This window comes from Pteropus medius, unplaced genomic scaffold (genome assembly GCF_902729225.1).
Source record: "Pteropus medius unplaced genomic scaffold, Ma_sr-lr_union100, whole genome shotgun sequence".
In the NCBI taxonomy this organism is placed as follows: Eukaryota; Metazoa; Chordata; class Mammalia; order Chiroptera; family Pteropodidae; genus Pteropus; species Pteropus medius.
In genome coordinates this window covers 8,962,546-9,250,903 of record NW_024349224.1, presented here as the reverse complement: position 1 = coordinate 9,250,903, position 288,358 = coordinate 8,962,546, and the positions used below count along the sequence as shown (strand labels likewise).

The window sequence follows — 288,358 nt, the reverse complement described above, 5'->3', positions numbered from 1 at the left end:
CATATTTCAAAAGAGCCATTAGCCAGTGCTACCTGTCTGAGGGAGTAGGCTGGGGGGCAGAGACAGGAAGTACAGTATGGGGCTTTGGGCATCTGTGGTCTTCCTTATTGACTTTCCTTTAAAGAAGAAGTGATACTTCAATTAGGATGCTCACTGAGTGTGAATAACGGCCTCGAAACTGGGTCCAGCTGACCTTGAGACTATCAAAAGTGAGGCCAGGCTGGCTGCTAAAGAGGAAGGTGCAGGCAGAGTTCAGGTTCAGAGAAGGCCTCGGGCAGCAAAGAGGGGCACATGTGCAGAATGTGGCTGAATTCTCAAGGGCTACCCAGACAAAGGCCATCAGGGCAGGTTTGGCGACTTCACCCATTCATAGACATCTATATCTGCTAACGGGATCCTTGTGATGGCTTTGGTTTAATGCCAAGAGCTGCCCAGGAATACAATTTCTATTAGACATGGACACCCGCGCCACCAAGAAAAAAGATGCTGAAGATGAGGATGGCTTTGACGTTTACTATTTGTGTGACTTTGGGCAAGATACTTAATTTCCTGTGTCTTATTTTTCCTCTCTGTAAAACAGGAATAAAAATGATAGTACCCCTCTGACAATACAACAAAACCGTGAGAAGTGCTTTGCTAACAACAAAATTCAAAACAGCTATGAGCGTTGTGGGGTTCCTGCTTTCCACTTCTGACTTGACTGCATCACTACGAAGCTACAGAACTTGGGGTTGCTGGAACAGGGACGGAGGGACCAAATGCTCATGGGGAAGGCCCCTCCTCCAAGGCGGCCTGAGTGGATGGCCTATTTATACTGAGCCTCAGGAAGTTTCCAGGTTAGTCCCAGAACAGAACCGCAAGCTGACAAGTGCAGTGGTGCTTTTCTGCCCTGTGTCCAGAACCCCTGGGGACCCAGGCTGATTCGGCCCAGTCCACTGGGAAGCTGGGGTATGAGTGGGGGCATCCTCCCTTCCTGCTGCTGTTACCTTATGGGGCCCATTTAAGAGGCAGCAGCTCTTCACTTTCATTAATAAAATATGCTAAAAGCATCAAAACCTAAGGGATTTTCCTTTCAGAACCAGGTTAGACACAATAGGCTCTGACATCTTTTTGACCTTTCAACACAAATTACTTTTCTGCCACTAATTTTCTTGAGATCTAGGCCAAGGGGGAGGGGGAGAAAAATGAAGGAAGAGGACAAGTGAAGGTAGAAAACGCTTCCAGGGAGCATGGCAGCACCTCCTGCAGGGAACCCATACCGCAAATGAGGGACGGCCACCCGCGCTCCCAAGTCTGCGAGGGTGAGATTGTCCCATGGGTGTGCTGACCTCCAAACGCTCTCACAGGCCCATGAGAGGCCTCCTGCCCGCCAGACAGGAAAGAAAAGGCAGGGAGGTCCAGGGGACTCTGAAGCAGGCCCAGAACCGAGGACACTTCAGGGCGGTCATCAGTCTGCTTCCAGAGAGCCAGGGTGCCTTCAGCACAGCACAAATGTGAGAAAGAAAGGGGTAAATTTCAATTCCCAGTGCCAGGAAGCGATGAGCGATGGAGGTACTCAGAGCTGGAACAAAGCTCTGTGATGGGTATAAAATATGTACTGTTTATGCTCTGAGAAATGCAAGTGGGTCTACGGCCATGCTGCCCCGAACACGCCCGATCCCCTCTGATCTCGGAAGCTAAGCAGGGTCGGGCCTGGTTAGTACTTGGGTGGGAGACCACCTAGGAAGACCAGGTGCTGTAGGCAATTTAAAAAAAAAAGAGAGAAAGAAATGCAAATTAAACAAGCAATCTGTCCAATATTGCACAGGCCTGTCTCTCACCCCACCGTGGAAGAGATGTGACCTGCAAACATCTTGAAGGCCAGAGTGAAATGATGGTGATTTTAATTTTCTTCTTCACTGCTTTCCTCTCATCTCACCTAAATGCTGTGCTGTTCTGAAACTGTGACTCTGAGGGGTCACGGAGACAGTCTTTGTAAAAAGAAAATTATTTTCTCTGGTCTCTCCGTCATGCCTCTCCAAATCACAAATACACCTGGATTCCCATCATCGTGCTCCATGACCTTCAATTAGATTGCCAGCAGCAGCCAAGACCAAGCCTCTGTGTCTCCTTTTCTATGCATATGGCCCCTTCCCCTAAGATTGCTGGCCTCCGCCTCAGCAATGCTGGAGAGACGCACTGCTGATGGTGAATGCTGCTGAGCAGCCTGTGGCATCGGTTACAGGCGAGAGGGAAGCAATGCTAAACGCCTTCAGTGCAAACTGCTGACAATGATCTTGAAATGCTCAACTAGGCTGGGAGTCTGGGCTCAGAGGAAAGCATCTTTGGTAGAGGCACTTTAACCAACTCTGTTGACCGAAATCATGCGGAGGTGGAGACATCATTTGGATGTATCGTGCCCTTCTTTTCTGGGTGGTTAATTCTAACCCTATTAGGCTCCAAACCAAAGCTGCCCAGTGGGATGGGCTCTGAGAGAGCAAGGCGCTCAGCACCTGCTCTGGCTCAGAGCTCTTCTAGGTGCTGGTGACAGTGGTGAGCCAGATCTTGCCCTTGGGGGCTTACTATATAGAAAACCAAGCACAACAACGCGCACCAGCTGGTAATAAGTGTGACAAAGAAAATCAAATGGGGAGATGGGATTGAGGGTTCCTGGGGTAGAGCCACTGTAGAGGGTGGCACCTGAATCCAGCCCATCATGGAGGAGGGCCTGGAGGAGCACTACTGAGCCCGGCTGCCATGAGCAGGGGAGAAGAGGATAAGGAGGGCAGGGGACGACTCAGGGAGGACCTGGAATGTCGGGGTAAGAAGCTGGAACTGAACTGGAATTACCATCAAAACACAAAAAGCACGATAATCTTTTAACCTCAATCCAACCTTATTTTAATCAGGACTGCATAACAGAAATATTTTTACCACCGGCCATGACCTGAATTCTTGTATATGAGATAAATTTAAATATAGTGCTCATAAAAAGGTCATGTTCTCATAATAAATATGGCAGAGGCCAATCACTACTCAGAGGTGGCTTTTTAAAGATATCATCAATGTGACCTTCCCTGCTTCTGTGTTCAGCGAAGATCACATCATCCCAGGGACACACTTGGGATTCTCCACACATTCTGCAGAGGGTCCTCGCCCTAAAGGATGCCTTGCCCTCGTCGGCATCTGTGTAGGAGAATCTGGGGGCCTGACCTGCCTCTGCCCAGAAAGACCTTACAGGTTTGGTTCTTGTGCTTCCCTTCAACGCTGTGACACTAGGTGCTCTTCACAACAGAAATCTTGCCCTTCTCAACATCCCCTGTTTTGAAGTCAGCTCTCTAGTTACCTATGTGCTGGAAAAGCTCACCCAGCAGCTGGCTGTCTTGTTGTCATCTCTAGAGTTCAGAGCTGTGTTCTAAGTGATTCTCAACCCTTGCTGTGCATGAGAAGCCCCTAAGGAGTGATTTAAAGATTCAGACTCTTGATTTAGCAGCTCTGTACAGGAGTGATTATGTCACCTGAACTTTGGACCCCTCCAGAGGCCTCTCATGTTTAGTCAACTAAGCACCTTCCCCAGATGAAGGACTGGGCCCTCTGATCTTCCTGCAGAAGTTGGGAAAAGCAAGTGAGCGGAGGTGTGGGGGTGGGTGCTAGAGAGGGCAGGTGAGAACAGCCAAGGCAGAACACAGAAGTCATCAGACTTGCGTTGGAAAAACAGGATCAGGTCCCTGGAATCATCTGGGTAAAAGTCTCAGAGAAGGAGGGAAAAACAGAGCACTTGAAAGCTGCATGCTGTTAGTTGTTCCCTGTTACTCAATTTTCCATTGCCTGAAAAGGCCTCCTCATGGGGCAGATGTCTTTTTTAATCCTGCTTCTCTTCTAGTGTACATTTTATTAACTCTCCCTTATCTTCGACAGCACCACTCCTTACTTTTATAAGACGTCTATTAACTCAAGCAGAATGAACATTGTCCAACCCATATAATCAATACCCAGGGAAACGACAGAGTGTAGCACACTCTGGCAGTTTTCTGCTGCCTTAGATCACGAGGGGAACATGGAGGAGAGGGAGTCGTGAGTTACTAGAGCTGAGTCCAAGGGTGGGGAGGTTGGGGCAAATGGCAGAGGCTCTCTCTACATAACACTAACTCCTGCTTGGGCTTTATCCTGGGCCTTCTCAAGTTGGCTTTGGCACTTCCACCTCCGTCCTGTGGCATTCCATCTTTGACACACTGACTTAGAAGTCTGGTAGTTAAACAAGCTTGAAAAGTCATTACAAATTTTTTTTGAAACACACGGATCAGCTTTCAAGTTCAAATAATTGGCTTCGAATAATCTTAAAGCCTAATTTAGAAATGACCCACAAAATAAACCCTCACCTGTCTTTATTACAGTTTAGCTTGTAAATAACCCTAATGTCTACCACTTAATGCAGACCTTTATGTGACAGGTGCTCTGCAAAGGGCTTTATGTATATTACACGTGTTGTACACATATTACATATATTATCTCCTTACAACCACCGAGGGTGCTATCATTACCCCAGTTTTACTGGTGAAGGAGCTGCGCCTCAGAGATGCAGTGTGCCACAGGGAGAGCCCTTACGGGTGAGGGGCAGGGCGATGAGCAGCCAGGGCTGTCTGGTGGGCCACACAACACTTCCTTTCACTGTTAGGGGCAGGGATTGTTGACCTTGAGCCATGGACCCACTTCTGTGGTAACTTTGCTTTTTAATTCCTTCTGAGGTTCCTAAATACTCACTGAACACTGTGGCTTTCTTGATATTCCTAACTACATAGTGTATGGACATACTCTTCATATTCCAAAGTGAAGAGGAAGGGAGTGCAAGTGATGGCCTGGATGCTGTCTGAGGACTGACATGCCACACAGATTGAAGCCAAGGGTAAAGCCCCACCCTGGGCTGTAATGACATGGACAAAAAAAATCCCACGATAATTCAAAGACATCTAAGCACTCTGTTGGCTCTGCTTTTGAAGCATTTGAGCTAATCTGGTTTCTCAGAAGGCCAAATAATTCAGGTCAGGCCAAGACCGATACAGTGAGCCACATCTGACCACATGAATAAACGAGGTGACTTACAGTTCACAGGAGCTGTAATTCAGCAAATTCAGCTTGGCAGACGTGACTGCCCGAGAAAAGTGCTGCTCACATGCCTCTCCCTTCCTGTCACCTCTGGCATTTTTCTCACCACTGGAACCTGCCCCATATTAGAACAGAGCTTTGCTGACAAACCAAAGCACTCACATTTTTAAAAATTGGGTGGCCTATCTGTAATAAACTATTTGAGTTCTTAGGATTTTTCAGAGGAACAGAATCTTCTTCTTACCCTTCCTTCCCTCGATTGTGGATGGCCAACTCTTCACCAATGCCCTCTTCCTCCTTGAAGCTCTCCCAGTCCAATTTGGACTTCTCTAGGGTGCTCATCTTCTGCTTCTTGGCTCCAATTTTCCCCAAAAGGCTACTCATGCCACTTGATCGTTTTAACCTAAGGAAAGGAAAAACATAAAATATGCAGTGTGAAAATTGTAATCTCTCAATTAATGGTTGTTCTGATAGGCACGGGGCTCCCTATATTTGAGCTATTTACCTCACTGGGAGCCATGTTCGTATTTAGAGTACTTCCGGTCTGGTGTAGAGAACACCATAAGCAGATCAGACTTCTAATGCACTTACCCTGCTTAACATCTCTGACCGCTCTAAGGACCCGGGGATATGAAATCCTCTGACAGGTCTCTGCTTGCAGGGAGGGAGAAGCACAGCACAGTTCAGGCATGGCTTTAGGATCACACGCCTAGGTTCATATTCCAGCTCTAATTGACTTTAGGTAGTTATTTAACCACATCTGCCTCTGTTTCCTAATCTACAAAGTGAACACTTACTCATGAGGCTGTAGTGTATCTCATATGTAAAGTGCTTAACACAGCACCTGGCACACAGTAAAGGTGCAATGAATGTTAGCCATACTGAATCAGTGTCATCACTTGTGCACTAAAGCCCCAAGGGATTCTTTTAAGAGAAAGAAAGCCAGATCCCAAGACTGATGATCAAGAAGTCACAGTATCTTAGAAGGACTCTAAGATCAATTTCCTTCCAACTCCTGTGAGTCAGGGCCCTGGTTTTTCCCAGGAGGTGGAGAACATCCCTCACCCCGAAAGCGGGAATGCACAGCCTGTTTTGATTTGCTGGTGTTGCCATCACAGACTGTGGGAAACCCCATATGCTCAAGTTCAAGTCCTGGCAGGTCAAGTGTTTCCAGTCAATGTTAAACGTATGAGACAAAATAAGAACAACGGAATGCAGCTAGTTAGTAAGAAGGTGGTATTAGGGGAAGGAACTATGGAAGGAACGCAGTTTTAGTTTCTTTATGAAACTAAGACAAATTATACACCAGCATGCAGGAAACTGGAAGTTATTTCCTGCTTCACTGGGATATACAAGGGAGTTGAAACATTTAAAAACTCTCTGACTAACACCACAAGGTCTACTGATAACATCAATAAAGTACCTTTCACTTGCCTAGAATGCTGACTCTCTAAGTGCTTTCACAGCTATTTTCTCATCTGTTCTCACTATCGCCTGTGAAAGAAGAGCACTGAGTCTCAGAGTTGGAGGAGGCATCGAGATGATCTAGTGTCGCACTAACCATTCTGAAACCCCACCTTCCTTCAGCACAGTGCCGGTGGGGGATGGTCACTGCCTCTGCCCTGGATGAGCCCACAGGCCAGTGTCTACACTGCACACAAGACTCCTGGGCTGAACAACTTCCCTCCCTACTTTCACCGTATTTATGAAGGTCTAGAGGATGTCAGCTTCCCTACTGTGGTCATATCTGACAACATGCTGTTAGCTTAATATCAACTCAGAATAGGCTGGACAGGCATCCTCGTCCTCATTTTGAGTTGGACAAATAAACAACGTTCAAAGAGGTTAAAATGATACAACAAAGGTCAAACCAATAGAAAATGTAGATCCAGGACAAAGTAAGGTTTTTCTGACGCCCAGTGGCATAAACTGTGCTATCTTGCCTCTAAGGTGAGAATTTACTTGAGATATTTTCTGACAGCTATTTTACTTCTCAATTTGCCTAAGAATTTTCCAAACAGCTCTTTATGGGCTTTCAATTCACATTTTCTAAAAATTCTTTCCCTATAATATCTCCATCAACACACACACACACACACAAATATTTTACCAGGAGCAGAGCATCAGTGGGGATTTAGAAACCTAATGTGTCTCAAATCTTTTCACTTCTCACCTGCCTCACTGCTACTGCCTTGGTTCTCATTGTTATAATCTCTCATCTGGATAATTCAGCAGCCTCTCCACTGGTCTCCCTGATGTCTGTTTTGTCCCACCCTTACTCACTGCTCCATCCTGGCATCTATTCTACATGTTGCCATTAGAGTGTATTTTCTAAACCACAAAGCTTATCACGTCTTACTGCTTAAATGTATCTTCCTGAACCTCTATTGCTCTTATAAGTCTAAACTCCTTAACTTGCAAAGTTTTTCCTGATCTTTTCTCACCATACCTACTCTCATCATACCAATCTACGCTCCATCTATACAGTTCTGAACTTGAACTTCACCTCTACCTGCCTCCCTCCCATTCATCTGGTCTTGTCTCAGCTTAGAAACCACTTCCTCTAGGAAGCTATCTCCTGGTGATATTTCTATCACATCCCCTTCTTTTCCTATTATAGCACGGAATCCTTTCCCCGACAGATGCTTGAGGACTCTCATTTCAGCTGTCCCTGCACGGGTCAATTCTGAGCAAGCTCCGAGTCACTGCTGACAGCATCCTGCCAAAAGCACGCACACCTGGAGGCTTTCCATTTCCGGCTTCAGGACCTTCTTTGACCCTGCCTGCATGTCACAGCACTGCCTAGACATGGTAGAGTTCGTGCTAGTGGGGCCACCCTCATTTAAATGGTGACTAAATGGCCCAGCCTCCTGTCCTCACACGGACAATTTTGGGAGGTACTCTGAATGCTTCTAAAAAGTTCTGGTGGATCGAGCCCTTGTGGCTTTGGATGTGCACTCTTGTACTAGCTTTTCCTCCTTCCCTAACTCGTTCCAACCCCTCACCCTGCTTCCCAGGATGGCTTCCCGAATAACCCACCTGCACTCAGCGTCTTATCTGAGGTTCTACTTTGAGGGGATCTAACAAAGATATTGAGGAGAAAAATAATTTTCCTTGGGCATGCATGCTTTCTCTGAGGACACTCCAAATCTCTGTAGAGAACATGGATATAGTTCTGCAAACAGTGGGCACTTGGTAAAGCCAACAATGTCACCTGGATCACAGAACAAATTTGTGGGAGAGAATCAGATCTCTGTAGGATAAAAAGTGTTCAGAACACTTTTAAACTGGGGAATTCTAAGAGAGTAATTTCTATGTGTATTTACCAAGCAGCTCTCGACCACCCAGGGGTCCCCGTTTTATCTATGCAGCAGCAAAGGTTGTGGACACCATCTCTGTCCCTCAGCCTACAGCTCTGATGGTATTCCCAGATCATATACCTTTTCCAGAAGTCATTTTCAGAAGTCTATGAGAGAGAGATTTTTTGCTGCATAGCAGTCAAGAGGGTTCTAGAAAAGGCAAAAAGCCATAATCCCCCTTTACCTTGATCACCTGTGCTATTTAGCTTTAAGGGAAAGCTTCACTGGATCATTAACATGGTTTATGATTTCCTAATTCGACAGTCTTCAAAGCAAAACTACCTGTCTTTTATTAGAGGCTAAATCAAAGGGAATGACAGTTACAGTGGCAGCCAGAACACATGCAAGCTCATCGTAACTGAGACCAGCACTTTCCTCCTGGACCCTGGCATGTGGGATCCCTGCAGGCTTTCGAGCTCTCACAGTCACTCTCCTGCCCTGACATGAGGCTTCAGTAGCATCATTCAGTCATCCGTCTCCAGCAGTTTTCAGGAAGGCAGAATCACCAGGACCTTGGCTCGTTCTCTGCTGGTAGGTTCATCGCGCAGGCTTTCGGGAAAGCTGAGGCAGGCAAGAAAGAACCAGCTGCTGGGCGGGGCTGCTGGCTCTCCATGCCGTGAAGGTACAGTGCAGAGGGCACTGCAGAGGGCACCGCAGTGGCACTTCTCTTTCTAAAAACTGTGGCTAGTTAGCAAGTAAATCAATGCTGGGTTCCCATGGGCACTGGGCAGCTGTGTAGACTGAAAAGCTGTGGAGAGCAGGAGGCCAGAATTCCTTTGGAGACCTCTCTGCTGTCAGCAGGACCTAGTGCAGCTTCAGGCACCACCGACTGCTCTTTGTTCTGGATCCTAAGCCATAAGGGCAAGGTATGGCCAGAAAGCTGGCTTGGGCAGACTACCCTGTCACCAGCTGTGGATTTTCTGGTCTTGGTTCTAAAGTGTGGTGAGCAATGTCACAGAGGACCACAGCCCTTCATTCAAGAGAATTCCCATCCACCTGTTGCAGGTCAAAGTCCAAAGAAATACACCATGCGGTGGCTTACTCAAAGATTACACCCAGAATGTTCTATCAGACATGTGCAGAATATTGTTGCCAAGATGTTCTCAATGCAACAATGACATTTCAACCACTTCCTCCTGAATGTCACACCACTCTCTTGACCTTACTGCCGTAAGTTCCATGTGAGGAGCACAGTCTTTGTCAAACCAGCTGGCTTCCCACGAGACAGTATGGCCGGCTGAGTGCAGTAGGCATACTGGTGAAAGAGACTCTTACCAGACTCTTATTTCTTTTGTATTATGCCCAGTTATCCATCAATCAGCAATTATTTTCAATTCCCTTTCCACCAAGCCCACTGACCTATACCAACACCAGACACTCATACGGAAAAGGTTCAGAAACTCAGGAAAAAAGGGACAAAAAAGGCAAAATGACAGTTATCTTTTTCCTCTCTGAATTCAAAGTTTACACTGATAAGTTGCGAGAACTATATTCTGCTTCTCTTTAGCTACAGAAATGTTAAGTTTAACAAAACTGATTGCAACTAAATGACAAACTCCATGCTGTTGAGTCCTTCACAAAGATATTACATTAACGCGTTTTCTCCGCTCCAGCCCCAAGAGCCTGGACTCGGATTCACCCAACAGATTTGATTTGACTCAGACTCACCCAATCCATTTGATTAGTTTTGTAGCAAGAACACCGCTCTATCTGGCCACCCTGAGTGAGGTGCTTGAATCCTGCTGTTATTTATAAGAGGTACTGGAAAGGAGCTGGGAAGATAACTTATTAAGTGGAAATAGAAAGGATGGCAGGACATAACAACTGGTTGTGAAGGGAAAATGGGAACATCTTTCCCCATGATCTTCGAAATCAGCCTCGGGCAACCGCTGTCCCACAGACCAGAATTTTAGGTTTGGGAATACATGTAGAGCCATTCATTCATTGTATTCATCCAACAGAGATTACTGAGAAATTACTGTATACCAGACATTGTGCTTGGAACTCGAGGCAAAAAAAAAATATAGAAGACATAATCTTTGGCTTCAAGGAGAAAATCTAATAGAGGAGCTCATCATAGACAAATCGTAAGCATATACTATGAAGGCACAAAGAGGGAGCAGCTTAGAGGCTGTTTAATCCAACCTCTTTATTTTAGAAATGAGTTAACTAAAACCCAAGAAGGGTAAGAAACCTGCTTCAGTTCACAATGGGGGACTAGAACTCAGTGCTTTTGACACCCAGCCTGCTTCTCCATCTTGCTGATTGATGGCAGAGATGGGGATAATCTTTTGAGATGCCTTCCAGCCTCCAATTTCTACGACTGCAGATTTTTGGGGGGAGGGGGTGCATTTTATTTCCCTTGTTGTCCTGGAGCTCACTGTCCACAGGGCCCAGTCTTACTCACCCCTGACTCATCCACAGTGCAGCACAAAGCCTTGCCAGGGTACGTGATCACTACATGTTTAACCAACTAAATCCCCGTGACCTGACAATGGACTTATTCAAAACAATTTTTTCTCATAACACTATACTTGAGCTGACAGGCCAGTCAAGGTAGCTCCAACATTACACCAGCAAGGACAGGGTCAACATATACGCTCGGAAGCACTACTGACCTTCACTTAGAACTTCAACACACAGAACCTGGCTCAAGTCTATGCCTTCCATCTCATAATTTGCATAATCATTAAAATGCAATTTATTTGAAACAAAGATTCTTTGGCAGATATATGCAGTTTCCTCAGTATCTGTCATTTGCTTACAAGGCCGGACTTCTTGGTAGCTCATACATGGATTATTTTCCAGAGCCAGACACAGGTCTAGAACTGGCATGGCACTTCCCTGAGGAATAGGAAGAAAGTTTATGATGCTAATTCTTCAGTGAGAACTGCCTGTTTGGAACCACTGTTTTCTTTCAGATCTTCTTTGGATTTGGCTAAAATCCCTAAGAATGAAAAGTAAAGCCCCAATCTCTGGGCCAAGTTCATTCCCCACCTGTGTAAATCTCTAAGTAATCTCCCCAAAGCCTAAGACCAGACCACTCAAGGAAATGGACTGGAAGCCAGTGGTACATGAGGGAGAGAGTTTAAATTCTATTTACTTCCCAACCTGCGCTGAGCATTCTATGGGACATCGGGCTCAGGAAAGTGGAAAACCAGAGGCAACGCAAGAAGTTCCAAATGATCTTAAACATTTTGTGGCTTGCGAAATTGTCAGTACTCTTAAATCTATTATTGATGTTGATACAGTGCCAAAAAAAAAAAAAAGAAAAAAAGTGGCATCTAGCAGCAAAAGGTGAAATGAAAGCTGGCAAATAACAGCAGCTTCAGTTTTCCTGCAAATAGAAAATGATTTGTTACTAAATTTTATTGCTCTTATGCCAATCCAAGAATGAATTACACTTAAGTGTGTCTGATTTGATTTCAGCTGCTCTACATCTTCATAACGTGTCTAGGAAACTTTCCTGCTTTATTGAAATTTCCTTGATCTCCTTTATCTTTAAATCTAGCATGGTTTCCTACCTATTGTTTTGTTTGATTTTTGGTCATTGATGGAATTCTCGATTTTTGAGTCCAGGTTGGTTTTCCTATATACTATTGCTGGTTTAGGGTCTGTTTCCTATGCTAAGTATGTCACATAGATGAGGCTGAGTACTCCTTACTGCACCATCATATAGTGACGGGCACAGAGTGTTAGGTCAGTCCAGGATTGAAGATGCTAACTGTGGTCGCTTGGGTAAGGTGGTGATGGCCCTAGCTCTCATATGTAAAGGTACATTCTCCCCTTTGTAATTAATTTCTAAGTAATGTGTAATATGGAGGATAAAATACTCTCAGGAAGTTTTGACTGCTCATTTCTGGTGCCTCACTCTATCATACCCTGGCCATGTCCAAGGACACAGTGAAAATCTCAAAGGGATCATAAAGCTTTGGCTATAAGAAAATCTCTAAAAAGTGAAAGAGCACTAACTAGAAAAGGGGACAAGGGTTATGGATCATCAGCAGAGTCCAGGATTGGACAGGCCAATGGCGAGAACAGAGGTTTCTGGCCCACAGGAAACATTCACCTAGAGACCTGAGTACTCTTCTCAAAGGCCTGGGAGCCTGGTATGCGTAAGGGTTAAGTGACATGGAGGTCAGTGGCAAAGAAAACCCTTCTGGTCCGCCCATCAGACCTCTAGGAAATGATATTTCTGAATTTCTCTTCTCTTTTGTTCCACTCTCATGTGGTTTCATCTCATTCCCTGGGAAAGAGATAATGCCACATCCCTTTCTGCCTCTGTTCCAGCAATTTCCTTCCTTGTATCTTTCCCATAGTGGGGGAGGGGGGTCATGGCAAACCAGGGAAGGGCCTCCATTTTCTAGCAGTTGGGGAGTGAAGGGGCCTGGGGGCTCTCCAAAGAGGAAATATCCAGTTTATTGGCAACGAGGATTATGCCTGGGGAGGGGAACGCTTCCCCCTGAGTTACAAACTGCTGTTGCTTTAATTTGTAGGATCACGCACAGCTGGGGAGAATAATTTATTGACCAACAGGCCATTTACATGTCTGAGACAGAATTTTAAAGGAATTATTAAATACAGCTTCTAACAAAGCCCATAATGACATTTTTCTTTATGCAGAACCCTGGGAGCTCAATTGAGGAGGGCACAGCTTGTTTTCCAGATACTGGTTCCATATGGGCTCCCAAACAGTCCCAGCCACAGAGGCAAAGAAGAGACGAGGCAGAATCAGGATGTGGCAGCTAACAAATCAATGACCTCTCTAACAGTGAGCTTTGTTGGCTTTCTCCTGTGACAGTGCTAAGCCAGGCTGGTCTGGGCGGGTCTGCGGCCTACCTGCTTGGGCTGAGGGCAGGAGCCATACTCACCCTGATCACTCCCATCAGGAAAACGCACTTGAGCAAACAGCACCTCTCTCAAACTAGCTAACGTGAGAAGCAAAGCACAGGGCAGAAAGATAAATGGGCCTCCATTACGGGTTGTTTGGCGAACTGCTGATTAGGGAGTTGGCATGCTTTCTCAAACGTCATTCTGCGCTTCCTTTGATGTTCAGCTTCCTTTTTCTCCCAGGCAGGTCTCTATCTTCTCATGAAAACAATCTGAGGACGTCAACATAAACTTAACTTTAAATTCTTGGGCACCGCCAGGTTGAGATCAGGTTAAAGTTTCAGGATGTGGGGGTGTCTTTAGCCAGACCAGAACTATTCCTCTAATCTGACATCACAGAGACCTCACTGAGAACTAGTCATGCCTGTGCTCCTTTCTAGAAATGGGTAAGCACAATAACCATATGACTTTAAATGAAACTCATATGAGCTGGCCAGAATACATTTTGCAAAATTACTTCCCTTCCTTCCCAAATTTCTCACTGCTACTAAATGCTAAATTCCAAATGAGGAGGATATGGACCTTGGACACAGTTGTGATTCCTGACACCTCAGAGTTCTGTGTGGAGGGGAGTGTGTTCTGTGGTCCTTTCATAAACGAGGCTGACGTGGTAAGAAAGGTCATTTTTAGCACTTGGCGCTCCTGCTGGGGCCTGACTCCAAATCCTCTTACAGTGGCATCTGCTACATCGCTTGCTCATTTAGTTGCCAGGGTATCTTCTCCGGCCTCTTAGAAGCCATAATCCTGCCAACTCAATGGGCAACTCACTGAGGCTCAGACCCCAACCTGCCCCCCTCCACGGGGCAGCTCGCACTTCTCCTCAGAGAGCCAGGGCACACCATCATCAGCGTCAGCCCGTTCCCATCACAGCGCCCCTCAATCCAGGATTTAAAGAGCCCTGGGAGCAATTATCTGCAGAGGTGATCAAAAGAAGGGAGTGGTTTTAACCTGAGTCCACGATGTCACTTTGCTAAGGCAATGCAATGGATTTTACCAAAGAGAAGGATCTGTTCCCACGTAGTTTGGTAGGGAAAGCAGAAAACTTTCTTTCGACTTCACACAGGAAATGGTTTTCATAGATGTATCCGCAGCTGAGCAAGCTGTATAACCACAACATAGCTTCTCTTTCATAAATGGAAGATTTTTACCCATTGCATCACTGACCACCAAAGAGAATTCCCACCCTCCATCTCTAAGGCAAGAGAAAATGGTAAATTGAGTCTCTTTCCTTAATCTGCTAGCCAGGGTTGCTAAAGCAGCTTTTTCACTCAGAAATGTAGATTATTCTACAAGGTTCCTGTTACCCAATCCCACTGCAGAGGGATGGCTGAATGTGAATGAATCCAGTTTCTCTGCACTCTAGGATCCCCTCAGATCATCTGCCTTTAAAACCATGACCCATGATGGGTCACAATGTAAATATATGACTGTGGGTCATGGTCACAGTTTTGAAAAAGGAGCCCTGGGAAACGAAGGAGTCACAGTTTTGAAAAAGGAGCCCTGGGAGACGAAGATCTGCTGAAACAAAGCTAGCCAACCCTGCCACGCATAGGTGGTTTATGGGAATTAAAACAAAACAAATGCACTCAACTGAAGACACAAACACAAAGGGCAGATTACTGAGTTCCTTGATTCATCCTTGTATGCTATTAACCATTTGCTCTGGGAACCTAGGCATCACTCTCTCTGCTGGGAGAGCGAGGCTCCTTGCCCCGAAGCCAGCAGAGCAGGCTGCGAGTCTGTGACCCTCTCTAGAGGTGCCAGTGGCTTCATGATGCTCTTCCCATCACTGTGAGGCTCAGCTGGTAATTTGGCAAAACTGCCTGAGCACATTCACCATTATCGCTGCCCAGAAGGAAGGAGGCTCAGAGCTAGGGGACACTGATGGCCTCATCTGAATGACTCAGCTAAAATTGAAAGGGCACACACATATAAAGACCAAAACCACCTGCCTCCCCAAACTACCCAGCTATACTGAGTTAGAGTTTTCCTCTAAGAGTGAACATAATGAGACAATAACCCAAATATATATAAGCTACTCAATTTACTTTATTCTGAAAGAATGCTGGAAAAATCTGATGACCAATCATTTCCTATTCTTAGCTAATACTTTTTAAAACAGCTTTACTGAGATATACTTAACATACTAAAGAGGTCACTCATTTCAAGTATGCCAAGTCAATGGTTTTTAGTATATTCAGTTGTGCAGCCATTACCAAAATATAATATTAGAACATTTTGTCACCTCCTCTTCTAACCAATGTACTGTATACTTGAAACTAATTTAAATAAATTTATTTTTAAAAAAACCTCTCATACCGATTAGCAGTCATCCGTATCCCCTCAGCTTTAGGAAACCACTAATCTATTTTCTGTCTCTATAGATTTGCCCATTCTCTCAGCTAATACTTTTAAATCACAAATTTAAGACTACTTAAAGTCAAGAGAAGCAACGTATCTCTCGGTATCCCTAATGGCTCCTACAGGAAACATATTTAAACTTTCAATTTGTCCTCTACGTTGATGTTCACATATGAATTTCACGAGGGCCAGGAAAATCAGAAATCTAGACTTCGGACAAGAATACTGGAGTATCTGAGCAGTGCTTGTATAGCTAAGTCTCACATACCACCAATACTATTTTGGAGACATATTTTTAAAGCAGTGGGGTACAGTGGCTTTGCAAGCAGTGCAGAAACCTACCCCTGCCATTTAATCTATTTTTTTTTAAACTCTGGGTGAGTTAATTTCTCTGAGCCTCAAGTAACCAATTAGTAAAATGAGGATAATAATAACCACCCTGAAGGGTGATGATTACATGAGATATTCATCAGCTCAGCCCTTATTTATTGAGTGCTTTCAGTGTGCCAGACTTTTTGCTGGCCACTGGAGCTAAAGGCACAGATTTCTCACTCTCATTTAATTCATTCGCTCAAGCAGCAGTTAGGCAAACAAGTAATTATAAGAAAATGGCGACTCAGCCAAGTCAGCAGGAGCATAAGAGTGTGAGTTGGGGAAAGCTGCTGAGAGGGGAGAGATGTCCGAAATTTGAAGGATGACAAAGAATTTGCCAGGGGAGAGAGAAGTCTCGTCAAAGGTAATAATGTCTGCAATGTACGTGAAAGCATGTAGCATAATGCCTGGCACACAGTAGGTAATCAGCACTCCCTGGTGTCCCCACTCTTAATCCTCATCCGTCCTTGAAAAGATGCTCTCTAAAATCTAGAATGAGATTAAAATCCTGCTGCTACTGGAGAAAAATGAGCAGATCTGAAACTTTAGGAGTTGCCTGGTTCTATCTTTTTTCTGAGGCTAATTTATCTTTGGCAGTAAAGTATATTTTAAATTTTGACTTCTTTTTTCCCCTACAAACTTTTCCTATTGAAAAATTTCAAACGAAGAAAAGTTGATCTCTATTCTAGAACAGTCCCCCTGCCTGTGGACTGGCCCACGGTTTGGATCAGTCTGACAGTTGAAGGCATCGGGGAGTTTTCCACCATGCAATTCTTGGATTCCTTTTCTCCATCTAAACTCACCTTCTGAGTGATGTCATCCAGTCCCAAGGCTTAAATACCAGTTATATGCTCTGACCCCCAAATGTCTTATCTTCAGCCCAGACTCCTCTCCCTAAGTCCAGCCTTACCTACGACACTGCCCAGTGGACATTGTCTCTGGGATGCTCGCAGACTTCACCTGCAGCACCTTTCCACATTGCAGCAGAGGGCAACACCATGTGGCCTGGGACTAACCTAACCTCTCAGACTTCCTTTCCTACACTACCCCCCCATTCATCTACCTCAGGCACATGCCCATCTTTCAGGTTTTGCTTCAAGCCATTCTCTCTGCCCAAAATACTCCCTTCCCAGATAGCAGCTTAGTTAACTCCCTCACCTCCCACAAGTCTTTGCTCAAATCTCAATTTCTCAGGCGTACCTTGACCATCCTATTCAATACTGTAACTTTTACCCTCACGCCCCAAACTCCATATCCCCCTGCCCTACTCAGATTTTCTCTTCTCCATAACACTTGACATTTCTAACTCACCACATAATTTACTTAACTTTATCATCTACCTCCCTGCTGGAATGGAAACTCCACAAAGACTGCAACCAATATCTGTTTTGTTCACTGGAATAACCCAAGCACCTGGCACGGTACCTGGCACATGGTAGGCATTCAATAAAAATTTGTTAAAAGAATGTATGATTAGGCAAACATATCAACTTCATACATTAAAAACAGATTATAAACAGGACAGAGACTCATGGACATGGACAATGGACTAGTGGTTACCAGATGGTAGAGAGAAGGGGAAGCGAGGGAACTGAAATCATTTCTTCAATTAAATAAATAAAAATAGGTTTCAATAACAATACCTACTCAAGTAGCTGCTGCCCATCCTCAGATAGGTTTTTTGTTTGTTTGTTTGTTTGTTTGTTTGTTTTTAAACTGGAGAACTAAGTACTGCAGAGCAGGCACAGAAAAAGCATTTGTTCATTGCAACAGATGGCAGACCTCCCTGAATGGCTGTTAGTAGCCTGGAATTTGTCCTAGGCTGGCCTTGGCACCACCCCATGAGAGCCTAGAGAATGTTCAACAATCTTGTCATAAACCCTGATCTGGGGAACAAGGGCTAAGGTAGCTTAATTGAAACATAAATGAGGGACAGAATTAAGGGGAAATGCTGGACCACTTTTTAATTTTTGTCCATGATAACAGAATTTGTAAAAAACAAAAACAAAAACAAAAACAAAAAACAATGAAAGTGATATTTGGATTTGGATTCATTTTATGTGGAAACGAAGCTCTGAACAACCAGGTCAGGAGACCTACCAAAAAGCTTAGCTGTGTGGTGAATGAGCTTTTCCCTTGCTATCAGCTACGTCACAGCTGGGCTGCTTTTGTTTGTTTGCTTTGTTGGGGGGAGACTAGTTTAAAGTCACATACACTACCATGTTATGAGCCAGAAGCAATGCCTGAGTCCAACCTTGTAGCTAAAACCAACACTGGATGGATGTAATTGGAACAATTAGTTAACTCAGTACTCAGCCAACAAAACAACTTCTTGTCAGAATCTGCCAGGAAGAATTATTCATGTTTGCTACAGGCAGCAAACTGAGCTGTGGGGAAGATGAACACTCCCTCCAGCTGTCACAACTAGCCACGTCAAGATAAGAGAACTCTGCAGACACTTTCTCTTGTTCAGTGGGAATCTGAGCTGGTGTGCACAGTGGAAGGGATAAGATGATGAAGATCAGCTAGAAAAAAGATGCAAAAAGGAACTGGTGCTTCTCATTGCTGGGGCTCTTAATGCCTGGTGAGGATCTCAGGGGTAAAAGAAGATCCCAAAACCTTCCCAGAGGGAACGGGGATAAAGTCACATACAAGGATTCAAGACTTCCAGATGGTTCAGCTTTGTAGATGCCCTACCGTGGAGCAATGTCCTCACAATTCTGAAGGAAAATTATTTTCCACCTATAATGTTATATCCAACAAAACCATTAATAAAATGTGAAGGTAGAACATAGTTAATTTCAGACATGCAAAGTTTCAAAAAACTTATCTCCCATAAACTGTTTCCTCAGGATGTTACTGGAGGATGAGTTACATCAAAATGAGGGACTACATCTAGAAAGAGAAAGACGAGGGATCCAAGAAATTGGGGAGCTACACGAAGAGGGATAAAAGGCAGGCCCAGAGCAATGGCTGCGCAGAAAGCCAAGATAACTGAGAGAGAGCCCTGATGTGAGCGGGAGGATGAAGGGCTCCGAAAGGATAAGGTGGGGATGGAAATGACAGATTATGTGACATAGTCAAGAACAGTATTGAGAGGGATTTTACAGCCATGTTGGAGAGTTTGTTAAAAAAAACTGTGATCGGGACATAGAAAACCAAGCAAAGAAATACACACAGGTACATGTGAAAGGAAATACAAGGCTAGTCTACACCCTGGCTCAGCAGTGAAAAACGCTGACAGCGATGATGATGCCGTTAAATCAGGAGGACGCAGGAGAGCTGCGACGCTGAGGGGCAGGGGAAGTTCGAGATGCTAATTCCTCCTCTTCCGAAACAGGAACTGCTCCTTCTTAACTACCAGAATTAACAAAAAGTTAATGTCTAAAATTGATAAACTGAGAATCATTTTAAAACTAAAGGCATCAATTTAAAATATGGACAAAAAAGTACCAGAATTAAGAGTTGAATGTGGTCAGCTCTGGAAAGCGGGACCCGGGACTGGAGACTGCCTAGGGCATTCTGACCATCCAAGCTGTGTATGACTTCCACTTGATAATCAATCTGGTTAATAAATCTGAACGTTCCTTCCAGAAGACAAAGAAGAGAAAGGGATTTTTCTGAGGAGCCATCATATTAGGCTCTTGGGCTTCTTAATTTTGAAATGTGTCCCCTTTGACCTCTGCTGCTGTTGTCACTTAACAGTTTTCTTACTGTTTACTCCTAATAAAGATTTTCTACATGTACAATCCTTCCCATAACACGGAAGTACCTGAACTAACTTATAGTTGATAGTGTTCTGTGTGTTCATTTGTTTTAATATATTTACTTATTCAAAATGTCTTACAGTCCTACTACGTCCTAGCAACCAAGCTGACACCAGGTGTACAAAGAAAAAGCAAGCATCACTGTTCTTAGGAAGCGACAGCCCCCAACCGTGCCTGACAAACCACCAGAGCAAAGTCCTCTTTCCGCTTCTTCCTCAAACTCCTGTTACATTTTTGAGTGTTTCTCAGTGTTGTCCAAGAGTCCCCTGTGCTTTTTATAAATGCAAACTCCCACCTCTGACCTCCTGAATCAGAAGTGCTGAGAGCAGGGCCCCGCAATCTGCACTTAGCGGGTACACTATGATTCAAGGGCCAGTTTTAGATAAAATTCCTGATGTTTCTTATTGAAGCACATTACCACGTAAATAATTATCCAAACCTTATGGTTTAAAGAGAAACCGAACAGGCTGTCCAAACATTTGGGCAAGGCTGTGAACGCAGTTTGGGCAGCTGGCCAAGTTCCCGAAGAGTCATGAGGCTAGTTTTCAAAAACGATGACGGACATATAGATTTAGGATAGAGGTGAGGCCAGGATGGGGGTGATTTTGCCTTCTACTTGGTTCTGAATTCCTCATTAAGCAAAATCACTCAGCTTATTGCTATCTATTCACTGGAAAAGCTGGGAAATGATCTGTTCCCCAGTGAATGCATTGCTGAAATGATGAAAGCTAGAACATTCTTCCAGCACTTAATATAAAAGGTTTTTCAGAATTGTATTTATTTCTCAGTTGGTTTTGAATGCTGTTAACTAGAATATGAAGAACACAGAACTGTTCATAACACTCACAAGATGAGAATACCCTTCATTTAACCATTAAGCATCACTGTCCATCTCCAAGTACACTGAGTCCAAGCAGCACAATTTTGTTATTATTCTGAAGGCTGTCTCAGGCAGACAAGCTGGCCCTTGTGAAGACAAAATGAAGCAAATTCCAATTATTAAAAGTTAGAAACAAAACACAGTGGGCCTTATTCACCAGGGCTACTTCAAGGGGCCATGGGACTTACTCCATGGCTATTCAGGATGGGCCGCTTCTTCCTTCAGGTACTGCTCTACCTACCGTGTAGGGGCACCAAGCACTGATGGTCATGCCTCCAACTTGTGGCCTTCCAGTGGTGGCCAAATGCAGTCTGTGATTTGTCTTATCATTATCAGTTCTCTCTCTCTCTCTCTCTCTGTGTGTGTGTGTGTGTGTGTGTGTTATAGTTTACAAATCTTTTCTTTCATTCTGTGGCTTGCCTATTCACTTAATGTTATCTTTTCATGGGCAGAAGGAGGGGAATCTGCATGGCTATTGGTTTCATGTAAAAGGGACAAAAGTAGTAATGTTACAGACTTAAAGAAACGAGTCAATCAGTATTTTTTTAAAAAAACGATTTGCTTTTAAGAAGCCAATTGTATATTTTAGTGAATGCAGAGCCACCACAGTCATTTCATTATCTAGGAGCAAGCTAAATTTTGGAAAGACAAAAATCTTCGATGGCTGCCCTTTCAGATATATGGGGTGCTGCAGAGCCAAAGCAAATAACAGAAATGGCTAAGTGACATGCCTCTGTCAAATGAGAATTAGGGAGAGAAGTCCTGAAATGGACCGAGATTGACATCAAACCAGAAAGTTTTTGTTTTTGTTTTAAATAAGGGAAGGGAAGTAAAAAAGGCAATAAAAGGAAGTCTTTAAAGTTTCCATAGCGCATTCTGGTTATTAAAACAGCCTTTTCCTTCTTTCGCTCTCCCCACAAGCTGATTAAAAAATAAGGAAGGAAGTTATGGTGGTCAGTGCGAGACACTAAGATGGTACAACTTCTGGGTTGCACTCCCAATTCATCTGCTGTGTGGGCAGCCCCTGCCCTGGATAAATCACTCCTTCACATTTTCTACTTTAGGGACTGAGACACGGAGAGACCAATTTAACTCTGAGAGGCTGGGAACATTATTAATCATTAATGCGCTACAAGATTCTCTGCGGAGCAGAGGTATTGCAACACTAGCTACTCATGATCATCGGGAAAGGCCAACCATCACTGCACTCCCCTTCCCCCATCCACGACTTGCCACCTGACCCACTACAGCTATTGAAAGGTTTGCTTTTTTCCCCCCTCCTGTAATTAATTTAAAAATGCTTTAAAACAATAGAAACAGGTGAAAAGGAACAGGAAAGCAGATAACAAGAATAAACCATTGCAGAAATCCCAACCATCCAGACAATCCTGCCAGCCTGAAATGCTCTAGAGAACTATCTGCACTTCCCTGGATTCAGGCGCAGAAAGAGGCTGCCAGCCAGCAGATCTAGCCTGTGCTGCAGAGCAGAAGCCATCAGCTGCAAGAGGTGCAGTGGGCAGAGAAACGGGTCTCCATCACAACAAAGGAGGGAGGAGGGAGAAAGGTCATGTAAGGTACAAGAAGTCTCTGGCCCTACCTTCTACTATTCATGTTAAAAACTGTCAAAACAAAGCTGAAAAAGAAACAAAGGTGGAACACTCCAAGACAATCTAAATCCTACCAAACTGAAAAGCCAGAGGCGAGGGAAACAGCCTATTCAGCTGGTCAACTGATATGGAGGCTGGAGAAAGGCTCAGGGGCCCCTAAAATTAGTCTCCCAGTGGATACAGTCCATGAACTCAACTAATTCAGTGATCCTTCTAGAGCCAAACATCTACTGTGTGTTCACTTCACCACCTTATTAGTGTTGTAACCTGCCCCCATCCCTTTAATTTACAATTAAACGGTTGAGCTATCAGAACATGAAGTATTAATTTGCCAGAAGTCTTGCCACTGACTCTTCGCTCTTGAGTGGTAAAGGGAAGTAGAAGATGGGGTTTAAACCTTTATTTAGTTTAGGCATATGGTCAAAATTCAATGATCAAAAATGGGCCCAGTTAAAAATAATGTCCTACCAGTTCCCCATCCACCAGTTATTCTTCTCTGAGGCAACTACTGTTACCAGTTCCTTCTTTGTCTACAGAGATGTTCTCTGCATATGTGGTCATTCACAGTTCACAGACTGCCCTCTTCAGTAGCTAATTTCCTAGCACCGTAGGTAGAAAGAAGCTAATTTCCTACCTGAGCACCAGTGACAAATCTCCATATAGTTTCTATCTGAATCTGGAAATAAAGCACTGCAAATCAGATTTTTAAAACGTTTCTTCCTGCTAGAGCTATTTCATGCATATCTAAACAGTGTATATGTGTATATATTCTCTTCCATTTAACGTAAATGGTTGTATACTCCCTATACTATTCTGCTCCTTGCTTCATTACTTATGTATTTCAGAGATCATTACCTATCATTACATAAAGCACATCCTCTTTCTTTCCAAGCTGCATGTTGTTTTATTGCATATAAGAACCATAATTTATCAGGCAGCCACTACTGATGGCCTGTTAATGGCAATCTTTTGCCACTACAAACACAGCGACATACACAATTGTCAAAGCACTGTCACCAAACTTTGGACTCTGCCAATCTGGTGAAAACCAGTATCTCCTTGTCATTTAAATTTTTGTTTCTCATTGTATTAGCAAAACTCAGCTTCCAATGTATAAGAGCCATTTGTATTTCCTCTCTGGTGAGCTTTAAAAACTGGGCCGGGTTTAATAGGTTCCTTGATTTGCAGAGGCTCTTATTAGGGAAATTTGCAACCTGTTTGGATTTGAGTTGCAATAGCTTTCTCCTAGTTTGTTATTTGTCTTTGTTTATGGTAATTTGTTATGCAGAAGTTTATTTTTATGACTGTATCAACGTTCTTTTCAACAGTCTTCGAAGGATGCTGTGTCTTAGTTAAGAGACTTCCCCACGAAGGTGGATGATGCTAAGAAGAGTTTGCTGATGGGAATGCCCAGTTAGCTGAAAGGGAGAAGATGATGGTGCAGGAGTGTAGGGCAGGAAGGAGCAGTCACCGCGGGGCACAGCATGCAGCGCACTGGTGGGCCTGGACCAGCATGGAGCGAAGGCCGGATCCGCAGGTGTAAGTGTGGAAGGGTGGTGGGGCGCTGCTTCTAAACTTGCTTTTACTAGCCCCAAACTGCCCTACTTCGAAGCACAGGCCGTCAGGCTTTGCTGCCCATTGTCCCTCCCTACTGTCAGCACCTCTAACTTCTCCAAGTCACGCCTCTGTCACTGACTGATGACTTCAGTCCACTTTGTTCCTGTCCTTCCTCACTGTCAGGTGTCAATATCCATAAATGATCCAAATTTGGCCTCTCAATTTCTTAACTTTCTCAAGTAACTTTTTCTTCAGCCCACCTTGGCCACCTGTTCATATGGGCATTTTTGGTATCCGACAAAACCAATACAGCCTTTATTTCAAAGGTTCTACTCTCTGGTCACTTCCTCTTACCCTTCCTGGCTCAAATCCTTTAGTTCTTCCACTAACTTCACTGGCAAATCCAGGAAGGAGAGGAAAGAGGATTTGAAAATGGTGATGGGGCACAAGGAAGACATTTTTTTCATCTCTAGGTCTTGGAGAACGTCAAATATAAAAGGAAAAACAGCTTCCGCTTGAGGTTGCTTCGGGGGAAACACTGCTTCCAGAGGACCACTGAGCCAAGTTTCAGTAAAGGTGAAAGGCAAAGGAATCGTTCATTAAGGAAGCTGAAATTGTAGGGGTTCAGAATGTGTCACCCCAAAACGTGCTACTTTGGCATAGTGACTATTTTGAATTAAAAGTACTTGAGAAACAGCCAGTGCAAGGACACACCCTCCTTTGCCCCCTAAAAACAAGAGATAAATCTCCCATGTGAAAGGTATTCTCCCTATACCAGAAGGGAAGAGGGTATCCCTATACCAACAGATTTAAAAAATTAGGGCTCAGAAGGCTGTTTTTTCTTCAACAAGCCCAAACCTGTCTTCTTAACTCTTCACAAATTTATTGCCTTTCTAAAACATATAAAAGCTACTTGTTTTGGTCACTTCTTTTAGTCTCATATTTTTTAGGAGGTTCCCGTACATATGAAATTAAATTTGTTTTTCTCTGGTTAATCTGTCTTGAGTGAATTTAATTATTAGACCAGACAAAGAACCTAGCAAGGAAGAAAAAAATTTTTCACTACTACAAAACTGAAGGGAAATCACTGGGTCCCAAAGCGCATGCAGATACGAGGACAGGGAGGAGCAGGGTGGGATGAGCACCTGAAAGATGAGCATAATCTGGAGGCTTGGACTTTTGGTGACAACCATGATGGATGTCAGATCACACCATTACTGAAGACCTCTTTGCCTGTGTCTACAGATGTCACTGCTGTCAGGTGCATGCAGTTGCTCAAGGTCCACATTACCGACTTAACACATTTTCTGAGTCCATGTCTCTCCATTCAATTCTTCAGTTGTTTCCTTTTATATTTTTCTGAACAACATCCCTCATTCCTCTGGTAATTTTATAAAAGAGGGATTATGAGTGAGAAACTGAGTTCTTGCAGACCTGAAAAAGGTCTTCATTTGCCTTTACAACCTGAGGGATAGCTTCCCTAGACTCTTAGGTTCTACATTATTTTCTTTCAGAACTGTAAATATGTCCCTTCATTTTCTTGCATCCGGTGTTGCCACTGATGCCAACATGATTCTTGCTTCTTTATAGGCTGGACTGATTTCTCTCTCTGGAAGCTTTTAGAATTTTTCCTTCCCCTTAGTGTTCTGAGACTTCATTATATGTGTAAAACGTGAGTCTTCTTAAATTGATAAATTCATGGTGGGCACTCCATGGTGGGCCCTTTCACTCTAAGGATTCTTGCTTTTCTTCTGTTTAAGAAATTTTCTTCCCTTATTTCTTTGGGTATTTGTTACCTCCTCCATTTTCTCTCTTTTCTTCTTCCAGAACTCATACAAGATGAACCTGGGAATTTCTGAAATGATTCCTTTTATTGTATTCACTTTTCTGTCACCCTTTCTATTATTTTATATTCTCGGAAAATTCTTTCATCTTTTTCTCCTGCTCATTAATTCCCTTTAATTGTATTCATTATGCCGTGCAGCCCCTTTAATAAGGTTCTAGCCAAACAATAATGTTTCATTTCCAAGATCTAGGAAATGAAATTCATTCTTTCCCATAAGTCTGTTCTTGTTTCATGAATGCGATATTCTTTTTTTTATCTTTTCGGGGTATAAGTACACTTCCCTTAAAGTCTCCTTCTTTATGTCCTATTCACTTGGATCTTCCGATGTTAGCTTTCAATTTCTTGAGCTCGGAGCCTCTCTTTTATGACACTGGTTTTCCTCTGATGTTTGGCAACTCTTAGTTTTACGTGCTTGTGAAGTTTTTAGATCCCCAGCGTGTAAATGCTCCGTCTATTCACCACAGCCATGTCTAGTAATTACGGGAGAGTGGAGGGACATGTAGGTAGGGCTTTTGGACTCTGATCTCTACCTTTAATGTGATTCTATCTGCCTTTTCTCCTTCAGGAATTCCTCAAATTCCTAGACTACCCAGTATACTCCTTTATTCCAGAAATATATATGTATTTAACAATACATATTGTATTTTAACATGTATTGTTAAATACATATATATTTCTGATATATTTAGGGATTTGGGGCACATGTGTACCGGCATGTGTTCGATTTACCATCTTGAGGTGTCTTAGCAGTGGACATTGAGCACTGACCAGGTAGACAGTGTTTTAAATATAAGCCACTAATACCAAGTACCTGTATAGATAGATACATGCCTTAGAGCAGAAGATAAAGGTTCATTAGAAGTCTCCAAATGGCATGCAGAAAAGATATGTTTAAGATAATAGATTCATTTTCTTTTCTTTACTTGCCAAATAAACAAAGACTCTGTCACTTTTTTATGATTTTCCAGGTATTGCTTTTGGGATGCCTCAATAGAACAGACTCTTCTGGTTAATGAAATAATGATAAGTTAATAAATAAGCATTTTGGTTTTTGAAAGCAAATGTTAATACCAGCCTTATGAGTATGGCTACCATGAATCAGCTCACTGGAATCTCACTGACTGATAAAAATTGCATTTCTATCAGAATTGCAAAGCTGAGAAATAACCCTGTAACAGAGGTATGTACAACAACCCGGGGGCCTCCTTCAACTCATGGATCATCACCAGCAATCAATCACTAAACGAAAAAATAATTTGAGAAGAAATAATTTCCGGTTCTCAAAGATAACCTAATTTAAAGGGGACTGCTCTTTTTCTAGTAAGCTGAAGAGAGAATCTGCCTCCTTTAATAAATGCTAGGTTAATAACATTTACTTACAGAAGTAAAAATTTATTTTCTTTTCTCTACATTTAAATATTTACATAAAACTCAAATACTTATGTTGTTCAATTGAAAGTAGTTTCTGGTCAGAGTAATGGGTGGGGAAAATCCTTCAAAAAAATGTCATTGCCTTGGGGTAAAAGGCAACATAAATACAAGACCAGTTTTACTCAGGTTCTAAAGTAAGAGAAAATGTTTTTTGGAATGAAATTTCTGTCTGAAAGTGAAGGTAATGTTCAAATAAAAAAGAAAGAGAAAACTGAAAAAAAAAAGGCCCCTCAGTAGACTCTCCGTTTCTCTGCCTCAAAGGTTCTTTTCTCCCTTTCTGTTTCTCATTTGCTAAGTAAGAAAGAGTTAACTCATAAATGAGAAGAATGTTGTTTTAGCTCCACAGAAAGCTTTTAAGGATAGGGTCAATGCAAAGACCAGATTCTTCATTAACTCATTAACAAGACAGGTCACTGTGGCCTAAGGGTTCGTTTATCAGCAGGAAAACTTCAGCTGGTAATGGCTGGTTGTTTCCTGCACATCTCAAAATCCAGAATGGAGAAGTAGACTCCATTGTGAGTCTGTTTCCTGACTTGGAAGGAAAGAAAATATTTTCATGATGACGATTCTTTTCTCAGGCTGGTGTTACATTTGGCCCAAAGGCACAATGGGCAAGCAAGGGGGCTTCCACTCCCAGAACACTTTCTAACGCTTTGTTCCCAGTTAATTATGTTCTAATGGTGCTATGTGTAACCTCATTGGGTAGTTTTTAAATGAATTTTTATGTAAATGTTAATAGCTGTAAATTAGGCAAGTTTCAGCAGTAATTGCCTGCCCATCCACATGCACCATATGCCATCAGCTATGATTCTCCTTGATGGCTGTTGTTCTTGACTGTGACTTACTATTCTTAGTCCAAAATGGGATTCGAAGCTATTAATAACCCTATGAAAATCCAACTGGTTTTCCTATAAGTTCGGAAAGACTTTCTTTTGTAATACGGAGCTTGGCCTCTACCTTGAGGAGGAAAAACCACGAAAGACTGAGCAATCATCGAACTGTCAAAAGAAGACTGGTAGTTTCTCTCCAAAATAAGTGATTGTTTGGATTAGCTGAGAGCTTAAAGCAAAACTCCCAAGGAAAACCTCTCAGCAGGGGGGATTATAAGCAGAGCTCCTGTGTATTTGGTATTGCTTTGGCAAGTAAGCCTTGGGAAGGCTACGTTGGCCTCATCACAACAGCAGAAGGGTACAGGAAAAAGAGACCTGGTTTCCCAGTCTCCTCTCCCAAATCTGGACCAGAAATGCTGACACACCTTCCACAGCTCCAACAAAAGGCAGGCAGCCACGGCATTTCTAGAGGAGGCAAAGCCACTGTGTTCCCTCTCCACTTCTTGCCACCATTTCTAAGGCTCCCTTTCTGTGCTTGGTTGATTGCCCTTCTCAAGCCGCCAGCTCAGGAGGTGGTGTGGTACAAGGGACAAGACTTGGCTGGAGGAATCAAAAGGCCTCCGTCTTTTGACTCCGCTCTGGTCCTTAGCCTCTCTAAGCTCCCTTTCCCATGGTTTCTTTCTCTTCTAAAACTCTAGTGGCATTTTCTGAATTCCCAATATTTGTATGGTACACACATTCCAAGCTACACACTTCAAATATGAACCTCAGATGCCTGAATATCACAGGCCTTGCCGAAGGTGGTTGCAGTTGCTAGCAACCTACCACAAAATCCACCGCCAGGACCAATCTGTGGTTTGCTGTGTGAGGGGCTTTATAATCCTCTGCTGAGACCAGAGCTGACTTTTTACTATAAGATGTCGAGAACAGTGGTACTTTCTAATGGTTATTGCTGGGGGAAAATCTCAGATTTATTGTTTTGAAAAACTGCTACTCACTATAGTCACAAATCCACACTGGCACTTCTATTTTCACTGGTATCCTTCCCTACTCTCCAGGAAGAAAAAGTCTGTACAACAGGAACTCATGTGTACAAAACTCTGGTGTCTCTGCTTCATAATAGCTTTGGCAAAAGAAGAGTGTTTTCTTTACTAGCTGACTCATTAACAGAAAGACCGTAAAAGTTTGTTTAATTAGAACAAGAGGGGAGGCAGTCAGAAGGTCACTGCTGGCTCATCACTTCCCATACCCAGAGGCTGCCAGAGCCAAATCCAGTTACGGTTGTGACCAAATCCGGTGTATTAGCACACCCGCTCTCTAGCTGCACACAAAAACCGAATCAGCACCCTTCCTCTAGGCTCTTTCTGGGGAGAAGAAACAACATTTTGAGGTTAGATGGCTGGGTGAAGAGTCAGGAACCCCCATATTAACTTCAGGAGAAAACTTAGGTTAGTAATTCTCAATCTTGGGTGATTTTGCACCCACAGAACATCTGGCAATGTTTGGGGACATTTTTGGTTGTACAACTTGGGGAGGAAAGAGGCATGACTGGCATTGAGTGGGTAGAGGCTATGGATGCTGCTAAATATCCTGTAATGCACAGGACAGTTCTCCACAACAAAGGACTATCTCGCCCAAATGTCAGGGGTACAGAGGGTAAAAAGCCTGGCCCTGGGTGAGATGGCATTCCCTCTATCCAGTGGGAGCAACTGCAGATCTGCCGCCAGGACAGCAGTCTCCCTGACAACACAGCAGTCTTAGCTCTCGGGTAGAAAACAACTAGATTTAAGGTCAGGTCCGTCAGCAGACCCTGTGAGTCCCAAACTTCTGGCTGTTCTTAGGGAAGATGGAGACTGGCTTGGTCCCTGAGAAAACGGAAAGTCTCTGGGCTGAATTAATTACTTAATTACTTAATTAATTTTAATATTAAGTTTATTGGGGTTCTGGGCTGGATTTAAAGACTTTACTGTGTGACACTCAACATTTTTACCATTCAGTAAAAACCCTTTCACATTGTACCCTGTGAGAGTATAAAATGCTGGTGGCACTAGATAGCCAGTTTTCCCTGCATGCACATGTTCTCCTCTCTCCTTTAATAGCAGTTCCTTTGTTGAGGATTCCACCTCTGAGCAGCCCTCAAGTGGCCTGGGAACAGCCTGGCTATGATTCCTGCATACTAGCGTGGTGACTCCATTTTTTCTCCAGCAAAAATGGTGCTGGTCCACATCATGTAGATGAGAAACAAACACTAATGGAACTGTTCGAGGATGGAAAGAAATTTTAGAGAAAATACATGTATAGGACAAAACAGGGGCAATTCCCACAGTCTTTAGGGGAGTGCAAGGTCCCAGAGCACATGAGCACATGAGCACATGAGGGAAGCCTGGGAGGGGGTCATGACTTCATCGGCAGCTCAGTTTTAAAAGCTTCCAAACAGAAACTAAGCAACAAGCTTTGGAAGTGCCTTAGCTAGTAAACTAAGTAGAACTCCTAAAGGTGGCCTGATGAGTGGAAAATGATCGCTATCCTAATACTGACTAACCCTACTCTCTTTCCTGCCATTCCACTGTAAATAAGTTAATCACTGCAAGAAAAGCTTACACAAGATTGATTTCCCAAGGAGGCAAAGAAAAGAGAATGATTTGGTGGATAATTTGATAGTTGAGTAGACTGAACAACAGATTTAATTATGAAGACATTTTAAGAATCTCTAGTAAGAAACAGTTTTCTCCTTATCCCCAGATTAAAGCAGCCTGAAGACTTTTAGAGCTCTTATGGTAGGACAATGGGCTGTAATAAACCATAGTTACTTAAAACCCAATGGAGCAATTGCTTGGCTGTTGGATGAAACTAATCTCTTGCAGCAGTGCACAAATTCTAAAACTAATGAAAAGCTTGCCCCGTCAGCATGTACAAGGCTTTGGAGCCTATGTGTTTTTCATTGCTATACACAAATATAAAAAAAGGAGTCAGGGCGATGATTGCACCACAATGTGGATGTACTAAATACCACTAAACTGTATACTTTAAAATGGTTAATTTTCTGTGGATTTCATCTCAAGAAGGAATCATGAGTTAAACCACTTTGGTTACTTTAGAAAACAAACTCATAGGAAGTATATCTATTAGAAAAATACCTATAATATAATGGTATAATTCAAGACCAAACAACCATATTATAGCTCATGTTTAGCTGTTTTATAGTAGATGTGTATTCACATGAGAAGAGCAAAAAAGAAGGAAAAATGAATGAAAGACTACTCAAAATAGATTTTTAGAATGAAAATAATATTCCTTAAAAAGAGGCAGTGGCAACATCATTTAGAAAGAATACTCCAAAAGCTGAGAGTTTGGTAACACAGGATCAAGATCATTTGTCCCTGTTGTGATTGGTTTGAGGTAGACCAATGTGAAACCTCAAATATAAGAAATGTAATTGAGTAAACTTTAAAACCTTGGGAAAAGTTGACATGTTCAATATATGTATAATTTAGTCTTAAGCTGGGGTCCAGCTGCCACAAGACTAGGTCACGTAATCAGTGACTGCACTGGGGCTGCACAAGGGAATAATCAAGGTCTTCTTGACGTGAGGTCTGGAGGCTTCCAGGTTCCCACCCAAGAAGAAATCAGAATATTCATTAAGAGAAAATAACAGAATTGGATGATAGTGTGAGCAACACTGAGTGGTGGATCAAATGTAGATGTTCAGTGTTCACAATACACCTCCCAGGAGGGCTTGCCTTGCTTAAATTTCAAAGGACACACAGTGCTTACTAGTACCAGTGCCCATCTAGTGTTAATAACCGAAAGGTGGTGAGACCATGTCCTGGATTGTGACATGAATGCTCCTGGTGAAATGTAAATGGAATAGCCCAAGGACCAAGAATGTTAACTCGCCAAAGTTCCCTCGGAGTAAATGCTCTAACACACATAGTTTCAGATGGATGGACAGGATGAAGGAAGCAAGAACAAACAACTACATTTCCTGATATTCTACACTACACATACTTTGATTTTTCCAAGACAGTTTTAAAAACTTCCATTCAAAACAATGCGGAACATTCCCTGCAGAAGCCTGGGTGTGCCACCCACACTCTGGGAATCACCCAGCTCCATGCCTCTCCTCTGAGGCAGTATTTTGCTACCTAATAGACTTGAAAATCCAGTCACCAGGACTCCCCGACCCCACCCCCCAAATGAGATTCAGTTTTTTTGGCGGGGGAAATGCAGATGGTCTCATCTACCTTGTCCATGTAACAGGAAGTAGTTGGTACCACAATGCATTCTGGGAGCTCAAGTTAGCGTCAACATTCCTTTATTAATACCAACAGACACTAATGCAAAGTGACCCGGAAAAAAAAAAACAAAAACAAAAAAACTGAAAAGCAAAGCAATAAAGAAAGATGAATTTAAAGGGAAAAAATTCTGACTTTATAGTAGGGAGAAACCTGGCAGACTCCACTTTACTTAAATGACGAAGGTTAACATCCCCAGTAATACGCTGATGCTCTGAGCAGTAAGAAGGATGTACCACCTCTGGCAGTCTTTCCAAATATCCATGATACCAGTCTCGGCATGAGAAACTATGAGGCAAACTCAAATAAAGTGACATTCTACAAAACACCTGAGCAGTACTCTTTAAAGTATCAAGGTCATGAAAAATAAAGACTTAGAAACTGTCAAAGATTAGAAGAGACTGTGGAGACATGACAGCTAACCAACCGCAAAGTGAAATTCTGGTTTGGACCTTGGAACATGAAAAGGACGTGAGTGGGAAAACTAAGGAAATCCTAATAAAATCTGTTGTTTAGTAAAAGTGCAATAAACTGCAAGTTGTTTTTTCCTTTTTGTTTTACCGTAAATAAAACTTTATTATTTATCTACTGCAAACTCCTTTTTTTTTGTATTGAGATATAATTTGTGTATCATAAAAATGCATTCTTTTAAAATGTACATTTCGGTGGTTACTAGTATAGCCATAATGTTGTGTAACCATTGCTATTAGCTAATTCTATAACATTTCCATCAGCCTTCCCCCTGCCAAAACAAACAAACCCCTGTATCCATCAGCAGTCTCTCCCCATTCCTTATCCTCTCCAGCGCCTGACAACCACTGATCTACTTTCTGTCTCTGCGTACTCTGGATGTTTCCCAACTGATAGAAATCTGGGTTGTTTCTGCCCTTTGGCTATTATATATAATGCTGGCATGAACATATATTTGTATGGACGAGAGCTATCCAGCTGTCCCAGTATCATTTGCTGAAAAGACTATAATTTCCCCCATTTAATTATCTTGGCAGGCTGGTCAAAAATTAACTGACCATAAATGTGAAGGTATATTTCTGAACTTTCAATTCCATTCCATTGATCTATGTATCTATCCTTATGTCAACATGACACTGTCTTGATTACTGTAGCTTTATAGTAAGCTTTGAAGTTGGAAAATGTGAATCCTCCAACTTTGTTCTTCTAAGACTGTTTTGGCTATTCTGAATCCCCTGAGTTTCTATATACTTTTTAGAATCAGCCTATCAATTTCTACAAAGACCAAATATATTTATTATTATACCATATAGTAGAATATTATTCAGTTGAGATTCTGATGGGGACGGCGCTGAATCTGTACATCAATTTTGGGAGTATTGCCATCTTAACAATATTAACTCTTCCAAACAATCAACAAGGATGTCTTTCCATTTATTAAGATCTTTAACTTCTTTCAACAGTGTTTTATAGGTAGCAGTGAACAAATCTTAAACAACTTTTGTTTAATTTACTGCTATTTTTTTTTTATTTTTTGTGGTGCTTTTGTAAATGGGATTGTCTTAATTTCATTTTTGGATTGCTTATTACTAGCTTATCGAACTATAATTGATTTTTGTATATTGATCTTGTAACCTGCAACCTTGCTGAACTTGTTTATTAGTTCTCATCGTTTTTAAGAATCAAATAGGATTTTCATGTCATTTATGTCATTTATGAATAGAGATTTAACTTCTTCCTTTCCAATTTGGATGCCCCTTATAGTAGTTCTCTCCTTATTCCTGGGAGATACATTCCAAGACGCCCCATGGATGCCTGAAACCACTGATCCTTATGTACACTATGTTTTTTTCTATAGATGCATACCTATAATAACGTTTAATTTACAAATCAGGTACAATGAGAGATTTACAACTAAGAAAACAGAACAATTATAACAATATACTGTAATACAAGCTATGTAAATGTGGTCTCTCTCTGTAACCAAGCTGGCTACTAAATGACTGATGGATGGGTGGTGTACACTGTGAGGATACCCTGGACAAAGGGATGACTTACACCCCAAACAAGACGGAGCAGGACAGAGGAGGACAGCAAGAAATTTCATCTCAATACTCAGAGTAGCACATAATTTAAAACTTATGAATTATTTCTGGAATTTTCCATTTAATATTTTTGGACTGCAGTTGAATGGGGAAAGAGAAACCACGGATAAGGGGAGACTACTGTATTTTATTTTCTTGTCTAACTGCCCTAGCTAAACCCTCTAGCACAATGCTGAATAGAAATGGCATGTGGGACATCCTTGTCTTGTCCCTATCTCAGGGGGAAGAGCATTCAGCCTTTCATGATTAATTATGATGTTGGCTATGGGTTCGTTTTTCACAGATGCCCTTTATCAGGCTGAGCAAGTTTTTTTTCCATTCCTAGTTTGTTGCCTAAACTTCATTTCTTTCTTCTTCTTCTTCTTTACAACTGAATAATATTCTACTATATGGTATAATAATAAATATATTTGGTCTTTGTCCCCAGTTCCTGAGCCAGAGCTCCTAAAACACTTGCAATTTCTTGAGAGATAGGAATATCTTGTTATTCACAGTGAGAGCCCCTTTTGAACACACAGACAATCTCAGGACAGAGCTGGTCACAAGTGGTTAGAGGGCTGGAACTTTTTGTCCTACATATTAACCTCTGGAAGGGAAGAGGCAGAGATTAAGCTCTATAAAAACTCTTGAACAGTAAAATGTGATGAGCTTCTGGGTTAGTAAACACACTGAAGTGCCGGGAGTGTGGCACACCTGGAGATGGCATGAAAGGTCTGCACACCCCCCACCCCATACCCTGTCCTATTCATCTCTTCCATTTAGCTGTTTCTGAATTATATCCTTTACCATAAACTGGTAAAGTGTCATCCTGGGTTCTGTGAGGCATTCTAGCAAATTATTGAACTTTAGAAAGGGGTCATGGGAACCCCTGATTTATAGTTATTTGACAGAAGTATGAGTGGTCTAGCACTTATATTTGGCACCTGAAGTGGGGGGCTGTCTTGTGGGACTGAGACTTTAAGCTGTGGGGTGTACATATACTCTAGGTAGAATTGTATTGAATTGTTGAACACTCAGTTGGTGTCTAAGAGAATCAGAGCACTGGTTGTTGGTGTCAGAAAACACCTCAGAATTGAATGTACAACATTTTGTTTATACATTCATCAGTTGGTAGACATTGGGTTGTTTCCACTTTTTGGTTACCATGAATAATGCTGTTATGAACATTTGTGTACAAGATTTTGTGTGGACAAATGTTTACAGTTTTCTTGGGTATATACCTAGGAGTGGAACTGTTGGGTCATATGGTAAATTTATATTTAACTTTTTGAAAAACTGCCAAATTCTCTTCCAAAGCTGCTATAAACCATGCTACATTCCTCCAGCAACATATAAGAGTTTTTTTCAATTTCTTCACACTCTCACCAACACCTGCTATTTCAGTCTTTTTGATTACAGCCATCCTAGTAGGCGTGAAGTGGTATCTCGTTGTGGTTTGATTTCCATTTCCCTAATGATTATATACGAGCTGTTTTAAACATCGTTATTTTAGAATTATTGCAAACATTTAATTGGACACAACTTAAGGACAGCCTCAAATCATGGAAATCCTTACCGGAAACCACAAAAACACAAAGGCATAAGTCTATTCATTATGGGAGACTTTATAAAATAACAAAAGACTAGAAACAACCCAAATGTTTATCAAAGAAAACTAACTGAATAAACTCTGGCACACGCAAACAATGAAATATCTTGCTTCCAAAAAAAAAAAGAAGAATGAAAAAACTCTCTATATATTACTATCAAGTGACCTCCTAGAACATATTAAATGAAAAAAAAGCAAGGCAAACTATATAGTATTCTACTGTTAATCTAAGTTAGAGGAGATATATATATTTTGTTAATAGATAAACCATTTAAAAAAACAGAAAACAGAATAGAGATAGAAGCTAAACTTATTTGAAAATTTGTTGTTTTATAGATTTTGCATTAAGTACAAAATAAAATTTAAGTAGAAACAAAAGCAATCTCTAAAAATTAAATATAAAACAAATGAACCTAAAATGTATCTAGTTGTGGTAGCATAGGTATTATCTATCACTCTGATACTTTTGTGTGTATATCATGAAATAAGGCAAATGGGTATTTATGTGGTATCTTATAATTCCTGTTGTTTCTTTTCAGAGCTTCAGATTTAAGATAACCTGAGAGTCCTTAATTTGATTTGGAAGTAGCAGTATTGCTTTTAGAGAAAGAAAATAAAAACAAACAAAAACTCATTGCTCTGTATACTTAAAAGTCCTTGGGACAATGACCAACTCAGTAGCAACTAAGATTCCTTATCCCGTGTTCTGAAATAATGTTTCCCATTAGAAGGTACTAGGTTAGATAACTGATACTAGGTCTGGGGCAGAAAATGTACAAAATGAGCTTGGAATATTTTGTCATACCCAATAACATGGACGCTATCAAAGATTATTAGGGTCACTGTCAAAAGGACTTGTGAACTTACGTAAAGTACTGACCAAATGAAACAATTTCAAAATCGATAAGGATAATGACTGCGACAAATTGAAATAACAGATGTTTTAATTCATGAGTTCCTAATAAAAAATACTAGTTTAGTCTATGGCCATGCCACCCTGAACAAGCCCGATTCCATCTGATCTCGGAAGCTAAGCAGGGTCGGGCCTGGTTAGTACTTGGATGGGAGACCACCTAGGAAGACAAGGTGCTGTAGGCATAAAACAAAACAAAAAATACTAGTTTATACCACTGAAACCAACTCATTTTGAAAATGGGTGAAAAAAAAAATTAAGCATTTAGCAATTATTTTGTTTTCTCTACAGGAATTAGGAAACAAACAGATGAAGAGCAGTCGATATTATACAAGTATCATAACTAATAATTGAGGAAAGAATGATAGAATTAGACTGTCACTGCTATAGTCTAAATGCTTGTGTCCCCCCCAAATTCATGAGGGTGGAGCCCTTGTGACTGGGATTAGTACAGTGAAAAACCAGTTGTCCATGAACCAAGAAGTGGCTTTCACCAGACACTGAATCTGTTCATGCTTTCATCGTAAGGTTCCGGCCTCCAGAACTGTAAGAAATGTGTGTTGTGTATAAGCTAGCCAGTTTGTGGTAACTTGTTACAGCAGCCTCTGTAGAGACTATTTTTAATTGAAGTTGAATGCCTACACCCTTTGCTAAAATTACTTTTTATGTTTAAAAGAATTTCCACAGAAAAGTCCACAAAAACCCATTCTAAAGAATCCTAACTATACCAATCATGTCTCCAATAAAACAGGTGTTTTCCTAATACCAGTATTATAAAAAAAATTTCATTGTAATATACAAGGTTAACTATTTAAATATAAGGAAAGCTAAATGCAGGTCACAACCTTCATGTAACTCCTGTTTCTCATAGACTATTTAAAGTCCAGACAAAATGAAAGCTCTTCTTTTAGAAAACTGACAGGGCAAATGTCCAAAGGGAGTCATTTGTCTATAGTGGGAATGGTATATGCCTCGCAACATGTCAATGGTCCCTCTTCCCACAACCACAGCAGACATCAGTAATCAATCATGGCAGCTGTTTTCTTCTGAGTCCCCACAGAGCTTCAGAATCTTTCTTTACATCACAATATGATAACATGACCAGTATTATTAGGTGTTAGGAAACCTATCTGCCACCCTTGTTTATGTCTTTTCTGCTGATTCCATATTCTTGGAAAAGCATCATGATACAATGGAAGAAGCTCAGGGTTTGGAGTCAGAAAACCTGGGTGTGAATCTGGATTCTGCCTCATATTTTTGGGCAAACTAGCAAACCTATTTAAACCTGTTTCTTCATCTGTGATATGGAGATGAAACTATTCCCTAGGATTAGAGATATACACTAAAATCAACCATGGTGAGTGCCGACTAAGTAACTATTATCATCATTCATTCCCAAGGCTTGTTGAAGAAACAGAGTACCACGTCATTACCCAACCCCTGGCTGCAGGGTGGCAGAAGGTGCAGCAGAGCTAGGGAAAGGAGATGCTGGCTCACAAAGAAACAGTGAACTATTGCCATTAAGATCCTGTGAAGGAATAGTATGTGGAAGCCCACAGTGAATTGTGGTGATCTGTGAAGAGCAGAAAGGATGTTATAAACCACATGATTCTTTAACTGGGCTAGAGATGACTGCCTCCGATCAAAAATTGGTAAGAGTTAGTTGTAGGGGTATTTCTCTTCCCAACCAGGATTTGAATCCTTTGAGGACAAAGACTTTTCTCTTTCTCTCTGTATCCTTAGAACAACACTTTGCTAAAAGTATTCTTCACTGCTAGGCAGTCAAAAAGAAAAAAAAAGCAAAGAAAGAAAAAAAGCCAGTTTCACTTAAGAATGAAGCAGACGTTTGCTGAGTGTCATTCGCCCACTTGTGGAGGAGGAAGCTGAGACTATGGGATTACACAACAGGACACGGCTGGGGTGGGATGTCAAGCCCTGGTCTCCCTGACTCCAAGCTTGAAGTCATGTGAGTGAGGCTCACAGATGTGGAGGTTCCAAAAAACTCAAGACACATCTCTAGGGGAGGTGTCCTCATAATGGTACTTTAAAAACATGGGGGCCTCACTGGCCTATCAGTTTGGAAAATGCATTGTGGTTACGAAGGATGTTTACGTTAGGGAAAGCTGGGTGAAGGGCACATGGCACTCTCTATTTTGTAACTCTTCTATGAATCTAAAATTTATTTTCTTAAATGTGGTGTGGAAAGGGAGAAAGTGCTGTTTAAAAAACTGCTGCCTGGAGTATGCTGGATTAGATGCTAGAATACCAAAGGGAACACTCATGGGAAAACTGAAATAAAGTCTAGAGTTGGTTAACAGTTTTGTCCCATTACTGAGCTCTTAATTTTGACAAATAGTCCATGGTCATGTAAGATGTTAACTTTAGGATAAACTGAAAAGTATATGAGAACTATCTTCATAATTTTAGCAACTTTTCTGAAATAATAATCTATTCAGATTATTCAATGTAAAATTATTTTAAAATACCTATTTTTATAAAAAACAAAGTAAAAAGTAAAATAAAGTTCTACGTACCATTTTTGTAATTTGTAATGCGATAAATATAATTTTATTTAAAACTGAGGTTATTAACTTAATGAATCTTAAATCTTAGTCATCTTTTTAATATTCTATTTTACAAAATGAGAAGTGAGCATAAAGCACTTTTGCTGAGAGTGGTGGTCTCCAGGAAAAGTGTTTGTGCAACTGAGCTGCAAGCTAAATAATCTGCTTTTTCCAGATAAACTATGGTTATTCATACTTGGGCACTTGGCAGTCATTTTCTCATTTCTGAAAAGCAAATGAAATAAGTCTGTCACTTCAAGAAGAACAACTGACAGTATTTGTTGCCAATGATAAATTTTCATTTTTAGAATTTTGGAAAACTTGCATTTACCACCGTGAGCTGGACAGTTTCCCAGTACTTAAAGACTTTCTGATGAGACTGGCAGTGATATTAATGTATGTGACTTATTAATTAAATTAGTCAACATTAGTAAATCTATATAACCAAGTGAACTAGTTATTTTCCAAATGACTAATATATGGTGTTACAAATCATGCATATTGGTAAAAAAAAAAAAAATATTCAAAGTGCAAGTGAGACCAAAGATTTTAATTTAATAGTACAAAAAGTTTATGGATATGGTTTCAGATTCCGCATTATGGCTCGACTTTAAAAAAAACTACCACCGTTCATATTTTGGATTAGTGTCCTAGAATGATCTCTTAAATTATCTAAAAATTATTAAAATACTCCTTTCCTTTGTTAACTACATATCTGCATGAGCCTGGATTTTTTTCATATAATTCAACCAAAATGAGCTATCAAAACAGACTGAATGAAGAAGCAGATCTGAGAATCCAGCTATCTTCTATTAAGCCAGACATTAAAAAGATAAAATCATAATACAACTCTCCTTGCTAATTTTTTTTGGAAGTTACTTATTTATATTATGTTAACATGTAATGGGTTTGTTATTCTTATTGAAAAATGAATTAATATTTTAAATTGTTCTCAGTTTTTTATACGATAAATGACAGTTATAACCCAACCCAATAATTTTGAAGAGTACAAAGAGGTCCTGAGAACAAAAAATCTGAGAGCTGCTGACATAGGGTAATGTGCATACAAGCTCTTTCCTCCAACAGGAAAAAAACAAAGCCAAATTCTTATTAACAGGGAAAAATTCACATCACTGGCTCCAAAACAGCAAAGCTCTGCAGAGGTTGATATGCTGGGAAGAGGATTAAGTGTTGATTTTTTAGTTAGTCTATTCACTGATTTTTTTTTCCCCTGTAAAGACTCTTAAAGAGCAAAAAATAAGACAAAACAACAACAAAACCAATTTTCATGCCTTGGTTCCCCAAACCATTAAGTCAGTCTTTCCTGAGACTCCAGGACTTCCACGCAGCCTAGAAGCAGTTTCCCTGACCATCACCACCTCCACCTAGTGCTGACTCAAGTGGCTCACCTGCTATCAGATTCTCTTATCTTTTCTCCAGGAATAAGAGCCCTAAACAAATTAGGAGACACATTCAGGACTATTAAAAATAATTGGTTTTGAATTCAAACCAAAAGGATAAAAACTGCTGGCCCAGTAGGGATGTGCTTCACTGCCTACTCGACCAAAGTCAATTTCTCAGAGTGCTGCTGTTTCAGAAGTACCACCTGAAGTTTTCAACGTTTTGTTTATTGTGCTATCAAACCTCACATTTGCATTGCTAATAACAGTCTCCAAAGAAAGTTTTCTACTTGGCTGAATCTTGTATACCTTTTAACTTTGTGAACCCTGATCTCCCAATAGGGCTAGGTTCCCCAAACCATTCTCTGACTTATCCACACATACCTCTTATTACATCAAACAAAAGATGGCTTCTGGAAGGAGGTCCTTTCAGAAAGTAAACACAAGGGTCCTTATACTACAATACAGCTTTATTTCATAGACCTGGGGACTTTTGGGTAAAAGGCAGGAAAGGGATGTAGACATCTCAAACGAGAATAATGCATCTAATCAGTCTCAACCCCTGACTGGGTGTTGAGTCAGATGGCTAGGTAGTGAATAATATCCCTTGGAGCCAAAGTAGTAGGAAAAATTCAAAATTCTGGTATTAGATGAATAAGAGAAGCCCTAGGGGAAATAGAGCTGAAAAATTTCTATGGTACTGGCAGATAAAAAAAGTATAAACCATTTTTCTAATAAGATCAATTTACACATGTAGAACTATACCCACCTATTAACTGTATCAGTAACATGAACAAATTATGTTGTAAGTGGGGTCCATGTAACTCTTATCAGTTACCAAGGTGTCACCAAGGCCTCTGGATTACCCTGTCTATTAAGACTTAAATAAAATTGGTTCAATTTGTCATCTTATAAATAGGGAAATCATGTATCCCAGCCACTCTCTTCTGGATGTTCTTCGGCCTTTCTTTTATTAGTTGCTTCTAGCTTCAATTTTTTCAGTTGTGTTGAATTCATAATCTCTACTGTCACTCGTCTTTAGCACATACTGTTTATACACACAAAGTTCTATATGTTGGGGCTGTGGACACCAACCCAATTCACAGAATGGGAAGGGGGTGGGGGGAGGCAAGGTATAGGTGTAAAAGAGGAAAGAAATCTCAAGCCAGCACAGTAAAAGACTTACAGTGAAATAGAGAACTAGCGATCTCTCTTTTGGGGAGTCCCTGGGAACTTCTCACCAGCTATCCATTCCCCGAAGGTCCTAGAATGGTCAAGAACTGTCTGAAACTGTATGTCAAATTTATGTACGTGCATACATGTAATTTTTCTAGGAGATAGGTCTATAATTTTCATCAGATTTTCAAAGGCCTCAAGACCCAAGAAAGGTTAAGATGGACTTTGTATTCAGGTAAACATCAAAGTATACTCTAACAGTAGACAAAATTATTGTCTCCCCACTAGATAATATATCAGTAATGGGGAAATGCAAATTAAGACTAGAGACAGCAGTCCCCAACCTTTGTGGCACCAGGGACCAGTGCACCTATGAGAATCTAATGCCTGATGATCTGTGGTGGAGCTGAGGCGGTGATGCTAGCTCTGCAAATACAGATAGATGAAGCTTTAATAGCTCCTCGCTCACCTCTTGCTATGCAGCCTGGTTCCGGTACCAGTCCACGGCCCAGGGGTTGGAGGCCTCTGCTATAGAATATACCATTTCACACCCATGACACTGGCAACTCTGGAGTCTGCCAGCACGAAGGCTGGAGCAACAGGAACTCTCACCTGCTGCTGGATTGGTTCGACCACTTTGAAAAACAAAGTGACATAATTTTCTTAGGTTAACATTGAAACATATTCTAGACTCAGCACATTCATTCCTTGAGTAGTTTTTCAAATTCTGGTTTAATTTAGTGGGTCATGACCAGAATTTATTTTATTTTAATGAAAGAGATTGGCATAAAATGTTTTATCTTTACCTTATTACGCATAAGTATTGCATTTTAGGAAAATTTTTGTCTTGTGTGTAGGTTACTGTGTGCAAACTGGGGTCACAATGAAAATCTATTTCTTACTGTGGGGTCATAATTAAAAACACTTCCCCCCAAAAATGACCTGGAGAAACCCCCACACATGGGCACAAGGAAACATGTATAGGACTTTTCACAGCAGTGTTTTTCTAATAGCAAAAACTGAAAACAATATAGGAAAATGCAAAAATTGTGGCATATTCACGTTATGGAATATATAATAAAGCAGCGAATACGACTGCACAAAAGCTTAATACTGAACTCAAAGAAAAATGTATACTGTTAGACAACATTATTTCAAGTTCAAAACAAGCAAAACTAGGGATGCTCATATAAGTGGTAAAAAAAAGAAAACAAAAGAAAAGTAAGAGTGATAAAAATAAAATTAAGATGGTGGTTACTTCTTTGGGGTTGAAATGGGTTGCAGTACAGAAGGATACATAGCAAATTTCTGAAGTTCACTAATGTTTTCTTTCTTAAGCTGGACAGTGACTAGATGAGTATTGGTATTTGTATTTCTTATATGTACATTACACATGTTATTTGTATGCAGAAAATATAATGAATGGAAAAACAAAGCTCTGTCACTAAAAAAACTACAACAAACAGCAGCACTTTTGCTACTCGCCACCATTCAAGAACTCCCTTGAGCCCGGATTTGATCTCTAATATTACATTCTACTCAAAGAAACCAGAACTCGTTGGATGGGAAAGTACTCCATGTTTTGGAGCAAGAAAACAATCAATATTGTTCTGGTACGTTCTAGCACTGCCAGAAAGCGAGAATGTTTTTAAGTTTGTCAGAGTTAAAAAGTCAAAGGAGTCACCTTAAAGACAATGCTGTAATAGTCTGATTATAACAATGTGAGCATCGAAAATAAAATAACTATGGTTAACTGAAACAAATTAATTTTGTAAAAGCAATTTAGAATTACAAATTGATGTTCAGACGGTCTGAAGTGCATTTCTGTCCTGGAAAGGAATAGTAGCCCTCTTCCTCCATCTCAGTAACACCCAATAGGAGCAAAAGATAAAGATGATAACAACAGATACAATAACCACCTCTCTGCAGCTGATTTAAATCCTCCTTTCTAGTTTTCTATTCACTGCAAAAAATCAAGATAACTAGAAACTAGCTACTAGTTTACCTCCAAACCAGACAGTAATGTTTTATAATAATTTTATTTATAATACATTTTATCTGTTAAGTTGTTTAAAGTATTCAAAAGAATAAGCCACGTTAAATTTTAATGTTTAATATTTAAACAGTAATTTTCAATGGACAAATTAAATTGACTATTAAACAACTCAAAGAAATGTTTCAGATGTTAAAAAATTATATATATGACTTCTTTTTTTTGAAAGCAACAGTAAGATATAGCAGTTGACCAGTCACACGATCTCTAGTAATATCCAACTTCTTGAGTATTAAAATGCATTTTTGGCTATCCTTCAAATATGCCACATATTCTCCAATTTTTCCTATAACTATTCATTAACTCAACGATTATTTATGGAGTACCTTAAGAATAGTTTATTCTTAACATATTCTTAACATAAGAATAGTTTATTCTTAACATAAACTATTCTAGGTGCTGCTGATAGGGAAGTAAGCTAAACAAAGCAGACTGGGTTCTCCACTGTCTTGGGGTTCATGGCCTCAGTATTAAAACATGGCCCTGTACACACTGATACTATCCGACTGCCTAGTAATAAGAACTTTCATAGGTGAAATTCTGGGATTAAGTCACAGATTCAGGTCCCCATAAATCCTTCCCAGAAAGATACTGCCATCAGTGTTACAGAGTTTGCTGCTTTGGCACAAGAAGAGCTTCAGCAGGAACTGTAAGTCTCATCTCAAAACAGAATGTTAAGTCAGATATTACAAAAAGTTAGAAAGGGATAATGATCTGAAAAGCTCCGAGAATGAAAAAACGTTTACAATACACAATAGAACTGCCAAGGCACCTGCTCCCTCCATGAATGTACTGTAGAAAATAACTGCACACATGGATATGTTCTCTACTTCTAAGGCTCTTTCTGATTTTCCCATGTTTGTTTCCTCTTTGGTTCCCCTGGTTTCCTTGTATTTGTTTTCAGAACCTTTGTTTGCTCTCTTCCTTCTCCTATTCTGCAGTGTGCAGCTATGAAATGGGCTGGAATTGAGGCCTAAGAAAAATAAGCAAAACAGCCTGTCTTGACCAATAATTCCCATATCTACAGGAAGTTATTTGTATAAGATGAAAAAACTCAGAAAGGCCCAAGTATTCAATGAAGTTATTCTTTCCCAGAAGAGGCGCTTTGGCTGCCATCAAACATTTGCTAGTTCCTACAGCGTGTGAGCTACACAAATTAGGTGGCGACAGATGGGACAGCTCTGCGTCACTACTATCTTTTCCTGTTTCCACTTGTCTGCTACATGGGATTCAAGGCAAAAATGTTTTGCATACCAGAAAACAAGTCTCCAAAGAGACCAATGGTTTTGCCTATAATCTATGGTGCAGCATCCTACTTTGGATAGAGAGGTAGGGCCAGGCTGTAGCTCTAGGAACGCTGATACCAATGAGTGTGCTGAAAAGACCAGTAAAGTGGAAAATAACATAGAGCATAAAGCTCTTTTGAAGAGTCAATCTCTTGTCTCCCCTTCCAGGCAAGGCAATCCTATGTTTTGGATTTTCCCGGACAGTCCCAACTTTTAAATTTTACTCAATGTATAACTACATTTGACTTTAGCTCAAAAAAAAAAAAAAACAAACCTATGGCACAATAATGAAGCCAATCTCAATCTACAACACAAGCTGTGAGCTGAAGTACTTTCCAGAAGAGTGCTCTCTGCTTTCATTCCTACTTATACAAGCAAACCTAAGTTGAAGTTCTGTTTATAAGAGGGAAAACAATTACTTTACTATAAAACTGTAGTTAGTGTGGGCCCTCCTACTGACTATAAACCTTCTGTTCCATGGGGTTATTTTAAATAAAACAGACGTTAATTCTTTTTTAAACAATGATATTACATGGAACCAGAGGCAAGGGCAGGAGGCCACTGAATAGACCTCAATGACTGCACAAGAGCTCCAGCTGAGAGGTTCTGTTACTATGGCAGCGGCAGATCTTGTGGCAATGGAGCATCTTGTATCTGGTATAAGAAAACCGTTGCTCTGAAATTTAGCTGCGGAGACTACTGAAAGCAGCATCAGTAGGAAACAGACGAAATAGCCAATTTCATCCATGCACAAAGAAGTGTTTGGTGTAATGCCTTTTATGCTGGGGCTAGAGTCAGGTTTGGTAGTACAAAGCCAAATGAAATCTTTTTTTAAATGTTTACTTTATTTAGAGAACTACATAACAAATCAAAGAAGAAGACAGAAAAAGAAATCTAGCAAAAAAAAAAAAAATATTTCATGTGTGAAAGTCTAATTAAGCACATTTTATGGCCCTGTTTTGCGACACTCACCTTCTAACCTGCTCATTAATACCACACTGTTCATCTAGTGCACAGTCTATGGGGAACTAGAGCAAAGCTAGGAAACTTATTACCCACATAAAATGGTGGCTGGGAGGGTTATCTGTCTTCTGGCAACTGTCCAGAACTGCTCCGCACTGACGGGTGGGAAATTGACATGAGTTCCCCATACTCACTCATTTAATAAATATTTCCTGACAAACTATTATGAACCAAGGACTAGATCGAGAATACTGAACAAACAGACTTGATTCATGCCTTCAGAAGGGAGTTAACAGTCTAGTGGGGAAGAAGAGAGGTGAAAAAATAAAATATATGCGAAAATCCATGTAATTACAGATTACATGGTAAGTGCTATGAAATAAAAGAATAAGTAAGTGCTATGAAATAAAAGAATAAGGGGCTTGACAGATGACGACAGTGGGAACCAAATTTAGATTGGAGAGGTGTGTCCTAAAGCTCTTCTCCCCTCTAAGTATTTAAATAATTTTTAAAAGTCTATTACTTTAAGCATCTTTTTGCCATAAGAGCGTTATTTAATAATTCAACTTTTATAATGATAATTAATGTACAAGCACAAAATTCAAAAGGTATTAGAAAACAAGCCTCCCCCTCTACTCTCCCCTATCTTCCAGCTACCAAATTCCCCCTCCCCTGAGACAAATACTACTATTAGTTGTTTGAATATCCTTCCAGAGATATACTAAACCCGCAGTTCTCAAAGTGTGGTCCAGAGACCCCGAAATCTCTTCAGGCTGTCCAAAAGGTTACAACTATTTTCATGAAAATGCTAAGACATTATTTGCCTTTTTTCTCGCATTCTCTCACAAGTGCACAGCAGTTTTCCAGAGGCTACGTGACAGGTGACAGCGTCATCACTCTGTTAAAGGAACTTGTGAAGCAGATATGAGAATCCAGCTATCTTTTGTTAAGATGTTAGAGATTTGTAAAAATGTAGAACAATGCCATCCTTCTCAGTACATTCTTCTTTTTTGAGGAAAATATACTTATTTTTCATAAAAATGCTATTTAGACTAACATGTAATAAATTTATTACTATTTGAAAATAAATGTTTTAAATTTCTTAGTTTTAATTTCTAATATAGTAAATATCAATAGATATTAAAAGATCAATAATTTTATGACTGTAAAGAAGTCCTAAGAGCAAATAGTTTGAGAACCAATAATCTAAGCATTTATAAATATGTTAATTGTTCATTTTTTTTTAGCATTTTATTTTATTATTAGTTTCAAGTATAACTGTTCATTTTTAACCCTACCAAACACAGTCATCTGTTGCGTTATTTTGGTGGATGTTTTAGATTATGTTTTAAGTAGATGAATAATAAGAAGGAACCCAAGTTACTTATTTCTGGCTACGATGTGTGTGGCTATGATGTGTTGTAGATTATTTGGCCATTAACACAACACAAATTTCACCATGGTGACTGGTTAGTTGTTTTTCCATATCATCGTAAACATTTGACATATTAATAGGTGGAGTTACTCTAAGTCTATAAAAAGGTTACAAATCAAAAAGTAATTATAACACATATGTTTATATATGTTATATATCTGAAGTTGGTATCTGAAATTGAATAACAAGGGTAAATACATACCTGTGGTGGGAGAGTAAAGAGAAAAGCTATCTATTTTTAAATGGAATAATACGGTAATGGTGGAGTAGCTTTTTCGAACTAACCCTCCCACAATCAGAAACAATATAAACTCTAAACAAAATCTGAAAAACAAGTATTGAAGGCACAAGACAGCAACCAAATGAGGTAGAAATTGGAGTGGAATCAACGCTTGGAAGAAGGCAAATGACAGCTGAGTTATAGGGCTTTGCCTGTGGGCACGCACCAGTCCCTGTGGCATGGAGTGTCTAGAACTTAAGCAGAAAACTGTATCTTCATGGCTTGAGGAGACACGGCACTGAGCTTGGCTGTAGAAGCAGCTGAAAAGTGAGGGGGACAATCCCAACTTAATAAGAAGATACACGAGTCATTGCCTTTTTCTAACACAGGCTAAAAATAATTTAAAAACATTTCATCAAATATCTGTTCATATGGCTAGTAAACATATGAAAAGATAGTCAACATTATGAGTTATTAAATACAATGGGTTACCACTACGCACTCACTAGATTAAAAAGACTGACAATACCAAGCATTGGTGAAGAAGTGGAGAAATGGGAACTCTCTTACATTGCTGGTAGGAATGTAAAATGGTACAGCCACTTTGGAAAACAATTTGGCAATTTCTAAAATTTCCAAACATAAACATAAACTTACCATACCACCCTGCAATTTCACTTTTAGGTATCAAACCAAGAGAAATAAAAGCATATGTCTATACAGACTTGCACACAAATGTTCACAGCAGTATTATTCATAATAACCCAAAAGTGAAAATAATCCAAACGCCTATCAACTGGTGAACAGACAAGAAAAAAAAAAAAAAAAAAAAAAGAAAGAAAGAAAGAAAAAAAGCTGATATCCATATGAGAACATTATTCAGCAATAAAAAAAGAATGAACTACCGATAATATACTACACCATGGATGAAACTCAAAAACATACTAAGTAAAAGAAGACAGACATTAAGAAACTATATTAAATACATTAAAAGTCTGATTCTATTTATATGAAATTTCCCGAAAAGGCAAATCTACAGAGACAGCACAGATCAGTGGTTGTCTGGGGCTTAAGGTGGGAGCACGAATCATCTACAAAGGGGCAGAAGGAAAGTCAGTGATGTAAACGTTCTAAAACTGAATCATACATGATGAAGGTTACAATTCTAAAATATTTACTAAAAACCATTAAAACTGTATACTTAACAATGGGTTCTACGGCCATGCCACCCTGAACATGCCCGTCTCGTCTGATCTTGGAAGCTAAGCAGGGTCGGGCCTGGTTAGTATTTGGATGGAGACCACCTAGGAAGACCAGGTGCTGTGGGGTAAAAAAAAAAAAAAAAGAAAAGAAAAAAGAAACAAAACCAATGGGTGGATTTTATGGTACAATTAAAAAACTTTAAAAAAAAATGCTAGAGGATGGGGGTAGGATGGGGTAAGGTAAAAGAGACTTCTGAGATTCATCAGTCAAATGTAATATATAGATGGACCTTGTCTACAGCTTGATTCAAGAAAACTAGCTGTTAAAAAAAAGTTTTTATGATACAATTAAGGAAATACAAACACTCAATGAATACTTGATGGTATCAAGAAATTACTTTTATTTTTCAGGTATAATAATGGTAATTGCCTTTAGAAGTATCTGCAAGAAATCTAAGCAAAGCAGGTCTCCAGCCAAGAGCCCTGACCCGGGCTGTCCAGCATCTCTCTTTGTGCTTACTTTTTATTTTTTCCTGAGATGATCTGTCCTTTCCTTGATTTCTGTATCTTCAGCTGTGGTGTCATATTTGTTTTATTTGTTTTTAAATTAAATCTCTGGTTGAGCCCCTGTGGTGAACATATTAAATACATTTTGGGTTTGAAAAAAATTCAAAGTAAAAGTAAAATGCAATATAATATTCTAATACTTGTGCAGTCATGTCTTTCTTTACAAAGACCAAGAAACTTATAAGGCCAATAGGTTAATGTATCAAATTCAAGGTTTGGTTAAAATAGGCAGATCAGACGGAAATAAAGTATAATATATATAAATATGAATTGCTCAAAACTCAAAAGTAAATATAGTCCTTCCTTTGTAGTTTTTAAAGGTAAAAAGATTGATTTCATTAGGCATAGAAATTTTTTTTTCATTTGAGGAATAATAATAATAAAAGTGCTTTAATGCACATATTGCTATGTAGAAATCTAGCTAAATGCAAGCTTCTGCTTTAACTATTCTATGCAATCAGATTCAAGGCTTTGCAGTGGGTCACCTAATCACTCTGCAGTAGTCTAAACACAGACTACTGTTAGAGACATACGTCCTTACACTTGTTACCCCTGATGAAAATGGAAAAGCAATGAGTACAAATCTGTCCACCAGATATAAGGAGATTAAGAGGGGGAAAAACCAGTCTATTCACTACTGTTCAGAGTCTCAAAAACTGGTTTATGAACCAGATCAGTTTCCATTTAAAAAACAGAAAAAAAAAAATCACACAAATTCACATAAAATACAGATCTCCAACATCTCTTGAAAACCTTAAGATCTGATAACATTTCCATGTGGCAACAACTGACCAGTAGATGTTGAAGTTTGGGATCCCTGTCATAGACTCCTATAAAGATAGACACGATATTCCCTGCCCTTGCATCGATCAAGTAAAATTATTTCAATGGTAATGACTATGGTGATGGTTTTGTGTCAGAAGTTCCTTTAAATTTTAGTCTCTTTATAATGCTATATATTCTGCCACTTAAATAAAGTCCATCTTATGTTCTTTGCTGCTTCATATATTACATGCACCTTTAATATAAAGGTTATATCAGATATTTCACTTATATTCCTTAGGAGCCTTTAATTGGCAGTAAGTTCACAACAAACAGCCCATATATCTTACTAAACAAAATTAAAGATCTATTTGCAGAAATCAACTCATTTGCAAAAGGACCTGCCCACAACAAAATTCAAGATGGGACCAGCCTTTGTTTATTCATTCATTAAATATGTCCTGTATGAGCATACAATGTATCAAGTATAGAAAAAGGAAATTTTAAAATTGTAAAAACCAACTGCTAAATGTTCCCATGGGCTTCACTTAGTGTTACACAGGATTTCTCAACGGGGGCATAATGATATTTTGAACCAAACAATTCTTTGTTGTGGAGGGGCTGTCCTGTGTACTACAGAATGTTTAGCAGCATCCCTAGCTCTTATCCACTGGATACCAGTAGCTCCCCTGTCCAGGTTATGACAAACCACAAATGTCTCCAGGCACTGCTGAATGCCCTTTGGGATAGGCTACAAATTAAAACGTTTTGAGTAATGTGAGTAGAAATATATACAACTTCATAATAAATGATCTCTGAGTGTATGTATGTACATATATATGTAAAATGATCAAACATTGGCTAATTAACAATACCCTAAGTAAATGAAACTGTTGACATTTATAACAAAATAGTGATGTCAAAGCAAAGAAACTTAAACAAGATTTATATGAAACTCAAACGAATTTTTAAAAAACTAGTATCTCCATCTTTAAGTCCTATGGTTAAGCTTCCACTGGAGTTGAGTTCTTATTCTGCTAACTCAGGCTCTTTTCTAAATACAGGTTTCTAGATTCCTATACATAAAAACATTAATGTAGCCTCACATTCAGGGAATAACTTTCATTTGAGTTTTCTCTCTCAGATATTTTGTTGTACATTAGGATGAGCAGAGGAAAGAAAATTAAATGAAATTTCAGTCAGAGAGTAGTTTCCTCTAATTGAAAGGTTTCACTCAGTAGGAAGAGGATGAAAATATTCATTAAACCTACACAAGTTTTTAACTAGTTTTAAGTTTCATTTGTTAATCCTGCTTATTTTTCCTGATCATTTTATAATTTCCTGTCCAAATATTAACTAGTGAGGACCAACGTTGTTATTTAACAAGAGGAAAAAGGGAACAACAGCTAATTTTTATTGAGCTCTTCTTTGCCAGAAACTGTATTAACTATATTAACTTTATCTTATTTCATTCTCAAAACAGCTCTATGAGGTAGGAATTATGATCCCCATTTTATAGATGAAAGAGTCATGCAAAACTGGGTTTGAACCAGGTGGGACTGGCTAAGCCAAAAGCACATATAGTTATACTCTACCTACTTCCAAAGAAGGAGTCAGCAGTAATAATCATGACAGCATTTGCTTCTTTCTACAATTAAATAAGAGGTTCAAAATAATAGCTACAAGATGGGTATTACTCTGAAGTCTGACATAGACTTAAGACTCACCAAATGAACAGAAAAAATGAACACAATCTAGTGGTAATAAAATTCAGGTATATATGGTTTTCTATCTGCTCACAAATAACTCAACACTGGGTAGCAAGAACACACTCACAATTTCAAGACTCCAGCCAGGCGTGCTGACTACTGGCCTTATGTCAACTTAACTGCCAAAGGATCCAGATCAGTGGAACTTTCCAGTTCTCTAAGGAAGCAATATAGAGTTGCCTATAAAATTGTTCCAGATTCCAATCAGAACCAGAAATATTAAAAAACTCAGACTCTGAGCATCAAGTATCTTCTTCTTCTTCTTCTTTTTTTTTTTTTAGGTGAGGCAACCCTTGGTTGACCTCACAGATTGCAAGGACCTTGTCAGCTTACAATCCCTTATTTTTTATTTTTATTTTTTTACGCCTACAGTACCTGGTCTTTCTAGGTGGTCTCCTATCCAAGTACTAACCAGGCCCGACCTGGCTTAGCTTCCGAGATCAGACAGAATCGGGCTTGTTCAGGGTGGCATGGCCGTAGACCCAAGCATCTTCTTCATAAAAGAAATCAACAGAAAATCTGAGAAGAGGTGCTTTAGTTGTGCCTCAATTCAGGGTTTAAGGTCTTGGAAGTCAGCTGACTTTGCAACTGCTTGCAAACTTCACTCAACTTTTCCTTCTAGGTTTTGTTTCATGGAAGAAAAATAAAACCATCACCTTTTTAAACGAAGTTATGCTAACTTTTCCTCCTGGCACTCTGTCGCACACATACTCCACACACACACACAAATAAATAACTTCAAATAAATGACTCTTTGAATCCTAAATAAACCAGAACACACGTGTCAGGGATGGGAGAAATAAAAGCCTCAGTTAAAAAACATTTTAGTTCCAAAGGTCTAAAGGCAAGCTGCTACCTGAAAAGGGAAATTAACTTTACTAACTATAACATAAAGAAAAAAGCTCATGACCTTGTTGTTTTAAAGGAATTCCCAGGCATGGAATCAGATCAGACACAGACTTAATTCCCAGTTTAGGAACTGAAACAACTCTGGCCTGGAGATAAAACGGTGATGATTTGTTTGACCCACCTCTGAAGGAGCAGCTGCTCCCATCTGTCCACTTCCCTCCTTTAAAAGGCAAGTTCAAGGTCTGGACTTATCAGCTACATGTGCTAATCAGAAAAAAAAGCACATTTCCCAGGATACATTTATGGAAATAACATGATGTCCCATTTCAACACTCATGAATAGATATTATACTGACCAAAGTATATTTAAATAATCTCACCTCACTCATTCTTACTAATGCTTACAGATTTGTTCTCTTATGGGACTTTCTTCCCACAAAATGACTGGCTATATACTAAGTTTTATAAATATTAAGAAGATTACTTGGCTCTGAAAAAAGAAAAACAATTGGAAAAGAAGAGGAAAGTCTTTTGAAATAATTTTCACATGGTGGGCATTAGAATCTCCTAAGCTAAGACACAGAACACTGGGTTCTTTTTCTCTGTGACCCTCTATGCTGCCTACACTGTGTAATTGACTGTGAACAAGAAAGAGGCACAGTTTGAACTCCAGCAGGAGAAATATACTATATTTAAAGGTTCTGTACCCCTAGGACTGTTCTGATTACAGCTATGAAGCCATTTTGTCCTTTATAGGGGAAGCCCTATCCTAGTTCCAATAATCAATTCTATCCTATCCTAGTTCCAATAATCAATTCTATTTGAGAAGAAAATGCTCATGAGTTTTATCACCCTGCTAAATATGAAGCAGTCTCTACAAACACGTTGTTTATTAGAAAGCGAAATGGTAAATAACTTAAATGTCCTTATGGGGAAATGGTTTCATAAATTACAAAACACTCAAAACAGACACTATGAAGCTATTAACAAGAATAAATCCATATGTACTAACAAAAAATGTGTTAGTGTATATATTTTTGTATTTTTAAGCAACAAGGATAAATTTCAGGAAAATAAGCTTAGATGATTCCATTTACGTAAAAACACATTTTACATATGAAAAAAACCCCTACACAGATATATATACAAGATTACTAAATGCTTAAGGAAAGGTCTAGGGCAGAACTGCCCTACTGTAATATAAGGGGAGCCACATATATAATTTTACATTTTATGGTAACCATATTAAAGAATACAAAGGTGAAATAAATTTTAATTATTTATTCTATTTAACTCAATATATTAAAAATGTTAGTTACCATTTCAACAATTAAACTGATTTAAAAATTGATAGTGCTTATTTTTTCTTACTAAAGATTTAAAATTTAGTGTGTATTTTACACTTACAGTACAACTCAATTTGGACTAGCCATATTTCAATGTTTAACAGCCATATATGGCTAATGACTACTGTATGGATAGAGGGGGCCTAAAAAGAGAAATATCAAACTGTTATTTTGTCTAAACCTAAGACAAAACTTATTTTGTCTTATTTTTTAAACGATAGGTATTACTTTTATAATGCATTCAAAAAATCTAAAAGTGAATGTCTATATATAAAAAACAATTTAAAATAGATCAAAAATCTAAACATAAGAGCCAGAATCATAAAGTTCCCCCCAAAAAAGAGAGAAATCATTTCAACCTTAGGATAGGTAGAATTGTTAGGATTCAAACAACAGTAACAATAAAGGAAAAAAGATAAATTTCATCAAAATTTAAAATTTAACATTTCTGCTCATCGAAACATACCATAAAAAAAAAAAAATAGGCAAGACAGACTGGAAAAAATACTCAGTAACATTTACATCTGACAAAGTACCCACATCCAGGAGATGTAAAGTACTCCTACAAATCAGCAACAGACTGATGAACAACCCAATAAAAAATGAAACTGGAAGAGACACTTCACAAAAGAAGATATACAAATGACCAATAAGCACATGAAAAGATGTCATCATTATTAGTCTTCAGAGAAATGTAAATTAAAACCACAAGAGATGCCACTTCCCACCCACTAAAATAAAAAAGATCGACGACACCAAATGTGGGCAAGGATATGGACCAAGTGGAATATTCGCATGCTGCTGGCAGGAATATAAAGTAGTATAATCATTTTGGACAACTGCTGGCAGTTTGTTATAACATTAAACAAACATCTACCCTATGACCTAGCAATCCTATTCCTAGGTATTTATTTACCCAAGAGAAATAAAATCATATGTCTTCAAAAAGATTTGGAAACAACCCAGATGTCCATCAACAGGATGGATAAACCGATATATTCCCATACAATGGGAATAAAAAGCAATGAACCGGTGATAGATTGGCAACATGGATGAGTGTAAAAAACATTCTGAGTCAAAGAAGCTAAAGTAAAGGCACAAAAGAGTTACACGAGGTATAATCTGATTTACAGGAAGTTCTGGAATAGGCAAAACTAATCATCATAAAAATGAGTGGTTGCCTGGGGCACAGGGTAGAGGGGTAGGGGAAGAGAACCAATTGGAAAGGGGCATGAAGGAACCTCCTGGGGTGACAGACTTATACTATACCTTATTTTGGGTGGTGGCTACATGGATTTATACAACTGTCAAAACTCACTGAACTGAATACTTAAAGCACCTGTGATAACTAACCCACTTCCTCTCATGAAGGTCAAATGCTGTGGGGAATTAAAAAGCACTTAACAGATGCTGTTTAATATATTTTCTGAATAGATGAAGATTGAGGAAAAAAAAAAAAGCTTGGAGGATGGAGAACTGTTACTTTAAATGGTCTCCCATCATTCTTGATGTGAGATCACAAGAATCTCTTTAACATATTTTCCTCTAGGTTTCTTATTGATAAATGAAATGCAGTAAAAGCCATAAGAAAATCCCCACAGCAACAAAAGAGGTAGTCACCCCAAACTGCATTAGCATAAACAGGATACTGTGCCAAGTGGCAAAATGTTGAGCTCACATCCCTGTAAAGTCTCCTACATGTAGTCCATCTACTCTACACAGTAACTTTGCTAGTAGTGGTCACTAGCCACAGCCTGAACACTTTAATAATGTCTCACCTCATATCAAAATCTCTTATGCACATTTTAACCCAGCACTTATGTTAAACAGGAGAAAACAACCAGAGTTATCTATAAGGAAACCCGAAGTTAAGCGCAGGAAAGGATGAGCGAATACCATGTGCTTCCTGATAGGAAATAAGGCTTCCAGGCACACATCAGAGTTTTTGCTCACTCTGACAAGGGTGTGCACTGCGAAATATACTGCTGTGGAAATGTCACTTCTGCAACAAGAGGACAAGTCGACCTGAAATAAAGGAAATAGCAGGAGTTGTGAAATAGGTCTTGTGGGATGAGTAAGGAACTTCCCACATGTCTATGCATGATTAAGCTGAAATAAATTGTCATTCCAATCATATAAGAGGCATTACAGTCTGTTTCCAGGGTCAGTTACTTGCTGAACTCAAGTTGTGGAAGCAAAAACAATCTGCCTTTAAGACTGATAAGAGGATACACATAACCAAAAGAATAAGAATGTAATATTCTTAGGTCAAAGTTTACCCAAGACTTTTTAAAAATGGTGATCATTAATAAAAGCTATTCATTTATTCACTCATTCAGCACATAGCTATAAATTATTTACCATGTACGAGACCAGACATATAAAACAAAGATACAAGGTCTGTGCCCTCAAGTTAGGGTTTTCAGACATTAACTCCAGCTGATTTAGACAGAAAAAGAACTTTATTTAAAATATACTGGTAAAAAAAAAAAAAAAAGAGAGAAGATATTGAGCTTTGCAAGTGTCTACAGAACATATACCAAGATCCAGGGTCATAAAACTAATGTCAAGAAGTTTAAAGGAGTTGAAATTATAAAAAGTGTATTCTCCAACAACAATGGAATCGAACTAAAAATCAATAACAGAAAACCTCCAAACCCTTGGAGACTAAACAATACATTTCTAAACACTGCATGGATCAAAGAGAAAGTATCAAGAGAAATAAGAAAAACATGCTAAACTGAATGAAAATGAGAATACAACATACAAAAATTAATGAGAGGCAGTTAAAGCAGTTCAGGAGGGAAATTTATAATACTAAATACAGACTTTATAAAGATGAAGAGTCTCAAATCAACAATCTAAGCTCCTACCTCAAGAATCTAGTAAAAGAATACTATATATGCAAAACAAGAAGAAAATAATAATGAGATGTCAGTTGAAAACAGAAATAGAGAAAAGTCAAAGAGCTAGTTCTTTGAAAAGATCAGTAAATAAACCTTTAGCAAGACTGACCCCCCCCAAAAAAAGAGTAGATAAATCACCAGTATCAGTAATGCAATGGGTTATAACTACAAACCCTACAGGCATCAAAAAGATAATAAGAGAATGCTACAAAGAATCCTATCCACATAAATATAACTTAGACAAAATGGGGCAATTCCACAAAAAATACAAACTACCACAACATGCCCTCTACAAAATAGAATTAATATCAATTTTACATAATCTCTTACAGAAAACAGAAGGGAACACTTTACAATTCATTTTATGAAGTTAGCACTGTATGATACCAAAACCAGACAAAGATAGTGAGAAACAAATAAAAATCCACCACCACCAACATCCTTCATAAGCACAGATGCACTCCTTAACAAAATATTAGCAAATACAATTTAACAATATACAAAAAGAATTATACACCATGACCAAGTAGGGTTTATTCCAGAGATGAAGAGCTGGTTCAATATTTGAAAATTAATCAATGTATACCAGCATAAGGACACACATACAGATCAACAGAATAGCGCTGAGAATCCAGAAGTAAGTCTAGTTAAGAACAATTTATTTTTCACAAAGGTACCAAGACTATTCAATGAGGAAAGAATAGTTTTTTCAAAAATGGTGCTGGGATAACTGGGTATCTTACATGTAAAACAGGAAAGCTGGACTCCTACATCACACCATATACAAAAATTAACTCAAAACAACCAATGACCGAAATGTAAGCACTAAAACTATAAGACTTTTGGAAGAAAATATAAGAGTTAATAGCTGTGATCTTGAGTTAGGTGATAGTTTCTTAGATAAGACATCAAAAGCACAAGTGACCCCAAAAAAAGATTAATTGGCTTTCGTCAAAATAAAAAAATATTGTGCTGCAAAGAACATGATCAAGAAAGTAAAAAGATAACCCACATAATGGGGAAAATATTTGTAAATCATATATCTGATAAGAAACTTATATTTAGAATATATAAAAATCTGTTATAATTAAAAAATAAAAAGACAATCCAATTAAAAATGGGGAAAGGATCTGAATAGACACTTCTCCAAAGCAGATAAACAAATGGCTAACAGGCACACGAAAAGGTGAACCACATCATTAGCCAAGAGGGAAATGCAAATCAAAACTACAGATAGAAACTCGCATCTTTTAGGATGGCTATGATCAAAAAGAGGGGTAATGACATGTGTTGATGAGGATGTGGAGAAATTAAAACCCTTACACACAATCTGGCAGTTCCTCAGTTAAACATAGTTACCATATGATCGAGCAATTCCACTCCCTCCCACTCAAGAGAAATGAAAACACATGTCCACAGAAAAAGTTGTACACGAATGTTCAGAGCATTATTTATAATAGCCAAAAAGTGGAAACAACCTGAATGTCCATCAACTGATGAAATGGATATCCATACAATGGACTATTATATGGCAATTTTAAAAAAGAGTACTGTGATATGCTAAGACACAAATGAACTTTGAAAACATTATGCTAAGTCAAAGAAGCCAGACATAGAGAACCACATATTATATACTCCATTTATATAAAATGTCCAGAATAAGCACATCCATAGAGAAAGAAAGAGATTGGTGGCTGCCTAGGCCAGGAGTGGGAGGAATGGGGGGAGTGTGAGGAAATGGAGAGTAGCAGTTGATGGGTGCAGGATTTCCTTTGGGGAGATAAAAATGGTCTGAAATCGATAATGCTAATGTTTACAAAACTCTGAATATACTAAAACCCACTGAACTGTGCATTTTAAATGGGTGATTGTATGGTACTGAATTCCATCTCAAAAAAGCTGTTTTAAAAAGATAAATCAATGTAATCCATCATATTAATAGGCTAAAGGAAAAAAAATCACACAACTATATCAATCTATACAGAAACAACATTTGACAAACCTACAGTTAACCTTATACGTCAGAATGTAAGACCGTATCCATCAGAGTATAAGACTAACTGTGTCTCCCTAAAACTGGGAACAAAGCAAGGATGTTCACTCTCAGGGCTCTTATTTAACACGGTGCTGGATATTTAAACCAGTGCAATAAGGAAAGAAAAGGGGAAAAAAACGTACAAATCAGGAAGGAATAAAACTGTCTCTATTTGCTGTAATAATTATCTATGCACAATATCCCAAGGAGTCTATTTTTAAAAATCCTGAACTAATACATGAATTGAACAAAGCTGCAGGACATAAGATAAACATACAAAAATCAATTCTGTTTATATATACTAGCAATGAACATGTGGACACTGAAATTAAAAATACAATATAATCATTTTTAAAGAAAAAATGTAATACCATCTATAATCACTCAAAAAATTTAAATATTAATTATAAATCTAACAAAAAAGGTATAGGACATATATGCTGAAAACTATAAAATGGTGATGAAAGAAATCAAAGACCTAAATAAATAGAGAGACATGTCAGGTTCATGGATTGGAAGACTCAACAGAGTAAAGATAAATTTCACCTTGGATTGATCTCTATGTAGGTTTATGTATAGTTGCCTTGGGCTATAATAAAAGAATGTCATAGACTGAGTGGCTTAAACAACAGAATTTTATTTTCTCACAGCCTGGAGACTGGAAGTCCAGGACAGAGGTGCTTGGTGTGTCTTCACATGGCATCTTCTCTGTGCATGCTTGAAGAGAGACATATTTGGTGCCTCTTCCTTTTCTTATATGGACACTAGTCCTATCAAATTAGGACCCCACCCATATGACCGCATTAACCTTAATTGGCTCTTTAAGGCCCTATCTCAAATTATAGTTCACACTTCTAATACACAAAACCCTAAGACAATAAATTTGTGCTGTATAAGCAGCTAAGTTTGCCATAATTTGACAAACTTAGAAATAGAAATAAAAAACTTATTTTCACACAAAATACTTATGTTCACACAAAAACCTGTACACAAATATTTATAACATTTTATTTGTAATAGCCCAAAACAGGACACACAGATATTCTTCAGTGAATGAATGGTGAAATGAACTGTGGTATATCCATACCAGAATGTGAGTCAACAATGTAAAGGAACAAACTACCGGTACACACCACAACCTGAATAAATCTGCAGAGTGAAGAAAGCCCACCTCACAGGTTACATACTGCATGCTTCTATTTATATAATGTTCTTGAAATGACAAGACTATAGAAACAAAGAGATTAGTGGTTGCCAGAGTTGGGGCAGGAGGAAAGTGGTTATAAAAGAAACATGAGGGACCCTTGTCGATTGGAAATATTCTCGTCTTGACGGTATTAATGTCATTATCCTGGCTGGGACACTGTAAGATGTTACCACGGCGGGGCGGGATGTGGGTCAAGGGTTCAGACACCTGTCTGTATTATACAGCTGCATTACACAATCTCTCAGCAGTGGCATGTATGGTAGACACAAGAATAGGGACCACGGGTTTTAAGTAATTTAGGAAACAATTACAATAGCCTCTCAAAAGATTTAATATTCCAATTACATGGGGACAGATGCTTCAGAAAGCAAGACCCAGAAAAAAGGCAATGGGAATAGAGATGAAATATAGAAAGAAGAGGGGGAGGAGAGGGAGGAAAACAATATAAATGAATGTTTACAGACATTTTGAAGGTGGAATTAAAAGGAGTTAATGGATTGGCAGTTGGAGAAGCGAAGGAGGCAGGAAAAAGAAAGGGAAGAATTAAAGATGGCACCGAGGTTGGGGCTGAGTGATTGAGGGAACAGTGGTGGTACATTATTTTTTATTTTCTCCAGTGACATATTGGCAGTTTGACCCAGCAGAAGAGAACACTGGTTTAGAAAGAAGCTTTAAGGAAGTCTAAGTTTTCCCTCTTGGAGAAGCTACTCAACTTCATAGGCTCTGTTTCTGCAACTCTGTAAAGTGGGAGGATTTAGAGAAAATTAGCTGAATGTTGGACCAATGTGGTATCAAGTGAATTCAGAATAAATTTCTAGCAGGCAGTGAAAAATATGAGTCTGGAGCTCAGGAGAATGGCAGTATTAGAAGTACAGAGTAGAGAATCACCAACGTCGAAGAGATGGTTAAAGTTGTTGGATGACTTATTAAATGCATAAAAAGAGGCATATGAATCTTGGGAAAACCCTAAACAAATATAGAAAAGGTAGCAGTAGAAAGCTCAGTGGCATACCAGTCTCATCAGGAAGAAGTATCCTGAGATAGTGTATCATAATTAGATGTCATATCATATTGGGAGAAAGGAGTTGTGTTTCATTTTTCCATTGTCAACGAATTTCCTCAGTGATTGATAAAATGTAAGGAAAATAAAAGCCTCTATCACAAACTTTCCCTTTTATGCCTGGAAACATTGATACTTTGCTTTCATTATGGTGTTAAACAAAGTCCTATTTCCAAAGAGTTTTAAAAAAATATAACTCCAATTTTATAAAGACAGATACTTCATAATCTAAGCCTTCACAGAGCTGAAATTTTGCCTGGCTCATTCTTGTATGATAGTGTAAAACACACAGCTGACCCGAGTTGGCCCAATAGGATAGCTGCCTTCACCACATCAAGACTGAGAAAATGAGGTCCAGACTGGTCCAACATAAGCTAAATCAAAATGACTTTCTGAAATGATATAAAAAACTTGGATTTCGTTAACCCACAGCACAACACAGAAACATGGCTAGGAAGCAGACATGACATTTGTGGTTGCTGTTCTAAAGGAAATTTTCCTCAAATCTTTTCTTTGAAGCTAGTTACACTAGACAAGAGACCAAGATCAAGAGTGTTTTGTACATGGTTTTCTTTGGATCTTTCTAATTTTTACTTTGGTCCAGATAAGTCATGTCACACTCTATTGACTACAAAGAAAACTTTTCTTTTTTAGTTTCTGCCTCCTACAGCTCACCAGCTCACAAGCAGCTGGGGCTAAAGGATCCTAGTTTAAAGCGGAAGTCAATGCAAAAGATGGGTTTTTCTTGCTCATTCCCAAATTAGCATACATTGAAATCATACATTTCAGATTCAAGGAAAAGCTAATAATCAAAAAGCTGTGACTTTTTATGGTCACATACATCTAGAATTATTAAATCTCTTCCATTTTCTCAATGATATAGAAATATAAGCTTAATTTAAAAGGTTTAAATTATTTCATCTTAAATTTGACATGGGTTCTCTTGGGTAAGAGAGTTTTGGCAAGAATCCAGGGCTAAGTAGCTGAATATAGTAAGTGCTAAAATTCAGATTAGCCCGATCTTCAATCCTTGACCAAAATAATTAGAACACAGCTGCTCTGCCTCTCCCATAAGAAAAATTCCCCAATCTAAATTAAAATATTTACCTAATATGAATCTTTCTGTATAATCGCAACTTTCCATGAAATGGTAGTAAGATGCCTGTATCAGAACCTGATCAGAACATAAGAATCACTGATTGCTCTGCTTAGCACAAATGATATTCTTTATTGATGTTAAAACATTTGGGAATACATAGCAAATTCCAACACAAACAACCTAAGAGAGAAGTAGCACGCAGCATTTTAAAGGATCTATAACATACAACTCCTAAATTGGCTCACAATTTCTTTATGTTTATAAAGCTCATATTTTTACCTGAACTCTTAAATGACTGAGAATTAACTTCCATGATTTGATACAGTATGGAGACTACCTACAGGTAATACCCAAAATCTTAATGTAGTCTTTTGGTAACATTTGACAAATGCACAAAAATGTAGCATTAGTTTAATTCTTAAAAAAAGAAATCTGTTTTTGGTACAGGTTTTCAAAGGAGGGGAAATTTTAAGCCAAAACAGCACGTTATTTAGATGCAGTTAACATAATGATTGTAGAGAAAACCCTGAAGAATACTGGTCACAGTGTGCAGAAATGGGACTTCACATAACAATGGAGAGATTTAACATTGGTACTGCCTATCTGGTAACATCTATTAGCATGTGAGGTGCACACATCTGATGACCCAGCAATCACACTTCTAAGAAATTTGTCTTCCAGAAAGAAAGAGATTATAATTTTAAAAAATGTAGAAACCATATAGCACACAGAACTCTCACACCAAGATACGAATCTAATTCAGTAAAGAACGTACAGCGCTCCTGTACCAAAGCTTGGGAATGCTCCTAGTTCCTGGGATCTTGCCAAAGACAAGCTATCTCTTCAGAGGGGATTCTGCCCTCTAGTGTACACTAAAAGAAGCTAATTAAAGCACACGAAGCAACTAAATCAATTAGTGAAATTTAACGATTTTATTAGTGAAATATTTTCGATTCATTTCTAGAGTGTCACTATTTTCTCCTTAAATGAAGGCCTCCATATCCTGCTTTTAAATCAATTTCCTATTATTATACTGAGTAAATTGTGTGAATGTTGTAACTTTGGCTATTGTATTCTTTTGTGCAGATGCTTTCTTATACTATGCTAGTGTGTTATAATCATATATATACATTAGAACAAAAATGGAGTCTATGTTAGTCTGCAACTTGAATTTTTACCTGCCTATCTTGGGTGTCTTTCCCAAGAAATGCCCAAAGCATTTTACTAACTTGTAATTCACACCAAGAGAAATTTGGCACAACCAAGGGTATAGGAACATAGCAAAATGAAGTTTTAAAAGTTTATAACAGATACAGACACTTGGCTTTTAAACGCAGATTTTTGAAACTCACTGGCACCATAACTCAAGGCTAAGGGCAAAGGAAGAACACTGTTCTGTGTAATAAAGTCCATCTCCTCACAGGATTTTCAAGAACACTAGAATCTGTTCAACTCTGGGCAACCTTGAAGAGGGACACTTCCTAAGTTCATAGTATTTTCTGTATTTAGGTATTCAATCCAAACTGACAGAGGTTACCCCATCCTGGTGACCGCAAATTACTCTGTACCTGTAGTACCTGCAGAGGTATATTTAAAAAAACAAGTTAAGAATAAGTTAAAACCAAACAAAGCAAAGTTTAGCATCCATTGAAGAAGATGACAATCTGGTGTAGGTTTTTTTGCACAAAGCACTTCATTTTGGAGCCGATAAGCAAGGTAACAGCAGTACCACCAACGGTGCCAGAATCAATCATTCCCATTGTCACACCAGCTACTTGAAACAGCCTCTGGAAGTCATTTTTAAAATTGCGCTAGTTCCCTTCAATTTCATGAGATAAGAATGAGGCTGAAGTACAGGAAACCCGGACTGGCCATGGTTAATGGGGAAAAGGCTTATAAAAAAAGGTAGGAAATAGTCATCTTACTTCCTTCAAAAGTAACAAGATGCAAAATAGCTTTCAAAGAGTCCATCATCAGTTACAAAGCTGAAGAGAAACTTTTAACAGAAAAGGCCAATCAGGATGGTAAGAAAGATTAGTTGTATGGCATAGGCTTTAACTGCAAACGGATCTGGACAGGAATCCTGGCTCCGCCACACATCAACCATGTAATCGCAACAAGTTAATGACATTTCCCTGAGCCTCAACTTCCTGATCTGTGAAATGGGCACAAAGTTAACGCCTGACTCTTGAGTGTTTATGTGGATTAAATGAAACGATACACTTAGCAGTTATCACTGTGCCTTAAACGTGGTAAACTGTCCATAAATAGAAGGAATTTAGTCTTTTTAAAAAGGTAAAGAAATGTTTAACCTGCAGTCTGAGAGGACGGTATTTCTGATATTTAATCTAAAGAACTGGTTCCTAAAGGAAACTGACCTGGTCATTAAAGGGAAACTTGTCATCCAATAGTCTGAGAACATCTGACTACAGCAGCCAAGCAGGCAACATGAATGAGTGAAGCAGCTGAGTCGGGGCAGGAACCAGCAAACGTTACCCACTCTGCTCCAGCTCACTGATGTTATAAAGAAAGTGGGAGGGCAGTGGCACAACTTCTCATTTCTGAAGAAAAGCCAGTAATCCAGATTTTTATGTAAACTCTCCTGATTTTTACATGCTGGCCAAATAAAACATCTAAGGACGGATTTGGTCCACAGACTTCCAGTTTGTGAACGCCTGCCCTGGAGTAGAGTCTCGAATCAGAAACTGAAGGAAAGCCCAGTGGTTAAATAAGTGAGGGACTCCAGCTCCCTAAAACAATGTTATCTCAAAGGGGACGCTGCTGCCATTTTGGAAAAGAAAACCCTCTGTCCTAACCATACTAAGTAATGCAGGATACTTAGTATCCCTAAACCCCACCAGAAGTCTTCTCAAGTCATAGGACAATCAAAATATCTCACCACACATTTCTGAACACCTCCTACCGGCAGTACCACATCTGCTAAGAATAACAAAGTTCAATTCAGAAGTTAGTGACAAGGTCAAGAACATTTACAAAAAGTAATAAAAGAAGGACAGGGCCAGCCCTGAGTCAACTAAAATTAACTAAAATCTCATATTATCACCAAGCAGGAAATCTCAGAGTAGAAAGCTTACAGCTGGCTGTGGAATACATCAATAGGCTTAATTCACTGTCCTTACTTCTACAATTAATTACGACAGAAGGAACTGGCCTTATCGTTTCTCTAGCCATTGCTTTTAGAGTGTTACTCAACAGTATAAGTTTTCCATCAATCTCCTTTTTCCTACAGCAGGAACTTACATATAGAAATGTACATGTTTCAAAGAAATCATGGTGGAAGAAATTTAGGCACCCAAGTCACCCAGCCCTTGGTAACACTCCTAGATATTTCTTTTATGGCTCATTCTCCTTTTTAAGAGTATATCCAAGTTACCATATGACCCAGCAATGTTATGCCCAGGGATATACCCAAGTGAAATTAAAATTCATGTCCATACAAAAACTGGTACATGAATGTTCATAAAAACATTACTCATAATAGCCCAAAGTGGAAACAACCCTATGTCTATCAACTAATGAATGGATAAACCAAACGTGTTATATTCATACAATGGAATATTATTCTGCATAACAAGCACAGACACATGGATGAACACTGAGAACATTAGGCTAAGTCAAAGCAGCAAGACAAAAAAGGATAAATATTATATGATTCAATTTATATAAAATGTCCAAAAAGGCATATCTAGACAAGGAATATAGATCAGAGAGGTGGGGAGGGAAATGAAGAGTAACTGCATTTCTTTTTGGGTGATGAAAAGTGTTGTGGTTGCACAGTTTTACGAATGTACAACTCTGTGAATATGCTAAAAACCAATGAACTGTATAATTTAAATTATTAAATAAAAATACCTCAATAAAGCTGTTTTTAGAGAGGAAAAATGCACAATTTTAAATTCTTAAGTTGACAAACACTGTTTGTTCTCATAAAGACTAGTGCTCAAAAAATATCAAAGGTCACATCTCCTAGAATACCTACTTTCTTCTAATTACCTTAATTATAATTACTAAAAGCCCTTACACATGATAATGACTCTTAAAAAAGCAGATTTTGCCTTTCTTGGAATGGCCATTCTCTAGGTATTAAGTAATCTCACCATGTACAGTTGACCCTTAAACAATGTTGGGTTTGTCATTGTTGTTGATGTAAATACATTTGTTGCAAATAATTCAGGGGATCCTTTTTTCCCTGTTAGTAAAACCACATAAAATGCTGCTCTCAACATGAAAGCAATTCCTTTAAAAATAAAATGGCCTACAAAATAAATCAACATAGGTCAGAGATCTGATCAATCGTCATAACAAGAGATTGTGATAAAAATTAGAAACATTTCCACTTAATATTGTGGCTTTATTTGATTTTTGTTACTTTAAGTGAAACACTGAATGCTCTCTATCAAAAGACTAGATATTGAAAACAATTAAAAAACTTTAAAAACACGTTAACATCTATGGCTAGGATTATGAACTTTAATAAGACTAATAGTCCACCAGCGGCCCACTGCTGGAAAAAGGTAAGTAATAACTGTGGGGTTGAAAGCAAGTAGTAAATAATGGGGTTGAAAGCCGACTGGCCAAATACTCAACAAACTCTGGGAGAAGCTGCATTTAAGCGGCTAAGGGTACTACTGGTAGTGAGAACTGGGGAGGAGAGCGGGGAGAGGGTGACAAATGGACAAGAGCTTAGGGTTACACAACATGGGGAACTTAAATACAGCGAACATTGTGCTTTCTCCTACCAAATGTAGAGAGTGCTTCTTGTCTCCAATCCCTGCCTATAATTAAAATTGGGTGTTTGGTTTCCTCCATTCCCAAAGCATAAACTTTGGCTTTTTATAGCCTAAGCAGTGTGCTATTTTAAACATGTGGAGGAAATGCATTTTCAGTTACAAACATTTGCTCCTCTGAATCTGTTCTTGTTTGCTAGCAAAGGATGTGGGACAGGATGTTTTACTCTCCTGCTCTGGTTTTCCTGTATTGCTTAAATCTGTTTAGAGAGAAGAAAAACAAATAAATAAAATGCTTCTGCCGGACAATTTCTATAAACTGAAGTAACTCCAAAAATGAAAATGAAAAGTCTGTGGAAAAAAAATTAGAATAATTTTCTTTTAATAAATTAGATTATTTCTATAGATTCTTCCCCTGAAAAGACTTTCCGTGCCATACGCGTGCAGCCTGCAGTGGATACTAATGTTGGCACTGATAAAATGTGCCTACTTAGACACCAGATCAGCTGAATTCCTCCTGACCCTGTCTTTTCCCAAGCACAATTACAACTGGAGAAGTTTTCTGAAATGCAAGAAAAATAATTATGATAACCCTGAGGGTCATCTTCTAGATTTATTCAGAAATTCTAGGTACACTGCATCCTACTTGATGTGTCCCCATTTTCATGTACCACTCTGAGGACTTTTTTACTCAGATAAACATATCCTTGTAATCTGTTACAACCAATTATAACTGTAAAAAAACCTGATTTTAATCAAATTTCACTTTACCCTTTTATAAGAGAATCAGTAGTTCATTAATCTACTTAAAGATACTTCATCAGCTGGCTCCTCCAGATTCCCTCTACGTCCTCCTCCTCCACGCTGCTCTCTGGCCCAGATGCTGTCCTATATGGATAAAAAAAGACTCTTCGGATCAGAGCTTAGTCAGGCTCCTCTTCTCGACTAGGCCTCAATCTTGGCCCCATCCTTGCTGAGCCTGCACAGCCCAGTTTTAGCAAGAATCTTGTGAAGTCAGTTTAAAGAGAATCTCCCACTCTCAATATCTGATCATTTTCCTTATCTGATCAGGTTCCTCAACTCCCACCTTTGATGTGTAAGTCCTAGCCGCCTTCAGCAAGAATCCTGTTAGGTTGGTTTAGCAGGATTGCCTGCCCCCCCACACCCCCCCACACACACTTGATGTCTTCTCTTATTAATACTCCATCCACTGACACTGGCCCCTCCTCCCATGTTGCTCCTTGGCTGTAAATCCCCAGTAGTCTTTGCTGTATTCAGAGTTGAGCCTCATCTCTTTCCTATTGTGATAAGTCTTAACACCTACTGCAATTATCCTGAGTAAGTCTTCCTCACCATTTTAACAAGTGTCAGAGTAATTTTTTCTTTCCCAAGACTCAGTGGTCAATGGAGCGTCCTGGCAAGAGATGGGAGGGAGGGAGGAATGGGAGAGCTGGGTATTTATTCCCCTGGCTTCCCCACTGGAGGGTCCATCACTCAAGTGAAGGTCTCGGCTCCTGTCAGGAGGCCCTCTCTGTCTGCCATAACTGCTCCCCTTCTTGCCCCTTAAGGTCTAGAGTGGTAATGGAGCCTCATTATTACCAGCCCTGGGGACACTGCACTATTTCTATCCCTGTGGTTTTTTTTATCACTTTGTGAGTTATTAAACTCTCCTCAAAGTATCCTAATTTGAGGATGCCATCTGTTTCCTGCTGAGTCTCCCTAATACAGATATCATTTCCACAGATTTCTCATCCTAGGAAGGCTATTAGCTCTAAGAAAAGAAGGCCTGGATACAGAATGCAGTGGTACTTCCATGAGTGACTTACGGACTTGTTAAGCTGCTACTTCTCCCTCCTCTGGTTATCTTCACAATTATAGCAACAGAGTAGTTTCTGAAACACGTAGTTTCCAAGCAGACTATGTAAACATCAACAGATAGTATTTTAAAAAATACCCAAGGAGGCTAAAGCAAAATTGTGCTAATTGAAACTATGCTAGAAACCTAAAGTTATAGTATCTTTGCCTTTACTTCTATCTGGTACTTAATCGAGAGGTAATTTTCACAGTATCACTTTAAATACATGCAAGAGACATTAATAATACCAGATATAAGGCTGGTAACCCAAGTAAAAGTCTGCAAAAGGCTTTTTAAAAAAAAAAATTTTATGGTGACATTGGTTAACGAAATCCAATAAGTTTCAGCTGTACACTTTAACAGTAAGGCATATATATTTTACACTGTTAGATTTCTTTCCGTCACCACATATTTGACCCCCTTTACCCCCTCTTCCTCCCACACCCCATGCAGAAGGCTAATTCTATATGGAGTTTACAGTAGAATTTTTTCAAATTCAGGTTGTGGTAGATTGGAAATCAATTCAGTGAGTCATAACATTTTTAAAAATAACATTATGCGTAATAATATAAGATAGAAAATCAGAGTTCATCATATATAGTAAAGGTAAATATTATTTTACCAACTTTTTATTTCACGTTTTTTCATACCTATACTTATGAGTATACTATGGCATCTATAAAATTATTCCTTACTATGAGTGACAGTCAATAAAGTTTGAAAGCTACTAGTCTGAAGAGAATCCCTTTCAAACAATATAATAATTATAAGGCTAATAACGTCTTGCTTTGGCCTACCCCTCACTTTCTGAAAATCTCAACTCTCACTAAATATGCAGTTTATTTTGTGACCCAGTACGAGCACATTAATAATGGAAATAAAAATGTTATGAAACAATACTTACTCTTACTATGTGATGTACTATAATATTTTCTTATTCTACTTAATTTCTTTAAATGATAATTGCAAACCCCAGCTTGAGAAGCCTGGGGCTAGAGCACTACCAGGGCCATGCCTGGAGGACTCTGCTCACAGGATGCTGGTCCTTCCACAACTGCCTCGGGCAGTGTTTACATTGCTTCCACTGTGGTAACAAGCACTCAAGTCCTTTCCCTTCTTAGGCTTCTGGGTAACCACTATGTGACTTCTGCCACCTAGTTGCTCCAGTGGGAGAGAAATACTTGGAGTAAGAAACAGATAAAGAGTACTGAGCAGATGTGTACATAGGCCCAGCCATGTGTCCTTACACTCACCACCATGGCACACCCTGAGAGCAGCACCTTACTGCAAGCACCTACAGTTCATATCCTAAGGAATGGGGGCAGGTGGAAGCAGCTGAGCCAGTGACAGATGGGAGCTGGAGGATAAGTATCCCAGCCTCCTTGCCCTCTCTGTGTTCTTTGCCATCTCCCTGAGTTTCCAGCAGGACTGGGTACCAGCCACCACCCCTTCCCACCCCTTTTTACCTCCCTGCCGGGGCTTCCTGGAATCATGTCCCATATTAACAACTTGCTCTCAAACCTTCCTCTCAGGGTCTGCTTCTGGGTAAACACAACCTCGGTGAACAGGCCAGTGTTAACACTGCCAGGGCTGCAGAGATGAGCAAAACCTGTCCTAGAAAAGCTTATAATCTGATAGGAAAACTAATGCCTTTTTCCTTGTGAAAAAATAAAAAAAAAACTTTACTGTTCATAGCAACCATGTAAGTATGTTTGGGGAGGAAAGGAAGAAGTGGCAAACTAACGGAAGGGTCAGAGAAGCCTCTATAGGTGACTTTTCCACCCCAAACATCTCAAGGACACAGAGCTCCCCACAGGAGTCAGTGGGTGATCAGTGGGCGTGGTCCATGCTCAGTGCTCTGGATTCTCACATTTACTGTGAGGCTTTACTTCGTACCTATAGGTTAAGAAGAAAGGGATTTCTATTTCCTCCAAAGAGAAAGAATTCTAGTCTTCAGCCAAAAATAACTCAAGTAATATGGAAAATATGAAGGGATAAGAACTATTAAGCTCCCTGCAATGTATTAACAGAATTATTTGTAAATCAGCTTTGACCTTTTCAAGTTCCTTTGAGGTCCTTGGGGAATGAGAGTGAGTACTCAACCCAAATCTTCATTAGACATTCTGATGAACTGCTGATATTTTCATTCGAAAAATTATTTTTTAAATGTTAAGTTTACTACATGTTCAACTCTGTAGTCAACACTGCAATCAGGACTTTTTTCAGACTGGAATCAAACAAGAGACCTATGGCTAATTGTCCATTGCATCTTCCTTTTTGGCAAATATTTCAGGGAAGGCAGCAACAAAATTCCTTCTCAGGAAAGGAATCATGACAGCTACAATTAAAGCAGGTCTTTAAATTGAAAACAGCTTCCCCAACAACACGTGCCAGGTACACCTGGGCCTGGGGCTAGAATACTCACCCTGACCCGGCAGGGAGTGACGACAGAGCAGAAGGGACATTAGCCTGTGGCTTTTCTTTCTCATTTTGCTTGAAGAAGGATTTGGCCTCTTTAGATGTAGCATCGACTTCCTTAGTCACCCTGTGCCAAGGAAGCAGATGTTAAGTTTACAAGAGGAATAAAAAGAGAGAAACAAAATCTAAAAGAGGGAATAAATGACAAGGAAAATACCCACTGAGCTTTGTGTAAATTCCGGCAGCTGAGCTTTATGGTTTAAGTTTACTACAACAGTTCTAGAAAAAAACATCTTCCCTTAATAAATGAAACAACAATGTATGTAAATTTGATCTAAAATCCCCTCCATTACTTCTGTCAGCATGAAACATACTCTGATGGTCAGTCACTACTGAATCACAGGCCTTGTGGGTTACTGATATAAGGACTGAAAAAGGCTCTCCCACTGCACCTCCCATGCAGAGCAGGACTCACACTTAAAGGCCCAGTAATAGCTGGAATGGGGAAATGGAATATTTGGGAGAAAAACACTAGCATTATTTCAAAGAGGAACATAACAGTAGGCTCCTGTTCTACATCTAAAACAAGCCAAAGGTGAAAAAAGATCCCTTAAAATTGGCTCATCTGGCACTAATTTGGGAATAGAAAAAAATGTGTATGACTAAGAATCCTGTCCAATTTCAAATCTGGAAAAATTGCCCTCAATAAAACGGAAGATCCAATAAGAAGCAAATAACGATATTTATAGTGTCTGAAACTTCAGATAAAGGAGAAATGCCTAATGCCCGCCGAGGCTTGCCAATTCAACAAAAACATGGAATTTTGTTTAAATTTCAATCTATCTGTAGCAGCATCCGAGATTATGGTCATTGTATTATGAGTGTTAAATCAGGTCATCCAGAATAAGACAGGCAAGGAATAATGACAGGTGAATCCTACAAATTTCATCTTTGCAGGAACATAAGTCTCTATCTCTTCTCTTCTTCCTTCTAGGCTTCTTAGGACCAGAATCAAATTTTCTTATTAAGAGCCATCTCACTACTGAACTCAGTACTGTGTCGCCTACACAAGTGACACAGAATAACAGTTTGAGAGTTTAGTATTAAGAATCTTCACTGGGAAAGATTGCCAAGTTAATCTTGAAGGGCGACTTAAAGGAAAAAAAAAAAGTCTGTTAGCCTCCTGCTCAGTATTACTCAGAGGATCAAACATAAACTGCTGATCCTTGCCTTCAAGGTCTTCCAAAATTCAGTCCTACTCTCTATCATGGTTTATTTGTGTTTCCCTCAGTTCTCCCAAATGAACCTCTCAGTAATAAGAGTGAAGAGCCAAAAATAAGAGGAAGAATTTGATAGATCAGATCATCATTCGGCAAACATTCACTCCTTCTCTACTGAAAAGAATACACTTCCCCGCTCCACTGATGTTGACTTGGACACATGACTTGCTTCAACGGTCTGTGAAATGCTAGCTGATTTGACAGCAATAGAAGCCTTAAACGTATATGTGCTGTTTCACTTACTCCTTGAGTTCTACCCTTTAGCCATTAGAAAAATACACCTCAAGCAGCTGCTGGTCCAGTGTGGGTGAAAGACACATGCTGCAAATCCAAGCCCAACTAGCAGCTTGAAGCCAGGCCCAATCAGCTGAACTCCAGATAGCCAGAAACACACGAGCAACAGATAAATGCTTACTGATGTATACCACTGAGTTCTGGGAAGGTTTGTTACATACACAGCATTTCTGTAGCAACAAATGACACATTTATATTTCATGAGTGAGAAAAATAAAATCGAAGGGGTTAAGTTACTTTTTCAAGACTAGCCAGAGATTAAGTAGCAATACTAGAGAATCTTGTAGTAAACTCTATTTCCCAAAGACAGTTGCCACAAATTTCCCATCCCACATGTTATTCTAGCACCTGATACTATCCCAATGAGAGAGGGAGTATATGTTACCACTCCTTGAAATTGGGTTGGCCTTTAAGGATGCTTTGATTCATAGAGTTCAGTGCAAGTGGCCCTACATGACTTCTGAGGCTAGCTGACAGAAGGTGATGCAGTTCCTACGTAGCCTTCTCTGTTGGGAAGCCACCTTTGAAACTTCAAGTACCACACAAGAAGTCTAGCTACCCTGAACCACCACGCTGAAGAGAACATATGGGAAGACCACACAGAGACAGGCCTGAGAAGCCTGCTCCTGCCCCCAAGTGTTTGAGTCTTCCTAGCCCAGGGCACCAGATATAGGAGTAAGGAAACCTTCAAGTGGCTCCAGACCCGGCGACTACTGCAGCACAGGAGATGCTGAGTAAGAGCTGCCTAGATGAGCCCAGCCATCCCAGAATTATGGGAAATTACAATAAAATAACTGTTTTAAGCCACTAAGTTTTAGGGTAATTCCTTACACTACTATACAATCAAAATAAACCCACATCCAAACTTAAGGCTTAATGCAGAGTCCCAGGTTGCTGGATTAGAAAGAGTTGCTTTAAATCTTCCTGCCCTGGGTAAAATCTGGGGCAGACCTGGGATAGCTCACGGAGAACAAGTAAATATTTCCACTTAAAAATGGTGGTCTGAACACAGGCTTTATTCTACTCTCTGCTAAATATTGGTAAATAAATTTACAAAGGCAAAATTACACATGGATAAATGAGAAGAGGTATAACAGAAGAGAGATGTCAATCAAATTTTCTGAAGGTAGAAAGCAAACAGACAAGTAGTAATTGGCTTAGGTGTTTGTTTCCTCTGATTTCCTAAGCCTGCAGCCATATGAAACGGACAACAAAAAGCAAGACAACCTGTATTGTGGCATTCTAAAAAGGTTCAGGAAATTCAGATACCAGGAGCCTTTGAAGGTGAGAGAGAAGGGCTAAAACCAGTTGGAAGTTTGCATCAGGAGCAAATAGGTTCCAGGTCCCCTTCTCGCCAACACCAGTGACTACTGTCCGCCACCCAACTCAGCAGAATCGACTCTTTGGAGTAGTGAAAATCACAGATATTCTAGACTCAAAGAGCAGCAATGAAGTCTCATTCTGAAAACAGAGGAATTAAATAAAAATCTATCCCCTCTCCCCTTGCCACAGCAACATGGAAGACTATGTGTTTTGGATGGCCGAGTTAAAGACAAAGTGCTACTCAACCTGTACTGGACTTCGCGCCAGTAAAAAATGAATATGTACTGTGTTACAATACTGAGTTTGGGGTTTGTTACCCCAACATGGCACAGCCTAGCTTTACTATTACATGAATTTAATGAATAGGAATTTCAGAAAAAAAGAAAATATGGGAGAGGTTATCAACAACAAAAAAATTTCCTACAAGGATGAGTTTCCACAAAAAGAGTGTTCCAAGAACATTTGACATAGCAAATTTAAAAAGATCAAGGCACATCATTATGAAATTTTAGAATGTTGAGGATAAGAAAAGATGACGATTAAGTGGCCCAAATTAGAGAGAAAGTGAAAAAGAAGCCTTTATGCAAAGCATGTTTCGTTTTGTTTTGCTTGTTTTACCACAGTACTAACAAAATTTTTGTAGCGGCCTCCTCATATAATTTGGTGAAAATTTTCTGGAAAGCTACCTAGATCCAGCACTGTGTTAGATGTGGGACCTATAAAAAGACATGACATGGTCTCTGCCCTTATGGGCTCACAGTCTATCAGGGCGGCCAACCATGAACATAGTCGTGACAATCAATACATGGTCCACAGTAAGTGCCATAGAGGAAGCATGGAAAAAGTATAACCGTGGGAATATCTCTTAATTTCTTAGTGTCAAAGTCCTCTTCATATTCACTAGGAAACAACTTCTATAAACTGGTATATTTTTCTCAGGGACTATACTAATTGACACAGTAATATTAGCAGAAGATTACTCTTCATTGATAGTATGCCTAGAAGAACTTCGCTTTTAACAGGCAATAAGAAGAAATTTAGCTATCACATTATCTTCAAGTAGGAGTGGTCTAAATTATAGACCTCTTCTAATATGTAAGACAAAACCCTGACAGGAAAAGGCCTACTATTAGCTGTAATTAAATAAGTTTTATTAGCAGAAATTCCTTTTTAACTTCATTTTCACTTATTCAGAACTCCCTGAAAAGTCTTTATTTAGGAAGAAACTTTCCATGACTGGCCTTTTCCAAATGTGAATCATTTAGGAAAGTCTGAGCTAACTGGCTCAGCTGGTTATGTGATATGGAAGGATAAAAAATATTGTTTGTCCTTATTCTCCAAGGTTAATAAGCTACACATTTTTCAAGGGGGAACAAAACAAAACAAAAAGGTAAAAAAATCCAACCTTTAATAATTTAAAAAATTAGAAAAAACTAAAAGACTAACTTTGTGCTAATATTACATTATGCTTATACTTACAAATTCTTCCCAGTCATCACTAGCACTTTCTCGCATTCCTTAATGATGTAGTAATGCTCTCAACTTAATACAAAGACAAAAGGAAAAAGCAGAATGACATCAAGAAAGTAAAAGCTATGCTCAAATCTACACACCTAGTTTGCATCTGGCTATTGATTAAAAGTCAGACCTCCCAAGTTCCTACACGAAGGTTCCTTATAATACCTAAATTAAAGTATAAATAATTTAAATAATAATAAAAAAAAAATCCTCCCAAATTGCCAACTATTAACAGGGCTTTTCTTATCTTTAGGAGAAAAGAGTTAAAAAACTTTCACTTGTTGTGTTATATATCTCTGTAATGTATGTTTTTTAAAGTAATAAGCACATATTACTTCTGAATACATTATAATGAAAAAAAGTACTGCCCTACTCCTGTTTTTTGATAGACATGGTGCTGCCCTCTTCTGTCAAATCATAGAAATAGCAGGCTCCCTGAATAACCATCTAGTGAATTTACCATCATTTGCTTTAAAAAATGAAATTGGAAATTTGCATCAGACAATTATGTTTATATTAATAAGTCCACACAATTTAATTCAATCAGGAGATTTAAAGCTTTCCCATAGCAACAGTTACCAGTTTTTCTTATTCTCAATGTAGGACCACTGGTAAAGTTATAACAAATCTTTCTTAGATATCATAGATGACACATGGGAAATAACGATTTCTAAAAAAATTTAAAACGCATATTCCTAAGTATATTAAATGCTCTCTATATTATTACTGTAGGACTCCCAAACTATTAAAGGTTGACTTTAAGTGTTTATCACCTTCTATTGGACAACTACATAGTTTCCCGTGTGATTTCCGGTAGCAAAATACATTACTAATTCACATTGGCAAGAAATATTTAATGGATTCCCAAAATGACTGATTATCAAAAAAAGGGTTGTTTTATAATGGAGAATCCTGACAGATATTGCCCTAAGTCTAACTTATCACCACCAATACTGGGTGGTGTGGATGTGATGCACTGAGGACAAAACATCATTGATGTAGTATTTTTGTCTAAGGTGATTAATCTGACGCTAATCATGAGGAAATAATTCATACTGAGGGACATTCTACAATATAAACAGACTCAAAAAATATGTAACAATGTCAAGAAATACAAAAAGGCTTAAAAAGTTTTAATTTCAGGGAGGCTAAAAAGAGTAAAATGTGGAGTATAATCTTGGACTGGATGTCAGACTGAACAAGAAACAGAGTTATAAAAAAAAAAGAAACAGTTATAAAGAACATTATTGAAATAACTGAGGGAAATTTTGAGGAGAATCATATAGAGAGCTATTTAAAATGTGGGTTGCAAAACTACCTATTATTGGTCCAAGATGAGATGGGTTCAGAATCTGTAAGTATTTAAAAAGTTGTTTGCAATTTGACAATATCATAATATTTCAATACATGATCGGTAGACTCACTGCATTAAACAGAATTCAGGTATTGTCAAACTTGCAAGGTGGTCACATGTGATATTAGTGTATTAATCGTATGCAGTAAGACCATATTACAATGTGTGATAGTTCAGATGATTTTGTCAACTAAAATCTAAAAATATGATAAAAATGTAAGCATTTATTTTTATTTTTTATTTTTCAATTACAGTTGACATTCAATATTATATTAGTGTTAGGTATACACACAGTGGTTAGACATTTATATAACTTACAAAATGATCCCCTCAAGTCTTGCACCCACCTGACATCATATATAGTTACTACATTACTGACTATACTACAGAAACTATACTCTACATTGCCGTGACTAGTTTGTAACTACCATTTGTACTTAATCTCTTCACCTTTTTCACCCAGTCCCGCAACCCCCCACCCATCTGGCAACTATCAGTTTGTTCTCTGTATCTATGAGTTTTTTTCTGTTTTGTTAATTTTGTTTTTTAGATCTTATGAGTAAGTGAAATCACATGGTATTTGTCTTTCTCTGACTTATTTCACTTAGTATCACAACAGGGCCGTCCCTGTTGCAAATGTAAGATTTCATTCTTTTTTATGGCTAAGTATTATTCTATTGTACACACACACACTAATAATACACACAATAATACACAGTCATCATCATACACACACGTCTTCTTTATCTAATCACTTATCGATAAACACATAGCCTGCTTCCATATCTGGGCTACTGTAAATAATGCTGCAGTGCATGTAGGGGTACACACACCTTTTCAAATTAGTGTTTTGGATTTCTTAGGATAAATACCCAGAAGTGAGACTATAAGTATTTATTTTTATAAGTTATTTTTATAGTCATTAAATTGTTAACCAAGTGTGACTTTTAAAATTTATAGTTTAGCTAACTAAATTTAGTTAACTAAAAAATTGGTATTTTTTTAAATTCTAATTTACTGATGATAAAACGAGCCTCACTGTAAGCTTTTGTACAGAAAATATCTTTTCTAAATGCAGCAGTGGTAGGAAACCACATGATAATGGAAATGATTCCAAAGAAATGAAGGCCAACTGGGTCAAACTGCTTTTACCCCATGAGCCCTCTTATATTGAGCTTGATCACACAGTGCTAAAACCAAAATAAGTTCTTCGATTTGGCTAATGAGGCAACAAATCTATCAAAACGTCAGCAGCACTTACACATAAAACATAAAGAAATAAGTTCAAAATCAAAAGAATTTTTTGAAAGAATACTAAACTAAAAAACCAATAGAAACAGATACAAAATTCCATATATTAATATTAGTCTGCTGTAGCCTTCTGAGAAAGTAGCACTTTCGGTTGCTAACTAAAAAAAAACATACACACACACACACTTAAAACACAAAAACCATTGCCAAGACACTAGTAAAAGACTGAATCAATGTATGCTTGGAAATCCTGGTGAGTCTATGACAAAGAAGGTAGTTCAAGTACGACTTCCTAGTGACACCATAGCTTGAAGTAGTCAGAATCTGGCTTATGACAGTGAAAACTATAATAAAGTTAGCAAAGTGCTTTTTCATGTAATTTGAAAAATGCCAGGTGCCCTCTAACATGAATATTATGGTACATGTGATTTAAACATGAGGGTGATATAAAGGATTCTTTTATCAGTTTCTAGCTGACAAACATACCTGACACTGATTTGTATGATAAAACTAGGATCACACACTGTCAACAAATGTGATTTGAAGTTTTAAGCGTTTGGAAGAATATGTTCCAATGGCACAGCTGCAAGACAGAAAAACAGTGTAGATTAAGGAGCTTGTGCTAGAACATAAATTAACACACTGCTTCCTTCACACTATGTGATAATCTGAGAGCAGATCATAAATGCGCATGTGTTATATTGCACACTGAGGTACAATGGTTATGAAGAGAAAAATGCTGCTGAGAACAATGAACTACAGAATAAACTTAGTGTTTCCAAAAGAAAAGGTAACCAGTTGCTCCCCAATTTTGAAGATATCAAGTAGACAGTAAAATTTGCTTATTTCTCTGATGTCTTTGGTATTTTTAATAATCTTAGCACTCTAATATAAGAAAGCAATTCAATGTTTTTCAGTAGCAAATAAATTATAAGGGTAAAAATGAAAGTTAAAAAGCCTGGAAGAATACAGTTTCTACAGATTAACATGTTTTACAGAATGCTTTGATAATATCCACACACAGGAAATTCATGCACAACTCCTTTTTTCCACTGATATAACTTCGATTTAATTATAACTTAACAGGAGAAACTGAAGGAACTGGCTACTGATGAAGCATTGAAAATGAACTTTAAAAATATAGTATCACTGGCTTCATTTTAGATAAAAGTAAAAAATGAAAATCCGGAACTTAATGACACAGCTTTAAAATCTATTCTCACGAAAATATCTCTGTGAGATGGATTTCTTTATGATGAATGTTATTAAAAAAAGGAAACCAAGACAGAAATAATTTTCACATACATTATCCTCTAAGAGGAGTGCTGTCATCAACCCAACTTACATACATTAAGGAAAAAAATAAGATATTTTGTCACATCAAAAACTTTAAAAATACACACAGCACTTATTCAAAGTGTGTCTAGATTTTAACTACTGAGAATTGATATTTTACTTAGTTTTCTTGTTTCCATTATAGAATAAAAAGCTATAAATATAAGTGATTCCCTGTTATCAATCACTTATAGTCACACTTTCAATGAACAGCATGTACAGTTATAGAATTCTTTTCCTTTTCCTATCTTAAGGTTCATTTTGACTACGTTTACTGAAATGTAATTGTATGTCTGTCTGTTAAATTTTATTGTTAAAAATTTGGGCTTGTATGTTATATCTCTTTTTAATTTACTTTTCTATAATTTTTTATTGCCTTACAAAAGTACTGGTCTGCAACAGGTTGAAAATTTAAGTCGGGTCCTTTGCCACAAATTTACTGGATGGGAGTATCATGAAGGAGAATGCCCTTGTTCTTAGGAAATAGTGTTGAAATATTTAAGAGTGAAGTAATTATCTAATGTCTACAAGTAATTCTCAAATGGTTCAGCCAAAACAGAGAGAAATACAGATATAGATAGAGGAGAGGGAGGTAAAACATTAACAAGTAGTGAATCTGTATGATAGGTACATGGGTGTTCATTGTAATACTATCTTTGTAACATTTCTGTAAGTGAAATTTTTCAGAAGAAAGTTGGAGAGAAAAATGTTTTTAAATAATAATAAGTTTTGCTCCACGCCATTTATAAAACTAATAATGCCAAATTCTTTTTTCCAAGAAGTATTTTCACTGGATGAAATAATTACTGGAAACTAGATATTTTTAAGAATACTGATTTTAGGGGAAATTATATTTTTAGAGAGCATACAGGTCTAATTAATTACATTGGAATAAAATAAATGTGACTACCTAAAATATTACTGATTGGTACTTCATCTATTCTCATTTAGCTCTAAATTACAGATATACTATTTTCAGAGGCTTCAGTGGGTGCATACTTCACATTCAAGGAAAATAATAAAGGGATAAATATTTACTCAAAGTCACAAAGCATGGCAATGAGTAAGTGGAACCATATACTTTACTCTTACATTTTCTTCTTTCTGTTCAGCCCACTACTTCGTAATATCCAAAAACTACATTACCATAAATGAAAGGACCTTTCTCATGTTTCCTGATAATTCATGGAGTCGCTGTTTTCCTTGAGTTCTAATATAACTCTTCCAAAATATTATGATGGCTTGGAATGAGGTCAGATGCCTAACGCCATTTAGAAAGATGATCATTTTTAAAAGAGCTAGTTTTGAAGTTTGTGAAGATCATCTTACCTGACTTCTTCACCAGCAAAATCAAACACCTTGGTGATTTTAACTTTTTCTGTTTCTTTAGGTTTCTCCGGCTCTTCTGCTTTGCCCAATGATTTACTTGAACTCGTCTCTTTAGTCTCCTCTCTTTTCTATGGAAAAAAAATGTAATCAGTTTCACATAAGGATGAAACCTAAAAGAACCATTCAAACATGCTGTTTATGACTATTCTTAAATGCGTCATCTCTAAACACCTAAAGACCTATTGAAAATTTGATTAAAAAGCTACTTTTTCTACCATAGGGAATGCTTTTGCTTTTCATTTAGTAGAGGTACTACCAAAAGGCATCCATATCATCTGATTACTGCTGCAAGCTTCAATCTCAGTCTGTAAATTAAAAAAAAAAAAAAAAAATTCTATCTGGAGAGTTTAGGATATTTCTGGGGAAACATTCATCTCATTCACCTATCAACTTACTTTAACTTGAGGACTTGGGGGCACTTTTGATTTTGGTCCCACGTCATTGAGGAAGCTGGCCCACAGTTCATCCTCTTTCTTTTTCCTTGCATCCTCTGACCCAGTGCCTTTTTCCTGCTCTGCAGCCACGTCTTCCTCCTCACTGCTACTTCCTCCAGATTCCCCGCTGGCATCCTCCTCTTCCTCTTCTTCTACCTTGAGGCCACCTTGTTTTCTCTTCCTAATCACCAACAGTCACAAGGAAAAAGAAAAACAAAACAGACCATGCAAACTGATTTCAGTTATCCCTTCCTCAATTCCAAACATCGTGCTGCAAACACAAAACTTTTAAATCTAGGGACTACTGATTAAGATGTATACTGAATCAAAATATGGTGTTCTATTTCTAAGTTAGGACTAGTTATTTTCACCAAGAAACATTCAAAATCATCTCACAAAATCAATGTGTCCAGAAAGAGTGTTCCAAGAACATATATAGGTCAGGTATCTTTGACATTTTGAAGTCATTACATTTGGAGAACATGTTCTATTGAGTTTATTTATAGGATTCTCAGGGAGGTGGGGGAATCCATGTTTCTGAAGCCATGAAAGCTGGAATATAGAAAACCTCAAGGACAAAAGAACTAGGCCCAAGACTCATGAGAATAAATTGATTCTGACTTCAAGTGAATCTAATACCTAAAATTTTTTCCATTTTTATAAACTATAATCTATCTTCTGCTTCAGTGCCCAGTAAGATGCAAACACCAATCAAAGAAAGTAAAAGACTTCTATTAAAGACTCTCCTATTTGAGTTAAATAACCTGTCAGAATTTTCGTAATTTTTAGTGGGAATATAATTCAGTACCAAGCCTATGAAAGGCAATTTGTTAATATCTATAAATATTTTTTTTACTGCATCTATCGCAGGTTCAAACAATTCTACTTCTACAGATCCAAAGACACTGCAGTCTTGTTTGTTGTAGTTAAGACAGGGTACAATTAAATGTCTCTCAATAGGGGATCCTCAAATAAAATCTATCTACATAATGAAATATTATGCACTCACTGAAAAGAATAAGGTATAGCTAGATGTACTGCCATGGTATCACCTCCAAGATGAGAAATAATGAAAATGTGAAACAATACAGAGTATCCTACTATTTGTTTTTTGTTTTAATAACAGAGTAGGAAATATGTACATACGTGCTTGTACATACATGTAATATCTCTGATAACACAGTTCTTCTGAGGCAAAGCAAGAAGGGCATGCATTTTGGTAGTAATTGAGTTTTTCATTTCAACCGTATGCACTTATTAACTATTAAATTGTTTTTTAATTAAAGGTAAAAAAATAATAATAAGTTTGCCAGAAACCAAAAATGTAATCCTAAAATGTCACCAAATGTTTCCCTTCAAGAGAAAAGGGTAAAAACCCTGGCAGCATGAACCCTACCATCTGACCAATCCCAGCAGTCAAAGCGGTCACAACAACCCTGACTTCTGAGGGCCTTGAGGGCATCATCACCTGGCTGGAATGCTCTGAGCCTTTCTTTTTTTCCCTTTGGTTTTCTGTGTCTGCTCTTCACCATCCACTTCATCTTCCTTTACTAATTCATTTACATCATCTTCACTATACTCTCCACCTGAAATCACATAATAAGGTGGTCAGACAAGAATAAAGGTTTTCACATCAAGATGAGACATTTTCATTAGGAAAAAAGTCTAGTACTTTCCACTATTCTTCAACTAATTAAAATATCATTTCCTTAGGGAAGTTTTCTCTGTCTGTGGGAACTAAGCTAAGTTCCCAGAGCCCAGGCAGTCCACATTTTCCTCCATAACTCATCCCACTTATATTTAATGCTTGCAATTTCTGCTATGCTCCACACACCATGAGGACATGGATCCTGCTTGTCATTATAAATATCTGCTGACTGAATGAACAGAAATTCCAATTCCACTACTGTACTTTTTTCAAAGAAGAAACTAAGATTCCCACCTCATCTTGGATATCTTTCAAAAGTAAGCAAATGATATTGTCTTTTCAATAAAAGCCTAAAGACTCCCTGTTAGACATAGCAGAAAGAACAAACATGTCTATTCCTATCCTCAGACACATATTCAAGGACTTCCAACAAAGTACTGCCCAGAGGTCCAGTCTGACCACACTGTGGGCACCCATGGAGATTCAGCTAGATTCAAAAGTTCAGAGAGATTTTCATTTGAAGTATAACACCTATTAAAAAGCACACAAATCTAATGTACAGCTCAATAAAATTACACGAAGAGAACATACTTGTATAACTAGGACCCAGCAGAACATGATGACCAGCATTCCAGAAGGCCACTGTACCCCTTGCAGCCACCAGCTCCTTCCCAAAGGTAACCACAATCCTGATTTCGAGTACCACAGATTAGCTGTGTGTGTTTCTGAGTGCTGAACAAACAGAAGCCTACAGTGTGCACTCTTATGTCTGGCTTCTTTCACTCGACATACTGTTTGTGTGAGTCACACATATTGTTGAACGTAGCCATAGTTTATCAATTCTCATCCTGAAATAATATCTCATTCTATGATTATATTGTAATTTATCCATTTTTCCTGTTGATGGACACTTAGGTTGTTTTCAGTTTGGGGTCATTACAAATAATGTAGTTTTGAATACACCTGTACACCTAATAAGCTTTTAAATATTTCACTCATAATGAACCAAGTACTACCAAACACTTGAGGAAAGTCTCCAGTATGTAAGGCAAGACTGAGAACAAGCAGAAATTCAGAGGAAACAGAATTAAAAAAAAAAAACTTAAAAACTTTTTTAAAAAGCCTTTATAATTAATGTCTTCAAAGAAGCATCCATGAAGATAACCAAAAATTTTTTTCAGAAAAAAATTCTTGAAAATTACAAATATGATAGCAGATATTAGAAAAAAAGAACAAAGATCCTGAGATGGAGTCAGTTATGTGAAAATCTGGAGAATAAGCATTTGAGGCTGAGGGAACAGTAAACATAAGGGTTCTAAGGTGAAAACAAGTTTGGTGACCAGACACCAAGCGGAAAGTGAAAGTGTTTCATGAAGACAGGAGTGAGTTTCAGGTGAAGATGGCAGTCTGAACACATGAATGTAATTTTGCTTCCTCCTGATACCCCAGCAAAATCACTACAGCAAAAAGACTTTTAAAAGACATAAACTCACAATGATGGGTACCTAGCTGCATTGTGTTTGTTTATATCTGCAAAAAGTAATAGTGGAAGGATAAATAAAATACTAATGAAAATAGCAACATATAGGAGTCAGAACAGGACAGGGTGCAGTAGGCAGAGACAGAAGCTGGAGTTCTCTGTGCTTATCTTTCTATAGAACAGTTTGAATAAACAAACATAACCACATGCCCAAACAATAACATAACCCACAAAGAAGAGATTTACTCCAAGGAGTTTAGAAACAGTTTTTTGACTGTACATCCTTACAAGATATAGCCTAAAGACCAAAAAAAACTTCTATTCCTTGTAGTAACATCAATGCTGGCATTGTAAAAATATTTCCTTTATGAGATACGTGAAAATAATTATGTTAATCATGTTAGGAATCTAAATTTTCAGAATAAGAAAAATGACACAATTATAAAATCAATAAAATGAAGTGTAAAAACACAAATGTTAAAACTGAATTAAAAATATCAATAAGAACTCAAGATAAATATTTTCTAGTCTGTTCACTGAAATGGCACAGAAATAATGTCACTCTAGGTAGCAATAAGCACTCTTTAAAGTTCAGATCTCATTCTTCGACATAATTCATCACCAAAAGGGCTCCTGGGGGCAGGGGGGAGGTGGGGGGAGCTAATTTCAGGTCTGAGGGAAAGAAAGCACAAGGTGAAACTGGGACAGTTTGCTGTGCCAGAAAGAAAGAAAGCTACTTAAGAATAATAGGTCACCTCATAAGGTCAAGATCCAGCTTGAAGGAAGTCCTAGCGGCCAAAAGTAATGACTCGAGCATTGAAAGTCATTAAAAGAATAACCATTTGTAGATTTAAACATGTTTAATTGATTAAAATCTGTGAATCCTTTACAATATTAAAAAAAAATGATTATACCATTTTAGGCTACTATTGAAAGTATTCTCCATTTTGAAAATTGGTAATTAAGGAAAATCAATTAAACATTTATCCTGCCCCAACTGATGAAGGTAAGCTATACTTTACATAACATCAATAAATGTAAAAGAACCACAGAATTAGGAAAACATCACTTCTCACACTCTAATGATAGTAGTAATTTAGGCAAGGATTATCAAGTAATGCTACAAAAAACACACACAATTTAAGTTTTAACCATTAGGTAAACTGCCACACAGGATATTTCAGTTCCAAGGAAAACAAAAATTACATAGTAGAGGGATAAGACTCTCATCATCCTGATCCAGGAGTCACAGATATGGGCATCAACCAGGTCTTCTGATGTTACGCATTATGAAACACAGTCATCTATAATGTATTCTAGCCAAAATATTTTATTTCAACCCAACGAGCATTTAGATCCAATTTCTAATGTATGGAAAATCCAAGGGACAAAGGAACAATCTAAAACATCATGAGAGCAACCAGACAAAACCAGGTGAGGCATTCTGCAGGACATATAGCCTGACTTCTTAAGCAAATCGATGTCATTAGAGAAAGGGTTCTGTTAGGCTAAATGGATTTAAGGGATGGAACGACTGCATGATATATGTAGTCCTGAACTGACGTGGACAAACAGCTACTGCCATTTTTGGATCAACTGGGAAAATTTGAATATGGTCTGTATATCATATGAGTTGAAAGTTTAACCTAAAAGAACAGGTTACAAAGTAACATGAAAAAGTATAATTTCAGGTTGGGGAAAAATATAAATAGCTATACTCAGGTGTAGAAAAAGACCAAAGTTGATATTAACTAAGGGATTAATACTGATAATCTCTGGGTGGTGGGAATGTAATGATTCTATTTTTTAATATTTAATCGTCTGCATTTTAAAATTTTCTTCAAAGTTCATGTACTGCTTTTCTAATAATTTTATTTTTCATATAAATGGGCAAGTGTTGTAGAGAGTTCAGACGAGATGCACATGGCTCTGGATCTTAAACATGTAAAAAGATGCTCAATCTCACTGATAACAGATAAGCAAATTTTAAATTAAAAATAAAACAATCAAGATCCAATTCCATGCAGTTACTATGAGAAAAAAATGAGATTAACATCCCTATAAACAATGAAGCACAAAAAAACCAAGCATTACCCAAAGACACAGAGCTTCCCTTACCTTTTTAGTCCCCCATGTTTAACTATGAGCCAAAAAAGTAGAATCAAAGAAAATCTGAGAAACCTAACATAAAAAAGCCCAAAACAAAAGGACAGAATGAATAAAAATCACCTTGTTTTATTACACTTGATATAACTTTCAGTATGATGAGAAGGAGTGGGACATCCTTGCTTTGCTCTGTTTTAAAGAGAAACCATCAGTATTTCATCATTTAGTATTATATTAGCTATAGGAACAGATTGTTTCCTCATTTCGTGAAGCTAGCATTATTTGATACCAAAATCAGACAAGGAAATTACAAGAAAACTACAGATCAAAATCCCTCGTAAACACAGATACAAAAATCCTCAACAAATATTAGCAAATCAAATTCAGCAAGTATAAAAAGAGTAATACATCATGAGCACATGAGTTTTATCCCAGAAATAAAAGGCTGCTCAAAAATTTTAAGTCAATCACTGTAATTCATTACATTAAGAGCTAAGAAAAACCACACACAATAAATAGTTGGAGAAAAAGCATTTGACAAAGTTCCTCTCTCAACAAATTGGGAATAGAGGGGACTTCTTTAACTTGATAAAAGGCATCTGTGAGAGGTAGTATATGCAGACTGCCAGATTCAAATCCCAGCTCACCTATTATCTAGCTGGGTGAATTTGGGAGCCTCAGTTTCTTCATCTGAAAAATGGAGAACACAACAGCACATACCTGGTAGCATTATGTGATGTAGTCAGTCAATATAAAGCACTTACCCTCACCACACACACGGCATCTGTGAAAAACCTATAGCTACCATAATACTCAACAATGAAATACTGATGCTTTCCTCTTAAAACTGGCAACAAAGCAAGGATGTCCCACTCCTATTCATCATACTGAAAGTCATATCAAGTACAACAAGACACGCAAAAGAAAAAAAAGTTGTATCTATGGGTAACGAAGAAATAAAACTATTCGTTATCTGTGACAACATACCTGTTTTTTTGTTTTTTGTTTTTTGTTTTTTAGAGAGGGGGATAAGGAGTCTCAGAACTGTTAATTTTGGCGGTGGTTACACAACTCAACATTTGTTTAAACTCATAGAACAGTACACTGAGAAGAGTGAATTTTACTGAAAATTTAAAAGTAAAGATAATTAAGTACTATTAATATCTATAAAGCAGTAAGACACTGCACTTATTAAACAAGAACATGATGCTGTAAAAAAGGAATACTGAAATAAAAAAGCTCTTCAAAATTAAAAATACGAAAGGAAGAATAAAAAAATAAAAAAGTTGGAAGAGAAAATATTGAGAATTTCCCATAAAGTAGAAAAAAAGTCAAATGGCTAGAAAATAGGACAGAAAAAAAATTAGAGGTTCAGTCCAGAAAACGTAACGTAAGATACAACATGTGAATAATGAAGATTTCAGAAAAATTAAAAAAAAATGGAGAAAATTGTAAAAAATATTTATTTTAATGAAAAGGGCCAAGCACTATAAATGAAAATACGCTCATACCAAGGTTATGTGTATCATTGTGAAATATCAGAAAATATCAGGAACAGAAGACTATCAGCCTTCAGAGACAAACAGATCATATATAAATGAGCAGAAATCAGTCACAAAACAGGTTTCTCAATAGAAACACTGGAAGCTATAAAGTAATGGAGCGGCACCTTTAAACTTCAGAGAATTATAGAGCTTAGAATTCTTATCATAGAGCACATAATTCTATACCAAATGAATTATGCCTGAGGATCACATAATTTTAAGATATTCAAAATCTCAAAAAACTAAGTTTCCACCATGCATCTTTCCTCAAGGAGTTATGGGGATTTATTCTCATTTTGGTGGAATGTACCAAGAAAGAAGGTAACATGGAGCCCAAGGAATCCAAGGGAGAAGGGAGGTTAAAGGGGAAACCCAGTGTAGTGATGAGATGGAAGATACTAGGTTTCAAAGGTAAAATCAAGCCAAACTGGAGGTCAGAGGCAAAGAAAGACTTCAAGATGAAAGTGTAAGATTATTTAATGAATCTAAATATCTTGGAAGATGACTTAGACAATTCTGAGACTGTCAACATAAGTAAAGCCCAAACATGTAGAGAATTTTTATGAGTTTATTTAAGCCAAACTGATGACATGTGCCCAGGAGCAAGATCTTAAATGCTCTGGAGAATAATAGTTTTGCAGCTTCTTTTTTTGCATTTGAAATTAAGGAGGGGACATAGGAAAGACTGGAGAAAGCAAGGCTGGGATTGCATTACAGGATGTGCTCTCTTGAGGGTTACTACCCCCCTTAAAGAGGTATTTCAAAGGTGTGTTAACCCAGATGCACAAAAACAATGGGCAGGGCTGGCCTAAAACCTTTCACTAAAGAAGTTTTAAGTCTAGGGCGTGACTACCCACCATGACCTGCTCAGTTAGGATTTTATGATCAGATCACCCTGTAAGGTTACATTCCATAGAACCCTTTGTTTTCATCCATTGTTCTCTCTTTTGTTCATCATCCAAAGATGCACTGATGACCAACCTTTTGGTCGGATAGTGTTGTCTCACAGCACTGGGAAGGAAGGCTCATTCCCAGGAAGTCTCGGTATGGACATCATCTTGTTGACCACTGGAGATGGGGCAATACCATAATCATGGGATCTGAGTTGAGCCAAATTTTCCCAAAACAGGAAGGGCAGGTTAACTGGAAGGCAGTCAGGTCTCATGGCCTTTATTGCAAAAAAACACTGGATCATCTCTATCCTATTACGAATTATCATGATTCAAGTTTTGCCTTCTGTCTCATTTGTCTGTATTTAGCAGCTAGTATAACATTTACATAAACCAAGAAAATAGCATTAGCAGTTATCTTATACATGTTCAGTAATCATACACAGTTGGACTATATAGAGAAACCCAAAGAACAAGTATAACTATTAATATGACTATTACCATTAGTAGACAGGTAAAGACAGTCAAACAAAATGGATTCTGAGTTCAGTATCAATCCCTAGATATACAGGGCATGTCAATGTCTTAGGATAGCTGTCCATCTCTGATGTCAGCAGCTCCTCACCCCAGAGAAGTCTTTGATGTCAGCAGGCAGGGGCAGATGTCTATTCGAGGTTAGGCACCTGATAAAGTCTCTTCCAATGAAGTTGGAGAGTGTCTTTTATTTGATATCCTTTCCAATCAACAAAATCTCCAGGTGGCAGCCAATGATCTTTAAAGTCTGTCTCTTGGGAGCTCACTGTGAAAGAAATGGTTACCAACTTGGCATTTTCTTGAAGTGACTCTATCAAACCTTGGCAATACTGTAAGTTGTCCTTTCAATAATGTCAGCTCATAAGTTCCTTCATCTAAATCCAGCTTATATTCACTGTGATGCATGAAGAAATGCAAAAACCAAAAGAAAGGGGAGCTAGGGAGCAAGGAAGGACCAACTGGCCATCTTGGATTTCCCACAGTCCCAACTATTTAACTTATGACCACTGTTTATCCATACAATATACCCTAGAAGTTTCTTCACTTATTTTACAATGCTTCCCATGCAATTCTAAATCTTTTGAGGTGTTCCAGGGGCCTTTCTGGAACACTGCAATGTTATTTCTACGTTATTGTGATTTTTAACCCTTAAAACCTCAATGTCTAATGAAAACGAAGTAAACCATTAGCATTCTTTAACTCAGACATTTTATAACCTCTAGAAACATTTTTCATAGACACAAGTCGATTATTAACATGTACTTATTTTTGTAAAACCTAAGCAATACAAAGACATGTCTGTTTTACTTAAACCCACAAATTGAAGCTGGCTTTTATTCACTAAGGATTAATTTCAGATTACAAGAACCTGAAAACCATTCAACTTAGTTTCTATATTTCTGAGAATTTTAGAATATCCAATCCTTTCAAGTGTTTGCCTTTAAATTAATTTTAACGATACCATGTAAAGGTAGAAAATTATCTCACATTTACAACATACATATATACACAGAGACATACACAAACACAACAGTTGGATCCAAATTTTGTTTTGGAGGCCTTATATAATTCACCTGTCCTTGACAAGTCAAGTTCCAAATGAACTCCCTTTTGAAAAGGTAGCCATTTTCAATACATCCAAGAATTGGGTTAACACCTAAACAACATCATAGGTTGATCTGCTTAACTAAATCCTCTTTCTGAAGCTTTGAGAGACTAATAACACGTTTTCCGCTCTTTCTGCCTATTTTAGAAGTATCAAAGGATCCTCATCTTAACAATCTTAATTATAAATGGGAAGCTGACTGTGGTGGGCCTTGTTGGCCTGAGAGGCACAACTTCCCATGTTAATTGTGAGATCTACGGAGTCTGAATAAACTTCTAGAGAAAACCAGCCTTTAAATGCACATCTCCAGATGAGCCAAATTCAGTGATATCCCTTTGGGACCACTCTACACCCTAGAGTAAATATTTCCTCAAGCAAGCCCACGAAGATTCTTTGTCACCTAAGTATATGGGACCAAGGGCTAGCAAGAGCTTGCTGGACGCAGCCAGAACTGCAATGCCTTCCAAGAGATGGGCCCCTCTCTCAGCAAGTACCCATTCCAGGGCGCCCTGCCCTTCTCCCCAAGGGCCCCTGCCGGCTTCTCTGGGATCTGCTGAGCTACTGCACTGAATGACTCCTGGCGCCTGTGTCTACCGCCTGGATTTGAGGATCAGAAAACTACCATCACCCCATTTGGCTATTCAGGTTGAGAAACCAAGTGTTGTTTCTCTTTTGGAGCTAAAGAGTTTAGTTTCTCAATTAACCAGCAGGGATTTTGTTTGGACTCTAAGTAAGTAATCCAATTAAAAAGCTGTAATTAAAAAGAAGCAACCATTTTTTTTTTTACTTTCCCTCACCCCAACCCCACTCTTGAGGATTTTCTAAAAACAGCTCAAATAAACTCACGGCCTCCTACTTAAAGGGAGGAGGCCTGGGATTCCAAGAGACTCACCCAAGTTCACCTGATGCGAAGCAGGGAGCCAGTGGGGCACAATGAGCCCTTGCTTGTACTTAGCACCGGGTCCAGGTCCACAGGGTGGCCCAGGGTGGGCTTCTTCGGAATCCTGACTATGCCAAGTAAACGTCAACATCCAAACCTGTAGAGAATTTTTATAAGAGTTTATTTGAGCTGAACTGATGATATATGCCCAGGAGCAAGATCTCAAATGCTCTGAAGAATAAGTTTTGCAGCTTCTTTTTTGCATTTGAAATTAAGGAGGGTTCATCAGACTGGAGAAAGCAAGGTTAGAATTGGATTACAGGATGTGCTCTCTTGAGGGTTAACACTCCCTTCGAGGGATATTAATTCTGGTATTTCAAAGGTGTTTTAATCTAGATGTACAAGAACAATGGACAGTGATGGCTTAAAATCTTTCACTAAAGAAGTTATAAGCTTGAGGTGTGACTTTCCCAATTAGGAATTTATGATCAGATCACCCTGTGAGGTTACTTTCCATAGTACTCCTTTTTTTTCATCCAGAGTTTAGGGTCAAATTGGTAGTAAGTATAGACTAAGCAACAACAATAAAATGACATTATTAACTTCAGAGAAAACAAGTAGTGTGGGAAAAACCATCATAGTATGTACAACAAAGTTCAGCTGCGGGAGAGGTGTTCACAGTCATTACAAAAAAATAAACACTTGTGGATAAAAAAAGGGTTCTATGGAAAGTAACCTCAGAGAGTGATCTGATCATAAATTCCGAACTGGGCAGGTCATAGTGGGCAGTCACACCCCAGACCAATAACTCCTTTAGTGAAAGTCTTATCTTTGCCCTAAGCAAGCCCTGTCTATTGTTTCCACACATCTAGGTTAACACACGTTTGAAATGCCCCCTTCCAGGCCTCTCCTTCCTAAAGTGGACCACCCACCCTCAAGAGAACCTTAACCATCCTGTAATGTGATCACTACCTTGCTTTCTCCCACCTTCGTGTAATCTTCCTTACGTTCTCTCTTTAATATCAAGTGTTAATAAAGAAACAAACAAACAAACAAACCCTCCAAACTGTTATTCTCCAGAGCATCTGAGCTCTTGCTCCCCGGCATATGTCATCAGTTTAGCTCAAATAAACTCTTATAAAAATTCTCTACAGGTTTGGACATTTCTTACATTGACACACTGAATACCACTCTAACCAAAACTGGACATAGGAACAATGGCGGGCTGGGGAGTTGGGGAGGGCCTCAAGGCAGAAGGGTATGTGTATTGGCAGTGAGGAGAAGGAGGTAAGGGGTAGTTACTGAGACCTAGCATGTATTGCTTAAGTCGACAGACAATGGAAATAACAAATTTTTTTTAATGTAAAAGTAGAAAAATTTTGCAACTGGGGAGGACTGACACAGATAAGAGATGATGGGAACTGCCTGGTTTGAAAGCAAGTCTTTTATAAATATTTTTACTATTTTTAAGTATGGATATGCATAACTTTGATTAAAATGAAAACTAGTTTTCAAATGATCGCTCTGGGAGTTCTGGTCAAGATGGCAGAGTAGATAAACACTGTGCCTGCCTCCTCCCAAGTCCACACCAAAAGCACAACTAAATTAGAGAACAATCAAACCGGAGAACCACCTGAAGACTAGCTGAACCGAGTCCTATAACTAAAGATAAAAAGAAGAATCCATGTTGAGACTGGAACACACTATGCAAATCTAAATTAGGAAAAAACCATTCATTACCATGATAAGTAATGGACAGACAAGAATGGAATCAGGGAAAGTAGTTGGGAAGCTATGGCGAATCCTAGTGAAGGATCATGGTAGCTCAACAGCAGTGAGACTGGTAAGGGAGTAAACTAATTTTCCATGTCGAGACGACAGAATTTATTGATCAGCTGGACCAAATAAAGAGAAAATGTGGATGATTACTATAGGCTTTGTTTGTTTTCTCCCTGAGCGATTGTACGGGTAGATAACTTCTAAGGAGAGGAAAAGTCAGGGAAAGGCGTAGGATGGCCAGAAGGGATAGGTTTATTTGACTGTCAAGATTTATTTTGGCCCCATTCGGTTTCAGATGCCTATACAATACAGATCAAAACAAGTTCCGAGAAGGAAGCAAAGACGCGAAAGGCATCATCATGTAAACTTCCTAACCATCAGATCCCTTCTGAGTGAAAAAAAATGGACAGATCTCCAACGTGATGCTAGCGAGCAATTCCCTCCGGGCGTAAGGTCTCACGATAACTTCTAACTCTGAGTGCCTTTCAGACGATTTCAGCATTGGCGTGGTTAGGGGATGACAGACCACCACCCCAGCACGGCCGCGTTCACTCCGAGAGGGAGGCAGCGGCTGAAGTTAGGCCGCCGGGAGCGCCTGCGCGAGATGTCCCTGTGCACACGTTTCGAGTCGCAGGGGCCGCAAGGATCCAGGAGATTGGCAGGAGAGGAGACGGAGCGGGGACGACGGAGACCCGTGCCACGGGGCCACCAAGGCCACCGGGCCCACGCACGCGGAGCCGAGCGCGCCTCACGTGGGGGGCGGGGCAAGCCGTCTCTCGCCTCAGGAAGGATCGCTTACCCGAAGGCACGTAGTCCTCGTCTTCCTCCGAGGTGGAGAAGTCTTCGGAGTCAAATTCCTCCATGTCGCTGCCACTTAGGGCGGACCAAGTCACAGGACCGGAGTAGCTGCCCCCAACGGTAAAGCCCTAGGGAGAAACCATAAAGCTGTGGCGGGGGAGGCGGCGGCTGAGGCGGGTCCCTGCAGAGTGTGCACATGCGCAGAGAGTAATACATGATAGGAACTCGACACTTCCGGTTTAGTGCCCGGCCAGACGCTGCTGCGGCGGTTGACGGAGCACAGTGCTGAAGCTGTGCATGCTGGGACTTGTAGTCTTCGCCGCAACTTAGCCTTTTAAATTTCGTGCACGTGCTTAAACGACATTTCATGTCTGTGGGTGTACAGTTGACTCTCATTCTTCACAGGTTGGTATTTTCGAATTCGCTTCCTTGCTGAAATTTATTGTAATTTCCAAGTCGATATTCCCGGTGCTCTCTGGGGTTATTCGCGGACATGCGCAGAGGATGAAAACTTTGAGTCCACCCGCATTGTTATACCAGCCCGGATTGAGCAGGGTTTTTTTGCTTCAGTTCTCATACTGTAAATAGAAATATTTTTCGCAGTCAATGTAGTACTACCCGTTTTACATTCTTGTGCTTTTTATAGTGATGTTTCTATTTAAAATGACCCCCAAGCTTAGTGCTGAAGTGCTACCTAGTGTTCCTAAATGCAAGGAGGCTGTGATGTGCCTTATGGAAAAATACGTGTGTTATAAGCTTTGTTCAGGCATGAGTTGTAGTGCTGTTGGCCGTGAGTTCAATGTTAATGAATCAACAATCCGGTACATAAAGGAAAAGGAAATTCGCCTATCTATATGTGAGGCTGCTCCCGAAAATGCTAAAGTAACATCTACAGTGCATGAGGAAGCTATGGAAAAGATGGAAAAGCGGCTAAATCTGTGGATCCGTGAGATGACAACGGATAAAAAAGGTGCAGTGGACAGCATTCTTTTAAGGCTGAAAGCCAAAGAAATTCACAGTCATGTAACCCAAGGTCAGAAGAACGTCAAACCATTTTGGGCTAGCGCTGGCTGGATTGTGTGGTTCAAAAGGCGATGTGGTGTGAAAAAATATTAAACTTACAGGTGAGGCAAGTTCTGCAGACCAGGAGGTTGCAGAAGAATTTAAAAACGACTTCCTAAGTGTCATACAGGAAGGAGGATATGTAGAAGAGCAGGTTTCCAATGCTGATGAAACATTTATTTTATAAGGCCATTGGCAAACGAGCCTATATAACACCTCCAAAGCTCCTGGCTTTAAATCATTCCAAGACTATGCAACGTTACAACGTTATTGTGCGCCAGTGTCAAGGGCGACTTTAAGTGCAAACTCCTAATGGTGTACAGAGCCCCCAATCCACAAGCACTTAAAGGGAAAAGCATGAACCATATGCCTGTCCATTGGAGGTGGAACAAAAAAGCCCGGATGACATCTGGTTTCATATCTGCTTCATACCAGAAGTTGAATGTTATCTCCAGGGCAGAAACCTTGCCTTCAAGGTTTTATTAATTTTGGATAATGCCCCAGTCCGCGAAGAACTCCAAAATGCCCACCCCAACGTAGAAGTTTTTTTCATGCCCCCAAACACTATGTCTCTCATCCAGCCTCTTGATCAGGGCATAGTAAAAGCTTTAAAGATGCACTATATCAAGGAGCTTTATAGCAATGCTTTTGAGGCTCTCAAGGCCAACAAGGAAACTACCATGATGAACTATTGGAAGTCAGTCACTATATGCAATGTTATTTGTCGGAAACCAGCCAACCAAGTCAAACCAGGTCCCTGAATGGGGGAGCGGGGACTGAGAGAAAAGAGAAGACAGACAGGGTGCAGGAGGAAGAACAGATCTCACAACTGTCTCTCCGAGTTTATTTCTTATGCTCCTTTTTATACATAATCTGTTCCTTTGTGTATCCCAAGATTACATAATTAAAGTAACATCCTGAAGATCAAGGTACAATGGACACTTCCTTTGACACTCCCTTTTTCTATACTTAATCTTCTTCTTCCTGGAATTCCTCAGAACCAGCCTTTTCCCTTTTATATGCAAGCAGGCCTCCTGAGATAATCCATGCACTCTTTTGAATTTTGGGAGCTTTAGCTCCCTACAGTTATTGATTATGTTGGTACATCCTGGGACAGCATCAAGCAGGCTACTGTCAATAATTGTTGGAAAACTGGCCAGACTGTGTAGAAGATTTCGAAGGCTTTGACGGTATTACAGAAATTATTACAGAAGGTATTACAAAAAAAAGTGTCAGAAACATAATGCATATAGCACAGAATATAAATAGAGAAGGCTTTGATAACATGAAGAAAGAAGATGTGCAGGAAATTTTGGCAAAGAAGGAAGTAGAACCCACCAATGAAGAACTGGATGAGATTGCAAAACAAGGCAGTGGTGTCAGCAATGATGAGGATGGAGATGAAAGTCAGCCCAACTCCAAGAATTGTCCCTCTTACAGTGGCCAAAATATCAGAATGGAATTCTGCCTGGAAAAAAGTTTCAATGACATGGAAGAGTGTAACCTTATGTTTGATCACAGCCTCAAATTTAAGCACCTCATCTGCACTGCGTTGGCCCCTTATGCTGAGATGCTTAAAGATTTGAGGCAAAAAGCCAAGCAGACAAGGTTGACCCAATTTTTTGAGCCAGTTTGGGAGGGAAAATTGCCAGCTTCGTCGACAAGTCATGAAAGTCAGACTCCTGGTGTTGAACTGCCAGATGTCAGCATGCCACCATCCTCTTCCTCTTCTGCTGAGCAAGTCCCACCAAGCTCTCCCTTGGTCTTTATGGGTCAAGCCAAGGTCAAGGGGTTTAACTACGCCATGCACTGTACTGTCACACATCCTTCAGCTCCATCAACAGATTTTAGCTAGTTTTTATAAAACTTTAAATGCTTTAACTTTTCAGGACTTTATTTGCATTACTGTACAGTAGACTATATGTTCACATTACAGGTTTACTGTCTGTGAACATTGTATAGTATCTTATACTGTGTTTACTATGTGTGCTGTGTATGCATACTGTATGTGTCTAACTGAGGGGAAGTTAACGTAGTACGATCTCTGCATTATGGAGTACATTATATGAAAATGACAATTGAAATATTTTCATTACAAAGAAATACTACATATAGTTATTTGTAAGAAAGGTATATTAAATAATGTGTCTGAGCAGAAACACAAACAAGATTATGTATTAATCAGTTGACAAGAATGTGACTGGAGACGTCCAGGAACTCAAACCCATGTTTCCCTAACTGTGGTTCAGTATTCACTAATTGAGTGTGTGTGGTGACTTTGTAGACAAAACTACCACGAACAACAAGAATTGACTGTATCCTAGAATTCAGGCACCATTAATTTAAATCTTTCCTTCAAATTAACCCATATAGAAGTACAACCATAGATAATCTTTATCATTTCATCAGATTAAAAAAATTTGTAATTATAATCCAGTTATTTAGACTGTTGTCTATCACCATACACCAAAATTAACTCAAAATGGATTAAGGGCCTGAATACAGGATCTAAAATAATAAAATGCATAGATGAAAACAGGAGCTAAACTCCAGGACCTTGGACTTAAAGAGGCTTTTATGAATTTGACCTCAAAGGCAAGGAAGGTAAAAGCAAAAGTAAAAGAATGGGACTACATTAAATTAAAAAGCTGTTACACAGCAAAAGAAACCACCAACAAGGTAAAGAGACAACCATCCGAATGGGAAAAATATTTGCAGGCAACGCCTCTGTTAAGGGCCTAATATCCAAAATATACAGAGAACTCATACGACTCAATAACAACAACAACAAAACAAACGATCCAATCAAAAAATGGGCAGAGGACCTGAACAGACACTTTTCCCTAGAGAACACACAAATGGCGAACAAATATATGAAAAGATGCTCAACATCACTAGCTGTTAGGGAAATGCAAATGAAAACCACAATGAGATACCATCTCACACCTGTTAGAATAGCTATAATCAACAGGACACGTAATAATAAGTGTTGGAAAGGATGCAGAGAAAAAGGAACCCTCATACTGCTGGTGGGACTGCAAACTAGTACAGCCACTATGGAAAACAGTATGGAGATTCCTCAAAAAACTAAGAATTGATCTATCATATGATCCAGCAATCCCTCTACTGGGTATTTACCCCCAAAGACTTGAAAACTCGTATCTGCAAAGATATTTGCGCACCGATGTTCGTAGCAGCATTATTCACAGTGGCCAGAAGCAACTGAAGTGTCCTACAATAGATGATTGGCTAAAGAAGCTGTGGTACATATATACAATGGAATACTACTCAGCCCTAAGAAGAGATGAAATACTGCCATTTGCGACAACATGGTTGGACCTTGAGATAATCATGCTAAGTGAAATAAGCCAGACAGGAAAAGTTGAAAATCACATGATATCACTTATATGTGGGATATAAACCTAAAAGCAACAAATGAACAGGACAAACAAACAGAGACTCATGGCCGTGGACAATGGACTAGTGGTTACCAGAGAGGAGGGGGGGAAGAGGGAGGTAGACGTGGTAAAGGGGGTCAAATATGACAGAAGGAAATCTAACTATGAGAGGTGAACACGCAGCGTAAATATATATATACCTTACTGTTAAAGTGTACAGCTGAAACTTACTGGATTTCATTAACCAATGTCACCATAATAAATAATTTAAAAAATTTTTTAAGAATAAACTATATTACTTACAAGTAACAAAAAATAATGATAATCCAGTTACGAGAGGCAGTAATCAGGAGCAAATGCAGATGAGACATCAACTAACACGCTATTTGTTCAGGTTTAGGTTTTTTCCAGTTGAACATTTCTCCTTGTTGATACTCTGGACCAGACTGGGTCTGTGTCACCCAGTCCCTGAGTTATCTAAATCAAGGAATAAATAAACACGTTTGTGATTAAGAGGACATTGCAGAAGCTCTATGCCAGCAAACTTTTAAAAATAGCCTAATTGAAACATAATTCACGCACCGTAACATTTACCTATTTAAAGTGCACAATTTAATCGTTTTGATCGTTTCGGACTTGTGCAGTCATTACCACAATCAATTTTGAAACATTTGTGTCACCCCCGAAAGGAACCTTACCCATTAGTAGTCTCTCCCCATTTCTCCCCAACTCCCAGCCTTAGGATAATGTTTTTGTCTCTATAGATTTGCCTATCCTGGACATTTCATGGAAATGGAGTCATACAATAGGTGGTCTTTTGTGATGATCTTCTTTTATTTAACACATTTTCAAAGTTCATTTCTCTTAGGTATATGCCTGTGGAATTGCTTGATATGGTAACTCTTGTGCATTACTTTTTGAGGAAATGCCAAACTTTCCCAAAGTAGCTGCACCATTTTATATTCTCACTAACACTGTCCCAAGGTTCCAATTTCATCACACCCTTGCGAACTCTTTTTGAGTGTAACCATCCTAGTGGGAGTGAAGTGGCATTTCATTGTGGTGGTGATTTGCACTTTCCTGATGACTAATGATGTTAAGCATCTTCTCATGTCTTATTAGTATGGTATATGTTGTTTGTCGAAATGTCCATTTAGATCCTTGGCCCATTTTAAAATTGGGCTATTTGTCTTTTTACCGTTGAGCTCTTTGTATATCCTAAATACCAGTCTCTTAAAAAATATATCACTTGAAACTATTTCCTCCTGTTCTGCAGGGTGTCTTTACTTTTATTTTTGTCTTTACTTTCTTGATGGTATCCTTTGAAGCACAGAAGTTTTTAATTTTGACGAAGTCCAATTCATCTATTTTTGTTTCTTGTTCCTTGTACTTTGGGGATTGTATCTAAGAAGGCTTTGACTAATCCAAGAGCACAGAACTTCTGTTTTCTTCTAAGAATTTTATAGTTTTAGTGCTTACACTTAGGTCTATGATCTATTTCAGCAGATCGTTCTTACAGGAGAATAGAAAATTAGATATGAAATTCGGACCCAGTATTTGGTAGTTTACCATTCTTACCCTCATTTTCTTGGACAGCATGAAGGGACCCTACAGTGACAAACTGGGGTCTGAGTCTGGGGAAAAGGATAAATTGGCGTTCCCCAGCAGACTCCTCCAGCGTCATCCATTTCTCAGTCTTCTCTTTACACCGCAGTGGTATTCCACACATTTGTTCAAATTCACAACCGAAGTTTCTGACCACATTACGGTTCACCAGGAGAGGAACTATTTTCTGTTGTGTCAAGTAGTTTAGTAAAGAAGTCGAAAATTGGTTAGCGGGCCAAATCCAGCTCAAAGACATGTAATGTTTGACCTGAAATGACATGAATTTAAGTTGCCAGCATTTAACAATTGAGAGATTTCAAATAATCTAGATTTGCAACTTCTCTTGAAAAACTAGACAATCTGGCAACACTGGGCTCATAATGCCACAAAGTAGAGATCAGCTGGAACTGAGCAGTGTGACTTGACAGGGCTCTCCAGTGGCCACAGTACAAATCCCCACAATTCCCTACAGAGTCTTGGTTCATTATTACCATGCTGTCTTGGGAATAATTTACGGAGCCCTCTTGGGCAAACTCAGCACCTTTAGCCCCTCATCCCCGTAGTCTTCCACTGTCCAATCTTGGGTTTTCACCTTTTTGAAAATTGAAAGAAAAGTTCTTCTGTTGGGTCTTGGATACATACAATGTTGGGGCTTCTGGCTGAACTCTGCATGTACCCTTCTGGGATGCTAGAAGCATTCTGTATCTTGATCTCAGTATCAGTCACATAAGTGTAGATTTGTGCACTTTACTGTATATCATACTTCAGGAGAGAGAGAATATATGGATGGCCTCAGTCACCTTGTGACCATGGGGGGTAAGCTTCCCAAATGGAACAATCGAATTTGCTGAAAACGGCAAGGCAGAAAAAGATTTATGATGTCAGAGAGTACTAAACCAATCTGGAGCCTCTCCATGTGGATTTTCTACTGAAATAATACATTTATTGACACACTCTATCAACTTTCTGCCATCCCAGTCTGTAATCAAACAAAAGCTTGTTGATGGTAATATATAGCCCACCAAGTGAAGTTAATAAGACTCAAGTTTACATGTTAAATAAGTACAGTTTAATCACATCATTGAATAAGAATTTTACTGTAAATTAACAGGAAGTTAAACACAATAGAAATGAACATGTGTTAAATACAATAGAAATAGTTAAATATGTGTTAAGTACTAAGTTTTATTAAAAAAAAGTCAGACAACTTAATTACAAAAGATTAAACTTGTTGACCACTGAAAAAGAAATAACAGTTCCAGTTCAAAGAATTGAAAGTAATTCTTTATTGATAAACATTTACACCAGAATTAGAAATGTCAGTAGAAAAATAAAATTTAAATAATTTTCTCATACAAAGATTTGATTATTTTGACTATAGCAGTTAATGAAATAATCTAATATAAAAAGTTAAGCTGATTTTAGTCACAACCAGCCTAACAGAGTGCACAAAAAAGGAATGCAGGTACATTAAAGTTTCTGCACGTGGATAGCTAATGGCACCAGGGCTTCACATTCCAGGAAAAGCTTTCTTACAGAAGGTTATATGCACTGCAGTTCTAATGAGAACTTAATTCAAACCAAAGCAGTCAGAAAGGACATCGGAATCAAAAGCCAAGATATAATTTAAAACTTTTAAAAAAGTAAGGAAAGGTTTTAAGGTCATTATCTGCATGAACTTTTTCTCACTAGTTTAGACTTTTGCTATGAAGTAATGTTTTGCTGCAAAAAGAAAAAGAAAAAATGAGTTAATAGTACAAGAAGACATGTTTCTCTTAGGATATTGTTTACACATTTGTATATGGACTTAAGTTTCATGAAATGCCTTTACCCCCATAACCCTTTAAAGAACCTAGAAATCAGCTTTTAAGGTTGGCGGCTGCCTCCCTCCCCCGCATAAAAAACGAGGAAAAGTGGACGCACAGCTGGGGGTAGGGTGGTTGTACATGTCCTAAGAAAGCCAGCTGTTGGCAAAAATTCTTTAAAAACTATATGTGGTAAAATGAAAGGTTCAACACAAATGCGAATATTTTTTCACTGGAGCGATCACCCCCAAATAATTGTGTATTTGAGATCAGAAAATTTTAAAAACAAAAAAAATAAAAATAATGAGGAACAGACATTCTTTAGCATTCAAATAGTTTCTTCCTGAAAAAATTTCAAGCTACAAAGCTCAATCTATATAAAGTATATATACATTTATTCACAGGAGAATGTTCACATATTGGGATGGATGAAACATTCAATAATTGGAATATACATTTTATATTTGAAGCTTTTAAAGAGTGAATAATCAAAGTATAGCAAACGAGAACCAAGACAGAAACAAGATGCCTTTCAAAATGCATTAATTTGTGTGTCTTGGCTCTAAAAGAAAAATAACCAAACATTTAAATCACAGATCAGTATGTTCAAAAATTAGTATTCAGGGAGAGGGACCCACCAACCACTGGCCCATATGTTCCATTTGTGAAATTCTCTCCAAAAGAATGTTTTAGGTGAGAAAGCTAAGAGGTATCCTTCAATAGAGATGATTAAAATCATTTCTTATAATAAAGGATACAGCATCCCTGAATTTCTGAGAAAAGGGCTACTTTTCAAAATCACAGCTCCTTGAACTGAAAAATAGTCTTTAACTAAAGTCTTAAAATTTGCTTGAAGATTTGAGCATTTGTAAGGACATCTTCCTGCATTCCAAACACTACTTGTAATTTTCCACTTAGTATGTGTATATGTCACTATAATTTTGATAAGCGGTCTAAAGGACTATTAGTTAAAAGAAAATGTTCAGTTTATTTTTATGATCCCCTTGTAATTTTTCTCTTTGATTATCCCTGGTCAATTGGTCCCCCTGGCTACCTTTAATCAGAAGCCAAAATGCATATTGCTTTCGATGGAATAGATACAGTCCTGTGAACATGACCTCATGGGCTCATTACTCTCACAAGGAAACTTTCCTTTAAAAACAGCAGACTTAATTCCCAGAAACTATTTTGAAAATATAACAACAATATTGATTGTATTCCATACAAAACAGCGTAAGTGGTAAGGATCAAGTTAGATAACTCAATCTTTGCAATCCTTTCTGTTCTGAAGGTCACAGTTTTCAATTCTTTTAATGAAAATGAAAGTTAAGCAGTAGAAGAAAAATTTAAATAGCTAAAATTGGGTTAAAAAAACTCTTGACATTTAATTCTCTTTAATGACATAAATTCTCTTAAAGGAAAATGTAAAAGACACTGTGGAAGGCATATGTGAAAATTAAACTTTAGGCACTTTCTGGGAGTGACAACCAATACTGTAAAAATGAGCTGAAGACTCAGCGCTAGATAACTAAAAAGACTAGGTGACTATTAAAACTGAGACATCAAAACCATTTAAACTCTAGTTTAAGCTGTACTTCTACTATTTTTCAAGAGCAAGTAAGAAAGACATTAGGAGTGTTTAAAGTATGTTTTTTGTGTGCCTCAATGTCAAAAGAGTATCCTAACCCATCTGGCTTAAAATTTTCAACCTGAGCTATTGAATAGGGTATGTTTCCAATTAAACAAATAAAATTAATAGAGTAAAAGTGATAGGAAAAGGTGGAATTCTGGGGAAAAAAAGTCTCGATTAGCTAGCTTATTTTGATAAAATGTATAAAACAACAAATTCACATCTCTTGAAATGTATTAAATAATCAGAGGTCAAGACAGTTATCCATAAAATGTCACATCATTCAGTAGTTATCTCCATTTTTTAAACAGTGAAATCAAAGCCGCTACTTGTGTTATATTTTTTTCCTGTTCTATTTCACCAAATTTGTTCTCAAAGCTCTCCTCAACCCAAACCTACTTGGCACTTACTGTCATGAAGATGTAGCAAAAGAAGAGTCTGCCAAATATTAATCAAGGTTACATCAAATAAGATTTTAGTGCAGTATACTGTGCTCAGAAATCAATCAATATTTTCCATAGTTTCTCTGAAATATGCAACATTGCATTTTCTCATAGAATATTGCAAATTTCAGCGTGAAGGCTGCTAACCCAGAAGCTTTGCTGACCTGGCTTTGGGTAAAGTGCACCTATAAAACTGCTTAAATTAACTATCAAAAAGAAAACAGAACTTGATTTGTTTTGGTTGAGAACAATAGGAGTCCAAAAGATCTTCAATTCCTGGAGCTTCAAACTGAAGAAAGGGCTGAGATGTTCTTCACATACTTTTTTTATCCAAGTTACTTCCATTTGAAGAACTAAGAAAATACTACATTCCATATTGCATTCTTTTTGAGGAGTCTATAAAACTTAGGTTCGATATCATAGAAAAAGAGTGTATGCTATAGAGTGGCTAAAACTCGTAAAAAGGAGACCACCACTACACAAAACGTCTGTCCAGTGCCCAAGGTGAGAGCTTCAAATGGTATCATTTCCTTTCCTGCTGCTCGGTACACTCCAGCAATTGCTGCACCTGTTCAAAAATTCAAGAGTGTTAAAAAGAAAAATCAAGATTAATATAATCAGGAAAATATAGTGTTTAAAATTCTACTCTAAGAAGAATGTTCCATATTGTTTACATTAAAATTTAAATATAGAAATGTTTTGTTTTCCCTCTTCTTTTTGCTGACTCTCTAGGTTTTAAGTATTCCTTATATTGTTTGCAAATCACTGATATGTGCTTTTAGATGTTGAAAAGTGACTCCTTAAAACTGAGAATAAAAGCATCTGGAAGTCATAACCCAAATCACGAAGACTGTAATTTCCAAATGACCTGATTGCAAACTCAAAAACATCTCTTTATTCCCCATGCATTTAACAGATACCTAATAAATTCTTGGCAGTAAATTACAAAATCTTCTGTGTGAGACTGAGCAAGAAATATTTCAGAAGCCACTGGGAATCCCCACTCCCACCTTCTACTGTACTCAGAGTTCCCTTCAAGAAATGGGTGAAGGAGGGAGGAGAGGGATAGGAAAAGGACGAGAGGGGGACTCAAAGCCTACAAAGTCGCTATTAATTCAAAGGGCATAAGGGGAGAGATACTCAGGGATCCCTTTCTGTTCCCCATATCATTCACTGTTGAAACTGAGTAAACAAAACAAACATAAAAATCTGTATATAGCCAGGTACCCATCTGAATTGCTACAGGGACTCAGCAACATACCAAGAAAGTCAAGATTTCATTAGTTGGAAAAGAACAGATCCAAAGTTCCAGATGACCCTTTCCTCCAAAATGCTTCAAACAAAATTATCCTTGGTCACAGTGTGTTCATTCACTCATATATTTATGTACTTCTATATTTTATAAGGTGTGACCCCTATTCACATAGTACACAGAATCTAGCTGGGGACACAAGACAGAAAGCACAAGCATGAAATAGACTTTGAATGATGCAAGACAATATATAGTGTCTCCATCAAATGTCTGCATGTTTTCTAAATGTGGTGTGAAGGTATATTAACATATTTTAAGAAGAACGATATTAACTAACTAACACCTGTGTTGGTTGCCTGGCATATTTCTGACTTGGAAATGTCCACCTCCAGTGGCAATGTATACATACTGTGCTACTAACAACAGAGAGGCACGTGCTTCCCTGAAGCCCCTTTATAATTTAGCTCCACAAAAAACAGGTTGGGTAGAAAGAAGCCAAAGGAACTTGAACTGGGCCCTAAGGTGGGATGTGGATGATGGAGAGAAAGGAGCAGGAAAATCAGAAGGGAGCAGACTCTATGCACTAGAGACAAATAAACATGACATTTATTGCACAGATTACTAAATGTTAGGTATTATGTTAACTATATATACATTATTTCATTTAATCATCACATAGCATATGAGATGAAGCGTATTCTCCCTATTTTACTAATGGGAAATCTGAAACATGTCCTAAGAGCCAGTAATCTAGTATGGAAACTGGAGCAGAGGGTCTCTAAAGACAGCAGTAGGTGATATAGTTAAAAATATTGTATAAAGCCAGTTATGGAAACCTCTTAACGCAGATGTGAGAAAATTGGCTTCCTCCCCATGTTATCACAAAGATTTTATCATCTACGGAACACAGAGAAATGAGGCCACTTTGTAGCCCCCCCCAGAAAAACCCTTCAAGTCAAAGAGACAGGGATTTCTGTTTGAAGCTCAAGGTCTAAATTCGCAGGGAAAAAATATAGTTACATATTAGTAGGATTATTATGTTTCTATTGTTAAGAATATATTTATGTTTACATGTATACCTAGAAAAAAATCTGAAAGCATATACCAGAATACTAACTGTGGTAATCATTGAGGGGAATATGGCAATGGAATATTTTTATTTTTACTTATACTTTTTAATTTATATAAAATATAGATGTTATTTATATTAAAAGCTTAAAAATGATTTAAACATATTCTCATCCCTGTGATATAAGCAAAAGCCAAGGTAAAAATAATTTATAATATGAATGTTACTCCAATTCTTATTCAGAAAGTCCTGAGAGGAAAAAAGTAACCAGGTACTTTTTAAAACAGAATTCTTGTCATTAGAATTATTCTTCTATCCTTAAAGGAACCACATCTGAATAAGTGGCAGTAACTCATCAACCATCTTGTGATTTAATCATCAGAGTCAAGTGACAGCTGATGAGAAAGGCACAGTAACTTCTAAAAAGATAAATATCTTTCTTTTGCTAGTGAACCTATATCAGAAGATGTATTTCGCAAAGCTTAACATGGCTTCCCGGAAGCCAGGGAGAGAAAATCTGACTCAGGAAGTCAAAGATGTTAGCAAATAAAGCGGGGCGGGGAGTTCTGTGGGAGAGGAAAAAAAATCACATTAAAAGAGACCTGTGGTTCAAGGCCACTCTTTTTTCTTCATCCTACTCAGACATGTTTCTAAAATAGGTCCCGAAATTAACTAGTCATATGAAATATTTTGACTGGTATTTTAATATCTAACATACTTGTCAAGATTCCAGCAGTAATTGGTCCCACGATGCCCATCAACAGGATGCTTACAGACATGAACCTACCATATTTGTGATGTCTGAGGGTGAAGAGGGCCAGTAATCCAGCGGGGACATGAAAGAAGAGAGAGGACACCAGTGCCCACAGGAACACACCATACCACATCTCTACAAGGGAAAGCAAAGAAAGGTCGCAAATCACTGCCTGTCCCACGGCAGTTATTACAAAGGGGTAGCCATTCCGAAGTAACCCAGTAACTCATTTTCAAAACCAGATGCAATGTAGGTTCATCAGTCAAATATCCAAATGTTGGTGGGATCAGCAAACAATGGCCACTACCTGTTTTTGTGCATAAGGTCCTATCGGAGCACAGCCGTGCTCGTTCATTTAAGTCTTGTCTACGGCAGCTTTCAAGCTACAAGAGCAGAGCTAAAACAGGGACAGGAACCATGTGACAGGGACCACGTGGCCCTCAAAGCCTCAAATATTTACTATACGGCCCTTTACAAAAAAGTTGGCCGACCTCTCACTACTGACCTCTACCCCCAAACACTGAAAACAAGGTTCACCTAGATTTGAAAATTGTCCTAAATCATTTCCTTCCCATAAGAAGTAAAAGCCTAATTCATTGACAGGGTACCATGCAACCAATGCCTATTGATCTTTTCTGGCTTTTTGATTATTCAGTCTTCTAAAATGAAAAGCTAAACCATTATACTCATTCAACAATCATTTTCAAGACCATGCAGCAAATATCAAGCTATAGCCTCCTTTTAGGACATCAAAGCTCTTCAAGATACGAAATAAATACCAGGAGATATAAATGTTTGGCTTAAAGACAAATGGCAAATGAAGGGCAGGTTAGAAGATGAGCTGGTTTCTGCAGAAAACCTTTAATCACTCTTAAGATGACAGTAATTCAGGCAACATTAAAGTATTTGATCACCAATGATGTATACAAACCTGTGCATGAGATACCTTGGGAAAAAAATAAAAAATAAAAAAAATAAGTGGAGGTACCATCCTGCCCTCATGACTTTACATTTGGGAAATGGCAGACATAGCATTTTTCCCCAGTGAGCCCAGGCAAGGCTTATGAATTCTCAGGGTAGCTCTTTAGCTACTCATATGGATATAGCGAAGGTGATACATTAGATAAAATCTGATGTTTATCCTTGCGCTAGGGGCAGGTAAGTAACACAATTTTAGAGATCAGTCAACAGCTTAACTCAGGGTCTCCTGACCGCAGCTCTACTGACATGTGAACCTGTGTGTGGGGACTGTCCTGTGTGTTGTAGGGTGTGGAACGGCACTCCTGGCCTCTACTCGCCAGATGCCGGTAGCACTCCCTACCCAGCTGTGACAACCAAACTTTGTCAAATGTCCCCTGGAGGCAAAACTGCCTTGATTAAAAACTACTAGACTGACTGAGGCAGTTAAAAACTGCAAAGATAGACAGGGTCACATTACGGTGAACTTTGAAGGCCAGACTACCTGAAAGTCCCAGCAAAGGTTTTAAGGAGTAAAGTGTTGTAAAGACTTTACTTCCCCCGTCCCATCTATACCCTCAGTAGGAACACAAACTAGAAAACCTTTCTGGAGAGTAATTTGGAAGCGTGTATCCGAAAAAGGCAAATGTGCATACCCCCTGCCTCAGTGATTATACTTCTTGGCATATAGTCTACAGGAATACACACGTACCAAGGACAGGTAACCAGAGGCTGCTGGCAGCACTGTCTGTAATGGCAAAAACTAGATGCCACTGCATGTCTATTAATGTAGGATTACTTGTGAAACTTTAATAAGACTACTTGTGAAACACACTTTGGTGTGTCCACATAATGGAACATTACACAACCACATAAAAACATGAGCTAGATCTTTATATGGGACAAGATGCCCAACCCACATTGGGCAATGCAGAATAGTATGTAGAAAAAGATTCTATTAAAAAAAAAAAAGTGCATGTAAATGCTTCTAGTACTCAGAAATGTTTAATATTTATGACATGCACAGGTGCCATTCTAAGTGCTTTGTGAATATTAACTCATGTAATCCTCTAAACAACTCTGTGAGGCACATATTATTAGGATCCCATGTTTCAGAATGAGGAAATGTAGGTGGAGGGAGGTGAAGAAATTTGCCTGAGCCCACACCACCAGGATGAGGCAGGGCCAGGGTTCAACCCTGACTTCAGAAGCAAGCCCTCAACCTCTATGCCCCCTCTTGGTGCCCATTAAGCTATAGGAAATTGTTATTTCTGGAGTGGAAGATGGGCTGGGAAGAGCTGGTCACAATTCACTTTCCGCTTTGATAAGGAAACAACAAAACTTTTGTTTTAAAAAGAATTGTTCAGGAAGGTTGGGCCAACTGGGATGAACGATTACAGAGGGACCAATGAGGGGCATCAATCAGCCTGGGAAGGGAGAGCGGGAAGCAGGGAGGGGGAGGAGGACCAGGGGCTTTTCTTGACGCTGGATTTGAATTGTAAGTATCTGTTGTGTATGTGTAGTTTTTTCTCAGATCAATTTCTAATTCTTGTTGGGGAAGGGGAGCTTAAAAGGCTAATGGAGATTAGGGGTGAGGGCCAAATCTCCCCAAGCCTTGGCACTGTTACTGATGACTGCACTAATTCTTTGCTCACTTTGAGTCAAATAAAGCTGTATTTAACACTATATTCTACATACACCTAAATTAGGACACTAGCTCTTGTTTTGGATGAAAGGCTCTGAATGAAAGCATCAGAGGTGTGCCATGTAGGGCTCAATGTTTGAAAAATAACAAATGACGGCACTTTTGTTCAAGTGAGAAACTATCAGATAGCTATAGGAAGTCTAAAACCATTAGTGGGTTTTTCTTTCTGTTAAGATATATCTGTTAAGATAATTTTAAAATACTGTTAAAACTGGTTTATTTTGTTTGATAGTGTTTGACAAATTCTGTGAAAACAAGTGAAATCCTGCATTATGGAATATAAAGTGATTAAATAGTGATGTCCCAAGCTTAAAAATTAAACATATAACATACAAATAGTATATATAATATTTTAAAGTATATTTACTAACTACTGTTCTTCGTCCACTGAAGGAAAACAAACACCTTTCCAGTAGATAGTGTCGAATCAGAAATTATGGCCAGGATTCTGAATCCTCAGGGTCTGAGTCCCTATTCTCTTCGGAAACAAATCCATCATCCTGCCGCCCCCTTCCCAGCCTTGGGCCGGGAGATTTTCTCCCTTCCACTGCCCAGGAGACTTGCCCTCTCTTCTTGGCGGCATTTCGGAGGTTACAATGTCTGGTGTCTAGACACTGCTCCCTCCCAATAAAATTGCGCCCACCAAAGCTCTCCTCCCTGGGAACCCGGGCTCGGTGAGAGCAGTCTGGCCCCGCCAGCCGAAGCCCCCTCGTTTACCCACCCACTGCCCGCTCATCCCCAAGCCACAGCACAGCACCGTGCAGTTCCCTTCCAAAGCAGGAACCCCACCTTCAACCCCACAGTCCTTATCAACTGCTCCCTAACTCACTCAGAGACTGACCTCCATCCCACCACCCAGGGGGCAAATAAAGTTCCAGGATGGCATCAGGAATGCCACTGCCTCACGGCGAACAAACGGGATGGAAAATCTGCCTTCAAGACTCAGAGCAGTTGCCAGAGACTTGAGATCCCACCACTGAGCTGACACGGCCTTTGGGCCCTGCTGGAGCTCCTCAGGTTTTACAGATAAGCATTGCTTTCTGCAGCAAGTCAAGGCACTGCCGGCACCTGGCTTCTTACTGGCTGCCACACAACCACCAGGGCAGTAAACTGGGAGGTGAGGCCTTGATCTGCTAGAGACACACTAAGTTGACAACTTCCATAAAAGTGAGTCTGGACACTCAGGTGTGCTACCCAACTGCTACGGACTGAATTGTGTTCCACCAAAATTCATGTGTTGAAGCTCTAATCCAATAGGTGTACGGCCCTATAAGAAGAGGAAGAGAGAGATCTCAGTCTCTCATTCTCTCTTGCTTTTCCTGCCATGTGGGGACACAGTAAGAAGGTGGCCCACAAAGGCCCTCACCAAAACACAACCATGCTGGCACCCTGATCTTAGACTTCCTGCCTCCAAAACTGTGAGAAAATAAATATCTGTTATTTAAGCCAATCAGTCTAAGGTATTTTGTAACAGCAGCCCCAGCAGACGAAGATACTAACACGCACCCGTTCCCACTTCCCCTGGAGCACAGCGCCTGCCTAAAGGGACCTGCTACGTCTACCAATCCACAGCTCAATTTTCCTAAAAGCCAAAAGGCCCATTTGCAAACAAGATCTGGCACAGCAGGTCGTCGCCTCTGAGTTTCTGAGAAGGAGAAGTACGCTGCGCCCTCTAACAACCATGAGCTACATCCATGAGCAACCTCGGTGCCTACATATTTAATAAAGTGTCGCTTAATGTAGGAAAAAAGGCTTTATTATATTAGATGAATAGTACAGTTTAGAAAACACTTTTCAGATGGATGGAATTATTACTGGACTCTAATAGCAAAAGCAAACCCCAATCAATAAAACTTTGAAAAAAAACTAAGTGATTTCCCTTCAATCTACTGCACCTTAATTTGCTATCTATTTAATAGCTATTTATTGATCATCATAAAGTACTTTTTTATTTCTCTGGCTTAACACACTGTCAAAAACCTTTGTCTACATATCTTACAGTATTTCTTGGTTCACTATTTCAAATCGAGTGCATTATCTCACTTTTGTTTACTTTGGTAGCTAAAAGTCAAATCACTTCCTGATGTTGAAATATAAATCAGAAAATTTATCTGTAATAAAAGATTATAAGGGGGGGATCAGATTAAGCACTGGTGAAAGGGCCCCAAAGATGTCCACATACTCATCCCCAAAGCCTGTGAATGTGGACAAAAGGGAGTTTGAGTGTGATTAGATCAAGGCTCTTGAGATGGGAGAATATACTGGATTATCCACATGGGCCTAGTGTAATAAGGAGGGTCAGAGTCAGAGAGATTTGAAGATGCTATGCTGCTGGCTTTAAAGATGGAGGAAGAGGTCATGAGCCAAGGAATGCAGGTGACCTCTAGAAGCTGGAAAAGGCAAGAAAAACAATTCTTTCTAGAGCTTTCAGAAGAAATACAACATGGCTGACCCATTTTGGAATTATGACCTCCAGGACTGTAAGATGATAAAACTGCGGTGTTTTAAGCCGCTAAATCTGTGATAAGTTTACAGTGGCAACACTAAGAGTTTATTCGTTTGACAACAAAATATTTATTTTAGCCCATTCCGTATGCCAGGCACTTCAGCGAAAAAATAAAAATAAAAAGACAAAGATGCCTGCCCTCAAAAAACTTATTAAGACTCTATTTTCGGACAAACATTTCAGTTAAAGAGCAAAGCTACATAGATTGTAGAATCCTCTAGGTGAGTTCTGTATTAAAAGGGGTTTGTACATGGCTGGCTCCCTGGCCCTTTAACCTCTACAGCCGAGTTACCTAAATTCCAAGCAAGACCTGCCAGGGGGGTCTATCTGTTCCCTTGTGAAATAATAAGAAATACGTATACATTTGACGCTTGGTGAAATCCAAGTATAACTTCAGTTGGTCCTCTGCATGTGTGGATTCCCAGCCACCAGTTTGAGCCTCGAACTACTCAGGTTTGAACTGTAAGGGTCAACTGAAAAATCCATGCCTCAGTAGACCCGCGCAGTGCAGACCCGAGTTGTTGAAGGGACATCTGTACACTGGTCTCTCCCCGGTTCCTGACGCAGAGCTCCCAAATCCCTTGGAATTTCCAGGAGCATCGTTGGTTCTCCTGAGGGTTCTCTTGGTGGGTTCCTGGATGAGGGCTGGTCACCAGAAAGCCATGACTATAAGCTTGGCACTTTCAGCCCCACTGTCATTCTCCAGAGAGGGGGAAAGGGCTGGAACTGGAGTTAATTAACCACGCCGACATGATGCAGCCGCCATAAAGACCGCCAAAATACGGGGTTCGGAGAACTTCTGGATTGGTGACACATCTACATGCTGGGAGGGTGGCCCACCGCAACACCACAAGAAGCACCTGCATTCAGGGACCTTTCTGGACCTCACCCTATGTATCTCTTCATCTGGCTTTCATTTGTACCCTTTAATATCCTTTGTAATATTGAACCAAAGAGAGGGTCATGGGAACCTTCGATTTATAGCCAGTGGATCAGAAGCACATGTGACAATCTGGACTTTTGATTGGTGTCCGAAGTGGGGGCGGGGGCAGTCTTGTGCACTTTACCTGCGGGATCTGATGCTAACTCCAGGTAGACCTCAGAACTGAATTGTGGGACACCTAAGTGCTATCACAGAACTGCTTGATGCGTGGAAGACCCACACATCTGGCGTCAGAAGCGTTGTGACTGTGGTAGTAGTGTGAGAGTAAAGGAAAACTGAGTTTTTCCTCGTCATCCCTCCATACCTCTCTAACAATGATGACTTGCCCACTGGAACCACCAACTACGGGCTGCACTTCTCTGCCGGCACCACTGCCAGACCACCCTCCCATCCCTGGTTTCTGAGTGTGCCCCACCCCAGCCTGCCTCACCCCAGTGGTGTCTTGGTCCTAGGCCAGCTAGATCTTGTCTGCTCTGATCTGGCCTTCCATCTATTCTCCATGCAAAGGCCGAGAGTCACTGCCAGTGGGTACAAGGTTTCTTGCTGGAGTGATGAAGATATTCTAAAGTTGCCTGTGGTGATGGCTGCAAACTCTGCCAAATATACTGCAAATCACTGAATTGTACATTAAAACAAAAAAGATCATCCCTCTCTGCTCAAAACCCTCCAATATGGCCCTTTAGGATCTGGCCTCACCTCCTCCTCCTGCCTTGTCCACAGTGGCCTCCCTTATTTCATAAGCAAGCTCCTGTTCTAGGGCCTCTGAACCTGCTGTCCCCTCGCCCAGAACGCTCTTCTCCCAACCGCTGTGTGGCTCACTCCTCACTTCCTTCAGATTTCAGCTTCAATGGCATCATCATAAAGGGCTTCCTATCTTCCTACCTTGAGTAAAATAACATTCCACCCCGGACACACAAGGGCCACCACTTACTAACCCTCCACCCTATCTCACACTCACCACCAACTGTTCCTTTCTACACTTTAAATGCTTTTCTTGGTATTCAGATTTGTTAAAAATGACAACAACAACAAATGAAATTTGAACTACTTGGAATAAGGAGGGTTTAGGTAGAAATCTCCCTAAACCCAAATTGGCTAAATTGCAAATGCAGGTTTTAAAAAAATCAATTCAAAGCTTCCTGATAGTTTTAAAACCACAATACATTTTAGAGCAATGATTTTGCCATTTTGAGTTGGCATAAAATACAAATAAGCTTTTCTGTGGGGCCAAAATAGAAACTATTCCAGATTCAGGTTAATGAATAAAATGCACTGTCAGCAGGCTTCGGTGTCTCAAAATGGATCAAACTTCATTTTCCTATTGTACTCATCATCCCAGCAGGGAGGTTCACTGTTTACCTACCACATTCTGATTAACTGGCGGTCCTGGGCTATGTTTTTCATACATATTTATACCCCCAGCCCAGAGCCTGCACTTGCAAAATGTGTAAAGATCTCACCTCCTTTTCAAAAGTCCACCTTCCACCACTCTGCTTTTAGGAAAGACCTATATTACTATCTGTTTTCGATAACCAAAAGAAATCCAAAGAGGATTTTTGCTTTTACCAAAAAAAGGCGGAAAGCAAAAACAGCATTCAGTGTTTGTTTCGTAGTGAGCCCTTATTACAGGCAGCGAGCCCTGAGCAGCGACAGTGGCCCCACCAAGTTCCTTACCTGGGAACTACATTCAGCATCAAGCCACTGCAGCTTTGAACTATGTTTGGGAGCAACTGTGCTTTATTTCAATTTATTTTATGCATCTGTTAGCAAGACGTGTCCCAAGGTCATTCTTTTTATGTCAATTTGGTTTACGAAAGGTTTCACAGGAACGCTCTCGTTTTGGATAGCAGGGGAAACCTGTACCTGCTGAACAATGATCCCTGGTGATCAACACCTCCAAGTTACAGCCAGAGAAGTACGCATAAACTCAAGTACACCTTTCAGTTTAATATTTTCAGACCAATTTCTGAAAGCAAAACAATTCCCATAGCTACAGTTTCTCTACTATGAGGCGTTAAAATTATTCTCCCAAATCCACTTATCTTGATATTTTCTTAACCTTTTTCCTGTCTGCCCCAAGAATACTTGCTGGTGGCACTTAGAGCTGCAGCATTTACTCCGAGAAAACTTGCGGATCACAGTCCTAACCTTACTCCCAAGTTTGCCATGAAACGTCTCGCTTTTATTATTTTCGTATTGCCCTAGTATATCAATAGTCTTTGGAAACAAATGACATCATTCTATTTATAGCATTGTTTTAAGTAGTGCTACTTCCATTTACAAAATATAGTAACTCTCAATCACTGAAAATGTCAAATCCTAGCAAGTGTGGCATTCCTACGTGCAATGTTACATGAATGCTGGCAGGCAGCTGCATTTTTTTCTTTCTAAGTAGGAAAAGGGTAAAGAAAAAGCAACTAAAGCCAGACGGACTAAACAGAATATTCGCAGTTTCAAAGTATCGCCTCACATGACTTATTAATTTCGAAAGGATTAAGGTACCCTTAGAGTGAAGAGAGCTGATAAATACCATCTTCATCGAATTATTAAACTTACAAACTGATGGTACATGGCTCTTGATATAATACACTGGAAAAGTGAATAACATCACATATGTAGGTTGTATTCTGACCAAAAATGTTTAATATAAATGTAATTATGAAGAAATAATTAGATAAATTTAGATTTTGGGACACACTGAGAAACAACTAATCTGAACTCTTCAAAAATGTCAATCTCAAGAAACTGAAACAAAGATGGAGGAACTGTTCTATAGTCAACCAGACTAAAAAGACAAGATAACTAAATGCCTGATCCTTGTGTGATCTGATGTGTGATCCTTGATTAGATCCCCAAAATGGCATTATTCAGACAATTGGGGATATTTAAATAAGGCCCATACATTAGATAATATTATATCAATGTTAAATTTTTTGGATGTCACAGTTTTTTGGCTATGAAAGAAAATGTCTGTTTTAAAAGATCCATGGTAAAGTATTAGGCATCGAGTGCCATCATTTCTGTAATTCTTTTCAAATGGCTCTGCAGAAAGTAAAAATGTTAAGTGTATGCATATATATACTTAGAGAAAGCAAAAGAATCAAAATATGAATAATGAACCTTAAGTAAACAGTATATGGGTATTTGCTATACCATCATTTCGATTTTTCTGTAGGTTTGAAAAATTTCAAAATAAAGAGCTGGGGGAAATAAGGAAACAAACAAAAAACAGACTAACCTGGTCCAGTAGTGCCTCCAGACTGAAATGGACATTTTATTTTTTGGACAGTATTTCCAGAATGCCATATATTTCTATTATCCCTGTCTAATGTAAACTTAGGACCTTTTGAAACAAGGCGAACTGCTATATTATCGTTTTAGGCATGATTTCGAGCTAACATCTGCATCTGCCCCATTATTAGCTATTTCGCAAACCTGTCTGGTAAAATACTAAGTAGGTAATACACAAGTCCCAAGTGTCCATTGAATGGCGCCTGGCAGTCGCTGCCCAGTGGATGAAAAAAATCACAGGTCCTCTGTTTATGACTGTAGTCAGTAATCCAATCCTCCTTCCTTTGCAGGTCTCAGGTCCCATTCTGACATTTTTTACGAAGTCAAGATAAAAGTCAGCTTTGCTGGAGAGCCCAACCTCACCCTTCAAACGCCACTGTTCTCAGTCTTCTTGCCTTTAAAGGTCCAACACACATTAACCGTGTCCTTCCCCCTACCCTACCTCCCCAGAGCCTTTATTAGCCTTTCCAAGTAATTTCTCCTTCGCTCGGCTTTCAGAGCATGGAGAGTTTCCTATCTCGTATTATAAATTTGAAAAACCCTTATTCCAGGCCCAGCAGAAGCTCCAGTGGGCGTAAGAAGAGTTAAAAGGAAGCTGTGCCAAAGATCTGGAATGCCTGAGTGGGAGCTCGGCAACAGGTCTCAAAAAGTGATTCCTAGAAAGAGAAGCTGGTGGAGAGGATGGATGTGGACGGAGGTTCAGCAGACAACCTCCCGGCACAGAGGGGTGGGCTAGACTATCAGAGTGTGTGACTTCTGACTGCCTCTCAGTCCGGCCAGGACCGCTGGCTGGGACCGTTCGGCGTCCGAGCTGCGAAAGCCAAGAGGCCGGCGCGGACGAAATGGGGCGGGCAAATCCTGCGCCTCAAACGAGGTGGGGATAACCGCCTCCCGCGACCCAAACAGTGAGGGAACTCTGTCGCGTTCAAGTTCTAGAGTATTTGGAAACTCCAAAGAGCAAGACCAGTTCGTTGGTAGCCGAGCTCCCTTCACCAGTACACCCACGGCCGCTCCCTCCAACTTCGCTCCCAGCGCAGGCGCGGCGTGGCCCGGTCCAAAGGGCCGACGAGGAAGGGATAGGGGAAGAGTTTAGAGCCCCCAGCTCTCGGCCAAGGGAGCGGGACCGTCCCTTCCTTCCAGGAGGAAAACAGCCTCTGGGGACGCTGGGCGGCGGGCCCCAGCTTGCACGCGGGGGAAGGGGCGCACCACCGCGGGACAGCCGCGGCGGGGCGCTCAGAGCGCAGGCGCGGGGCGGGGCCGGTACCTGGGAAGGAGCACAGAGCAGTGGAGTTGGGGCACAGGGTCCCGTTGCCCACCCGCGGCACGAGCTTCAGGCTGAGGATCTGCTGCAGGAGCCCGGCCGACCCCCCGCTGCCGCTGCTCCCCTCGTGCTCCATCCCGCCGCCATTCACCACAGAGAGATGGGGGAGAGCCCTCGAAGTGTTGCTGTGGCTCGCTCTCACTTACGGCCGGCTCCACTCTCCGGACCTCCGCTCTAGCGTCACCTTCGGCTGGGCCCGCTTCCTCCCACCCCAACGGCGCTGTCAAATGATGGTTCCTTCCTCCAATCAGAACGCGCCGCCGGTGGTAGAGGCGGGGCGAGAGTTGTTCCCGCCCCCCACGTTGCGTACTGCTTACCGAGACTCAGCATCCACGGGCTACGCCCCCTACTGGAGAAATCGCTCCTACTCCAGCAGAACGCGCTGTGCTCTGCCCTTCTCTGCAGCGCCACCTATAAGAAAGTAGGGGAATTGCATACGCCCTCCCAGACCCAAGATGTAGGTTTAAAACGGATCTGGCAATGAGAATAAAGATGGTTCAGCAGCGAAGTGGAGGCTGGAAGACAATGCAGCAATAACTTTAATATTTGGAGGGAAAGTGATTTTTTGAAAACTTAATTAATTTTCTTTAAATTTAAAAGCACTGTGTAGAAAATGCATGATATTTTCCTTTCAGTTCAAGAACATTAGCATGATTCTTTATTAAAGTTCCCTCTTGAAAGCCTTTGTTTTGGAAGTTTTTAAGGACATTTCCCTAACACTATAGCTGAGATTTTGCATCAACTAAGAAACTTTTCTAAAACGAAAATAGTAATAAAAAAAAGTCATAAAATATTTAACAATGCTGTCTTTTGGTACATTTCCCACAATAGCTGAGTGTATAAATGGAAAAAATCAGTCATTTTAAAGTCATATAATAATCAATCATGTACCACATTAGGAAACATTATTTTGAATTTAGAATTCTATCTCCAATCACACTGAGAATTGACAGATTAAAAAAAAGACATTTAGGCTTTCAGGACTCAGAAAATATATGTTTCATGTGCCCTTTCTAAGGAAGCTATGTATGTACTCCAGCAAAGTTAAAGAATGATAACCAAGAAAGAGAAAAATGTGCAATACAAGAAATGGTGGATTTAACCAGGAGGGTTTTACTATGTGCAGTAGTCCTAGCAGCCACCTAACCAGATTAGAACAGAAAAAAGAGTACCCTCAGGAAGAAAAATGGAATTTCAAGCTACAGATAAAGTGGTTAAAAGCTCAAATTTTAATGGCAGGGCAAAAAACATACTTGTTTCTTCTTTCAGTGGGAAAAAAATGAAAAAGCAATACAAACTCAAGGAAAAACTGCAAGAAAATATTGAAACAAATAAAATATTGAAACAAGAAAATATTGAAACAAATAAAACAAAAGTAAGTTTATATTTGGTTGTTTGGTTTTTTTTATAGAAATAGAACTCCATATTTATTTCACTTACAGTAAAATGCAGAACTATAAAACTTTTAGAAAACAATGTTGAATTTCTTTTGGGCCTCAGGATAGTGAAAGAGTTCTTAAACTAGATACAAAAAGCAAAGACCATAAAGGAAAGGATTGATAAATTTAACCACTTTAAATAATGAACTTGTGTTATTCAGGAGTTACCATAAAGAAAGTAAAAAGACAAGCCACAAACTGGTAGAAAATATTTGCAGTACACATAACTGACAAAAGAGTAGTATTCAGAATGTATAAAGCACTCCTAAAAATCAGTAAGAAAATGACAAAGAGACAAAAGACCTGAATAGGTATTTTATCAAAGAAAAAATACAAACGGCCAACAAAAAAAACAGGAAAAGATGCTTAACCTTATTATTAGTGAAACACAAAGTGAAACCATAATATTATCTGCCAACTACCCAAAAGCCCAAAATTTTAAAGTCTGAGAATGGTAATTGTTAGTGAGGTTGCAGAGCAACTGGAACTCTAGAGATGTAAATTAATATAACCATTCTGTAATAATGTTGAAAATGCTCATGATCCAGCAATTTCACTCCCAGGTGAATATCTTCTAGCATTTGTACCAGGATATATGGACAAGATTGTCCCTAGGAGCACTGGAACAGCAAGTAACTGAGAACAAGCCAAGTGTCCTTCAAGAAATAAAATTGTGGTATAATTTTCAAAAAAATACTATTCAGTAGTGGAAATAAAAGCTGTAAGCAACAACATGATGAATTCTAGGAATATAAAGTTCTAGGGGAAAATCTAAGTTGCAGAAGAAGGCCACAGTGTGATTTAAGTTAAATCCAGTTAGTTGCAAAACTAACACTATACTAATTCAGGATATTAACATAGACAGTAAAATTATAATGAGATACTTATTTATCTGTGTACTTGTTCTATTATGTGTAATACCTGACATATTATACATATGTGACATTATACTTATTCAGCTAAGCAGGACAATAGGGCAGGAGTGGCTTTGGACACCCCGTCTCACTCCAAGTAAAAGCCAAAGTTCTTTTACAAGGCTTACAAGGTCTTACACGATCTGACCCCCTCTTTCTTACTTTCTCATCTCCTAGTATTCTACCTTCTGCTTACCACACCAGGCCTACTAAGCCCCCTTGCTGCTCTTCTAATATGCTAGATTCTTTCCCTCCTTTGGGAATTTTGTATTATCTATTTCCTCCTCTAGGACACTACCTACAGTTACCCCTTAATTAACTGCACCTCCTTTAAGACTACTCAAATGTCACTTGCTCGGTGAGCCCTTCCCTGATTATCCCATTAAAAATTGCAACCCACACCCCTACACATATACACTCCTAATCCCCGTGATCCTTCCCTACTTTTGCCCTTAACACTAGTTGGTGCTCAATCCATCATGTGTGTTAAATGAGTGAATGAAAGTATGGAGGACTTGAAGACTGAGATCAATAGGACCAGAATTGCAAGGCCAACCAAGTTCTCCGGCCTTATCCCCAAGGGAGAAAATACTCAATCGGCTGAGGAACTTGCCACCCTGGGAAAATTTAAAGTCCAGCCTGTGGCAGTTGCTTCAGTCTCTGTGTGGTTGGCCAGTCCCTGCCATTTCAACAGCGCTCCTACACCCTCCTGAGGGCACCGAGGCTTTTTTGCTCCAGTTCTTTATTTTTTTAAGAGTAGTTTTAGGCTTACAACAAAATTGATAGGGAGGTACAGAGATTTCTCACGTACCTCCTGCCCTCACCCATTTATAGGCTCCTCCATTATCCACATCGCTCACCGGAATGGTACATTTGTTATGAAGAATGACCCTGCATTGACACATCATAACCAATCATCCAAAGTCCATAGTTTACCTTAGAGTTCACTTTTGGAGTCGGACGAATGTATAATGACATATATTCATTATTATAATATCATCCAAAGTATTTTCACTGCCTAAAAATCCTCTGTGCTCCAACTATTCATCCCTCCCCACCCTACTCCCAACCCTTAACAATCATTAATCTTTTCACTGTCCATAGTTTTGCCTTTTCAAGAATGTCATGTTGTTAGGATCATACAGCATGTAGCTTCTTCAGATTGACCTCTTTCACTTAGAAATATTCATCTCAGTTTCCTCCATTTCTTTCCATGGCTTGGTAGCTCATTTTTTAAACACTAAACAATATTTTATCAGGGAGGTAAAAATGAAAAATGATTGATTTAACTCTGTGCAGAGGAGGGTGGCAGGGTGGGAGTTGTCAGTAGAAGATGGTGACAAGGGCATTCTTGACACCACCATTCCAGAGAGTATATATTGATATTTCCTTTTCAGAGTAATTTGGCAGTTTCCCATTTCACACATGAATGTTCTTTGACCCAGCAGTTCTTTTAAAAAGTGCTACAGACTCACAAACTTGGTCATCTTCTGGGGGCTTCTCCCAACTCATGAGCCTGGATTCCCAGGAATGTGTCTATTTCATCAAGGAACCGTGATTCCGAGGGCACCAACAAGGAGTCAAGTCTCCTTGAGCCACGACCCAGTCCCTCAGTTTTTCTCTGCTTGTTTCTACGTCCTGTAAATGATTAACTCCTATTCCTCCTTCATTTATTTAGACCACATGTTTCCTCTTCAAAGAAGTCTTCCTGACTCCTCATACTAAAGTGGGTCACCCTCTACCCATTCTTATTGTTTCTTAGAGCACAATCAACATTTAAGGTTGTATGTTTATCTGAGGGATTATTTATATAGGGTCTGCACTGCCCACAAGAGCAAGGGCTACGACTGCTCCATCCTCTACTGTGTTCTCAGAGCCTGGCACTGGACCTCACCCATTGAAGTGCTCAACTAGGTATAGCCTTCCTGTCCTGATACTTGATCTGGGTTCACCCCAAAGCCAGGGAACTCACTCAGAGGCTTGCCCAGAGTGCCCCATATGCAGGGAGCAAAGCCTGGGAGCCAGTCATTCCCACCCTCAGGAGTCAGGTGAGAATGGACAAATTATATAGCAAAGGCCACTGATCGTGGCCATCAATAGGGGCTGTAACCTGAACAGAGAGGCAAATGAAACTTGCGTGATGCCTCTATCAGGCTAGGCTCCGACGCCCCAGCCCACTGTCCCCCCAACCCTCCCCTCAAAAAAAAGCCTTCACGGACCTTGCTAGGGATCAATGTCTCTGGCACCATGAACCTCTTGCTCATCCATCTTTATATGGTGGGGTCCTTCACTGCATGCCCAATTTAGTTTACCTGTTAGGAGTGTAAGCATTGAAGTCAAAGATGTGAGTGTGAGTCTTAGCCCATATATTAAATTATATGACCCTAGTCTTTCTACATTGCAGAGTTCTCATTAATAAATCTAGGGTTTTATTTTTGTATTTTTATTACTTATGCCTACAACACCTGGTCTTCCTAGGTGGTCTCCCATCCAAGTACTAACCAGGCCTGACCCTGCTTAGTTTCCGAGATCAGACATTGGGCTTGTTCAGGGTGGCATGGAACTGAGGACCTTCTGTGTGTAAAGCAGACGTGCTAACCGCTACACCATGGAACCACATCTAAATCTGGGGTTTTAAATACTTTCTCCATGATACTGGGAGCAGGGGCAGATCTAGATTTTATAGAGCCTGAAGCTCCTATAGCTTGATGGACAGTCAAATGAGAAGTCCTGAAGTTTCAGCTTCAAAGTCAATATACCTCTGCTCCCTACAAGAAAAGCAGAAAATGCTACATTCCCCCTTGCCCTGCCTGTTTTGTAGCAAAGATGTGGGTCCACAATCCGGGTACCACCAATCTAAGGCCACACCCAGGCTGAGAACCAGAAGCTAGAGCTCTCCAGAATCCCTTTTGGTGACTGATAGCAAGTGTGAGAGCAACTTCTGTATTTCCAGAGGTAATGGGCACAGTTCTGATGGCAACTGTCAGTCCCCAAACCAACTCTGTGCCCCAGAGATTTGGGGTATTCTATTTTTGGGGTCTCACATTTCCTGTCCTGACCTTTCTAGAGGTTTTGAGAGGTTTTTTTCTTCCCCCCTGTTAGTCATTTACTGGGCACTTGCTGGCTCTCACTTTCTGAGCTCACTAAGCACTCTGTACCCATCCAGCCAGCATCCCTTTAATAAGACTTTGCTAGGCCTGCAGTTAGGAATCTTACTCTGCTCTCCTCCAAGGCCCGGCCCAGAAGGACCAAGGGAAGACAGAATAATCCCAGAGCCTTTTTTTTCCCTCCAAACTCATAGCAAACCTGATCTAGTTTCATTTACCCTGTGACCTGCCCTCCAAACACTGATCCCGCTGCCAACCTCTTGCTCTGAAACACATTCTCCCTGGCTTGCTGCCCAGGCCTCACAGCCTTCTCTCCCTCTACCTTTCCTCTTCACTGCCTTCCTCCAGGCTTACCTAGGGGGTTCTCTAGATTCTGCGCTCTGAACTCAGAGCTCACTACTTCCTGTATCCTGCAGCTGTGGCCCAGCCGTGGCTGTTTGCTCTTCTCTAGGGCAAATGAGATGGAAAAATCTGGCCCTTCCAGGAGACAGGTCTCTCTGCAAACCTCATTCATTCTCTTCTCCCCACTGCAGCCCCAGAGCAAAACCTCCCTCCTTCCTCATCCTCTTCCTCATTGAGTGACCTTGGACAAGTCTCTTCACTTGTGTTTTGCTTGTCAAACTTTATAGGATTTAAACTCTAATTTGTATCACACAGGCTAATGATTATGTTTATTTCTGTAGTTAGGATCTTTCCTGTCAGGACAATCAAAAGTTCATGGGTAGGTAATGGGCGAGGGTCGGGAGGAAGGAAGGGGGAGGCCTGGGAGATGGAGCAGAGAGAAGCTAAGGGAGATCACACGATAAGAGCCATTTTGTCTGATTTCTTGCTGAAGACACAGGTGAATATAAATGTCAATGGCTTTGATGGAGAATGGTGCCAGAGACACGGCAGGAATGGCCTCTGAGGTGTGTGTAGGGAGTTGTACAGACTTTGGGGGCCAGCTCACCACAGTGCCCCTCCACGCCCAGGAAGGGAGGAGACACCCTTCTCAGCTGCTGGATGATGAATCACAAGAGAGGCGAGAGAGAAGGGGAAAGAAAGACCTTGAGTAGGAGTCAAGTGTCTGAACCATCCCTGCGTCCAGAGGAAGTGGGGACATGAGCTTTGCTTTCCAAGAATAGCGTGCCTGATGGGAATCCAGCTCCCAAAGAGGACACCGAGGGAAGTCAAGAAGTGGGGAAAAAGAAACAAGGAGTTTGGGAACACAGTCCTTTCCTACTCTCGGTCCCTCCAGTAGCAGCCTGTGCCCCGACTCTCTCCTCCATAATAATGTCCCAGCCCTGGCGACCGACTGCCACAAGTGAGGGCCTCAACTGGGGCCTAAGGCCCGCGGTGGGTGGCAGTGGATGATGCCCAGCTGAAGCTGCTCGGGCCGCGTGGCAGCACCAGGTCCAGGGAGAGGTCGCGCTGCTCCTCCTCGGAGAACACGGGCCGGTAGCCCAGCAGCTGCAGGGCGCCGGCACACAGCTCCTGCACGCGGCGGATCTTGGCGAAGGGCAGCGTGTGGCGCCAGGCCTGGGAGACATTGAGCGCGTCCCTGGATGTGGTCTTGAAGGCCTCGCGGCGCGCTCCGGGCCCGGACCCGTGGGTGATGTTGTGGATCCATGCCTCCAGCTGCGGCGTGAGGCTCAGGCCAGCAAAGGCGTAGAGCGCGCGGATCTCAGGAAGCGGTGAGCGAGCCAGGTCCTCGAAGCGCACCAGGAGGTAGCGGCCGCTCAGGAAAGGCGGTGGCTTGTGGGTGGCAGCCTCGGCGATGCGCACGTGGCTGCGACACACCTCACGCACCACGCGCAGGCCGGGATCGGCCTCCACCCACGTGCCGTTGGTGCCCAGCACGATGCCATTGTCGCGCGCCAGTGCCTTGGCCGTTTGCTCACGTGAGCGCAGCACAGCCCGCGGGTCGCGCACCAGGTGCACGATACGCAGGTTGAGCTTCGGGTCGGTAAGCAGAGGATAGAGCACCTGCAGGTTGAAGAAGCGCACCTCCTTAAGCACCACGTGGCTGTAGGAGCCGCAGGCCTCTTGGGCCAGCTCAAAGGGCCGCCGTGCGCACAGCGGCTTGCACACTGCCTCGCTGCTGATTTCGCTGCGCCGGAAGGCGCTGCAGGCCGGCGGTGAGCACAGCGCACGGCTCACCGCCCACTGGAAGAGGTCAGACAGGTTGCGACGCCACGGCAGGTAGGCGTCAAACACGTCCATGTCGCACAGGAAGACCGAGCGCACCAGGTCACGCACAGCCATGTGCAGCGCTGGGGCGCTGCCTTGCGAGAGGGCGGCCCACACATGCCACGCGGGCTCCATCAGGTAGAAGACATCTGGGTGCTGGCTGAAGAGCTGGCCCACGAAGGACGAGCCCGAGCGCCAAGAAGACAGCACCAGCACATGCACCCGCTCCTCACCACTTGCTGGGGACGTTGGGCTGGGCCGGGAGACTAGAAAGAGCAGGAGGCCAGTCTGTGCCAGCAGGAGGGCGGTCACCGCAGTGCTGGAGATGCGTGGCAGCCACATGCCGCTGGCTGGCGGCCTGGGGGAGGAGAGTGCAGCCATTAGGAACTGCAGCCAACTCGCGCATCCTACACCCCAACTCCTGCCCAGTGATTGCAGGGAGCAGCCCTGGGAATGTGAACAAGCCACCATCCAGTCTATGCAGAGCAAAAGCCCAGCGGCAGAATACTATGGGAAATAATCTCTCCCTCTCTCTCCGCCTCCTTCCCTCCCTATCTGGAGAAAATATTAGTTTTGGACTCCTACCTTTTGCTTAAGAATTTCTTTTAGAGAGACGCTTTTAGACTGTTTAATTTAAAAGCTTGATGGGAGATTTGGCCCCCTTAGGTTGTATCTTGGATAAGCCACTTCTTAGCCTGTGATCTTGGATGAAACAATTTCTGTGACTCAGTTTACCCATCTGTAAACCGGGGATAATACTGGTACTGGAGTATTGCAATGAGCACAGTGGGGAGGGGGATGTACTAACTCCCATAACTGATAACTTGCACTTCCCACACAGTGTGCTTTTGCATTGTTTGAATTTTTTTTTAAAGAAGTAGATACAACTTTTGTTATGAAAAGTCAACAAATCAATCAAATAGACAAAGAACCAAATGCTGCTATAACTCAGGGGGACTTCCGGAGCCCAGTGAGTCTGCAGACTAAACCAGTTTAGGAGAGGGAGGATGGAGCCAGAGAAGTGGGGAGGTGAAAGCAGAGTAAGGCTCCTGGGCACCACTATACTTTCCTTGCTGAGGTTACTCACCACTGCCTGGGGCTGCTGGGAGAGCTGCCCACCTTGATCACAGATCCATAGGAGATGCCCAGAGGGCCTCAGGGTCTGAGAAAGGAAGAAGGAGGCTGGATCAGAGCCCCACAGGGGGAGATAGCCCTGAATACTGTGAGGGTTCTGCCTTCCCACCATGGGGGTGGACCTGCCCTGCCTCTGGGTTGGCCTGAGCACTGACCAAGGGCTAGATACATTTTCCCAAAGAGCATGAACTGCTGGTCTCTCCAGCTGGGTGAAGGAGAGAAGGCTCGCTTCGAGTCCCTCCAATGCCACTTAGGAGCTATTAGATCTGTGACAAATGACTTGACTTCTCCAAGGCTCAATTTCCTCCTCTGTAAAATGAAAATGAGAACGTTTAATCTCTTAGGATTGTTGTGAGGAATGCTGCTACAAACACATAAGAGGAAAGGGCTTGGTAAGGTGCCATACATATGCCCCATGTCACCGTTGCAATGTTGAGCTGTGTCTGGAGGGGAGGAACCACCGGTGGTCTCCACCCACATGAGACATCCTGAGGTCACCTGTGCTTGGAATCCCAACAATTCCCAGGCCCACTTCTAGCCCACGACCATCCCTGAGTCCTTTAGTGGATCTTAAGAATGTCACATTTGTGCCACAGAGAGAAAGGAACGCTGAGCCTCCTGTCGGAAACCAGACGACCAAGTCAAACCAGGTCCCTGAATGGGGGAGCGGGGACTGAGAAAAAAAGAGCAGACAGACAGGGTGCAGGAGGGAGAACAGATCTCACAACTGTCTCTCCGTGTTTATTTCTTAGGCTCATAATCTGTTCCTTTGTGTATCCCAAGATAAGGTAAAGTAACATCTTGAAGATCAAGGTACAATGGAGAAACGCCCTTCGACACTCCTGTTTCTAATCTTAATCTTCTTCCTCCTGGAATTCCTCAGAACCAGCCTTTTCCCTTTTATATACAAGCAGGCCTCCCAAGATAATCCATGCACTCCTTTGAATTTTGGGAGCTTTAGCTCCCTACAATTCCCCCTTTTTTACTTTATAGTAGACTGTACCTGTCTTAGGTGGCTTCCTGCGAAACATGGAGCTTACCCGTCATTGGAACATGTATTCCATCATACATGCCCTGTCTTAGGTTGTCCAGTTTCCAAGAAGTCCTTGCCCATCTTTGACTACCAGCCACTATATTGGGGCATTTTTATTTTTTAATTTTATTGCATGTATCTCGGAACCAACATCTCGCACTGCTCGTATTGCGCATTTCAACAGATATGGCAATAAACACAAGATGACTAACATGAAACAGGCTAGAACAATAACAAATCCTAATAAATGAGTAAATGGTCCCCAAGTAGGGACTAAACCTTTTAAACCCTTTATAAATTCTTGCACTGTTTGATCAGTATTTATTTGTAGTTCGGGAGCTTCTTTTAAGGCTAAAATGTCTCGATGTAATTGAACTAAATCTAATGACATATTAGCACTATGCCAGATCCCTTGTAAATGATTTTTTATCTTATCCCAAGGATGGGTGGTACTATTATACCTTTTTGGAGTTACACAAATCCATCGATATTGTACATGGCAACGTAAGCGGGAGGGACAATTTTAAGGCTTGAACTTCTTCTCCCAAAAAGTTTACTGTTTCATATAGTGCATCTAATTTTTGTTCAATTTTTTCATCAATACTTTCTTGAGATCCCATAGCTAATGAAACATTTTTTGTCAGATCATTAACAAATGTTGCAGTTTGCACAGAGTTGGACAAGGATATGGCAGCATTGGTGGCTGTAACCACCAAGGTGACAACTGCAAGAATACCTGCCACAACAACAGCCACAGCCCTTTTAGATCTTCCTAATGCCATGTTAATCTCTTGTAAAACCTGTAACCCATATTCATCAAACCAAGGGCCTGTAAGGTTAATAGGAACCATTATAAATGGCGGTTGTCTAAGCACGAGAACAGAAGTGTTAGCAGGAGTAACACAATTAGACAGCTGACAATTATTACAAGATACATTAAATTGATTAGTATTATTATCTACGGTAATATTGAAATTTCCTAACGATAATATATATGGGACATTAACACAAGTTCTAAGGGCATATGAGAATCTTTCTCCTGAACCACTACTGTGTGAATTGGTCCGAGATTCATTAGTCATGCTAATACTCATTGTCACAAGTCCGGCAGCCAGTTTCCAAATATGAGTCTGCCAAGCGCTAGAGCTTGTTTTCCAGAGTCCAGCAGATAAAGCAGTCCCAGTGTCATAAGGCCGAGAGAAGTCCCAAACAGTTTCATTAAACCCTGTTACCCGGTACAAAGTGACATTCTCTTGATGACAATGATGCCACCATACTGAATCTTTTTGCACATGCCTCTTCGAGTGACAAAGTTCAAACGGGATCGTATCATTGTTGCTTACAGCTTCGCCATCAGGAGCCCCAAGCATAACAGCCCCTTCTGTAAGCCAGTCTCAGAATAAGGGACCTTAAGTACAGGAATAAGTTGTCCTTCAGAATTCAGGCCCTTAAATTTCACTGGAGGAGGGTCCACACCAGCTATAACTGTGGGATGTAGAGGATGCAAAAAATCCTCTGGAGTCAGAATTTTATTTGGAGTGTCCATAGCAGGTAGTTGTAGCGGTTTACTTAGTAAGTTGCTTAAGTTGGTGCTTAAGCTGATCAATTTCTTTATGAATGTTATCTGGTACTGCGGGTTGGGCAACGCCTCCAATAGCTACAAATGGAGCTGAATCTTCATCAGGGGAATGATATCTAGTGGCCTCCTCCTCCTCATCAGTAAAAATGGAGACGAAAGGAGGGAGAGGCATCGGAGGGGCAGAAGGCACAACCCCAGCAGCCTCAGATTTGTCATACTCATGAACAATTTTTGTTTTAAGTACAGGTGACATTTGTTCTTTAATCTGATCTCTTTCATGCCTAGGGTCTAAAGAATCTCTAATCAAAGTCCAAAGCCCAAAAGTATCTACCGGAACCTTAGTAGGTCCGTGGGCATCACAGTAATCCTGTAACTTTTGACCCACTGTTAACCATGTCTCTAAATCAATTGTCCCTTCCTCAGGAAACCAGGGACAAACTTCTATAAATTGCAAGAACTTCATTAACTGTTGCTGACCTACTTTAGCTCCTCTAACTCTAAGCATATTCTTAAGCATATGTACAAATAGCAGTCGACTATTTCCTTGGCCCATTATATTTTCCCTTTCAGTTTCTATATTTACAAAAACTCCTGCGTACTCACCTTCACCGCCCACGGCTTCTTTGGCCAATCTCGAGTGCACTTGTCTTGCGGTGGGTCCTTGCTATTTTCCCCCGTTTTCAGGTCCCTGTTCGGGTGCCACTTGTCGGAAACCAGACGACCGAGTCAAACCAGGTCCCTGAATGGGGGAGCGGGGACTGAGAAAAAAGAGAAGACAGACAGGGTGCAGGAGGGAGAACAGATCTCACAACTGTCTCTTCCTGTTTATTTCTTAGACTCATAATCTGTTCCTCCGTGTATCCCAAGATAACGTAGTTAAAGTAACATCTTGAAGGTACAATCAACACTCCCCTTTCGACACTCCCTTCCTAACTAATCTTAATCTCTTCTTCCTCCTGGAATTCCTCAGAACCAGCCTTTTCCCTTTTATATGCAAGCAGGCCTCCCGAGATAATCCATGCACTCCTTTGAATTTTGGGAGCTTTAGCTCCCTACAGCCTCCCACACCCCAAGGTCCCTGAGTTTTCTCCTTTTTGCACCTGTTGCTTCTACAAGGATCTCAAAGATGAGCTGCTTTGGATGGAAGAGGACTGGAAGGTTCCTCCTTGCTTTCACAGCATTTGCTCCCTAATAACCTCCTCCTTGTCCATGTCATCTCTGAGAATCCAGGGTGTGGATTGTGAGCCGATCCCATCTCTGCTCCTTCCCCTTATCAGGAGGCTGCAGGAACAGGTGGAGGGCACCCAACAGCTGTCACCTGAATCCCACTGCAACCTGGCTCCCTCTCTCACTCCTGGAAAACCTAGAAGATAAGGAGAGTAGCCACCCATCTGCTCTGCACTTGTTTTCTCTACTCCAGGTGTTCTTCCCCGAGAACAGGGGACAGGAGGAAGGGAACTCATAACTCCTGCGGGCTGACATAAATCACCTCAAGGGCTAGATGCTCCATATCCGCTCTACAATTTAACTCAATGTCCCCTGAGGTGGGCATTCTGATCCCAGTTTTTTAGGTGAAGGACCCAAGGCTTGGAGAGACAGCAGGAAGCTGGGACACCCCTCCCACCTCCATCAAATTTCCATTGCTAAATTCCTAGCACTTTCTGATCGCAGGCTTCTGGCTTCTCCAATCCCTGGGAGATTCCTGCAGAGTGTAGGATCCTAATGCTTTGCCTTAAACACAGATGCCTTGGCTAGGCCAGCCCTCCCAGGGTGGGGGGCGGGGGGCGGGGGAATCTCTACCATAGGCCAAGGTATTTGTTACCTGTACTCCAGGGAAGCCAGAGGTATTTTTAAGTGATTCACACAATACGGGAACTGCTATCTGACACTGTTTTTGGAACTCAAGAACTAAGGAGGGGAGTCAGAACATCCTATGCCATGCAGAGGGTCCAGAGAAGTCAGGTCCCCATAAGGAGCCTTATGTTCAGCCGCCTACCAATTGTGGGTTCAAAGTTAGGAAGAACATGTCAGACAACCACTGTGATATGTACTTTATCCTCCTCAAGTCCCTAGGAGGTAGAAATTATCCCTGAAATTAATTGAGCCAAAGGGGCTCAGACACATGAATACTCAGCTAGTAAAGCACAGGGCAGAGGTTTACATGCAAGTTCCAGACTCCCAGTGCAGGGCTCTGGGGTGGGTCCCATTAAGTTCCCCATCATGGAAGGCCTATCCCCCGCCCCTATGAATTCTTTCCTTTTCAAAGTCTTTTTTTTGGGGGGGGAGGAATATATTTATTATATATTCAATTTCAGGAAAAAGTAACACATAGAAGTGGCACAAAATAACAAATGTACAGATGAGGGCATCGAGGGCTCATATTTTGTTTGTGAAAATTAGAAAAAGGGTCCCGCCCTCTGGCAGACACAGCTCCACATCGGAGTACAAGGGCCACTCTGTCAAAAGGAAGTGACATTCTCTGTCCTCTGTGCCTCTCCCAAGTCCTCCCCAGAGGCAACCTTGCCTCCAACTTCTGCCTTCTTTGATGGTGAAGATAATGATGATAAAAATAATCATAGATTTCAGGGGAGGAGGGTGAGAGTAAAATACAAGAAGCCATAGAAGGAATAGAAAGTTCCCTCTTCTACCCCGATACCCACGATCGCCTTCCACAGTAGTCTTTCTCAAGTCACTGAAACTGTTCTGTCAGAAAGTCCTTTGAAAATTTATTTTTGTCGAAATAATCCACATAGCTTGAATAAGCATAAGGTATCCCTGGAGTTTATACAAGAGAGTGACTATACCGGTCCTGAGAGGGGGATGGAAGCCGAGAAAGAGGTTTCACAATTAATCCTTTTATATCCCTTCTGAATCTTGACTCATATGAACATACTACCTATTTTTAAATAACCACATTAAAATACTTTTAAATGTACATGATTTAAAAAGTCAAATAGTTATGTCATTCTCTTGCTCCAGAATCCTACTTACAAGAGGCTTTCAACTTTGTCAGCTGTTTCTTCTTTTTTTAAAAAAGCATAAATTATAACTGTTACAATTTGTGGCATTTCATAATGACTGGTAATGAAAGATAAGGATTTCTCTTCTCTACATATGTACACACACTCACACACCCAGAAAGAAAGATACATACACACTCTTATTCTCCCCCCAGCCTCCTGGGATAAGTTTTGGTTAAGTCAATATTTAAAATTTATATTATATGACTTTATAAAACAGCTCACAGCTGAAGCACATAATTTATGAAGTACAAAATAGGAGTACATTTCCTTTCTTGTATAAGCTTTTGTTTACATCAGAGTTACATCATATTAGAGATTAAAACTGATTTAATAGAAGGGTCAAAAGATAAAACTGAGGAAATAAAGAACAAAAAGACGAATGACGGATAAAAGACAGGAACTAGAGAAATGATAAAAAAGCAGCAGCTCAGTCCAGGAGTTTCAATGTCCTTATAAAGTCCAGGGTCCTTATAAAGGTGGAGGTGGCAATCTAGTTGGGAATATTAAAGACACACCCATGGGTTGGTCTAGGGACCAGATGGTGATCTGGGCAAATGAAGTATACCTCAATAAAGCTATGACAAAAAAAAAAAAAAAAATACACAAATATGAGACAGAAATCTAAAAGGATGCATGCTGAATATCAGTGGTTATTTTTCTATAGTCAGATTACAGGTTTTATTTTTCTTGTTAGTGCTTTGTTGCATTTTTCAGATAGCCTACAATAGTCTTTTATTACTTTGGTAAGCATAAAATGAGTTCTCTTTAGTTGGTTAAAAGAGGCATGGGTAGAGTTTGCCTGCTCCAGCTTTCACTGCAGAGAGAGAGGTGACTGCAAATCCATCTCCTAGCTGACGGGGTAGCCAGTTGGCCAAAGACGGGCATGGAATGGAGAATTACCTACACCCCTACGCCCACCCTCAGTCCTGTGAGCTAGGCTGGGCTGTGGCAGCACTTGCACCTGGCCACAAGCCCTAGCCACATCTGCTGTCTCTCTGCTGGCCCTATGAGCAACTTTGTGGCATCAGCCAGAGGCAGGGAGGCTGGAGTCACACAGCCCAGATGCTGCTGGAGGAAACAAATTTGCCTGCAAGAATCTATCAGGAAATGAAATCGAATTAGTCTAGGAAAAGAGCCTCAAGTCTTTCTAGCTCAGAGCCACCCTGGGGCCACTTCAGAGCAGATGAGCAGATATCACATAAACCCCTTTCCCTGGCTCTGAGCTTTGGGGATCCTCAAAGTGCACTTTGCCCAGCACCTAATTTGGTCTAAATCATAGAATTTGACAGCCGGAGAGCCCTAAAGTCTGGGGCCTCCCTCCACTTCCCTGTAGTGGTAACACACACATAGTATGGGGGTAGGGACTACATATCTAGCATGCTCTCCTGTGTTCCTCCCTGTGTTGAGTGAGCCCTTTTATTACAGAGATAATCTGGAATGTTTATTTTTGTAAACTTTTTATAAATTGATTGATTTTTAAAAAGTAAATCATCCTTACACGTCAATAACATAAAATCAAGTGCAGCTGGTGGACCTTGTTTGATTCTGATCTGAACAAACCAACTGAAAGAAGATATCTTTGACGTAATTGGGGAAATTTTAATATGAACTGAGTATTAGGTGATATTGAGAAATCACTGTTAATGCTATTACTGCTACCCAGAATTGTTCATGCATTTCTGTAGCTGCCTCCTTACTAGACTAGAAGCGGGATCCTGTCTGTCTCATTAGAGGGAGCAGGGGTAGCACAGTGGCTAACAGTGTGACCTCCTCTCGATCATTTACTGTGTAATCTTGGGCAAGTTACTTAATCTCTCTGTGCCTTTTTTTCCTTAATCTATGAAATAAGGGAAATACTCTCATCCAAGGAATGTATTAAATTATTAAATGAGTAAATATTTATAAAGGAGGAACCTGGGGACACAAGGTTGATTAAATGAGCAAATATTTATAAAGCACTTAGAACAATGTCTGGCACATAGCCCACTTTGAAGTATTTGTTCAGGAATGTTTCAAATCTTGCATTACAACTATGTTCTATGAATCCAAGGGAATCCTTGGATTTCATAAAGAAAACTCAAGGGCAATAGCTTAACCAGGTTCAGGTGACTCTTACAACCTGGCAACCTGGCAACAGAATGTGGCACACCAGGTAGGGGCAGAACAATAAAAGACATTGAGCAATGGCTTCTGAAGCTAGACTGGGTTCAAATACTGACCAGGGAGGTGTGCGACTTTGAGAAAGTCACTCCTGACCTCTCTGTGCTTCAGTTGACGCCTCTGTAAAGAGGTTATAACAGCACCCAACATACAGTGTTGAAGAGGAGTGAAAGGAGCATCCTAACCCTTAGCACAGCCGGCGCTCACTGCGCTGCCCACTGTTCTTATTAGCTCTGGCACTTGGCTCACTCATATGGTTTCGCCGCAGCCAAGTCCTTTCTGCTCTTTAGGCCTGTTTTCCCACCCTCATGCCTCCGGTACAACGGGGAAGAAGAAAGAGAGTTAACATTTGTGGGGCACCTAGGCTGAGGCCAAGAGAGATCTCTATTGTTGCTCAAGATCCAACAGCTGGAAGCAGGGGCCGCCAGACTCAAATCAGCTGAATCTGGTTCCAAATTCACTCATCGGGCTACTTTTCCTCAAGAGTTCATAATCTTTGAAACTCAAGTTTCAAGATATAAGGGATCCCCTGCAGTGACCTCGCAAGCAGCTGAAGCCCCAGGAAGACACTTTCAAACCAGCGCCTGGGGAGGCCAAGCCGTTTCCAAGTTCTGATAGGACCACCGCCCTCAGCTCTTCCCCTCCAACCTGACCCCTTCGGCTGCAAGATGAATTGCCACCGCCCCCCGCCCTGCAACTGAGCCACTGGCTCAGCTCCAAGCCAGCCCAGGGTGGGGGCATCCGCGCAGAGAGGAGACGAATCCACGTACCCCGAGGCTTGCGGTCCTCCGCAGACTGGCGCCGCAAGGTGGCCAGCGCCTCTCTCCTGAGGCTCCGCAAAGGCTTCTTCTCGTCGTCTCTTCCAACGCCCACTCCACCGCCTGCTGTCTCTTCCCTGGGAGTCCGCAGGCGAGGATTTGTTCCGTAGAGTCTCACAGCTGTTAAGGAGCACCCGGCGACACCAGGGATGGGGCTCTACAAATACCAAGATATTGGAGGCACCTGGGGACCCAAGGCGGAGGGAACCTGGACACAGGGCAGGAGTCCTCGGGAAAAAGAGAGGCATCGTAAGAATGGGATGTTGCTGTTGGTGGTGGTAGTGTGTGGGGGGTTGCCCCTGGGACTAGGACAAAGACCAGATTCCTCCTGACCCGGGGCTCCCACCCGGGCCAGCCCCGTGGCGCTGCGCTACCTGCGCGGCCGCCGGCTGTCCGCGCGCTGCTTGGCGCTGCCCGCCTAGAGCGGAGCGCACACAATGAGGAGCTTTCAGACGTGGCTGCGGTCCCGGAGCCGGCGGGCGGGAGCCAGGGAGGGAGGGAAGGAAGGAAGGAGCCGGTTGGCCCCGGGCTCCCGCTACCCACCACCCCCTGGCCAGGGACCGAGGGGCCACGCCTCGGGGGAGGGGCAGCTGCCCAGGGGCGGGAGCGAGAGGGCCCGGGATAAGGGGCGCACAGGTGGGACCTGGGGGCTGCAGGAGGCGCAGTTTGGACGCGGAGGTCAAAGGGCGCTGACAATCACCTCTCATCTCACTAATTGACCAAAACAGTGTCTCCTCCAATCCCGAGGAGGGAGGCTCCTGGGAGCACAAAAGGCCCTTGTGAAGAAAATCGAATCTTAACCATGCCCCTCTTCACTCTTGGTGGCAACCCCGCAGCGAATCCTAACCAGCTCCCCAAGCCGCCAGCCTCAGCCCTAAGCCAAGTTCAAGGCACCTTGATGCCAGGCGGACCTGCGCGGCCTTCCTGTGCAGTAGCCTAGATGCGAGGGGCCGAGACACAAAGCAGCCCTCAGGAGCTAGGTACACAGCTGGCTGTCCCTTCCTCTAGTCCCCTTCCTGATCTAATCTTAACCCAGAGGTGCAGGCTCCATAGCTGGTCTGGATAAATACAGGGTACGTTTCAACAAATAAAGCAGATTTCCTCCCCCGCAGATAACAACAGAGTCCAGGCATCTGAAAAACAGAGAATTCTGACCTCTTGTAATCCAGGGTGGTAGTGGGATCTAAAATAAGTCTCTGCTGCTGGAGTATAGATTAGTACATTCTTTCCAGAAAGCGGTTTGGCAAGATGAATTAAAATCTTTAAGAAAGGTCTTAAGTTTTTTGAATTAGCAATTCCTTTCTAGGATCTATCTTAAGGCAGTAAACCAGCAACAAAGATTTATGCACAAGGTTCACAGAAGCGTTGCTTATGACAGGGAAGAAAGAAAAAGGAAAGGAAAGGAAAAGGTAAAGGAAAAGGAAAAGGAAGAAAGAAGGAAAAAGAAAGATAGAAAGAAACAATACGAAAGATTAAAGATGTGTTCCAGAAGACCAACAGCGGTAACTTCTGGGTAGTGGAGTTACAGACATTTATTTTCGTAGGTTTCTGTAATTATACATTTTCTCTGGTGGGAAAGACATTTCTTTAAAAAAGCATGAACATGAAGAGAAAGAAAGGGGAGGAGCGAGAATGGCTTTGTTAACCCTAGACGATGGAACCTAAGTGGGGCTTAAGAGCCTTGCCTGATTCAAACAAAAACTGGATAATCATTTGGCAAAATTAGGGATACCCCTCAAATACTGAGCAATTGTCTCAAATCCTGACTTAGCCATTCGTTATAGCTCAGTTGACAAAATCCTGTATATTTCTTGCATTTTTTTCCCCTTGCAACTATACTGTGTGATTCAGGTTCAGAAGCTACCAACATCTGATCTGTAAATAATATGATATCCACCAGACACAGTTGTAATTTTCCAGCCTGTGGTTTCCACATGCCATGTGGATTCCACCAAAAACTCACATTTACTGGGGCTGGCCCAGGGGACTTTTGCCAAAGAGCTAACAAAAGCTCCAAGGTCTTTGGGCAGAGTCCTGGCAAAGCAAGGTTGCTGGTGAGTAACTGAGAGGAGCGTGTGCCACCTCTGCCCTCCCCATCCTTCGCCTTTCCAAATCCTCCTCCTCTAAAAAGCCACATGCAGCCTCCATTTTGAACATTTTAATTAAGAAGTTACAAAACATCATGGTTCTTTATATAAGTTTTGCATTAAAATAATTTAATAAAGTGCAATGTTTATACACACCTTTAGCAGTCTGTGCCTATCTCATTACTTGTTTGTAATTCAGAAAATTCAGCAACCATATTTCATATAAATCTCAAAAAAAAATTTAGGCGTACAAACTGCCCTAAATTTTAAGAGAAAAATCAGAGGAGTCAGCGTTAGGATATTTGTGTGATTGAATACTTCAAAAACAGCTTTGTTTCCAAAACTCTTATTTTGGTCAGCCTGAATGAAAAGGTACTTTGGAAATAAGAACTGAATCTCCAAGGTAAACTGAGACACACCCTGAGGAGTGTGTTTGTGAATGGACATGAAGCAGGGATCACAGCGGACATGTCCTTCCAGTGCCAATGGCATCGCCAGATCATAAAGCAGATCCATCTGTCCTTTGAGGAAACTGCATGTTTCCTCAGGATGAGAACGGAGAATCAGTCTTCTGTGTGCATCAGAGACCTGCTCCGGTACTCTTCTCCTGCAGACACTCAGTCATGAGGGTAATCTGGCTGGACTGCTTGTCATTCTGCTAATGGCCAGGCTGGACTGGGCTGCCCAGGCTAGCATCCTCTTTCTCCCCTCACTGCTCCTTGTATGTCCTTTCCAAAACTGCCTGCTCTGATGCACACCCCGTTCCTTAGTCAAGAGAAATACAAGTAGCTGGGCTTTCCACTAGTCCTCCAAATAAACTGTGTGGTTGTCAGTGGGGGCCAATACGAACAGGTCCTCTGTCACCCACGTCCTTTCCAGGAAGGGGGAGGGTTGTCAAGGAGGAGTGGCAAGTGTCCAGGCTGTTGGGCGAGGGCCAGAGAAAACCTGTTGTTACAATCCTTACTTCCCCCTCGGCTGCTGAGGGGATTGTGAATGAACATTTCTGATTTCAGTCTGCTACTGCAGGGGCAAAGACAGAGGGCAAAAGACAGGGCAAAGAGCCAGCCACAGCAGGGCAAGATAAAGGGCTGTTCAGCTGAGCTGATGACAGACGATGCCTGTTAAACTGAGAGAGCAGGTGGACGGTCCTAGTGTCCTCAAGTTGCTCACACTCATGTGTGTCACACACAGTTCTTGAACATTTGTGCTCTCTTACCCCCTCTCCCCAATTCTCCAGGAAAAGGCCTCTCAGTTCTGGAAATCAGAGTTCTGAATGGGAAATTTAGATGCCCAGGAGTGGAAAGTACTAGTGATTTGCATATGTCACAAGAGAGCCCTGAAAAGAGTAAAAAGTGGTTTACAATACGAGGAAGAAATGCAGAGCATGTTTCTCAGTTCATGAGAGGAAAAGTCTTTGCTTGACCAGAGATGGGACTCTTTCCAACATCTCTAAACTGACTGTAGTTTTCTCCTGAAATTCAAGTCTGAGGCAAAGAAAAAACAAACAAACAAACAAACAAAAAAATGGGGTGGGGCAAATGATAGCCTTCAGGAACCTTCAGCTTTTTCCACAAACTAGTCTCCGATGATTCTGGGAGGCACTTAGAAGATATGGAATTTGTGTGGAGAAAAATTAGAATCATTCTTTGTCTGTGATAGGAAGAGCACCAAAGCTGCTGACACGTGTCCGTGAGCTCTTTTCAGAAATGTTGTGGATGGCAGTTCTCAGAAGTCAACAGTGAGGTAGCCAGAGTCCTGCTTAGAGTTTTCAGAAATGGTCTTCTTAAGATATGTGCTCCTTATACAGTTCTCCCTGGGGCATTGCTGTTGCAGGGATTGTGGTGACCACCTGATTTTGAAACACAAATCTTTTGATTCTTTCAAACACCCAGAGGAAGATAAGGAGGATGCTGACATACTGGATCCAGGCAAACTTTATCATTTCCCAGAATCCTGGTAGATAAGTACGTACAGTTAAGGAGTCTCAGATGACATTTTCTAAGTTAATGTGAAACCAAAGTTTAGACAGGATATGGCAAAAATGTTTCAAATACCCTTAAGTTAAAATGGATAATAAAAGATTATTAAGACATAAATATGGATGATTTTGACCTAGAATTGCTCAGAAAGAAACAGGAGCAGGAAATGAATAATTTTTTTCCCCTGTATGAACAGCAGAAAGAGTCCTTTGTGTGGGGCTACAATGCTGTAGCAATTTCCAATCTACGGCTTCCCACATCTGTTCCTTCTTGGGACAACTGAGGAATCCTTTTCTTTTTCGAAACTGAGCTACTTTTGGCTCCTTAATAGAAAGGATATGAAATGACTTCCACGGGGTATCGGATGACAGCATTAATCACAAATGGAGCTTCGGCAGCCCTTCCCACCAGCCAGATGGGGTGGGGGTCAGTCAGGATGGTGGTTACTGCAATATAATCAGTAGTTAATCCATGAATGCTCTCTTTGGCAATACAATATTGAAGGCTATGAAAATAATCTTGATCTCTCAGGCAAATTCTGCACTTCAGAATTCAACTCAAATGATTCAAAAGGAAAATGAAATTGAATGTGCAAAGTTGCTCACACATTAGTTGTTAAAATACTTGTCAAAGCTGTTATGTTAAAAAAGATGTGGAAACAGTCTATGTGTTCTATAGCTGCTGAGTGGCTAAGCAAAGGAATACTATGCTACCACTAAAAATAATAACAGTTAAAACTTGGTAGCAGCATGGGAAAATATTTATCTTACAAAGTAAATAAAAACCAAATTGGATCCAAAAGTGTCTCTAAACTATGATAGCAGCTGTATTTAAAAAACAAAAACAAAAACAAAACAAAACAAAAAACCCCCCGCATCTAGACAAAAACTGGAAAGAATAAAGTTGATTTATAGTTTTTTAGTTTAGCTATAATGTTTTTTAGTTTTAAAATTCTGTTATTTTTGGTGTATTAGCGTATTACATAAAATTAGAAAGAAATACTGGAATCGCAATCCCCCCTACTTGTTAAATGTCTGTGTACGTATCCATCATGTCTGGTTGCCCAGTAATACTTTAGGTGCCTTTAGAGAAAACCTCAGACCACCTACCAGCCAAATGTGTGAGTCAAGCACATGGATGGCCTGAGAGTCCTGCCTCTGTAAGACACACTGCCTTCCAGCCAGAACCTTGCTATTCTCCTAATTAGATTGCTGATAAGGGGTGAGTCACTCACATTCCCTATTTCCACCTGAAAACCACAAATAATAATTTGTCTTTGGCTTCTTTTGTAAGTGTGGTAAAGGGAGCAAGTCAATTAAGCTTATATTTTAAAAAAAGGAAAACGATCAAGCCAGTGATGGGATAAATATGGCAAGTAATTGGCACGAAGCTGCTGGGCCACAGGAGTTGGGGGGTGGGTAGGGTACGGGTCTTTAGATCAGGAGAAAATGGACAAATTCTGGGCAGCCTGTTTGACTTACATCACTGAGCATTCACTGTTTTTGACATTTTCACCATGATAAAGGGTCCAGTTCTGTTTCTCTCCCAAGCCCCTACTAACCTGGAAAGTCCTTAGGAGACATCTGAATGAAATCTACTGGCGACTCACCATTCCTTTCCTGATAGGCAGCAACAATGCGGGTGAGGTCATAGTCACAGGCAAAAGGGCTGGTCCCATTAATTACAGACACCTGGGATACAGCAAGAGGATGGGATGTGAGCATCTGAGCAGCTTCTTCTCCTGTCTTTCTACTTTCCTGCCCACCCATGCTGATCTCAGAGACCACCCTCTCATTCTTGGTGGCTTATTCCAGTATCAATAATCTTTTCTTCAAGGATGAACGAACTTCCTGGCAACAATTTAAGTCATCTCCTCTCAGTTTTTCTCCTTGCAGGAATGGAAAGAAGGGGTTAATATCCACTTTTTACAGGTTTTCAAGCTGTTTATAAAATACCTCTCTCTCTATTCTAATCAGAGAAATAATTTCTTTAACTTCTAAAAATTAGACCATATTTTCAACTCCTCTGTCTTTTCCTTGCTCTTCTCTGGATGATCTCTAATTTATCTTTTAAATGTAGAGATGGAAATAGGATAAAGTGCAAATAATAAGCATGTAATCCTCTAAAGGAAATGACTTCCTGCTCTCTAATATCCCCATTGATATTAAAATGAAAGGTGCTATTGGGTTCTGGGTGAAGACTGGACTCAGGATGCTGAGAGCATAGGGGAGGCATTACAAAAGGGGGGGAAAAAAAGGGTTCTGGTCCAAGATGGCAATAAATTAACTTCCTAAATGCACCTCCTCCCACTGACACACTGCATCTACAGCTACACATGGAGCAATTTCCTCTGAAAGAAATCCAGAAACTAGTTGAGTGACTTCTACACATTGGGCAAACGAAAAAATATCCACATCACCCACATTGAAATGGATCTTGGTAGACACAACTACTGGGAACCACTACAAACAAAGAAGGTGGCTTGGACAATGACAAAGGTTAGCTCAGGCTGGGCTGATTGATAAAATTCATCTTCTACATGAGACCACTCCATCAAGCCTGAGAAATGGGTCTGTTTTATCTAATCCACAGAAACTAAAACAGAATCAAGGAAAATGAAGAAATAGAGGAATAGGTTCCAAACAAAAGAACAAGAAAAAACTCAAGAAACAGACTTTAATAAAATGGAGATAAGTGATTTACCTGACAGAGATTTCAAAATATCAGTCACAAAGATGCTCACTGAGGTCAGGAGAATAGTGCATGAACAAAGTGAGAAAAGATACTACAAGAAAAGCACAGGCCAATATCTCTAGTGAACATGGATGTAAAAATCCTCACCAAAATATTAGCAAACCAAATTAAACAGTACGTTAAAAAGATCAGACGCCACGATCAGGTGGGATTTATTCCAAGGATGTAAGGATGGTTCAACATCCACAAATTGATGATACACCACATTAACAAAATGAAGGATAAAAATCACCTCAGTAGATGCAGAAAAAGCATTGACAAAATTCGACATCCAATCATAATAAAAACTCTCAACAGGGTAGGTATAGAGGGAATGTACCTCAACATAATAAAGGACATATATGACAAGCCCACAGCTAATATCATACTCAAAGGTGAAAAGCTGAAAGTTTTTCCTTTAAGATCAGGAACAAGACAAGAATGCCCATCTTGCCACTTTTATTCCACATAGTACAGGAAGTCCTAGCCAGAGAAATCAGGCAAGAAAAAGAAACAAAAGTAATCCGAACTGGAAAGGAAGAAGTAAAATTGTCTCTATGAGCAGATGACACAATATTATATAAAGAAAATCCTAAAGAGTCCACCAAAAAACTGTTAGAACTAATAAATGAATCAGTAAAGTTTCAAGACAAAAAATCAATATACAAAAATCACTTTCATTTCTATACACTAACAATGAATTATCAGAAAAGGAAATTAAGAAAACAGTCCCATTATAATGAATCAAAAAAAGAATATAAAATACTTAGGAATAAATTTAGTCAACAAGGTGAAAGACTTGTATACTGGAAACTATAAGACATTGGTAAAAGAAATTGAAGACAGAAAATGGAAAGATATTCTGTACTCATGGGTTGAAAGAATTAATGTTGTTAAAATGTCCATACTAATAAATAGGTAGATAAGTAAATAAGTAAGTAAGTAAGTAAGTAAATAAATAAATAAATAAATAAATAGAATGTCCATACTATCCAAAGAAATCTATAGATTCAGTGTAATCCTTATCAAAATTTCAATGGCATTTTTCAAAGATATTAAAAAAACAATCCTAAAACTTGTATGGAACCACAAAAGACCCCAAAGACCCAAAGCAGTCTTGAGAAAGAACAAAACTGAAGACATCAAACTTCTTGTTTTCAAACTATATTTACAAAGCTATAGTAATCAAAACAGTGTGGTACTGGCATAAAAACAGACATATCGATGGAATAGAACAGAAGGCTTAGAAATAAACCCACAAACATACAGTCAGTTAATTTATGACAAAGGGGAAGAAAACAATGGGAAAGGGATAGTCTCTTCAATAAATGGTACTGGGAAAACTAGACAGTCGCATACAAAAGCATGAAACTGGACTCCTATCTTACACCATATACACAAATCAAATCAAAATGGATTAAAACCTAAACTTAAGACCTGAAATTATAAAACTCCTAGAAGAATATATAGGAGTATGCTTCTTGACATCAGTCTTGCAATAATTTTTTTGGATTTGACACCAAAAGTACAAGCAATGAAAGCAAAAATAAATAAGACTATGTCAAATTAAAAAGCTTTTGGACAGCAAAGGAAACCATTAACAAAATAAAAAGACAATCTACAGAATGGGAGAAAATATTAGCAAATAGTATATCTGATAAGAGGTTAATACTCAAAATGCATAAAGAACTCACACAACTCAATGGCAAAAAAAAAAAAAAATCTGATTAAAAATGGGCAGAGGAGCTCTTGGCGTTAGCGGCCTGAGGTAACCTCCGAAAATGGTTCGCTATTCATTTGACCCAGAAAACCTCACAAAATCATGCAAATTAAGAAGTTCAGATCTTCGTGTTCACTTTAAGAACACTCGTGAAACTGCCCTGGCCATCGAGGGTATGCATATCTGAAAAGCCACCAAGTATCTGAAGAATGTCACTTTTCAGAGGCAATGTGTGCCATTCCGTCGTTACAATGGTGGAGTTGGTAGCTGTGCCCAGGTCAAACAATGGGGCTGGACACAGGGTCAACGGCGCAAAATGAGTGCTGAATTTTTGCTGCATGTGCTTAAAAATGCAGAGAGGAATCCTGAACTTAAGGGTTTAGATGTAGACTCTCTGGTCATTGAGCACATCCAGGTGAACAAAGCTCCCAAGAAGCGGCACAGAACGTACAGAGCTCATGGCGAGTTAGCCCCTACATGCGCTCTCCCTGCCACACTGAGATGATCCTCACTGAAAAAGAGCAGGTGTTCCTAAACCCGAACAGGAGTTTGCCCAGAAGAAAAAGATACCCCAGAAGAAACTGGAGAAACAAAAACTTATGGCCCGGGAGTAAATTTAGCATCAAATAAATGGTAATAAAAGTAAAAAAAAAAGGCAGAGGAACTGAATAGACATTTTTCCAAAGAAGACATACAGGTGGCCAACAGGTACATGAGAAAGTGCTCAACATCACTAATCATCAGGGAAAAGCAAGTCGAAACCACAATGAGATATCATGTAGCAGCAATTACCAAAAAGAAGAGATAACAAGTACTGGCAAGGATATGAAGAGAAGAACCCTTGCTCACTAAAGTGAAGCTGCTACAGAAAACAGTATGGAGGTTCCTCATAAAATTACAAATAGAATGACCATATGACCCAGCAATCCCACTTCTGGGTATATATCCAAAGGAAATTAAAATAGGATATTGGAGAGCTATCTGCATTCCCATGTCACTGCAACATCATTTGCAATAGCCAAGACATGGAAACACCTAAGTGTCTGTCAATGGATGAATGAATAAAGATGATGTATTGTGTGTGTGTATATACACATATACACAATTATTATTATTATTCAGACATGAAACAAGAAGGAAATCCTGCCATTTGCAACGACATGGATGAAGCTTGAGATTATGCTAAGTGAAATAAATCAGACAAAGATTAATACTACCTGGTATCTATGCAGAATCTAAATACAAAGTCAAATTCATAGAAACAGAGTACAAGTCTATGGCCATGCTACCCTGAACAAGCCCGATCTGGTCTGATCTCGGAAGCTAAGCAGGGTCAGGCCTGGTTAGTACTTGGATGGGAGACCACCTAGGAAGACCATGTGCTGTAGGCATAAAAAATAAAAAAATAAAGATTGTAAATTGACAAGGTCCTTGCAATCTGTGAGGTTCAACCAAGGTTCACTTAAAAAAAAAAAAAAAAAAAAAAAAAGGAAAAGAAAAAGAAAAAGAGTACAAAAGTAGTTGTATACTTTAAATAGCTTACAATTTTATTTATCAATTATACTTCAATAAAGAAAAAACCAAGCAAAGACCTTTTCCAAGCCACCCCCCACAAAAAAAAGTGCTATGTTAAGTTTATATCTTACAGTCTTCCTCCTTTTTTTTCAACTTATATAGATTATAGCTAGGGTGACCATGAATCCTAGTTTGTCTGGAACAGTCTTGGTTTATGTCTGTAATAACGGACATTATGTCTGTAATATCCCTCTTTCCTTTTCCTTTTCCCTCGGCCTGACTTGCATGGGCTCCCCTGTGATAAAATAAAGCTTAGTAATCAAAGTTCAGATGCATAAGTTCTGGCCTAAGACAGACAATTCATGGCTCTGTTGCTTTCAAGCTGTGGGACTTTGGAAAAATTAATTAACCCCTGTAAGTCTGTTTCCTCACGTGTAAAACTAGAGTTATGCTTTCAATATAAATCTGAGCGCTTACAACATGCCAAGCACTGTTTTAGGCACTGGGGTGCAAGTATAAAGATGTCAGTGCTTTTACCACTGAAAGAGAAAGCAAGTAAACAAAACTGAAAACATACCTTTATATATCAGGTGAAATAAGAAAAGGTAAGGGGTGACAAGGAGAGAGAGAGGGGAATTCTGTTTTAGAAAGAAGTGTCAGGGAAGGACTGGGCTCAAGGACATTTGAACAGGGACCTTAATGGAGAGGCAGAATAAGCCATGTGGACAGTTGGCAGAGGGAAAGGCAAGGGCAAAGTCCTAGGCAGGAGCTGCTTCTCGGGTTTGAAGAACAGCACAAGGCCGGTGTAGCTAGAAAGAGAAAGGGGGACAATGGTAGGACGAGCAGCTAGAGAGCTGGCAAATGACAGAGTAGGCATCTCCAGAGCTTGCTATGATGATTGCATGAGATGATATATTCAAACTTCTTGACTCAGGACTGGCAGATGTTATGTGTTCAATCATCAGTCGTTAATTTATTTTTTAAATGTTTTACACAAACTGAAAAAAATCTCTTGGACTGTGGTATGTACATGTGTTGTGTGTATGCATTTGAAAGCAATCAACAATTTGGTTCTTAGATGAAGACAAAGATTTTTTTCCCTCTTTCTAGGTATAAATACAGGTGTATGTGTCTCCATTTTTTGAAAGAATTTATGGCACGAATTCCTCGGAAATCCTCTTCTGTGCCACCCACTGGAGTTCCAACTTCCATTTCTCCCTCTTCAAAGACCTGATAAACAGTAACATATAGAAACAAAGGAGATGGACAAGGAGAAGCATCCTTACGTTGTATCGAACGTCTAGGCCACTGTAGCTTAGGGGCTGCTTCTGCTGCAGCCTCAGGTCTCCATTCACATATAACTGGGACCCTGGAACAGCGAAGGAGGATTGGAGAAACGCCATGCTCTGCATCACGAATGTCGACATCCTCTGAAATCATTAGAGGGAGAGGTAATGCCAATTTCGGTCAGGCCTGAAGGGCTCTGGGTTCTAAGGGTCACCTGTATGTGGTGAAAGCCTAATGGTCCTTCACATACTTGGCTTCTCTGTGCAGGATGCACTCTGTCCAGAACCCTCTGAGCTGTTAATAGCTCATACGAATTAACATAGCTCCCAAAACATTTGATTTGCCAGAGTTAAATCCCAAACTACATCTTAGAAAAGAGCCTTTTTCTACAATGTGGGTTTTCCCAGAAATCAGAGAGAGGGCTCTGTTCTATTAAAAGACAAAAGGGAGAGGACAGGCTTCCCTCGGGAATTGACTCACGTGCAATTGGTAGGAGAAAGTCAAGATGAGCTGCACGCCAAGAACATGCTCCGTGGACTGCAGGGGAAGCTCCAGTTTAAAATGAAGCATGTCCATTTTCCCATCCTGGTTCCTGTCTTCTTCTCTAGTCTAGGAAACCCAAAGAAGGCCAGTGACCTTGGTCCTTAATAAGTCAGGAAGAATCCATATCACTGTTTTACATACACAATGACCCACTGTTCTGCCACACACAGGTATTATCTCCCTTATCAAAAGGAAAAGAAAAATAAATAGGTATGAGTGAATCGATATTGAGAAAAGAGACACAATGTACAAGGCCCCTGAACTTTGTACTTAACGCTTTCAAATATTCAGGAACCAAATGAATGGGAACTTGAAGTGGCAATAACGACAATAAACATCCGGATGGTATTTTTCTTTTTAGTTGTTCTCATTTGATCTTTTTTGTTTTTGTTGTTGGTATTTTCTTTCTTTTTTCATTTTTATAAACATGCCTGTGTTTGCATGGAAAATTTAACTTGCACATCGGAATTGTCTTCCGCTTATCTGGAGTCAACATTTTTAAATAGAAAAGAAACTAGTACTAATCTCTGCATTCCCCAGACTCAGCAGAAAAACACCAAGCTCTATTTATATACCCTTTAACCACAAATGTCTTTGCTTCAGAGTCTCAACGTTGGACTTCATCTTACCATTGTCAGGATTTTAAAGCCTATTGCATCCTTTAGTACCAATCAATAAAATGATAAAAAGAGATAAAATCAGTAAGCCATTAAAAATACACAGATACTCTATAAATTAGGACATGAAAGTGGAGCAAAACAGAAGAGGGAAAAAGACAAATTACAACTCATAAAAAAACAGAACAAAACCCTGGTATCCAGTCTTAACTATGCATAGTCTTGTCTCACAGCGATCCCTAAAATGTTTAGCAGGAAGGATGGTTACTGAAACGTGATCACTGCTGATGTGATTCCTGGCATGATTCTGGATCTTCTTGCTACAACTGATCTTTTCCCAGTGTAGGTTCCCAGAAGGATTGCACTATGGTGTATCAACATTCCTATCTGAATTCTCCATCTACTGATTCATTTCTCTTTCCACCGATACCATTATGTGAGGAAAAGATTCTTTGTTCTTTTTCAGGCTCATAAGATTGTTTGAGATGGAGATACCTAAGTTTTCAGAAACTTTCAATCGTTTCTTTCCTTCTAGACAATAATGTCCTTATCCTAGGCCTTGTTATAGAGAAACTTATCCTCTCTCTTCTGTTGAAGACTATTTTCTCTGTCCTGTTTCATCAGCTTTGCAGGTGCAGGGGAGGCATATCTGTTACCAGGGCTTGATGATCAAGTTACTGAAGCAATTATGTATTAGCAATTATGATTAGGACAGAAAAGAGGCTGCCTTGTCTTCCCATGAATTTTCTTCAGTTGATATCTGGGAAGACTTGGAAGACAAAGTCAGGTTAACTCTCTGGAGTGGATCCATGCCTTCTGGATCTTTCAGGTTGAACAAGACGACAAAGATCAAAGTTCTCAACTTGCAAGAGAGGATAGTGGTCAGGAGGGACTTGCCAGAAGAATCCGGACTCCAACACAGTGCGGGAGGGAGAGAAATGCAATTCATTTGGTCTTTAAAATAAGTCTAAGGTAGGCAGAGCAAGTATTATCCCCATTGTATGGATGAGAAAATCAAGGCTCAGGGAAGTGATGGGACTTATTGAGAATAGCTAGTAATGAAAAAGACAGGATTTGAAACTGTATCTTTGACTTCAAATCTGATTCTCTTTCCAGGGCTAAAATGTTCAGACAAAACAAAACAAAACAACAACAAACAACTCAAGAAGATGTTAGGTAGGACAAATCTTTTTGCAAAAAGCCAGTGTCGGAATTATGACTATAAGTCTGTATATTCGTTGTACACACACTTTTACTCCAAGTTCACAGAGGACAGAGATTTGGCACCGTAATTAGTGTCTACTTGTTAAATTCATTCATTAATCTGTCAAGCATTTGTTGAGGGCCTACTATATGTCAGGCACTATTTCAGGTGCTGGGAATATAACGGCAAACAAAATAGACAAGGTCCCCACCTTAATGGAGCTTACATTCCCAGCCAGCTTACATTCCCAATAAACAAATACATACATACCAATATTACGTAATGATAAGTGCCACAAAGAAAAATGAAGCAGGCTGAAATTACAGAACGACTAGTAGAATTCTTTTTACAGAAAATATTCAGGAAGACCTGTCTGTTGGAAACCTGAATGAAGTGAGGTGAGGAGGCATGGAAATATCTGAGGGAAGAGTGATCCGGGCTAACAAAGTGAACATTAACAGAGTAAAAGTGGGTTAGTGTTTAAGAGAGTGTAGTGAGGCCAGTGCAGCTGAGCAGACGAATGAGATGGAGGGTAGTGAATGAAGAGAGCCATGGGGATAAGTGATGATGCAAATGGTGTATCTCCCACAATGACCTCTCTCCGCGTTAAACTCTCACTCCCATAAGGCTGGCAAGGTGGGCTACATTTCTATGCTATCACTTGGACCACTGATGAAATCAATTTTTAATTCAAGGTTAACACATGTGCAACAGCTATAAAGGCAGGCATTAAAAGAGCTAATACTTCTTTAATACAAGTTCAAGGTGAGTATCTAAAATCAAGTTGGTCTGGCTAAGGTAATTCATAAATCACACTATCACCTTGTTTCTATAAGGTTTATGTGTAATTTGGACCAACTTTTATATCCATTGATTGTCCCATCTTATCCCCGTGCATATCCCAGAAAAGAGATATTAGTAGTTATAATAATAATTAGAGAGGTAGGTACTATCATGCTCTTTATATAGATAGTTACATTGAGGCTGAGAGAGGATGTGGAACCCGATGACAGAATTGGGGCTAGGACTTAGGTTTGCTGACTCCTGGTTCAGTGTTCTTTCTATAACAGGCCACAAGAACCCTAATCTCAAAAATTCCTGGTGGTTAAAAGAGGATCATCCTTTACAGATATATGTGAAATCAATACTAATTTACTAGATAGGATAAATACAGGCATTATTGGATTTAATCAACCTATATCAATCAGGGTCCAATCAGGAAAACAGAACCGAAACAATAATTTAACAGAGGGAATTTAGTATAGGGGATAGTTAGTAACATAGGTATTAGAGGGCTAACAAGGCTAAAAGGGAATGCCGTGATAAGACAGAGAGGGTAACTGCAGGAAGCAGCTCCCATTCTAAAGGCTGGAGAAGGGAAGAGGCTGGCACTACCTCAAGGAACTGGGATTCAGACCTTAAGAAGAGAGTGCTGCCCAGCTAGCGCTGATACCTCCAGAGCTCGGAGAAGGAACCCACTAGAGGAAATCAGTAACCTGGAGGAAACTTACTCCTTCCTGTTTGCATCACCCCAGCAATGGTTCTTCACCCTGGCAGCAGCAACTGGTGGCAGTTTCCGGTTTTTTCCTACTCCCAGAACAAGGCTCATCATGCCTCCTATTGGCAGAACGTACCAGGAAGCCAGTGGGCAAAGGAGAATGTGGTTTTCAGCATCTCTGCATGAGCATCATAAAGCAAAGGATAGGAGGGTGGGTTTGGAACTGCAATGAGACCTGAAAACTACACAATCTGATAGTAAGAGTTGCTATAAATAAAAGGAATGCCGTTTTTTTCTAAATGCCCTGACTTGCAAGATTTTCCCCGTCAAGGATTCTACAGTATCTCATGGTTTGTTTTCATATACCTTTCATTCTTTTGAGTTGTATATATACTTTTTTATGCCTACAGCACTTGATCTTCCTAGGTGGTCTCCCATCCAAGTACTAACCAGGCCCAACCGTGCTTAGCTTCCGAGATCACACAAGATTGGGCGTGTTCAGGGTGGCACGCTCATAGATGAGTCATATTCTTTTATTAAAGGATAATTTTCCTAGTTTAGATCAGTGTTCATTTTACCACACATTTGTCATCGAGTGTTCCATTTTTTTCTTTTTATGCTGAAAATATCTTCGGCATCAGTCTTTGGGTCTCCTGCAAAATAGGGACCACTACTGCATGGCTCCTAGACTCATCAAATCCTTGTTCCCTGTATTTCAAGGAATCTAAGATACCATCAATTATAAAATGCACCATTATTTTATGTACAAGAAAGGAGAAGTTTCCAATTATACTATGACACAATGTTTCTAAACACTAGAGTATTTATTTTATACTTACTGAATGAGTTTTTAGACTTATTATTTACATCAGATATCATACTTATGCACATAGAAAAATATATGTGAAATTGATTGACCCAGGGATTCCTAAAACTTCTTTAGATCATGATTCTTTTGAATCGCTTTTTGACTCAATGATATACATACCTTTCTATGCAATTTTGTCCTTTGTGTCACTAAGCACATTGATGATAAAGCATTTTTTTTTTTTTTTAATTCACAAAGGGAGCAAGAATCCATTGGTCTGGACTCTTGAACATGCTTTAAAATTATGTGGAGTTAGCCTATTTTTTAATGTCTCTTGAACCTACCCTTATCCGCTCTGCATTTAGCTCTTTAGGGGTTAGAATAATATTTTACTATCTTATTTTATTTGTCAAGTTTACATCAATAAAGCTGAAAACAAAACAGCAGTAGCAACAACAATGTTTCACTATCTCTGGATTTTCTTTCAAATTGCTGATGTCCCTTCTGCGACTTTTAGTGCAGGCACTTTTGATGTTTTTGCATGTGTAAGGTAATGAGGACTATGTCAAGCCTGTCTCCTGGCCAACAGCTACTGTAAGATACCATGGATAGGAAGACACGCTGATTTTGGAGATGTGAAAAAAAGGTGTCTCAGACACATACACTTTCCATTCATCTTCCTATATCCTCCTATAGCCTTCAGCCCCGACACTCTCTGGGTTCACAGATGCCCTAAAGAGCAAAGTCAGGCTCATTGAGGGAAAAGGACTATCTGTGCTTTTTTTCTTCTCAGAAACAAGGAACAACAAACTTGACTTTTAAAGCATCAAAAACATGAAGACTTTAGAGATGCACAGGTGAGCTGACCAAAGCAGAAGCAAGGCCATTTCTGACTTCTGAGACATGTTCCCAAATTAGCAACCTCCAGCATTTGCTTGAACATTGATCTAAAACCACTGTTTCCTTGGCTTCTTGGATGGTTTCTTGGATGGGCTATAGTCAGTCTACCTTTATATTCAGAGTTTGAAAAGTATTTTGTTGCAATAGGGTTAAGATATAACATATAGAATAAGAAAACCTTGAACTCAGCCAGGAAGGAAGCAACTTACTAAGAAAGACTAAATGACAAGGTCATAAATTACTTATAGACTCTGGCCTAGAATGGAGGGAAAGGAAAAAAAGATTAAGAAAAAGGAGCTTTGGTCTTATAGTTTACAATGTAAAATTGCCCAGTATTAAAGAGGATTAATAGCTCTAGGCACCATAAAAACACCCGGTAGTCTTGGCTTTGCAGATTTAAAATTGGAACACATACAAGAAGCAGGGGGAACAAGGGCAGTGCTCTCAAGGGAGTAGTTTCTGATTACAGAGATAAGAGGTTCACTAGCAGTCCAACTGGGAGTCAACTAGTTGTGTGAATGAACAAGTGAAAAGAATAAATGAATGAAACCTAATGTTATATCCTTGTTTTCATGATTTCTTTAAGTTTTCATGATTATTTCTTAGACTCAAATAGCCATAAGAGTATGATAGAGAAGAATATACAAATGTAAAGAAAAAAAATTGCTATTCAAAATTGAAGACAAGGAATGCTAACCTAAAGTAAAACTAACAAGTTAAGTTTTTGCTTGTTAGGAATAAAAAATTTTTTGTTTCCACTTTTGGAAACATGCACTTGGAACACAAGCATACCTGGACACTGGCCTCTTATCCACAGTCACCCTGTGACATTATAATCTCAAATAAGAATAAAAATGGGTAATATGTCATGATTAGTGAGGAGCTATTGAAATAAATTTGTCTCCTATTCCAATTATACTTTAAAAATCAATTTAAAAGTCCTGATCATTGAAAGAATCAAAGAGTTCAACGACGTTTGTTACAAAATCCAGCAGACTTCAACTCTTTGGCAAATATTTTCATCTCATTTCAGGCATTCTCTGTTGACTTCCCAACAAAGATGGAGATTTAGTTTTCTTCCCTCCACCTTCCACCATGTCCCATCCCCCCTATAGTTTTTCCATCTCCCCCCATAGTTATACTCTCATTTGAATATGTAAATCCTATTCACAATTCTGATTGCTTTTCCTTTCTCATTTTTTCCTTACTTTATATTTCTCTAGGGTTAATAATTATTTTATTTGCTTTCTTAATTTTCTATGTACCTATACAATTTCAATAAACAGCTTTTATTGCAGTTCCTCACAATTTGATGTTTAAAGGATCAAAATTTATTGAAAATCTTGTTCACTGCAATATTCTCTCTAATAGTGAAAAAGCAAAAGAAAATCAAATATCCACCAACGGGAACTGGTTAAATCTATTACAGGTTTTCCATATCATGAAATACCTTGCAGATCTTAAAAATAACGTTGATTAAAAAAAAAGCATCGATACATGTACCAAAATGAGCCTTTTACCTGTAACTCTAATATATTACAATGAGCATGCATTTTTGTAATCAGAAAAAAATATAAGAAAATTTAAAGTAATCAGAAAAAAGTAATCTGAATTCTATTTTGTTTGTAGTTATTCATGTGGATGCTGGAAAAAAATCTGATATATTTTTTCAGCTACAAAAGTTTGACTTGTAGGCCAATCATCTCAGAGCTGTCTAGAGATTCAACTTTGGAAGAAAACCAGAATTTTCATACTTCTAAAGAAAAACGTTTTTTAAAAAATGAGTAGAAAGGGAGTGCGTGTAAAGGAAGTTCTCACTTATTCTGAGCCAAATACTAAATCACAATCAGTAAAATGCTTAATTTTCATTCTGGACAGCTGCAGGATGGAGCAGCATCTAATGAAACAAGCCCAGGGAGGCGGAAATGGACCATTCCGGGGAGGTTGCTTAACCAATCAGCACCTAGGCTTCCAGGTGTCAAGTCTGCATAAAAATACCTGCCTTTTCCGTTCCAACGATGTCCATGAACAATTGCAGAGACACGAAGGGGTTGTATGTAACAAGAACACCGCTCGTCCTTCATTGACTTATAAAGGCACATTCTCAACCACCTTTCTATCAGCCCAGACCAACGGAAATGACGGGAGCCAGAAAGAGAATGCCACTAGCTTCTGGGCTGAGTCAGGAAGCATAAGCTGACAGCAGTGGCTAACTTTCTTGGGGTTGTGGACAGCTTGGAGAAGTCGAATGAAACGAGATTTACTCCCCAGAAAATTAAACGTATGTTCAGGCCACTGAGCCTGTGTACACACAACTGAACATGGGTTCGCGCCCCAAGCTGGGCTCCCCGGGGGCGCGGCCGCTCGCTCCCTTTCCTCTAGCCCCACCCCCGCCCAGTCCCGATGGGCAGGAACCACGCACCGAAACGAGCGGGACACGCAGGTGATCCCCTTGCAGCCGGTTGAAGGCGGGGAACGTGCTCCAGGCGAGGAACTCGCCACGCTCGGGTTCCAGCAGGGCCACGAGCAGCACTTGGTGCTGGAAGGCCACAGTCGGCTGCTCTTCGTAGCTGCTCCGCTTCAGCCAAAACCCTGAGGTAAAGAGGGCGGGAGGGCGGTGGGGGGGTCAGGAAGGCCCGCGCGGGCACAGCGGGCTGCGGGGAACTGTGTCGCGCACCGGCCGGGGAGAGGCTCACCGTGGCTCCGAAAGGCCACCAGCAGCGGCGGGATGTACGTGAGCGCGGTGGCCAGCAGCAGGAACAGTGCGGCCTTTGAGCACAGCCCTGCGCGGTAGCCGCGCTCGGCTGGGTGAGAGAAGAGCTCGTAGAGCGCCATGAGCGCGTGGCGTGTGGCAGCGCGCTCCGGACCTCCCCTCGAGTAGGAAGTGACCACCAAGTTTGGCTTCTCCTGGTTGCCATAGCCTTGGTCTCCACGGCAACCGACGGCGCACGGACAAGAACCAATAGCAAGGACGCGGGGCCTTGGTGGGGGCGGGGTTAATGGGGGGCGGTGCCCGCTGGGACTGTCGACCTCGCTTTACACTTTATGAGCATTTTCCCAAAGGCTGAGTGTAAATAGTGTTGCTGTGCACCAAAATCGTAGCTGTCGCCCGTGTTAACATTTGTGTAAAATAATATTTTCTTAAAAGTTGACTAAATTAAAGACCTGCTTATGTGTTATTAAGTCCAACCAGTCCCAGCACACCCTCCATTGGAGGAAAACGCACAAAATAAATGTGTCCGTGGTCTTGGACCTGGTCCTGGGCTAAGACCAAACCCAGGTTCCTGTGTTTCCAAATTTTCTGTTGCTTTCACTATAATCCATAGGAAGACACATGTTACACACCTCTCCAACATTTGAAATTTATTCTGCATGTTTTATGGGTCTGTTAATGTGTAATTGCTTAAATTCGTTATCCTATTTCTTCTCCTGACTCAATTCTTCAACTAACCACCCTCACAAGGAAGGCATCCAATGTCCTTACAACATTCAATAAGCTAAATATAATGACCCAGACACAGAAACAGGACAAATCTCCCGGTTCTTCGTTGGGTAAAGGATAGTTACTGTGCAGCTCTCTCTTCTATACTTTATCACCTGTATTGGGTACAAGCTTGGCTATCGGTTTTAGGGGAAGCAATGGTTCTTCCCAAAGATAACACTGGCTTTTCACTTAGTTGAATGCTTCCCCCACCCCGCCCTAAACCAGTATTTTGAAGATGTCAGATTTTTTTTTTTTATACCATGGTTCACATCCAAATTCTTCATCAAAAGGCCCTGAATGATCCACACTGCAGTGCCAAGAAATAGTATGAGGAGCGAAATCCAGTAGTTGATGCACTTATTTTGAAGGTAACCCAGAAGTGGCTTTTAGGTGAAGAGAATAGCTGAAATCCTAACAACACAGGCAAACACAGAGAAGTCAAAGCTGCTCATGTGGGAAAACTATCCAGGGTCCTTACCACAGTCCAAGATGACAATTAATGTCATCGGCCATAAGATGCTTTTGATATGTCTCGTCCAATACTACTCATTCTTGCTTTAAAGCTTTTCTGGGTGGCAACACAATTCTTAAATATAACAACTGTATTTCTTAAATCTTATGATTTTGATATTATATTGTATTTATGCTTTAAGAGCATGACTTTATTTAAATAACCATTAAAATAAGATTCTAGAATAGGTAGTCCTAATGTCGCCTCCTGAGGGAGGCTCTTCTCTGAGGAAGGAGGTGTTTGCCTCCAAAACTTCTTCTTTCAGCAGAGGTAACACATACTGTAGCTGGTGTCATCTCAGTTACTGCTGAAACAGAGAAAGACGATTGCTAAGAATTTCGGTGTACGACTAGCCTCTGAGATGCCATGAGCTTTGCAAAAGTATTTAACAATAACAGAGACCAATATTTATTCTTTGCTTCCATGATTTGAGGAAGCTAGTCTTTGTGGTTTTATTTAAATTCTTTGAAAGAGAACATTAGATTTTTTTATTATGAAAAATTATTGGGGTGACATTGACCAACAAAATCCAGTAAGTTGCATCGTGTGTTCACCGTCCATAGTTAGCCTTCTGTCACCACATATTTGATCCCTTTTACCCCTATCTACCTCTTCCCTCCCCCAATATTGTATTTTTTAAAAATGCTAAAGATCTCTGTAAATCGTGTCATTTTCACACATTCATGACTGAGAACTGACTTCTCAGTTTCCATATCTATAATTTTCTCATGTTTCATACAAGTTACCTGCAAGGACAGAGTCATTCTCTTAAAACTACACATATTGTGTTCTAGTTCTTTCTAGAAGCTCTCATTCAGGGCCTTTTGAATCAGTTTAGAACTCCTGAATGTTTGCTTCAAAGTTTTCCAATACTTCCTTCACCTGGGCATTTATCTATATCACTGAAACTTTGGCTTCCCATTTCCCTCTTCTAACTCTGGCTTTTGTTTCTGTCCATTAAAGAAAATTTATCCTTTGAAAAATGTACCCTTCTCTCCAAAACATAAAATTCACATTTCCTATGAATGTTTCTTGATAAACCTCCCTTGGCTTTGTGTTTGCCCCATTGCTCTAGCCATCCCTCAGTATCCATGTTCAAATACCTCTCCAACATTTGAAATTCTACGTTTTATGGGTCTGTTAATGTGTAATTGCTTATATTTGTTATCCTATTTCTCCTCCTGACTCACTTCTTCAACTAACCACCCCCACAAAGAAGACATCCAATGTCCTTACAACATTCAGTAAGCTAAATATAATGACCCAATAGATAGAGAAGGTGATGTATATCGTCAAGGCAGATCAGAGACACCAATTAGAATAGTGAACTGGAAAGAGACATCAAAAAAGTAGGTAAAAATAGAAGACAGAAAAACATAGAGTACATCGTTGAGATCATCGGGTGTCATCATGCCTATGGGTTGGTGGGTGGTAGATCTTTCCCCTGAGACTGTATTAAGCTCTTCCATATGCATGGTAGTGTACGCATGCCTTGGACTAGGGCACAGTGACTTGCTCTGAAAGCAGGAGTTTCAGACCAATTTCTAACTTCTCCACTGATTTACTGACTATCAGAGAGTGAATAACTATCTTTATTCCTCAGTGTTTAATTCTATTTGCAAAATCATTTTTTTCTGCCACTCTCTAGCTGATCTATCCAGTTCAATAGCTTTAAATATTTCACATTTGAATCCGAGACTCATAGATCCCTTGACCTATCCTACATCTTCACTTGGATATGTCTCTCGGGCATCTCATACTTAATATATCCAAAATCAAACTCTTGATTCTCACCCCAAGCTGGATCTACTCTATTACAGTAAATGGCAATTCCATCCTTACAAAAACTTTGACTTGTCCCTCACACCTCTTACCCAATCTGTCAGCAAATTTTGTCAGCTCTACCTTCAAAATATATCTAGACTACAACTGCTTTCCACCACCTCCAGACACTATCTTGATCTAAGCCAACATCATCTTTCACCTGGATCATCACAATAGCCTCTTAACTGCTCCCCTTGCTTTCATCCTTTACTCCCTGTATTCTGTCTATACAGAAGCTAGCCTGATCACTTAAGAAGTTATGTCACACCACTGCTTAACATGAAATTCGAAGCTCAACATAGTTTTGTTCTAGATTTCTTTGATCTAATTTCCTAACACACGCCCCCTTGTTTATTCAGTTCCAGCTATATGGGGTTCCTTCCTATTCCTAGAATATGCCAACTACTTTTTCTAATTAGTGTTTTATTCCACCATCGCTCTCTAGTCATCAATCCTGCTTTATTATTCTAAACAGGACCTATCATTACTTGACATATTTTTTTTGTCTTGTTCCACTAGAATGCAAACTCCATGAGGGCAGAAGTGTTGTCTGTTCCGTTCAACTCTTTTTCCCAACACCGAGAACAGTGTTCCTACATAGAACAACAGTAATTTCTAAGTGTGAAATTCAAAGGATTTTTCACTTCATTAAAAACAAGCAAGCAAACAAAAACTGTTTGGGTTGCTCAAACACACAATCTTAAAATAACAAAAATACTTTTAGAATGAAACTAGATTCCACAGCATCCATCAGGAATTTCAACTTTAGGAAATGATGAATGACAATATTCAAACATACAAGCCGTTCAGATGCATCAGAATCACAGGCACGGGGCAAGGATCATGTGCCCAATTAAGTGAATACTCTTGTTACATATTCACCAGCTCATAAACAGATGATGACCCAGAGCAAACTGCCCTGATGACTCTGCTAGGAAGAAAGGAATGACATCACTGAAGAACCTGAAGGCCCAAGCAGGTGACACACACACACAGACACACATACACAGAGCCTAGGCTGTGATTATTGAATCCCACACTAACTGCCAAAGAAGCCCATCTCATGACCAGCTATCAGGGAATTCTCCGAGTCTGGCAGTCACCTCTAACTCCCCTGCCAGTTAAAGTTAAGGGGTCTCTGTGTTTAGTGAGATGTTTCAGTCCTCAGATGCATCTCTCTGATACCTTTTCTTAACATTAAATGTTTACTTGAAATTTATTCATGAATAAAGGAAGGAAACTGGATTTGTTTCAATTTCTAGGCCCAAAGCAACTGTTATGGCTGCCTTTAATACTGAACCCCCAGGTAGTCATCAGTACGCCTCCTCACACAGTCCCTTGAAATTAGTCACACTTCCTGTTTAGAGCCCCCAAACTGTTACCACTCTAAACTATACTCTCCAAACTGTCAACGTCCCGCCATCACTAACCACGGGACCCTTCTGTCATTCATATCTCCAAAATCTCGTCACCAACGCCTCAGTCAGATTTCCCTCATGAACAGCCCTATGTAAGAGCCCTATCCTATCAGTCAGACCCTGCAGTCCCCTTCCCGTAACCAACGTTCACTGAGACTCTACTCCTGTCACAGTTCCCCAAATCCCCACCCCAGTCGCCAATATCCCTCACTTACACCCCTATCGCCAACGTCATTAACTCACACCGTTGTCACTTGCAGACCCTCTGCAGCCCCGCCCCTTTGCGTGCGCCCCGCCCCTTGGCGCGGCGTCCCGGCGAGCGGCGCCGGAAGCCACGCCCCTGGTCGGTTGCTAGGCTCCAGCAGCCGGAAGTCCCGCCTGTCGTGTAGTCACCGCCGCCGCCGTCGCTGTCGTTGTTGTTTTGGTTGGTGCTCTGAGTTCCGCGGCTCCGAGGGCCGGCTGCGTCCTTTCCCTGCCGCCGCCATGAAGTGGATGTTTAAGGAGGACCACTCGCTGGGTAAGCGCTCGGCCACTGGCGGGGCCGTACGGGCCAGCGCGGCGGGTGGGCCCCTCCCCCACTAGGGCCGCCCTGGGTTGGGCCGAGCGGGGCGGATGCCGTGCTTTGGGCTCGGGTCGCCGAGGTTCTTGTCTCCCGGGCTGCTGCCCACGGACCGTCGTGCCACCTTCGGCAGGCCCTGTGGGGAGTCAGGGAACCGAGGACCGAGGCCGCTGGGACGCCAGAACGAGGGTCCGGGGCGTGCGTAGATCGCGGGGGGAGGAGGGTTGGGGGCCCGGGAACCTGCCGGCTGGCGGGCAGGCGTGACCCTCAGCCCGCTGTGTTTCTCCCGCAGAACACAGATGCGTGGAATCCGCGAAGATCCGAGCGAAATATCCCGACCGGGTTCCGGTGAGTGGGTTCCCCGCCCCTTCATCTCACTGACAGCCCTGTCGTCTGGGACCCGAGATAGGGCCCCAGGCCATTCAACAGTTGACAGGTTGAGATTCCAGCCCCGGCTATAGTAGCAAACGGGCCAGGTTGGGCTAGGGGCCTTCCCGGGGCCGGGGAGTGAGGGGCTCGAACTGGTGCTGTTCAGGGTGTTTCAGTGCTGAATCTCCCGATCTAGGCCAGCGAGCTTTCTGCAGCCTCTGGGCTCCCTCGCTAATTATGTAAGGAACGATGTTCTAGGACAGGGCAACAGGTCACTGCCACTTTGGGGAATGGTGGTAGAGGGAGACTGTCACTTTGGTCTTGGAAGTGGTACTTTTAGTCTCAGGACAGCCTCATGTTTAACTTTGAGCCTTCACTTTTACCTGACTTCTTTTAGCACCCTTTCCTCACCCTCATCCTGTTATTCTTTCCTGACCAAAAAGCTCTGAGAAGCCGCTGAAAACCCCTTCTCCGTTGGTTTCTCTTTAATCGATAATAAATACGATCCTATATTTCTTCCATGGTAGGGAAGATGGCTTCTGTAATCTTTATTGATTTTTAAAGGGCATCTAGGCCTGTTATTGTAGCTTATTGCTTGTGAATAGTTTCTTTGAAGAGGGAACAGGAGGGACAAATTCAAAACCTAGTTCAGAGAGAAACAACAGACCAAATGAAGAGCTTAGTTCTTGGCTGGATGGGATTGCCAAATCATTCCCCTTAGTCCATACATTCTTGTTTCCAGTGTTCTTTGGGATCTTATTTCCCTTGTAGTGTGAGAGTAGTTCCATTCTGGGGTCCTGGAACAATAGGCGGTGATGAAACCCTCACTAGATATTCTCAGGTCTGCCCAGATAAAATGTTGAAAATCTTTGTAGTAAGGGCTGTGTTTCTCTTATGCATGCTGAGATTGGGAATGAGAAATACAATAATTGACCACAGAAAAGCACTTACCATTTCCCTGTAACACATTTATATATCAGTTCTTAACCGCCAGAGTGTGTGGTTTATTAAGTCAGGGACATTTTTTTTTTTCCATGTTATTTAGTTTTCCACCCACCTCCTTACCCACACACTGCTTATCAGCTTCCTGACAATGCAGGGCCAGAGCCTCATATTAGAAATCCAGCCCTGACCTCTCTTTGCTTTCCCAGGTGATTGTGGAAAAGGTCTCAGGCTCTCAGATTGTTGATATTGACAAACGGAAGTATCTCGTTCCATCTGACATCACTGTGGCTCAGTTCATGTGGATCATCAGGAAAAGGATCCAGCTTCCTTCTGAAAAAGCAATCTTTCTGTTCGTGGATAAGACAGTCCCACAGTCCAGGTGAGAGATGTTTACTGGTATTGGCCATCTGCTTGGCTGCATACAGAACTGAAAACTTTGGAAGTCCAAAAACTCTTGGAGGTCCTAACTGAAAATCTGGATTTTTTCATTTCCTGATATCAGAAGCTTAAGGGAAATAAGGGCTGCAGTACACGGAAATGTGCTTTAGGTTAAGAAAATAGAACCAGGCCTGGAGCGTTAAAAAAAAGGTGAAATCCAGCTTCAGACCCCCAGGAATCCTTTAAAAGAGTTGAGGACTCACTTAGGCATAAGCCATCAGTAGAACTGAAGCCTGAAATGGTTTTCTCCAAATGATCCATGAAATAAGTCCTGTCATTCTCTACCAGAAGCTTGTGGGCCTTGCTGAGGCTCAGCTTCAGTTAATCACCTTGCTTGCTTGCTCTCCAAACTCATTCAACTCTGTGCCACTGTAAGAGTCTGTAGCTGCCTGATCTTTAATAAGCTAAAATGGCTGCTGTCTAGAAAAGGGCTCTGAGGTCTTTCTACAGACTTAGGCCTCCCTTGGTACCACCTGTTCTGACTGTTGGAGCCTCTGCCCCCTTGTTCTAGCTGTTGTGCTGCCTGGAAGCAATCTTTGCAATAACTTGGGGCCTGACTCTAGGCAGGGCATTACAATTCCCTTCTTCTGTGTGGTTGACAGCACAGCTCTAGTCCCTTGTGGAAAGAGGAAAATGGACTGGTTCAGTCTAAATCCCTAGTCATTCCTTTCCTGTTCCTCATTGAATACTTATAGGCCCTGAGCCAGATGCTGGACCCTCTTCCTTCAGAGTGAGTTCCTGGCTGCATCTCATCTTTGGGACCCAAACTAAGTTTCATCTGCTACCCTCAAAAGTAGTACATCTAAAAGCTAAGGCTTTCAGAAGCCCTGGTAACTAGCCCAATGTGGCCAAAGTATATTCCTTTTGAAAATCCTTGAAAGCTCCAGTAGTGGCCTAAGCCAAATTTTAGTATCTTTCCTTACAAAAGGTAGAAAGCTCTTTTTTGGTCTGAAAGACCAAAAGGCAGAAAAGCAATTTTTTGGTCGGATATACTCTTTCCCAGTCTCTGCCACCAACAATTCCTGGTGTTTGGGAGAGAAGCCAGATAGGAGAAATGGAAGGTTCTTCTCTAAGGCCTGTCGACATTAGAAATGTCCAAACACATAGAGAATTTATATAAGTTTCTTTGAGCCAAAACTGGTGACACAAGTGCTAGAAAGTAAGATCTCAAGTGCTCTGGAGAGTACCAGTTTTGCAGTTTCTTTTATGCATTTGAAATTAAAGGAAGGAACATAAGGAAGATTACATGAAGGTGAGAGAAAGCAAGGTGGGGATTGGATTACAGGACAGCTAACAAGATTATGTGCTCTCTTGAGGGAGGTTATGCTTATCTCAAAGGTGTGTTAACCTGGACGCACAAGAATAATGGACAGGGCTTGCTTAAGGTAAAAATAAACCTTTTATTAGAAAAGTTATATGCCTGGGGCAGTACTACCCACCTTGACCTGCCTAGTTAAGGATTTATAATCAGGTCACCCTGTGAGGTTACTGTCCATAGAACCCCTTTTTCATCCACAGGCCAATGTCCTGCCTGAGGACATGGGCCAGGCCTTGCCTGGTGGGTGCCATTGGTTTGCTATAGCTTACTGAGGAAGCTGTAGTGTTGCCTGGATGATCTCGACATGTCAGAAGTGAACCAGTCAAACCTTCCTCCTCAGGCCTGTGGGCAGTGTGGTGCTGGGTGCCCTCTTCACTAGGGGAGGAAGCCCTGCACAAGTAGTCACTGGGCTTCCTTCCCTTAAGGTGGTAGGGGAGGTAAATCTTCATGTCACCTAACTTCTGCAGAGCCTTGGTGTCCTGGTGTTTTCTCATTCCTGGAGGTGGCTTCTTAGGTGGAGGAAGTAGGTGACTAGGACCTAGGGCATTGAGTTTCTTTTGCTTTTCATTCTCAGATACTTCTTGAAGGAAAATGAAGTAGCTTTTGGAGACATTAAGATTACTTTGATGGCTCCCTGTTAATCTAGCAATTAAAATAGCTGTAGATTTTAGCAACTACCCCCTTCCTCCATTATCCCTGAGATATAAATAGAATTAGAAATGAAATTCTCAGGGCCACAGAGGCTGCTTCAGGGCCATTTTTTCTCCAGTCTCATTTGCCTTTCCAACCTGGTAAGAATCTGCCTAAAGCAGATTTATACTAATGATTCAAAGTCAGGATTTTAGAGTCACTAACTAGGCTCCTCTGCCCTGGCCCTCAGCACCTTTGGCCCCAGGTAATGACTTCCTGCAGTCATTAAAGTAGCAGTTCTTTGGGAGTTTTATTCTTAAAAACAAATTTGTTTATAAACAAAAGAGGCATGTGACATCATTGAAGCTTTATGCAAATGATAATCACCTGATAGCAGCACAAACAAAATTTCCACAGGGTCTCCTTCCTAAAGCTAGTGTGTGACTCAGCTTCTCCATTTCCTTCCCAAGGCAGTGGAGCAGTTTTTTCCTCAGCTTTTTCCAGACTCCTTAGGGAAGCCTGGGGCCACCCTTAACCTTTAGCCTGCTCTCGCAGCCTTCACCGTGGAGGGGAAGGGATTGAGAAAGAAAGCCTGCAGGAGCTCTCCCCCATCCTGTAACAGACAGGCCTGCACAGGGTCTTTATGCCTGAGGCAGCGGGGAAGTGACTTCTGTTATACCTGCCTTGGAGAGGAACTTTGAGAGAGTGTTCTGGAACACAGGCCATCATCACCTTATAGAATGCTGGGATTATTGTTTAGAGTAGTTAGTATTAAATGTTGATTCTAGAAATAGAGACAGAGGCAAGTCCCTAAAAGTTTTGCTTCCTAAATTCTTTCTGACTTCTGTTTTTTAGAAAGGGGGGCTCTTCACTGTCCTTGTGTATTCAGCACTGGAAAGTTGAATTCTTTGCCTAGGTGCCTGCATCCAGAATCAGGCCAAAAACGAAAGGGGAACTATGGGTTGGTGGAGGCAGGACTTGAGAAAGCACATCAGCATACAAGTTTCCCAGACCTGGCATTGGAGGGGAACCCAGACCTGGCAGTGGTGCCCGCCCGCCTTTTGGTTTTAGTTTAGAACACAGACAAGAGTCTTGTTAATCTTCTGATTAAAATAGAAATAGAAGTATAATGTTAATTCTCTCTTAAGGTGCGATAATTTGGGAATGTTACATTAGAAAACCTGTGCTCTTTAAGATTATAGTGTTTAGTTGCTTCTGGATTTTAAAGAGGTACTAAGTAAAAGGAAGCTGTGATGTCTTATGGTCCATTCAAAATGTGCTTCAGTCAAGCACTTTTGATCATTTCTGGGTGAACACCTCTTCTAGAACAGGGTGTATTTCAGCAGTTGAATAGGGTTTATTTATATCAGAAAAACCTGATAAAAGGAAGAGGCAGTAGTTAATTTTTACTTTTTAGAATTTCAGGGAGCCTTCGGGGTCATATTAACTTTCACTTTGAGGTCAGTGCCTTCCCAGGTCCACAGCAGTGCCCATCGTCCTCCTACTTCACCTCACCATCCTTACCCTGCTGGAAAAGGATAAATCCAGGTCCAGTGGAAGCACATGTGCTTCAAAGCGGATGGGTGGCCAGGTGTGCTTATCAGTCCAGGCAATTCATGAGTCAGGCTGGCTCCCACAGCCTCCATGACCTGACCTTGGTTGGGGTACAAGGGGAGGTTCTGCAGGGAATGGGCATCCACACAGCCAAGGTCAGCCTCCCGCGATTCGTAGGCTGTTGAGTAGCTTAAAACTGATATTTTTCCCTCAGCAGCATAGCCGGTCCTGGATGTGGATCCTTCTGAAAGGCTATTGGTTAGCTTTTCTGATTCGTGACCCTGATTGGAGGGGTGGAGCCAGGGTTTGCGGGGCAATTTAGGTTCATTCCACTGTATTTCAGGGTCCTCCCACACCTTAGATTGACTCCATTGCTTGAATCAGCCATTGGCTTTTCCCATTTCTTTCCTTGTCAGACTCAGAGCTTAGAAGGTGGCCGTACCCCTCATCCTCAGCAGCACCCTCACATGAATGCACGTAATACTTGATGCCACCATGGTGTGCATTAGTATTAAGGACTGGAGTCCATCTCTGCGTGTCTTTTGCAGCCAGTGTTTGGGTGTCTTTCTGCTAACAGGCAGCAAGCTTGGCGTTCAGTGCTGCTTGCGAGTTGTCAGGCCATCCAGCAAACCCGTGCAGCTTAGCCCCACAGACATGTCCGATCTGCCTCTGCCTTAGGATCCTCAGGCGTTTCAGCAGTGCCCAGTGCGATGTGGCTCAGCCTTCTGCGAATCCGAGAAGGAAGGTCATCTTCTTAGGGGCTTGTAGAACTTGTCTCACACTGACACACCAGCTTTCTGCTATCGACTGCCCGCTGACTAGGGTCATATTTTGCATTCCTGTGCTCCAACTTGACTATTCTTTTAATAAGACTTAAAAAAAACATTATTTTAGAAACTATTTTGGTGGCCTAGCTCCTTTGGCACCAGGCCAAGTTACTCCGTGTGTGAGTGCTATTATCAAATCCTGCTGTATACAGATGCGTCAGTCTGCTTTCATGACACCCAGGGAAGCCTCGGACTCGGGCGTTCAGTTATGGGCTGCTGAATTTAGTTCCTAGCGTTGAGCATTGTCAGTTTTCATGTTCCTGCCCAGGGGGGTACCCTGAGTATAAAGGACACAGTGCTACTGCCAGCTGAATAAAGTTTCCACACAAGGCAGTGTGACAGAGAAAAGGAGAAGAGTGAGAAGACCGTTTGTTAGTCATTAGGCACAGCCATCTCGTTGTCAAATTACAGACAGGGTCTGAAGGAGAGAGTGCTGACACCTGGCTGCTCAGTGTGTGATGCAGAGGCTGGCAGCAGTGGCCTACCTCAGAACATGTTAGAGATGTGGAGCCCCAGACCTCACCTGACCTGGTGATTTTCTATGCATGTCTGTATGTGTGAGCAGCTCTGTGCTAAGGGAGGTCTCTGTAGATGGTACAGGGATGCTGACGTTAGGTCATTAGAACAGATCTAGCTGTGTGTGCACTTGGAGGCAACAGCGCTTGGTGGTAAGAATGTCTCCTGGCTTTGTGACCTGGGGTGACTTATTTAACCTCTCTGCCTCACTTTTTTTCATCTATTAACTATGGATTATGATAGTACCTGCCTCATAAGATCGTTGTGAGGATAAAGAGTTAGTTACATGTAACGCACTTAGAACATTTCTTGGCGCATAAGTGTTTACTATTGAGATTTTTCTGATCAGCCTCTCTAGGGCACTGGTTAAACAAATTTATAAACCCAAGTTTTGCTTAAGAGACAATGGAATCTAAAGATAGAAACCCACATGGTTAAGCACCCCCTCCAAAAAAAAATGTGCCTTAGATGGTAGTGGTTCCAGCGGTCATTGTTCAGAGAGTCTGGGATGGGACGCTGGTATTTATAAAGTTCCTCAGGTATTTCTAATTCAGTGGGACTTGGGGTCATTGCACTAGGGCTTTTAATTTGCTAGGAAAAGAGCAAGAGCAGAACTTTGTCAGATAGAAGCAAATGTGACAAAGGCACCAAGGAGAGGCTGCCTTTGAATTGTATGCAGTGTCTGCCACTTCTGCATGGGTAATGGTAGTGGGGAGATGATAAGACAGGTTTCATCAAGGTCACCCTGGACACTTGGACTGGACCACGTAGGGCAAAAGGAGTTTGGCAATAGCTGTAGCTGTTTCCCCGCAGCCTCATTCTGAGGATTCTCAGAGGAAAGCAGGGATCCTTAGAGGCATTCTGAACCACCAGGGTAAAAGTCTTTAGAGATTCAGCTACTTGTTTAAGCTCTTTGCTAGTTGCTGGTTCCTCACTCCACTTCTGGAGTGTAGCTCTGCTTCCTGATCAGTCACATGACTCTTAAAGATAAGCATCTCACAAAAAAAGTACCTTTCTCTGGCAGAGGGACTGGTTCTCAGCGTGGCTGCACATGGAAGCATCATTGGAATTTTAAAACATACCGATGTACTGATTGGTCTGGGGTGCAGCTTGTGCAAGGACATGTTTTTAAAGCTCCCCATTGTTTCTAATGTGCAGCCGAGGTTGAGCCAGACCCACCACTCCAGGTGGGCTCATGAGCAGAGGTTCCTCCTCCTACCCACTGCTCCCCAAGTCCTCACATGTTCCAGGGCAGTGCTATCAATAGAAATGGCATGCGAGTCACATTTGTAATTTTAAATTTTCTAGTAGACACATTAAGAAAGAAAAAGAAACAGGCGAAATTAATTTTAATAATATATTTATCCTATATATCCAAAATGTCATCATTTCAACATGTAATCAGAATAGAGGTTATTTTATATTTTTTCATACTAAGCCTTTCAAATCTTGTGTCTTACACTTATAGCACATCCCAGTTCAGATGGGCCACATTTCAAGTGCTGAATATAGCTAGTGGCAACTGTATTGGACAGCAAAAGTATAGGACATTTCTATCACAGCAGAACTTTCTAGTGGACAGTGCTCTTCCAGGGAGTCCTTATTTTACAAATTCCAGGTTAAGAGAGCCTCACAGGGAACACTGTTTCATTGTACAAGATGCCGATGACAGGCCATTTTGTATTCATACTCATCTACCCCCACACTGTTACTTAATAATTCTCATTTACCCACACAGCCAAATGGGCTGAGCTTGAAAATGGGCAGGAAGACTAGGAAAGGAAAAATCTCCCCTTTCTAAATGTCGCGTGTCCCTGTTTACATGGAGGTCTCACATAGCCTACCAAGGACACAGCAGCGGTGGGGCAGTCATTATTTCACCAGCCTGAGGTCCTGGACCCCTCTTTATCTACCCCATTGGCTCTTGTTTTATCACTTCCTGTGTGTAGGCATATATTGTGACCTGTCCTGAGGCTAGTGACCTCTAATGTCTTGAACTGGCCCTCAGACCACAGCCTTATTGCTGGTTCCAGTTGACCTAACGGTGTGCATGGTCGCACTGTTTAGCACATGTCTTTGCTTCCTGCTCATCTCTAATAGTACAGTCACGTGGCCAGAGCTCGCCCAGGGTTCCAAGTGTTACTAGTCTTACTCTGGAGCCAGTCCAGCTCGGTTTCGTGGCAGAGAACTAGATTAGGTCTCCTACTGCAATCTGTTTTACGCTCCCACCCACACGTTTGGCTTGAGTAGTATCTATTTCTGAAGGGTTCTTAGGAGGTTTGCAGGGCCTCCTTGGATCTCAGATACAATCTGAGAGCTGTTTGCACCAGTGTGAGGAAAAGAACTCTTTTCGCTGGAGGAGCTTCCACAAGAATGAACGCACTTGTACTAACATGTTAGTTAGGTACAAATTATAAATCTTCAATAAACCAACCAGAGGAAAAGAAAGCCCCATGTACTCTTCCTTACCTTGGTCCTCCATCCACACAGGGATGGGCCAGTTGGGCATTTAATTTTGCTTAGGTTTTTTTTTCCCCTTGCCCTTGGCATTCATTCAGAAAGCATTCTGAATGGACTAACCTACTAACCAGCCAAGCCCACTCAAGGAGCTAGATAGTGCTGGCCTCTTAAGGGTTTCTTCTGCCCCAGACCGCCTTGTCTTGGGGCAGAAGAATGGAGATTTGATTCTAGTCTTTAGTGGCTGCATTTATCTTCTTTACAACAGGATTGTAGCATTTCCTGAGATCTGAAATTCTTTTCATCACCTGCCACCGAAAGTGTGGGAGACAGTAGCTAGTTTAAGGAGTCAAGTTCCTTATCCTCAAGCCATCTTCCTCCCAGCACCTACACTCTAACTAAATCCAATTCTCAATGTTTTGTTTTGTTTTTTCCTCTTTCAAGCCTAACTATGGGACAACTTTACGATAAAGAAAAAGATGAAGATGGATTCTTGTATGTGGCCTACAGTGGAGAGAACACCTTCGGCTTCTGAGGGCCAGCGCTGGGCTAGCTGCACCGTTCCTGCTTGTGTATCTTGTAAATAGCCGGCTGTTTTCAGTTACTATACCAGCACCTCTTCACATAGACCTATTAGTGCATTTGTAACTGGATTGATTTCTTAATATATTGGAAGGTTTTGTTTCCTTAGACTAGTAAATTATCATACAGAGTTTTATTTTGAGTTTTTCTTTTTGTGCACTGTCCTCATGGCTATACTCTCCAGAGAACTTTTCCTCTGGGAATCCTATTTAATGAAGATATTTCCTTATTGAAGTGAGGTAGGTGGGGTATTAAAGTGAAAGGGAGGGAGATGATGCATTTATTCTGGATTATGTTTGAAGTGTTAGATGGCTAAGTATTAAAAGCATCCAAATTAAATCCTTAGCAATCAGAACACTTGCTTCACTAGATTTTGCCAACTGCCAATCATGTTGGACTGAGCTAATCTGTTCTTCTTTCTGAAACTATTAAGGTAAATAATTAACAATAAAACTTCCTCTTACAAAGGCATTGCAATGTGACCATGTCCTTTATTCACCATCTTTTAGATGGGTCAGAGAAGTAGCTCCTACGTCTTCCGGGTTAGGAGGGTTTGTGTGTGATCACCTGGTTCAGGCGTTGAGCCTCTACAAAAAGGTACTGAGAGCTCCCACCACCGTCTTCTCACTACCCTAACCCTCTGCCTTATGGGAAACGGCTCTTACTGGCTTCTTGTTTCTTTTTAACCTTTATTTTTGGAAGTACAATTCAATATGAATATATGTCCTTATTTTCTTTTTCTTACACGAAACATATACTTATGTATATTGCTTTTTTCACTTAACAGTATATCCCGGTGAGCTTTCCATATCAGTCCATAGCCTTTTCACTCATTTTTACAGCAAACAGTACTACACTGTGTGGATATATCATTGTCACTTATTTTTCCAGGCTCATTGGTTTCATGATTTCTCATAAATTAGTATAGGTATGTAGGCTTGCCAGCACACAAATGCATCTGAGAGGAAAAGCTTACTTTCCTAAATCTTCCTCAGCTGGATTATGTTGGAGGCTAGAGCCCTACATACATCATTAGAATAAAGAAATGAGGTATCACTCCGCGATCCAAGAACACGTAGTTAAAATGACTGTCAAAATACCACTGGGGAAGAAAGATCTTTAGCTTCATCTTTACCAAATTATATAAGGAACTCGTCAGAGCTCTTTAATGATGTCAAATTCGCAATTGGGACCAGAGGAAACATTCTTGTCATAAGCATCTTGTCAATCTTTCCTAAACTTGACCCAATAAGAACTGTGGGCCTCTTTGCTGATAGTTTCAAATGAGAAGCAGGTATAAACTGGCCTATGAGTGAGCAAGGTGATGAGAAGGAACATGTTCTGTGTTATAAGGAATCTTGTTTGCAGTGATAGACACCCAACTCCACCTGGCTCAAGCTCTAAAAAGGCAATTTCTTATTTCAACTATCAAATAGAGATGGTTCACTGGCTTCAGGTAGAGCTCAAACCAGAGATCAGCTGAGAACATCAAATCTCTTTCCATCTCTCTGTTTTGTTTCCCTCTGTGTTAACTTCATTCTCAGGCATGTGATAACAAAGATGACCATACCAGCTTAGCAGCTCCAGCAGAAGGAAGAGCATTGCTTCTGAGAACACTATCAGAAGTCCCTGGGAGGAATCTGGCTTTGCTTGAGTTAACAGCCTGCTGCATGGGGCAGAGGCTGGTGGGAAGGACTGGCGAACCCCTCCTTAACCATGTGAACGGAAGACGGTTATACAGACATGGAGGAGGGATAGCTTTCCAAAGGGGTTTTGCTTTGTTTCACAAGCACAAACCCATAAATGCAACTGAGAATAGGGAAGACGAAAATCAAAAGGCAAGTATCACTGAAGCCAACTGTTTTTCTTTTCTTTTTTTAAGTAATTTATAGTTAGCATTTATTGAGCATGCACTGGGTACCATGATTTACATACATTATCACAATCTTCAAAAACCCCTCATAAGATAGGTGGTGTAATTCCCACAGCCACACTGCTACCAAGTGGCAGAACCGAGACACCAACCTTGAGATTTAAAAGGAAAGACATAGTTGGCAGTGTCAAATAGTTTTGTGATGTTTGATTTTTCTATTTACAGTGTGCCTTATACTATGTTGGACGCTGAGGCACAAATATGAATAAAGCTACCCCATCCTGCAGGAGCTTACGGTCTGGTAGTAAACCAACACAAAGAATTATAAAGCCATGTTTTAAGTGCTATAGTAGAAAGTATTATTGGAAAACAGTAATTATTACCTATAAAAACTGAAGAAAGTCCAATTGTAATATCAATTAATAAAAATGGATTTGTCGGTCTTGCCTTTAAAGTACAGCATCGGAGCGAAGGTTTTTAAAAGTTATATTAGTAAATAAAATTCAGCCATATACTTAAACTATCATGACCAAGCAGAACTTAGCCCAACAATGGATTATATAGTTCATCATTAATGTCTATTAATAAAATATACACAATTATCAAAAGAGAATATATTATCACCTCATAGATGAAAAAGCACCTGAAACTACTCAAAACCCATTCATTTTAAAAAACCTCTTAGCAAATTAAGAGAATGGAACTTTAACTTGACAAAGGGAATTCATAAAAAATCTATAGCAAATGTGTATATTATCACATAAAGCTATGATAAATAAGGCAGTGTGGTACTGACATTGGGATAGACAAATCCATGAAATAGATGTGTATGTGAAATCTGACAGGTCGCATGACAAATCAAGGAAATGATGAACCAGTCAATAGATATAAATGCTACTGTAACAACTGGTTACTTAATATGGTAAAATTTTAGAGGCATTCCCATTAAAAACAAACTAAAGAAGGAAGTCTGAACTTTATGGTACGTGAATTTTATCTCAATAAAGCTGTTTAAAAAAAAGTTTATCACAGCTTTTACTCAACGTTCTCCTGGCATAAAATCAATACAATAAGAAAAAGTAAATGAGAAGCATAAAAATTAGACTAAACTGTACTAATATGCAGACAGTGATAGTTCACATAGAAAAATCCAAAAATATCTATAAAAATTAAAAGTTCAGATGGTTGCTGGAGACTAGATTGGTTACAAATATTGATGTTTCTACATACCAATTACAACCAACTGAAGAATGTAATAGGAAAAAAGTTCTCATTCTCAATAGGAGAAAAAAAAATAAGCACATAGGAATAAATATAAGATATGCAAGACCTTCATAGAGAAAATGACAAAACCTTATTGGAGAACATAGAGACCTAAGTAAAAGGATATACTAATATGCCATATTCAAGGATAAGAACACCCAATATTATAGAGATGCATATTGTCCCCAGATTAACCTATAAATTTAACGCAATTCCAATAAAAATCCCAATTGGGTTTTTTTGTTGTTGTTTTGTGGAATCTGACAATTGATGCTCAAATTCATCTAGAAGAGCAAAAGGCCAAGAATAACCAAGAGGTGTAAAGAAAAACAATCTGGGGAGACTTATCTTAGCAGTTATTAAGACTGTGCCATATGGCATAGAGATAAACCAGGAAACACAACAGAAATCCAGAAACAGACTCATGTTTAAAATATAACAGTGATGGCATGAAAATCGAAGGGAAATGATGAACTAGTTAATCCATGATTCTGTAATTGGTTATATATATATGTGTGAAAAAAATAAGATTCCTATATTACATCCTGCCTAAAATTAAATTCAAGGTGAATAAAAGATCTAAATGTGGAAAAGCAAAACTTAAAAAAAAATTAGAAAAAATTAGAACACCTATGACCTTGGAGTACAGAGGGAGTTCTTAGACAAGACATAAAAATACAAACAATAAAGGAAAAGATTGACAAATATAAATACGTTAAAATTAAAAATCTTAAAGTATAAAGATTTTATTTAAAAAAAGGTACTGTAAACAAAATTAATAGAAGCCAGAGATTAGGTGAAGATGTTTGTAACAGATATAAATAAAAAAAGTTAATATCCAGAATAAAGAATACTTCCAATTAATAAGGCAAACAACCCAAGAGAACAATGGTCCCAAGATTATGTGGCCCATCTCTCACTTCCCTTCACTCCTCAGCCCTGGAGAGCCTGGCTTCCACTCTGTGACTCTGCTGTTTGCTGAGGTTACCAAAAATAACCTTGTCCCCCTGTAAGGGAGCAGGGGTGGGGGTTACAAGGTTCTTAGTTCTTACTTTCCTTGTTTCTCTTTCTTTTTAGTATACTCTACACTTATTTTATCCTTTTAGCATAGTCTACACTTTAGATTACTCTCTCCTTTAAAGCTCCTAAAACTGGTTTTCTCCCGATTTTCTTCTGGCCTCTTGGTCACACTCCTTCCTGTGCCTCTCTACCTGCTCCCAAACTCTGTGTTCCCCAGAATTCAGTCCAGGGTCCCCTTTTCTTCTCATTCTAAACACATTCTCTCTGGATGACTTTATCCTAACCCCCGTCTTCAAAGACCTCCTATAATAGATGACTCTAAAATCTCTATCTCCAGCCCATTTCTCTCCTGAGCCCCACACCAGTCCCTCCAAATGCCTACTCTAGGTCCTTATCCCAAGATATCACAGAAATCCCAAGAAATCCCAAACTCTGAAACAGCTCATGTCCCCTGCCTGCATCTCCTGCCCTGCCCCCGCCAGACCGGCTCCTCTTCCTGGACCCCCTTTCCTAATACTTGGCTCTGCATTCCATCCTGTTGCCTACACAGTAATCTGGGAGCCCTCTCAATACTCCCTCATCCCCTACCTGCAATCAGCCAGCCTCACCAGCCTCTGTGTATTTCTCAAGTCAGTCCCCTTCCTATGTCTCCGAAAACCGCTGCTGTCTGGGTGGGCCTCATCGTTTCTCTAATGACTACGGCAATCCCCCACCGTGGTCTCCTTGCCACCATCCCTGCCCCCACCAATCCATCCCCCTTGCTACAGAGGAGAGCGATCTTTCTAAAATGCAACTTCCATCCCAATACCCATTTCCCCAAATCCCTCAAGTGCTCAGTCATCAGGATAAGACTATTCTCCTTTGCAGGGCATGTCCCTCCCATGCCCTGCCAGTCCAGCCAAGCATGGCATGCTTTCATTTCTGGTCTTTGCATATGGGAGGGATTCTCTGCCTCCAATATCTTTCTCTCAAAACAGTCCCCACATACACCCCCATTTCCCTTTGCTTGCTAACCCCTAATCCTTCCCCTTTGCCTCTGTGCTCAAGTGTACCTGGGCCCAAGAAATCTTCCTGTGCCCCGCCCTCCTCCAGGTCGGGTATTCAGCCTCTGTCACACTGAATACAGCCAGTCCGCTGTGAAGGCCGTGGCCCACCTTTCCCATCAGTCATCCTCTTTCTCAGGTGCACAGCACAAAACCTGGCATAGTGATGGTGTTTAGAGGGTATCTGACTGGATATCTGAGGGTCCCCCTGGAGCTGAGAGCCTACTTAACGAGTGCTAACACATCTCAGTTCTGCAGCAGTGGCTGAAACACCGTGGCCACATGGAAGGCACGTGGAAGGTGTGTGCACTAGGGTACCAGTCTGAGGATATATAAATGTTCTTATTCTCAAAAGACTTAATTTATATTAGACTGAATGGTAGAACACTTTAAAAATCGCAATTGGTTCCCCTTTTCATCTTTATTTTCTCAGGGAGAAAGAGATCCTGGTGGTTGACTTTAGGGCGGCAAAGCCATGAGTTAGGTAGGAGGATCTATATATACTTCTGTGATCAACAGCTTTGCTTCCCTGCCTCCTTAGCTTCTGAAGATAGGCTGCTGCTTCCAGACATGGGGCGGAGAGGTGCATCAAGTGAACCTACAAATGCCTGGTGCGCAGCAAGAGGCTCTGCAGACATTTGCCCGATAGGCTTCTCCCAAGGACAATCTGTCACGTTTACTAGCTAAAGCGCTGGAAATCGAGACTAGCAAAATTGTAAAGAGTCACTTATGAGCTGAAGTGGCAGACCGAGGCTGGTGTTTCCTATGTGCCAGGCACTGTACATGTGGTAGGCAGCCCTTCTCCTACCTATGTGGTAATTATCTCATCTCATCCCCATGACACCATTGCCAGGGGGTGGTGCTGCCCTCATTTCAAAGGTGAGGATACTGACACTCTGAGAATATCTCCCTAAGATCACACAACCAGTACATCCTGGAGCCACAGTTCAAACTCAGATCTACAGCCTAAAGCTATCCTTGTCCTGCTAGACCGGAGATTCCGAAAGGAAGGTCTATTCGGCCCCTAGACATACACAAAATGATCCAATTTTCTTGCTTCTGAAAAAATTCAGAAGTTCTGACAACAGTCAGCTGGAACAAAATAATGTTCTTCACTGGATAAGGAATACATTTCTCAGTTCACGCTATCTCTTTTAAGTTTCCCTCCTGGAAATATTTGGGTTTGTAACCTTTGCACCACAGAGTTTATGTGCCATCCTTTATTTTAGAGCAGAATTCCTTTAAATTATATGCAAGCAAATATTAACCCACATTAGCCCTCATCTTTCACGAAAGAGGTATACAGCCAGGCTGCACGGTCCGCCTGCATCAGCACAGGTGAGTGAACACTTGTCCGGAGCTGGCGGGGACTGTGCTGCCCCCGAGGCCTTCTTTCTCAGCCCAGCAGGTACTGCTGTGCTAGGATAGAAGAGAATTCACGATGGCACTGGATAAATGAGGGGAAAAAGTACAGCGTGAAAATACCCACTGAAAAAGGCACTCACTGGAGGCCAGGACAGTTCACAAGTGCCAACAACAGAAAAAGAAACTGATGAAATCCTGGGTGGGCAGTGGAATATATACATTGAGAAGAGCTCTTTCTTTTTCTCGATTATCAGAATCTAATTCAATGAAAATGACTGAACTAGACTGTGTACATCTATTCTTGGGCAAAGCTTGGGTTGCCCTCAGTACAATTTCTCAGAGATCTTCTGAGAGGTTGCACATAAAGGTCTTGTTGTTGAGATGAAGAAAGATGCTGGAAATGGGCTCCGTTATCCTGCTGTTGTCAGGCTGGTTTCACCACCATGGGGCCCACCGTGCCTCTCCCCATGGAGACACTGCAGGTTTCAATGTGCTTTTCATTCTCTTGGCTGCCTGAGCAAACAGCCATCACTGTTTCCATTGTGAGCTCTCCTCCCTCTGGAGCCATGCCCAAGTTCAAGGAACATGTGCTTGAGACTAACATTTGGCAGCTTGGCTCCCCACTTGGAGTGACTTTCTGCGGGTGCCTTTTCTCAATCAAGACACTTTCCTGCATTTGGAGATTGAAAAGCAGGGCTGAACACGCTTAGTTCTAAAAGTTCCTAACCCTGCTGGCTTATCGGGATGAGGGATAAAAAACCCCATACCTAAATACAGAACCCAAGTTATTTGACTAAGAGAAGAATTATTTCCATCCCTCCCTTGTTACCAACATGACTGAGGCCATATACATCTCAAAGTGTCAATGGGCTCAGTTTCCTGGAGAAAAATTCTCTTTGCATTGTCTACCCCATGAAGAATTTTTATGAGAAATCCGACCTCGCAGTTGAAAAACTGAGCATCCTATGCTGGGAGCTCGCTTTGTAGAACAAGTGAAAGGTTAGAAGTCAGAGATTAAATTACTTTCCCCACATCCACATAAGTAGTGGCAGAGCTGGTATTAGAACATAATTACTTGAATATCCAGACCTAAAGAGTAAGGTTTTTCCCCACATTTTTAAATTGAGGTATAATTACGTTCAGTAAAATGCACAGAGCTAAATAAATATCGAAATGTTTATACCCATGTAATAATCAACTCTAATCAAAACAGAATGTTTCCACCATCCTATAAAGTTCCCTAGGACCATTTTCTACACAACCTCCCTCACCCGTATTCCCCCACCAGGCAACAACCACTGCTGAGTTTCATCCACTTTGATTAGTTTTGGGGTCCCAGCTTTAAGAAATGAAAATTGAATTCATGCCACTTTGCCTGCAGCCCTGAAGTGTCTCTTTGCAGAATTTTCCTCCCCCTTTTGGACCACAAGTACTACTTAAGATTCATTTTAGACCCATCTGGACAGCCTTCCAGGAAGGCAGTCTTGGCCCCAGGAAAGACACATTTAGGTTTAAAGGAATTCACATTTATAGGCTATGAAGGCCAACATGATTCCTCCATATGCAGTATAAAAAGAACTCTCTGGAAAATAAAGTTGCTATCTCCAAAGCATCTGCCTTCTTGCCTCTCTGCATCGAACCACTCCTTCGGGATAGCTGCCTTTACTTCTATGGAAAGAACCACTTGAGCCCTTGAAGGTGAGCACATATGCTCTATCTACTTGGAAGCTGTTTCCTATCTAATAACCTTCCTGCTGCACTAGACTTCTCTTTACTCATCTGGCTTCCCCAGACAACATCAAAGGAGGATAGTGGCAGTTGAAAATGTAACTTAGAAACTGGAAACTGGGTTTAGAAACTGGAAAACTTTGGCTAAGGCTTGTTCAGAACATTGTCTTAAAGCCAAAGAATGTTGCCAAGGTCCAGGTGCAGGCGGCTTTCCACCAGCCACACACACGACCGCATCAGACAGGGCCTGCTTCTCTTCCAGCCAGGGCACTGCTTGCAGGCAGGCTGGGTCATTTTCTCCATAGCAGATTCATCTCCCCAGACAGTGAGCTAATGCTTGGCGCTCGTAAACTCCATAAAACAAAGCGTTTAACCCCATGCTTTGAGGCAGAAGTGACTACGTGGAATATCTACACACAAAATTATTTAAATCAGGCCAAGTTTTAAAAATTTTAAACAAAAAGAAGAAAAATGATGCACACAGTCATAACATGAGAGCCCGCTTGTGAACAGAAGCAGCAGCGATGCTGAAAGTGTAAACTCTCCCGAAAGAGCCAAATCCCAGAAGGCATTTTGTTAGTAAAGAGAGAGTTCTGTGGAATAGTAAGTAGAGCCGCCACAAGCATGTGGTGAGTCCCTCTTTCCTATACGATGTTACTTCAGAGCATTTTCTGGTGTTTCTACGGTTTAAAACAGAGAAACTTTTTCCATTTCCAAAACGTGTTTTCAAAATAGGTACTATATTAACATGGTTCCAAAATTTTTAAAAATAACAGAATAGAGAGGGTCGTCAGCGTAAAGTCTGCCCCTCACGCCTGGGCCCCAGCCATTCCCTTTCTCTCCTCATAGGCAGCGTTAGTGGTTTCTTGGTATCTGTTTATCTATTCAGAGATAGTTTAGCACATACAAGCAAAACACAAATATATACCTTTCATTGTTCTTTTATAGAAATGAAATGTTAAAATGCTGTCCTGCATTTTGCCTTTTTGTGGTACTAATATTTAGACACAGAATTTTGAAGATATATTTAAATAAAGCAAAATTATATGTTCATTTACCCTTTGACTCAGCAAATCCCACTTCTAATTCTATCCAAAAGATACACTGGCAAAAATACAAAATATTTTATGTAGGTTATTAACAGCATTTCCAAAGGAAAGAATGAAATGTCCACCAACAACTAACAGGAATGGTTACTGCTGGGGGAGGAAGAAAAGAGAGAACGGGGCGAGGATGGACGAGATGGGGACCTTACCGAATGTACCTTTTTTTTTTTTTTTTTTTACTGTGTGAATTATAGCTCAATAAAGCTCTTATTAAAAACAATTTAAAGTGCTGAAGAAATGCCGAAGAACTAAAGACTCTGAGTAACCCCAACATGGAGAGCTTCCATTTTTAGTCAACAATTTAAGGTGTGAAGAGGTGGAGTTAAATATTAGACATTAGTTAAAACAGGATTGGTTGCTAGCTCTGTTGCTGATTTGCTATAGGGATTTGTGGCCTTTTAAACTTCCATTGAAAGTCACAGAAAACTATCTCGAACAGGCTTCTCAAAACAACAGGAATTTATCTCACATAACTGAAGTCCATGGCGGGTACTAGCTTCAGACATCCAAACAAGGTTGATGGCTGAAGCTCTGATTCTCTTAGCTGTTCCTTTCCGTGTTGCCTTCATTTTCAAGCGAGCTGCATCCATGTGGTAGGCAAGGTCCCAAGATTATGTGGCCCTTGAGGTTTATGATACAAGAGGAGAATCTTTCCTGATCGCTCTGGTATTAGGTCTACGACTGTCCAGGGCTGGCTTGCATTCCTGGAGCCAGGGAGTAAAGTTTGCTTCTACTAAGTTCTATAGATAGCGCAGGAAAGGGTGGCTCTCTGAAGGAAGAAAGGCTGGGTATACAAATATATGTCCACTATGCCAGGAGAAGCTCTAGACTTGCACAGGTTCAAACATCATCCCAGCCCAATAAATACTTACCAAATCAATGTAGGAACACATGAAACAAAGCAACTGTAGAGTACTTTTAAAGCATCACATTTCAGATTCTAATTCCGTATTTTAGAGAAGCAATAAAACACAAGTTAGGTCAGATACCAAAGTCATTAGTGAGATGCCATTTCAGCAGAGAGCTACTTCAATCAAGTATAGATTGTTCTATGTTCTGGAATTCCATCCATCTTACACAAAAGAGATATGTTGCTCTGGTAGATGGCAGACTTTTTGTCCTGACTCAGTCACAAGAAAAGCTAAGACTAGTTCAGCATAAAGGAAGAAGTCAGTCCAGCATGAAGGGCTGCAACTCACCTTGTTACCGGTAAGTCCTCTGCGAACTTTCCCTTCTCATTTAAACTGGTGATAATCTGGGGGGTTTCTGATCCAGGATGCAAATGCCTGCTTCTGGAGCGCGTTCCAGGCTTCCTGGTAAGCAGATGCGGCCTCTTTGAACTCCTGGTACGTCTCTAGCTTCCGCACCCTAATGCACACACACCACCAAGTACACAGGTTCTTACTGAACAGCTCACCATCAGGTCCGACAAGGCGCCTGAGCAATCAACTGGACAGATTACAAGAGACTTAGGAACAGGAGGATTTCGGTAAGCTTTCCTAGAGTGCCTGTCTCCTTTTTAGGGAATTCAGTAGAAAGTAACATGGATTAAAACAGGTAGAAATCAACAGAATGCTAGTTTTGTCTGATTCATGAAATCAGATAAAACAAGAGTAACTGTATCTACTTTTTGGTTTCAAGTTTTCTAAGCGTCTATAATATCCGCCAGAGGATACAGCCATTAGAAACTACTTGTCTGCATCCTTCCCTAATAAACCAAAGCACTTTCCATTTTATCCATAGTCTCCAGCAACACTCCTTCCCTATCCCTTAGCCTGTCTGACATCTAAAAAATGGCTGACATGTTGAGTAATGTTGGTAATATTTATACCCAGTTAAAAGATTTTTCTTGTGGCAAAGACTCTCTCCTTTGACCAAACTTCAGTCAGGCTCCTCCAAGCCCTCTTTTCGATTTGGACCTTGAGCTTTGTCCTTGTATCTTATAGCTGAAGAATCTGAGACAAGTGTCTTATTGATCCAATTTTATCCTGCTTCTGAGTTGTTTCTTAGTTCGCTTCAGCACAGCAAAGTTGCTGGTTGTGGTAAAAACTGATTTCAGTTGTTTGATCAATTTCCTACCGCTTTTTGATGGTTAATGGGTGGGATGTACACACATGACCATGTTAAACTTTATCTGAGTCCTGTTCCTTAAAAAAAGCCATGGCTAAGAAATCTCCCTCCCACCCTTCTGTGTTCTGGGAAATGGCTGACTCATGGATGCGACCCCCCGCCCCGCCCCCGGTCACCCCAGGCCTGGTTTACGTATGACAAGGCCAAACATAGATGCTCCAAATTCCCATTCTTTGTCTCATAATGATTAACCAAACCCAATGACCGATCTCGACAAAATACCTGCTAACTTAACCAAATATTAGTTATATTTCCCTCATTATCCCAGACTCTTGAACTTTGACCCACCCTTAGCCTGAGTCAGTATCAGAATGTGTAACAACCCTTTAACAGCCCCTCCTGAGAATCAAATGACCGCAAGAAAAGACACTTCCTGTTCAACTGTCCCATCACACCACCTGCTCATCCTGCTCCCCATTCTGTCAAGCCTTCTTTACCCTCCATACAAAAGAAACTCCTTTCCACCTGCCCTTCGAGAAGCTGACAGAACTTATGATTGGAATGTCCTTGCTATTGCATTAATCCTCCTCCCCCCAGTGTAACAGACCACTTCTTTTATCGCAATAATCCTTTTGAATAAAGTCTCTCCTTACCTAAGTCTAGATTTGTTTTTAACACTCAGAATGTATGGAAACCCATCCAGCTCCAGTTTGATTCATTTTCCCAGACAAGAAACTTGCAGACTGACCATGGATGACTGACCGCAGTCTGCATTGCAATGATAACAGTGGCTAGCCTCTTCACAGAAGTTTCTAGCTAGCCCTTTGCGTTCCCACTGTAGAGTGAAGAATTGGCTGGTCTTTGTTGCCAGTTCTTACGCAGGAACCTCTAAACCCTTAGAATTACCCAAGTGATAGGAATGTCTTTGTTTTCATGGTGGGCCCCTCAGATCACACCTGAGTTTATCTTTAACCAGGTGACTCATGGTGGGCCCTGGAGAGTTTAATAACTGGGCTGGCCACGCCAGAAAGATCAGCCATGAGGTTAGAGAGCTGGAGCACTGAGCCACCTGGTATCAGTCTGACCTGCTAGGGTGGAGGAGGAGATGAAGACTGAGTTCAATTACATCATGTGAACCACGATTCAGTCAGTCCTGCTAATTAATAAAATCCCAATAAAAACTCTGGACCCTGAAGTGCAGGTCAGCTCCCTGGTTGCTGATACACAGTGACGCTGAGAGGGTGATGCATCCGGAGATCACAAAGGCACCGTGTTTGGGACCTTCCCAGACCTCACCCCATGTGTCCCTTCCTTTAGCTGGTCCTGACTTGTACCTTTACAGTAAAGAATAATTTTAATTATAGTGCTTTCCCAAATTCTGAGTTGTTCCAATGAAATATGAAACGTGAGGGGGTAGTGGGAACCCCTCGAGTTTATAGTCAGTTGATCAGAAATGTGAGTGGCTAGGGGGCCTCCAAGCTTGTTGCTGGCATCTGAAGTGAGGGCAGTTTGTGGGGACTGTGCCCTTACTTTGTGAAGTCTGGCCTAACTCTGGGTAGTTAGTGTCAACTGAACCCACCCACCTGCCCCAGAGGTGGCTTTATAGTTCTCTACAGTCTTGTTTGGAGAGAGATTTAAGTCAGGGAGCTGCAGTTCACAACCACTGATGTGAACAAAAGAAAGAGAAGGGAATGAAGAGCCTAACAGAACATAGTGCTCTGCAAGCACTCGTCTCCACGGCACTCTCAGTCTGGGCTGGAATGAAAGGAGGGCCTGGAATGGGCCGAGACCCGGTTCTACGCTTTGTCTCCTGGGATTCTGTGCCATCAAACTGTATCATACATGTTTGATACAGATCATACATGTATCCTGCAGGTAGGGCTGTGGGGATGGAAGAGCATGAGGTCAACAGCAGTAAGTGCCTACTGGCCAACCGAACTCCTGCCATTCGTAAGCCAAAGTTACACTGGAAGTCTTGCTAAATATGAAATAACATGGGTCAACAGTGTCACCTGAGGGAGTCGGGCCACTTGTCCTCTGAAATACTGCTTAGCAGCTTCTGGAATGATCTAAAGAGTTCCACTTTGCTGATTCGAGATCTGTTTGGAAAAAAACAAAGAGGATTTATTAAGTGTCTGTGATGCACCAGATCCCTATCAAAGACACCAGGCTTCATATGGTATTTAGTTCTGAATGTGACAGAGCCCTCATTGTCACCTGTGCTTGGCAAGGAGAAAACCTAGACCCAAATGTCTTATTAGGTTGAGGCACAAAAATGAATCTTATCTTAAGAAATGTCATCAGCAGTGAAATCATCAAGGTGACAGGTTCAAACGGGATAAAGACAGAGGTGGAATTACTAAATTCCCCGCAAGACACCTATTAGCCATGTTGGCTACCTCCTTTCAAGGGAGCTGGCCCCTTGGGTATAAGAAATTGAAAGCTTTGTTTCAGAGACTTGAGAGCGGCTCCCCATGTAAACTGTGGTTATGAAGTCCACTTGGATGAGCCACTTGAGGCAGAACCTCCCATCTTCGCCTGGGTACCACAGGACTTTGGAGGCCAGTCCTTTGCTTCTAACACCCAGCTTCACGGAAGTCTTAGTCTGGAGCAGCGAAGGAAGCGAGTGTGGACTCCTCACCAGCCCACTTGGGCCTTCTTGGTGTGGCACATCCATGTCGGCTGTGGCCTGGATTGTGTATGCTTCCTTCCTTTCTCTCACGTACACAATTCATAAGCTAATCTAGAAGTTAGGAACTGTTGTGTGTGCCCACAACGTGCAGGCTCATCATTACACACCCTACCTTTCACTGTCCCCACAAATCGTACCATCAGTTTAGACACGGTGGCCATACTGGAACATACAAAATAGGGGATCGTGCAGTCTGCCAAGAAGCTGCTTCACCTGGCTGGGACCTGGCCTAGTAAGGGAATCACAGCTTAAAGCAGAACCCTGAGTCCTCGTGTGATGTTCTCCCTGGGCCTTAACTGTAGTACGTGGCTGCTGGCACTCGGGAATATAATGTTAAAAGCTGCTTTAACATTAAAAAACTCCAAAGCCAAAAAACTAATGGAACTCACCTCATTAAAGTATTAAAGGTATTAAGTAATATAAATAGGAGGAAAATATATGTAAAATAGCATTTGTTAGAATTCAACATCCATTGAATAATTGAAAACCTTTTACAAACCAGGACAAAGAAAGGTATTTAAATTCATAAATGGTATCTATAAAAACCTACAGCAAATATATGTCCTTAAAATCAGGAATAAGACAAGGGTACTTATTATCACTGCTTTTATCCAATGTTATACAGAGGTTCTGGACAGCAAGACAAGAAATAAAAGGAAAAGGGGTCCAAAGCAAAAACCAAAGCTATTATTTGCACATGACAGTGATAGTGCCAGTTCTAGCCAATTTCTAGTAAGCCAAGAAACAGAAGGAATGGAGGATTGGAAAGGAAATACTATTTGTAAAAGATTATCTATTTTTTAAAAATTACAAAAGAATTTCCAGATAAATCGGTATAATAATAAGCATTAGCAAAGTTGCTGGATACAAACACTGACTGCAACAGAGAGCAACAAAAAATTGGTTGCAACAGCAATGGCAAGAAAATGAAATAAAAAGAAATTACTTAAAATAGCATACGTAGTAGCTAATCTCTAAGATGGAGACTCTTGTCTCCTGGAATTCATGCCCCTTGTGCATAACCAGTGCAGATGCAGTGTGACTTCTGAGGCTACGTCATAAAAGATGCTATGGCTCCTGCCTCGCTCTCTTGGATCACTTGTGCTGGGGGAAGCCAGACACCAAGTTGAGATGATAGACACTTCATAGCCTTCTGGAGAGATCCGAGCTGTGAAGAACTGAGGCTTCCTGCCAACAGCTAGCACTGACCTGTCAGTCACATGAGTGAGCCATTGTGGAATCAGATCGTCCACCCCCAGTAGAGCCTTCAGATGTCTGCGCCCTGGCTGACGTAATAGATGCAACCTCATAAGTCCCTGAGTCAGAATTATCTTCCTAAATTCCTGAAACTATGAAATAATAAATGGTGATTGTTGTGTTAAGCCACTAACTTTTGGCTTAAATATATAGCAACAGATAACGAATATAATAATCATATAATAATCATGGAATAACTCTAATAAAAGATGTAAAAGATTTATATGAAGGAAATTAAACTTTACTGAAATATATGTAAGAAGATCTAGGAAAGCTATCTATGCACATATATGTAATTTTTCAAAGATTACACATTCACGTTGTGATCTTTAAACTATCGCATTGATATTTTCAATTTAGCACTACCTTTACTCTAACATAGATACACTTAAATTTATTTTTTAATCCCTCGCCCTTTTCTCTTATAAACCAATGAGCTATTTAATGATACTCTAGGATACTTTGGTATTTAGACAGGAATGGGAAGAGGATTTGCTATGTTAGGGCAAAGGCATTTGCCTATAAGAGGCAGAGTAAAATTAAGCTTCTTAAAAATGAGGGTCCTTTACCTGGTTACTGTTACCTCATTGTTTGTAAAAAATCACAAAAACTTATGTAAAATATTTTCTTCTAGTGTTGAATTAGTATATAAAATGTCTCTACATCCCAGTCTGAGTTCATGTGCCCTGTAGTTTTAAAGAGGGTGGTCACCGGATACCAGCACTCGGTAATGAGCAATTAGAAAACCAGCTTTCCCCACAGCAGCCACTGGTCTTTAGAACAAAGGTGACTGGCTCTTTCAGAAATAACATGAAGCTTTTTTGACAACTGAAGGGGAAATCAATCATAACAAGGTGTCTGCTGCAAGCCCTGCACCAAGTTAGAGTCACTCCCTCTCAAATTCTCACAACATTTCTGTGCGATAGATGCTTTTAGTCAACCTTGCTTTATCGCTGGGGAAACGGAGCCTCAGCGAGGTAAAGAAATTTGCCCAAGTTCACACAACCAGGGAGCCAGGAATTAAACATCGGTCTCTTGAACTACAAAGCACCTACTCTACCATATCTTTTCTCCCTGTATGAAGACTGCCTTCTAAAGGGAGAGACATCTGCAACGTGCCAGAGACCTTGGATCATCTACTCCAACATCCTTGTTTTACAGATATGAACAGAGGCCCAGAGGGCAACTGGACTTGTCCAAAGTCACCTGACTAACTGGCGACAGAGCAAGGGTGACAACGGGAGGCACTCTTAATCACGAAGAAAGCACTGACATATTGCGAGAAGCTAGAGAACAGCACTATGGGTATCTAAAGAAAAGATGGTAATTGTGAGCCAGAAGGCAGTGGTGGTTGAGCCGAGCTCTTCAAGTAAAAGAGGGTGTGAATTCACAGGGAAGAAGAGCATTTAGACTTGAGCAAAGCAGCAAATCGAAACCACAGTCAGAGGGTAGGGCCAGTATGAGTTGCTGCTAGCAAGCTCAGCAGGAAACGTGCGATTCCTGTCCCTCATGACCTACTCTGCTCACACATCTTTGGTCCCGTGAGAGGTGCTAATGGTAGCCTGAAGCCAGGAAGGCCCTTGGAAAAACTGTCCAAAAAGCTCTCCCACAACAATTTTGAAAATATTACTCAATTCAGCATCCTAGGCCACCAAGGAGATAGGCTGGGTCTGCTGTCTAGGCCATTTGAATGCTGGTCAATGGCTGTGAAGAACAAAACTTTTTTTAAGTCTAAAAAGTTGTAAGTTGTTGTTGTTGTTTGTGTTGTGTCAGGCAATCAGACATGTCACAAAAAGCCAAAATCCCCCTGTGAATTTTAATTACAAATCTATAAGGGCATAATAAAGAAGTGGAAAAGAAACTTAGAGTGCAAAGGACCACCTGTAAATTGTGAGACTCCTACAAGAGTCACTCAGAGCAGCTCAACACAGACTGCAGTGGAAATGCCTTTGGTGGACCACCTGTGGCTCCATGGGAAGAGAAAAGTAGGGTGGATGAGATGAGCTGAGCATTTGGCAAAAGAACAGTAAGGCAGATGCGTGAACCTCTGAACGTGCAACGATGAAATCTGTCTCATGTCTAGCAGTTCAAAAGCTCTATACTTCAGCAAAAGCCTATTTGAAGACACAGAGTCCTATTTCCATGGTACCTTTTTTGCCAGTTCAATCACTGCGGAGATTCGTAAGTGATTTTTGAGTTCCAACCTTGACCAACTAAACCAGAACCTCTAGGGGCAGAGCCTAAGAAAGTGTTCTGTTCAAAATCTCCTAGGGAAAAGAAAACTCTTGCCAAAAAATGGTGCTGGAACAACTGAATGCAAAAGAATAAAGTTGGATGCTCTACCTCACACCTTATAGAAAAACAAACTCAAAATGGACCACAGCCCTAAACATAAGAGCTAAAACTACAAAACTATTAGAAGAAAACAGAGTAAATCTTTGTGACCTTGAATTAGACAACAGTTTCTTAGATATAACACCAAAAGCACAAATCACCAAAGGAAGAAAAATAGATAAAACGGACTTCATCAAAATTTTAAACTTTTGTGCTTTAAAGGACCCTGTCAAAAACTGAAAGAGATACCCCCCTAGAACTGGAGAAAATATTTCTAAATATTTACCTGATAAAGGACTATTGTCCAGAATATACAAAGAAATCTTGCAACCCAACAATAAAAAGATAAATGAACCAATTTTAAAAACGGGCGAAGGATCTGAATATTCTCCAAAGAAGATATACGAATAGCTAATAAGTACATGAAAAGATGCTCAACATCGTTAGTTATTAAAGAAGTGCAAAACCACAGTGAGATAGCACTTCACAACCACTAGAATGGCGACCATACAAAAAAGACTATTGTCATAACAAGTATTGTAAAGGATGTAGTGTAATTGAAACTCTCATACATTGCTGATGAAAGTTTCAAAATTGTGCAGTTGTTACGAAAGCTTGTACACAAATATTCACAGCCGTATCATTCATAATAGCCCAAAAGTGAAATAACCCAAATGTCCATCCATAGATGAATAGATAAACAAAAGGTTTTTTAGCCATAGAATGCAATATTATTTAGCCATAAAAAGGAATGGAGGACTGATACATGCTACAATGTAGATGAACCTTGAAAACATGCTGAGTAAAAGAAGCTAGACATAAAAGCCCAAGTATGATTCTGTTTATACGCCATGTCCAGAACAGATAAATCTGTGGAGCTATAAAGTAAATTAGGAGTTGCCAGGGATGAAGAGAGGGAGACATAGGGAGTGACTATTAATGGGTTTTCTTTTTGGGGTGATAAAAATGTTCTGGGATTAGACAGCGGTGAGGCGTGAGTACACAGCCACCATCTCCTGCCCCGATATGCCGTACCTGGCCTGAAGGCTTCTGATTCCTTTCTTTGTTGTTCCCTGTGGAAAGCCATTGGCAGTGACGTCCAATGGCTGCTCAGGAACTGCACTCCAGCTGATGGCTATGAAAAGGTACGATTCTGGGGTTAAAACTGTTCAGTTTTCCATAAATTCCAAAAGTGTTTTAATAAAAATATTTCCCTGCCTCTGCAGACCAATGAGAGCTGGATCTGATGTCAGATGTAATGATACTCGGCCTCCAGAGTACAGTCATATAAAGTGGTTCATGATTCATCATCATCATCACTGTAACAACTCACAGTCACTGAGCATTTATTATATACTAAACACACAGTAAATGAAACAGAATTTCTCATTTAATTCTCATAACTCTGATAAAGGATTTTCTTATCTGAAGATGAAAAAATTGAGGCTAAGAGAGGACACGTAGGTTGCCCAGGTTCACACAGAACATGAACTTGACCCAGTGTTGGTGTCTCCAAAGCCCACATTATTGACCATTTAGATAGTAAACTGCCTCCCCAGGCTGGGAGGATGCAGCCCCTTCCAGGCTACTCTACTCTCTGAGGACAAGTTACTCCAGGGCAAGAAGAACCTGGATCCCTTACCTGCTCCACAAGGAACAAGTCGGCCTGGGCCGTCAGCCCTTTTTGCCTGTACTGCACAGCGGCTCTGTTCAAACAATAAAGTTGACTGCTGTAGTTTCACTTCTTGAATTCCAAAGCCCTTGGGTAAAGCCAAGATATTCTGACACCTAATTGTGAGAGAAAATGCATTCGGTTTAGGCACACTCCTTGAGACAGTATCTAGGATTGCAGACAACATTACCATCCCTGTGCCTTGGTGGGAAGCGAAGGCCTTAAGAGGTATGTGGGTGGATGGGTGGATGAGTAGATGGATGGACGGATGGATGGATGGATTTGGAGGGGAGTACAGGAGGATGTGACAGAATAGAATCATATGAACCTTCTGGCTGGAGGAAGATCCCTTCCCATCACTCTGAAGTGATAACTATGATTTGAGTCACCTCTCCCCCGCCCCCCAGTGACTTCAGTAACACCAAATGCCATTCCTGATAGCGGTTTTGAAAAATTTGAAAACCTTAAGGAGGAATATTAACAAGTTGGCATTGGCTTCCTAGGAAATCCTTCAAAAACACCAGAAACCAAAATTACCCTATAATATAAAAGCTTCATGTTTTCTCTTGTATCTTTCACACAATCTAGATGCCTGAGCAGATAGGAACTTAAAGTCTCATAACAGAGAAAACATAGAAAACACAGAAAATATCTTGGGCACAGTGCCTAGGGTTGCTTTTTATTTTTTAATTTAATATCCTTATTGGAATATAGTTTATATGCCATAAAATTCATCCAAGTATAATTCAATGTATTTCTTAGTTTATTCATAAAATTTGCCACTCTCACCATATTCTAAATTTAAAATATTTTCATCATGCCCATAAGAAACCCTGCACCTATGGCAGTCACTTTTCACCCCTTTCCCCAGTCCCTGGCACCCACGAATCTACTTTCTGTTTCTATGGATTGCCTATTTTGGACATTACACTACATGAAATCATATTTTATATTTGGCTTCTTTGACTTAGCATACGGTTTTGAAGGTTCATCTGTGTGGCAGCATGTCTCAGTCCTTCCTTCTTTTTGTGGCTGAGTGACATTCCATTGTATGGATATATCCCCTTTTGTTTATCAATTCACCAGCGATTGGACATTTGGGTTGTTTCACTTTTCGGCTATTATGACTAATGCTGCTATGAACATTCATGTACAAGTTTTGTGTGAATGTATGTTTTCATTTCTCTTGGGCATGTACCCAGGAGTGGAATTAGAGGGTTATATCTTGGGGCTACTTCTTGGAGTTGCTTCAGGACAGGTAATTTGACACAGGCCCACAGGCTTCCCCTTGGCCATGGCTTCGTCCTGCCCTTCATCATACAGCATTCATCTGGTTTGGTTGAAAGTGACCTCACAGGCCAATCTGATCATAAATTCCTAACTGAGCAGGTCATGGTGGGTAGTCACGCCCCAGGCCTGTAACTTCTTTAGCAAAAGGTTTTAGGCCAGTCCTGCCCATTGTTCTTGTGCAGCTAGATTAACACACTTTTGAAATGCCAGAAGTAATACCCTTTTGAGGGGGGTATTAACCCTCAAGAGGGCATATAATCTTGTTAACTATCATGTAATCCAATCCCAGCCTTGGTTTCTCCAATCTTCCTTATGTTCCCTCCTTAATTTCAAATGCATAAAAGAAGCTGTCAAACTCAAAAGCATTTGAGATCTTGCTCCTAGCATTTTTGTCAGTTTGGCTTCAATAAACTCATAAAAATTCTTTACAGGTTTGGATCTTTCTTATGCTAACACGTCTTTAAGGAGATCACACTTGAGTGGTCATCCTTTGTCTTTTACCTTTTTGAAAATTAACACTTAATGTTTGAGGTTTTAAAAAAATTTTAACAGCAATATATGTACACTGTAGGAAAATCAGAAAATAGAGTAATCGCAAAGAAAAAACTACCCACAACACCGCAATTCAGAGATAACAATATTGATGCCTTTGTGTATATCGTCCTATGAATTTTTTTCTATGTGCCTATGTAGAAAAAAATTTTAAAACCAAAATGAACTCATTTCATCTTCTAAATTGCTCTTTAAACATTATGAGCATTTTACCATGTCAAACAGTCCTCAATATGAGTCAACAAAAATCACTTGATCTCTTACTGACAGCCATTTTAGTGTTTCCTTCTCTTTTTAAAAAATGACTACATAGAAAGCTAAATGTTTGAACACTTCCTCAATTATTTCCTTAAGTCAAATCCTAGCAGTGGAACTGCTGGATCAAAGAGTCTGGATGTTTCTAAGGCTCTTTGGACACACTCTCAGACTGCTTCTCGGAAATACTGTTCCAGTGGAGCCCGCCCCGCCCTGCCCTCTTACCTCCCAGTCAGTGCTCTCTGCATGGCTTCCTGGCTGTATGGACACTTTCCAATGACCACAGCTGACAGATAGATAGGCTCTTCTAGAAAATGCATCAACAATGCTCCTTGACATCCGAGGACATTCCATCGTGCCAACTTGTCACTGCAGGACATGGAGCAAGTCCTGTCCCCCCGGCCTGGCTTCACTCGGAACAGTCCCACCTGGTGATACGCAGCACCAGGCTTCCCCGAGTCTCCAGCTTCTCCAGGCACACACTTGGCTCCAGTTCTATAAACATCCACGACCTTGGCACCACCGGGGGCCATCCGACCAACAGCAGCCTGACTCTTTGAGGGGAGATTAGTGTTGCTAACATCTGGTGGGATTGGGCCACTTTCCTGACTGCCAAAACTCTGATGGTGAGCGGCACCATTGGCGACTTCTTTGGCAGGAATCCTGGGCTCGAGTCTCATCTTTTTGGTCATAGGACTGTCCGGGTCTTCACATTTCCTTTTATCTTCAGTAGCTTCGATGTTACCACTTGCTTCTACTGTTGAGTTATTGGCCCAATCTCTACTGACTGGACAGCAAGGCTGATCTTCAAACTCAAGCATTGGAATGATGGAGGCATCCCCACCTTCAGGAGAAGAAATCCTTTAAACCAGTTGTTCTCAAAGTGAGGCTCCCGGACCAGCCACATCAGCATCCCTTGGGAACTTGTTAGCAAGTTCTTGGGACCCATAGTAGACTTGATGCATCGGAAACTCTGGAGGTGGTATCCAGTAGCCTGTGTTCTAACAACCTCTCCATGTGATTCTGATGCAAGCCCAGGTTTGGGAAACACTGCTATAAACAAAGCTTAATTCTATTCTCCCAGGTAACACGAGAAAAGAATACCTGCCCAAATTTCCCTTATAAGAATCCTCCAGGGCTCTTGTTGAAGATCCTCTTCTACATCTAGTGAGTTAGAATCTCTGAGTGGGGAGGAGTCTAGAAAACTAAACATTTGAACAAGGATCCCAGGTAATTCTTATCACAAGAAGTTTTGGAAACACTGGTTTAGATAAGGATTTCTCAATCTCTGCATTATTGATATTTTGGGCCAGATAATTCTTTGCTGCAGGGGTTCTGTCCTGTACATTATAGGGTGTTTAGCAGCCTCCCTGGTCTCTACCTATTAAATACCAACAGCACTCCCCAGTCTGACCAACAAAAATGTCTCCAGATGTTGCCAAATGTCCCCTGGGGAGCAAAATAGTCCTGAGTTGAGAACCACTGGTTTAGAGTAAGCACAGTTTCCCAAGTGCATTTTGTTGAATGTTGTCCGACAGGATGTCTTGGAAAACAAAAGTGAGTGGTTGATTTCATGGTTAAATAAGTTTGCCAAACAACACTCACAACTTCCCCATCTTTAGAGATTTATGTGCATATCCTCAGAGTAAAAACTCTGCAGTAAATTATACAGCTGGTGTTTCCTGATGCTGGTTTAGAGATTTCTGTGTTTACAGGAACTCAAAGAAAACCAGTTTGGTAAAGAGCACAGCCTCTGCTTTAGAAGGGTGCGATTTCTTCAAACATTAACCTAATGCGTGTTGCTTTTCTAAAGCATGTGAATAATACATGTGTAGCCTCTATAACCAAAAAGTGGGAAAAGCAAGAGATGCAGAAGTGGGAGTGTTGCCAGAGAGGCTGGTGGCAGACTTCCAGAAACCTCACGAGGTGACAGTGACTTTGGAGAATTCACCAGGGCCCACCTCCCACTCTGCGGGCACAGGCTCAGAGATCTGACCTTGACAGATGCCCTAACTCAAGAGGCTGAGTCATGCTAATAAAACTCACGAATAGGAGTCTGAAGTAGCTAAACCAAGCACCGGATTTATCAATTAGTAATGAGAAAGAAATGTCTAGAGATCCAGATAATCACATTCTCCAGGTAGTGTTCTTTCTGCGGACAAACCATGGGTGGACATCACATTAAAATTTTTTAAAAAATGAGCTAGGGCATTGTCACTGGTTGTGGCTACACTTCAGCCAGAAGTGTTTTTTTGAGAAACATATCTATGGATAAGACAAACATAAGGAAGCAGACAATGTAACATTAATCCAAAGGCTTGAGTACACTTACAGGGCGTATGGCTGGAGAAAAACACAAACAAGAGGTCTGGTCTGAGTTTCCACAGTCCCTTCTGAGTTCCTGGGACAAAGATGCTATCCTGCTTCAGTGCGGCTGCCAAGTGGAGCTGATGGAGAAGGTACCTAATGGGTGCAGGATGTTATGGAATGAACACCAATCTTTGTGGTAAAGGGAAAGACTCTGGCTGGGTGATTACGAAGAGAGAAAGATTTACTACAGACCAATTGGACTGGCAGATTTGGAATTATGATACTGATCTACACTAGGGCTTCTCAAAGTGTTGTCCTTGAACCAGGAGCATCAGCATCATCTGGAATTTGTTAGCAATGTAGTTTCTCAGGCTCCACCCAGGACTTGCTGAATCGAAATCTCTGGGGCTGGGGGAGGCAACAATCTGGATTTTAACAAACTCTCTAGCTGATTGTGATGCACACTCCAGCACGAGAACCACTGTCTAGACCAGTGCTATTCAATGTGTAGGTCGCAGGCCAACATAATCAGTTTTACTTGGGAGATTAGAAATACAAATTCTGGGCTCCCCACTCCGGGCTAAATCAGACCCTCTGGGGATATGGCTTTACCTTTGGAAACTTCTTCTGGCTATGACTTCAGCATGGCTATCATTGAGGATGTCTCCTGTGGCAAAGACAGGTCACTAATGAAGACATGCAGAATCTAGAGAGGTCTTGGTTCCTAGAAGCAGAACATAGCAGTTTCCCCCAGTACCCAGGATGGCCATATAGCTCCTGGAGGGCTCTGCCAGGCAGAATCACAATCGTTAATGGCAAGGCATTTACAGCAAGGTTTTTAACTCTGTACTATTGGCATTTGGGGTTGGAAAATTCTTTGTTGTGGGGTTTTGTTCTGTGCATTGTAGGATGGTGAGCAACAATTCTGGCCTCTACTCACTAGAGGCCAGGAGCACACTCTCCTCTTCCCAAGTTGTGACAACCAAAAATGTCTCCCGACATTGCCAAATGTCCCATGTCCCCTGGGAGACAAAATCTCCCCTGAGAACTACTGACTTATAGAGACATCTTTATCTGGAGGACAGCGATCCAGATCTTTTGTACCCTCGTACCACACTTGTGCTCGTTGTGATACAATTCCCTGGAACTCGATCCATGGTGGCCCTGGAACAGCTTCCTCATACACAGGAGGCAAGGCTAGGAGAACGAAGAGACGCAAACTCTGCTAACTCGAGCAGGTGAAGATGCCAGATCTCTAAGGAATTTCCATATTCGTTTTCGTGCCAAAGTCTCCATTTAATTCAAGCTTTCTGGGGCTTCAGATGCAATGTGGGACAGCTAAGCCCAGGGAACTTCTTTGAGCATGAAAATACTGGCCAACTTTCAATCTACCTAGAAATTGTATTCCTGGCAGTCTTTGCTTCCAGAGTTTATTCCCATTCTTTAAATGAGAGTGGCAGTCAGTGTTGACATGAAAGGTCAGCCACTTCAGTAATATAGCCCCTTCGCCCTGGAGAGGAGAGGAAAAAGCAACGTGGACACTGTTTCCTGGACAGGCACTATTTAGACCCCATTCAGGCTTACCAGTTTTCCTCATTTTTGACTGGCCGATGCATTTCGTTCCTGTTCCCATTGAGACAACTTCCTTTGTCACTGAGGGGAAAAGAACAAATTGTTAAGTCTGAGTGCTCGGAATCGGAATGGTCCCCAGTTCTCAGGTTTAATAAGTCTGCACCTTCCTCCAGAGCATTCCCATAGGCTAACCCATCCGAGGACTACTGTTCCAGTACAGCCGCCTCCCACCGTCCAAAGTACTGTGCCATCTGGCAGAGAGCAGAGAACATGCCCCACATCACAGTTTATACCTGGCCATGACCGTCCCTGTAGAGCCATTTATAATTCTATCATCTCTGACAGGGAGAGCGGCCGTCCCAAGGAGAAAAAGTCTCACCTTGCATGAGTTTGTCAGAGCAGTCACAGGACTGCTCCGATATAGGCTGTATCTTCACCACAGCTGCTAGTAATGTCCACTCGCGGTTGGGTTCTGGCTTCCCCTGCTTGGGCAGCCTGATCTCATAGTGCTCATAACACAGACGTGCAATCTCATCCGCGGTCCACATGGTCTGAGTTGGTGCTGAAGCCCTGATCAAAAACCATGGCCATTAGAAGTACATAAAAGCAGCCAATGCAAGATGCTACACCCTCTCACCTGTGCTTCGACAGACTTTCGGAGGTAGCCCAACTGCTCATACCGAGGTTTCTCTATCTGGAACGCTCCGGATCATTTTCTCCTACTATTTCCCCGGTCTTTTTCATCTTTAAGCAAAGATCAAAGAAGTCCCAAATCCCACAAACTCCAGAAGACACCCTATTTAAGTTGTTTTTAAATTTTTTTAATGTTCAGTATCTGACATGTTTATATTGAATCTGAACCTACTACTCAAAACGAAAACATATGAGAGGGAAGTAGCTTCACTAGTCCAGTTTTCATATGGAAATAGCACAGCTCGTAAACTGCTGCAGACCTCCGCTCGCTTGAGGCGGACTCTCACCAAACAAGGTTTATCTTTCCCAGGCAGATGTCCACTTTTCTGTCCTCTTTTTCAGGCATTTTTTCTCTCCTTTCTCCCACAGCAGATCAGTTCTTTAGCTCCCGCTAGTGTATCTCCAATTTTCCCTAATAGGAAAGCAACTCTTCAATTTCTCTGATAGTTTTATGACTCAGAGGGAAGTGACAGCGCCCAGTGGTTTCCCACCAGTCAAGGGTTCTCATTGGGGTTGTGGAGAGCATGAGCTTTACAGATACCCTTTCTGGGTTCTAATTATGGCTTTGCTTATATTAACTGTGTAATATTGGGTAGGTTACTTACCCTCCCTGTGTCTGTTTCTACAACTGTTAAAATAAGGATTACAGGAGCATTTAATCCATAGGATTATTGTGATGATTAAATAATTTATAAAAATGAATTATTATAAAATTGAGCATAATTAATGTCAATTGTGATTAGTTTTACTAAAAAGAACCTTTGATTTTCCTGATTGATTTGCCTTGCGCTCCTTGGGGAGAGGAGGGCTGTAAAGGGTACATAAAGCCATGAATAAAAAGCATTCAGTAGATCAGATCTGAAAGAGGCCTAGGATACTTTGCTAGAAACTCTCCCACTCGTGACTGTTGACTCTTACCAATGACCTCATTTGGACTCAAATGTATGAAAAGCTTGTTGGTAGAAAATGTGATCATATGGTAATGGACACAGTTAAAGTGTTTTAAAAAAGAAAAAGAAAGGCTTTACTGAGCCCCAATGCATGTAGCTTTTGAAAACTTTCTACAATGAGTCCCTACATTGTGTTTAATTAAACAAGGAGGCCATTAGACCAATGTGGCTCTAATGCTGTGGTGCCCTGTGTAAGCAAACCAAGCTCTAAGCCTGTAAATGCCTCAAGGTGTGGATGAAAAAAGGGCCACATACTGCACCTGACAAATTCAGAGGAGGCCTGTATGGCAGGGCCTTAAAAACTCAAAAGACTGAAAGTAACCATAGGATGGTCTGAACACAAAAATTCCTAACTAAAAGCGAGTCATGGAAGGTAGTCACGTCCTAGGCCCATAGCTTTCTTGACAAAGGTCAATCTTTACCTTAAGTGAACCTGTCTACTGTCTTTTTGCATCTAAGATAAAATACCTTTGTAATGTCAGAGTAATCTCCTTTCCAGATCTCTCAGGGCACAACTGGGGCACCAGAGCAGAGACCCCAGAAACCCTCATTGGTGTCTTGTTCCCCTAATACCATCTCAAATGCTACACGTTATTACCTACCTTGTACCCACAATGTAAAAGAAGCATGTGTCTCTCCCTTTTACTTTTTAATCCAATCCCAGAGATTCCCCCACCCTGTTTTGCTTTTCCCACCCTTAATCTACACCAATGTACTTCATCCCTCCTTACATCTCCTCCTTTTATTCCAACGTATAAAATAAGATGCAAAACTGCCATTCTTTGGAGCATTTTCTTAATTCCTCGAGCTTTTGTTTCCCAGCAATTGCTGTCAGTTTAGCTTAAACAAACTCATAAAAGTTTTCCACATGTTTGAGGGTTTCTTACCTTGACAAAGGTTACATTAAAACACTAAGGACAACCAATTACAGTCAATTCGGCTCTAAGCCATAGCCAATCAAATTATTTCCTTTCTTGCTTCTCTGCACATCCTCTAAGTCTTTCCCCCAGCTCATATCTGCAGACCGCTCCTAACCACTTCCGGTTTGATGCTGCCTGATTGGTATTGATTTTTGCTCAAATAAACAAAATTTTTAATATGCCTGTTTACTTTTTTTTTTTTTAACAGTTCAGATGTGCGGACCTGTTACTGCAGTAAATGGTCATGGAAAATCAGATCATATCGATTTAAAACAAGAATCTGGCAGGAACTGTCCTAAATTGTGAATTTAAAGTCAGAGAACCAACATAAGTTTTATATCTCTTGCAGCAAAAGAATGGGGAGCAAGTCAGCAGTAATGTCATGACTAGGTGTAGAGGAGATAAAGTAATCAGGGAGAGCATTTCATAAACTATAAAAAATTACTAACTTTTTTTTTAAAAAGTATGGGAGATGCTAGAATCCTCTGTTTGGGAGGGCTATCACAGGGCAGTATATTTTATGAAGGTAGATACTCAGGGAATCAACTTGAAGCTCATCACACGTCACAAACCATAAGTACCAAGGAAGACAGAATTTGCCAGAAGAAACGACGACTCCCTAAGATGAAGCATTCCAGAACTATATCATCACTTCACGTTATTTGAGTCTGGATGAGCACGCACAATAATTGAATTGAATAAATGTTTAATCTACGGTGTCCGCTAAAATTCACACCCAGTCTCTTCTAGATCGTGAACAGCTTCTTCCTATGAAACAATAGCTCAGTTAAACAAGCATTTCTTAGTCCACAAGACGGCTCGTTATGGCCGTTGCAAAATGCTTAAGAACCCACTTCCTTTTCAAATAAAAGTTAACGCAGGTCGGCAGCCGGGTGAGAAATTTAAGCAATGTTGGGAGGAAGGTAAGCCTACTTCCCTTAGGCCTCCTCTTCGATAACCTCGGAAGCCGACCATCTTCCCTGCCGGCTCTTAGAGGCCGGGGCTGGGCCCATTCGGCCAGTTACAGAAGAGACGCCAGGCCCTTGAAGCTGGGACCACGTGCGCGCCCGCCTCCTTGGATTATGCGGGAGTCGGCTGCTATGCTACACGCCCCGCGCTCGCCCGCAGCAAAAGCTCTACTGGCGGATACCCGCATTTCCACGAAAGGAGCCGCACTTGTCCACGTGACGCGTATAGGGGGGAGGCACGGTCCTTACAACCTCTTCCCACACAAAATGGCCTCGGGAAACTCTACCCTAGGACATCTCACCCAGGAGCCGCAGGGCCCCCTTCATTCGCGCGCCCCGGGTCTCCTGATCCCAGCGCTTCACGGACGCTCCCTCCCATCTCCACCACGAGCGCCCTCGGAAGGAGCAGGCAGGACACGCGCTGCGCAGCGGTCATGACGACACGAGGAGGCGGTCCTCTGAGACCCCGTCCCCAGAAGGGCGCAGTGCATGCTGGCCCTTGTAGTGCGTCAGGGGGGCGTGGTGCTAGTGCTTATCCAGCGGCTCGCGGGGCTGTGCGTAGGTACCAGTGAAACCAGGTGATGGACGCTTACATCTGGTAAGATATGGTTCAAATAATAGCATGATGTCATGTCTTAGAACACTAGGCTGACTTTCTGTCTAAAATAGCGCCGTCCAAGAGAAATATGATTTGAGCTAGATATGTAATTTAAAATTTTCTGGTAGATACATTTTAAAAAGTCAAATGAAATTAATTTTAATCATATATTTTACTTAACCCAGTATATCCAACGTATTCATTTCAACATGTAATTAATGTTAAAAAATGAAATATTTTACATGCTTTTTTGTGTGTGCATACCAAGTCTAAGAAATGTGGTGTGCATTTTACACTTATAGTACACCTTAATTCAAACCAGCCACATTTCAAATGCTCAATAGCCACATGTGGCTAATCTAAAACCTTGAGATTGCCAGGAATAGGTAGTATAGTTGGGTCGTTCAGGAGCATGTACAATCCCACAACTGTATACCTCAATTCCTAAAGATGAATTAATTTTTGTTATTACCCCTTCAAAGTTAGACAGAAGTACAATTTATTTGATCTTATTCTTCGCTTTAGTTCAGAGGAAAAGGGCCAGGGGCTTTCTCTAAGGCTAAGGACCCTATTCCTTATTTGTCTCTCCAACATCTTTAATCTGCAACTGACTCCCCTCTTGTTTTTAAAGAAGTACTAATTCTGGTGGGGGATTCATCTTTCAGGGTTTTCTTGGGGATTGGTACCACCATCAATCTATTTCCATGAATTAAAAAAGTGAGTTACCCTTCTTGTCATTTCCTTTTCCTTAACCCTTACAATGCAATCTGCTGCTTTTTCATGCCCAGCTTCTTTTTCTCAGGGAAGCCAGACTGATGTTTTCAAGATGTAAATGAGATGTCACTCCCCTTAAATACTTCAGTGGCTTTCCAGCATTCTTTTCTAAAAATCTATTTTTCAATTATAGTTGACATACAATATTCGTTCCAGGTATACAATATAGTGATTAGACAATTACATACCTAATGAAGTGATCACCACCACAATAAGTGTAGTACCCATCCAGCACTCTTAAAATACAAAATCCTGTAGCAGGGCTCACAGTCCTGCATTACCAGCCAGCCCCCTTTTGCCTCATCTAGTGGCATTATTTCTTTGGGTTTCTGTCATCTTCCTTCAGATTTCAGATCTAATGTCCTCAGGGAAACTTTCCTTAACGAAGTAGATCTGTTAGTTTCTCAGCAGATCTCTCCTTCGAACAAATCATTTACCAGAGCCACCATTTTATACATTTTTAGTTAAGTGTTTATTTTCCTTACAAGTCTAGAAGCTTGATGAAGCTTGGGACCAAGCCTTTCTGTTCATCTCAGTACAGCAGTTAGCAAATTGTATGTAAACCTTCTACTGTTATAAGTAGGTAATGAGCACTCTATAATCCTTCTAGTCCTTCTAACTTTCATCTGATTTGTCACTTTTCCTGCCAACCCCCCAAACAGGTTGTCTACCTCTGCTTCAGTTGGTCTCTATCCCCAGTCCTAGAGGCCAGAGAATTGGCTTCTATCCCCAGCCCGCTACTAAACAACTCTTTAATGGTCACCCGTGGCCTCGTTAAATCTTCATTGCCTTTTCCAAGGTCCACATTGATGGTATAGTGTTGCCTCAAGTCCAGGCTTTTATCTTGACCCTGTTCCCTCTCCCTTGGTTAGATGACTGTTTTCATTTTACTTAAAATCACTTTGCTGAAAGATGTGCCATGTGGAAATGTTTCTTCTGAAATACCACTAGTCACCTATCACTGCCAAGTACTCCTGAAACTTAGTAACTGCAAGGTGGGGAGATGCTCAACAGTCTCTGAAGAAGTTTCCAGTTAGTTAATTCTGCGCACTTAGATCATTTTTTCATTTACAGAAGTAGAAACCTCTGTGGAAGAAGACTGTCACCTCCCAAACCGGGACACTTGCAGATATTTTGCTGAGCTGCAAGTCAAGTCCCTTGTTGTATGACTCTGGTAAAAAGTCCCCCAGCTGCCTCCCTGCTTAAGAAGCAGGGGACTCCATCATCACAGCAAGCCCTCAGTCGTACTGTCATTCTCAGTCCTGTTGAATCAAGCTGAAAATACTATTCCTACCTGTCTTACAGGCATGTCAAACTTAATATGTACAAAACCAAACGCTCAACCTGCCCTTCCTGAGTTTTTTCCATCTTAGTAAATTGATGACAACTCTACAGTTGTTCAGGCCCAAAACCTTGAAATCATTTATCAAAAATGTTATTAGGGTGATTCCTGACTCGATTCATGGTGCTTTGTGTGTTGCTTCCTTCTGAAGGAGCATCCTTCTGTAAGCCTTGCTTTTTCTTGCTGTGAGCCAAGTAGACCAGCCCGCACACCCTACCGTTTGTGCATGGCTGAAGATGGTGATTTTATAGCATCCTGGGCACTTCACGTCCATGAAGTAGGAGTTGGGGCTCTGCACTGGGCACTTATGTTTCCTCTTCTCTTCTGGAGAGGGATGGAGAAGGTCCTTAGCAAGAGGCATGTTGTTGCAGGGAGGTCCTCACTGCCATAAAGGTTGAAATCATTTTTGCCTTCTCTTTTTATCACAACCCACACTCCATCAGCAAATTCTGCTGACCTCAGGAACACAGGCAGAGTCCAAAGACATAACATTCTCCATTAAACCACTGAAGTCTAAGCCATCATCTCTGCAGCCCACTGCCATAGGGTCGGTGGTCTCCCTACTTTCACTCTTGCCCTCCACATGCTAACTAGAATATTTTAAAAACACTCCTCTGCTCAAAACTCTCCAATGGCTTTCCAGCTCACTCATAAAATACTCCTCGGCATGGCTTAGGGGGCCTGTGTGAAAAGGCTCCTCACTGACCTTCATTCACTTGTCAGCCACACAAGAACCTTTGCTGTTCCTCAAAAATGTGGTCCTCTAGTCCTATAATTTGCCCTTTTTGTCTCCGATCTCCACTTAAATGTTACCTAGAAGTCTCCCCCGATCATATAATTAAGATAGAACTGACCCGCCAACCTTGTAGAAAAGTACCTGTCTCCTTACTCTGCTTTATTTTTCTTTGGTACGTACCACTACTGGACATAATATGTATTTGTTTCTTGCTTGTCTGCTCATCTCCACCCTTAAATAAAGAATGTATGTCTTTGAGAGCAGGGACTTGGCTTTTGTGGTCACTGCTGTGTCTCTAACCCCTTAGAACAATGCCTGGCATGTAGCAGACATTAATATAAATTTGTTGAATAAAGTGGTATAATCCTAAACATTCATTAGGCCAGCAGCATGAGAAAAAAGTTGGCTTTCCAAAGTAAAGTGATTAAGCAAGAGTAGAGACAGATGGTTTATTTGGTAACAAGGAGTAAAAAAGGAATTCTTAATTCCTTTTCTCTCTTCTGGTGACTGAACTGTCATAGTCAAGTGTATCGCAGCACACAAGAATTCCCTTGCAGTCCTTGATCTTTTGCAGAAATGCAAAGATGCCTGAGTTATGTGATTTGCAATTGTTATTTTTTAGGCAGAAGTGCCAGCTGTTGTGCTTTCCAAAGTATCAGCAGTTGCTACACTTTCTTTCTTGTCTTCTGGTTTCATGGCAGGAAACAGAAGTACTTCCTATAGGAAACAAAATGAATTTTGAGGCTAAGAAACACTGTTTTTTCACAGATAGCCACCCATTCATTTTTCCTCTGGTGATTGTTACAATCAAACCCCACAGATCTGTACATCCCAGCTGAAAAGACAGATGTGCTATAATTCGACTCTGTCCCTCTTCGAGGATGGAAAAGCACTCATGCATAGCACTGCCTAGGGCACAATGTCAAAAGAATCGATACACACAAAGGTTCTCTTAAAATCTGATACTCTCATCTATAACAATGAGATCATCGTTTCCACACCTTGAAGGGCTGATTTAAGTTAAATGAGACAATAATGCAGGTAGAGGGCTTGGCATGGTCCTTGGATTCTCAAGAAATACAAGCAGTTAGTATTCCTTTTGCCTCAGAAAGAAAAAAAACCCCAAATTTTATAAGGTCAGATGCTCTGATCTTCTGCCCGTGGCGTTGCATGTAACTCCTTTGCCTGCTCCTCCCCTCAGCCCAAAGCCAATTCTCATTCTCCAGGCCCACCATGCCCTGTGTCCAACACAGTGGAGCTTCTTCAAGGCAGTGTGCACTGCTGTACCTTGATGTTATTGGAGTCTGTGAGGAACATGGTGACTCGGTCGATGCCCATGCCCCAGCCAGCTGTGGGGGGCAGCCCGTATTCCAGGGCGGTGCAGAAGTTTTCATCTATGAACATGGCCTCATCATCGCCAGCAGCCTTGGCCTAGAAAAGAAGAGAACTAAATAGTGACACTGTTCTGGGTCGCACAGTCTCTCCACGTCTGAGTTAGCACGTTCAAACTCAGAGGGATGACCATTCCAGGGACGCTCTGGACACCCACACTTGCTGGAAATTTGGTTTCCCAGTAACTCTAGGATGGAGCCATTTCTTTCAAAGACCTAGAGGTCAGGATGGATGACATCTACCTCAGCACACATGCAAATTTCTCTGTGAAAAAAAAATAACTCCATTGCCTGGGGCTCTGTGAGCCCAGTGAGACTGATGATTCCCAAAAGTCCTTCTCACATTTCCTGAAACCACCCATCAGCGACAATGTTAGTGCAGGCGGCCTGTGGGGAGGCTGTGTCTTCATTAATCTTTACCTGTCTCTCATCCCCAAGCCACTTCAGTAAATGTATCATCTGAGAAAAACTATGTTCTTGTTACACAAATGTATTTTCAAGACGTATCAAACAGAAAAATCATGTCTAAAGCTTTTTTCTTTTTTTTATATAGAAATTCCAAGGCCAAATAAGTCAAGTTCTCGATCTTGAAATGTGACTTCCTCCAGTAAAGCCGGTGGCTTTATCCTTCATTTCTGCTGAAGTCACAAGATGCAGACAACACAGTTGAGTGTTAAAGCTGATTTCCTGGTGAGTTATGTGCTTTTGCTTACTCTTTCTTACCTTGGCCTGTTCTTCGAAAAGCTGCCGCTGCCGCATGGGGTCGTTCAGCTCGGTGTAGGCATTGCATATTTCCTTCTTCATGACAAACAGCTCAAAGCGCTCAGTCAGACCTTCTTTAGAACGGTGCCTGGGGACAGGAGACCGAAGGGTCACTTGGCATCTAACTTCTGGTAAACACAAGAGTTCCTGAATTCTAGTTGACTCAAAGCGGTGCATGCATTCTCAGCACCAAATCATTCGGTACAATGGTGAGGAGGGTTAGAGAGAGACAAGGATGCTCTGATTATCTTCACGACAAACCTATGCGATGGACTGTTACACTGAACCGTACTTCCTGTACTCATGCCCTGTAGGCCTGCCACAGACTCTGGGCTGCCCATATGACTTGCTTTCGGCAATGGGACGTCAGCAGAGGCTTGCTGTGTGTGCACATTGGGGTTTATCCTTTTGGAATGCTTCCCCTTGAAACCCAGCTGCCATATTAGAAAGCCCAGGCTATGCTGCCAGAGAGGCACATGAGGAGAAGCAACGTACCCTGATGGAGTTCCCAGTTGAAAGAAGCCACCTGAGTCACCCGACACTATGTAGAGCAGAAAGACTACCCAATGAACCCACAAAACCTTGAGAATCAGTTGTTGTTTTATGCTACTAAGTTCTGGGCTGTTATGCAGCAATAGGTCACCGAACACCATGCTTTATCTTACCATTTGGCCAAAGGGCTCATTATCTGTGGGTGATCACAGATGAATGTAGGATTGATGCATGTCACTTCCAGGAACTCCCCAACAAGCTTAATGAAAAAGAAATGCAGAACTAGAATGGCATTTTGACTCCTAGTTTAGGTGGAAAAGGATCAGCTCCCACCCACACCTGAAGCTAGGGGGTTTATCCTAAACTCAATAACTGGTATGGATTAACTAGGAGAACTGGCACAGAGCTCAGTACAGCAAAACTTGTTAATTCTCTTATTTCTAGTTCATCTTCATAGGGAGCAGGGGGCCGGGTACCACTGGATAGGGGCATGAACTAGAAGTGCAGGCCATTCACCTTATCAAGGAGCCTGGCTGTGGTCCTAGGCGGAGGGCATTCAACAGCTTTGGCCACACAGATATCATCAAGGATTTTGCGAGTTTCTGTAACACAAATGTACAAGTTAGGAAAGAGGATATCACATTACTTCAGTTAAAAAAGTATATACGGAGAACAGTGTGGGAAATTCTAGCCCTCATCCAAACTAATTCAGAAGTGAACAGGAAGGAAGACCATGTAACTGAGGAGTACATCACTTCACCTTCACTTTCGAAGAGTTTAGTGTCTGGAAGCTTCACCCCCAGAGATTTCTCAAGCTCTTCTACCATGTTGATTCTCCGGAAGGGTGGGGTGAAGTCAATCTCATAGGCTTGGCCCTCTGGACCATCTGGATGGTAAGTGACCTTGTAACTGCCTGTAATATGCTTCACCATCCCTGGGAAAGAAATCTCATTTAAAGAGGACCAACAGGAAGTCCTCCTGAAAGCAGCTCACCAGCCCCTCAGAAGCGTATGAAAGACAAAGGAAGCAAGAGGGGTCACCTGAAATCATCTTCTCCGTGATTTCCATGAGATCGTGATAGTCTGCATAGGCCATGTAGAACTCACAGGTGGTGAACTCAGGATTGTGAGTCAAATCGATTCCTTCATTCCGGAACTGGCGTCCAATTTCATAAACTCGGTCAATGCCACCAACCACCAGCATCTAATAACAACATATGGTCATCGCGGCTAGTCAGTCATGTCTTAATGGCTCTGGACAGTTTCTGCCTATAAAACTATAACTTGGCTTTCACAGCTCAGGCATGATCTCAAGTCTCTACTTAAATGCTGCATACCCTACTCTCTTTAGGTCTTTGTAGTAGATAGGCATTATTTATTCTGGCTGTCTAGGACCTCTGAATACTCTTTTCCCTGGGGTGCCCCCCACCTTGTGAGTGTGAGCCTCCCCAAGAAAGAAGCCTCTTTTGGAGTTAGGATGCAGACATGTGACCCAAGCTTCCCACCAATCAGACACACCTGTGAGACTTCACCGTGGAAGCTACTGAAAGATGTAGGTGTGCAGAGAATTCCTCTGGCGAAGGAAGGGGGCCAGACATATCTAGCTTTTAGAGGTAGTAACTGCAGAGTCCCTAAGGGCAGTGACCTGTGCTTAGTGCCAAGGTTATGAGCTGGGACAACTATGCTTAGTGGAAAAAATACTGGGTTCTCCATGGGAACAGCCCAGTGATGACTTAGAATCATTCCCAATCATGTGGTCTCCCAAGCCTGATTATCAGATCCTCTTGGAAATGGTGAGCTTCCTCACGCACGTGAATATGTTTTTCTTTTGCTTAAACTGGTTATAACAGGTTGTTTTCTGTAATTAAGAATCTTAAATGATATAGTCTTTGATGTTTACTCTGGCGATTTAAAGGCAGTTATTTCCAACTTCTAGGCAGAGATTAAGCTGCTGCTTCTACAAAAGGCTAAAATCAGACTTAATTCAAGGAGGACTATAAACTTAAAAGCATAATGGGAATCAAAGTAGGTCAGGAGAATCTGTACACCTGGGAAAGCCAATCCTTTTGCTCTCGATTTGCAATGCTCTACTGATCTTATAGAGAAATTCTAGAAGTATAACACTCACAAGCCTGACAAATTAGGAAATTCTCCTGGCTGTTCCACTCTCACTGTCCTCTTATTTCTGATTGCACCTGTCTAGCCAATGGTTTCCTAGCGCTCTGCTTGTAAGGGAACAGAGCATATTCTTCTTGATTACCTTATGGTAGAGTTCTGGAGCAATTCTCATATATAAATTCATGTCCAGCTCATTGTGGTAGGTGATAAAAGGCTTGGCCACAGCTCCCCCTGGGATGATGTTCATCATGGGAGTTTCAATCTAAAAGACAGAGAGAAACATTTAGTCCTCAGACAACGGTGCTCAAAACCAGAGGTCTTGGAGATATCTCATGCTTTGCTTGTGAAATAGTCTAAGCCTGTTATATCCCTAAGTAAAAGTTAAGTTCGATAATGTGAAAATGCTTGACAAAAAAATAGCTACATTTTCTAAAAGTGTCTCAATTTCTATTAATAGCAAACATCATTAATACAGATCTTTGAATAACATCATTTTTTTAATATTAGTTATAACATTAAGATGCTGTAAGAACTTAACTCGTTTATATCAATTAGCCTAGAGCAAAATTCCTTTCTCTATGAACTGGCTTAAAGTCGCAGAACCTATTGATAACATTAAGGGAAGACTTGCTGTACCATAGACTTTCACAAGTTGAAAGTGGGACTCTAAATGGTGGCTAGCCTTTGAGTGTAATTTGCTGTATTTATTAAAAATTTAATGGCTTATCCTTTGACTTAGTTATTCCACTTCTAGAAATATATCCTTCAGAAACACTTGGAAATGAGCACAAAGATGCTCACCAAAACATTAAATAAGAAAATCAGAAAGAGAGAGGCAGACAGATGTGCAAAGTGCTCCAGAATATATTAGGCTGAAAACAACAACAAGATAGGTCCATAATATACGGTGACTTCATTTATGTATAAAGTGAAAACAAAATCCTTCCAAACATGCAGTATCCCATCTATAACAGGCACAGGTATTACTATACATATCCATAGTAAATGGCATGGAAGGATATATATCAAAAGCAAGTCTGAGGAGGGACGTTAATTAGGAGATATAAAAGGGGACTTCCAGTTTTTATTTACTTCTTTATTGTTTGAATTTGTTTTATAATAACATGCTCTCACTTTCCACCCTGAAATATATAGTTTTAATGCTATAAAAAAGCAAAATGAGTTGATAACACATTGATAACACATCGAACGTTGCATCATTAGTGTGGGGAAGGCCTTACACTTTGTCTATTACCTGAGAAGTCAGGTCCTGCCTTCCTAATCAGGGCATTAACTAAACAAGGTGGTACAGAGACACTGGCAAGACAGGGGACTTTTCACTGAGCATGAAGGATACTGACACAGGATATGCCCTGGAAAAGGGAAGGGAAGGAATAGGACTAGACAAGCACTGGAAGGCAGCTCATCAGGTCAGGTAAGGAACACTCCCTCACCTCTAAGAATCCCAACTCATCCAAGAAACTTCTTATATATGTGATGATCTTAGAGCGGATGATAAATTTCTGCCTCACGAAGTCATTCAAGATCAAGTCCAAGTATCTTTGACGATATCGTGTTTCCTAAACCAAAAGCAACAGACAGAAATCACTAATTCATCTGATTCAATGTTTTGATAAACCACAGGTAGAAGGTCACGAGAGCTTACCTTGTCTTTGAGGCCAAAGTGAAGATGAGGTAACATATGTAAGCAAGGAGACAACAGTGTGATCTCATGAGGAATGATGCTCAGCTCACCCTTCTTAGTTTTCCCAGGATTTCCCTGAACTCCAATTATGTCTCCCCGACGTAATTTGTTATTGATACGAATAAATTCTTCTTCTGATTTATAATTCCTGAATGAAAAGAAAATGTAATTCTGTATACAATATTTCAAATTAAAACTGACCACTGGTTTACTCTGGAACTCTCACTAAAGTATTAATGCCTTGTTAATATGAGCCCAAGAAAAATCTCAGAGTCAAGGTCAACTATTAAAAAGTATTACCTTTTATTTTTAACTGCTACACAATCTGATGCCAGTCATTATTCTCTAAGTGACTACATGGCCTTTTTAGTCTCTCTTCAGCCTTATTCAACCATATCCGACTTCTAATCTTAAACACCAAGGGCAAGAGAAGACCACGTGGGACTTTGTTGCCAATGATATCGCTCTGGACCAACCCAGAAGCCACGTAACTAGGTATTTCTACATACCTCGAATTGGCCATGACTTGTAACTTAACGCCCTCTCCTCGAAGGTCATAGAAGATGAGCTTTCCCCCAGAAGCTCTTTTGGCATGGATCCTACCTAGAAAAAGAATAGCAAAAATACTGACTGATAGAACCAGAAACCATTTCATGATATCAATGCCAAACAAACTCTGCTGTATTTCTTGGGTTCAGACACAACATAAATCAGAATAATTTGGTTTTAGCTGGAGGCCTAATCCCTGTCTTCATGACAATGCTGGATCCCCATTCAAACCAGTTAAAAATGTTCACTGGATTCCAAAATATGCAAGTGTTGATGGCAGCATAGTTTTTGGATTTTCCTGAATTCTCATATAAAAATAGAAAGCACAACTAGACAGGCAAAGTCAAAGGCCATGGGCAGAATTTATAACAAAATTATGTGAGATGATATTTCCAAGAATCTCCAGATATAAGGGGCAAATCACCAAGAGCCCCAAAACTTCCACGTGGGGAGCAACAGTGTGGCTGATAGGCCTGAGACTGGAAATCTCTCAAAGAGTCATAGGTATTCATTAGAAAAAGAGGCATACTAAATGGAAAAAAAAAGCAGCTGAAACTGGGAGGGGGTCTGCCCACTGCCCTACAAGCAAATATGATGGACTGCATTAAGAAGGTCTAGGGGATTAAGCCCTTTAAGTGTAGCCCTCAGGCACTCTGAATTAAACAGCCAGGGATCTCTTATAGGAGAAAGCCCTGCAAAACTGAGTAAGACCAGGAAAATAGATACAAAAGAAACAGAAGGTGCAGCACAAATGAAGGGAAAGAGCCTGGAAATCCCAGAAAGCAAGCTGCTATGTTTCTGAACACTTCACAAAAACAACAGAAGAGGGCGCTCAGTGAACTTGGAAAAGCTATCTGAATCAAACTTCGACATTCAGGAAAACTAATTTCACATAAAAAGAAACATAAAAGTAGTGAGATCAAATATCAAACTTATTAAATAAAAAGAGAATAAAGAGAATAACATCCCTACCAACAATAAAAACACTCAAGAGGACATACTCACAATAAACTAAACATTAAGTGACACAAAACATGAAAGAGTGTAAATCAGAATTAGAAAAACTAAAAAATGAGGTGACATAAAAAAATTAGAAATAAAGTAAAAAATCATTTCAGAAACGAAGATTAAACTAAAATAGTTAATAACGTCCCAAAAAGACTCAAAAATACACATTTAAAGGGCACATTGTGTACCTGACAATACTGACCCAGAATGACTAACATCGAGACATAGTTTAGTAAAATTACTGGGCTTTAAAGAAAAAGAAATCTTTTGGGCATTTAGGCAGGGGTTCTCGCTGGGTGTTGGGATCATGGATAATTAAACCTTTCTCTCTTTGCTTCTTTGAATGTTCTAAATTTTCTCAACTAATAGTTTTATTATATTTGGGGTGGGGGGTAAATAAAAGATAGCATTTAACCTTCTATAAATTAAGGCCTACTTGAGAGCAAGATCAACCCAGATCTTCCTTTGTGCTACTGGAGAGGCCTCACTGCTATGGGAGCTCAGCAAACTGCCATGGAGTCTTCCTACCTGCTACCTTTAAGGTGATGTCACTCAGGTGGTCCCCAGGCTGCAGGTGACTGTATTCTTGGATGAAGTGAGTAAGTGAGACATCTACATGGAACTTGTGTGGGTACGGGTCTTCCCCACTGATCTTGAGTTGGTGGACTGCTTGGCTGCGGATCTTGTAGTATTGCTATTTAAATACAAACGTGAAACGAAAATGCCTTTAAGAAGTTGAACTTGGTGGTCAGGCCAGTGGTCCATCTAGCAGAGTACTGGATTATGCCTCAGACTGGCCCCAGTACACTGAGGTTCATTAACCAAGCCCCACACCCCCTCCACCACTGTACCCTTGAAATCACAGGATTAGATACGGAGTGAGATCTGCAAGATTCAACAAAAGGAAAAACTGTAGTTCTGCCTAAAGTAACTAGCCTCATTTGTACAGGTAGCCTGGGTTACCACTCTTCTGGACACATCTGCATGGAGTGTCACTTAACTTCTTTCCCACCCACATCAGACTTTTCTCCAAGGCAGGACCATGGGCCTAGAGGATGTTAAAGAAAGGAATATTCTACAGCAGGGCTCAGCAAACTTTATCTGATGAAACTACTCAATTCTGCTGTTGTAATATGAAAGCAGTTGCAGACATCTGGAAAGAAAGAAAAAAGAAAGAAAAGAAGGGAAGGAAGAGGAGGAGAGGGGAGGGGAGACAGGGGGTGGAGAGAGAGTTCTAATACAATTTTATTTACAATACCAGGGAGGACTGAGATGGTACGCGAAGGGGAGTGGATCTGGCCTGAGGACTAACCACACTTTGCCAATCTTTGGTCCAAACTATACTCTAGCCATTTTTAGGGAGGACTTCCTCTGGGGCTGCTATAAGGCCCAGCTAGTTCCCAGGAATATTGATTAGTCACTTAAAAGTACTAGATTCTCCCAAATGCCTGTTGGAACTTGATGAGAAAAATGCTCAGGGCCTGTGCTTTGAACCAGATGGAGCAGCAGGCCCTTCCTCATCCTTTTACTGTGACCCAGGGCCCAGTGCCTATTCCAGTTCCTAGTTATCTGCTCAGTCACTGGTCTCAAGGGACTTGCCATATCCCCATCAAAAGCTTCCCTGTGCCCAGCCAGGGTGGTGGTCCAGGGGACTCACGTTTGGGTCCAGGCTCTCCTCCTCTGCACCCACATCATTGTCATTGGTGTGGTTGGTGGCAGCAGCATTGGCCTGGCTTAGTTGTTTCTCACTGAGCTCCTTCTGCTTAGCCTCCTTCTCGGCCACCTTCTTCTCAGCTTTCAGGCGTCTCTTCAGCTCACTGTTGGGAAGATGAAAATGTTCAGTGTGACAGCTGCCTGAAGAGTCTTCTACTATGTCCTGTCCCGTAGCCATTTATCAAAAACATGAATAGCCTGAGGGAAATGGTCTTGCCCAGTTCTACACCCCCACCTCTAGTCTCTTAGTCACTAAACTCTATAGGTGAAAGAGACAAAGGGAAAAATAAGCTTAGAATAAAAATGGAAAAGATCTTTCTCTGTGCTTTCCAGTCTGAGGTCCTTGGCATTAGGTCCCACCTAAAATAAACACACCAGGACAAAGAAAATTCTATATATTAGTTTATATTTAGAATAGGAAAAAAAGGTTTCCCAGAAAATCAGCAAGATAGGCTTTTTTCAAGCTTATTAGGCTAGGGAGCCCCCTGAGGCCACAGACTAAATCTTAGTTGTGTATCCTCTGTAAAATATGAAGCTCCTTAAATACCAGACCTGATATGATAAGGCAACATCTCCAGCTGAGTGCCAACCCCTCCCTACCCCTCTTCAAGGAGTGGTTAGTCTTGGGTGGGGAAGGGTGGCTCTTCAGAGTTCAAGGAGAGAGTCCACTGATAATCTTTCCCTCAGCATTGATCAATGTATTGACAATGGCCTTCAACAATGGCTTCACTCTTCCCACTGGAGCCTGACTGACAACAAACTGGGTAGAACAGTGTACGAAGCAGTATAGTGTAGGGAATAATATACCATTTTTGGAATCAGATTGCCTGAGACTAAATTCTGACACATCTATTATCAGTTATGTGACCCTGGGCAAGTGACTTAACTTCTCTCCACCTGTAAAATGGATAATAGACTATAATAATGTATGTAAAGGGATGACCCTGTCTCTAGCATTTAGTAAGCATGCAAATGTGAGCTGTTCTAAGTATCCCTTACTATCTTAACTCTTCACTCTCTCTGCACCAGGACGGAACTCTTAAGATTTGGTCAAATCCCTCACTATCCACTCTTGGTAATTGTCACCTGAGACTCAAAAAATAAAGTGATTCACACGACTTGGTATTCTCTTAAGATTTGAAACCTTGCTATCTGAACCCATGAACCAAACAGATTTGGGAAGAGGGATACCCTCATTATTCAAATAGAATTAATCATTCTTTCAAACCATCAATAGTGTGCCAAGGCTATTGTGCTATACTTCAGTCAAGGGGCATCTAATCTTATCTGGTTCTTCCTGGCATTAATAAATAATCCTATTCAACCAGGTGTTACTCTTTAAATAAAATCAATTCTAAGGGTAATCCAGAAAGGTTCTGGGGATAGAAATAAGACTAGAAACCAAGTTAACGTCAGGAGCAAACAAATTCCAGAAAGACAAGAAAGACAAAATAATCTACATTAGAAATTCTTTATTCATACACGGTTTTGTTTCCACTCTTCTAGAATAAGAACCACTAGCCATCTCAAGACTCTAAGGACTAAGAATTTGAATTGATTAAAGAGAAAAAAGGACTATTGGCTTTCATAGCAGGGCTTTTTGTTTCCTTAGCATAACAGTTAAGGATGTGTAAGGGAAGGACTTTTGCTCCCAGAATAAAGGTAATGGGCACCAACCTTCTTTTATTAGAAAGTGGCTTGTCCTTGTGAAGCGTTCTGAAAGGAGCAAGTTGCCACAGCTGCAGCTCCCTCTGCCCCAACTGTGCCCAGGTTTGGCGCAGGGACTCCCTAACAAGCCTTACAGCAGCTTGCGTCAACATGGCAGAACACCCTGGAACTAATGATTACCACCACCTAACGGGAAACACAGAGATGTAGTGTCAGTTGGGACAGACAGTATATACACACCCAACCAGCACGCCTACTCTTTATGGGCTGGGGGGAGGGGGAGGTTGTAAAACCTTTTAGTGTAACATTTTACTTAAGACTCTCTTAACTGACAGCAACTCCTAACACTCACTCTGCAGCAACTGTAACTGAATGTATTCAGTCCTGGCTATGTTACAAAATGCATATCTGGAATCAAAAGTCAATAGCAAATCGATCACTAGCTTACAGGTAGAAATGATCATGACAGTCTAGAAAACATGAGACAGGACATAAAGCAGTGTTTCTGAAGCCCTTGACATGGGGTTTTCTCTACTGGCACTGGAAAAGCATATGAAATATCATTATCAACTGCGAACTCTAATGAAGCTAAAAGCAAGCCATGCAAAAGCACCTCTGAATCAAAGATAAGACTTCTTTGGAGCTCTAGGAATAAGGAGGAAAGAAGAATTTCTGAAAGGGTCTTAGACCACATTATGTTTATACATTAACAATGGAAAGCAACAGAGTCACAGGGATAGCATTCTTTACTGCATTCAAATTTGGCCTTTCATTTGGAAATGAGCCACCTGTCAGGCAGCCCATGTTTATAAACTTGGAGAAAATAGCTGGTATAAAATGGTCTTAAGAGTGAGATCAAGGAAGTTACAAGACCAATTAAGAAGTAGAAGAAAATGCTAATAATAAAATGATTTTAGCCCATGGTCACTAGAGTAATATAGAACATCAATACCAAATTCTTTTAGACAAAATGAAGTACGGTGCAATCAGTATAAAGAGCTTGAGCTGTGGAGTTTGATTTTAGATCTCTGCTCCAGAGCTTTGGATCAGTGATGGATCATACTTTAGGTATGCACACTTCGGCAATGTATTTAATCACCTGGAGTCTCATTCTATATTTAGCAATGTATTTAATCACCCGGAGCCTCATTTTATTCAATTGAAAACTAGACATTTAACACTTTCTTTGCAAGGTTATTGAGATTAGACAAAATTTGTATAGTTCTAGCACAGTGCCTGACACACAAAAGCTGCTTTAAAAGGTGGTAGTTGTAATTAATCTAAGAAAAGTAAGCAGAAGAAAACTGGCCAGTTTTCCTCAATTTACCTTAAAATCGTACTCTCAAATGGAGACCTTGCTTAGGAGGTGTCTGTGATTTACAATACTAAGTTCATTTACTTGTCTATGGCCATGCCACCCTGAATGTGCCGGATCTCATCTGATCTCGGAAGCTAAGCAGGGTCAGGCCTGGTTAGTACTTGGATGGGAGACCACCTAGGAAGACCAGGCGCTGTAGGCATTAAAAAAAAAAACACAACATACAACTAAGTTTATTTATTGATATAAGTGCATCAGTAAAAAGTGCAATCAATTTTCCCAAAGGCAGAAGTCCAAGACTAGGTTCCAAACATAAAAATCCATCAAACATTCTCAAGGCAACATATTAGGGTGCTAGCAAATCATAAATTTTGGTATTTCCTCTTATGTGAGTGTAATTCCATCAGCGTTCAGCAAGAGCCCTAACACACTAAAACAGCCATTACCTGTAATGAACTAACTTCTCTCTTATACCTCTGGAATGGTACTATTCATTTCAGGTACCTTCTTTGGGAGTATTGAGAAAAGTCACTCAAATCACTGCCTATGTTCTGTGAAGAGCTCCAGTTAAGAGGACGTGTAGTATGTAGAGAATATAAGACATAGTTAAAGAGAGGCTAATCTTTATTTATATTTATCTTCACATTCCAAGGATTTGGGAGGATTAACAAAGGTATATCCAGTAATGCTAAAGACAGCTTGCTATACCTGGCTGATAGTCCCTACTGCTAGACATTGGTCATTCCCTCAATACTCACAGATCCTTTGAATAACCCATATGGATAAGCGCGCGACAGTTTTAGAACTAATAAGGTTCAGAATGGCCTTAGTGAGGCCAAGAAAAATTAAGTCTTTCTGAAAAGCTAGGGTATTTAAAATATTTCTCCAATCTCCTTATCAAGGTGTGGCTCAATAACAAAATACGCATTTCTCGGAAGAAACGGAGGGATTAAGTTTCGCTTTTCATTTACCTCTCAGTTCTCCGCTTTCTCTTACTCCAGAAGTACGACGGGGGGAGACCCTGCCAGCTCTGGACCCCAGGAAGCTCTGGGGGATGTAGTTTCGGGACGTAGCGGGTACGTCCCAGCGTATCCGTACTCGCTAAAACCAGCAGGAAGGCCCCCGGGACAGCCGCCTCAGCCAGTCCCTCGAGGCACTCCTAGCCCGGACTCTCTGGCCGCAAAGGCCTTACCGACCCGCAGCGACACTTACTTTTTGCTCAGTTTGGGCTCACCGCCGTCCACGTTCACCTCAGCCGCCAGCATCGCAGCCATCTCTGCAAAAGGACGGACATGAAAGGAATGAGGGTCTTACCACAATTTCCAGGTCACGGCTGAAAGCCCCGCCTCTTCCGGGGAGAGGGGGCGGGCACTTTCGTGCGCTGCCGTCGCGCAGGCGCAGTGCGTGGTTTCGCGGTCTCGGCGTCTGGAGCGGTAGCGTAGTTATCTGTGCTCTCTAATCGCTCAACTCTAGCTTTTCGGGCGTCACCTATGGCGGAGGCAATGGATCTGGGCAAAGACCCCAACGGGCCCACCCATTCTTCGACTCTGTTCGTGAGGGAAGATGGCAGCTCCATGTCTTTCTACGTGCGTCCCAGCCCGGCGAAGCGCCGGCTCTCGACCCTCATCCTGCACGGTGGCGGTACCCTGTGCCGGGTGCAGGAGCCCGGGGCCGTTCTGCTGGCCCAGCCCGGAGAGGCGGCGGCCGAGGCCTCGGGTGACTTCATCTCCACGCAGTACATTCTAGACTGCGTGGAGCGCAACGAGAGGCTCGACCTGGAGGCCTATCGGCTGGGCCTGGCCCCGGCGGCCTCACAAGCTAAGTCGGGGGCTCCGGCCGAGGGCGTCGCCACAGCGGAGCCCGAGCGGCAGCTTCACACGGGTCGGATCGCCTTCACGGACGCGGACGACGTGGCCATCTTGACCTACGTGAAGGAAAATGCCCGCTCGAGCAGCTCCGTCACGGGCAACGCCTTGTGGAAAGCGATGGAGAAAAGCTCGCTCACCCAGCACTCGTGGCAGTCCTTGAAGGACCGCTACTTAAAGCACCTGCGGGGCCAGGAGCATAAGTACTTGTTGGGGGACGCCCCAGTGAGCCCTTCCTCCCAGAAACTGAAGCGCAAAGCTGAGGAGGACGCGGAGGCCGCTGATAGTGGGGGTGAGGCCTGCTGCGAACCAACGGGCCCCTCTGCTCTCACCTGTGCTGGTGTGGGCGGGGCGTCTTTCTCTTTTCCTGGCGTCCATTTTGGCGTCTTCCGTAACTTTTGCCTGGCCCTTCCCCCTTTCGATGTCTGGGTTAAATTTGCACCATTTTCTAATCTCTAATTTCCAATAACTAGGATATCGACATGGTTCGCTAACCAAATGGTACAAAAAGGGTAGTGTATGTAGAAAATTTTTTACCCACAAACTATCCAGTTTTGTTCCCCAGAGGTAGCGGGCGAATCAGCTTCTTGAGTGTTTTCAGAGATGAGACTCATTTTAATTATTGAATTATAGTTGAAATACAATATATTACTTTCAGGTGTACAAAAGTTATTAAAATATTATTAACTACATTCCTATGCCGTACATTATGTCGTTCAATGTAAAAAATATATATTTTGTAGCTGGAAGTTTACCTCTTAATCTTCACCTGTTTCGCCTCCCCTCTGACAACCACTAGTTTTAAAAATATTTCTCCTTTGTTCAGGTAGATTCAGTATAAACAGTTTTAAAGACATACTGGATCAGTTTATTTTCCTGTTTTGGCTTAACGTGTGTTCATGTAAGAAGGCTTCTTGGTTTCATGAGTGAAGTGAATTTTTGACGCAATTGAGTTAAATGTCGAGATTCAAGTGGAGTTAGGACACTGTGCAAAGCCATTAAGATGCTTCATTTTTGATATTACGGCTATTGACTACTTAAGTTGTCAAACCTTTTGTTTAAAGAGGCATGCTTTTCCCTCACTTCTCTTTCCTTGTTTGGCAATTCCTTGTAACAGTTGAAGTCTGGGCAGGTGAAATCTATTTCTCCTGTCGAATATGCTTAGTAGGAATTTTGTTTTTGGTAAAAATGACATGTTAGATTTATTCATTCAACAGATATTTGAGTGCCAGACACTTATCCTGCTGGGATATAACAAAAGTAAAAGTCCCTGTGGTCATGGAGCTTAATATGCTAGCTGGGAAGTGGTAAGTGCTATAGAGAAAAAATCAGGGTAAAGGTTGGGGAGGAGGTGGTTTTCTATAAGGGAAGAAGGAAAAGTCACTATGATAAGCTGATATTTGAGCAGAGACCAAAAGAAATGAAAGAGTAAGCCAGGTGTTTATCTGAGGAAGAGTGTTCCAGGTAGTGAGAATAAATGCAAAAGTCCCGAGGTGGAAATATGGTTGGTGTGTTCTTGGAGCAACGAAGATCAGTGTGGCTGGAATGGAGTAAGCAAGAGGGAGAATTCTAGGAGAGAGAGAGGACAGGGCTAGGAGTATCATCGGAGTAGATCATGTAGGGCCTTGCTTTTAAATCAGTGATGTTAGGATTACTTGCAAGCCATTTGAAACTTGGAACAAGATTAATCTGAATTCACCCAACTCAATATTTAATAATTAGCTATTTAAAAGTAAAAACTAAAGTCCTAAAATGACTAAGACGTACATATACTTTTTGGTATTAGCGTGATGATATTCCTGAAACCAAGAACAATTAAAGTTTTATGTATCTGATTATTTAAAATTAAAAGCGTCTTGTGATAGAGCAAACTGCAAAAATACTCTCAATACATTGCAACAGTTGGTTTCCTTAATGTCCAAAGAGCTTGCAGAAGTTAGTAACTGAAAGAAAAACTAGTAGAAAAATAAGGAAAGGAAATGGAACAGGAAGTTTATAGAAAAGGAAATAGATGGCCAATAAATGCAGAAATACCGATACCGAGTATAAAAGCAAACGATCCTGAACAGCGAACCAGATAGCCATGCCCAGACTTTTGACTCATGGAAATTGTGAAATAATGTGTATATTGTTTTTTAAAACAGGAAACCAGAACAAAAGAAATGTCATGTTTTATCAGATTGGCAAAAATTAACAAAATGAGTAATAGCCAAAGTTAGTGAGGTATGTGAAAACAAGTACGCTCTTACATTGTTAATAGAAGGAAATTGGTAGAATTTCTTGAAGGGCATTTTGAAAACATCTAATGATGTTTAAAATGCATGTTTCCTTAAACATGACAATATTGCTTCTAGGAAGTTTATCCTACAGCTGTACTTAGTACTAAAGGGTATATAGGGAAAAGTAAATCTCCCTGCCATAAACCTCTTCCACTGGTTTCTCTCCCAGAGCAAACACTACTATCATCCTTGTTTTGTGTCTTTTTCTGCTTATGATAATATTAGCACACTAGAAATCAGTTTGTTTTGCAGTTCGCTTTTTTTTAAACTTAATAGATCTTGAAGTCTTCTTGTGTGCATTGCTTTGCCTCATTCTTCATTGATTGCATTGTATTATGTGACTGAACCATAATTTATTCATTTTATAGAAAATTTTGAACATTTACAAAAGTAGAGTAGTATAATGAACCATGATGCATGTACCCATCACCCACCTTAACCTGATTATAGTTCATGGCCAATTTTTTTCATCTATATTTTTCTATCCAGACTTTTGGGATTATTTTGAAGCAGATGTCAGGCATCATACCATTTTATCTATTTCAGCACCTATCTAAAAGATAAGACTTTTTTTAATTACTATTTTTTAAATTAAAGAAAATTGACTTATTTTTGTGTGCATGTTATGCATTTTTATTTATTTATTTTTAATGCCTGTAGCACCCGGTCTTGTAGGTAGTCTCCCATCCAAGTACTAACCGGGCCCGACTCCACTTAGCTTCCGAGATCAGACGAGTTTGGGCGTGTTTAGGGTGGCATGGCCGTAGACCATTTTATGCATTTTTAAAATGTATTTTTTATGCGACAGCATGGATGGACAGGACCTAGAGGGCATTATGCCTAGTGAAATAAGTCAGAGAAAGACAAATACCATATGAGTTCACTTATATGTGGAATCTAAAGAACAAACAAACAAAACAGAAACAGATTAATACAGAGAACAAACTGATGGTTGTCAGGTGGGGGGCATTGGGGGGCTGGATGAAAAAGGTGAAGGGATTAAGAAGTACAAATTGGTAGAAAATAGTCATGCAGAGGCGAGGTACAGCATAGGGAATATAGTCAATGTAACTATGGTGCTAGGTGGGTACTAGACTTATTGCGTATATAATTATTTGTAAATTATATACATGTCTAACTACTAAGCTGTCTGTACACCTGAAATGAATATAAAATAATATTGAATGTCAACTGTAATTGAAAAATAAAAATTAAAAATTTATTGTAAATTATATATATAATACATAAAATTTGCCACTTTCACCATTTTAAAGTGTTTAGTGGCATTAAGTACATTCATACTGTCAGGCAACCGTCATTACCATTCATCTCCAGAACTTTTTGATCGCCCAAAAACTGAAACTTACATCTGTTAAACACTAACTCCCCATTTCTCCCTTCCCCCAGCCCCTGACAAACACCATTCTACCTTCTACAAATTTGATGTCTCTAGGTACCTTATATAAGTGGAATTATATGATATTTGTCCTTTTGTGTCTGATTTATTTAACTTAGCATAATGTCTCATGTCAGACTTCATTCCTTGTTAAGATTGAATATTCCATTGTATGTATACACCACATTTTATCAGTTCATCCATTGATGGACATTGGGTTGTTTTTGTCTCTTGGCTATTGTAAATAATGCTGCTATCAATGTCAGTACTGTAATAACCTGTTTGAGACCCTGTTTTTATTTTGGGAGAGTATATACCCAGAAGTGGTATTGCTGGATCATGATAATCTTATGTTTAATATTTGGGGAATTGCCATACCATTTTATAGTTATATGTTTTAACACATGTATAGGTTTGTGTAACCACACCAAAAATTAAGATACAGAACAGTTCTATCACAAAAAAACTTCCTCTTGCTGCCCATTAATAGTCAGTTTTTGTTAAGTGGAAGAGAGCAAAATCCTAAGAGAACAAAGTAAAGGGAGACGAGGAGGATGTTTAGCTTTAGGGGGCTCTCCTTTCTGTAGATGGTATATGGTAGATTGTAGTGTGCCCCCTAGATGTTCCTTCAGCATCTGAGAGAGCTGCCTTGCCCAAAGTCCTGTCATCTTAGGGCAGCTACCTAGTATCCAGTGACTGATCTACGTAGAGTTCTAAAGTCTTGGCCCTAATGCCCCAACTTGGTCAACTCTGAAAGACCTTTCTAGCTTCAGCTGAGGCCTTGTTGGCACTCTCACAGCTCAACTTTTCTGTCTGCCCATCCTGCTTGCTTTTCATTATGAGTTTTCCCAGGCACACTCCCTAATAAACACCTTACATATTAATCTCCACCTCAGGATCTGGTTCCCAGAGAACCCAATTTATTGCCCAGTTTTGTTAATTTGCAGAATCTATCACTACAAAGCAAAAAATGAATTAATCTTGAAGAGTGGGTTTTTTTACATATCAGAACCTAGTAAAATTATCACCATTTGGATAGTACAACTTTCTAGAAGAAAGTAGCAATTGTTGTACATGCATATTTTGTTTTACCCTTCTGATCAAAATCAGATGTGTTCTAACAGAAAATAGTTTAGGCTCTCTCTTGGTCTAGAGCTCAGAGCATGCACTATTTTTTTTTATTTCTATAAAAGAGGCTCATTCTAATCTGGTACTGTTCTCTTTACTAGAACCGCAGAATAAGAGAACTCCCAACTTGCCTGAAGAAGAATTTGTAAAGGAGGAGATCCAGGAGAATGAAGAAGCAGTTAAAAAGATGCTTATAGAAGCCACTCGAGAGTTTGAGGAGGTCGTGGTATGTTAACTAGATTCAACTTATTCATACCTCTATTCTTTGATATTGGTCATCCCATCTACCCTTTTTATACACTTGAGGCCTAGAAAGGTAAAAGAGAAGTTCAGGATGGAGGAGGAAAATGGAAAGTGGGACTGATCTAGGTTCTAGGTATGTAGCTTTTAGTTTTTTGGCTGGCAAGCTTGACGGGGAGAGGTAGAAAAGTTGGGGAGAATTATTTTTAAAACACTATAAAGCATCCCATTATGAGTACTTTCATCTTAGTGTAAGTTTTTCCAAGTTAGGATGATTTATGTTTTAAAAATATGGACCATAAACAATTTTTAAAAGACTTTTTTAATCAAGCGAGTTTAGTTTTTGTGTATTTAGAGCTCTTTTGGAATTTTTTTTAGCTCTTCCATATTCAGTCTAGCTTCTAATACTCCATTAGAATCCCATATTTAATAGAGAAAGGCAGGAGCCATAAAATATGAGTAATTTAAAAAATTCAAATTGTATATTCCTATCTTCTCCAAGAAAAAGGATCTTTTAAATTAACTTTTCTTATTAACATAGAAAAATGGTTAGACCTCAGTCTTAAACAAGAAAATAAGTTTCTGTAATCAGTGAGTGAAGAAATGCATAGGAATTGGTAGAATTTAGGAATTATTGCCTTTTATAGTCTGAATTTTATTATTTGATATTTGGTTAATTTCCCGTAAACTTTCAAACGCTCTCATCAACTCTCAAACATGGTCTGCATAGGTGTCTTCTCACCTAACATGCTTTGTAATGTGTCTGAATGTAGTGTAGCTTGGAGGCTCTAGTATAGTCATACAGCTGTGTATTTTGAGTACTTATGTGCAGGCATTGGTTGGCACTGGGGATGTAATGATGAGCAAAATATATAATTCTTGCCCTTATGGAGCTTATAATCTGGGAATGAAGTCATACTTATAACAAATAATCTAATATACACATGTACACGTACATGTGTGCTTATACATGTTTTTCATATTCCGTGTAGCTTCTAGTGTTCAATTGGAATATTGTGGTTAATTACACATTCACATGCACTCACATATAACCATCACCTGTGCACACACTCTTTCTTGCCCTGTCACATACATACATATATATACACACACACACACGTATACACACACATCTAAGTTGAATAAATGTAAGAAGGAACATGGGATATTAGAGAAACTGGCAGAATTCCAGTATGATTGGAGTGAAAAGGGCAAGAGGTAGTAGTTGGGAGAGACCAGACATTGGAAGAGTGTTTGTGATTTGGCATTTAGACTGGTCTTATTCATCAATTTCTCTAGGTGGAGGAGAGCCCAGATTTTGAAATACACATAACAATGTGTGATGATGATCCACCCACACCTGAGGAAGACTCAGAAACCCAGCCTGATGAGGAGGAAGAAGAAGAAGAAAAAGTTTCTCCGCCAGAGGTGGGAGCTGCCATTAAGATCATCCGGCAGTTAATGGAAAAGTTTAACTTGGATCTGTCAACAGTTACACAGGCCTTCCTGAAAAATAGTGGTGAGCTGGAGGCTACTACCTCCTTTTTAGAGTCTGGTCAGAGGGCTGATGGGTATCCCATTTGGTCCCGACAGGATGACTTAGATTTACAAAAAGATGATGAGGTTACCCGAGATGCATTGGTCAAAAAATTTGGTGCTCAGAATGTAGCTCGAAGGATTGAATTCCGAAAGAAATAATTGGCAAAAAAATGAGAAACAGAAGATGGCAGATGAGGTGGTAAAAACAATTTGTGACCATTGAACTTTAGAGATTATTATGTTGGAACCGACACTTGTCTTCTGACCAATGCTGTCATTGCTCTGTGAGTCCTAGATTTTGTAGCTAAGCAGAGTTGTGTAGGAGGATAAAAATAAAAGTAATTGGATATATTTAGAGCTATCCTTGGCAGTATCAGTTTGTTTATGAAAGGAAAATCTAAAGCAGAAAGAGGTTGGCCCATGTAGTAGTAATCCTTTTCTGGCATGGAACCCCTGTTATATTGGTGACAGGTGCTAGTGATGAGGTCAGTGGAGGAAAATTAGGAGACAGGTCTTTTCAGGCAACATGAATAAAGAGCTTCCTAATTATTTGTAGAAGCTTCTCTAGATTGTGATAGATTTCAAATCAAGAATCTAGAAATATAGAAAGATTTCATTACAAGACGTCAAACATGGACTATGCCAAACCCTTGCATTCCCTGTCCCCCCACCCCCAAACTCTGATTTCTAAACTACTCTGAAAACTCCATATTCCCTTTGCTAACTTAGTGTTTGGGGACCTTGCTCTTTGGCTCTTCTTTTCTTTGAGTCCCTGTCAGTCATGTCTCTAGCACATGTTTCTCTTTCTACTGCCCAGTTTTGTTTAAAATGCACACAAAACCTTAGTCTCATAGTCTTACTTGGTTACTAGAAATGTGTTTTTATTTATTGAGGATAGTTTTGTGCTAAGTCTGTGTTAGATTTTTGTTGTGTTGCTTTTGTTATTTAAAATAAATAGAACTTTGTATTTGAGTCTCCAACAAGTGTTTTCTTTGATTGTATTCACAAAACCTTTTAGGTATAAAACTCATAAAGGAACAGACATTTTTGGCTCTTATTAGATAAATAGTAAAGTGCTTCCATTTTAGAATAGGCCATTAGAAAGCTGCTAGTTCTTCTGGTTGGAGCAAAGAGAAGATCTGCATCAAGAACTGTGAAAGATGGACAAATAAGGTGAACTGCTGAAAGCCAAAGGGGAGAGAAGCCAATCAGGAACCGTCAGTGTGTAACAGGTGTCAGTGCCCAACCCATATTCCCTGGGCAGTCACCATTCTAGCATATGCCGCTAACAGGAGTTCTGTTGCAAGCACCTGCATGAGGCTTTCTGCTTGAAGAGCTATAGAGTGGCTTTCTGCAAGTGGTGCATGAGAAGTAGAGGTTGCATACCCAGCTTCCTTGCTGACCAGAGAAATGACACAACTGGATATGTATTTGAGAATTACCCTGTGATTGGGATTGTGGTTTCCATGCCATCTTTCAGAGGTCCTCAGTAGAAATAAACATAGTTGCTCTCAGTGGTGATTAGTTTATGAACGTGCCCTGTATAAGCTTTCTTCTCTTGTCTCACGTCCCTACTTCCCTATCAGTGCATCCTGGAATCACCAGTTACACACAAATTCTTTTTTTAGAGTCCGCTTCTGGGGGAACCCAGCCTAAATCAAAGTGCTTAACCTGTCCCTGTTCCTTAGCATGTTAGAAAGGTAAACCACTCCCAGTAGTAACTAGCTTGCTACAGGAGTAATTCTTGAATGGAGGTTGTGAAGGTTGGGTGGTGGGCATTTGTTTAAAACATGTTCTCCATTCTGAAATGACTCTAGGGTGGTTGAAAATTACCGCTTTAAATGTGAAATAGATATGTCATCTAGGATGTCTGCACCTTAGTAAAGTTACCACAGCCAATTGGCTTTATAGGCCTAGAAATTGGTTTTCTCAAAGCAATTGCAAAAGGGTCTGATTTATATCCAGATTTCCAAAAGACATGTTTTAAACCAAAACACCAACGTATAGTGCTCATAAACCACTAACTTTCAAATATCTGGTTTTGAAATTGCTCTGGTCATTTCATCTCTTGGAAATACGTAGGGAAACATCCAGAAGTATTTTTGGGGAGCACAAACCTAAGCAAGGAAAACAAGTTAGATCTTAATGATGAATGACATTGAGTTATGGTTACATTAGTTCCAAAGACCAGCTGTTCAAGTCCTAAAGTTGTGATACCTCTCCCTGAAGCTGCCAGATTCTTATTTGGGTTTTCTTTTCTTGACCTCGTGAGTCAAGCTTTTCTGCTTGTGCTCTGGAAGACATCATTTAACTCATTTTAGCTCTTGAATTCTGGGCCTTTACCACAGTTACCCCTACCCTTCGCTTCTGAGACTTTCTAGGCCTTAACTTGAACCACTTAGTGGTAGAGGCATCTTTTTCTGTCTCCTCTTTCCCTGCAGCAGTGGGCTATACCCCTGGATTTAGTTTTCCTGTTTCCTATTGCTTTTAATCAGGAGTAGTTGAACTTGCCGCTTGGACTGTTCTGATCCTCTCTTGTTTTTGGCCTAATACTGTTTGCTGGATCATATGCCCACCTGCCCATATCAGTAAGGTATTTAGTTCCATGTAACAGAAAACCTAAAGGACTTTAAACAATAAGGGGATTTATTTCTTGTCTATATAACAAGAAGTCCTGAGGCAGGGTGGCTTCCGCATTCTATTTTTCTGCTCTTCCATCCTTAGCTTGTCCTATTGGCTGCTCCCCTCTGGTTGCTGTAGTTCTAACAGCAGAAGAGGGAGATTTCCTGCAAGTGTCTTATCATCAATCTGGACTTAACCTTTTGGGTTCTTGTCTCATCTCTATAACTTTCCTTAGGGTTTTTAAGTTGCTTCCTGAGCATATTTTCTTATAGCAAATTCCATTTATGCTTCTATCCGTGAAACTCACTACACGTCTTCCTGGTCATTTTCTCTCAGGTTCTGCAGCTTCCAGTATAGTTGTGTCTGTTAACAAGGAAGGCTTCCCCAGTTCTTTCAATTTTCTACCTGCAGCTTTCAGTTTTTATAGTTTATCAGCTCAGGGATCTTTCTGGGGAATATATTAGGTTATTTGCTGAGCTCATCACCTGCTACTTTGGGCTACCTCAGACGTGAGGTAGTAAATTTGTGTTCAAAGGTTTGAAGAGCTCATTTGGGCTCTTGAGAGAAGCTTGGTGATGACTCTTCTGTATGATGGGTTATGTATTTAATCAATAGCTGTTGTCCATGATGTAGAATTAAGCAAATCAATTTACTTTCTAACATTTTTAAAGTGGGCAGTAGAAATTTCCTGAAAAGTTCTTAGAGGTGTTAAAGTAATTAAACAAGGAGGCTATTAGGTGGGTGACTCTAATGCCTTTGGTAGCCTCATAAACCAAAACCTAAGCCAGAGCCAGTGCACCTGAATCCAAGAAAACGAAATTCCAGAAGAGGATATTGGGGTATACCAAGAGGCACACCAAGGGTGTGCATACAAATGAAAGACCAAGTAAGGACCCAGGGAGAAGACGGCTATCAGCATAGCAGAGAGAGAGGCCTCAGAAATCAAAGAAATCAAACCTGCAGACACAGCTTGGAATTCCAGCCTCCAGAAGTGTGAGAAACTGTTGTTTAAGCCTCTCAGTCTGTGCATAGCATCAACACTCAATTATATCAAATCCTTATTTTTTATAGATTTGTGCCACTAATGTGTCTCTGTGTTACACATATGCATGAGTTTTAATTCCCTAGATGATAATGAAAGTACAGCTAATATTAGGAAAAATAACTTCAGCTGAGTGTCATTTGACCATAAATATTGATGTTGGAATATTCTGGCACTTGTCTTTTAGTATAGAAACACCTAGAGAAATTTTGCACATAGTGCACTCAGACATCAGTAAGGATGTCTGCCTTACAACTGTATTAGTGTAAAAAAGGCATAGAAATACATGTGTACTGACCTCATTCTAACACCTTCACGTGGAAAGAAAACAAGACCAATGCAAATTGATAAAATTAACAAAGTAATATTTTTCAAAGATACTTTTTATTGTACCAAAGTAAACCCACATACATCTTCGGACACCAAAACCTATTTTTAGAAGCTACCATTTCAAAAGAAGGGAAAAGAATGAGAATGGTAATCCTAGGCTTTAGACTGACATATAATTTATAACAATGAAGAATTTTATGGATATGTATGTGTTTGTACATACAGGTAAATACCTATCAAAAACGTAAGAGTGGAAATAGTAACATGATTAGATTATATTCAGTGACTGTGTGGTGTTGCCATTTTATTTTCCTTATATTTTTTGTGTTTTAAATAGTCAAAGGAAAAAAGTTTATAAGTGAAAATGCTTAGTATTATGGCTTTATTCTAATTCATCTAATCATTCCTTTTAGTTTTTAGTTCTCAATTCAAACTCTCAGAACTTTGAGAGAAAGCTCTCTTGATGAATTTACATTATCAGGAAATATAGCATCCTTTTATTTTCTACACAACAAACTAATTTCAAGTTTGTCTTCCCATCTTGCCCCAGGGAAAGAAGTGCTGAAGTGTCCCTTGTAGACCTGTTCTTACCTTGGTTCGGTTACAATTTGTAGATTTTCTAGATGCTGGAGGACATGATGATTACTTGAAAGAGGTCATATTTGTCCGTAAAATGCTTTTGTTCATAAGGATTCAGCCGATGTGTCCACTGCCTAGTGCCCATGGTGCTTCCAGAGGCAGTATGGAGCTTGGAGGCAATCCTTTATTCAGTAAAGTGAGTACAGAAGATAAACCACTGCCCACAGCACGGAGTAAAACCTTTATTTGGATTTCCAAGTGGTTTCTCCTCCCTGCATTAATCTAAACAGGATAACTTCGTTGTTCATTGTCCTTTGCATCATGTGGAGCAGAGCCTGAAAATCTTCCTCTCTGAGGCACAGCTGGGGTCCTGGAATGTTCTTTTCCTATGGATCAGGATAAGACTCAGAAGAGGTTGTACCTTTTCCTGAAAATCTGTGGACTGCAAGAGTAGACCTAGAGGCTTGAGGTTTGTCTATACTGGTGCAGTTGACCAAGGGGATAAGATGGTTCTCCAGCTGACTGTGGCCATAAGTCTGGCTCAGGATGTCCCTTCTTGAGGATCCCATTCTGCAAGCAGAGCCTGGCAGCACTCATCCCACCATTGCATAATGTAAGATAAGTCCACCTGACCCAGATCCTGCAATTGGTGTTTTCTGTGCTCCAGATGAGGCTGAGAATAGTCCTTCCACTGCAATGCTGTGCCCATCTGTTCTTTGTGATTCTGGCATTTTTCTTGGTTTTGGGGCCAGAAAGAAGCGTGAATATTGGAGAGGTCCCCTCCTGGAGTCAGTGGTATTGGCAGGTAATTTGTAAGTGCCAGAGAAGAGGGAGAGTTCTCTTCTTGCACAGCTTGCATGGGCTGCACCAGCATGACACTTGTTCCTTGGCTCACACAAGGGACAAAGGACACATGGGATGGGAGAAGAGCAGGTAGAACTGTTTGGTTCTTACTGAAAGAATTAGAGGAAGGAAAATGATGAGACCAGCCTGAGACAGTGGACAGGTCAATTTGGTTTTGCTGAACTGTCAGATTTGGTGTCTCATTTGGGCCATCTACCAAGGAAATCACAGGCTTCCTGCTCTGACCTGGATGCAGAGATCTTTGGTTTTGAAACCTCATCTATGCAAAGAAAAAGGAGACATGAACATGATAAAATAAGCAATTCTGGCTCTGTTTCTCACTGTGTAAAGCAAAGGGGTAATAATACAGGCGCTAATATTAGCATAGTTTTAAATACATGTAAATATATCTATGAAACAAATATGTATTCAGTATGTGTGTGCATATGTGTGTGTATATACACAGACAAATTGAGGTCATAATACAGCAATAAACTAGATTAATTGAAACTGGCTAAAAAGGCAATATGTTCTAGAACTCCCCCTCTACAACAATGGATCAGCAAACAAGTTCTCTTGACCAGGTCGACGTTTTTCTCCTCTTCGCCAATGTGTGCATAGGAACATATGTATCTGAATGTGTGTAAATATGACAAGGGTTATTAAACACAAGTTTTTGAGGGTTTCTGTGTTGATAAACCTATGAACATGCTTCCTAGTCATGAACATTTTAACATATACTAAAGTACTATCCCCATAACTTAGGTAGAAGGTACTCAATGGGAGCGATTTTGTTCCCCAAATGGAGGACATTTGACTATGTCTATAGATTTTTTGGGGTGTCACAAATGGGAGGAGGGTAAGTGGGCAGGGTATCTAGTTGGTAGAGGCCAAGAATGCTAAAAAATATCCTACTAGGCACAGGGCAGTCCCTTGCAAGGAAGAATGATTTGATCTAATGTGATAACATGTTGCCTAGGTGTAGAAAATCTGATGAGTGTTCTCAAAATCGATATTAACTTTCACATTTTTCCACATTTTTGCTACCAGTGATTCTAAATGGATACACCACTGACAATTTGGTTTGAAAATTCTTCCTTTTATAGGAATCTGATTTGCAGTGCTAGGTCTTTATACCATCCGATTTGTCCCTTAATGACTGTGATAATCCAAGATAGGTCAGTCCTTTTCCAGCATCCGTTCAGGGGGCAATATCACAGAAGATACTTGGTGCCAGACAGAACTTACCTGAATTCTTGATTCCTGAATGCCTGTTTGTTTAGCCAGTATTCTCCTGGTTGCAATATCAGGGAATTGGTTCCTGTCAAAAGCTTGAACTGGAATGTTTGATTCAGATCTTGTGATGGATGTCTGGTCTTGTCTGGCTTCTTTTGGTAAGGTTTCTAAAGGATAACAGGAACAAAAGACAGTTTTGAAGACATTAAAAATGAAAAGCAGTTTTCACATTCAACTGAAAGCTCAAACTTGAGATAACACCACACTTCCTCTAAATTTCCCTGAGGTGACAGAGAAGAGGATGCCGCCATACTTAGAGCAGCAGGGCCAAAAGGTCCAGGGCTTTGCTTGCTAAGAATTTGCCTGTCCCAGCCAACTGTGGGACCATGCTTATATTTTTGACACTAGGGTGCCTAGAACAGGCTGTAATTGGCTCCTAAGGATTTATTTTTTGTGGAGAATTTGGACGCAATATGCAGAATTGTTTCTATTCTCAGTGGGACAACACCAAAGAAACGCATTTGGACCTGTGGGTTCTTACCTTGAATCCAAGGCTGGTGCTGTTCCTGTCCCTGAGTTTGGTCTTTTCCTAAGGACCATCCAGATCCCAATAGTCTCCGTTTTGTTCTCTGGTTTTTAAACCAAATCTAAGTGGGAGAAAAAGATGAGAAACTCAGGTAACCCAGTCTATGTCATTCCTAGTATCAATGCAATTAAATAAAACTGATTTAACCACCATTGGGATAATATCGATAAGAAAAAGGCAATGTATTATCCTAGGAATAATGAAACGGCATACAATTCATAATTTTATGTTCTCAGCTCAAATTAGCATTTCTTTTATGGTCATCATCATGGTATTCCAAGTAAATTTTTCTGATTTAAGAGATACTGTTAGTGCTCTCAATCAGTAATAGAAAGTCTTCAACGTTTAAATTTCCTTTTTTGGCCCCCATCATCTCTTCATAAGAGATACCATTTCATAATACATAATACATAAGGATGTGATCTTGGAAAATAATTTCTTTAACTGGGGAGTAGAATTAGTCCCAGTTAGCCTAAGACGGACTAACACTTGTCCACATTTCCTCTTATTTTATCTCATAGTCAGCAAGAGATAAGGAGAACCCTAGAGACCCCATATACCTTGCTGTGAAACTTGTCACTAACATAACCAAGTGAACTGTTCATTTCCTCATTACTGGAGTCTGAATTGCAATGTACTTTCTAACCGAATGTTTTATTTTGATAATTTGATAATTTATGATAAGATCTAGAGTGTTACTGACAACCAATATCCAAGGAACCGCTCTTATACCCCAGGGCATTGTCCTAAAGGTTATATGTGTTCTCTAAATTAATTAATGAAAAATACTTTCAGACTAGAAGTCTTAAGCACGGGTGGAAACTGGAAACTAATGAATAAATTAGTGAACACTGTGGGAGAGCCAACCTCATCTTGCATTGTTTTCTGGACTTGCCATCAGTTCATCCTCCACATCAGTTGAAATGAGCCCGATCTCTCTCACACAGCTAATCACCAGATGGTCCCATAGGATGAGATTTAAGTAAACTGTCTCCCACTCAGAACAAATGCATGAAGAGTAAAGAAAAATTTCTTCTTCCCAGCATCCCATCAGACTGAGGACATTATAGCCAATCGTTTATTGGAGTCTATATATTTAATAAAAAAATTTGAACTCATTGTCCTCTGAAAGCACATTTTTATTGGTCTTTATTTACTGTTTCATCTGGTATAATTGTATTGTTTACAGCTATCTCCTTGCTAACTGAAGAAATCCAACTTAGTTTCAGTTTTGCATCAGTAGTTCCATTCAAAATAATACAATTTAATATTTTACTTCATGCACTCCCATGTATGAATCATATTTCAGATATTAATTTTAAAAAACAGCCTGAAAATTGGGAATTTACATGAGTTCTTATTCCAGTGTCCTCAATTACATATTAATTATTATTCTGCAGTATATATTCCAAAACTTAATGATACCATGTCATTATCATAGTGATCTAATTTCCTATATTTGCTAAAATTGATTTAATTATTTCCTATCGAGGGAGCCTGAGCCTGTATATTCTCCTCCCATCAGTAAATATACGTAACCAAGATTTCCACCGCTGGTGGAAGATATAAACATTTCTTGTCCCTTTTGTTTTTAATGTTATATACCAGGAAAAACCTTCTGGTCAACATACCTGACAAGAGAATTGCCTAAAAGTGCAGCTTTTCTCATTACCTTGACTCTGACATAATGAAATAGAAACCTCATGCTTACCTGAATGTTATACTCTGGAATGCCAATCTCCTTGGCCAGCTGTCTCCTCGTAGCTGTATCCGGGTAAGGGTTATGTTCAAACCATTTTTGGAGGATATCTTTTTGACTCTGATTGTAAACAGTTCTGACTTTCCAGGTTTCTTTTTGTGGTATGCCTGATAAAGAGAATGTGGGGAGAGGAGTATGAAGGATACGTTTATGAATTAAAAACTGTTAGCATACGTCTCATGTTTATTTCAGGTTGAAAAGCTGTAGGTCCAATGATTATTCGGTATTTTTACTTTAAGGATGAGGTTAAAGTCATGCTAAATTGGAGACATATAGTTTAGATATATATCAAATAGAAAAAAATGACAGTCTGTGATCTGAGTTAAAGGATTTAAGTAAAGAGATTAAGATACAGAAAATCCACGAAATTACATGAAAGAAAATAGCAAACTGTAGGAGCTAGGAACGTGAATGGAAATAAATAACAAAACATGGAAACAATAGGATAAATAAAATGCACAAAACTGGTACTTTGTGATAAAAATACATTTTAGTAAAATTAAATATAAAATATTAGATATTCCATGTATATATTTTTCCATTCAAAGTCCCAACTTTAAAACTTTCAACAACCCATGTGTGGGACTCATCGCTGTCATCTTAAATTTGAAATTCCAAGTCTCCAACTTTAAAGCATCCATTATCCCTTCGACACAGCATATCCCTGTAAAACACCCCTGGCTCTAACAAATCTATCCCCCTAATTGTGACTGTGAATTTAACATTTATAAACGCTGGAAAATAAACAAAGCATGTGACATCAAAGAAGAGAGCAAAAAGCAGATGGGAACTTACCACTTGTCGTGCTGTTCAAACCCATCTTGGGACAAGATACCTGGATTCCATAGAGATGACAGGTGGGCAACTGAGCAGCTCTCCAGGAGGAAACAAGGCTTATCAATGCCCAGGGTGACCCACCTGTTTACTAAATACCCTTCTATGTAATCTTTTCATTAAATATTTAACACAATTAGAAATTTGAAGTAATCAGATTAAGAAGAAGTACAGATCCCACGAGGCAGTTTTATATCTATTATAATGTTGTGGCGTGATCAATTCTAAGACCCACGGAGCCAATTGAGATGAATTATGAGCCTTTATTAGCCGGCCGGGCCGGCGACTGATAACTCTACCATGCAGAGTTTGAGGAGATCAGCCTCAAGCTCCCAAAAGAGGCAGCTTATAAAGCCTAGTCACACCCTAGTTAATCATCAAACAAGCAAACAGATTAACCACACCCTAGTTAATCATCAAACAAGCAAGCAGATTACAGAAGTAGAAGTTGGCCGTTAGCATATCTCTTTGCCCAGAACCATACCCTTAATATATCATTCCAAATATGACTTAGAACCTGTGCTCTCTAGTTTACATATATACATTTTGTTCTCTATAATGTTTAAAACTCTTCATTTTTTAGGCTCGATGACATTTATAATATATGGATATCCTTACGTTGTATTTTTCCTGTGTCCTCAGCTCTTACTGAAACATATTTCTTTCCATCATTGATAGTGGGGTTTAAGTGTCATCTTGGCTAGTCTATACTCCAGTTATTAAAAAAAATAATCTAGGTGTTGCCGTGAAGATATTTTGTGGATGGATTGAGTTATAGAATCAGTTGGATTTAAGTAAAGAGATTAACCTCAGTAATCTAGGTGGGGCTGATGCAATGATTGGAGACTTGAGAGTAAAGATACAGCATTCCCAGTAGGAAAGAAATCACACCTGTCACAGCAGCTTTCTCTCCTGCCAGAGTTTCAATCTGTCCTTCAAAGGACCTGTCCTAGGAATCTCATTTTTGCCTATCCAGGCCCCACAAGTGTATAAACAAATTCCTTGTAATAAATGCCTTTTTATGTGTGCGTATGTATATATGTGTTCACACACGTGTACATATAATTTCACTAGTTTCCTGTATGACTTGAGTTCAGAACACTATTGTGTTTCTGTGGCTGAACACTGAATGATACAGTTGTTGGTAATGGAGGTAGTTCTTTAAGAACAGACTCTTACAGATATATGACATAATTGAGACTGAAGTGATGGATATACAAATTTGCTTTTTGTATCTTTAAGTTCCATGATCAGAATTAAGTCTTTATTTTTAAAGTTATCTGAACATTCCCAGGAACTCATAATTTTTATAGCCCTCCCTTTTTTTCCACTGCAGTAAATTTTTTTGTGAAATTAAGGCATGAAATCTATTTTTGAAATGAAACGTTCCAAGAGACTGTCTTTGTTTCAAGCATATGAAGCCTAAGTGGGAGTACCAGTGGGACGAGATCCATCATGTTGAAGATCATGAGAAGATGGTTGCTCAGGTAGTCATGTGACGTGCAGAAAATGAATCTCCCTGGACTCGAGATACTCAGGATGTTGCCTAATGTGGAAGAAAAGAAGGGAATCTATCCAAGTGTTTTCTTCATCGTGGTGAAGACTTTTATTTGTACTTTAGAAAGGATACAAAAGAATAAAACAGACTTTCCTGGATTTAGTTATTCAGATTCTGTTTATTAAAAAATGGAGACAGATTGGGCTGCTGCTCTGCTGGGTGCTTCGCCCATCCATGACCCACCTGCCTGTCCGTAGCTCCTCTGTGCTGTACTTCTGGCCCACAGTGCAGGACAGGAGAGCCTCATCAAGCTGACCACTACTCCTCTCAGGAGTCTGGGGTGGGGCTGGTGGGAACAGTGAAATGGTGCGATAGCCAGGACTTTCTTAGCAGGGGCAGCTTCACCTACTGCTCCAACTCTTCTTTGTGGGTACTGTGAATAAACAGACCTTAGGTGGACAGGGCGTGGAGTCCAAACACTGATCTCGTAATGACAGTGGCACAGAACCTGCAGGGCCCAGCCCCTACAGGAGGAGATATGGAGGAGGAGGCCACCTTCAAGCCAGAATTCTCATAGCCCCACCCCAGGTTGCAGAGGCTGAAGAGATTTGTTCTGACCCTTTCGAGGGGCCACCTGCTTCTGAGTTCCTTGCTGATCCCCTCAATCCTCCATAGTTTGGCAGTTGTGGCCCTTGCAGAGGGACCTGACTGTAGGATTTCCATTATGCCAGGAGATTTTGGGGTGAGTTCATAGAAACTGACATTTTTTTTTCCCCGAATTGCATGCTGTCATGAAACAGGAATAATTCTATGATTGGTATTTTAATAAATCTTATCTGTAGAGAGGGAAATTTGAGCAAGGCTAGAAATGTGATTGTAAAAGAGCAACAGCCATTCGATTTCTCAGGAGAGGGGATGGATGGTTGGTATTTTGTGGTTTAGACAATGTTCCCATTTTTTTAGTATGTTCAGACCGGATCACAAAGTGATCTTGTTTGTGTCTCGATCCATCACCATCCCAGAGTGGACTTGTCTGCTGTTGATAGTCTTTAAAAACGTTTATGTCCTGCAGAAGAACACCAAGATATAACCAAGGCTACCAAGCCGGCTACTGGATCTCCGATGTGGCTTTAGACTTTCTTTTCATCGAGAAGTGGGGACTGGAGGTGAGCTGGAGAATTATAGCCCATCTGCTGGGTTCATCATGGTGTCTGCTCTCAAATATGGGCCTTGGTTAAAGATAGAAGGGAAAGAAAAGCATTATCTGAATATACTGGAGCCAAGATGAGCCTGAAGAGAGGCCTGGGCTGGTGGCATCCAGGACCTTCTGCAGAGGGAAGAGCCAGTGTCCTAGCAGCCAGGGAGCCTCAGGGCACTCCCCTGAGAACCACCTCCTTCCCATGCTCTCCTGCTGTCTGACCCCTCTTTACTCTCCCTCCCTCCATCAGGAAGAGATGTCACTTTCCTCCTCTCCAACTCTCTTCCATCTATTGCCACCCCCTCCCACTCTAACATCAGCCATCTCAATTCTAGAAAGTGCTTAAATATCAGCCCCACAGGGCTTAGTGCTGGGAGGTGCTGAGGCTTCCTTACTGCCACATACCAACTTAGAGAGGGTGAAGGAGTAGGAAAGACTGAGCAGTGATCCCACATCTGCGTGCCACAGTTCCCACCTTATAGCACATCTGAGACTGTTCCACAGAGGTAGTGAAACTAATATGAAATAGAAATTTCTTTCCTGGAAAGCATTTTTCATAAAATATTCACAGCTCTGAAAAAAGTACTTCAATTCAGGAAAAATAAAACTATTTTGGCACTTATTCTGAAAATAAATATTTAAATTATTCATTTAACAGAAAAAATGACACTGCACACTGGATCCAACGGGTGTGTGTGCACACACATTTCTTTGATAAACTTTGGGTGCCAAGTTGACTGTTGAGTCATTCTCACCTATGCACAGTGAACTGACTCTCTTAGAGACAAATTTCCTCATGGGTTTCCAGTGCACCTTTATAAAACAAGTTTTGCCCATTCTTTTTGGGGATGTGAGAACTTTTTTTCTTCTCCAGGAGGGCATACTTTCTTCCTATTTCTCAGCTTTTAGTCTCAAGCTTTTTCCTTAAGGAGAAGAATGTCAAGGAAAAATGTTGGTAATTACTGAAGGTTAGGGTGTGAGAGCTCCTCCACGTGATGAATGGGTAAATGTAGCTTATCTATGCAATGCAATATTCAGACATCTAAATAAATGAAATACATGCTGTAGCATAGATAAACTTTGAAAACATTATGCTGAGCAAAAGAAGTCAGACACAAAAGGACACGTATTGTTTGATTCTGTTCATATGAAATGTCCAGAATAAATAAATCTATAGAGACATATAGTAGGATCTACAAATAAATCTGTAAGACAATCCATAGTGGGATCCAGGGACTGAGAGGAGGGAGAATGGGGATTGACTGCTGGTAGGTACGGAAATCTTACAGATGATGGAAATTTTCTAAAATTAGTTAATGTTAATGGTTGCACAACTCTTTGTACTAAAAACTAATGGATTGTGTACACACTGAAATGATAAATTTTATGGTAAATAAATTGTATCTCAACGAAACTGTTATAAAAAGAGAATAACTTATAAAAAGTGTAATGGAACGAGCCATGAAATGTTCCACCACCTGGATAAGTGAACGTGCAGAGGAAACTTTCCAAAAACAGCACTGCAAAGTTGTTTGAAATAAAAGTGTAAATTAAACTGTCACACTCTATTGTGAAATTTAATGCTATTCGTATTAACACTTGTCAACATGTTATATTGACAGACAACATATTTTAGATTCAGACAGTGTAGTTGACTGTAACTGTTTATATAAAGTATCTTTGACCAGGAAAAAATATTTGAAAGTGCGTATTTAATTTTGTGAATAACTTCAATTTTTCAAATGATGTTATTAACAAATATTATACATTTCAAAAGTCTAGAATGAGTAACATGATCCAATTATGTTGAAAATAAAAGGAAATTAGAACATAATTCAAAGCATCCATTCATTTTCAAGTATTCACATTTTCTGTTAAGCAGAAAATGACATCAGTAAAAGGAATATCTCTTTATTTATTGGAAAAGAGATGTTGCATATGATTCTATATAAGTATTAATGATAAACTTAGAAAGTATTGCCCTAAATAATTATGAAAATATATTTTATGATCACTAATATTGGTAATAATATTTTTATCCAAAATTAATAATTATTTCATAAACCAATACCAATAATGAGCATAGATGATATGTTAATAAAATTAGAATTTACAATGTTTATCATTAGAACACTCAACTATAATTAATGTTTAATTTTTCATTAATTATTCTATCATCAAAATTGTAATTATTATATCATTTAAAGTTACCCTTCCATTTTAGATGCTTTAACATTATTCAGGTTTTCCACAGTCTTCATGCTACTTTACTCTTGATTCTCAGACTTGATAAAGATCAACATATCACCGAGTCCTGCTGTTCTAAAATCTGGGGTCTCCGCTGTCTGGGTGCTTCAGGAAGAAATGTGAGTAGATTTTTCTATCAATCATATTTTATTTCTAATGTTCACATTAAGAAATTCAAAATAAAATGGGAAATTTTCAAGAATATAAACTTTATGAGATATAGTGGAAATGGGTACATAGGAAATATATCTCTTCTTATTCAATCCTGGATCCTTTTCAAAACTATTTCATATGTGTATGATCATGATATACCAGCAACATTTCCCCATGAATAAATTCATTAAGCCACCTTGACAGGGATGCTAATGACCTGGGAGATAATGAGAGAACCTGAGGGTAAATATTACTGAGACTAAAACCTAGAAAACTTGACGTTAAGTAGCCAGAACCTTCATAATAATATCAGACTTTAAGATTTCCTTGACTACCAACTTTTATGTAATATCACATTTTCTTACCTCTAACTTTGCATCCATCATAGCACACACTTTATTGTCCATTGCTGAGACATAATCTAGTGTGGCACATTCTTTATATTCGTTAGACTATGACATATTCTAAAACCCAAAGGGTCCTAAATATTTTATCAGTTGGAAGGAATATAAAACAAATCATCTATCCAAATAACCAGGCCTCAATTCTAAAACTTCTCTTTTCTAATTTTTTCCCATAACTATTCATGCATCTCCCAGTCCGCTGAGGAAGTACAGAAGTATTTAAACAAAATGTTCTTATCTGCTGAAACTCAAGATTTGTTTTGAGGCTCCTTAGTTAATTCAATTATTAACAGAAATTTTTTTGTTTGTTTTTTAGAACAAACCATGATATCATGCTGAATAATTTTAATTTACTATGGAATGTATATTCTTTTGCTACATGCCTCCCCCCCAAATCCAATTCTAAGAATAATCCTTAAATTGGATTTAACATCATTTCAAAATTCATAAACTTATGCCTACTACATCAAGAGGAATAAAAACTAAAGTTATAAAGAATGACATAATTGCAAGTAGGATACAAAAGAGATTGGTGGACACAGTACCCAGAATGGTGAACACAGGGCCCGGATCTTAGCTGGGAGGTAATTTGTCTGGACCCATGTTGGGCTTGTCCTGGACACCATTAGGTCACTCAAGCACATTTGATACTGAGGGACACTTCAGGTAAATCAATACTCAGTGATATGTCCAGAGGTCAGGTCTCATTCTGGGTCACGTCAGGGGTACAGAGGGTCAGGTTCAGCCTACGCGGACAATTTGTTTAGGCGCAGGCTGTCCCAGGAAGCCTCCAGGCAGAGACAGTTCTAGAGCATCACCTAGGATGAAAATACAACAACCGGTAGAGACCCCATATATTGGGGCTAACTGGGGAGATATCTGCCAGTCTCCAAAGCACTTACAGTTCAACATGATAAAAAAAAAAAAACTATAGTCATATAATCAGGCAAGGTGTCATGGTACAACTAAAACCTCACAGTCCTTCTTTGACTATGGGAGGAGTGTAATTTGTCTTCAGAAATGAATACACCAAATAAGAGACACTTTGGGAACTTTTTGTGTTGAAATCAATAGTAGTCTTATTTACCTATGGTCAAGGTCAGAGACTTGCACTACTGCATGCTTTATGCTCATCTCCACAAGACTGGGAGGTAGTCTGTATTCCATTAAGTTGAACAACAGGATACATTTACTCTTGGATCCCACTTCATGCAGATCAGCCATTCTCAAGGACTTCAGGGTCACTGGGAAGGTTGCCTGCTGCAGCTTAGCTGGTGTAGATTGTTGTCTCTGCCCGTGACTTGCTATGACCTGTGCAGCGACAATGCTGTGAGGATTGAAGGGCAGCCGCACGCCTACGACCTTGCTTAAGTCTCCCCGCAGTGCTGCAGTAGTGAGAGGTAAATGATCTCAGGAGAGGTAGGGGTTCCTCAGGTCCATTCGTGGCAGGCTGGTCCTCAATGGGTCTTGTGCCTACTGGGCTACGTGCCCTTGCTCTGTCCTGGTGGAAGGCAAAGTTCTAAACTGTCAGTGGACATCAGCTCCAACTGTCACTGGGTCGGCCAATCAATGGCAGAGGATGGAGACGGCAAGCTGGGAGCGGGGGAGGGCTGACAGCTTGGCCGAGGTCCTTTTCATTCCTAAGAGAAGACTTGCGATGAGGAGGGAGAGGTGAAGGACATTTAGGAGAAGGGAATCAGGGTCCTAAAAATATTTTTGTTCTCAAAACTTTGCCTTGGGCTGACAGAAGAGTTCTGTGTGTGGAGTTTTAGCCTGAGGAAATCTCAAGGTTGAATTAAAGCTGAGTTCAGGTTCCTTCTTGTGCATCCCAATGACTTCATTTCACCTTCCTTCTCATCACTGAAGTACGCACCCTGAAAGGCTGGTCTTGAGAGATGTTAATCTTGGTTATGGTGGGTCAGCATATGTTGGGTACCCTAGGAAGAATATTGAGAAACTGGGTTGTCTCTGAAGGAGAACTCCCATTCTATATTGGAAATCGTTGTGCAGAGCTGGATTCTGAGGCTGAAGGCTAAAGGTAGACAAACGGTCAGAGCTACTTACACACTAAATATGTGATGAATAAAGAAGGAAGTAATGCTTGGCCTATAAAAGTTTTCACAGACCACTTTCTTTATGAGCCCAAAATAACTTAGTTGACTATATTAGTCTTATAACTAGTCATTTTGGCTCTTGGCACACAGAAGCAAATTTTGTGTTTTGAATCTCTCTAGTTGTAAGATCATTCATGATATACTGTCACTAGCTTGGGGACCTTAATAAACATCCATCACTGAAATACTGTCTTTATACAGTCTAGAAATAGAGGAAAAGGAAACAAGGCCCTCACCAAATTTTCTTCCAAATGAGATCCATTTATGAAGCACTATCTTAGAAATTACAATTCTATTGCGCTTCAATTTGAGCAAAATTTGAGCAAATGTACAATTACTTAGCAATAGTAGTAAAAGCAATTGCAAGAAAGTCCAAAATTATGTCAAAGAGAGAAAAAATGTTCCTGTTTCTGAATTAAATATAAATGACAAAAACATTTCTCTCTGGACTATTTGGAAATCAGATAATATAGAAACAGATTGCTAATATAATTGACATTTTGCATAATGAACATTTATAAAACACTATCCTAAACATTATAATCCTATTAATTCTCCATTTGAGATATTATGCAATCACTTAAATAGCAGGAAAGCAAAGAGAAAGAAAAATTATTTCAAGAAGAAAGCCAAAGTTCTCGCTGTGTTTCTGATTCTTTTAGTGAACGTGTTAACAAGAACAAAGACACTACCATCATACCACCTCCAAGTAGAATAACAGGGAAACAATCTGGAGTGTCACACTGAATAATCTACGGTGTTAAGCACTATCAAAGAATTAAATCCTAGCAATTTTCCACATGGAGTGGTCTGTATAAAACTCTGTAGGCAGAGTTTTATAGCCAAGAGTGAGGCAGAAACATCGCCACACTGAAAACTTAAAAAGAGGCTCAAACTCAAATGTTGGTGATTCAAGATGGTGACATGAATTAGTGAATGTGAGTGCTCAGAGCAGGGCAGTCGTGGAGGAATCACAGAGTTATCCTTTATTTTAGGGAAGTCCCCGTATATTTCTTTATTCTAATATTACCTGAGGTATTCAGTCACATTTATTTGAATAGTAAGCTCTAAAACCTTTTGTCACATGTACAGAAAGAATCTCCTCAGGGTCTACTTTGGATTGCAGGTGTTAGTGACCTTCTCAGCATTCCTCTATCTCTCACCATGAGCCGAAATGCCCCCACCACCTTTGGTTTCTCTCACTCCAGTGGCAGCTCATGTCCTGCCTTCACGGCTTTCTGCTGAAACCCTCTCCTCTCATGTCCCCATTGATGGTCAAATCTGTCCCTGAAAAGTGTGCTCCTATGCTTCCAACTTGCACACACCTGGCCCCAGCCGGTTCTTAGTCACAAGCACTGTTTCCTCCTGAGTGAATGATGCTTACCATTTCCTTCCGCGAAAGATCTTCACACTCTCAACACTGTGACACAGTCTACAAGGCAAAAACAATTTAAATACAGGAACCGGTTTTTTTAGTTGAAAATGAATGGGATTTGGGGGTAGAGGTCCTAGATTGAATGGCAGGCATGCTATTAGCTTAGTTTGTGATGATAAAAGAGCAGCTTACATGGAGGATTTACCATGTGCCAAGAGTTTTACACAAATTCATCTTAGCCTGTAAACAACCCTCATCTATGCTAGAATCAAAGTTGAGGGGATGAGTTAATAACATGTCTAAAGTATCCAGTGAGGAAGGTGCAGAGGTAAAACTAGTCCCCCCAGACAGCCTGGCGTCAGAGCCTGGGCTGTCAACCAACTGTGAATATAGTGTGATTTGGAGCTTGTGTGAACCTCAGTTTCCTCACCTCTACACGCAATCCCTTTCTTCTGGGATAACCACAGGGAGGTTAAATGAGATGGACAAAAACATGGCGTGAGGGCGACATGGCACTCTGTGCAGTTGTGTGCCCACAAATTACACCGAGGGGAGACCTGATAAGTACTTGCACTTTCCTGTCTCCTCGCTAGGGACTGTCGAAGTCAGTGAAATGATCTGGGTTCCCTGAGGTCCAGTGGCTTTTCCTTGAACAAAAAAAGCACCCACGCTCTTTGCCGCGCAGCGGTGGTTCAGGAGTTCACTGATCACCCTACCATGTCTCTTTCCTCGACATCTCCTTCCTCTCTTCCCCCAACCTTGGGATTCCCAACCCTCCCCACTACCCAAATACATGTGAAGTTGTAGGACTCACTGTCAGGGGTTGACCTCAAAGGAGCCAGCCCATCACTTACGCATGATGGTAGAGCGTTCTGTAAGACAATGCTGGGTTCCTCAGAAAACTCGTGTGTGGTGGGGAACAACAGTCTCATGAAGGCTCCGAGGAGGCACCCACAGGTGTGTGAGTCCCGCGTTGAGTGGCCCAGGCCTGCCTCACTCTCTGTTTAGAAAGGTCTGAAGTCTTAGTTCTTCCCACTGGATTCACTTGTTCATTTCTTGCTCAGTTCCCTGAATTTTTAATGGATGCGCGTCATGAGCTAGACAGAAGGGTTCAGATAAACTCTGTTTTAACAGCTTTTACAATTCAGAGAGAAATGTAGACGATATATGGAGAACAAATATGGAAATAAAAAAATAATTTTAGAGAGGATGAGTGCTATGAGGCCATAACTACGTGAAGGAACAGAGATGCAGTAAGCACGGTCACTAGCCTGTGGTGGTCATGAAAGGGCACTTTAAGAAGACAGGCTAAGAGCTGGTACCTAAATGAAGGAGGCAGCACCCACTTGTCTGGGGAAAGGTATTCTTGGCAGAAGAAATAGCCAATGCAAGGCTCTGGGAAAAAGTTGACCTTGATGTATTAATGGAACATTAGGAAGCTCTTCCCTGATGGAAGGCAGAATTCTAAACTGTCCATGGGTATCAGTTCTAACCGTCACTGGGCAGGCCAGGCAGTGACTGAGGAGGGAGGTAGCAATCCAGGAGAAGCAAGGGGTGACAGCTTGTCCTTTAAGATCCTTCCCAACCCCAGTCCAGACTTGTGTTGGGGACAGGAGGTGAAGGACACAGAACAGAGAAGGGGATCAAGGTCCTGAAAAAAATCTGTGTTACAGTCATTCTTGCCGTGGGTTGGCCTGGCTGAAAGAGTGCTGGGTTTGACCTTGGAACTCAGTAAAGGGCCCCTTGGGGCACCTTTCAGAGTTGAGATTAATGTTGTATTTTAAGGATCATCCCAGAGAGTTTAGCTTGAGTTAGGGGTAAAAAGTCTTAGGGCTAAATCTGAATTCGCTGTCCCTCTTATACATTCTGATGACTCTATTTCTTCTACACCAAGCTTAAATGTGTTCCTTAAAAGGCTGGGTTTGGGAGATGTCAATCAGGGTTGTGGAGGTGGAGGGTGGGTGAAGAAGGTTGCCTCCTAAGTGTGGAAAGTTGGGTTGCCTCTGGAGGAGAAGTCCCACCCTGAGCTGCTGATCCATGCCCAGAGCTCCATTCAAGGATGAAGGACGAGGGGGCAGAACTCACAGGGGCAGGTCTCTTTGGAGCCATTAATATAAAACTATACATGATGGTCACTGAAGAAAAGGGACGCTTGGCCATACAAAATGTTTCACAACTTTTTTTATCTTAAATTGAAATTGATTTTGTTAAAGATTTTAGAGTTATAAGTAGAGTAACTCAGCTCTTATTACACCAGAATAAACTTTGCATTCCAAATCTTTCTAGTTGTGAGTCAACCTCATGTAAAATTCCCTCTTAGTGTTCATGTTATGGAGATTGTTAAACAGAGCCAACCAAAATACCATCCTTGCTTAAATACTAGCATTGAAACGAGAAGAGGAAAAAAAATCTAAATCATTTTAGAAAAAAGAAAATTCTGTGTTTCTGATTATTTTAGTGGACTTGTTCATAGTCACAAAATGCTGTCATTATACTACCTGCAAACAGAATAACATGGAAGCACATATAAGAGCCACATTGAATCATCTACAGTTAGAGAGCACTATCTAAGAACTATAATCCTATCAAGTGCCCACATGGAACAGTGAGTGGTCTGGGTAACGCTCAATAGGTCCCTGATAGTCTAGAGTGAGGCAGAAACATAGCCACACTCTGAACTTGAAAAGAAATTCAGACTCAAGTGATGGCAATACCAGATGATGACACGAAGTAGTGAATGTGAGTGCTCAGAGCAGGCAGAGGGAGCATTCACTGGGTTTCAGAGAAGCACAAGTTTATTTCCAACATCACTTTTTGTACTCTCTCATTTAGTTCCATAGCTATCTCCAAAATGTTTTGCTCACTTCCAGAAAGAATCTCCCCACTCCCCCATGGTTCTAATTAGCATTGCATTTGCTGATTACATTCTTATTGTTTATTATTCACTCACAGTGAGCCCAAAATGACCCCCTTTACTCTTGGTTTCCCTCAATTCCAGGGACTGTCCTTGTGATCTGCCCTCAAGGTCAGGCCCCAACCTACCTGTACCCGCTGATGTTCAGATCTGCCTCTGGAAAGATGTGCTCTTATGCTTCCAGCCTGCACACACCTGGCCCAAGCACAGCCATCGTCACAATCTCTGGGGCCCCTCCTCCTGAGTAAGTGACGTTTTCCTCCGTGAGAGGCCCTCATACCCTAAACACTCTGACGCAGCCTGCCAGCCAATAAAAGCTTAAAGAGGCAAAACGGCTTTTCAGAGAGTGGAAAATGAATGGGATTTGGGGATGGATGTTCCAGATTCAGTGCCAGTTATGTCAATAACTTAGAGTGTGATGATAAAGGTAGCGATCCAGGTGCTAAAGGTGCTAAGAGTTTTATATAAATTCATCTCATTTAACCTGTACAACTCTATGTCAGAGTTGACTTGGAGGGAGTAGGTGTAAGTAATGCACACAAGGGTACCCAGCTGGGAGGTGCAGACGTGAGCCTGGTCCTCAGGCAGTCTGGCTCCAGGGCCTGAGCTGACAACTTCTCGATATTTCATAATTTAGATCTTGTTCGAACCTCAGTTTCCTCATCTCTGCGTGCGACCCCCAATCTAGAGGGTGGTCATTGCGGGGCTTCGAGGGAGTGAAGCAGAAAACAGTGTGGAGTCCTCTGAGCACCTGTGCTTTGTGAATCCTGCGCCTCACAAATCTTAGTCATGGCTCCTGTGGAGGAGCTGAGTGTTAAGCACGTGCAGGTCCCTCCTTGCTGGTGACCATCCAAATCAGTGAGATAATCTGGGTCCCCAAGCTCTTTCCTGCTCAACACTGCAGTACAGGAGGCAGTGGCCACCCCACCATGTCCCTTTAACACAAACTTTCTCTTGCCCCACAGCCTTGAGTTTCCCCTGTCCTCGAGAGAAGTGGTTTTGTTCTGCAGGTTCCAGGTACCAAAGCTTGGGGTGCGTGGTTCTGGCAACTGGAAGAATGTGAGAGGAGCCGAGGGCAGATGCGACATAGCTTTATTCAGGCATAGCAGGACATGCCAAGGCACAGGCACAGCTCCAGCTGCCCCCAGCCTGAACAGGTGGGGCTGTTCTTATAACGAGGTACACACTAGTGGCTCAAGGCCAGGTACTATAATCAGTCACAATCAATCACAGTGCGTATGCGTTCTACAGGTTGTATAGGACGCTGTATCTAAGGTCACCTGGCACTCTTTACCTAAGGCTGTCCGGAAACTGCACAGCTTGCTGGGAGGGAGCCTGACTGCATCCATTTTGTTTCTCAGTTCCCTCACCCAACAGGTTTCTATGACAAATATTCCTCAGGGAACAGTCAGGAAGTGAGAGCAGCTGGGTCCCATGTAAGGCTCCAAGGAGGCCCCTGCAAGTGTGCGGGTGGGTTCGATGCTGGAGGCCCAGAATGGCCTTACTCTGATGTTTGGTTAGGTCTGAGGTCTCAGGGGTCTCCCCGCTGGATTCATGTGTTCATTTCTTTCTCAGTTCCCCAAATCTGTAATGAGTATCTGTCATGTGCTAGACAGAAGAGAGGGCTCAGTGGGAATAAGATAATTTCTCTGCCCTATGGGCCCTTAAAATGCAGAGGGCAATGCAGAAAATACCTGTGAATAATCACGGAGATTAGCGGGCAGTTGGTCCTGTCCGAAATGTCCACGGAGGCATTTGGTCCACAGCAAAGCTTCTTACAGGTGTCAGATTCAATGCAATCCTCCATCAAAATCCAATCTGCATTTTTTAAAGAAATGGCACAAAAATCATCAGATTTGTATGGAAGCACAAAAGAATGAGGCTGGAGGCATCGCTCTGCCCGACTTCAAATTACATGACACAGCAACAATAATCAAAATGGCATGGTATTGGAAGAAAAACAGACACACGGAACAGTGGAACAGAATCGAGAGTCCAGAAGTAAACCTGTATTTATAAGGGGAAATAATTTTTGACAAAAAAGCCAAAAACATAGAGCGGAGAAAGGAAAGCCTCTTTAATAAATGGTGCTGGGAAAACTGGAAAGCCACGTGCAAAAGAATGAAACTAGACTGTTGTCTTTCACCACACACCAAAATTAACTCAACATGGATTAAGGACCTGAATATAAGACCCAAAACAATAAAATGCATAGAAGAAAACATAGGAACTAAATTCATGGACCTTGGACTTAAAGAGGATTTTATTAATTGGACCTGAAAGGCAAGGGAAGTAAAAGCTAAAATAAATGAATGGGACTACATCAAACTAAAAAGCTTCTGCTCAGCAAAAGAAAGGTAAAGAGACAACCATCTGAATGGGAAAATATATTTGCAAGCAGCACCTCCAATAAGGGCCTAATATCCAAAATATACAAAGAATTCATACGACTCAATAACAATAAACAAACAATCCAATTAAAAAATGGGTAGAGGACCTGAACAGACTCTTCTCCCTAGAGGACATACAGATGGCCAACAAATATGAAAAGATGCTCTACATAGCTAGCTATTAGAGAAATGCAAAACAAAACTACAATGAGATACCATCTCACACCTGTTAGAATAACTATTATGAACAGGACAGGTAATAATAAGTGTTGAAGAGGATGCAGAGAAAAAGGAACCCTCACACACTGCTGGTGGGACTGCAAATTGGCACAGTCACTATGGAAAACAGTATGGAGGGTCCTCAAAAAACTAAGAATTGATCTACCATATGATCCAGTAATCCCTCTACTGGGTATTTACCCCATAGACTTGAAAACATATATCAGAAAAGATATTTGTACACCAATGTTCATAGGAGCATTAGTCACGGTGGCCAGGACATGGAAGCAACCGAAGAGTCCTACGATAGATGATTGGCTAAAGAAGCTGCGGTACACATGTACAGTGGAATATTATTCAGCCCTAAGAAGAGATGAAATAACTGCCATTCGCGACAACATGGATGGACCTCAAGATAATCATACTAAGTGAAATAAGCCAGACAGAAAAAGTTGAAAACCACATGATATCACTTATATGTGGGATAGAAACCTAAAAGCAACAAATGAACAGGACAAACAAACAGAGACTCATGGACATGGACAATGGACTAGTGGTTACCAGAAGGTAGAGGGGACGGGGGACGGGGGATAAGGGATAGGGGAGGGAGACGGGGAAAAAAATTTAAATCATTTCTTCAATTAAAAAAATAAATTAATTTTTAAAAAAAGGTCTCGATATTTGGTTGCATAGGTCCAAGCTCATCAAGATATATAACATATTGCAATGAAAATAAAATAGAACAAAAGAACCCAGGGACATTTTCTTAAGGAGGGATGTTTTTGACAGGGCCAAATATCAAGGCCCTTCTGGCGTGGACCAAACGTCTCCATGGATGATTAGGACAGGACCAGATGTCCTACAGGGAATCTGGACATAATATAATTTCAGAAAGAATGGGTGCTATGAGGCAATAGATAGGACAGAAGAATAGAGAAGAATAGAGGAAGTGCCAGAACTATGCCGCAGTAGCTAGGAAAGGGCACTTTAAGAAGACAGGGGCACAGTTAGTATCCTCCCGAAAGAGGCAGCACCTACCTGGGGAAAAGTGTTCCTGGCAGAGGAAATGACATGTGCTCTTGAGATGCTAATCGAACAGAAGGATGGTCAGGGCTGTGCAGGAGGGTCTTGGGACCTGTACGTGCCTGGATCAGGGCATGCACTACCTCGTGGGTCACAGTGTTATGGAAAAATCCCCAAAGCTCCAAAAATCAGACCAGTGAAAATCCAAGCAGTAGCCCAGAGAGAAGGAGAACTCAGTTTTATTACCCCGGCGGTCCCAGAAGAGTTAGCGCTCTGAAAATCTGGGCCCCCAACTTAGGGGCAATTTTACTTTTATACCCGCGTTGTTACGGTTGGCATGGGCTGATTTATAAACCCCTGAAATTGCTATGGGCTATGGGCAGTTACAGAGCAGGGGTTTTCTAACAAGCACTAAAGCAATACATCTTTTCTAACTAGCACCAAAGTAATACATCTTAAAGGAAGGGGATACATCTGTCTAAACACTAAAAGCAATATATCTTAAGGAGAGGGTGAGTTCTCAGTTGACCCTGAGATCTTTGTACTATGCAGCAAGTATGTTTACAGAAGCAGAAAAAAAGAACTGATTAGAAATGTTGGCCAATTAAGTGGGAAATTCCTCTTCAACAGGAGCATGGATTTGAGTCTCAGTGTGATTTGGAGGCACTGGGGAGTTTTGAGCAGCATAGCCTCATGGTCTCATTTAGAGTTTTGAAATATTTCCATTGACCGCACAATTGTAAAGGGGAGATGATTTGGGCAGGGAGTGGGGAGGGTTGACTGCCGGCCTCTGAAGTCCTTGCCAACCGCAGATCCAGGCTTTTGATCTGTGGGCAGGGACTGGGAAGGCAATTAGGGGTCTTGAAAAAATATTGTCACCTTCAAAATTTTATCTGAGGCAGGCCCTGGATTTGACCTATGATCCCAGTCAGGCCTTGCACCAAACCCCACCCTCTGTGCATACCTTTCAGAGTCAGTGTGTAGGTTGCCTCCCACTCAATGTCCCGAGGAGTTTAGGAGGGTAAGACAGCTGTGGCCTCAGGGTTAAATCTGATTCACATTCAAGGCAGGAACAAAATAATCCACAATCCTAAACATTATAATCCTATCAGATCTCCTTTTGAGATGTAGAATCATTTCATATAATGGCAATGAAATCAATAGAGAAAAAAAAATCAAAATTATTTTAAAAGAAAATCAAAATAAAATATTTGTTGGTTTCCTGGATTATTTTGGAACACCTGTTAAAAACAACAAATAAGCAAACAAACAAAAACTGTAATTACGCTGCTTGCAAATAGGATAAAATGGAAGCACTTAATTTAGTGTCACATGAAAATAATCTACAGGTATAGAACATTATATAGGAAGTCTAAGCCCATGTGGTTTTCATTTTAGACATTACATAATCACTAGCAATGAAAATAAAATAGAAAAAATTTATTTCAGTAGAGAGAGAAAGCGTATCTCGCTGTGGTTCTGGTTCTACAGCTGTAGACTCAGTGGAAGGTGGGTCACCCTGGAGGTGATTCACTTCTGTTTTCCGGCTGTGCGCACAGCCTTTCTCGTAGTTGATGGAAGATAGGGAGGAAGTACGGGACCCGGGAAGGCCCTCTGCAGAGAATATTCTGTGAATGAGAAAGGGGTTCTACAGAAAGTAACCTCACAGGATGATTTGCTCATAAATTCTCAACTGGGCAGGTCATGGTGGGTAGTCACGCCTCAGGCATGTAACTTTTTTAGTAAAAGGTTTATCTTTGCTTAAGCAAGCCCTGCCAATAGTTCTTGTGCATCTAGGTTAACACACGTTTGAGATAAGCATAACCACCCTCAAGAGAGCACATAATCTTGTTAACTGTCCTGTAATCCAGTCACCGCCTTGCTTTCTCCCACCTTCCTGTGACCTTTTTTACAATCTCTTCTTAATCTTAAATGCATAAAAGAAACTGCAAAACTGTTATTCTGAGCATTTTAGATCTTGCTCCCTGGCACATGTCGTTTGTTTGGCTCAAACAAACTTTATAAAAATTCTCTACAGGTTTTGGACGTTTCTTACGTTCACAATTCCTAGGCAATTTCTTCCTGAATTTTTAGAATAGAGGGAAGACCAGAGAGTTCTCTTCTCCAGAGCTGCCCCTTAAGACTCTAAAACATCTGAAGTTTGACAAGGGCCAAAGTGCACCAGAGCATGGGCTGATGTAATTCTGTCCCATGATTTGTTGAATTAAAAGGTGGTCAAAGGAAGAGTGAATGAGAGCACTTGCTTCCCCAGTTGTGCTGGACACTGCCCAAGGGGCTCATTTCTGTCTCACCCCATCCAGAGGACTTCATGGTGAGCCAAATGACCGGGGGTGGGAAGAGGCTAGGAGATAGGCAGACAAGACTCTCGCAGGCCATTATGGGGACGCAGATTCTGCTACGTCCCAGACTCCATCCAGAAGCCTGCCCATGAGCTACTGGGAATGCCTCGCCCGCGTGTGCCCCCCAGCTGGCCCAGGTGCACCCCCAGTGCTTCACATACCTTGCCCGCACACATTACATAGAGCGGTTTTAGGCTTACATAAAAATGAGCATAAAGTACAAAGGATTCTTATAAACACACAATTTATCAGTTTCTTCTATAATTAACATTTTGCATTAGTGTGGTACATTTGTTAACAAATGTACAAATATTGATGAACAAATATTGATACATGATCAATAATGAGTCCATTAGGCTCCGCCCACGTTTTCTACCTTGCACTGTAGCCTGGGATCTCTTTCAAGGCAGCAATCTGAGGACATTCATAGGGCTGACCTTATTTGTTTCCACCATCCATTATTGCCTGTTATCCACTGTCTTGCATATCATTGTGTGGTATATTTTGCCAGTTTTTTTTTTTCTAGTGGAAGGGAAAATTCATTCTCTATTATTCCAAAATGGCTAGAAGCTAAGGTCTTATTATATATCTTTGAAATAGTGGGCACAGGATTATTTTGAGTTACTGTATTTTGAAGTCTACCAGTAGGTGGCACTGTTAGACAGCAGAGGTGCTTTCAGAACTCAGCACAAAGCATTTTTAGATTCTTTTGAGACATATGAAATTATGCTTTTGGTATTAGTTTGGGCACACCAGTCTGTTTTGTTGAGCTCCACTTTATTCTTATATCTGTTATGGTGGAATTTTTACTTCAGTGTAAAATTTGTAAAGATAATTGCTTAAAATAATACATGCTATAGACTGAAGTGATTTATAACATTCTCCTCACTAGGACCCAGTAGTAGAAATAATACAGTTTTTAGGGTAATTTTCCACCTCTAAATACGTTTAAATATATTTATGAGGTCATTGATTAGCGTTCATTCGTGTCTGGTATATGAGACCCACACGGAGATGAATGATAGATGTGTTTCTTGCCTCAGAGGGCTCCTGTCTTTGTGGGGAGGCACATATGTGGACCCCAGTGACAGCACAAGGTGGTGTGCTTTGTAACTCTGTTGGGGGGAGTCTGGGAAGCTTCACAGAATAGGTGACCATCCATCAAGGTTTGAAAGATGTGTAGAAATTTTCCACTTGAGAAAGGGGCAAGTAACAGTCTGTCCCCAATAGTGCAAATATCACATAGAAGGCAATAGATACCCAGAATATCGTAACAAGATCAGGGAAGACCGAGTGAGCCCATGTGGTTACCAGGAGAGAGAAGAGTGGCAGAAAACAAGGGGTTGGGGCTACATTGTGAAGGGCCAGATTCGCCACAGGATGAGTTTGGACTATACCTTGTAGACAGTGGAGATTGAATGATAATTTGATTTTTGATTAAGTGATCAATATGATTAAAATGGTGCTTTAGACTAGAGTCTCCAAAGTATTTTGCCCAAATAGCCTTTATACTAGAACATTGTTTCAGTAAATATCCAATGTATTTATCTCTAGTTATTTATAAAGTATACATATGTAGTACTGTGTAAATGTATAGATTATAAAATGCATACAAAACTGCATATAAAAATGCACGAAGTTTGTGGTAATAATAAAATAGTGTTGACAATTTTGAATATTTTGCAGATTCTATGTCAGGTCTGATTAGATCACTGCTCTATGTCATAATAGAGCTGATTTAAGTGGAATAGAAAGCATTTGAGTCTGGCGTTCTCTTGTTAACCTTAAGAAATGCAGACCTCAGTGAACCTCCACTGTTTCCTCAAGCCTGGCACACTATATAAATGGCGCATGACTATTTCACATATAGACTGATTAGCGGTCTGATTTATTCATTAATATAAAACAAATGCTAACTGGAAATATGCTATTTTTTTGCCCCTCATGGACCATTCTGTATACCCTGGGATACTCATTCCCCTTCACACACACCCAGGTTAAATGGCTTTGACTGCAGCATGGAGAGACTGCAGAGTGTAGGTGGGACACCACACTGGAATTTCTCGTCTGTTGATAAAGAATTAGAGTGGAGATCAATTAAGACTGAAATAAATACAGTCCAGTTTAAAAAATACAAATTTTGTATTACAAAATACAAATCTCGTAAGTTAACAAAGTAAAGACATTAAAAATGACAATTATGTTCTAAAAAGTTCCGGTATTACAAATGAACACGAATTAAAATTCTCTTAAAGAGAAAACTTTATGACAGATTCTCAGACCAATTCCTTAGAAAGGATAAGACACCTTAACTGGTAAGGACACAGTGAGAAGTCAGCAGTCTACAACCTAGAAGAGGGCCCTCACCATAACCCCACCATATTGGCAACCAGGTCTCATAGACTTCCAGCCTCCAGAACTGTGAGAAGTAAGTTTCTGTTAGTTATAAGGCACTTAACTTAGTCTCTGGTATTTTGTTATGGCAGCTTGAATAGACTAGGACAGAGAACAAAATAAGCTGGAATATTTCACCTGTGTTATCTGCCACAGTGTTGCAGATGATGCCTGAGGAGACTTGAGTTGTCATTTATCTCTCCATTTCTTTGCCTAAATGTTAGTTCTTCAAATGAATATGGCTACTTCACTCAATATTGCTGAGTTTCCCAAGTGTAGCAAGGAGCATCACACATTCGGCCTCACTTTTGAAGATAATTTTATTGTATGAATTTATAAATTACTGTTTATAAATTGCATTGACTAATTGAAAGGTATTACATAAATTCAGAGAAGATTCATCTCAATATTAAGTGAAGTATTAAAATAGATGTCTTTAATGTAATGGTTATAAATAATTTATACCTAGACTGTTTGCAGCTAATTTTTCCTTCCCAAATTGCATTTTGACCTTGTTAATTTGTTGATTGGAAAGTTGCATCCCGTTTCTTCTGAGTGTGATGGAGATTATCAGTAGTTCAGTGGAATATTTTAGGACTTAAAGTTCTTGAATTCCATCTTCCAGACAAAGTCAAAAGTGTGATTTTTTCATTGCAAAATAATTCCAGAATTATGGCCAGTGTTTAGGCAAATACATTTTGAAAGCTGAAACAGGATGGAGCTACCATGTGTGTAAAGGTACGGCCACTAAGTCTAATGGGAGTCTTCTTAAAGCAGACCCCACTCAGCGAAACCTGACATGAGTTGAATGCTCTTATTGGCACGCTGATTTCTTACCCGGCCTTCATACATCTGTTACTAGCATATTGCATGTCCCCATAGTGTTCTCAGTACAGGAGCTCCACTGGTCTTTGTAGGAGCAGGATGGCCTGATGAGCTGACCACCTTCTCCATGCTCTTTTATTTTTAAAAATTTTTATTATGGTGACATTGGTTAACAAACTCCTGTAAGTTTCAGGTGTACAATTCAACAGTAAGGTATATATATATTGTATTGTGTGTTTACTGCCCATTGTCAGATTTTTTCTGTCACTGCATATTTGACCCTTTTCACCCCAACTATCCCTCCCTTCCCTCCCCCCTCCCCTCACCCTCTGGTAACCACTAGTCCATTGTCCATGTCCATGAGTCTCTGTTTGTCCTGTTTGTTTGTTGCTTTTAGGTTTATATCTCACATATAAGTGATATCATGTGGTTTTCAACTTTTTCTGTCTGGCTTATTTCACTTAGTATGATTATCTTGAGGTCCATCCATGTTGTCGCAAATGGCAGTTATTTCATCTCTTCTTAGGGCTGAATAATATTCCATTGTGTATATGTACCACAGCTTCTTTAGCCAGTCATCTATCGTAGGACTCTTCGATTGCTTCCATGTCCTGGCCACCGTGAATAATGCTGCTATGGACATTGGTGTACAAATATCTTTTCTGATATATGTTTTCAAGTCTATGGGGTAAATACTCAGTAGAGGGATTACTGGATCATCTGGTAGATCAATTCTTAGTTTTTTGAGGACCCTCCATACTGTTTTCCATAGTGGCTGTACCAATTTGCAGTCCCACCAGCAGTGTATGAGGGTTCTGCATCCTCTTCAACACTTATTATTCCCTGTCCTGTTGATAATAGTTATTCTAACAGGTGTGAGATGGTATCTCATTGTGGTTTTGATTTACATTTCCCTAATAGCTAGCGACGTTGAGCATCCTTTCTTATGTTTGCTGGCCATCTGTATGTCCTCTAGGGAGAAGTGTCTGTTCAGGTCCTCTACCCATTTTTTAATTGGATTGTTTGGTTTTTTGTTGTTATTGAGTCATATGAGTTCTTTGTATATTTTGGATATTAGGCCCTTATTGGAGGTGTTGCTTGCAAATATATTTTCCCATTCGGATGGTTGTCTCTTTACCTTGTTGACTTTCTTTTGCTGAGTGGGAGCTTTTTAGTTTGATGTAGTCCCATTCATTTTAGCTTTTACTTGCCTTGCCTTTCAGGTCAAATTCGTAAAATCCTCTTTAAGTCCAGGTCCACGAGTTTAGTCCCTATGTTTTCTTCTATGCATTTTATAGTTTCAGGTCTTATATTCAGGTCTGCGGTGTGTGGTGAAAGACAACAGTCTAGTTTCATTCTTTTGCACGTGGCTTTCCAGTTTTCCCAGCACCATTTATTAAAAAGACTTTCCTTTCTCTACTGTATGTTTTTGGCTTTTTTGTCAAAAATTATTTGCCCGTATAAATATGGGTTTACTTCTGGACTCTTGATTCTGTTCCACTGTTCTGTGTGTCTGTTTTTCTTCCACTACCATGCCGTTTTGATTATTGTTGCTTTGTAGTGTAATTTGAAATCGGGCAGAATGATGCCTCTAGCCTCATTCTTTTTTCTCAGGATGGCTTTGGTAGTTTGGGGTCTTTTGTGCTTCCATACAAATCAGATGATTTTTTGTTCTATTTCTTTAAAGAGTGCTGATGGCATTTTGATTGGGATTGCATTAAATCTGTATAATGCTTTAGGTAATAAGGTCATTTTAACTATGTTGATTCTTCCAATCCAAGAACACAGAATATCTTTCCATTTCTTTGTATCTTCTTAAATTTCTTTTAACAGGGTCTTATAGTTTTCATTATATAGGTCTTTCACATGTTTTGTTAACTTTATTCCTAGATATTTTATTCTTTTTGTTGTAATTGCAAAAGGAATTATTTTTTCCACTTCTCTTTCTGACAGTTCATTATTAGAGTATAGGAACGCTATTGATTTTTGAACATTGATTTTATATCCAGAAACTTTATTGTATTTGCTTGTTGTTTCTAGTAGTGTTCTTATGGAGTCTTTAGGATTTTCTATATAGAGAATCATTTTATCCTCAAATAGCGACAGGTCGACTTCTTTGTTTCCTATTTGGATGCCTTATGTATCTTTCTCTTGCTTGATTGCACTCGCTAGGCCCTCCAAAGTTATACTGAATAACAGTGGTGATAGTGGACAGCTTTGTCTTGTTCCTGATCTTAGAGGGAAAGTTTTTAGTTTTTCACCATTAAGTATAATGTTGGCTGAGTGTTTGTCATATATGGCCTTTATTATGTTAAGGTACTTTCCTTCCATACCGATTTTGTTAAATGTTTTGATCATAAATGGATGCTGTATCTTGTCGAAGGCTTTTTCTGCATCTATTGATATGATCAGAAGATTCTTATTTTTTAATTCGTTTATGTGATGTACCACATTAATTGATTTGTGTATGTTGAACCATCCTTGTGTCCTTGGTTTGAAGCCCACTTGATTGTGGCATATAATCTTTTAAATATGTTGCTGTATTTGGTTCGCTAGTACCTAATTTAGGATTTTTGCATCTGTGTTCATGAGAGATATTGGTCTGTAGTTTTCTTTTTTTCCATTATCTTTACCAGGTTTTGGTATCAGGGTAATAATATTGGCCTCATAAAATGAGTTGGGAAGTATTGCCTCCTCTTCGATTTTTTGGAAGAGTTTGAGGAGAATAGGTATTAAATCTTCTTTGAATGTTTGGTAGAATTTACTAGTGAAGCCATCTGGTCCTGGACTTTTACTTTTTGGTAGGTTTTTGATGATTGTTTCAATTTCCATACTGTTGATCAGTCTATTTAGATTTTCCAGTTCTTGATTTAGTCTAGGAAGGTTGTATCTTTCTAAGTACTGGTCCATTTCTTCTAGGTAATTCAATTTGGTATTATATACTTTTTCATAGTATTCTTGTATGACTCTTTGTATTTTTGCAATATCTGTTGTAATTTCCCCTCTTTTATCCCAGATTTTATTTATTTGTGTCTGTTCTCTTTTTTCTTTAGTGAGTCTAGTCAAGGATTTATTAATTTTGTTCAATTTCCCAAAGAAACAGCTCTTCATTGAATGTATTTTTTCTGTCGTTTTGTTTTGTTTTCAATTTCATTTAATTCTGCTCTAATTTTGGTTATTTCTTTCCTTCTGATGATTTTAGGCTTCATTTGCTCTTCCTTTTCTAGTTTTTAAAGATGAAGCATTAGGTTGTTTATTTGGGCTCGCTCTTATTTTTTAAGATAGGCCTGTAATGATATGAACTTTCCTCTCATGACCGCTTTTGCTGTGTCCCAAACGTTACGATATGTTGTACTATCATTATCATTCATTTCCATGTATCTCTTGATCTCTCTTTTTATTTCTTCCCTGATCCAGTCATTCTTTATTAGCATGTTGTTTAATCTCCATGTATTTGTGGTTCTTCCTGATTTCCTTTTACAGTTGATTTCTAGCTTCAAAACATAATGATCAGAGAATATGGTTAGTATGATTTCAACCCTCTTTTGTTTGTGGGGGCTATCTCTGGGTCCCAGTATGTGCTAAATCCTTGAGAATGTTCCATGTGCACTAGAGGAGAATGTATAAGCAGCTGTTTTGGGATGGAAGGCTCTGTAAATGTCACTTATGTCCAGTTGGTCTAATGTGTCATTTAAGGATGTTATTTCCTTATTGATTTTCTATTTGGATGATCTGTCCAAATCTGAAAGTGGGATATTTATGTCCCCTGCTACAATAGTGTTTTGGTCTGTTTCTCCCTTTAGTTCTGTTAGTAATTGCTATACATATTTTGAGGCTCCCTGATTGAGAATATAGATATTAATAAGTATTATGTCTTCTTGGTGTATAATTTCCTTTATCATTATGAAGTGTCCCTCAGTATCTTTCTTTACCTTTTTTATTTTGAAGTCTATTTCATCAAATATTAGTACTGCTACTCCCGCTTTTCTCTGAATGCCATTGGCTTGAAATATCATTTCCCAGCCGTTCACTTTGAGTCTATATTTGTCTTTGGAACTGAGATGTGTTTCCTGGAGGCAGCATATGGTTGGGTTTTGTTTTTTGATCCAATCTGCAACTCTGTGCCTTTTTATTGGTGAGTTCAGTCCAATTACATTTAGGGTGATTATTGATATATGAGGTTTTCTTATAACTATTTTATCTTTTGTTCTCTGGTAGCTCTATGTGTCCATTGTTCCTTTGCCCTTGTGTTTCCATTAATTTGATGGTATTCTATGATTTTTTTCCTCTGTTTCCTCTTTTATGTTATGAGTTTTAGTTCTGGATTTTTTTGTGTGGAGCTACCAATAAGTTTATACAAAAGAGAATTTCTGATATACAGTAATTTTTTTCTTCTGAATGCATCTTATCTCCATTTCCCTTTGTAAATTCAGACTTTTGCCCCAAGTCTTCATCATATTTACAGAACATGTTCTGACCAATTTAAGACTAATTTATGTTTCAGACAGTCAATATCTGAATCACATTTATGGAAATATTTACTTCTGGGGATGCTCAGTGACCAAGCGTATTTGGAGCTAACATAAAGTTGTCTTCAAGTTCACAATATTTTCATAATATCTCTCCAGCGATATCACTTCTCTTGGGAAAATACTTCCTTTTAATGACTCATGGTAAATTTGTGGCTTTTCTAACTTACAGCCTTTTCTTACTGTGGAAAATCAGAAGCCATCTCTCTCAGTCTCACTGTTTTTATACTTTGATTGTCCTTTTGGAAAAACGTGCTACTTAGAAGTCAACTCTTTGGCTTTTAGTATCATTTCCAAATCTGAAAAACAAAAATCATAGAGAAATTTAAGTCGAGGGTGCACACATTACTGAAAGCAGACTCTGTGGAATTAGGATTTTTGAGAATGTTTTCAATGAAAGGGACATAAATATCAAAATTTTATACTTTTAATAAAAAGTTTTAGGAAGATTGAGATTGTTGACAGAAAGAATTGTCAGGAATGCAAATGGGGAAAGAACTGAATAAATAATATGAGACTTAAATATAGGAAGAAAAAGAGACATATGTATTTCTCCTCCTCCTGAGGTCAGAGTGAAGTATGAGAAGAAGAGAAAGTCAAAGAAGGAGGAAAAAGGGCACCGAAGAGGCCCTACCACGCATTCTTTTTTGTCAGGGAAAAAGAGGGTATTTTCCAAAGTTCTCTGATGGACATTTCTTAGTTTCATACTCCCAGCTCCTGACGTAATGGCCAGTGCTGTCTCTCACAAGGACTTATGTCCTCTTGGCTTGATGATTGTTTCTATCTCCATACTGCTGATCGGTCTATTTAGATTTTCCAGGTGCCTTTAAGAATTCCTCTTTCCTGTTATCACTTTATGTTCTTGCTCAAACAGAAGATCAAACTAGGTTTATCAACTTGATTCCCTATACATGGAGAAAAGACACATGCTACAGGCCAACTGAGCAAGAGATAACAAGCCCCACGAAGCTGAAGTGGAAAAGGCCTGAGTTTGGGAGCAGGGGAATAATGATGCCTAAATTCCAATAAATGCCGTCACTCTCTTTCATAAGGTAAAAATCCTGCAAGCATCCTCAGTCACTAACCAGGGTGATTGGGATAACTGGTCTTGAGAGATCATGCCGTAGTTGAAATACAGACTTCAAAAGTGCAAAGCTTTTATCCATGGAGACTATAAAGTCGAGGGAAAGTATAGATCTTTATTTCATGGAGAAAACACTACAGAGCTCTGTGAGGGATGCGACCACGTCTGCCTCTTTCACCACTGTATTTTCAACCCCTGGCACAGACCTAGGAATGTAGAAGCGCATGAAGAAGTCTCGTGAGAGTTGATGTCAGCCAAAGTGGTAGAGTAGGGAATGCCAAAGTTTATTCCTTCACAAAAACAGGAAATAAACTAGTGACCAGGAGCATGTTTAATCAAGACAAACAGTTGAATCTGAAGGAGAATTCTAGATTGGGCCAAACTATCCTTAGAGAAATTGGAGATAATCCACAGAACGGGAGGAAAGGTTTCTCAACACTGCATCTGGTGACGGTGTTGTATCCAGAACATATGCATATAACTCTCATAACACTGCAGCAAAAACACAAACCAGCCTTCTCCCTGCATGGGCAAAAGACTTGAATAGACACTTCTACAAAGACACACAAAGAGCAAGCACATAAAAAAAAAGATCAATCTAATTATATTTGGAGAAATGCAAATAAAAACCATAATGAGATAGGTATTCTTTCACATTCACGAGAAAGGCTATAGCAATAACTTTTTTTGAAAAAAGAGAGTAAGCGTTGATGAGGATGCAGACAAATTGGAACCTCCATACGTTCCTGGTAAGAATGGAAATTGGTGGAGCTACTGTGGAAAATAATTTGGAGGCTCCTCTGAAAGTTAAACATAAAATTGCCATACAATCCAGCAATTCCACGCCTAGGTGTCTTCCCTAGAGACCCAAAAACAGGTGTTCAAGCAACACTTTGTGCACGAATGTTATGAGCTGCACTATTCACAGTAGCTGAAAGATGGAAACCACCTACGTGTACATCAACTGACGAACGATGCACAAAAAGCGAGATATACACATAACGCAACAGTCTTCCACCACAGCAGGGCATGGAGTTGTGCCACACACTTCCATGTGGCCGAACCTTGAAAACATTATGCTGAGCAAAAGAAGCCAGTCACAATAGGCCACACATTGTATGATTTCCTTTATGTGCAGTGTCCAGAATAGGCTAATCCATAGAGACAGAAGTCACATTTGCAGTAACCAATGACTAAGGACTGGGGGGATGAAGAGTGGGGACTTAATGATTACAGGGTTCATTCTGTGACAAAAATATGCTGTGATCTGTAGTGGTGATGGTTGCACAACACTGTGAACACACTAAAAGCCACTGAATCGCACAGTTTAAATAGCTCCAATGGTGATTTTTGAGTTCTGTGTTATCTCAGTAGCAGAGTGAAAGTCTTGTTTCTCTGAGGCATTAAATAAACACAGAAACGCGGTCAGGCTTACCAAAAGTGATACCAGGTGCTTGCAACATGTCCCTTGATCTCCAGGGTTGAACATCCACATTGCAGAAAACAAAGAAATACTTGGTCAATGAATGAATGACTTCCTGTGGACCTAAATTGCTTGAGTTTAAGACAGTCATACCTTGCTGTGGCTTTCCCTTAAAACTGTCAGCAGAACACAATGTGTAGAGTAACCCTGGAGGAAGCTTTGAAATGAAGTCAGTGTTGAGATAACTGATTGTTTCTAGGCAGCCCTTCACCTTCCCCAAAGATCTTTGGATAACTGAGAATCTGGCTCAACTGTGAGGCTCCAGGCTGCAGCAGTACTGTATTGTTCAAATGAGGGTTTTTGGTGTAGTATTTAGGGTTTTCTGTGTATAACATCCTGTCACCTGCAAACAGATGCTTTAAAGACTCCCTTTTTTTTTACCGAATGTCTTCAGTCCTTTTAACTAATTGCTCTGAATATGACTTCAAGTACTACACTGAAGAACTGGTGAATATGAGTGACCTTGTTTCTGATTTAGAGAAAAAGTTTTCAGCCTTTTGTCACTGAGTATGGTATTAGCTGTGGACTTTTCATATGTGGTCCCTACTTTGTTGGGACTTCTAATCATGACAGGATCCTGAATTATGTTAAATGTGCTTTCTACATCTTTAATACAAGTTATTTTTATTTTAAAATTATTTTTATTTTTCAAATATAGTTGACATTCAATAATAGTTTCGGGTAAACAGCATCGTGGCTAGACATATATATGATTTATGAAGTTATCCCCCTGATAAGTCTGGTACCCACCTGGCACCATACATAGTTATTATAATATTACAATATGTGACTATTTTGTAACTACCAATTTGTACTCTTAATCTTTCACCTTTTATACCCAGCCCCTAATCCCCTCCAATCTAGCAGCCATCAGTTTGTTCTCTGTATCTATGAGTCTATTTCTGTTTTGTTTGTTCCTTTATTTTTTAGATTCCACATATAAGTAAGATCACATGGTGCTTGTCTTTCTCTAACTTATTTCACTCAGCACAATACTCTCTAGGTCCATCCATGTTGTCATAAATGGCAAGATTTCATCTTTTTTTATGGCTGATTAATAGTCCATTGTATGTATGTACCACTTCTTTATCCAATCATCTATTGGTGGGCATTTAGGGTTCTTCCACATCTTGGCCGTTATAAATAGCGCTGCAATGAACATGGGTGCATATATCTTTTCAAATTAATGTTTTGGATTTCTTTGGATAAATACCCAGAAGAGGGATGACTGGGTCATATGGTAGTTCTATTTTTAATTTTTTGAGGAAACTCCATACCATTTTCTATAGTAGCTGAACCAATTTACAGTCTCAGCAACAGTGCATGGGGGTTCCCTTTTCTCCACGTCTTCACCAACACTAGCTATTCATTGATTTATTGATGATGGCCATTCTGACAGGTGTGAGGTAGTATCTCATGGTGATTTTAATTTGCATTTTCCTGATGATGAGGGATATTGAATATCTTTTCATATGTCTATTGGCTACCTGTATGTTCTCTTTGGAGAAATGCCTATTCAGGTCCTCTGTCCATTTTTAAATAGGATTGTTTGAGTTTTTTGGTGTTGAGTGGTATGAGTTCTTTATAAATTTTAGATATTAACCCCATATCCAATGGATCATTGGCAAATACCTTCTCCCATTCAGTAGGTAGTCTTTATTTGGTTGATGGTTTCCTTCGCTGTGCAAAAACTTTTTAGTTTGATGTGGTCCCTTTTGTTTATTTTTTCTTTTGTTTCCTTTGCCTGAGAAGATAGGTCAGAAAAAATATTAAGAGTGATGTCAGAGAGTTTACTGCCTATGTTTTCTTCTAGAAATTTTATGGTTTTGGTTCTTACAAAAAATCTTTAATCCATTTTGAGTTTATTCTTATATATGGTGGTCCAGTTTCATTTTTTTGCATGTATCTGTCCAGTTTTCCCAATACTATTTATTGAAGAAACTGTCTTTACCCCATTGTATATTCTTGCCTCCTCTGTCATAGATTAATTGACCACATAGGCGTGATTTCTTTCTGGGCTCTCTTTTATTCCATTGATCTATGTTTCTATTTTTTGCTAGTCCCATGCTCTTTTGATGACTACAGCCTTGAGCACAGTTTGATATCAGGTAGAGTGATACCTCCAACTTTATTCTTCTTTCTCAAGATTACTTTGGCTATTTGGGGTCTTTCTGGTTCCATATAAACTTTAGGATTACTTGTTCTAGTTCTGTAAAAAATGCCATTGGTATTTTGATAGGATTCACTTAGAATCTGTAGATTGCTTTGGGTAGTATGGACATTTTAACGATGTTATTCTTCCTGTCCATGAGTATGCTTCCATTTATTTGTATGTTCTTAAATTTCTTTCCTCAATGTCTTATAATGTTCTGAGTACAGGTCTTTTATTTTCTTGGTTAAATTTATTCCTCGGTATATTTTTTCTATGTAATTGTAAACGGAATTGTTTTCTAGGAATTTCCCTCTTCAGACTGCTTTTGCTGAGTCCCATAGATTTTGAGTCGTGTTTTCATTTTCATTTGTCTCTAGTTATCTTTTGATTTCTTCCTTGATCTCATTGCTAAGCCATTTATAGTTTAGTACCATGTTATTTAGCCTCGATGGTTTGCGTATTTTTCAGTTTTCTTGTCAACGATTTCATACCAGTTTCATACCATTTAGTCAGAAAAGACGCTTAATATGATTTCAGTCTTCTTCAATTTATTGAAACTTGTTTTGTGGCCTAACATGTGGTCTACCCAGGAAAATGTTCCATGTGCACTTGAGAAGAATATATATTCTGCTGCTTTGGAGTGAAATGCTCTAAAAATATCAATTAAATCTATCTGGTCTAGTGTGTCACGTAAGGCTGCTGTGTCCTCATAGATTTATTGTCTGGAAGATCTATCCTTTAATATTGACGGAGTGTTAAAGCCACCTACTATGATTGTATTACTCTCTCTTTATGTGGGTCAGTATTTGATTTATATATGTAGGTGCTCCTGTGTTGGGTGCATAAATGTTTACTAGGGTTATATTCTCTTGTTGGATTGATCCTGTTATCATTATATAATGTCCTTCTTTGTCTCTTATTGCCTTTGTTATAAAGTCTATTTTGTCTGGTATGAGTATTGCTACCCAGCTTTTTTTAAATTTTCATTTGCATGAAATATCTTTTTGTATCCCTTTACTTTCAATCTGTCTTTCGATCTGAAGTGGGTGTCTTGTCAAGAGCATATACATGGGTCTTGTTTTCTTATCCATTCAGCCACTCCATGTCTTCTGACTGGAGCATTTAATCCAATTACATTTAAAGTGATTATTGATAGGTACATAGTTATCATATTTTATTATTCATATTCGTGGGATTTTTTTCCTTCCCCTTCTTCCAAAAGAAATCTCTCTAACATTTCCTGTAATGCTGACTTGGTGGTGATGAACTCCTTTAGCTTTTTCTTGTCTGGGAAGCTCTTTATCTGTTCTTCAATGCTACATGACAGCTTTGCTGGGTAATCTTGGTTATAGGTCCTTGCTTTTTCATCACTTTGACTGTTTCATGCCAATCCCTCCGGCCTGCAAAGTTTCTGTTGAGAAATCAGCTGACAGTCTTATGGGAGCACCCTTGTAAGTGACTAACTGCTTTTCTCTTGTTGCTTTTGAGATGTTCTTTGTCTTTAACCTTTGGCAGTCTAATTACCATGTGTCTTGGTGTGGGCCTCTTTGGGCTCATCTTGTTTGGATCTCCATGCTTCCGGGGCTTGTATGTCTATTTCTTTCTCTGAGTCAGAGAAGTTTGCAATCATTATTTCCTCAGTTGGATTCTCAACCCCTTGCTCACTCTCTCCTCTTTCTGGCACTCTTATGAAGCGAATGTTGTTGTGCTTGATGTTGTCCCACAGATCCCTTAAACTACCCTCATTTTTTTTTTTTTAATTCTCTTTTTGCTGCTCTGATTAGGTGTTTTCTGTCTGATCTCTTTTTCATGTCGGTTTTTTATTTTGTTTTAGGTCCACATATAAGTGATATGCTATAGTGTTTCTCATTCTCTGACTTCTCTCATTTAGTATAATGCCCTTAAAGTGCACCCATGTTGTTGGAAATGGCAGGAATTCCTATTTCTTATGGCTGAGTCCTATTCCATTATGTGTGCCAGTTTGAACTGTGCAGGTCAACTGAAAAAAAATCCACTCATAAGGGACCCTGAGCCATTGAAACCGTGTTCTTCAAGTGGCTGCACCCACTCACAATCCTACCAAAAGTGCAAGAGGGGTTCCCTTTTGTCTACATCCTCACCAGCACTTGTTATCTGTGGCTTTTTGAAGTTAGCCATTCTAACAGGCTGAGGTGGTATCTTACTATGCTTTTGATGGCTGCTTCCCCAATCATTAATGATGTTGAACATCTTTTCCTATGTCTGTTCGTCATTTGTACATCGTCTTTGGAGAAATGTCTGTTGAGGTCCTTTGTCCATTTTTATGATTTCTATTTCTTTATTATTTTGTTCCTGCATTGTTTTCCTGATTCATTTATAGATCTACGTATGTCCTCTGATATCTCATTAAGCTTCTTTGGGGTGATAATTTTGAATTATTTGTCAGGCAGATTGTAGGTATCCCTTCCTTTGAGTTAGTTACTGGACTGTTATGTTTCCTTTGGTGGTGTCATGTCTGCCTGATTTTCTGGGATCTACACAGCCTTGTGTTGATGTCTGTGCAGTTGAAGGAGCAAACGCCCTTCTCATCTTCAGTTTCAGCAGGTAAATACCTTCCTTTAGTGGGTTCCAGGTGATGAGATTGCCTCTAGGATTCACTGACTGAGAAACAGAGTCAGAGCTGGGGTACACGGCTGTGGGAGGTCCACAGAGGCATTTGCTGTTGTCAGGCCTGTTCCCAAGAGCTGAAATGGGTCCAGGGCCTGTCTACTCCTGGGTGGACAAGAGCAGCTTTAGGACAGTGATCAGTAGGGCTGGGGCTGAGATGAGGGTCTAATTCAGTGTCTGCATCTGAGCCTGTAGCTTTGGGGCATGTCACCAGGTATGTGGATGAGTATGGTTCCACTGAGAATCTGGGGGTGGGGAGGCTCGTGTTCATCATTCTGAGCCACTGAGTGGGCAGGTGTGGCTCCAAAGGACGGTTGATAGGGGTGACATTGAGTTATGGGTCTGCTTGAGGGGCACAGATACGTGTGCTTGCCATTGGGATTCTGGGCCTCAGAGACCATATCTGCACAGAGCTGGAGGCTGGATGAGCAGTCAGGTGGGGGTTGGCAGGCTGGCACTGGGGGCTTGGAGCAGAGGATGTCCACTTGGTGTCTGGGTGGACATGGCTGTAGGACCACTGCTGAGAAAGGCTGGAGCTGAGGCAGAGACATTCTTCTGGGTGCTGAGCAGCATCCTGGGCCACTACGCACTGGAGGCCAGTAGCTCACAGCCCCCAATTTGTGACAACCAAAATGTCTCCTGAAATGGTCAAAGACCCCTGGGGGACAGAATGACTTCAGGTTAGGGTGATGGGGTGGTTTCTCTATTAAGGAAGGGATGGCGGCATCCTGAGCAGCTTCGGGCTGACCTGATGGACAGATGGACACCGAGCTGTGACTGGCGGCACCCAAGGTTCATGCCCCTTCCTAGAAATGGACCAAAGCCCCTGGGCCCCAGTATTCACAGAGTCCTGCCCCTCATGTGAGGCCAAAGGCAGCAGCTGGCCAAGAAGTGGAGCCTGGCTTCCTAGGGTGGCACCCCCACTCCTCCCCCAGCACAGCCCTGCCCCCATACTCCATTTCCAGTCAGGGCTCCCAGTTGTAGAGAAGGGGGCCTCTGGGGCTTCAGGCAGAGGCAGCCAACCTTGCTCCCCAGCCTAAGGCCAAGATATTCTAGTGCTCAGTGAATACACGGATAGACCCTGGGCTGGGCCAGCCCTTGGGTCACAGTAGGGTTCAGGGCAGACAGCAGGGGCCTGGTGGTGAATATGTGGGAATGGGTAAGTGTGAGGGGGCGGGGACGTGAAGATGTGGGGGGCTTCAGAAGCTCAGAGGGCAGGTGTGAGGGAGGAGTCATTTCCAGGGCGGGAGCTGGATCCCTAGACTGCAGGTAGCAGGATGCACAGCAAACACTGCTTTTTTCCATCCTTTTTCCATGTTCACAGCCCCTTAGGACGATTGGGCCATATTTAGGGCTTTTTATCTTTTGTACATTTTTGATCTTCCTAACTTCTTTCAAAAATGGTGTCATGTAGACATAATTCCCTATAACTTTCTTAACCGGGACAGTTGACAGGAATCTCACTATTTTAAGGTTTTGCCATCTATTCACCTATAGGGAAACTTCAGTGGTACCAAGTCAGTAAAATGTTCTCACTCCCACTTCTGTCTCCCAGTCTTTTTGCCCAGAGACAAACCTAATCATTGTCTTAATCTGTCCTTCCAGACACCGTGTGTATATGTGCACGTGTGCGCACGCCTTAGCCTTAACGTCAGTAAAATAGCGACGAGGCCCTCCTACAGCATCCTCTTAGGTATGAACTCAGCACAACAAAGTTCCCTGATCTCAGGGAGTGACAGGAGGTTTTGAGTATCTTCCCTTTGGACACCTTCTCTATTCTGAGAAACCCAAAGCCCCCAGTTTTAGTTTCTCCCTTGGCCTGGTCCACCAGGCACCAGCCACAGCCTGTCCCCCTTCCAGGACACACTGTTTTTATGTGGAATCTGGGCACCCAGGATGACCCAGGAGGCAGCAGTGGCTTTGAGGCAGGAACCTGGGAGCCTTGCCAGGTACACGTGTGAGCGCTGCTCGTTTCTCACAAGGCGGCTCCTGGCTGGGATGTGAGCACCGGCAACTCCTCTGCGTGCTGGACACACAGGTCACTTGAGGTGTGCCGTCACCAGGAGAGTAAGTAGGGATGTGGAGACTCCATTTGGGAGAACTGGCGTCTTCGTGTGTTAATTCTGCTATAAGGGAGTTTGCCTTCCCCCTTCCATCTATTTATTTGTTATTTAATTGTTTTAGTATGGACTCGGGACCTTATTTTATTCAAAGGGTTAAAATCCACTACTGTCTTTATTTAATGTAGCACTCACATTGACCCAGACGTGGCTAGGATTCTGTGTCCTGTTTGATGTCCCATTGATCTGTCTCCTTATTTTTGTGAGCGTCTTCCCACTTTCTGGCACAGGTGACTGTTCCAGATTCATCTTGCACCCTCCTTGCCTCGGCCCTGGATTCAACCTTCTCTTCCAAGAACTGTGCCTTACTTTTTGGTGGTCTGTATAAACCATGCCTAAGTGGAGGTGTATATATCAACACTGGGAGTCGTTTATTCTAGGTTTTCTCCTAAAAAAGTAGAAAATATATGTATGTGTGTGTATGTACAGACATATGTATATCCTTAGCAATTTACACATATAATGTATACAGAAGTATGTATGTTCATATGTGCAATATGAACATATGTACGATATGAAAACATTTCTACGGGTACACATATTTGAACACCTACATATATCTACATTCTCACACACATTTATATACATATATAATGCTAAAACCATCCTTTGATAGTACCTTCAGTTCCAACCTGACACCACAGGTCACTCTCATCTCTCCGCTTTCCTTATTTCAACTCTTTTCCAACACGGAGGTTCCTAGCCCATGTTCTCAAAACATTTGTGATGTGTGTCATCTCTATATCTAGAGAAAATATTTTCCAGAAGGCACGATGCTTATCTAACTGCTGGTGCAATCAAACAGCTCCGCATGTCTGCTTCTGGTCTTTCTGGGATCACTGTCTTGCGTTGTAGATGCAGAAGATCTTCTGAATTTTGCCAACCCTTTGGGAATTTTGAGACTAGCTTTCTGTCCTAGTCCAAAGACGGATTTTAATACTATTCCATGTGGGAAAAAAATGTGAAATCTCCACAGGTTGGCTGCAAGGTCTCTGTTGCTTTATGAGTCTCTTTCTCTCCTGACGCTCCCATTTCCGAGTCTCGCCCGAGTCGTGTCTTGGGTCCTCCGCTAGCAAGTCACTGCTTGTCTCTCCTAACCCAGTCTATCTCTGGGTCTCCCCCTGAGTCTCTGTATCTCTGAGTCTCTCCCTCCTGAGTGTCATATTTTAGTCTTTCCCTTCCGAGTCTATTTCTCTGAGTCTCTTTATCTCTGAGTCTCCCTCCCAAGTCTCTATATATCTCTGAGTGTGTCCCCCCCAAATATTTATATGAGTCTCATCCAAACAGAAGAGCAGTTGCTAAAACATGATTTATTTGGGCATTATTGTCAGATACGATCAAAGACAACATTCTCTGATAGATCTGCCTGGTCTGTAGTACTCAAGTTATAGAAACAGGACTTGTACAGAATGTATTCATGTGCAAAGCAAATCATTTATTTAGCACAAAAATCAAGTTATAAAAACATCGATTCCATCTTAAAACAGACATTTTAAAAGCATTCCTGATATTCTAAGTTTGCATCAAGACATCTGCAGTCTGGATACCCAAATCCCTGTATAATTTCCACCAACAAAGGCAATTTCCACTAGTTGTGGGAAGCTGTAAGGGGCGCAGTGGTGTGGAGGCAGCTGCCCCTCAAACAGTCCAGCGAGCCCCGGGAATGCTGTTTCCTACTCAGCCTAAGGCGTCCTCCTTGCCTGCCTCTCCAAGGAACGAATTATGTGCTTGCTTAAACAGATTCTCAGTAAAAGGTCAGGGATCCAATAGGAAAAAATGCTGCAAAATGGAATGAAGAGAAAAAAACATAACCAAGGCCTCTTGCCCACTTACATTTGCCATTTTAAGCTTCTCAAACATGGCTCTGCATAACCAGCAGCTCTAAAGTCCTGATTTTGATGTAACGAGGGCAGGTTAACACCCGTTAATAACTGTTTTGCAATTCCAGACTACTCCAACAGCTTTTCCAGGGCAGGAATGGAATAACTATGCAGGTGCCCTAAAGATCTAAGACAAAAACAAGCTCAGTTTAACCATTTCCTCCCTAGCTTGACTGTAGAGTCATGGGACTTTTTAATTACGGAGGAGGAAAGCAAAGTCGTCTCTTTAGTAAAAGCCAGGCCATTCATCTGCCTATCCGTTTGCCTTCTTTATTCTTGGAAACTGGGGTAACAGGCAGGCAGCAAGAGATATTTACAAGACCAGCATCCTGGGAGTGCTGTCCTTTGTGCCACCAAGATAAAGATGAGGCGATTAAGATCAAGAGAACATTTTGTGATGAGACTAAGATAGCCCAATTTGTAGCTGTACGTTGGAGCTAGTGACACTGGACATCGAGGGTGTCCAAATCCCAGGCACATGGAATTCCAGTTCCAACTCTATTGCAATGTATGTATTAATGATCCTAATTTGTAAAGATCTTTGATTTCTCCTTGGTTGTGGCTTCTGGGGTTAAGTCAGCCTGGGCTGTCAGGCAGGAGGGTGGGGGTAGTCCTGGAATATTTATACCCTCCAGCATTTTCTTTCCCAACTAGATGATGTGTCACTCCTGGGGCTGCTGCAGGAAATAAGCCATGAGATGGGACAGGATTCTGGCCCTTTATAGGGTCAACCAGGTTCTTACCAAGGACACTCAGGGATAAATCTATTGTGGGCAGTTCTGTGTTCTTCTGGCCTTCAGTCTTCCATGTCAGTGAATTTTCTCTTTTTGTAGTTCTGAACAAGGTTAGAAGCTGTGATCTGAGAAGCCTGCCCCTTCTCCCAACACTGAAAGTCATTCAATCCTTTCTGCCCTGTTTGAAATAAGCCCCTTTCCATCTCATCTAGCCTGGCTACCAGCGCCGAAGTGTCTTCATTGTAAGCATTCTGGGAGCAGTCCATGATGCGGCGAAAACGTCCAATAAATGTCTGAAGAAGAAGGGAGTAAGAGAAATCAGATCCACTTTTATTCCTGAACATTTAAATGGCATGAAAGGGAAGAATTTGGTCTCAGGACTCAGGCAGAAGAAAAGTCTGAGTAACTTATTTCACATTGCCAAGCCTCTACTTCCTTGTCTGTGAAATGGGTGGTTGTGAAAATCCAATGAAGTAATATATGTAGAGCAAATATATCTTGACCTAATAGGTCTTATAAAGCTAAAAATGAGGAAGTAAAACAAGAGGTAGAAAGGATGGTTTCTTCTAGTAGTAACAGAATGAAAAATAATTATGAAAAGTTAAAGTAAGGTTCTACTGTGAAGGATGGTAATATATACATAACACTGTTTTGTCCACAAACAATAATTGTTACTATTAAATGGCACTACATAATCTCACTACAACTCTATTATTTTGGCACTATCATTATCTCCATTTTACAGGTGAAAAATTGATGCCTAGAGGTCAGTAGCTTGATCAAGTCACATAGCCAATACATTGCAGAGCCAGGTCTTAACCCCAGAGCAAGGGAACAAATAACCAGAGAGCACATGTATTTCCAAAAGGAACCCTCGGACCAGTCCTAGGGCTGCGCTGCAAGTGTGTATTTAAGTGCACGACTACTGTAATCAACCACTGCCCCTTTCTCATTTCCAGGACTTCCTGCTGGTCTCAGCTCTTAGCAAGCAAATATGAAGAGCAGTAGACAAGTTATATTAAAGTACATATATAATTGGCAAATACAGTCTAACTTTAGGCTGACCTGGAATAATAATAAACTAATGGCATAAATTCTGTACTTCCCTGGGTAAGAGTGACGGCTGGTGGCTGCCACAGCTGGCTCCCGAGATGTGTACAGTGCCACAGGTTTTTCACATCAATTACTTGCCTGTAGGAGAGACTGAGAAATGTCTACATTCTCTGGACTGTCAAAATGCAGGAGCTGGGAGCCAAACCCATAGAAATGGGGCCCCATTTTATGGAGGTCCACCACATTGGCATCCGCACTGAATACAGTCCTCCAACCCTCTTGGTAGATCCTGGGAAGTTCCACAGAGAGGATCCGCCGCTTGTTGTCAAAAAGTCCTTTTGCCAGCCACAAGGGGAGTTCCAGCTTTGAGCCCTGCAGCAGACAAGAATGTAGATTTTAAAAACAATGACATAGTAAATGTGTGACAAAAAGGAAATACACACTGCATGAGCAGTTTCGCCTGTTCTCTTTCAGGGAGTGACGATCAAATGCACAAGATCTGATTGTGACCTGAGGAAATGAATTGTGTGGGCTCAAGTTTTATGTCATGATGGAATGGAGAGAGAAATGGATTTATACAATAAAAATATAATAGAGAACAAAAATGTGGTATAAAGGGAAAGTTTTCCAAATAGAGACTCATGGACATGGACAATGAACTAGCAGTTACCAAGGGGAAGAGGGAAAAATAGAAAAATGTTAAAAATAGGAAAGTTTTCTAACATAAATTTCCAATTCCAGATACTTTATAAGTATAATAAACATTTCTTCTTTGAATATTCAGTATCTATTCCATATATATACTTACTGAGTGCCTATTATGTGCTAAGCGCCATTCTGGGTGCTATAGGAATGTAAAGAAAAATAGATCAGCCTGAGCTCAGGCTAGAGACCCTCCCTATGCCATGAAATCATAGCTTCAAAGATGACAGAAAAGATAAATGTCTATCTTTTTCAAGTTTAAATGAAATTGGAAAATATCAGGAGATGGCCATGATAGATGAGAAATTAAGAAAAATATCCAAAAAATAAAAATAAAAGGCAAACGTAACTGGGTTGAAGGAAGCAACAAAAGCACTCCATAAAACAGTCACACAATCATTAAAAACAAGTCTGATAAACTGTTACAGCCAAGAGGCGTGTAAGGAGACATGACTACTAAATGCAATGGAGTATCCTGAAACAGAAAAAGGACATTAAGTAAAATTGAAGGAAATCTGAAGTATGGGCAGCACGTCTCTGCCAGTGTGGAAAAGAACTACATCATTACTTACTATAATGAAGTCAATAAATAATGTCTACATTTTTAAAAAATCAAGAGGTACTAAGAGTAGAAATATGGAGGTGAATCTTGAAGAAACTACTAAAGGAAGTAGACAGACCTCTTGGAGCTGGAAAAGGAAGTGAGGGAAAGCAAGACAATGCTTATCTGACTTTTCAAACTTTGTATATGTATTACTTGGATAAGAATGAACTCAAAACAAAACCAAACAAAAACATCTTCTAAATAAAACTTGGGTTAAATAGGGAATTGAAAATAACCATTACATGCGATATTCTTGGGACAAATTTGTATGTGAAGTTATACAGCCCTAGGGTGGAATCCTAGCTCACTACTTACTGCGGCACTTTTCTGGGCTTCAGCTTCCTCGTATGTAACAATACCTAATTACAGGGTTCTTGAAAGATTAAAGGAGTAATAAATGGAAAAGTACACTCCACCTACCCCATCCATGTCGGTACCAAAGACCTCAGTAAATGGCTGCGGATAACGTTACAGTCACGCAGAGGTGAATCTATCAATTTGTGGGTCCCAGACTTATCACATGCTCTGAACAGAACATGTTGCTTTAAGGCAAACGTGATCAGAACCCTGATCCTGAAGCATTCAATAGGAGCCAATCCTTAAGCATCAACTCATGGGGCGGGGCAGACACTGCCGAATGTATAGTTTCAAAAATGAAATCAGTGCTAAAAAGAGCCTGAGGACCTAGGATAAATTTCGTTTCCATAAACGTGGCCAAGGCCGGGTGGGGAAACAACTATAGTTCTCCGCGCGCGACCTGCGAACAGAACTCGGGCGCGTTAAGGACCCTCCTCTCCTAAAACTACAAATCCCAGGGAACAGCGCGCCCAGTGATGCACCGTCCCCAAAGCCGCAAGGCCCACCGGGAGTTGTAGTCTTTCCGCGCTTGACCGAGCGGAAAGGCTCACCTGAGGAATCGCATTGTCGGTGTCGGCCCCTCCACTCCGTTCCTGGAAAAAAGTGCCGAGGCGTGGCATGGGGATCTCGGTGCGCACTGGGAGTTTCTCATGGGACATCAGGATGTCGTCCAAGGAAAGAAAGTTCTCCTGAGGTCCCAGCGCACCCGACTCCACCCGGAAATAAGCCTCGGACATGGCGGCAGTTTGAGCTTCAATGCTTCCACTCGTGTAATTCGGTAGACCTCGCGGAGTCAGGGATGTAAAAGGTGGCTGGTCGGCGTTGTGAAGATTGGATAGGGTTGCCGGATCGAATCTATTTTCCCGCGCATGGGACAGACCAGACGGGAGCAATCGATCCAGGCGGGTCAGCCCAGGCAGAAGCAATCGATAAAGTCTGCGATGGCTGGGGAGCACTAAGTAGGTTCGCTAGAAATTTTCTTCTCATGGTGTAGCCCAGTGTGGGAACCTTAAGAAGATACCCAAAGCAGCAGGATGCATAAACATTTGTGTTTATGTGGTCGTTTAAATATTTTTATGAAATTAAGAACACTTTACAACACGTTTGCGGAGGCGGGGGTGGGGGGTGGTGCGGGGACGGGTAAAGGAAGGTGGCATTGTGCCCTCCATCGCAGGCCTGATCAAGTCAAAGCTATTTACTAGTTTTGTCACTGTGCATCTCTGTTAATCTTGGTACTTGGGAAAAAAAGAAAAACCTCCAGCACAATAAGTAGTTATTATGGAGTATTATAGAGTTTTAGAGGAGGTATGGGAAGAGTGGGATGAGGGGGCTGGAGCACTAGAGTACACATGGCTTGCAGAGGCCCTGCATCTAATTCAGGGCCACCCGGCTAACTTTACCATTAACTGGCAATCTCTTTTTGTGGTTCTTAATGTAAATCCTTAAAAAAGAAAATGTGATTTCTCCAGTTCATCTTTTTGGGGCAGACCACAAGGATCATAGGTTGCCAGCCACTCTGTAGATTGAGGTCCTGTGTCAGGTACCGTCATTGGCCTAGTGGGGGGAGGGGTGCAAGGAAGGGATCATGGTACCAGACTTGGGGGTGCTACTCAATAAGGGATATGGATGTGGCAGTTTTGAGAGATGCACTACAGAACGTTTTCCATATAAAAGAGCATTTTCTAGGCATCTAGAGCTGTGAGTAAAGGGTTCCTGGGAAGGGAGATGTGTATTAATCATGGTATTTATGTTCTGTATTTTATACTTTGACATCTTGGGGCTGCAGGGAGGAACTGCCCCTCCCAGGATGAGCTAATTCCTAGAATAACAATTTACGTGGGAATATACCTTCCATGTACAAACCAACCAATTCAAAGTCCATATCCCCAACCACTTCCTTTATCTAACTCCCACATACCAAGGCAATAGTCTCCCTGCTCTAAATCACCCGAAGGTCAAGTACTGGACAATTGGAGACCACTTTTATAGCCCAGAGTCCACCAAGATTATTCAAACTGTCCTAAACTTGCTCAAACTTGCCTACTTTGCCTCGCCCATTCCTTGCCAGAGAAACCACAATAAAGACTCTGGGCCATGTCTTTTAGGAACTGTGAACAATAAAACCTCCAACGGCACTGACCACTCTGTGTCATCAGTCATCTCTAAATGAAATTTTGGGTATCACCAAAACAAGAAGCAGTGGGGAAGTCGGCCAAATTGTGGAAAGCCTTGGGAGTTTAGGAGCTGAGCACATAACAACATAATTCTGAGCTTTAAAAAGAGAATTCTGGCAGTGTGGTGGAGAAGGGAGAGATTAGTGCAGGGAAGCCAGTTTGGAAGCCGTTCAGCGGGCAGTACCTGACAATTAACTGGATATAGGAAGTAAAGGATAGACAGGGGTCAAGGATAAGTCAAGTTCTTAACCTGGTTGACCCAATGAATGGAGATGACATTAATAGATGTACAGAGCACAGGAACAGGGGCAGTTTGAGGCAAAAGATGAGTTCAGTTTGACACTCACAGAGTCCGGGAGCTGCTAGACAGGCAGGTCTGCAGCCCAGTGGAGAAACCAGCCTTGACGCTTTAGAGTCAGGAGGCATCAATTTACTTATGTAAATTTTTTTCCTTTATTATATTTTAAATGTTCAATTTGCTACACTGTCTAAAAGTAAACATAATTCATAGTCAAAATTTATTAATCTGATGAAATGGATGCATGGTACTGGATATAGTTTGGGATAGGAATATTAATTTGTATAATTGAGGGTAATGCAGGTTATTTACTAACAGAGTATTTTTTTTATGTTGAAGCTGTTAAGATAGGTGCTTAATGATTTATTAATGCCAAAGGCATTATTTTTATACAGAGACCAAAATATTGGCTCTAAACTCAAATACCAGTTATTTTAACACTAAAGTAATAGGCCAGTGTTTAAGATAAAATCAGAATACTGGTTTTTCTTATTTAATGTCCTGGCTTATCATGAGGCTATTAGTCACTGTTTGTATATTTTTTACTATACTTAATCTATCCTCTCCTTGGACTAATAAGTGAATAACAAATTAGTGAAAGTTTGAGCTTATGATGCTAAACAATTGCATTAATTCATTGACAAAAGAGGCACATAGTTGATCAAGTATACATCCATTTATAGCCTAAATTATAAGAACCAGGAATGCTTCTTTTCTCTAAGAAAATGTGTGTTCCTTAGTACCCAGCCAAGCAATCTATGTACCAGAATTACACTAAACAGAATTTCAGTGTATTTAAAATATTCAGAGTATATTCAGTAAATTTACAACATACAGAATTTCACTCTGAAAGGTATCTGCTGGATCCCTGAAAATAGTATTCTAATAGTACTGTAATCATTCCAAGATTGCCGAATCAGAACTATGTAGCACACAGATTTTAGATAAGCAAAATCACAAGCAGTTTTAAATCTGTTCTTTTGACTATCAGTGCTTTCTAAATTTCTTCCTTTGAGAGAGAGGACTGTGATGCAAGTAACGGAAATCCATAGCTAGTGTGGTGGAGGAGGACCTGGGGTGGGGGGAAGGGAGGAAGAAAACAAAAGAAATGTTTTGGATTCCATCCTTCCAGGTGCTTAGCCGAAGATTTTAGGATTTTCTTTGATCCCGCTTCCCTGACACCCCATGACTGGTCCATCAGCAATCTGTTGCCGGGATTTTTGCAATAGCTTCCTACCCAGTCTTCCTTTTGCCCATGACTTCCCCATTGTTCCTGGAACACCCAGGCCCACCGGGTTTTACACCATCTGTTCCCACACCTAGATTGCCTTTCTCTTGGATTTCCAGACTTTTTCGGGTCTTTACTCATAAGTCCTCTTCTCAATGAGGCTTTCCTTAGCTCCCCTACCTAAAATTTCAACCCTCCCCAACTGACACCTGATATACCCCTCCCTTTTTTTCCTCAGCACCGACCACTCTCCAATGGTTTATATATTCTATTCATTTATTGTCTATTCTCCCTACTAGGGGATTCTTTTTGGTATATTTTTCACGGCTGTATTTTCATTGCCTAGTGTACGTTAGGCACTTCATAAATATTTGTTGAATGAATCAGTGCTTTTTTAGTTATAGTAGTGATACTATTTTCCTTTAAAAAATTAGATAAAAACAATGAGTCAGTTTGAGTAAATAATAGTACAAGTGATGTGCAGACATTGCAACAGTCACAAAGGGGAGCAGTGAAACGCTGAAAACACTGAATGAAAGTGGTAACAGTTTGCTAAGGTACAGTTTAAGTCACAGAGAACCTTCTAGATCCATGAGCTTAAGTCATTAGTAATGCCATGATGAAACTCATTGATTGGGCTCCACTAATTTAAATTTGTTGAAGTTTTGGTAGAACTGTACTGAATTTTTATAGCAACTGTAAAAATGGAATGCATAAGCATAAAGAGTGAAGATTTAAAATGGTTTAGTCCTCAACCTATGAAACATTTCCAGCAGCCATTTATACTCAATCGCTGTGCTACTTCTGGAATCCGATAAGACTAGGTAGCGGCCAACTCCCACCACTTTATTTTTAATTAATATTTTGTAGAGGTTAATGGTTTTATTTATTCATTTATTTATTATTGAAGTTGTATTGGTTAATAACATACAAATTTCAGCTCTACAATATTATAATTGCATATCTGTACACTCTGGGGTCAAATTTTTGGTAGCAGAAACTTCCACCTCTATACTTGGTTTTGTGACTTCGGGTGAGTTAACTATCAGAAGTTTAGTTTTTGTGTCTGTGAAATGAAGATAATAATTGTAGGTCACAGAATTGCAGTGCACTTAGCTCAGGGCCTGGCCTATAGTAAGGGCTCCATAAATGTCCTTCTTACCACCATTATTCATGTGTTTGTTCACTACTGTATCCTCAGCACGTCAAACAGTATCTGGCATACAGCCATCACTCAGTGAACATTGGTTAAATAACTGCCATCACTCATCATCATTGATCTAAGCTTGGATACACTCGTCCCCCTCTCAAGTTCAAGTTTCTAAATGTACTTGAAGGTGACGTTATTATTCAATTAAAATTTTTCCTGCAAAAATTCAGACAGTATAGCTCTCTTGAATTCAAATTATTGAAGGTTTTTGTTGTTTGTTTTTTTTTTTGTATTTTGAAACTACAGTATTATGTTTGAAATCTTACTATGTAAAGTTAATGAATTTAAATCACTGGAATTCATTTTTACATAATTTAAATGTTCTTTTGTTGAGCTATATCTTAAGCATTGCTCCAAAACGCCTTCAATAAGATCCAAATAAATTGATGGGCATGATGCAACTCTATGTGCGGGTAGTGCCAATTTTAGGTTCTTTCCACAGTCTTCAGCAGTACTAGCAGAAATTGTAAACTCATACTATATATTCAGAGAGATTTTGTGTTTGTGTGTGTATGTCACCCTTAAAAGTTGGCAAAGGAGCAGCTATGGCATCGTGATTGAGGTACTTGTTTAACCTAGCGTTTCTTGTTCTGTGTTCCCAGCTCCATTAAAAATACCCCTTCCTCCCATTCCTATATGTTCATCTTTTTTTGGTAATTTATTACATAATTTAATCCATGATCTGATAACCAAAATTTCTCTCAGTCCAAAGGGGATAGAGTGGCAATAAATTCATCAGTTCGAGGAGAATATGGGTGAGGAACAGCTGTTATTCATCAAGATGTTCAGATGCCTATTAGATGCCCCCGGGCTGCATGTGTTCTGGACTGTTAGGTGCCCAGTGGAGGAGAAAGTAACATGAGGTGGTAAAGTTATGACAGAGGCATGTCCAAAAGCTAGGACACTCGGAAGGAGTGGTGCATTCTGACCTGGACAGAAGAGGGGTTTGCAAAGGCTTTACAGAAGAAGAGGCATCAGTAGGGTTTTTTCAGCAGGACCACAAACGTTGAGTAGGGGTCATTCCAGACCCAAAGATCAACCTTAAGCAGGGATTGTTAAAGTTCAACCAAATTAACAATAATTTCCTAACAATATTATCTAATAGTCTGTGTTCATGTCTCCAAAGTATTTGCGATCTAGTTAATCATACAGGAGCCAGTCAAGGGTGACTCATTGCATTTGGTTGCTACAGCATCTTTAAACAGACCCACCATCTTTCCCCCTCACCCTCATGGCATTGACTTGTTGGAGAGTCAAAATCTGTTCCGGTTGTCTAGATAAAGAAATTTTTAAATACTCCAAAATTTCGTGGCTTCAAACAACTGTTCTTTTATAACTCACAACTTTTTGGCTCACGAATTCAGGCAGAGCTCAGTCAAGTGATTCTCGTTTCACGTGACATTGAGAAAAGTCACCTACCGTTGCTGTTCTTACCACACAACAAGCCGTGTCATAGACTGCGAAACACCTAAGCTTGTTGGTTATACTGACAGTAACACCCAAAAATGTTATTTAATGCCAGAGACCGAGCATTCAGTTTCCTTAAGAGCAACGCAGTGTGAAAAAAAATGTATATAGAAAAGTGATACCTTCGGCAGCTAGCACATTTAGAAATAATGCACAAAAACGCTAGAGAAGAAACAGATCTCAAGATTACTGAAAATGCATAATTTTAATAAAGTTTCTTGTTAATGGAAAACCTCCTTGGCTTTGTAGGAGTTAGATCTTTGATGCATTTTGGAATTTACAAATAAGGCCAGAATTAGGCACAAGCAAATCCTGTGGAGTGTGTGTGTGATAAATGATATTGAGAGAGAGAGAGAGAGAAAGAGTTGTCTTCAGTGTCCACTTTGGGCATGGATTCTGCCTCTGGGAATTAGACACTCCATGGGGACCTCTGAGAGCCACCTCTCTTTATCCTGCTCAGACCTCAGAGGCTGCGTGGGAAGGGCCACCACTCCTGGAACACCAAAACCAACCACCAGTAATGATGTCCTTGCCTGCTTCTACTGGTGTCCTGCCTTCAGGTGGATTAATTGGGTTCATGTCTAGGATGATCAGTTGTCGCGGTATGTCTGGGACTGAGGGGTTTCTTGGGACACAGGACTTTACTGTTAAAAATAAGTCAGTCCTAGATTAAAGACTTAAATGTAAAACCTGAAACTATAAAACTCCTAGAAGAAAACTTGAGGGACAAGCTCCATAATATTGGTCTGGGCAATGATTTCATGGATAGAATTCCAAAAACCCATTTAACAAAAGCAAAAATAGACAAGTAGAACTACATCAAACTAAAAAGCTCCTGCAGAGCAGAGGAAACAATCGACAGAATGGAACGGCAATTTATGGAAGGAGAGAAAATATTTGCAAACCACGTATCTGATAAGTGGTTAACTTAAATATATATTGCTATATGTATGTATGTGTTTGTGTGTATATATATATATATAAACTAATAACCTAATTATAAAATGAGCAAAGAACTTGAATGGATATTTCTCCAAGTGAGACATATAAATGACTAACAGGTATATGAAATTGTGCTCAACATATTGGTCTGAGCTTTTTCCTTCACAGACTGCTGTCCTCTATGGGTGGGCTTGTCTGAGCCAGCTCCTCAGCCCTAGTTTGGGCATCTGTGGTCCCGGAGTGGGGTTTCATGGTGTAAAAAATGGCCATCTGTGGCTGCTCCCTCTGCACTGGACTAGGGCAGAGCTGTTTTTTAGGAGAGCAGGACTGAGATGGTTCCAGGTACCATCTTGACCTACTTGAAAGGCTGCATATACAGTAGGCACTCAACACATGTTGGCTCTTATCCTTAAAACATCCATGTGCTGTGTTCCAGCCACTGTATTGGGCACCAGGGAGACGCAGACAGAAAGATTAAACCCCTGCCCCCCCAAGCTCACCACTGAGTGAGGGAGGCATGTAAGTTAAGAATTTCATGTGGGTGATCCGGAAGGTGAGAGGAGACACTCTGGGAGTCCGACAGAATGGCAGCGTGGTCTAAAGAAAAACTTAGAAGGAGAGGAGCGAGATCAAGGAGGGTCTTGAATGTCATGAGTGTTTTCCTGCGGGCACTGGACGGCTGTAAAGCAGGGAGCGATATTTTGTAATAACCAGGACAAGTTTTAGTGTAGGAATGTCCTCAGCTCCCTTCCCATTCCCTCACCCTATTCCTAAGTAGATGCTCCGGATCAGAGTACTGGAGTGGTGAGATTTATAGATGCGCAATTCACTTATAGAGACCAAAAGAATACAGGTAGAAGAGGGAGAAGGGAGACTCAGGAGCAGAAGGTGAAAGGTGAAGGGCAAGAGACCATCAGGCACTGATTATTGCAAGTAAAGAGAAGCGATTAAATCGAGAGGTGCAGAGTGGAGGGTGGGCTGGTTGACTGGCAGCAAGGGAGTGACGTGAGGAGTAAGTGATGCAGCAGGGGGTGGCACAATAATCTGGTCCTCAGAGCTGGACTGCGGTCTTCCTACTACGGTTGGTGGCTACTCTGTCAGCTCCTGCAGGGTACAGTGCCTGGGTGACAGTCCTGTCTTCCGTGCTGCCCATGCTTTCGTGATATGCCCCAGTTCCTTGCCTGCATCCGTGTTCTTCCAAAACCTTCCTGAATTGGATGCTCCACATTGCCACCTTAGTTAATTTTCACAAGAACATGGAGGCTCCTAGAAGTGAAGTAACACCCCCCCACCCCCTGCCTTAAGTGGTGGAGCTGGGCCATAAACTCAGGTTCATCACCTCCAAAGCCCTCGGTGCTGCAGCTCTGCCCGGGGCATTCTACTGTCTAATCCCTCAGTTGATAAGACAATGATTGAAGCTAACCTTGGCAACCCCAGTCTCTTTCTAGGCTATGCAATGCAGGCCCTTATTCAACATAAGCTTAATTTTTATAAATCATATTTCCCTTTGCAGAAGCCTGCAACTCTTCATTTATCTTCATAATGACTTCCCAGATGGCATCCCAAGCCCTGTGTGTATGTGACCAGCTCAGTTTCAACTTGCTGAAAACACTGGTAGCAGGCGGGAACGAGGAAAGAAAACACTAGATCATAATTATAGTCCACCTTTTTTTCCCTTTCCACCTTTTTTTCTGGAACTTCTACTCTGCCCACTCCAGCTATGTGGTTTGGACGAAAGCTGGCCAATACAGATTCCACACCCCTAGCCAGAGTTAATTGGGCGTAGGGTGGACATCTGATTATTCCTTCTCTCCTGCAGCCTGGAAAATCATGATGCCCCCATCCCGCCCATCTGTTTAGTCGACACAGGGGAGTAGCCAAAGCCAGGCCAATCAGAGCCCTTCTCTGGGTTTATCGACCTGGGATAAACCAAGGGGGTCACCACAGATGAAGTTAACTCAATAATTTTTTGTGTATGTGGTAAAATACATGTAACATAAAATTTACCATCTGAACCGTTTTAAGTATATGTAGTTCAGTAGTGTTAAGTACATTCACATGGCTGTGTAATCTCCAGAACTCTTTTCATCTTGTAAAACAGAAACTCTAGACCCATTAAACACCAATTCCCATTTCCTCCTTCCCTCAACCTATGGCAACCATCCTGCTTCCTGTGCCTGTGAATTGACTACTCCAGGTCCCTCAAAGAAGTGGGATCTAACAATTTCCCTTTAATAAAGATGATGCTGATAGTAGAAATATTGCCACCTATAGGTGGAAAATATATTACACTCACTTGTTTGTCTTTGACTTGAATAGGTTGCAACATCAAAAAGATAGGAAAGTTTTATTAGAATCTCCATCTCCAACCTGGTAAATACTAACTCTAAAATGTTATTGTCATTATCATTTCCTCAGAATGCTCTATTAATAAGAATTTCTAGATATAATATCTCTTCTATCAGTAAAACTAGTGTTTGTAAAAGATCGACTTACATTTTAACATAAAAACTCATGATTTTCAAAAGTTTGAAAATCCCAAACCAGAATATAATAAAAAATGTATTTTTGACACTTCAAGGTTTTTGGTGACTTGGGAATGTGTCTATATTTTAAGTTCTCATGTTCATGTGAGCTTGACATTTTCACGTGAGCTCCCAAGAAAAGTTCTTTCAAATGTGGGGAAAATGTAAGAGAAAATTTAAAGTGTCGAAAATACTTTTGGGATTAATCAGGATGTTTAGGAAATTCTACCTGAAGCTTTGATAATTCTTTTCTCTTTTTTTTTTTTTGATAGTTCAGATAACATGATAAGCACAAAGTTACCATCACCACGTATTTCAAGCCTCTTTTCCTCTCCTGTGGTTAGAGAGTTCCATGTTCACTTAATCCTCCTTTGTTTTCTGAGATATAAATTTTATTCTACATAGCTGTCATATATATGCCTTTCAGATAAAATTTATAATATTATTTGGCCTATTAAAATTCCAAGAGTAACGATCTTTTCTGAGACGGACAGTTTTTCTTTTGTTAATTGTTTCTGTAGGACCATATCTGTACCCTTCTACTTCGTACAAGGTATTCTGAGAAGGATAGAGGGTCACCTAGCAATGAAGACATGCTGCATCGATCCTGTCGGCCAAGCCTACTAATTCAAAGAGTTAGGACACATACTTTTACAACATCCACGAAAATCTTATAACTGGCTGGCTCATCGGGGCACAACACAGAGATAATACTCAGACATTCTCAATAATGGCAACAGAATTCCTAATCAAAACCACACGTACCAATTCAACTCACCTGCCATTTTTTAAAACAAAATAGTAACATTTCCTGCTTGGATATGATGTAGCTAATATTTTAGAGTTGGAGACCCTTTCGGGGGACTGCACTGCGCTGTCAAATTGTTAGGTGGTTCTTGGACATGACACCAAAAGCCCAAGCCACAAAATAGAAACAGATAAATTGGATTATATTAAAATTAAAAACTTTTATGTATTAGAGGACTATCAGAGTAACAGGAAGAGGCCGTTGGGGCTTAAACTTCAAATAAGTGATACAGAGAATAAGTTTAAGAGAGAAGAGAAAAAGTTCCAGAAAGCCTGCTGGGTCTAGGAGGCAAAAAGGCCTAAACTCATGAGAGGTATGACAAATCTTGACATTGCTTTGAATTTATGAATCCGGTCTTCAATTTGGAGCCATCTCTATTTATTCAACCAAACCATGACTACTTATTAAACATCAACTGTGAGTAAAGAGGGAATTACAGAATTTACAAAGATGAATATGGCACTTTCTTGACATTCAAGAGTTTTTAATCTAACAAAGGAGTTAGGATGTGTGTGTGTGTGTGTGTGTGTATACATATATATAATTTTTTTTTAAAGTTCTTTTATTAAACATTATGGCCATGAAAAAAAACTAACAATTTTTTTTAACTTGCAAATATTCAGAAAACTCACCATTCCTTTGGTTTTCACAACATTAGAATTAAGTTTTGTCAGTGGCCCAAACAGCACTCTCTGGGGACTTGGTCATAACAGGTTCCAAGGCAATTTCCAGTGTGTACAGTCCCACCCAACCGGTCTTAGTCACTTGGGGTGCAATGGATAAAACTCCTAACTAAATATCAAATCTGCTGCCTCTAGCCCAGCCGTTACCCAAGGTGACCCAGGCAAGTCACTGACCCTCGCTTCTGTAAACAAAGGGAGTGGGACTCTGAGTTCTGCTTTTTCCAGCTCCACAATTACCCGTGGTGGTTCATCACCACTTGTCAGGGCTAGAGCAAGACAGCAACTGCGGTTTTCCTCAAAGCAACAGAATGGAATTCGACCACCATTTCAGGAAGGCAAAGGAAGGAGGGAAGGCGCCTCACGCAGTGGCGAGTCGCCCCACCCTGCTAGCCAGGCGAGGACAGAATTCTCTCCCAGAAGAAAGATCTGAATAAGACAAGTGGATGCTCCATCCAGCTGTCACCTCTTTCCTGGTATTTTTCCTGACTTCATGGGTGTTATACAATCACATTTCCAGGCGTGCTCCTGGAAAAACTCACCTGTGCTCTAAGTCATGGTGCCTGTTTTCACGGTCCCAAAGAGTTCAGAATACTTCTAACTTGTGCAAGCCTGAAAGGGTTGTGTGTTGGTCATCCTTTAAAAAATCATTTTGATTATAGTTTTCTGAAGTTGGACTTTATGAACTTTTATTTACAATTCGAGCTTACGAACACCAACATTTGAGAATCTATTCAAATTGACCACAATGAGATTTAAACACCATTTCTATAAAGGGCTTTGTTTTTTGTGAACCTCATTTAATTCTGGAGTCAAGAGACGAAGTGTAATCCCCAGCTGCCTCTCTGGGCCACTTGACACCCCTGGGCCTTTGTTAAATAGTGGCTTTTGAGGGTGTTTTGTTTATTTTGACAGCAACAGGGAATTTTTTTTTAATCAAATAAAACTTTACCTTGATTTCCAATACAAAATCAGGAGCTCTGGTAATGAGGTCCCTCCTAGGCCTCCTGGGTGCACCCTCCATCCATAAAAGGCTGCAGGGAAACTGAAGTGTGGCTGGAACCCCACGTCTCAGTGATGAGGAAATAATGTTCTAATGCTGCCACCTGACAGCCACAGAAAGACACTCTCCCGTGGAGTCAGTCAACCTGTCCAGCCCCCTGCACTGGGAGTTCATTTAAAAGAAAGTCCGGGTGCTAAGCTGCCTTGGAAAATGAGACAAATGAAAAAGCCACCTGCCAGCAATGAAGAAAAGAAAAAAACACCAAAATGGTAAAGTTTTAACATTTTCAGTAAGCTGACAAAAGCCAACAGTTTTCTTTCCTTATTTTTTGGAAAGCAGTTCCTTCTTAAAACAGTGATCAGAAACCAGGAAAGGCGCGTTTGCTTTTGAGCATTTTTCTTTTGTTGTTTTCTCTTGTTTGCAAATAGCAGCTTCTCTGCCTAGGAACCTTTTGACGTTAATATTCTTGAGTGCCCACGGCTGGCTGCCCTTTAGAGAAACGGTGAATGTAGAATCTTGCAAGCAAGATCGCCATCTTCAGGCCAAAATGATCATTGCGTGTAAGCGCCAGGCATTTGGTGGGGATGGAAATCTTTAAATTCACTGGCTGAACTTCATTGGACAGTAGGTGGGTGATAATTTGTATGTAGTCATCTCAGGAAATGAATGCGAGCTCAGAACTTACCCACTTGAGGGAAAAATGTTTCCATTTCTGTTGCAACTTTCCTGGGATCCTCTAAGCCTCTGAAACAACTGGTGTTGTCCAAAACAAATAATGTTTTACAAACTTACGGTGTGAAATAGAAGCTCTAAAACATGCCATTGTATTGATTTATAAGTTATTAGATTTAAAGATCAGTCTAACTCATAACTTCTTCCACAAAACATGTCGCTTTGGGGGCCAGTGGAATAACTAAACCCCTCATTATAAGGAAGTGGGGCGTCATCGTACCCAGTACTACTTATGCCCAGTGCCAGGCTAGGTGTCTTTGTGAACCACAAATGTTTACCAGGTGCCTCACCCCCAAAGACCCTGCAGTCTAGCAGTTAGCTTACATCATATTCTATTTTTAAAACACGCCCCGTGAAGATCCTTTTTAGATCCTTCTTACCATTGTGTGGGATCAGCATCTGTGCCTATCAGTATATTTTTTTACAAGACCATTTGTTATTTACAGTTTGAAGTCAAACAGACCTGGCTAAGTTGGCATCCCAGCTCAACTATTCCTAGCTGTGTGATGTTAGGCAAGTTGCTTAACCTCTCTGGGCCTGAGTCACCTCATTAAAATGTAGAAAATAAAATCTATGTCACATGGTTGTTGTGAGGATTTAATGAGATAATATGTGTTAACACACTGAACAGAGATTTTGGTCCCCAGTAAAAATAAGTGTTATAAGTATTTCAATATATATATTAAATGTATTAAACTGGGGGATTATCTTTCTTTCCTAGTCTGTAAATAAAGAGAAAGGCAAAGCCAGCCTAAAAACTTGACATTTGAAACCTTTCCTACGCAGATAGCAGAATCTATTAAAATGCAACAACAGCACATTTCATAGTTACAACTAAAACATTCCTAACTCCCTATATTTGTTTTGTTAAAATTATAACTTTCTGTTGAAGAAACAAAATGCCTAAACTCCCTGTTTTAATTAAATAAGCTTAAATATCAGTCGTTTGGGGTGATAGTTTGCTGGTAATGTTTCTCTTAATACAATATGATCAAAATTATTCACTTAAATACTCATTTAAAATTCATATTCAAAGACTAATTCTTAAATTAGATATAGTCATTTCCAAAGACTTCACAAATACTGGTTTCCCTTAGTTTGGATTTTTTTTTTTTTATTACAAGAAAGAACAAATAATATAAAATTGACCTTTTAAACCATTTTCCTTTTTATTTTTAAAATTAATTAATTAATTTTATTTTTTTATTATGGTGACATTGGTTAATGAAATCCAGTAAGTTTCAGGGGTACAGTTTAGCAGTAAGGCATATATCTTGCATCGTGTGTTCACCAC

At 40.6% G+C, this 288,358-nt stretch overlaps 11 protein-coding genes, 2 long non-coding RNA genes, 2 other non-coding genes and 7 pseudogenes across 43 annotated transcripts in view; 11 read left to right on the top strand and 11 right to left on the bottom strand.

Annotated features, from left to right (window-relative positions):
• Positions 1-94,924, bottom strand: part of CFDP1 (craniofacial development protein 1) — a 99,092-nt gene extending 4,168 nt beyond the window's left edge. The window contains exons 1-8 of one of the 6 annotated variants that reach the window (XR_005656895.1): positions 94,717-94,924; positions 92,151-92,295; positions 83,420-83,537; positions 81,913-82,132; positions 81,458-81,585; positions 71,781-71,900; positions 65,652-68,388; positions 62,862-64,329 (exon numbers count right to left, since the gene is read on the bottom strand). Coding sequence is in view for 5 of the 6 variants with exons in the window: in XM_039881042.1 (XP_039736976.1) it covers positions 5,327-5,485; positions 71,781-71,900; positions 81,458-81,585; positions 81,913-82,132; positions 83,420-83,537; positions 92,151-92,289 (884 nt within the window). In the remaining variant the exon portion in view is untranslated. Of the gene's footprint in view, positions 1-5,326; positions 5,486-49,529; positions 49,780-62,861; positions 64,330-65,651; positions 68,389-71,780; positions 71,901-81,457; positions 81,586-81,912; positions 82,133-83,419; positions 83,538-92,150; positions 92,296-94,716 lie in introns of those variants that run through there. The other 5 variants (XM_039881042.1, XM_039881040.1, XM_039881045.1 and 2 more) reach the window with 5 other exon arrangements.
• On the top strand, positions 1,626-1,744 carry LOC120617462 (5S ribosomal RNA). The gene has a single exon (XR_005656924.1). It is a non-coding gene; the product is annotated as a 5S ribosomal RNA (ribosomal RNA).
• LOC120617363 (uncharacterized) lies at positions 10,872-25,534 on the top strand. Its single transcript, XR_005656896.1, has 3 exons — positions 10,872-11,655; positions 23,647-23,857; positions 24,349-25,534. It is a non-coding gene; the product is annotated as an uncharacterized LOC120617363 (long non-coding RNA).
• LOC120617435 (5S ribosomal RNA) lies at positions 36,920-37,038 on the top strand. Its single transcript, XR_005656916.1, has one exon. It is a non-coding gene; the product is annotated as a 5S ribosomal RNA (ribosomal RNA).
• On the top strand, positions 49,163-49,279 carry LOC120617414 (uncharacterized; annotated as a pseudogene).
• Positions 52,614-52,732, bottom strand: LOC120617413 (uncharacterized; annotated as a pseudogene).
• A 6,902-nt stretch (positions 94,925-101,826) lies between the features above and the next one.
• Positions 101,827-118,681, bottom strand: TMEM170A (transmembrane protein 170A). Of its 4 annotated transcripts, none has more exons than XM_039881046.1 (3): positions 118,400-118,681; positions 107,698-107,868; positions 101,827-105,226 (listed from the first exon to the last, which is right to left on the bottom strand). In XM_039881046.1, the coding sequence occupies exons 1-3, from the start codon at positions 118,530-118,532 to the stop codon at positions 105,096-105,098; spliced, it is 435 nt and encodes a 144-aa protein (XP_039736980.1). In that variant the 5' UTR covers positions 118,533-118,681; the 3' UTR covers positions 101,827-105,095. The 4 variants fall into 4 exon arrangements, with proteins under 4 accessions (XP_039736980.1, XP_039736981.1, XP_039736983.1 ...); XM_039881047.1 differs by having other exon boundaries at positions 107,767-107,868; XM_039881049.1 differs by lacking the exon at positions 118,400-118,681 and adding an exon at positions 117,083-118,372 and having other exon boundaries at positions 107,767-107,868.
• Positions 118,682-120,219: 1,538 nt separating this feature from the next.
• CHST6 (carbohydrate sulfotransferase 6) lies at positions 120,220-139,019 on the bottom strand. 10 transcript variants are annotated; one of them, XM_039881026.1, is made up of 7 exons: positions 136,207-137,865; positions 135,785-136,060; positions 130,435-130,589; positions 127,375-127,528; positions 127,173-127,247; positions 126,671-126,787; positions 120,220-126,443 (listed from the first exon to the last, which is right to left on the bottom strand). In XM_039881026.1, exon 7 carries the CDS (start codon positions 126,425-126,427, stop codon positions 125,240-125,242), a length of 1,188 nt encoding a protein of 395 aa, XP_039736960.1. In that variant the 5' UTR covers positions 126,428-126,443; positions 126,671-126,787; positions 127,173-127,247; positions 127,375-127,528; positions 130,435-130,589; positions 135,785-136,060; positions 136,207-137,865; the 3' UTR covers positions 120,220-125,239. The 10 variants fall into 10 exon arrangements, with proteins under 10 accessions (XP_039736960.1, XP_039736962.1, XP_039736964.1 ...); XM_039881028.1 differs by lacking the exon at positions 126,671-126,787 and adding an exon at positions 130,932-131,194 and having other exon boundaries at positions 136,207-137,864; XM_039881030.1 differs by lacking the exon at positions 126,671-126,787 and adding an exon at positions 130,932-131,194 and having other exon boundaries at positions 130,435-130,570; positions 136,207-137,864.
• Positions 139,020-139,275: 256 nt separating this feature from the next.
• TMEM231 (transmembrane protein 231) lies at positions 139,276-155,630 on the bottom strand. Of its 2 annotated transcripts, none has more exons than XM_039881035.1 (7): positions 155,420-155,630; positions 155,146-155,315; positions 147,634-147,762; positions 147,153-147,296; positions 141,460-141,589; positions 140,239-140,344; positions 139,276-139,883 (listed from the first exon to the last, which is right to left on the bottom strand). In XM_039881035.1, exons 1-7 carry the CDS (start codon positions 155,556-155,558, stop codon positions 139,703-139,705), a joined length of 999 nt encoding a protein of 332 aa, XP_039736969.1. In that variant the 5' UTR covers positions 155,559-155,630; the 3' UTR covers positions 139,276-139,702. The 2 variants fall into 2 exon arrangements, with proteins under 2 accessions (XP_039736969.1, XP_039736970.1); XM_039881036.1 differs by having other exon boundaries at positions 141,508-141,589; positions 155,420-155,558.
• Positions 144,398-144,999, top strand: LOC120617356 (60S ribosomal protein L17-like; annotated as a pseudogene).
• Positions 145,624-145,742, top strand: LOC120617454 (uncharacterized; annotated as a pseudogene).
• Positions 151,417-151,535, bottom strand: LOC120617427 (uncharacterized; annotated as a pseudogene).
• A 4,681-nt stretch (positions 155,631-160,311) lies between the features above and the next one.
• Positions 160,312-170,626, top strand: GABARAPL2 (GABA type A receptor associated protein like 2). Of its 2 annotated transcripts, none has more exons than XM_039881039.1 (4): positions 160,312-160,477; positions 160,812-160,867; positions 162,040-162,212; positions 170,018-170,626. In XM_039881039.1, the coding sequence occupies exons 1-4, from the start codon at positions 160,444-160,446 to the stop codon at positions 170,106-170,108; spliced, it is 354 nt and encodes a 117-aa protein (XP_039736973.1). In that variant the 5' UTR covers positions 160,312-160,443; the 3' UTR covers positions 170,109-170,626. The 2 variants fall into 2 exon arrangements, with proteins under 2 accessions (XP_039736973.1, XP_039736972.1); XM_039881038.1 differs by lacking the exon at positions 160,312-160,477 and adding an exon at positions 160,558-160,708.
• Positions 170,627-170,830: 204 nt separating this feature from the next.
• ADAT1 (adenosine deaminase tRNA specific 1) lies at positions 170,831-199,485 on the bottom strand. Of its 8 annotated transcripts, XM_039881009.1 has the most exons (11): positions 199,391-199,485; positions 195,937-196,127; positions 195,570-195,638; positions 194,598-194,652; positions 194,008-194,138; positions 191,901-192,519; positions 189,549-189,694; positions 188,942-189,041; positions 183,636-183,722; positions 180,753-180,921; positions 170,831-177,389 (listed from the first exon to the last, which is right to left on the bottom strand). In XM_039881009.1, exons 1-10 carry the CDS (start codon positions 199,465-199,467, stop codon positions 180,789-180,791), a joined length of 1,608 nt encoding a protein of 535 aa, XP_039736943.1. In that variant the 5' UTR covers positions 199,468-199,485; the 3' UTR covers positions 170,831-177,389; positions 180,753-180,788. The 8 variants fall into 8 exon arrangements, with proteins under 8 accessions (XP_039736943.1, XP_039736948.1, XP_039736944.1 ...); XM_039881014.1 differs by lacking the exon at positions 199,391-199,485 and adding an exon at positions 198,570-198,676 and having other exon boundaries at positions 170,831-180,921; XM_039881010.1 differs by lacking the exon at positions 199,391-199,485 and adding an exon at positions 196,538-197,880 and having other exon boundaries at positions 170,831-180,921.
• A 63-nt stretch (positions 199,486-199,548) lies between these two features.
• LOC120617360 (uncharacterized) lies at positions 199,549-209,515 on the top strand. The gene is made up of 3 exons (XR_005656894.1): positions 199,549-199,686; positions 204,483-204,619; positions 209,387-209,515. It is a non-coding gene; the product is annotated as an uncharacterized LOC120617360 (long non-coding RNA).
• Positions 200,907-202,976, bottom strand: LOC120617359 (40S ribosomal protein S27-like; annotated as a pseudogene).
• On the bottom strand, positions 202,976-216,630 carry KARS1 (lysyl-tRNA synthetase 1). Of its 2 annotated transcripts, XM_039881006.1 has the most exons (15): positions 216,474-216,611; positions 213,953-214,129; positions 212,220-212,379; positions 211,091-211,256; positions 209,515-209,608; positions 208,967-209,153; positions 208,755-208,880; positions 207,443-207,562; positions 206,224-206,386; positions 205,944-206,117; positions 205,700-205,785; positions 205,357-205,442; positions 204,653-204,779; positions 203,826-203,969; positions 202,976-203,255 (listed from the first exon to the last, which is right to left on the bottom strand). In XM_039881006.1, the coding sequence occupies exons 2-15, from the start codon at positions 214,093-214,095 to the stop codon at positions 203,157-203,159; spliced, it is 1,875 nt and encodes a 624-aa protein (XP_039736940.1). In that variant the 5' UTR covers positions 214,096-214,129; positions 216,474-216,611; the 3' UTR covers positions 202,976-203,156. The 2 variants fall into 2 exon arrangements, with proteins under 2 accessions (XP_039736940.1, XP_039736941.1); XM_039881007.1 differs by lacking the exon at positions 213,953-214,129 and having other exon boundaries at positions 216,474-216,630.
• On the top strand, positions 215,345-215,463 carry LOC120617442 (uncharacterized; annotated as a pseudogene).
• Positions 216,631-216,651: 21 nt separating the features above from the next.
• On the top strand, positions 216,652-224,685 carry TERF2IP (TERF2 interacting protein). Its single transcript, XM_039881023.1, has 3 exons — positions 216,652-217,418; positions 222,031-222,155; positions 223,469-224,685. Exons 1-3 carry the CDS (start codon positions 216,752-216,754, stop codon positions 223,865-223,867), a joined length of 1,191 nt encoding a protein of 396 aa, XP_039736957.1. The 5' UTR covers positions 216,652-216,751; the 3' UTR covers positions 223,868-224,685.
• Positions 224,686-227,737: 3,052 nt separating this feature from the next.
• On the bottom strand, positions 227,738-233,867 carry DUXB (double homeobox B). The gene is made up of 5 exons (XM_039881034.1): positions 233,501-233,867; positions 232,658-232,812; positions 230,902-231,007; positions 230,373-230,527; positions 227,738-229,404 (listed from the first exon to the last, which is right to left on the bottom strand). The coding sequence occupies exons 1-5, from the start codon at positions 233,523-233,525 to the stop codon at positions 228,823-228,825; spliced, it is 1,023 nt and encodes a 340-aa protein (XP_039736968.1). The 5' UTR covers positions 233,526-233,867; the 3' UTR covers positions 227,738-228,822.
• Positions 233,868-269,957: 36,090 nt separating this feature from the next.
• GINS3 (GINS complex subunit 3) lies at positions 269,958-274,881 on the bottom strand. Of its 2 annotated transcripts, XR_005656893.1 has the most exons (4): positions 274,549-274,881; positions 272,473-272,706; positions 271,291-271,574; positions 269,958-270,446 (listed from the first exon to the last, which is right to left on the bottom strand). XR_005656893.1 is itself a non-coding variant. In XM_039881037.1 (3 exons), the coding sequence occupies exons 1-3, from the start codon at positions 274,732-274,734 to the stop codon at positions 271,344-271,346; spliced, it is 651 nt and encodes a 216-aa protein (XP_039736971.1). In that variant the 5' UTR covers positions 274,735-274,881; the 3' UTR covers positions 269,958-271,343. The 2 variants fall into 2 exon arrangements, 1 of the variants encoding a protein (XP_039736971.1); XM_039881037.1 differs by having other exon boundaries at positions 269,958-271,574.
• The window catches only part of PRSS54 (serine protease 54), a 39,371-nt gene continuing 25,831 nt past the window's right edge, over positions 274,819-288,358 (top strand). Inside the window, 1 exon segment of the mRNA XM_039881018.1 lies at positions 274,819-274,956. The gene's annotated coding sequence lies outside the window, so the exon portion shown is untranslated.

Coding starts and splice junctions, on each gene's coding strand:
- ADAT1 (XM_039881009.1), bottom strand. CDS start 199,467: ATGGGAGGGAGCGTCCGTGAAGCGCTGGGATCAGGAGACCCGGGGCGC. Junction 195,639..195,936: donor CTCTGACAAACTCATGCAAG/GTGAGACTTTTT, acceptor TTTTCCCCTCAG/TGACAAAGGAAGTTGTCTCA. Junction 194,139..194,597: donor GCCAGAAGAAGTTTCCAAAG/GTAAAGCCATAT, acceptor TGCACCCATTAG/GTACCTTCTCCATCAGCTCC.
- TMEM170A (XM_039881046.1), bottom strand. CDS start 118,532: ATGGAGCACGAGGGGAGCAGCGGCAGCGGGGGGTCGGCCGGGCTCCTG. Junction 107,869..118,399: donor TGCTCTGTGCTCCTTCCCAG/GTACCGGCCCCG, acceptor TTTCCCTTGTAG/AGATGTGGTATGGTGTGTTC. Junction 105,227..107,697: donor TACTGCTGGAATCTTGACAA/GTATGTTAGATA, acceptor ATTTTTGAACAG/GTGCAGCAATTGCTGGAGTG.
- TERF2IP (XM_039881023.1), top strand. CDS start 216,752: ATGGCGGAGGCAATGGATCTGGGCAAAGACCCCAACGGGCCCACCCAT. Junction 217,419..222,030: donor GGAGGCCGCTGATAGTGGGG/GTGAGGCCTGCT, acceptor TCTCTTTACTAG/AACCGCAGAATAAGAGAACT. Junction 222,156..223,468: donor GAGAGTTTGAGGAGGTCGTG/GTATGTTAACTA, acceptor CAATTTCTCTAG/GTGGAGGAGAGCCCAGATTT.
- CHST6 (XM_039881025.1), bottom strand. CDS start 126,427: ATGTGGCTGCCACGCATCTCCAGCACTGCGGTGACCGCCCTCCTGCTG.
- KARS1 (XM_039881006.1), bottom strand. CDS start 214,095: ATGTTGACGCAAGCTGCTGTAAGGCTTGTTAGGGAGTCCCTGCGCCAA. Junction 212,380..213,952: donor CCACTTTCTAATAAAAGAAG/GTTGGTGCCCAT, acceptor TCTTCCCAACAG/TGAGCTGAAGAGACGCCTGA. Junction 209,609..211,090: donor CATCACCTTAAAGGTAGCAG/GTAGGAAGACTC, acceptor TTCTTTTTCTAG/GTAGGATCCATGCCAAAAGA.
- TMEM231 (XM_039881035.1), bottom strand. CDS start 155,558: ATGGCGCTCTACGAGCTCTTCTCTCACCCAGCCGAGCGCGGCTACCGC. Junction 141,590..147,152: donor GCCTAGACGTTCGATACAAC/GTAAGGATGCTT, acceptor GCTGTATCCCAG/GTGTCTGTAATTAATGGGAC. Junction 139,884..140,238: donor TACCCCGTGGAAGTCATTTC/ATATCCTTTCTA, acceptor AACTGTACGTAC/TTATCTACCAGGATTCTGGG.
- DUXB (XM_039881034.1), bottom strand. CDS start 233,525: ATGGGTTTGAACAGCACGACAAGTG. Junction 230,528..230,901: donor GCACCAGCCTTGGATTCAAG/GTAAGAACCCAC, acceptor GTTATCCTTTAG/AAACCTTACCAAAAGAAGCC. Junction 229,405..230,372: donor TTCAGGAATCAAGAATTCAG/GTAAGTTCTGTC, acceptor TTCTTTGCATAG/ATGAGGTTTCAAAACCAAAG.
- GABARAPL2 (XM_039881038.1), top strand. CDS start 160,573: ATGCCGTGCTTTGGGCTCGGGTCGCCGAGGTTCTTGTCTCCCGGGCTG. Junction 160,868..162,039: donor AATATCCCGACCGGGTTCCG/GTGAGTGGGTTC, acceptor TTGCTTTCCCAG/GTGATTGTGGAAAAGGTCTC. Junction 162,213..170,017: donor AAGACAGTCCCACAGTCCAG/GTGAGAGATGTT, acceptor TCCTCTTTCAAG/CCTAACTATGGGACAACTTT.
- GINS3 (XM_039881037.1), bottom strand. CDS start 274,734: ATGTCCGAGGCTTATTTCCGGGTGGAGTCGGGTGCGCTGGGACCTCAG. Junction 272,707..274,548: donor CCGACAATGCGATTCCTCAG/GTGAGCCTTTCC, acceptor TGTCTGCTGCAG/GGCTCAAAGCTGGAACTCCC. Junction 271,575..272,472: donor TTTCTCAGTCTCTCCTACAG/GCAAGTAATTGA, acceptor CTTCTTCTTCAG/ACATTTATTGGACGTTTTCG.